This window comes from Trachinotus anak, unplaced genomic scaffold (genome assembly GCF_046630095.1).
Source record: "Trachinotus anak isolate AG129_WGS33_773 ecotype Australia unplaced genomic scaffold, CSIRO_AGI_Tana_v1 ptg000012l, whole genome shotgun sequence".
In the NCBI taxonomy this organism is placed as follows: domain Eukaryota; kingdom Metazoa; phylum Chordata; class Actinopteri; order Carangiformes; family Carangidae; genus Trachinotus; species Trachinotus anak.
Window position 1 is genome coordinate 18,391,487 of NW_027273863.1, and position 288,358 is coordinate 18,679,844.

General features: G+C 38.5%; 10 protein-coding genes and 4 long non-coding RNA genes across 31 annotated transcripts; 5 read left to right on the forward strand and 9 right to left on the reverse strand.

Moving 5' to 3' along the window:
- The first annotated feature begins 1,642 nt into the window (after positions 1-1,642).
- Positions 1,643-26,174, forward strand: cacnb2b (calcium channel, voltage-dependent, beta 2b). Of its 2 annotated transcripts, XM_071492883.1 has the most exons (14): positions 1,643-2,966; positions 14,597-14,662; positions 15,927-16,049; positions 16,262-16,401; positions 17,426-17,487; positions 17,582-17,607; positions 18,912-18,992; positions 19,152-19,210; positions 19,316-19,425; positions 21,089-21,240; positions 21,439-21,534; positions 22,268-22,441; positions 22,706-22,733; positions 23,596-23,735. In XM_071492883.1, the coding sequence occupies exons 1-13, from the start codon at positions 2,949-2,951 to the stop codon at positions 22,715-22,717; spliced, it is 1,119 nt and encodes a 372-aa protein (XP_071348984.1). In that variant the 5' UTR covers positions 1,643-2,948; the 3' UTR covers positions 22,718-22,733; positions 23,596-23,735. The 2 variants fall into 2 exon arrangements, with proteins under 2 accessions (XP_071348984.1, XP_071348983.1); XM_071492882.1 differs by lacking the exon at positions 22,706-22,733 and having other exon boundaries at positions 1,645-2,966; positions 23,596-26,174.
- A 6,030-nt stretch (positions 26,175-32,204) lies between these two features.
- LOC139629912 (eukaryotic elongation factor 2 kinase-like) lies at positions 32,205-38,249 on the forward strand. 4 transcript variants are annotated; one of them, XR_011693069.1, is made up of 11 exons: positions 32,205-32,408; positions 32,536-32,804; positions 33,507-33,584; positions 34,070-34,126; positions 34,315-34,380; positions 34,934-35,004; positions 35,138-35,326; positions 35,410-35,534; positions 35,678-35,826; positions 35,945-36,194; positions 38,122-38,249. XR_011693069.1 is itself a non-coding variant. In XM_071492887.1 (10 exons), the coding sequence occupies exons 5-10, from the start codon at positions 34,377-34,379 to the stop codon at positions 36,052-36,054; spliced, it is 648 nt and encodes a 215-aa protein (XP_071348988.1). In that variant the 5' UTR covers positions 32,205-32,408; positions 32,536-32,804; positions 33,507-33,584; positions 34,070-34,126; positions 34,315-34,376; the 3' UTR covers positions 36,055-38,115. The 4 variants fall into 4 exon arrangements, 3 of the variants coding, with proteins under 3 accessions (XP_071348988.1, XP_071348990.1, XP_071348989.1); XM_071492887.1 differs by lacking the exon at positions 38,122-38,249 and having other exon boundaries at positions 35,945-38,115; XM_071492889.1 differs by lacking the exons at positions 34,315-34,380; positions 38,122-38,249 and having other exon boundaries at positions 32,208-32,408; positions 35,945-38,115.
- Positions 38,250-48,381: 10,132 nt separating this feature from the next.
- On the forward strand, positions 48,382-163,965 carry LOC139629902 (MAM and LDL-receptor class A domain-containing protein 1). 7 transcript variants are annotated; one of them, XM_071492866.1, is made up of 54 exons: positions 48,382-49,060; positions 68,789-68,917; positions 88,302-88,430; positions 130,809-130,899; positions 139,524-139,652; positions 140,269-140,397; positions 140,560-140,656; positions 140,829-140,988; positions 141,892-142,108; positions 142,479-142,610; positions 142,776-142,900; positions 143,317-143,554; positions 143,663-143,931; positions 144,350-144,440; positions 144,566-144,706; positions 145,042-145,167; positions 145,654-145,787; positions 145,885-146,059; positions 146,386-146,505; positions 146,858-147,012; positions 147,111-147,206; positions 147,433-147,523; positions 147,646-147,765; positions 148,412-148,514; positions 148,606-148,756; positions 148,849-149,068; positions 149,965-150,088; positions 150,595-150,724; positions 150,814-150,892; positions 150,982-151,137; positions 151,474-151,599; positions 151,697-151,906; positions 152,005-152,124; positions 152,563-152,724; positions 152,816-152,907; positions 153,766-153,933; positions 154,217-154,420; positions 154,520-154,628; positions 155,470-155,592; positions 155,739-155,838; positions 156,012-156,171; positions 156,551-156,665; positions 156,811-156,954; positions 157,977-158,164; positions 158,513-158,678; positions 159,915-160,133; positions 160,624-160,802; positions 161,618-161,855; positions 162,038-162,197; positions 162,306-162,420; positions 162,813-162,933; positions 163,111-163,207; positions 163,307-163,382; positions 163,462-163,965. In XM_071492866.1, the coding sequence occupies exons 5-54, from the start codon at positions 139,559-139,561 to the stop codon at positions 163,555-163,557; spliced, it is 7,161 nt and encodes a 2,386-aa protein (XP_071348967.1). In that variant the 5' UTR covers positions 48,382-49,060; positions 68,789-68,917; positions 88,302-88,430; positions 130,809-130,899; positions 139,524-139,558; the 3' UTR covers positions 163,558-163,965. The 7 variants fall into 7 exon arrangements, with proteins under 7 accessions (XP_071348967.1, XP_071348966.1, XP_071348969.1 ...); XM_071492865.1 differs by lacking the exon at positions 130,809-130,899; XM_071492867.1 differs by lacking the exons at positions 48,382-49,060; positions 130,809-130,899 and adding an exon at positions 55,268-55,350.
- On the reverse strand, positions 50,778-74,374 carry LOC139629907 (macrophage mannose receptor 1-like). 2 transcript variants are annotated; one of them, XM_071492875.1, is made up of 31 exons: positions 71,713-74,374; positions 70,979-71,225; positions 70,527-70,694; positions 70,197-70,352; positions 69,846-69,956; positions 69,276-69,413; positions 68,948-69,127; positions 68,517-68,671; positions 67,100-67,213; positions 65,398-65,513; positions 65,118-65,266; positions 64,833-65,032; positions 64,182-64,303; positions 63,914-63,986; positions 63,645-63,798; positions 63,377-63,415; positions 61,486-61,649; positions 61,316-61,377; positions 59,536-59,636; positions 58,349-58,491; positions 58,016-58,121; positions 57,287-57,414; positions 57,092-57,130; positions 55,227-55,332; positions 54,570-54,802; positions 53,765-53,930; positions 53,367-53,537; positions 53,145-53,261; positions 51,931-52,089; positions 51,725-51,751; positions 50,778-51,633 (listed from the first exon to the last, which is right to left on the reverse strand). In XM_071492875.1, the coding sequence occupies exons 1-31, from the start codon at positions 71,713-71,715 to the stop codon at positions 51,389-51,391; spliced, it is 4,092 nt and encodes a 1,363-aa protein (XP_071348976.1). In that variant the 5' UTR covers positions 71,716-74,374; the 3' UTR covers positions 50,778-51,388. The 2 variants fall into 2 exon arrangements, with proteins under 2 accessions (XP_071348976.1, XP_071348975.1); XM_071492874.1 differs by having other exon boundaries at positions 70,979-71,335.
- On the reverse strand, positions 74,772-91,583 carry LOC139629904 (macrophage mannose receptor 1-like). The gene is made up of 33 exons (XM_071492872.1): positions 91,325-91,583; positions 90,660-91,016; positions 90,208-90,375; positions 89,807-89,962; positions 89,422-89,532; positions 88,789-88,926; positions 88,461-88,640; positions 88,013-88,167; positions 87,574-87,687; positions 86,033-86,148; positions 85,745-85,893; positions 85,465-85,664; positions 84,837-84,958; positions 84,551-84,623; positions 84,282-84,435; positions 84,008-84,046; positions 83,241-83,404; positions 83,075-83,136; positions 81,719-81,819; positions 81,438-81,580; positions 81,125-81,230; positions 79,806-79,933; positions 79,619-79,657; positions 79,410-79,451; positions 79,194-79,232; positions 78,519-78,624; positions 77,453-77,685; positions 76,973-77,138; positions 76,626-76,796; positions 76,398-76,514; positions 75,435-75,593; positions 75,257-75,283; positions 74,772-75,161 (listed from the first exon to the last, which is right to left on the reverse strand). The coding sequence occupies exons 1-33, from the start codon at positions 91,395-91,397 to the stop codon at positions 74,911-74,913; spliced, it is 4,359 nt and encodes a 1,452-aa protein (XP_071348973.1). The 5' UTR covers positions 91,398-91,583; the 3' UTR covers positions 74,772-74,910.
- Positions 94,960-113,202, reverse strand: LOC139629903 (macrophage mannose receptor 1-like). The gene is made up of 33 exons (XM_071492871.1): positions 112,312-113,202; positions 111,557-111,916; positions 110,946-111,116; positions 110,595-110,750; positions 108,916-109,038; positions 108,089-108,226; positions 107,778-107,957; positions 107,170-107,324; positions 106,366-106,479; positions 106,072-106,187; positions 105,754-105,902; positions 105,462-105,661; positions 104,770-104,891; positions 104,337-104,409; positions 104,063-104,216; positions 103,832-103,870; positions 102,370-102,533; positions 102,201-102,262; positions 101,161-101,261; positions 100,677-100,819; positions 100,316-100,421; positions 99,830-99,954; positions 99,654-99,695; positions 99,470-99,517; positions 99,309-99,350; positions 98,802-98,904; positions 98,150-98,382; positions 97,283-97,448; positions 96,851-97,018; positions 96,653-96,769; positions 96,338-96,496; positions 95,780-95,809; positions 94,960-95,684 (listed from the first exon to the last, which is right to left on the reverse strand). The coding sequence occupies exons 1-33, from the start codon at positions 112,505-112,507 to the stop codon at positions 95,434-95,436; spliced, it is 4,506 nt and encodes a 1,501-aa protein (XP_071348972.1). The 5' UTR covers positions 112,508-113,202; the 3' UTR covers positions 94,960-95,433.
- On the reverse strand, positions 118,409-136,245 carry LOC139629906 (macrophage mannose receptor 1-like). Its single transcript, XM_071492873.1, has 31 exons — positions 136,047-136,245; positions 134,949-135,305; positions 134,399-134,569; positions 133,962-134,117; positions 132,710-132,820; positions 131,375-131,512; positions 131,084-131,260; positions 130,431-130,585; positions 129,733-129,846; positions 129,296-129,411; positions 129,037-129,185; positions 128,750-128,949; positions 127,477-127,592; positions 127,092-127,164; positions 126,829-126,982; positions 126,225-126,263; positions 125,432-125,595; positions 125,250-125,311; positions 124,259-124,359; positions 123,972-124,114; positions 123,148-123,253; positions 122,834-122,961; positions 122,607-122,651; positions 122,383-122,485; positions 121,824-122,056; positions 121,472-121,637; positions 120,457-120,621; positions 120,220-120,336; positions 119,694-119,849; positions 119,229-119,258; positions 118,409-119,055 (listed from the first exon to the last, which is right to left on the reverse strand). Exons 1-31 carry the CDS (start codon positions 136,147-136,149, stop codon positions 118,808-118,810), a joined length of 4,296 nt encoding a protein of 1,431 aa, XP_071348974.1. The 5' UTR covers positions 136,150-136,245; the 3' UTR covers positions 118,409-118,807.
- LOC139629915 (uncharacterized) lies at positions 162,940-165,602 on the reverse strand. Its single transcript, XR_011693070.1, has 3 exons — positions 165,480-165,602; positions 164,367-164,526; positions 162,940-163,184 (listed from the first exon to the last, which is right to left on the reverse strand). It is a non-coding gene; the product is annotated as an uncharacterized lncRNA (long non-coding RNA).
- A 57-nt stretch (positions 165,603-165,659) lies between these two features.
- LOC139629913 (peptidyl-prolyl cis-trans isomerase FKBP1B-like) lies at positions 165,660-169,235 on the forward strand. Of its 2 annotated transcripts, XM_071492892.1 has the most exons (4): positions 165,660-165,810; positions 165,912-165,959; positions 166,682-166,794; positions 167,944-169,235. In XM_071492892.1, exons 1-4 carry the CDS (start codon positions 165,774-165,776, stop codon positions 168,067-168,069), a joined length of 324 nt encoding a protein of 107 aa, XP_071348993.1. In that variant the 5' UTR covers positions 165,660-165,773; the 3' UTR covers positions 168,070-169,235. The 2 variants fall into 2 exon arrangements, with proteins under 2 accessions (XP_071348993.1, XP_071348992.1); XM_071492891.1 differs by lacking the exons at positions 165,660-165,810; positions 165,912-165,959 and adding an exon at positions 166,030-166,574.
- Positions 169,236-170,266: 1,031 nt separating this feature from the next.
- plxdc2a (plexin domain containing 2a) lies at positions 170,267-179,799 on the forward strand. Of its 3 annotated transcripts, XM_071492885.1 has the most exons (16): positions 170,267-170,981; positions 171,528-171,598; positions 171,832-172,185; positions 172,765-172,991; positions 173,597-173,740; positions 174,064-174,133; positions 174,528-174,650; positions 174,774-174,889; positions 174,963-175,062; positions 175,169-175,264; positions 175,618-175,699; positions 176,531-176,591; positions 176,684-176,912; positions 177,442-177,477; positions 178,028-178,185; positions 179,228-179,799. In XM_071492885.1, exons 4-16 carry the CDS (start codon positions 172,956-172,958, stop codon positions 179,441-179,443), a joined length of 1,467 nt encoding a protein of 488 aa, XP_071348986.1. In that variant the 5' UTR covers positions 170,267-170,981; positions 171,528-171,598; positions 171,832-172,185; positions 172,765-172,955; the 3' UTR covers positions 179,444-179,799. The 3 variants fall into 3 exon arrangements, with proteins under 3 accessions (XP_071348986.1, XP_071348987.1, XP_071348985.1); XM_071492886.1 differs by lacking the exon at positions 171,528-171,598; XM_071492884.1 differs by lacking the exons at positions 171,528-171,598; positions 171,832-172,185 and having other exon boundaries at positions 170,275-170,981.
- Positions 179,800-179,941: 142 nt separating this feature from the next.
- On the reverse strand, positions 179,942-207,500 carry LOC139629908 (rab effector MyRIP-like). 4 transcript variants are annotated; one of them, XM_071492878.1, is made up of 18 exons: positions 206,889-207,500; positions 205,993-206,319; positions 204,693-204,865; positions 197,377-197,598; positions 194,705-194,841; positions 190,919-190,999; positions 189,615-189,712; positions 188,486-188,566; positions 188,116-188,259; positions 187,368-187,503; positions 186,039-186,586; positions 183,507-185,636; positions 183,249-183,305; positions 182,496-182,675; positions 181,822-181,983; positions 181,081-181,185; positions 180,923-180,983; positions 179,942-180,786 (listed from the first exon to the last, which is right to left on the reverse strand). In XM_071492878.1, exons 3-18 carry the CDS (start codon positions 204,800-204,802, stop codon positions 180,776-180,778), a joined length of 4,263 nt encoding a protein of 1,420 aa, XP_071348979.1. In that variant the 5' UTR covers positions 204,803-204,865; positions 205,993-206,319; positions 206,889-207,500; the 3' UTR covers positions 179,942-180,775. The 4 variants fall into 4 exon arrangements, with proteins under 4 accessions (XP_071348979.1, XP_071348978.1, XP_071348980.1 ...); XM_071492877.1 differs by having other exon boundaries at positions 205,993-206,360; XM_071492879.1 differs by lacking the exon at positions 206,889-207,500 and having other exon boundaries at positions 186,060-186,586; positions 205,993-206,521.
- A 22,702-nt stretch (positions 207,501-230,202) lies between these two features.
- LOC139629848 (uncharacterized) lies at positions 230,203-231,051 on the reverse strand. The gene is made up of 2 exons (XR_011693061.1): positions 230,990-231,051; positions 230,203-230,336 (listed from the first exon to the last, which is right to left on the reverse strand). It is a non-coding gene; the product is annotated as an uncharacterized lncRNA (long non-coding RNA).
- A 31,658-nt stretch (positions 231,052-262,709) lies between these two features.
- LOC139629847 (uncharacterized) lies at positions 262,710-263,696 on the reverse strand. The gene is made up of 2 exons (XR_011693060.1): positions 263,594-263,696; positions 262,710-262,843 (listed from the first exon to the last, which is right to left on the reverse strand). It is a non-coding gene; the product is annotated as an uncharacterized lncRNA (long non-coding RNA).
- A 2,395-nt stretch (positions 263,697-266,091) lies between these two features.
- On the reverse strand, positions 266,092-267,305 carry LOC139629846 (uncharacterized). The gene is made up of 2 exons (XR_011693059.1): positions 266,879-267,305; positions 266,092-266,225 (listed from the first exon to the last, which is right to left on the reverse strand). It is a non-coding gene; the product is annotated as an uncharacterized lncRNA (long non-coding RNA).
- Positions 267,306-288,358: the final 21,053 nt, after the last annotated feature.

Genomic DNA, 288,358 nt, shown 5'->3' on the forward strand with positions numbered 1-288,358 from the left:
TGAATGTGTCCAGTCTCTTTTAAAGTCACCAGTTATTCAAAGGCATTATCTGTCTCTGTCCTTTAAAAAAACTTATATTTGCTTTATCACAGTTCAAAAACAAGCAAACATCCCATTCTTTAGGAACAGTAAGTCCAAAATATGTTATCTCATGTCTCTTATTGTATCTGGTAGATTCCACTGATTAGTGCTCAAGGTGTTTGCTGTGTCCCAGATTTTTTCCTAACCACATTTCTAAACTTGACTACATGTTTTCCATGTGCAAAATTTTTATTTCATTGTGGTCTATGAACACATCAGTTGAGATAAGATGAGTCGTTGGTAGTGGAGTTTTTAATCATATCACATGGTTTTTATCCTGTCATTGATTTGTAAATGCTGATATTTTCTTTTTTTCTGAGCACTTTTTTTGTTTGTTTCTTTAACGGACCTCAAAGCCAACGTGGATGCAAAGTCCAAAATCTAGAATACATGAAAACTAGGGAAACTCCCTCTGCTGATGAAGCTCATGTCTTATGATCAAAAGCTCCCAAACAGGTATTAAACGGACTTTGGGGTGAAACTGATTCCTCAAGAGTCAGTGAAGGTTGTTTTTTCCGATATGACGTGTTTGTGGTCAGAGAGTGAAAGTAACAGCTTTCACCCCAGGAACTCTGGATCAGTCGGGGGAGGACTGAATGGATATAAGTTAATGTACAGATTGTGTAAATGGCTCAGTGGGTTTGGATTACTGAGAATATTTAAGGCTTCTTTGTGTAGTTCATGAGTAGCTCCTTCAGCAACGCAGGAATGATCAGGCTGCCTTATGTAACATCTTCACTCTGGCGCTCGAGGAGAGCTGGGTCTTGCTGGAGGAGATTTGAGGTGTCATGGAGCAGATTTCGTAAAGCCCTGAGTCTGGTTCAATCCCAGGTCATGGACTAAATGCTGAGACTTTGTGAGAAGAATTGTGTCTTCTCCTCCCAAAGCAGTAGAGATATTGACAAGGACAGGTGTGTGTGTGTGTGTGTGTGTGTGTGTGTGTGTGCGCCTGTGTGTTGCTGTCGCCTGTGTGTAGTGTAGATCCAGATGTGTGTCTGACCCAGAGGTCAGTGTCACAGCTTCCTGCTCCACACTGTCACAGCGCGGCCCAGCTGACTACAGCGCTGCATTTTTTTTTTTTTCATTCTCACTTATGTAACACTCTCATCTGTGTCCCTCAGCTCCCAAAGCTCTCCCTGCTGATTCTGGTACTTCACCGTGTCGCCCATCTGCTGATGTCCGCTGTCCGGGTTACAGGCCACACTGACAAATGGACCTGGCAGTGTTGCTTACCTTTAGACAGCAGTGGAGGGAGTGTTCACATTCTTCATCTTTAGGAATACCACGATGTAGAAACACATGAGGGTAAAGGTCCTGCACGTAAAGCTTTCCTAAAGCAAAAGAATGTATCACAAGTAAAAGTCCTCATTGTTCAGAATACCCCCCCATTCAGAGTGTAATGCAGCACTGCATTTGAGTCACTTCACCCAAGTTACAAAAAACACATTCTTCACTAATTTTTTGGAAAATATAAGAACAAAATAAATCTCATCAATTCCACTTCTCAATAATATTTTCTGCCAGGACTATCTCCTCACATCTTCGTCTAAACTTTGTTTTATAGGTAATTCTGGTGGAAATGAATCCCTTTAATATTAATGAATTTGTTTTGTTTTGTTTTTGCCAAGAAGCAGATTAGATACTTGGTCTAAAACTTACAGCATCAGGCAAATATGTTCCAGCAGACATGATCTTGGTGCTGTCATTGCATCAGAGAAGTAAGTAATGTTGTCTGGACTTTTTTTTCACTCTGAGTTTCTAATTTTGTAGCTGGTGCAGGCGCTTTCAATCAAACTCGCAGGCTAAAATGGACAGAAATACACCATAGCCTATTATCCAAGATGACACGTTTACCTACAAACCTAATCTTCAACCTAATCTTCAGGTAACTATAATAGATTAGCTGTTAACTAAATGCAGTGGAGTAGAAATGTAATATTCTACTCTCAAATATATAAAGATCTTAACCTCAAAGCTGAACTTAATTACAGCACTTCCTGGCCCTGGCCCTGGCCCCCAGTGTCAGCAGAGCCGCACAGTCCGGTGTAATGTGAGGACATGAGAAGAAAAATCCGTGGTGAGCCTCTGTGTGTGGCTGATACTTGGCAAGTGCAGAAGTTTGAAGTAGTGACATAATGACACTGAACCAATGGGGTGAGAGAATATCATGATGGAGCTCTCTGGATGATGAACCCTGGGGCTGATCTGTAGTTGTAGTTTGTAGCTGTAGTAAATCGGGCACACAGAGGAATTACGCACTGCTACCTTTTTAATTTCATCTTTCTATTTTGGAGCCAGGCCATTATAACGCTCCCATTTGTGCAGCCAAAACCCCGCACACACTAATCAGGCATCACACGCACAGAGGACGGAGGCGACCAACTCTGGTCAACAACATTAATGAGACGTTCCTCAATGTTGTGTTATTTGCCAGTCGTGGGCAGCGCGGACGGGTCGGACACCTTCTTTGCGGCTTGAGGTCAGAGTGAGCGGTGTGCAGCGCAACAGATGCCGCGCCGAGAAATAAGCCTTTAATACCCCGAGGACTCGGGAGAGGGTAACAACTCTCAACTCACAATGCAGACTTAAGTGAGACCCCTCACGCAACTCACCCGTGTCTCCGGCGGTGTCCTGTGCGGAGATATCTCACCTTTACGCACGAAGCGGTAAGGACGGTGTTGGTTTTTTGTTTTTTTTTTTTTTTTGGTTAAATTGAACGACATCCTCGGACACATCCACCTGCTTTAGAGGCAAACCCAGTCCCATGGCACACTCGTCTGTGTCCCATTTACTGGAGCCAGGTGAACGATTGATTTGAACAGGTCGTTACAACCGTGGAGTAACACCAGTGGACAACTTCAGTCACCATGCCGCCCAAGAAAAAGGTAAAATTACAAAGATTAATGTGTTTTTCGTGTGGTGTGCGAGTGCGCGTGCGCGTGCGTGTGCGCTGAACAGGAAGGGCAGGAGAATGCACCATCTGTTGCACTGGGCGTTAATCCTTGTGTGAGGCCCTTCCACATCATTGCACTCACTGAAACAGTCACAATGCGCAGGGCAGATAGAGATGCATATCCACATGCTTGCATTCTGCCATGTGTCCCACTGAGAACCACAGGCTTCAGAGACAGTTGCATAACCAATGGCCTGTAAAGATCAGATGGATTAAATCTCTTTTCTTGCCTGTTTCTTTCGCTTCTGACTCTCGGACTTGCTGTGAACTTGGGCTGATGATGTATTCAGGAGATGAAACTGTGCAGTTTGGAGCTTATTTTCACCCCTTGTGTGATGGAAATTTTGCATTGTAGCAGCAGAAAGTGTAGTTAAGTTTCTTTACGCTTGCTGTATGATTTCCTTGAAATACATGCTGATTATGTGAATAGAGCACTCATGATATTGTAATATTTTATTAACCTACCAGTCTTGTTATTTTCTGAAAGAAGTATTTTTCTTTCATTTGGAAAATCAATAGTAATGCTACCTGCAGGGAGGGGGAGAGGATTTTAGTGAGGAAAACCAGTCTTTTATGCTTCTCTTGTATTACCATTACATTCAACTCACCGAGCTAAGCATCCACCTGTCAGTCTTTGTAAAAACCCAGAGGCTTGTTTAACAGCTCTCTGCTGTTCCTGGGATACTTCCAGAATCCTTAAAGACCATAGTAACCATCTGGATGAAAAAATAATCTTCTGTCTTCTGCACAACAAAAAAGATTTTTTTTTTTTTTTTAATTTTAGCTTTCCTTGGCTGCAATTCTTATATCTTAATCCAAATAAAGATGGTAGCCGGAAGTAAGCTTGTGTCCTTTCTTAATGTGGATGAAGGTGAACCAAAATGAATTACATTTTTGATGATGTTACTTGTTATCATTTTGTATTTGCACACAAAACAATGCATTCATAATTTTTAAGTGTCACTTAAACCAAGCAAGAAATATGGCTGTGTCAGAGGAATTGGAGACTCAACTTGGGAAACTATAAGCTGTACAAACTATAAGGGTCTAAGCAAAATGTTCACATTAGTGTCTTTCAGCTCATTTTTTTCAAGCCTGCAGCTTTCCTATTTTAGTCAACTCTCACCGCTCTCGTTTTGGCTGGAGCAAGCATCGGTTTTCAAACTGAAAAACCCACTGTGCGCTAAAGGTGGACAGAAATTAGTGACTAGCTGGTGAACATAGAATAGCTTTTAGCAGCTAAAGTGCCAGATGTTTCTCTCAGGAGTCGATGGAGACCCAAAGCAGCTAAAAGAGAGTGAGTATTGGGGCTGCATCCGCCAGGTGGCCAGAAACAAGCCTCCGAATGAATGCTAATGTTGTTTTGAATTTGCAGGACATGTAAATAACCAGCGTGCTAAAACATTAGCCATCAGACCTGTGGACGGCCTACTGTCTTCAGTTTCAGTCTGCCAGTTAGTGCTGGCCCACTACTTGTTACTCAGAATAGGAAAAGCCTCTTAGTTGTTGTTACTGGGGCATTATATCCAGGTACCTGCTCCTCTTCCGGGCAGGAAGTGGAGCAGTAAGGCGTTTGTGTTTAACCTGACAAGTATCTGCTCAACATTTTCCATATTGCAGAAGACTCACAGAGATGCTAGTTGCAGTGATAGCGGTGGTTTAATAAGCGCCTCAGTGCAAAATGTGAGAAACGATCATAACAGGAATGGTTGGCAAAATGCTTTTTAATAATTCCCCCAGCACACACGCGCACATACCCCTCCTTACACCGACTCTAATCATGTTGCATCACAGCGCTGTGCAGTGCCCGAGAGCGGAGAGACTTGCCCTTTATGTGCTGTAGATGAAACATATCTTAAACAGGAGCCAAGCCAGCTGGGAATTAAGCTGTGTATATGATATTAATGCAGCTATTGTATCTCTATATGATGACTGTCTGGGAGCCTGAGCACATGCAGTCCAAGCAGCAGTGGTGGCTGTCTCTGAGGGGTTTGCATTTGTCTCTCTCTCTCTAAATCCTGGATTGACGCATGCTATCTTAATCTCCTTACTCAGAGACAATCATGACCCAGTGAGAGGGGGAGAGAGAGCCCAGATACACATTGCTTTTCCCCTGTAATGATTTTTTCCAATTTTGTCTTTGGTTCTGCTCATCTTTGAGACAAATCTCTTTTTCTTCTTCACGTTCCTTTAAATGTGCAGATTTCCTCTACAGGAGTAGTTAAACGCCACGAATGAGAGGTGATTAGCTACAAACTTGTATGGAAATGGTAGATGTCACTTTACTCTTGCCTCATTACTTTTACATTCAGGGAAATTATTTAAAAACGTATTGATGATGCTGCTCTAGTTGTGTACTTCGTATAAGAGTTCTTTATTTTCCCCAAAACCAAAAATACAAAAGCAAAAATCTAAACTAATGGAAGCTGCAAATGTTAGCATTTATGGCTAACAAGCTTACGACCAAAACCACAATACAAATGTGAATATTACACGAACATTACAAATCTTGATGTGTAGCAACAGTAACTAAGTGAAGGCGGAGCTTAGCTAACAGTCAATTCATTGAAGTAGATTCCGCTTTTAAACTCTTCCTTTAATTCACAACCACAAACTGGAAACATCAGTAATGAAGCTCAAACCCATATTAACATATCCTATAGGCATAAATTACATCTAGAGCAGTAGAGATTTGCTGTCTCTTTTGATCTGTAATTGGAGATCTAAAGGGCCGTGATGCAGCCTTTAACTCCAGAGATGGAGGCTCATGCCAAAGTAAAGGTGGTGGTGCCAGCGTGGCCATATCTGCTCTATGGTAGCATCAGGCAGGGGGCATGGAGCCAGCCTCCTTCAGACAGATGATGCAAAGCAACTGATTAGACAGGGCTCAGAGAAAACTGGATTGGAACACACACTGCATGCAAATGAACGGGCTGATAATGACCAAGAGATAAAGTAGCAAAGAAGTGATCCACAGAATAACATAAGCAAATGAGCAGCAGCTGAATATGGGGAGAGTGGATTGGAGTCATTGGATAAAATTTCACTGTTCCTCAGGTACAGACGGATCCAGCACAAGAAAATATTTATAGGTGAAAATGAAGAATGAAGAACACCTGGGCTCAGTGCCAGCAGCTCATTGGAGGGCCGACAGGAAATTAGTCACAATTAGATCAGTGACCTGCTCTACAGACAACAATGAACGGTAGTAAAGGGTGTTTGGGAAGCAGGCAGTGTTTTTGTCCTTGCTGATGCACGACTTTATCTATGAAGCTTAACAGCAAGGTTTTAATTAGACTTATTAGTCTTCTGCCCAATAATGTATCTGCAGATCGGCAAGAATATTTTGACGTATTACGTGTGAATATTATATATTATATATTACAGTTTTGATCTTTTTTCCATGAACACTCTTTGATAAAAGATAAAAACGATGACCTCTTTTCAACAGGGCAGACTCACCAACGGGGTCTGATGTAATACTTTATCAATCAAAACCAGCAGATCTACATTGAACTGCTACAGTAGAAAGATATTTTGCAACTGATTGTCACACTTGGATTCAGGTCAAGCAGCAGTCACTTGTGACTTGTGAAAAATATTATTGATTTTTATATATATATATATAAATATATATATATTTGTGTGTGTGTGTATGTATATAGAAAACACGGGACACTGACAGTTGGAAGCAGGCTGGTGTGTTATCTGTACTCTGGTGTATTCTGCCTGACACCTTATGTCCATGTACATCTTTATATACAGACTGGTTGAAACTGAATGTTTAAGTCCTCATGTGAGCACCAACCCATTACTAACCTACTATCATGGTTGTGTGACAGTGTTTGAAACATGACATATCAATAATAATTTGCTGAATGAAATAAGTATCAATCAGCCCTGACTTGGTAGTCAGTCTTTTTTTTTGTGATTTTCACCAACAGCTGAGCTTGAAACAGGTTTATTAGGATTGATAGTTCCGCTGGAGTGATTTACGCTCTGGCTTCAGATTTAAGTTTTGAAAATGTGATCATACCTTTGTCAGTGTTTTATTCTTGCACGTGTCAACATTTATATGAACCTAAATGTACATTTTTACACATGTTCAGATGAGCTTGGCCTCCCCCCTCACTAGTTCAAATTCACCAAAGTTAACCATAAAATTATTCAAATTATTTGATGAAAATCACTTCAGTATCTCAAAATCTTCTTGACCCCAGTGAGTCCATACTGTTCCCCACATAGTTGTCCCTTCGCCTTTGGTTTCAAGATCCTCAACTGCCACAAGGCTGAAGGCATCACAGATCAGGCTCCTAACAACCAAATAACACAACCCACTAAAGCAAGCAGACTTGCACACACACACACACACATCCACCCCCTGTGGTCTGAACCCCGTTCTCCCAGACACTGTGGAGCCATGTGATCACATAGTTCACTTCAACACTGCCGCTTCCATGTGGACTCTGCTCTGATGCTTACTGATGCTGGATCAGTCTGAGCTTTGTGAGAAAGATGCACGTACCATGCAGGGTAAGCAAGCATCTGCTGCTACTGTACTATTAGACCATCTTACTTCCTGTTCCTTTTTTCCCTCTTAAAGTACTTATTATGGCATTCATGCATGCATGCAGGTGTTTGTAGCAGGCCACTTATGAATGAGTAAACACATGACTTTGTGTGTGTGTTAATTCATTTTTGTGAGTAGCATGTAACAGACTTGAATGACAGTTTGACGTTAGATGTTTGACAGTGCGAGAAGTACAGTAGCAATGATGTTGAACGCTGCCAAGCTGACCTAATTATACTCACGTTCTCTGTGGAGGTCTAACTGTCAATTCAATAGCCCTTCAGTGGATCTCCCACTGATTTAGATGTACTGCTCGATTACTGTGTATTTAATCAGTCTGTGAGGACGTAGCAGATTTCACTAAACACATGGAGTTAGAGACTTAGAGCTGGAGATGTGGAGGATGTTTTTTTTTTTTTTTCTCTAATGTGTATTTCTCTGAGGATCATAGCATATAAATTAAAGTATTTTCATCAGTGGGAGTCATTTATGCTTAGGTGGCATATTTCTCTCAATGGTTGCCATGGAAACGGCTCCCCATTCGGTGAGGGGTTGTGCAGCAGGAATGGTATCTTTAGTGACACAAGTGTACAGTATACCAGCTGCTGCAGTGGATAATTTTCACTTGTGCTAAGCTCAGGGTAATTTGCCTGGAAAGGACAGATGGATGGATGGATGGATGGGTGGGTGGATGGATGGATGGATGGATGGATGGATGGATGGATGGGTGGGTGGATGGATGGATGGGTGGGTGGATGGATGGATGGATGGATGGATGGATGGATGGATGGATGGATGGATGGGTGGGTGGATGGATGGATGGATGGGTGGGTGGATGGATGGGTGGATGGATGGGTGGATGGATGGTTTTTCTCTCAGAGATTCCTTCACAGACACTTCCTACCATTTCCACCCAAGTTAGCTAGTTCTCATCCTTGAAGTCTGTTTTCTTATATGTAAAACAGAAGCATGCTGCTTGAAAACAGATAAAGCATAAATCTTTGCTGTGTGTTTATTGTCCAACACATTGGTAGGGCTAAAACACCCACTGTAACTACAGTGAGACGTTAGATGTTTTTTTCTCCCCTCCATTGACTAAGAGAGCAGCAATGAGTCCATTCCTTACTTGACTAACAACATTGCTGCTTAAAGGTGAAATTTATGCTTTGTTTTGAATATTTTTTAACAGTATGTTTCAGTTTTGCAGACTTCAGGGATAAGGAGGACTAACTGGTGGGTCTGGCAAATGTACACTGGGTTAAATTTCACAGCTCCAATAAAACACAGCACACAGCTGCTTCCCTCTCTTACAGTGGATCGGTGGGGGCCATGTTTACTTAGACTGAACTGAGGGAGTATTTAGGAAGTGTGAGTATTATGTGAGGATTCCTTAAGTGTTTTACATCAAGGTCACTGAAATTATTTGAACATGGTTCTCTGCTTCTCTTGTCCTTGGCATCAGTATTTTCTGTGACGGGTTGTGTCTTAGATTGTCTTAGCCAATTTTCTGTGGTCTGAAGCTTATGTGGGAAAGTCAGGTTTCAAGGTTTTTTGCACAGTCAGTCATTATAATAATGATTCCCATAAAATCTACATAGCTGTTTATCTGCATTTTGGTCTAAATATGTTCTTACAAATTGGGACTTTTCTTGTGTACTAAAACAAATCAAACAATAAAGAGGTAAATATGAGAAATTTGGATAAACTGCTGTGAGTTTCTTTAAAGGACCAGTGAGTAGGATTTAGTGGCATCTAGCAGTACTGTTGAAACATGGAGAAACAACATGGCGGGCTGCATGGAAGAGGACCCACTCCTTACGTAGATATGACGTGCTCATTTTTCAAGCTAATGAAACACAATGATTCTTAATTTAAGGTGATTATACACTGATGAAAGAATAATTATGAATATTGTAATCCATTGCAGCTAATAGGTCCCCCTAAATCCTACACACTGGTCCTTTAGAGTTCAGTTTGTCCTCTGGGGAATCGCAGTGCTCCAGGCCAGCCAGCTGGCTCCTGGTGACTCGATGGCTCTGATTATTCCAGTTTAGGGACGGAGTCCATCTCCCCAATCAGATGCTCCTTTCCTAATGTACTCCTCTGGCGTGTGCCTAAAGAGCTGTGTAAACGCTTTTCAGTGGGAAAGGAGTCACCTTCAGGTAGCACACGAGAGAACACAGCTTCACTTGTTCACATCATCCTTGTCCTCCACCTTCCTTTGCCCACCCCCTGAGCCACATAATCACACTAATGGACTGGGATGGCTCTCCAATAGGGAGGGACAGGAAGATTGGCAAAGGGAGAGAAGGATGAAGAGATGGAGATGGAGGGATGATGAAGGAACATTGTGGAGAGTTTAAAAAAAAAAGAAAAAGAAATAGAAAAGTCTTCTTAGAGGAGCCAAAGACATTTATAAAGGTGATGTGGATATAAGAGAGAGGAAATACCATATAGGTCAGCAATTCTGGATATTATTGGTCACTAAAAAGGTAGTTTCATCTACAGTTTCAAGTGTCCGGTGATTTATTAAAACTTTTGTTTTTTTAATGTCACAAAAGGTGCTCTTTGAAATCTGAAGTCTGCAATTAATGATTATTGTCTCTATCAATTAATCTGTCAAGTATTCTATTGATTTAGCATCTTGTCCATAAAATCACAATAAAATGACAATAGTGGAAAATACCCATACTGCATTGCAAGGTGATGTATTCAAAGTGTTTGTGTTTTCCAACCATTAGCCCCAAACTCTAAATATTTCTTTCAGATATCCCAAAGAACAGCATCAAGTCTTCATATTTCAGAAGCTGGAACCAGATAATAATGTTTGCCAATTGACTCAAACAATTAACAATTAAACAAACCTACTTAAATTAACCTGTAAATATTAAACAAAATATTTACAGGTTAATTTCATGTCAAGTGACTAATTAATTAACTGACTTATCTTTTCAGCTCTAAACTCTGAGAAAATAACCTTGTTGATCTGGATTTAAAATGGAAAACAGCCTTCAGATGCCCATCAAAACAGTCCACACTAATGAGATAAGTTAAGAAATGTGAATGATGTTGACATTTCCACACAATAAACTAAGCTAAGGTTTGGATTTTTCTTTTATTAAAAATCCAATTTCAGTAATTCCCTAAATTTTGCTTCCCTTCTCCCAGACAGTAGACGTCTCTAAGTCACCTGCAGAAGTGAGCTCAGCATTGTTTAATAATTCAGCGGGGGCGTTTTGTACTATTGGCTGGGTGACATTGGCTAGCAGAAGAGGCGGGTGCTGTGCGAACAGATGTCTACAACAGTCATGGGTAAACAAAAACCCATGCCTGGGCATAATTCTGCCCCAGGGAGCGCTCCTTCCTCTTCCTCTCTGGTTCCCTCCTCACCATGTTGAATTCTCTGTCTTGACACTGTCTCCACTGCATCCAGATGATTTTCTGTATTCACTAATTACCAAAACTGTCACACCTTGCTAATACATCATGTCCTCATCCTTCTTTTGTCACATTATTTGAGCCCTTAATTGCGTCCAAGGTTAATGTGGTTTTTCAATTTGTAACTGAGCCTTAAGTATTTAGAATTGTGTGTCCATCCTGCAAAGCTCATTACATTTCCATCAGTCCAAAGCTGACATTACCTCAAACCCATGAGTTTTCAGTATTTTTTTGCTACATTATTATTTGAGCACTCATTACTCATGGGTTGGATCACACCCATCTTTTGAACTCTGCCTTTATTTTGATCTCAGCTGAACACCTGTAAAGTTTCATGACTGTATCTTGCACGCTTGTTGTGCTATCGCCATGACAAAATCTGTCCACATGCAGACAGACATACAAACATCTACCAAAGTACTCAAAACTGCCTCTGTTGTAGTTTGCGCTTCAGTAGGTGTATCCATACACACACACACACACACAGAGTCACAAGGTGAAAACCATACCAGCCCTGCTGTCACGGCTGGTAAACACTGTTGTGCCAAAGTACAGCCTCACAGAGCCACTAGCATGACTCTTCAGGTTTGTTCAGACAGAAAAGAAGCAAATTTTTGCCTCATGTCATTTGCACAGATTTAACCACTTGTACACTCCATCATAATTTGCACCATACAGCCAATGTAGCCATTGGGCAGAGTTTAGCTGTGAGCCAGCTAACAAAGGATGTACCTTGTGTGTGTGTGTGTGCGTGTTTGTTTGTGTTTACCTCAGGCCCAGACTAAACTCAGAACTCACGAGAAAATCAGAACACCAGAAAAACACAAGATTTTTTCATTCAAACTGAAACGTTTTCAACTTGCACAAATGTGCCTTTGTGTCAATCTGCGTGGCCCTGGGCAAATTCACTTCACGTCTTCCCATTGACTTTGTTTTACTGCTTCTAAACTTTGTGTCACATTCTGTCTGAACGCACAGTTAGGCTTGTTTCTTGTTTCACCTTTTTCTCTTTCATTCAACACCCTTCACACACTTCGCTTTCTTTGTACATTCTCTTTTTCTCTCACTTCTCTCTCACCCACTGCTTCCTCCCTTCTTCCACCTCTCCATCAGTCCTCTCACTTAATTTCTCAATACAAGCTATTAAACCTGAGTCTGTTGGAGTTGAAGATAGTTCCTTCCTAACTACTGGCCTGTAGTAATGACATGCTGCACTATCCATCATTGTAAAAGTCATAGCGTCTCACTCGTGTCAGGTAGCGCAGTGTGCATTCATTTGGAGTAACGGTGAGAATAGGAGTAGGCGACGGGGTGAAGGAGAGCCAAAGGGAAATTGTTAACTGCTGTTTGAGCATGAGGTTTGAACAGTGAACACCGTCTGGACTGACAATCATATTCACTCAGTGCAGCCTCATGAGCTTCTTTAATGAACATAAAAGAAGCTCCTTCAAACACATCCATCCATCCATCCATCCATCCATCCAGTAGTGATTTTGCTTAAATATTGTAAAAGTCGTTGCATCTGTGACTTGTCTAAACATAACCATAAAAACACTGATCACGCCTTTTATTCTAGAAACAGATACCGTAGGGAAAATGAATGAAATACACTGACACTTGCAGAGACGCTCAGTATCATCATTTCAGCATTATGCCTCCTACAAAACATATTTTCTAATACAAATTAGGTTTATATGAATATAATTTATGAGTAAACATGTGAGTTATAACATTAAATACTGAAGCTAGTAATAAAGTTCCAAGTCATCAGTATGCACAGAATAAAACATTTCACCGTGTGTGTAAACAATTAGAGATCAGATTTGAGAATGCTGACTTTGACACACCAAGGACTCAGGATCACTGTGTTGTTAAAATGCGTCAGACTGAGCAGACTGTCTACAACAGAGAGAGAGCTGATTTGTGACTTTGGGATGCAAGTGTGTATCTTGAGTGCCAGATTGAATGGGGGGGGGGCTGTGCCACCCCCTGGCTATGACACAGAGGGCATTAATTACCATGTCTTTGAGGGGACAATCTAATCTCTGGGACACATGGCACATGAACCTGAGCATCCCAGGAGGGATCTGCTGCAACACCTCTTGACAGTTGAAGGCAGGGGGTTCTGGGAAAGGGAACAGAAAATGAGACGGCATGTCTAGGAGATGTTATTAGCTCATAAGCTTAACGTGTTAAGTGTCTTAAGTGTTAAAGCACTGGCACAACATTATTGATCAAGCCAGTCTTGGATTAAATTAATTTTCAAATCCATCAAGTCATAACTACCATATTCGTGTAAATATAGTCACCAAAAATATTGGTTAGATCTAAGGGCTTTTATCAGCTTTTATCTGGAAACTTTAGCAATTACATTGATAATTGCAAATAACTGATTCTTACTGTGAATCTAAAAGGGCACAGCACCAATTTTTCTCTTGTAGTGACAACACACAGCCTGTATAACACCTGTATAATGTTGTCTGTGGCTCTGGATGAACTCAGTCTAGTCTGAGAAATGTACTCATGTGACTCACATGAATTATCTTGGCATGGGCTTCATGCTTTTCAAAGAAACTGGGGGCCTGGAGTTTGAAAGATGTGGATGTTTACCAGACGGGGAGGATTTAACTTGGAAGACTAACAAGCTTTATTTTTGGAAAGTGTAGAATCCAGTGTTTGGGGTAATTCATAGTGTGGACTTAAAGCCAAGGCAGCCTACTCACTGCTGCTTTCATTTTTCAGTCAGTTTCTTATCTATTTTTATCTGTATCTTTCAAGTCTCCATACTTTATGCCGTGAAGTGCAATATTAAATTGCCGGAGAACTCAGTTAAATAATTGATAAGGAAAATGTTTTCTTCTCTGGCCTGGGTTGTCTGGAGCTAAATCAGAATCTAAATGCATTAGTCTCATTATTTTGGAGTTTTTGAGTTGTCTTCTTTATTTAGGCTATTTATTTTTTTTTTGAGTTCAGACTGTACTTAGGTTGTCTTCAGGCACCACCTTGGGTTGTTGCAACAATTTGATCTTTTATATCATATCTATTTTAGGCAATTCTATTTACGATTCCAAAATCGTGTAATTGTTTATGTAAATTCTCATTCTCATATTTTCTTATGTTTATTTTGTAAATTATTATCACTGCCCTCTTAACAAGGCTTGGCTGGTTAACTGAACAATGTAGTGGTCCCAACCCTTGTTTAACACAGTCGATCGTATAGGGCTGCAACTAATGATTATATTTTGCCCATCACAATTACCAGTACCCAAGGTGATGTCTTCAAATTTCTTGTTTAAAATGTAAACATATTTTAAAATATTCAGTTTATTATTATGGATCACAAAGAAAAGCAGGAAATCTTCACCTTTTGGAAACTGGAACCATCAAACCTTCAGCATTTGAGCTTGAAAAAATTACTTTAATTATTAATTTAACAATGAATTGATTATCAAAGTAGTACAAATAGACCACACTGCTGAATCAGTCTATAACACACTGCAGTGCATAACCAGCGTAGTTGATTAACCTGTCATTACTCTGTCTCTCTTCTGCAGGGAGAGCGTCAGGATTCGGATGTCGTTGAGGAAAGAAACGCCCAGGTGCAGCTGGAGAAGGCCAAGGTACTTTCTCACTGTTGCATCATGGCCTCAACCCGACCCGACCTGACCTGACCCGACCCACCACAGACTAATTTTTCAGAGAGGCTGCTCTCAAGGACATGATTACATCACAGACAGGAAACACAGACACCAGGACATTGGATTAGCGGAGCAATATTTTGCTATTAAAATGAGTCATTGTGGGCTTCATCCTTGTCAACCCTTTATGTCTGGACAAGGATAATAGTGAAGGATATTGATTATTTTTAATGAGTGCAGTGATGTGCCACTTGTCTTAAATACTTAACTAGATTGTTTTTTGCTTTATTTGTTTTGCTTTTAGGCTTTTAGTAGAACACAAAGAGTATGAAGTACACCAGGTCAAAAAAAAGTACATATTCCACTTATTCACAGATATATTCCTATTAATCATCAAGTGAAATTCAAAGTTGCACCATAGTCACAAAATATCGTGGCCCAAGAAAAAAATTAAATAGTATAAGTTAAGGCCACTATTGAGTATAGCTTCTTATAGTGGGGTGGGGGGGGGGGTGTCCACTTGTGTTTTTCTCTAGATATAATGACCACGAAGAGCGTTACACACAAAGACATCAAAATTTCACCACTCATATCAAACTCTTCACCTCTCTTTGCCTTTTAAGCAGCACCTGCAGCTGATACACGTCCCAATGAATATTGAATTAAATCCTCCCCCACAGATTTAATGTGCTCCCACTGGTGCTTTGTAATTAAGGCGGCAAACACACTCGGCCCGTCCCCTGCTGACCCCACAGCCTCTCCCACAGCCTCATCTTTCCAAAGTGGAGTAATTAGCGGCTTGATCGGCGTGCCGCTGACATTTGACTCTGATAGGATTACAGCACCAACAGGCATTCAATCAGAAGGAAGCGTGCAGAAGCTACTGTGCAGCAAACAGGAAGATGCAGCTGGCTTTTTTTTTCACAGCAGACATTGTGACTTGTCATAGCAGGAAAAGCACAGGTGTTGCTAACAACAGACGGGCAGACATTAACAATGGCTTAGTTCGATTCAAGTGTCCCAGTAAGTCATGACTGTGACTGAGTCAGCATGTGCGACACCAGGATCGTGAAACTGAAGCAGCCAAATGAAGCTCATCAGTTTTATTATTTATACCCGTGCTTTTGCCTCTGATTACATGTTCCTGTGTGTGTTGCAAAAGATTCAATACATTTAAAAACAATAAGTGACTGTGGCGTCCATTAGTAACAACATTTTGTTCTGAACACCTGTCCTATGTTCCCAGTACAAGCCGGTGGCATTCGCTGTGCGTTGCAACTTCTCGTACACTCCAGCAGACGACGACAACGTCCCCGTGCCGGGCCAGGCTGTCACCTTTGAGGCCAGAGACTTCCTACATGTCAAAGAGGTTTCAAACAAACAAACACAAACAACATTTGTATTAAAGTGCAGGTGGATACGCAGTACAGCAGATAACAAAGCTGTAAAACGCAGTTACACAGGTGCTGGATTCAGTTATTAACATTGTCAGAGTGAAGAATGTGAACCATGTCTGGGAATCAAGCCTTAAATTTAGACTGATGTTTTTTTTTTTTTTGTATGTTTGTTTTAAATTTCCAGAAGTTTAACAACGACTGGTGGATTGGGAGGCCGGTGAAGGAGGATGGTGTGGTGGGCTTCATCCCCAGTCCAGTCAATCTGGAAACCATTCTCATCAGAAGAGAAGTCCAAGCGAGGAAAGCTGCCAAGGCCTTAGCCAAGTATGTACATCGTGCTGCTCTTTCCACTGGATTCAGAACAGGAGGGTTTTATACCAGCGCACGAACCTAGGGAACTGTGCTGCCTTATCCTGTCATGCTAATCATAATTGGCACAGTAGGTATACAAACAAAAGATCATTACAAAGTGACGTGCAGAGGATTATATAATACTTTTTGCATTCAGAAGATGCTCTGTGAAAATTTCTGGAAATTAGTCAAACTACATTTTGACTACAAAGGTGAAATCAGTGTGAAAAGGCCCAGCGCAGGAATTCTTCTGTGGATAGAAGCAAAATATAAAAAGATATTTCAAAAATATTTTTTTTAAAAAGAAACAACATAAAGATATAAGATGTAAAAAATATAACAAGTGAAAGAAACTATTAAAAACTGGGGTCATTTAAATTCTGCATTAATTTAACTGACAAAGATCTTTTTAAACAATCATATTTGGCCCCTTATTCAGAAAGGGACCCAGGTCAGTTTTAATAAAGGATTTGAAAGATGATGGGACCATACCAGTGATTTTACATGTTTTTGTTGTATTTTAATAAATTCCTTTGGCTTTCTAGCCTTTGCTTTCCATACATTTCAACTTGCTGTAAAATCAGCTTTGACAGATGCGGAACTTGTTAGAGACAGAAAATCTAAAAGTGGGAATCCTTTGGTCAGTCAGTGGTTTGTTTTTACTCTAATCAGCCCAGTAGGCAAGAAGATCCACAACACACTGCCAGATTTTGACTTGACCTAGTTAGGCTGACAGAAACACATCTAGGGGACCTTGGAAGTTCGGCTTTGGTGGCAACTGTATGTGTGGAATCACTTGAAGGGATTTACTCTCTAAGCTTTATATGTCTTTGTCTCATAAGTAGATATACAGATATACTGAAAGCACAAAATCTTTTACTGAATAGACAGAAAGTGCTCTATTTTCAAGTGTTGGAAATTAGACTGTAAAGAGGGCTCTGTTTATGACTGAGAAAGATGAAACGTGAGCTAATTCTGGACTTTTCTCTCATTTCAGCAAAGCTGCAAATCAAGCAGCTCAAGATATGAACTCAAAGAAATACACTCCTCCATCACAAGGCCAGTGTGTGCTAAATTGTGTAAAAAGATTCTTTGATGTTAGTTTTAACAACTCGTGAGTTAACATCTCTTTCTTATCCTTTCCTATGAACAGCCAATCAGCAAGTGAAAAAGAAACCGGTAAGTGGCTGAAAGTTTATTGCTGTGTTGACATTGTCTTCCGTCCCATTGTCTCTCAATATAAAGTCCTCATCATAAGTGTTTTCCATATCAGTCTTTAAACAGATGCATGTAGAGCGTGGAGCTTTAGGCATGTGATAACAGGTGGTCACATACTGGGGCAGTTTGTGGCCCCTGTCCACTGAGGAAGACCATGATGTGTTGTTGAAGGCTCCAACAAAAAGCTTTGAGTGGAGTCTATGTAAAGAAGTGAAGGAAAAGTAGAGCAGTTTTATGCTGAACTAATTAAGCTTTCACAGAGCAGTGGGTGTTCAAACTTATCTATATTGCCTTAAACGTCAGTTTCACGTTTGCTTTTCAGTTAATGTGGATGTGTCAGTATAATGTGACATATCTCACAAGTGAAAACATCTGTAAAGTTAAACCACCTTTCCTGCACCATGATGAATTTATCTAAAGCATATGTTACTGAACTTCATTCCGCATCTATGCTTTTAACTTATGAGGCCTGCAAATAACAATTATTTTCATCACCTAAAGAAATCTGCTTATTTTGCTCTTTATTAATCAATTAATCATTTTGTCAATAAAACTTGATAAAATTGTGAAAAATGCACATTATAATTCCCCACTGCACACGATGATGAATTCAAATGGAGGAAAATGTGCAGCGTTTACCATCAAATATGACAAACAACTAATGTTTAACTGACATGATTAATCAGTGATCAAAATAACAGTAATAACCAATTAATTCTCTGTTAATTGATTAATCAACTACTCATTTCTGCTCCATTGTTTGGTTCAAGAGTGATGTGGATACAGCCATAGTTCTGCACCTGTATATGGTGTGAATGAACAAAGACTGGGATCCGTGACTAAAGGCCTGTGTGAAACACAGTTGAAGTTGTGTTGATCATCCTGCATCAAACACAGAGGTTGTGTATGGAAGATAAGATCCATGATCCATCTGCTGCAGCTGATCCTTGTGTGCTATGTTTTAGACATTGATCACATTCAGTTAAGAGTTTGGGTGAACTAGAAACATATGACTGGTTTAATTAATTTCTCTAACATTTTCAAATTTCAAGAAATAACTCATGTTCATTTAATACAATAACACAGCCAGGGACACCAAATGTGGAAAGATGATTGATCCAAAGAATCCAAATAAAAAATGTGTGTGGAGAGTATTGACTGAGGCTGTCAAATAAAGTCTTAGTGCTCTTTTAGTGATTGTTGCTGGCAGTTGTTACTTTATCTAATACACTAAATAAATGCTGGGTTTTTTTGTGTATCTGTAGGGGGAGCAGGTGGCTATGTATGATGTAGTGCCTACAATGCGTCCTGTGGTTCTAATGGGACCATCACTGAAGGGCTTAGAGGTGAGTCTGCCTCGCACACACAGACGCTGTAACTCTGAGAAGATGTAGTTTTTCAAATAAATTTGTATTGTTAGTATTATAATTATATTAAGATTATATAATTAGAATTTTGTATTGAACAAGTTTTATTTAAAATCCATGTTTTCTGTGTAATTCCAGGTAACAGATATGATGCAAAAAGCACTATTTGACTTTTTAAAACATCGATTTGAAGGCAGGTAAGTTCTGATTTAATTCTTCCGTGTCCCACCTTTTATGTGCAAATAAAACATAATGAAAATCACTACTGTGTAATAATGCTTATTGCTTTGGTTCCTCTCCAGAATTACTATCACACGGGTCACAGCAGACATCTCTCTGGCTAAACGCTCCATCCTCAACAACCCTGGCAAAAAGGCCTTAATGGACCGGTCCAACACCCGCTCCAATTTAGGTAAACGGCTTTATCATATTATATATTATATTATATGTTACTGGTCGTTGTGAATCATCTCTGGCACCTCTTTTATCTGTTTGTACACCCAGATGGTTGGGGTTTGCCTCATCAGGACAATTTAGATCGTATCACAGCAAATAACACTAAATTGATTTTTAAAATAACTTCTTGTAATTGTGGTAGCCCTCTGGCATTCATTGTATTGTCCCCTGTGGCAAACCTCACCCACTTGGAACTCTAATTAGGTTAAAACAAGCAAGTGATACCATCTGACCCAGGTGTGGAATTAATGTGTCAGACCTGCACTTTTTCCTTATCTTACTGAAACACTGTGCAGTTAATGTTGACAAGACTTTCTTGTAGCTTAGAATGTCTTTGTCCCAGTGACACTGTACAGTAGGCTAGTCTAAATGCCCCCCTTGGTTAGAGGAAGAAAGAATAGGTGTAGAACAGAAAGGGGATAAGATTTACTTGGTTTTCTCTACTCTTGTCTTTCTCATTGCTCTCTCATCCCAGATGCTGCCGGTATGTATGACTGAAAGCACTGGTAGTCCATGTGTGTTTGAATACTCCACCTTCCTTCCTTTCTTCCTTTCATTACCTCATATCAGCACCAGCAGCCACTGATAAGACACTGATTCATGTGTAAATATACACAGGTACTGACTTTACAACTCATGGAAAGTAGACTGAACTCGGATCAAGATGATCTGTTTTAGTTGGTTGATAAATACGTCATGTGTAATTTGCTGTTATTTGTGAGTGTGAACATTTCTCAAAGGACTGAAAAATCCACAGCCTCCTCCGTGCCCCGCTTTCTTGCTGTCCCTCTAGTGGCCAAACTTTGAATTACTCCTCCCTTGAGTGTAATTCATCCTAGGTGTCTTGATGGATTAGTTACACAGGAACATACAAATACAACACCTTATCAGGTGGTCTCATGAAGTAGGCAGTCTAATCTGAGTAAGTTGCCGACAGGTTTATGTACTTTTTTGCTTGTTTGTTTCAGAAATCGTTCATCAGAAACATGAATATGACAAACTTTTTTGTTCTTGTTTTGTTCAATTCATTATTATAAACATGGATGAAATCCCAAATGTCCTTTACGTTACAAAACCAACTTGTAACTTCACTGACAAAACAATCTCACCACAAGTTCCAGCTTCTGCTGCAGAGTATTGGGTGATATGTCTGAATGTTCCTGAGAAACAAGTAAATGGACCTTGTGCTAGAAATTATTGTCAGCTACTGTTTCCACGGTCAAAAATGAATTTTCTCAACATAATTTCAAAATAGAATATTTTAGATGTAATGCTTTTTCTGCATATTTGATTTGAATAGAGAAAAACACCATCATTTCAGCTTCTTGCTAATGCAGAAAAATGTTTAAAAAGTATACATTACATACAATATTTATAATATCACTCAAAATTAAATGCAATGGCACAATGTGGGTGTTCCAAATGAATGATCGGTTAATGATCGTTATATAAAATTACTGTTAAAGGCTACAGGTCAATAATCTAAATACATCCTCATAAGTTACCTGAGATATGGCTTCTTGTTCTACTTCTGAACACGGAAATGAACAGTGCACAACTGATGGCTTTACAAGGACCTTAGGTGTTAACATCATTGCTTTTGCTGTCTGCTTTTGCAGCCCAGATCCAGGGGGAGGTGGAGCGTATCTTTGAGCTCGCCCGCAGCCTGCAGCTGGTGGTTCTAGATGCAGACACAGTCAACCACCCTCTCCAGGTGTCCAAGACCTCCCTGGCTCCAATCCTGGTCTATGTCAAGATCTCCTCACCAAAGGTAAGCTTCACCAGAGAGCGACTCAATGTTAGATAAAGTGTGTTTTCCTAAAAGTGAGCCGCACCTTCTTTTGGACGGACTGCTCCTCAGCTCTCTCAGTATTTTGGATTGCATGTGTATCGTAAAGCTGTAACACTGTAACCATCTTCCTTTCTCTGCTTCTTCGACCTCCTCCCTCTCTTCTCCCATGTGGTGTAGGTGTTAACCAGACTGATCAAGACAAGAGGGAAGTCTCAGACCAAACACCTTAATGTGCAGCTGGTGGCAGCAGACAAGCTCGCCCAATGTCCTCCGGTGAGTGCCATCCAGTGGCCACTGCGGGAGATTGATGCAGTCGCAGTTACTGAATGTTGAATGAGTGTATGGGATGATATTGTGTCATATTATGTTATGTAATGTCAGTTGTTGTCTAGAGGTATGCATTGAGCTTTCTTTCTGTAGTTGAAGTTGTGAAACTGGTTATAACAGACCATAAACTGGTGGTCCCTTGACTTTTATGCAGAACCATAGCTGCTGTTGACAACTATAATGACGACTATAAGGTTGTGTTTTTCTGGGAATTTGGAGGACGTAGCAGCTTGAGGATTTCAGTATTTTTATACACAGTCTACTTGAGTTTTACAACTGTTAAGCCCACAAAAAATACTACTAAAGGTGGGGGGCATTTAGATTTTCATGTAGGGAAACAAAACTCACAGTAAATGAGTTTTGTAAATGAGTAAATTTTACATCTTATAAATTGAATACACAGTCAAATTCAGCACATTTCTCTCTGATGCCCTTGTTTTTCGGATGATCGTATTTCCTGACATCTCCTTATCTGAATCTCATTACAAGACAGAATCACAGACTTGCTCAATTACCAGAAAAGAATAATTTTTAAAGCCCACCCACACTTCTGCCACACTACCCGTGCTGTCACTCATTATATTAAAAAATAAAATACTCCAAGTTACAGTTAGTTCTGTCTTGTTTTCCTTCTTTTGGTCTTTTACTTATTCTTGTCCCTTTTTTTGTTTTCCTGTAGGAAATGTTTGATGTCATCTTAGATGAAAACCAGCTAACAGACGCCTGTGAGCACATCGCTGATTACCTGGAGTCCTACTGGAGAGCCACTCATCCACCAGAAATGGAGCCTACCAATGCACTGGTGGCCCATCTGGCCGGGAATACACTGCCCACCAATCCTTCAGGAATATCGGTACATCAGACACAGATACCTGCTGAATATTAGGGAAAAAAACTATGTACACAATAAAGTAATAGAATATAATATCATTTTCAGAGATTTCATACCGTCATCTCATTTCATCCCACTCATCTCATTTGTGCTGAATGCATTGTAATTATGATTTCAGTGGGAAGAGAAATGTTTAATGACAGAAATGCATCTGTATCTGTTTCCATTTTTTCATCTAACATTTCCATTTCACTTCATTTCTTCTCATCCTACTCCACTGGAAAGTTGCTGAAATGAGATAGGTCTACCTCTGGTGAGTGAGATGCCTTCAAATTCTACTGTAGCTGCATTTTCACCAGTCCAGTGAAAGTACAGTGATGGAGATCAGTTACAGTAGCACCTTCTTTAGAAATAAGCGAAACAGGATATGTATCTATCATCTGAAAGAACTGATTTTCTGTTTACAAAATTCCAAGAGGCGTAAATATGGGTATTATTCACCACTCTTCAAATTGTGTAGGTGTTAACCAGACTGATCAAGACTAGAAGGAAATGTCAGACCAAACAGTTGATTGCCAAACTGATCCCCAAAGAATTTATCACAGGGCCTGACTGAATATTCAGTAAATACCCATAAACAAAAAATAACAGTGTGAGCTGTCTTACATTAAAGTGTTCCTCCCCCTGTTGCTATAACATTAACTTGTCATAAGTTTTTTTGTCTGCTAATCAGCATAAGTAAATGATGTTAATATATTGTAACTTTTTGGTTAAGTAGCTGTCTTAGTACATTTAGTGAAAATAGTCTAAATAAATAGTAGTTGCAGAGAAGCCTGAGGCAGCTTGTGTGTCTGTCTCTGTGTGAGAAGTTGCACTGACAGTTCAAAGGTCCCATGATAAAACTGAGTATTATCATCCAAGAAAATTCAAATTGTCTCTGGTGTGACTGCCAATACAGACACATGGGGGCCAGCTGCCTCCATAACAGCAGCTGTGAGTGTGTGTATTTCTGTGTGTGTGTGCATGCGTGCGTGTGTGTGTATTTGTCTTTATGTGAATGTACTTGAACATACAAAAGTGTAATTGCTTTAAATTTGAAGACATAATGTAGGTATCGCAAATACATGGTGTGACTAGTCAGGTGACGTTATGTTGCATTTTTTTTTTGGTCCCAGGATGAGCAGAAAAACAAAAAGTCAGCAGCCCCCAAGAGGAAGGGTTCCCATGAGAACCACCTAGACCAGGACCCCCCTTCAGCCCAGGCTCAGGAGCAGAGGGCTGAGGAGGGCCAAAGAGAGGAGGAAGAGCAGCTCCTGAGGACTGAACCAAAGAGACCCCAGCACACCCACCACCATCACCATCACCACCACCACCGCCGGATGGAGCACCACAGCCACGCCCAGCACAGCCAAACACCCAGTGGCATGGAAGTACAGACGAGTAGGGATTATAGCCAGAGGCTTCCCCGCAGGCATCTGCCTGAGGAGAGGGAGGAGGAGGTGGAGGATCTGGTGGAGGAGGACGAGGAGGAGGTGCGCTATAACCACCGGGGCCATAACCATCACCATCATAACAGCAACCACCATCATCACCACCACCACCGTCAGCATCACCGTGGAAACAGCCAACCACATGTCGAAGAAGACTATGAGCAGGAGCACAATGAACGCAATCGGCAGCACAGGCATCACCAGCATATTCCACCACGGGCGCAACACACGGACCACTATCCTGTACACAATCATCACAACTACCACCACCACCACCACGGCAGAGACAGAGAGAGAGAGAGAGACAGAGAGAGAGACAGAGACAGAGACTGTGACAGGGACAGACACAGGGACAGGGACAGAGACCGAGATAGGGATCGAGGCAGAGATAGAGACAGAGATGCAAGACAATGGCACAGAGATTCCTATATCCACTCATGACTGTTGTTTTTGCTGTGGGTTGGTGCATGGTTTTATGCTGCTCAAGTTAAAATGCACTAATAGACAGGGCAGAGTGTGTCATCTTTGTGGAAACATTTCTCCTCATACTGTTTTTACCCTCTGCCACCTGCACACACTCTTTCTTATTCTTTACTAACAGCAGCTTTAGTACTTGTAGGATACCTTTTTTTTTTCTGAATTATTTTTCATCTAATTCATATTGCTTGGGGTGTATCTTTGCACATTGGTCAAGATTAATCTGCATCTGTTCGCTCATGCTGTTCTAAAGTCGGGCTGCATTTAGCAGTTATTTTCATTGTCAGTTAATCTGTCATGTTTTCCTGATTGATCGTTTTATAAATAAAATGTCAGAAAGCTGTGAAAAACTGAAATTTCCCACCCAGTGTGACATCAAATATGTTGTTTCCAAGAGTCCAAAACCCAAAGATATTCAGTTTACTGTCACGTAAGACGAAGACAAACATTACACCCACACACTGGAGAACCTGGAACCAGCAAATGTTGGGTATTCTTGCTTTAAAAATAACTAAAATGATTATTCAGTTATCAGAATCATTAATGATTCATTTTCTCTTGGTTGATTAATTGACTCATTGTTAGAGCTTTATTCTAAAGTTTGTAATTTTGTATTGGTTATGCAAATGTGTGGTAGCTGAGAACCTCCATCACTGCAATAGTTTTATTTTACTAACTGAGATCACAAGTTAATTTTCTTGTTATCTCATGATAAAAATGTAGTTTTGGTTGAATAACAGGACAATTGTTGAGAGAAACAAAAGGTCAATTTCTGAGATATCACTAGTTAATAAAAATAATCAGTAGATATTTTAATAGTTGTTTTGTTAGAATTTTTCTGCACTGGTTATCTGGTTTCAGCTTCTCAACTGTGAGCATTTGTTGCATTTTCTCAGTGTATATCATTATGAATTGTGTATCTTTGTTTTGGACTATTGGTCGTATAAAACAAGCAGTCTGAAGACATCACCTTGGCCTCTGAGAAACTATGATGAGTATTTTTTCACTATTGTTGACATTTTATGCACTAAATAATGAAATGATTAATCAAGAAAGTAGTTGGCAGATATGAATATGAAAATAATCAAGAGTTGCAACCCAAAACAGGTTATCAGGTAATTAACTCATATTCTCGAGCTAACAGGATAACAGAAAATCATTGAATCAACATCTGTTCTTGGCTTGGCGTTTTTTGACTTCCGTCTCTACAAAGTTACACATTGGGATCTTTTGTCTAATGAAATGGTCAAATAACTGTGGGGATCAACTGATTTGTGCGTTTCAGTCTCACATCTTACTCTGCCCCCATGTATTTAAAATCAGATACATATCTTCAGAAGCCAACGGTTTATTTTAAACATTGGTACTGAAAGTCAAACTATTTTTCTACTTGATTCTAAAGGGAAGTCATACTTTGCTTCCTACTTTTTAAAATGGTGTTCAAGCATATTTATTGCATTTGTTCTGTCTGGAAGCATGAATAACCTTTTGGTGACACTGACCTGTACTATATGCTGGATACTCTATGCATCTTCTTGTGATAAAAAATATATTGCTTGAATACAATCTCTATGCATTTGTACATACTTCATAATTGCCTTGTTAGTAAATGTAAGGAGAACCAGAGAGCCTGTTGCACTGTCTGGTAGAACTTGACCTACTGTGTATGATTGCGAGTTCCTTTCAGTATTATTATTTTTTGGTTATTTTTGTTTTGTACAGCATTCAGAAGTTAATTTTGACGGGTATGCATTCTATTGTTGAAAATCATTAAAATGTAAAACAAGTGACATTTTAGGTGACATTTCATTTGAAGATACCTGCCTTGCATATTACTTTTCAGACCACTGATTTTGTCCTTGGCATGAACGTTCTTTCAAAATGAAATCATTATAAAGTTATGTAGTTTTGTAGGAGAGAAGCAAATGGTTATTGTAGAGACATTTTCTACAATTTAAAAAACTAACGGGGGAATATTTTATATGCTTATTCTTCTACTGAATGTTGGTTTAACATCAAAGCTTATAAAGCTTTACTCTGGGAGGAGTCTAAACATAAATACCCAAAGCATTATCCTAACAGGTAGAGTAGTTGAATTGATATTGAATAGTGACCACAAGACAGGCACTGTCCCCAGCGATGAGATAGTCACGTACATAACCCTTTGTGAAACTGCAACTTCTTATTTTTACACTTCAGTTTTTGTACAGATCAAACAAAAAGATGTTGATTAGTGAGCGTCAGTTTAGCTGTGTCACAGGTTTACATTTTGAACAGAACCTGACAAGCTGTTTCCCTGTTTCCTTTCTTTGTGCCAAGCTAAGCTAATAACCTGCTTGCTGTAGCCTAATGTTCAGATCACCTTCTGAAAAAATTATTTGACCAAGATGTTATGATGGCTCTGGGCCGGATCTGCATGCCGGACCCGGGCCGGTGTCTTTTGGAACAACGGGCCAATATCGGCGGATCAGTTTTATGAATCTGGGCCAGAACTGGGCCGGCTCCAGGCCGGATCCAGATTCTTTCATGGTAATATTACTGCCTCACGGTTGAATGCCTCTGCCATCAAGCCAAGTTGCAAGAAATATGGTCAGATATTTCATATAATATGGTCAAAACATAATGCCGTGGCTGTCACTGGTGCGGATGCATAATAAGGTGAAACTTAATTTTTACATTTTAAAAATTACAAAAATTTGATTTTTTTTTTTTTTTTTTTGAAAAACAGGTATGATATCTGTACATAAGAACACCAAAGTCCACAGAAGCAATGTTGTTGTTAAACTGTCCAAAAAAAAAAAAAAAAGCTACATTCAAGAGAGCCTATGTTAAATTCACCCACTACCTTCTACCTCCATCACTACTGCTAATATGTCCTTGACCCCCGACTATTGCCGTGATCAGACAAGTGGATGGATTTTCTGTCTCAAAAGACTCTAGCTTCTGTAAATGTATGAAACAGCGTCCCTATGCACTCAGACATCGTTATGCAACTGCCGCACAGCTGCAGGCCCGTTTACCAGATGTGAGGGGCACTAGGGTTTCCAGACAAACCATTCGTAACCGACTCCACCGCTTTGGCTTGAATGCCAGACGACCGTTGCAGGTGACTCCACTGACACCAAGACACCGCCGTGAACGTTTGCAGTGGGCACAAGACCATGTGACCTGGACAATGCAGCAGCGGTCTACCGTCCTGTTCACTGATGAGTGTCGGGTCACCTTGCACAGAAATGATGGTCGTCAGCGTTGCTGGAGAAGGCAAGTGAGCGATACGCCGAGGTCAACATGGTCTGTCAAGGAATGTTACGTTGCTGTACAGCCTCCATAAACTTAACACTGGTATTCTCATTTATGTACCTTTTCCTAACAGACACAGAGGATAACTGAATGTTTGGAGTTAAGTCAAAAAGAGTTTGTAAGTCAAAAAACACACAGTCGTTGTAGTCAGTGCAGATAACTGACAGCAGTTCAGCAAACTCATCAAAGAATTTTCCTGGGTATCTTGGTGGTCTATAAATAATTAGGAAGAGAACTTTTGGGTCCCCCTTTACTAAAAAACAGAGATATTCAAAAGAGCTAAAATCACCAAATATAGTTTCCTTGCACTGAAATATAGATTTAAAAATGGCAGCAACTCCCCCGCCTTTCTTACCACTTCGACACTTATTCATAAAACAGAAATTTGTTGGTGCTGCCTCATTGAGAATGGTAGCACAGCTACATTCAGTCAGCCATGTTTCACTAAGAAGTAAGAAATCTAGATTATAGGTCATAATGATGTCATTTACTAACAAGGATTTGTTGGCTAGTGATCTGATATTGAGTAGAGCTAACCTTGTGGAGATAAAAGGAGTCACTGGTGAGTTTTGAGGTTGACAAGCTATACTCACTAGATTGTTAGATTTAATTGAACCCTTTTTATTTCTCACCAGTTTGATCACTTCTCTGTTACCCGTCACCACAGGGATTCAAAAGGCTGCCTGAAATCCATAGGGCCCTGACTTTTCCTGGGGAAGAACATTGTTGATATCAGTATTGTAGCCTGGACCTGGCACATATCAGTCAGACTCAGTGATATGATGATTCAGAGGGGGTGGGGGGGCTCGGTGACTTTTGGTCGAAGGTGGCTTCCGACGTGGTGAAATGGGAGGGGGTGGAGTGGACGGAAGGGATGGACGATGTGGGAGGTTAATGGGGGAAAATATGGGATTGTGGCGTGGTGTTAGTTGGATTCCAACTCCGAAGCTCTTCATCCTGTCAGGGAAATCCAGGAATGGGGAATCAAGACTGAGTGGAGAGAGTTGGGGGCTGGGTGGGGTCTGGGGGGGTGAAGGTTGGGAGTCTCCTGTTTGGGCTGGGGGAGACTCCCCTTTTCGGGCTGTTGGGGCTAGGGGAGACTCCTGGTGTTGTGTTGTTGTGGCTGAATCCACTTGTTGGGGAGAAGATGGTGACTCTGCAGGTTCTTTCTGAGTCCACTGTCCTCCGTTGTCAGTCCTTATCTCAGCGCCCTCACCAGAGCGCTGCCTTATCCGTTGTTTTGGATTGTCTTGTCCCTTGTCCTTGACAAAGACTGCTGGTGCCTGACGCAGATGATAAAAAATGTTGGAGCTTAGCAGCTGTACTCCTGACTTGTTAAGGCAAAATCCATGTGCCTTAAAGAGGTGCCTGCGTTCCCAAAAGATGTTGAAGTTGTCAATAAAGTTCAGTGATTGAGCAGTGCATGTATCTTTCAGCCATCTGTTTAGCATCATCAGCCTGCTGAATCTCTCATCTCCTCGCCGAACTGTTGGCAGAGGGCCACTGAAAAACACCTCAGTATTTAAACACTGAACTTTGTTTATCAGTTCCATGAAGTCTCGTTTTAATACCTCCGATTGTTGTTTCACAACATCAAGGGCTCCTGTGTGTATGATGAGAGATTTCAGTGTCGGATGCTCAGCAGGATCTTTTTACGAGACATCAGACACCATGTCATTGGGAAAGCAGAGTACTTTGGTGTTTTTCTTACTGCAAAAGCGTTTTATGTCATTCACAGCTCCGTCACCCACTATCAGAGTTTGAGGCCCAGTGGTTAGCTCTCTCTGTAGCCCTTTAGCATTCGATTTAGCCTCATACCTTTCTCTGGTCCTGGGAGATGAGCCTTCTTTGGGGGAGTCTGGGTCCTGTGAAAGTGGAGCAAATCTGTTCTCTAGTAGAATCCCTGCATCTTGGGGCAGTTTGCTCTTAGTTTTTGTTGTCGCCTTGGTCCATGGTTGCTTTCTCCGTGGTAGTGGGGTTGAAGAGACATTCCTGTATGATGGCAGTGCAGGCCATTCGGTGTCATACTGAATCTCCCGGTGCTGGGTTCTGCCTGATAACCGTCTTCCCATATTTGAGGGAGTCAATTTGTTGTGCTTTGGCTTTGCACCAAGAGAGTTCCAGGGAGGACTGTTTGATTTACTCCCATTTATGCCTGGCTCCTGCCATGTCTTGGTGGTGCTAGTTAGCTTGGTGTTAGCCTGCTCCCTTTCCGTGTTTTGGGATATCGGCAGAGTAGTTTCATTCCCATATTGTCCATTTATCTCGACGTTCACTTCGAGCCGATGAATTTTTGTTTCCAGTACTGCTATCTTCTGGAGCAGTTTGTGGTAATCTTCCGTGGAAAAACAGAGGCATCTTGCTGCTAAGTAGCCTCTGTTAGCTGAGCTCCTCAATCCCAGTCACAATAGTGCAGGCTTGTGTTGATAAGCCACACTCTCTGAGTAAAACAGTTTAGATATTACAGTTTAGATATTACAATAATGTTGGCTCTCAGTCCACACTAGTTCTTGTTTAGTACATCCAGTACTGGGTCTTTCATGTGGCTAACCCTCCTTCTAACCTGGAACCCTTTAGCCTACATGAATTAGCCTCAAGCAAAGAAACACACTCTCCCTCTACCCCACACGGCATGTGGCCCCAGCAGCCATCTTTGAGTCTGTGATTCGGTGTAGCTGCCTTTGTTTAGGCCATGTGGTAATAAAACTAATATCAAATATAGTGGTACATAGTTATAATATTACATAACGCCTTGTCTTTTAGCTGCCCTGAGATGGAATTTGTCTTTGTCTTAAACAAAATGCTCTGATTTGATCCGGCTGCTCCTCATGGACTCAGGAGAACTGAGGGTAGAGTCTGATCTCTGCTGCTGGATCCTGATGGAAACAAAAAGAGTAAATTAAAAAAGCAAGATTTTGGATTCAGCTAAACGCTGAATCCAAAAACAAAACAGAAATATCTGCAAAAGTCCCTTCAGGGCTTCGATACAGACATTTCTGAATCACGACCGTTCTCATCTTACCTCTGAGGTTCGGTCTGGCTGTCATGTTCCTCAGGCGGAGTGGTGTCTCCCTCCCCTCCTCCACCTTTATCCTCAGACTGACTCATGGTAGAATTTTAAACCTTCACACAAACAAACCAAATATGCTGTGATAATTGTCATCAATCCCATCAATAAAATTCCCTTGAGAAAAATAACAAAGGTCTCTGAAAATAACAGCGTGAATTCCATCCGTACACTGATGGCAGTGAGCTACCATGCAAGATAACTGGACTTACTCAAGGATGCTCCCTCATCCACTGTTCAGTGTCCAATGAATTCAACTTGACACAAGTGGAATAAAGCTCTTTATACACTTGATGGATAATTAAAACAAAGAGGGTGCACCTGACCACAGTGCACCCTTCTGTAGAGTGATTTCAATTTTTGATTTCTAATAAACATTTATAAAAAACATGTTTTCAAATCTACAACACTACAAAACTAGTAATTAGAAACTACACCTTAAAACATGTAGTGGAGTCAAACATATAATATTTCCCTTTGAAATGTGGTCAAGGGGGGGAGGAGTACTGGAAAATTGTAAAAATAAACTCTACTCAAGTGCAGGTAAAATTACTTGTGTAGTACTCATATACAAGCACAGAGTATATCAGTTAAAAAGGTACAATGTAAATGTTACTGCATAACATTTTAAAAGGAGGAAGAGCAGGTGTAAAACGTATGATGATAACAACAACACATGATAAAACTATTCAAGAACATCTTTAGGCTGCAGATGTAGCTATAAACATTAATATTTCATTACACCCTTGCCAGGTGAGGAAACGGAAAGCAACCAATGAATTCCAGCCAGGCACCTGCAGCCTGTGCACACTTTCTGTTAAACCATTAAACGATCGATACTTTAACTCAATAATTTGTGGTAAATGTGTCTTTTATCGTCGACAGGGACACAGTAGAAAGTAACAACACAATCACCGGGACTTAGTCTAAATAATAACACCTGGCTGATAGGAACTACTTCTCCTTCCGCCGGTCATAGTCATATGAACTGCGGCTCTTTGTGTTGACACCGAACACAAACGGAGTCACATGTGGAACTTCTTCATTTCTGAGCACGATGAAGCAGATTGATGTGTGTGAAGACCATGGACGTGTTATCAGACCTGGACACCGCTCAGCCTCGCAGCAGCTGTTTCCAGGGGCCACTCGTGGTATTGCAGCGAAAAATCCCCTGCGGCCCAAAAAGCATTTTTCCATAGAGCGCAATGGTGAAAGAGAGGCCTGTAAAACTGTTAACAGGACACCACCAGCTGTGCACACAGCCCAATATCAATCTTTCTATTCTACATGTTTAAGCCATGGGGTTTTAATCTTTGTAAAAGTTTTTCAAAGCTCAGAAAAAGCCCTGAGTGACGTCACCACTGTGTACGTGCACGTCACGCTGTGTCTCGGGAACGAGCATGGTTGCCAGGTTACTGCTAGCGTCGTCAGGACGAGAACAAGTTAATGAAAAGTGAATAAACAAACAAAGGCAAGTTTTCTTCTACACAAACCAAGTTCATTCATTTTGAGATTTTTTCGTCGCATTTATTCGTCACTTCTTACACTTTTTTCAGGGATGTAATTGTTTTTAATCGATATTTTCGCCGCATAACTGGATTCACTAAGACGCCGCCATGATTTTTCATCACTTCCTCCGTCACAGTTTCTTCAGGTATTTTAATTTAAGTCACTGAGCTTCTGTGTGATAGTTTCTGTGATGTGTGAGCAGCAGTGTCTCCTCCTGACTGCAGGTCACCAGCCTGTCATCCGCTCACAACAACCGCCTTATTATTTTATAGATGAATGACCTTCACTGTGTCAGCGGGTTAAACTATAACTGAGTCCGGCCTGGATGCAGCGGCCTCCGGGTCAGCAGCGGTGGCCTGAGCCGCTGCAGCCCGCTGCCCCTCTCTGTCCCTGAGGGGAAGAACCGTCCTGGACGTCCTCATCACCGTCTCTCTACCTCCCCACGTCCTTATAACACATCCATGGTGGACAGTCTTCATCACTCCGGTCTCCAAGATTGAACTGATCCTGTTAGCACAAAGACAACAACCTGGTACTGAAGGTGAGTCCGACGGAGTTGTGGAAAGTTGTATTGGCACTGAATAAAGATCCACTGAAAAATAAACGGGCATTAAATGAAATTACGGTTTTCAAGTGTAATTTAATTTTGATATTTTTATTATTCTTTTTATTCTGTGTAAATCCTGAGATTTTTTTCACTGTGTTGTTGATGTGTTGGAGCCTTCGTCATCTGTTACTTAAAGTTATATTCAAACCCCATTTTTGATCATATTTATGGCCCACGCTTTTCTGCAATAGCTATTCATTGTATTTACATTCTGTAATAACCTTTATATATAGTAGTTTTCATCATTAGCAGTAGAGTCAGACATTCCCACCAACCAGGGCTAAAAGTTTAAGGATACAACTAAAAATACAGAAGCAACATTTTTCACTGCAACACACAGTGTGCTCAATATCTTACCTGTTTGTTTATTTTTTTGTTTGTTTTTTCAAAGATGGGATGTAAATGTTTTTAAAGATGTTGCAGATTCTGCAAACCTCAGATCTTCATGCAGAGATTTTTAAAGTTGATTCTCCAAAGCTCATCACTTTTAGTCATGAGGGGAGCAACCAGTGAAGCATTTAAAACGTTAACATTCACAGTTAAAATATTCTAGACATGATTAGAAACCACTGTGACAGCTCACCAGTCACTGCCGCACTGATATTTAAATGTATTTCTTCTTATTTCTGTCTGTAGGAACCTGACAGCGGCGGAGACAGCGGGTACCCCAGCGAGAGGAGGAGTGAAGGTGATCCAAATGACCACGTAGACGGGGTAAAGATTTCACCTTCCTTTGATCCGGTTTGGACAGTCAAGATGTTTTCTAGCAGTCAGTCAGAAATGGACAGAAAAAGGCCTTAATCATTGACATTATGGGCTCATACCCCCCTCCCTCACTTGACCTTTACAGAGATGAAACGTCTCACAGTTAACAAGTATTCATATTAAGTCACAAAATATAATTTAGATATATTAAAGCTCATTTAGATGTGTCTAAATTACATAGAAGTAGAAATATTTCTATTTTTTATACTTTTAGACACATTTCTACACATATTCTGACATTTTATTATCTTAAACAAATTAATTTTAAACACGAACTTAACTGACACGTTGGACTTTTCTTGTTCCTGTATGTACTTCACTCTTCTTTGTCGTCTGAGTAGCTGTTAGTGTCTGAACACTTCTTCTTCTCCTCATTGAGTGTAGACGTTTAGACTGACAGTCGGTTCTATAATGCATGTTGTATCGTCACACAGGCCCATCATCCATACCAAAGACATTGTTCCGAGTCGGATGAGGACAGCGTCAGACGGGTAAACAAACATAGAGGCATCAGTGTGCAAACGTCATCCTCACCTCAATCATAATCAAATAACTCATCCTCATCCTTTCCTCACTTTGTCTTCTCCCCTCTCGACCCTCATCACTTCTCTGAGAATCAAATAACTTCCTCACCTTTCTTCTAATCCAGCTCCTCCTGCTCTTTGTCTTCCCTCACTAGAGGAAGATGGCAGCTCCTCCAAGAGTCTCTGCAGACCTAAATTCAGCCACTCCTGACAACGAATGGGTGATTACTTGCATGGGGGCTCATCAGCCAGTGCTGTGCAGTTTTGTTGCTACAAAGCTTTGTCTTTGCCCAAAAAAATGCATCAAGCTTGAATCTTAAATTTAAGATCTGAGCCACTGAATTCACGAGCTGCAGCTGTTTCTGTGTCCGCTCCGCTATCTGTTCGGTTCAGTGAACAAAAACAACCCGAAAAAGCAAAAGTGCAGAGAAATTAAAACTGACGTTTGGAAACCGAAACACCATCTACCTCTGTTTCACCAGCTCTGCCATCTTGCTCATGATTCCCGCCATAATAATTGTGTGTGTGTGTGTGTGTGTGTGCGTGCGTGCGTGCTCCTGCTCTAATGCTTTACATGATTTTGAATTCACTGAGTGTCGAGCCAACAGGGGTGTACTCCTCCAGCTCTGAGTGCAGGATGGGTACACCCCTGAGAGTGAAGTGTGATTTTATTTTATTTTTTTTTCATCACGATTTGTTTTCTGATCACTGGGGTGAAGAAGGGATGGTCACTTTCTCCTCCTCATGTCTGTGTTCTGCTCTGTTTCTACCCAGCTGACAGAGGAGAAGTGGAGCAGCTCAACACTCTGATGCAGAAGAAGATTGGCCAATCGATCCTCGGAAAAGTAAGAAAACAGAAAATGTTTTACTTTTTTTTTTTTTTTTTGCACAACAATCATTTTAACTGAGTCTTAACTTGTCTTGTGAGAATCTGAATCCACCTGTTGCTGGTTTTTAAGACGAGGGATCTCGTTCCAGGTCCAACTGGCGATGGTGCGGTACCACGAAGCGGGTGGTTTCTGTGAGAAGGATGAGCAGTGGGATCAGGACTCGGCCATGTTCCACCTGGAGAGGGTGGCGCTGTGTGGGGAGCTGGAGGCTATTGTTGCCTTGGGACAGTGCTGTCTGCAGCTGCCTCATCACATACTGCCAGACGTGGAGCTGGAGGTAACATGCATTGTATATTTTGCATTTTATTCCTCAGCTGCAGCTTTACTTCGTGCATTCTGACATTTTTGTGTTGTCGGCAGGATAATGCAGGAAACAGGATGAAAGGCTTCAAGTATCTTCTGCTGGCTGCTGAAGCTGGTGACAGATCTTCTATGATTATAGTGGCCAGAGCCTTTGATACAGGAGTCAATCTGTCAGCTGAGAGGTCAGTGAAGTCATGATAATCCTGCCCCCTGGTGGGGTTTTTAGAACAGGGTGAATTTGAAGCTGAAGCATTTTTACTGTTTCTGTTTTTATTTAATGTAGATTTGTGAAATCTTTTTTTTTTTTTTATCTTTAGTTAATCAGAAAGCAGGATTGGTACGACATGACGGACTATGACGAGGGGGGAGAGTTCGACGGGACGCAGGATGAGCCCCGATACCTGCTGCTGGCCAGAGAGGCAGAGATGTACCAAGTGGGAGGCTACAACCTCGCCGCAGACCCACAGAGAGCGGGTTCAACTCCACGCTGCCTCAACAGACCTCACTGTGCTGAACATATGACCATACAGAATACACTGCACTGACATCAGCCTGTGTCCTCACCTCTCATACCCCCCCCCCCCCCCCGCAGATGATCTGTTTACAGAGGCAGCAGAAGCCGCCATGGCAGCCATGAAAGGCAGGTTGGCTAACCAGTACTACATGAAAGCTGAAGAGGCCTGGGCGCTGCTGGAGGAGTGATTCTGGACACAAGCTTGCATGTGAAAAAATGCTACAGGAGCTCATGTGTCTGACTGAGAGCCAGGCTCATTTTCACACATTCAGGACACAACCTGGATGGTTACAGTTTACATATTTTTTTTTATTTGGCGTGCATGTGCGTGTGCGTCCGTCCTTACAGCTCCAGGTGTCTGTTCTCCCTTCTCTGTCTTTGTGAAGATGGTCCTTCTGACTCCCCTTTTCTTTTATTACCTTCAGGCTCATGACTGTTGTTGCATGATAGAGAGCGTCTGAAATCAAAGCAAAGAAAATAGTTTACTTAATTTGCACCAAATGTTAACACACTTATGTTGGAATGTATGTACAAATGCTTGGAGTATAAAACTGTAAGATAAAGATTTAAAGATTTGCTTTTTATGGGTCAAGGTTGTCATTATTGCTTCCTGTTGAGCTTGGTGGTATTAAAGTTCTGCAACAGTATATTACAGAAATGCTCCAAATCTACTTCAGTCTGCTTATTAGGTTGCTGCTAAAGCAAAGCCACTGTCTGTTCTTCTCAGGTTCAGAAATTCTTTATTATTCCACCATTTCTTGATTAGTATCTCCTACAGACATAGAAACTCCATTCAAACTTTAAAATGTTCAGCTGAAGTAGGACATTATTGGATGTTTTCAGGTTTTTGATGTATTTCATATTTTTTTTTACCATTAAGATGAATGCAATGTTCAAAATCTCCACTTTTCCACAACTTTTCATGCATTTTCAACCCAGTCTGCTCATTCATACTTTCAGGTAGCAACTCCATTCAAAAGTCAAAATGTTCAAAAACGTTCCTTCGTTCTTTGTTGTATTTAACCTGTGAATCTCAGTCATAGTTTTTACAAAGTGACAGTTCAAGTTTCATGAACATTCTTGGACCTTTCCAGATTTTTCCATTAGTGTGTATGTTGAAGAAGTGTTGGACTCAAGTGCTCTGTTGTTCCTACGTTTTGGAACGTTAAAAAAATGGTAAAAAAGGAAATATAATAAACACAACCACAACCTCAAAAAAGACAAGAAATAGATAAGTAAATAAACTTTGAAAACCCGATTTAGAAAATTCACCCAGATCTTATCATGAATACTTACTTAGATACTTCTGGGTCATTTAACTCAGTTACTAATCTTCCTAAACAAAAAAGACTAAGGTGTGAGTGAAAATCTGAGTGTTCTGAACATAATATTCCTACAGATGGACAGAGGTCAATGGTTGGCTCCTGTGCAGAAGAGAGGAGAGAGGTTTAGATTAACTTGACTGGACCATTCAAACCAACAGGAAACGGACATCTTTGATTTCAAATGATAAAAAGAAGCGGGAAGATTAGTGGATGGAGAGAAAAAGAGGTGTAGTTTAATTTGAAATTAAAGGAAATACTAAGAGTGAATCATTTGTTTCTGAATCACTAAACTTTTGCTGTGATAAGTTCAACAAGCTTTTGGTTGAAGTTGTCTGATTTTCAGGCAGACAGGAGTTTGTCCACTTCATCGACCACATCTGTCCAGGTTTTTACAGTATTTTACAATCACAGGGTCAAAACCTCATTCAACATGGACACTTCACTGTGTGTTGATGACTTAAAAGTTGCAGAAAGTGTTTTTTTCACAAGGCAAAAATAAAATATCAGTTTCAATTTGCAAAACACAAACTGCTGCACTCTGAAATGAAACTAAAAACAAAGGATCTTTAAGGATCTTAATTTGACCTGCTGAGGATAACGCCATCAGCTTCACTTTTATAAAATTAAATGATGCTAAACATTGAAACATGTAAGAAAACCCAGGGAAATAAATCTTAAACATAGAAGATATGTTGAAAAACACAGTGGCTGATGCTGAGTGGTCAGTTAGAGAGACAGTGGGCAAATTTAGGTCCCACAAAATAAAAATAATTAATGCTTGAGTCCTTTGTTAACGTTTTATCAATCAATTAATAGTTTATGCAGTTCATGAAGATTATAATCATAACTAGAGCTGTAAATGTGAAGTGTTGATGCTAAGAGTTGTTTACTACTTTATTTTTAAGTTCCCATTCTGTTGTTTGCATGAAGACTCTCTTTGATCAGTGTACTGTTTTTAAATAAGATGTTTTGGCAATGACATGGCTGTGTTTCTATTCAGTGATAATACACTGAATGTTGGTAAACCATTCATCATCAGATTAACAATTATAAATGTCAATTTCAAATTAAAACACAACATTGTGTACAATATACTACATGCTGATGTGGTGGCAAATTATATTACCTTGCTCAATAATAAGAACATCTTCACGCGTCAGCTGTCTTTCTTGAGTTTAATAAACATTCATGAATGGAGTCACACAAACACTACCGAACAGCAGTACAGTCAATGAGTGAGTGGCCTGAAGATGTTTTCCAGGGCCACAGTCTTATAGTCCCAAAACACATTCCACAAAGATGAGACGATCCTCTCTTCCACCTGCTTGCCTCTCCCCAACACAATGTCACTGTAACCCACAGCTCTGTCTCCGCTGAGGTCGAACGAGATACCCTTATCATAAACAGAAAGGCAGACGGGCAAGACCTTCACATATATTTGTCTACACGTGTTTTTCATGGCGAGGAAGGCAAGGGCATCCAGATATCTTGTCTCCATGTGCTCATCATCAGCTCATCCAGAGGTCTCCTTCATAGCCACGAAAAGGGTGTACAAAGGTTACCTCAAAACTTCATTAGAAATACACACACAGTCTTTGGTTACAAAGTTTTGTATAGACACACATGAGTTATACCAACATTTCCCATTACACTGACATAAACAAGAGCATCTGTATGCTGTCTGATGACCTGCTGTGCAGATTTTACTTTCAAAGATCAGGAGGGCGGCGACCAGGACAACGGGCTTCAGGGGCTTAGCATTAGCATAACATTAGCATTTGGGGGCGAGGCTGGACGGCCCTGCGCCCAGCCATCGGGCTCGTTCAGCCTCGCGCGAGGCTGGACGGCCCTGCGCCCAGCCATCGGGCTCGTTCAGCCTCGCGCGAGGCTGGACGGCCCTGCGCCCAGCCATCGGGCTCGTTCAGCCTCGCGCGAGGCTGGACGGCCCTGCGCCCAGCCATCGGGCTCGTTCAGCCTCGCGCGAGGCTGGACGGCCCTGCGCCCAGCCATCGGGCTCGTTCAGCCTCGCGCGAGGCTGGACGGCCCTGCGCCCAGCCATCGGGCTCGTTCAGCCTCGCGCGAGGCTGGACGGCCCTGCGCCCAGCCATCGGGCTCGTTCAGCCTCGCGCGAGGCTGGACGGCCCTGCGCCCAGCCATCGGGCTCGTTCAGCCTCGCGCGAGGCTGGACGGCCCTGCGCCCAGCCATCGGGCTCGTTCAGCCTCGCGCGAGGCTACTCCCCCGACTTACTCCCCCGACTTACTCCCCCGACTTACTCCCCCGACTTACTCCCCCGACTTACTCCCCCGACTTACTCCCCCGACTTACTCCCCCGACTTACTCCCCCGACTTACTCCCCCGACTTACTCCCCCGACTTACTCCCCCGACTTACTCCCCCGACTTACTCCCCCGACTTACTCCCCCGACTTACTCCCCCGACTTACTCCCCCGACTTACTCCCCCGACTTACTCCCCCGACTTACTCCCCCGACTTACTCCCCCGACTTACTCCCCCGACACCTATATAGGCTCAAATTAGGGTCCAAATGATTTTGAATTTGGGAAGTAATGTTTACAAATAATTCCAAAAGTTGTAGTTGTAAATCAAACTTCGTAAACCTGTAAAATAAATCCGCAGGAGAAATGGAAGTTTGTGTATGTGAAAAAAATGTTTTATCCTTTGACAGAGACATTTGTATTTGCTACAAAGACAGACTCTCTGAATAAAACTACACAAATGGTCAGTGGTGAGGGTTCAACAAATAAAAAGAAATGCTTTTGTAAATGTCTGTGTACAGATAAAAAGCTGAAAACTCTAAAACTCAGCGGGTCACACACAGCAGAGTTTCACAGTTTCCTGCTCTGTATCAGCACAGTTGTTGACAAAACCATTGATTGAGTGTTTTTGTTTAACCTCAACACTGACCATTTCTTCATAGTTTTGAGTCACAAAGTCTTTTTTTTGTTACAAATACAAATGTCTTTGTCAAAAAGGAAAAAATAATTTTCCCATGCACAGACTTGACTTTCTCATACAGATTCATTTCACAGGTTTACAAAGGTTGATTTACAACTACAAACGTTGGAATTATTTGTGAACATCACTTCACAAGTTCAAAATCATTTGGACCCTAATTTGAGCCTATATCGGTATGGGGTGGAGTCATGAATATGACTTACCATTTTTGCTGGTTGTGGAGGACGACAAGGTGTGGTATTGGCCCGAGTTGGATTCCGGCATCCCTATGAAAACATACAATGGTACTGTATTAAATAAAATGACTTTCCATTGCAGGGCAAAGTTGTAGATAAAGTGGTATTTTACACCTTGTAGAGTCTTGGTCAGTAAAGTGATAAATCAAACAGAGTTGTTACTGAGTAGTTCCTCATTAATTCATCATTATATCATCAAATAAGTTCCTTAACAACCAATCAGAGACAGCATGTTTCCAAACAAGTATATTAATTGTCATCACTAATTTATCAAAAAACCAACATGGATGTGATTACAAAAAAATGAATACTTGTGTTCAAACTTGCCATCTCTATTCATTGTGAAGTAATTCATTGTGATATAATGACAAAGTAATGAGGAGCTACTCTGTAACATCTGTTTGATGCATCACTTTGCTCACCAAAGCTATGCAAGCTGTAAAAAAAAAAAAAAAAGAAAAAAAAGAAAAAGTTCCCTTTAGTTTACTACATAGTTCTGTTCTAATGTGTTGTAAATTACCCTCTAAGAACATAATTCTAGTTTTGTCTAATTTGATACCAAGTACAGCTTGTTGTGTCTTATTAGTGTACAGTGAAAAGTGCAAATAAGATTTGCATTTGTAAAAAGAAAAACTGCACTGAAAAATAAAAACTGAGCAACTGATATCAGTGGTGAGGTAACGCAAAGACACTGTGGAAGACGGTGCTTTTGCCAAATCTGTGAACAGATAGAGAGCAGCAAACTGGAGAACTTGATGCTCAAAATTCCTACACTGTGTACGACCCTGAGGTTACAAGTACAATTTTGACTCCATCCTTACACTTTAAAAACGATTGGACAAAGATGGTCCAATCACAAAGCAGATTCCACTCAGAGGGCAGGTGGTTCTGTTGCCTTCATCTGCCGCAGATCCTGAACGGTGTAGTAGATTTTAAAGCCAGCGCTGTCGTCCATCTTGAAAATCTACCACATCTTTCAGGATGTGCGATAGAGATGAAGATACCAGAAGCACCTGCCCTCTTATTGGACTCTGCTTTGTGATTGGACCGTCTTTGTCCAATCATTTTAAGGTGTAAGGATGCCATCAAAATTGTGCTTGTAAATTCAGTGTCACATACTGTGTAGGAGCTTTGAGCACCAAGTTTTACACAGTTGTCTGCTTTGTATCTATACACAGACATTGACAAAAGCAGTTCTTCCACGGTGTCTTTGTGTTACCTCAGCACTAATTTGTCTGTCTTCACATGTATATACTTGAGTTTCTCATACAGATTTTGCAGGTTTACAAAGATTGATTTCAAACTACATTTGGAATTATTTATGAACATCACTTTAGTTTAGGTATAGGTATGTGATGGAGTCATGCCCATGACTTACCATTTTTTTCTGGGTGTGGGGCACCATACAGGATGTGGTCCTGACCTGAGGTGGGTTCTGGCATCTCTATGAAAACATGCAGTTATATGAAAATAAATTTTCCATTGCAGGGCAAATCAAGACATTTTAGGCAGCTTTTCACAAAACAATATTGAGAAACATTTGTACTTTAAATAATTCATTTCACTTACCATTATAAACTCAGTCAAGTGCAAGTTATGAAGTTAGCTCCCATCAGTCTCAAAGGAGGTTACCGCACACAGCTCCAACTGCAGATACTGTTAACAGGAATCCTGGAAAGATTTTTAAAACCTTACATTACTTGGTTGTGGTTTAAGTGGCATTTACTGGTGCCAAAAAAAGAGAAGTTGTTTTTTTTTGTGTTTGTTGTTTTTTAAACCTTACTGATTGGACAATGACAATCCAATCACAAAGTCCAGTCAGAGGGCAGGTCATTCAGTTGCCTTCAGCTCCATGGCAGATCCTGAAAGGTGCAGTAGGTTTTCAAGCCCATGCTGTCCTCCATCTTGAAAATCTACTACACCTTTCAGGTTATAGGCAGAGATGAAGGTAAAGGAACCACCTGCTCTCTGACTGGACTCTGCTTTGTGGGATTGTCGCTGTCCAATCAGATTAAGTTTAAAAAAAAGTCAGAATGTGTACTTGTAATTTTTGAGCATAGGGGTGGGCGATCTGGCCAAAGGTCATATGTCAATCTTTCGAGCTTTATCACGATCTACATTGTTTCCACTGATTTTATTGTGAAAATCCTAACCGGAAGTAACGACGTCTTTTTCCGCCGTTTTGACACCAGCTCCAGATGTTAGCTAGCTAGCAGCTCTTCCTCCCAACAATGTTGTCTTACATGTTCAAACTGTGCCACAACCAACCACATTTCTGGCTGAGCTCATATGGAGTATTCTTTTGGACAGCACAGTTATTTATGAGGTGATATATATATATATATATATATATATATATATATATATATATATATATATATATATAATAAGCGCTTTGATTTGAAAGTGAAGTCGCTGCTAACGAGCCGCTAACCAGCTACTAACGAGCTGCTAACCAGCTGCCAACCAGCTGCTAGCTAGCTGCTAACCAGCTGCTAACCAGCTGCCCCGCCTCCTGTGTGCCGCCTTTACCGCAGGTGTCTCATTGGCTGGTGACATTAGCTCTTGTTCTGCTCAGATGGAGAATATAATAATATATAATATAATATAATATATGTCTGTGAGCCAAATGCAGCAGGCTGCAGAACAAGGGCCGCTGTCGCCAGCTGCGGTTAGCAGGCTAGCTGCCGTTAGCAGGCTAGCTGCCGTTAGCAGGCTAGCTGCGGTTAGCAGGCTAGCTGCGGTTAGCAGGCTAGCTGCGGTTAGCAGGCTAGCTGCCGTTAGCAGGCTAGCTGTTTAACAGGTGGCAGTGGGCAGGTTAGCAGCATTAACCCTGGACATTAACCAGGGCTATCTAAATATAGCAGCTTTAATGAAGGCATCTGTACATTCGTATTAAAAGTTGATCATATGCCAAAGTAAGATCACCCACCTCTAGTTTCACAGTTTTGCTCTGTATCTGCACAAAGATTTTAACAAAAGCACAACTTCTGTCACATCGTCTCTGCATCAGCTCACCACTGGTGTCTCCAACAATAACATCACTTCAGAGATTCAGCGGCTACAAAAACTCTGTTCAATATATCCAGCATCTCATTTGTGCCGAGTTTCCCTCTTTGCAAACAAAACAATAAGCATCAATATTTCAGTTCATTTCTCTTATGATGCAAAGAACTCGTCCTCCAACCAAACAGGCTCTGATGGAGTAAAGTGAACTCTCTTACCTTCGGTGGTGCTGCAGAGGAGCAGATCCGCTGGAGGCTGTTGACAGAGCAAAGCCTCAGTTTCTGCCTCATGTTTGTTTGTTGTTGGTTTTTAAAGAAGAAAACGCGCGTTTTCTGCCCAATCAGCGCAGGAGGGCAGCGGATAAACAGCGGCTCTCTGCGGCTCTGCTGCTTCCTCGTCTCTTCCGGTTCACCGGCCTCCACACTGTCACAAGGATCAGCGTGTTTCTGCGTGTTTGTTCCCGGTTTATATTTCTGACATTACTCACATCATTCTGGCAAAGACTCGACCGAGTCTAACGAGTTTGTTTCCGGTTTGTCTCATGGACACACGGGAAATATTGAAGCAGAAACATGAAGGCCAGAAACAACAGGAAGTGCCAGTACAGGAAATGTTTAAAGTTCATAAACTGCAGCGGTGAGTGAAGGTAGAAGCCCAACAACAGCTGTGCACAACGTTTAACTTACTAGTAAATAATAATCACAACATTCAGAAACATACAGTTCATTTTGAATAAATAAAAGGCTTAAATGTCACCAGTGATTCCTGGGCCCCAGGAACAGTGAAGTCTGTGTTTGAAAACACATCACTCTGTCCTGAAGCTGGAAACCAGAGAATCCTCCAGAGACAACACAACGGCACTGACTTTCAAATGTTAGCAGCTGTGTCTTCCATCAAAACACTGATTAAAATCTGTCAGTGATCAATGAAAATGTGGAATGCATCAGTCTTTAATTGAATCACTCACATTGAGAGCCAATGAATAAATACAGCAGAAAAACAGACTCTGGAACAATCGACTACAAAAGTCAAAGGTTTGTTCTCATCATCTACAGCTGAAATTAATTTGAGCCACTGGGGGAAATGAGTTACCATGCTAACCCTATAATCTACAGTAGCTGCGTTGTGTTCCTCCTAATACTTCTCATTTGGCTTTAAATTGGGCACAAAATTTTAAATTTGAATCTCATGTCAGGCCAAGAAATGATATAAACATTTTATGGCCTCACAGCATCAGAGCCCCGTTCACTGTTAAAGAGCAAACCGGGTTGACATCGAACATTAATGTTCTCTCTTTGGTTTCTAACTTCAGTGAAGAGCTGCATGTTCACAAATATTGACCAAACTGTTCTGAGGCACAGGAATAAGAACAGTGAGTTCTGTCAAAGGGTTGGTTCTCCTTTAAATGCACAATCCTGATTATGATTGTAGTGTCCAATCCATGATTATAGTGGTCTGTCCTCAAAGCATCTGGTGCAGAAAAACAACAGACTCAATTATAAACATTAAGGTCGTTACAAAAGCCTATAGAAGACTCCAATAGAATTATCATATAAACTTGAAACTGAAAAAAAAAAATCCATGATAGAATTGAGATTTCTGACACATGTATGTGTTCGAGGACAAAACACTGGACTGAATGAACATGAGCAAAGCAGGACAAGCAGGTTCCATTTGAAGGTGTTTAATCTTTTGCTTGCAGTCAGTCAGGTGTGAGTGGTTACATGTCTACAAATGAAAGAAAGCGAACATACAGGTCAAATTCTATCACTTTATCTTGAATAAATCAACAAACAGTTCTAAATCAAAATCAGTACATATATTATCGCTTTAAATATATAATCGTGGGAGAACAAACCAAGGAGATTAAATGTACCACTTAACAAAATACACATGACTTGAGGAAATATAATGAAATAAACGACTCACTCGACACACTCAGGAACAAAGGTGAGAGCAGCTCAGCTGAAGGACAAACGGAGAATGAGCTCAGGACACAGAACAAAGAAAACTCAAGACACCTGTGTGAGCTGCCCAGCTCTCCACCTGTGCTGCTCAGCTCAGCAGTCATGTGACCACACTTCCCACAGGATGCTTTATTTAAGTGTAATTTAAAAAGAAAATGCAGTACTCCAATTTGCATTTTCTTTTTCACATACTCATGTGTGTACTCATCTACGAACATATTAAAATGATGATGTTCAAAGACTGAACCTGCTCTGCAGTGACAGTATTTAAACATAATGAACAAACAGCCCTCAAGCCACTGCATTTACATTTATATGTCACTGCGCTCTTTAGGGGTCAAAATGAAAATGCACTCAGTCCTCTCATTGAGGCAGGTCATCAGTGAGGACGTCACTTCCTTGTCAATTGTAATGTTTCTGTCACTGGGGCAGTGGTTGTAGCTTGTTCCCTGTAAGGAAATGACCAGGGATGAGATTTAAAGATTTTTAAATGTATTACAGTAAGTGATAAGATGCTGAGAGACAGTCTCATCTCATCAGTGAGGACGTCACTTCCTCGTCTCTCGTCACTTTGTCTGGGGCAGTGGCAGCAGCTTGTTTTACCCGTCTGTGTCTTATATCAATACAACTCAATGGAAATTACCAGACATATGATTTAAAGAATTTATCTGTGGGCGTGAATCTCCATCAGCTGAGTCTGCTCCCTCTGCAGCTCCACCTTGATCCCTCACCTAAATGCACTCTTCTTCTCAGTCAGCAAGAGCTTGAATTCATTTCAGATATAAAGCCTGTAAAATGATATGAGGTTGATGAGTATGTGATCACTTCCAGTGGTGATTGCACACACAGTAAACTCAGAATAACAAATCTAAATAAATGCAGGTGAAAGACCTTGTAAACATGTTTGTTGTCTCCATTGTGCAGCACTGAGAGTCACTCAGCAACAGTTTTTTGACTGATTAATCAAAGTTTAGGAGGATGTGCACACAATGAGCCCACAGGAGGAAGCTCCTCTCTGAGCTGCAGGTCTGTGGTGACCTCTAGTGACAGGACTGAAGTATTGCTCTGTGTCTGAATTTAAACATGCGTTTTCTTCAAGACCATGAACTCAAATATTAAACCATAACAACCATATCATTTGAATAGGTTTGTTTGGTGTGTGTGTGTGTGGGGGGGGGGGGGGGATTTTTGCTGCTAAAGCTGAGTAATCTTGCCCCAGAAACCTGCTAACTACTGTTGATTTTCATACGATTTTTAAAAAATATTAAGATGAGTGAGATTTTCTTTCCACAGGTGACCCACAAACACAAACTCCAGACTAACTGAGCCTCCTTCAAAATAAAGAAAAGCCTCTGCAGCAAACTGAAAACGGCAGCTGTGGTCGTCCTGGATTTCAGTGGTGTCCAGTTTACAATTTGAACCTCATCTGACACCTCGCACCAATCAAGACTTCACTGTTTGCTCATAAAGTCTGAGTGTGAAGTGAACACAACACAACTGCCAACATTTGAATCTCAAGTGAGTAACTAATCCAGCTCACCAAGGAGATTAGATGTTCAACAGGATAAACATGACTGGAGGAAATATAATGAAATAAACTACTCACTCTACACACTCAGGAACAAAGGTGGAAAGATGGAGGGAAGCAGCTCAACTGAAGGCCAATCAGAGAATGAGCTCAGGACACAGAACAAAGAAAACTCAAGACACCTGTGTGAGCTGCCCAGTCAGCACACCTGTCCTGCTCAGGCCAGCAGTCATGTGACAGTACACACCATTTAATGAAAAAGAAAATGCAGCAATCCAATTAGCATTTTCATTTTCACACACTCCTATGACCATATAAAATGAAAATTGAAAAGTGGCAATATTCAAATACAAACTTTACATTTACAAGTCACTACAGGTGTGAGTGAAAATCTGAGTGTTCTGAACATAATATTCCTACAGATCAGAATCAGAATCAGAATCAGAATCAGTTTTATTGCCAAGTATGTTTTCACATACAAGGAATTTTTTCTGGTGATTGGTGCAATTGATCAGCAACAGTGGGGCTCTCTAGCCTTGTTGATGAGGCTAATAGCAGATGGGAAGAAGCTGTTTTTGTGGCGAGAGGTTTTGGTCCTGAAGGACCGCAGCCTCCTGCCAGAGGGGAGTGTCACAAAGAGTTTGTGTCCAGGGTGGGAGGAGTCAGCTACAATCTTCCCTGCACGCCTCAGAGTCCTTGAGGTGTACAGGTCCTGGAGGGACGGAAGATTGCAGCCAATCACCTTCTCAACAGAGTGGATGATACGCTGCAGTCTGTTATTGTCCCTCTCCGTGGCAGCAGCGTACCAGATGGTGATGGAGGAGGTGAGGATGGACTCAATGATGGAGGTGTAGAAGTTCACCATCATAGTCCTTGGCAGGTTGAACTTCTTCAATTGCCTCAGGAAATACATCCTCTGCTGAGCTTTTTTGATGAGGGAGCTGATGTTTAGCTCCCATTTGAGATCCTGTGTGATGGTGGTTCCCAAGAAGCGAAAATGCTCAACGGTAGCCACGGGGGAGTCGCACAGGGAGATGGGGGTGGGTGGGGCTGGGCTCTTCCTGAAGTCCACTATCATTTCCACTGTCTTCAGAGCGTTTAGCTCTAGGTTGTTCTGCCTGCACCAGGTCACCAGACGGTCAGTCTCCCACCTGTAGGCAGACTCATCGCCATCAGAGATGAGTCCAATGAGAGTGGTGTCGTCTGCAAACTTCAGGAGCTTGACAGACTGATGGCTGGAGGTGCAGGTGTTGGTGTACAGGGAGAAGAGCAGAGGAGAAAGAACGCAGCCTTGCGGGGATCCAGTGCTGATGGTCTGGGAGTCAGACACGTGCTTTCCTAGCTTCACGTGCTGCCTCCTGTCAGACAGGAAGTCGGTGATCCACCTGCAGGTGGAGTCAGGCACGCTCAGCTGGGAGAGCTTGTCCTGCAGCAGAGCCGGGATGATGGTGTTGAAGGCTCAGTTAGTCTGGAGTTTGAGTTTGTGGGTCACCTGTGGAAAAAAAATCTCACTCATCTTAATATTTTTAAAAATCGTATGGAAATCAAATCAAAACCAAACCTATTCAAATTACACTACTCACAGTTCGGGTCGGTGGCGGGCAGCCAGATGTTGCTCGTGAACTTGGTGTGTCTCAAAGTGCATCAAGACACAGAACCACTGGCAGAGTTCGTGACAGACCCAGGAGTGGAGCCCCAAGAGTGACAGACCGCAACGATGACCAGTACCTAAGGACCTATGGCCGGGATTTAACCTCTGGTAAACGTCGTCCAGTCCGTGTGGACAAAAATAGTTACGCACCTTTACCGACGTCCGCCGACGGAGGGAAGCGCAGGTGAAGCTGACGGCGTTTGAGTTTAATTACTAACGGTTGAGCAACGATTAGCAATTAGCAATTAGCAATAAATGAGCCGACAACGCTGCGGAACTGTCGACGGAATAGTCCGTGTAAAAGTGAAACCATAATTCACAGCTAACGTTAGCGAGTTGACAATTCATTTTATGCTAATTGAAACAACCGGGAGAGTGAACGTTGGTTTTAAAAATGGCGGCGGAAGATTTGTCAACAGACGGGACCAACACTTGGGCAGGAAGTGCCACCGTGGATACTTCGTCCACATGAGGGACGGTTGGATTGACGTCGTCTTCTTATAATGTGAGTCACATTTAACTCCTGTTTGCCTGTATCTGTATCTGTGTGCCTGTCCTCGCTGGTTCCCTTCGCTTACACGTCTTTCTGTGGCTATGTAGGAGTGTTGAGCACCGAGCTGTGGTCCTGTTGATGTTGTGGATGTGTGGCATTACCTTAGGTGCCTGAGGCTGTTGTTACAACTACTGACTACTATAAACAGTCGCAGGAGAAGAGGGATTGGTTTTGTCTTTTTTCGTCTTATTTGTGTATTTATTGCCTATTCGGTCAAAGTGTGTGACGGGGTGTTTTCTGTGAATGAGCCTGAGCCGAGGGTCTGTTAGGATTTAGCTGAATATTCATTCTTCTGTGAGTAAATGGCTTTAAACAACGACTACAATACTGTAGGGCTTGTAGGCTCTCTTTGATGCAGTCTGTGCTGTGGAAAGGTGTTAGCCATTAAAAGTTAAGTGAAGATGCTTTTAAAAAAAAATAATGTCATCAATATTTTTTTTAATAATAATAATAATAATAATTAATCAGTTGAATCAATCAAAAGGGCCTTATACAGAAATAAATTTGACCACCCTTTGTCTTTAAAACAGGACCTTCTTGTAGCTGAAGACAGTTCTTTATGACTGATTGTATTTTTGGCGTTGCTGTCATGCTGAAAAATACAGGGTTGTGTGAAAGACAGATGAAAATGCAAGTATCTAATGTGCATACAACTTTTTCACAGTGCTTAAAAGTGCACAAAGTATGATACATTGATGCATTTGATGTGAAAATAACCCTCTGTGAATGTTTTTGGTCTAACCTTGGATAACCTGTATCAAAGTATTGTTTTGCAATGCTGTATTGTCCATAATTTTAGTATGGTGAGAAGTAACATTAGACATACGTTGAATTTTGGCATTGAAGAAACACTCACTGTTTCTGCTCACAGTGAATCCACTGATACATTTCCACATCAATTTCATCAGTTATCGTTAGAGAAAGAGTTCTGCTGCCTGGTTGAGAGCACCTGAACAAGCAGTGAATGAATTGGTACCTAATTGTTTGGTTCCTGTTTGCTTACATGCTGTTTGTGAAGTGTTTTGCTAGATATTCATTGATTTGTCCGTCCAGTGTGTATGAATGAAAATTAACACTAAAGTAGAGACAAATGGTCGGATTGTCACAGTGGCTTTTAAGTCTCCTTTCCCTCAACTGGTATCACAATGAGGGGCAAATTGTTTTTATAGACTGATCTGATCTAATCACGTAAAAGTGGTACTTTCAGAGCAGTTTATTAAAATTGATTTTATTTTTTTTATATACATTGGAGATGAAGATTAACATATTACATTTATTGCAGTGATCTTAGAAGGAGGTAGCACACACTTTATGTGTGCATGTTAAACCTTTTGCAGCTGCAGCCTTTATGTTAATCTGATGGAATTCAATTCAGACTTTTGCCTTATTGAAAATGATACAGAAATGTTACTCTGCTGTGAAAAAAACATTTATAATTGAATGTTGCATTTGTTCATTTTATGTTATGTTTCTGAATCAATATCTGAATGATGAATAATACAAAATGATCACTGCAAATGTCAGTGTTAAGAGATGAAAACTGATGTGTTGGACTGTTGCTGCTGTATAGTATCTCTGCAGCCGATTTCAGGTGGTTTAGCAATTAGTATTCAGCTAAATTTAACTTGCAAACTTCCAGCAATAAGGATATAAGGAGAAGTCTGATAAGGAAGGTGCGAATAGAAACATTTAATTATTTATTTTTCAGCAAAGCTAATCACTTCAGTAAACCAATAAACCCACTACGCTTTGGTTTATAATATAAATATCCATTAGTACCATTGTTTTAATTCCCATTAGCAAGACAAACCATATCTTAGGAGTCACTAGAATTTCTAGACAGATAAAATGTCATTTACAAAACTTTAAAGGATGATGAAATGATGGTGACGGTAACATACTGCATTTCATAGTTTTTTCTGTTGTAAAAGTCATAATATGGTTCAGTGAGAACACAATGTCAATTTTCACTTTTACACAGTGAGCAATCTGGGAATTGCAAGCATACACATTTCTAGCAGGCAGTATACCTTAAAAATACTTTCATTGTACATTCATATCAGTAAATTCTCAGTTGTCATAAAATATACAATTAAACATAAAGTCAAGTGATCACAAATAGAGATTTGTATGTCATGTCAGAAAATGTGTTCATTAGAGCGTTGTGTTCATTAAGGCCAGTCATTGCCAACTGCATAGAAATTTATCTCATTTCGAAACCGACAACAAGTTATTGGTTTTCTGATTGTGAATACTTGTAACACTATGCCGGTGTTTACATTACAACATTACGACAGGCTCAGGGTTCTCTTCTTCTGCATTGGCTACCAGTTTATTGGCATCCACCAGATCAGACGGGAACCGCTCATTGCTGGAGACGGGTGGGTTTTCAGAGTTGGTTAACAACTGGTGGCCAGACCTCTTGAAGACGAAGATGATGAATATCCCTATGGCAATCGCAGTAATGACCAACACGACTGGCAAAATGATGTGGCCATGGGTTTGAAGATCCACCGTTGGACTGACTGTACAGATTCAACACATCGATTATGTTCAACCAAAAGAAGTAAACTATTATTATGAGTCAAATAAGAATGATGAAGAGATGGAACTTACCTGTTGTTGGTGGGGGGTCTCGTAATACTAGAAAGAAGACGAACATGATAAAATAAACTTTAAGAACTAAAGGTGCTTTTCTTTATCATTTCATATCTGTTTCAGAATATATATTTTTTTATTAATTTGTTACTTCCAGCACAGTTATTGTAAAAACATTACTTTAATTCAAACTTAATAAGTCCTAATAAGTGTGATGGTCTCACCTTTAGCTATTTTGCAAATATATCCTCTGTTCGGCCACCTTCTGCTTGATGTCCATTTCCCGTCTGATGTTTCGATTGTTCCATACTCGCCGGCACTAGGTTGATTTACATCCCAGTTACTGTAGTCAATGACTGTATTATCTAACCACTTCCATACGCCTGTTGACACAGAAAATTTTGTATTTATTTTTCTTTGTACAGTTTGTTTTGTTCCAAATGAAGCATTTCTTTAGTTTGATAGTCAATACTTTTTCTAAATGTGCTTTTATAATCTATAATGTAAAATCTAATACATTGTTTCTACCTTTCACAGTAAAAATGCATAAAAAATGACTAATTGAAACAATAGTTCTGAAAAATTGGCATTTTATAGAATATAACCAGAGCTACATTAATTGGTCACTGAAAACACAACATTGACATAAAGTTGTTTTGGGCAAACAGACATCCATGGTACAACATTTGTGTTTGTTGATAGGGACTGGCTGATTATCAGCCTGGCTGATTATCAAATGCAATATAAAGCATTTTTCTGACTATCGACGCTGGACATTTACCTGAGCTGTTCTCATTATAAACATACAATTGACACAATGTGCCACCACATTTTCAAAACGTTTATTTTGCCACATTGCAAAAGTTGCCGAATCATTAATTATCCTAATAATAATAATAATAATAATAATAATAAACTAATTTAAAAAAAAAACAATCATAATCCTTTAGGTAATCCGGCCAAGTGGTTAATTTGATTTTCTGTGCAACACAAGCTGCAATAACAAAGGTAAACACATAGTTTTCTACAACACATCATGTCAGCTGTCTGGCATATAATTGGTTAATTCTGACATCTCTGACAAAGCTACATCACAGCATTTTTAAGTGATGTATAGTGGATATCATTAAGATTTTAAGAGATGCTGGTATAGATCCAGTACTTTACTGGTACTCTTAGCGTTCGGTATTTTAACTGGACTCTTGTTGGTACTTTATTAAGAGAAAAATTTAACAAATTAAGAACAGAATGAACATAGCTTTATTTCCTCCCATGTACTCAAACACCCCTCTTCCCCCACCCCTCCATCACAGATGAGTAATTAACCTACAGTAATTTTGTGACCTCTTTGTTTCAGAGCTTAAGTTTTACAAAGATGACTTTCTTTATGTACAACAAAGTGTAGCTTGATGTTTCTCAACTGAGAATGTGACTGTACCGCTGTGAGTTTTGTATAAGCCGATCCAGAAAGAGGGTTCGCTGTCTTGATATTTATTCACATTGTTTTGAATAAATTGTTGCTCAGAGGGGTCTTCGATGCTGGCAAGAGTTGCACCTTCACAAACAAACAAAAAAACAAACAAAAAAAACAGTGGGTCCGTTGTTAAACACAGCTGAGTGATTAAGAATGCGTATTAGACCAGCCATAGAAAATCCTTACCATGTCTCTCACAGGTGGCTGATGCATCTGGCCACTCAGTGCTTGCTGTGAGAAAGAGGTAACAGTGACCCTTAAATGGTATCCAAGTGGACCTGTGGCGTCCATATCTGGTTATTTCTGGGTCCTCAGGGCACAATCCTGGGAAATCACTTGACTCTGTAGGTGGCACATCTGTGAATGATGATGATAATAATGACACTGAGTTAGTCTAATTATAGTACATGCGTTCAAGTCTAATGCACTGAAGTAAGCACCTATTTGACTGTATTGCAAAGAAGGAAAACTATGTCACATCTAAAACAAAACACAATGACAACCCACAATAAATGGATTTTATGTAATTAATTGTATTAGTATTGAAACAATGTTCCAGATGTTAAAATTGACATAAGCCCCACCTGTAGACTTCATACAAAGACTGTTCATGTTCTTATTGCAGTCTGCAGTCTTCCAGTTTCCATCCACATCCACATACACACAATGTCGGTCCATGCTCGGTTCCCTACTACCCCAATTGGATAAGGTCATATGCCAGCCATCAACATATGTGAAATATCCACTAGTCTGGAAAGCAAAGATTGATCAGCCTGCATTCAGCATCATTAATTCAAATAGATTATTTTTTCAAGGAAATATGTAATTTTTTGGAACTCAATTTTAAAATTCAATTACTCCTTTTCCTAAAATTAGATGGCCTTAAATTCTGTTAAAGTCTGTGAAATGTTTTCTTCTGTTTAATTGTTGATCTAAATGATCGATATATGTAAGCATACTAATATTGCTACATTAGGATTTTATGCTACATGTCATAGACAATAGCATAGAAAATGTTCAGAAACAATTGAGCAACTACAGAATACAAATTTTAAAGTGCAAATCACCATTCCAAAACAAGTCACTGGTGCCAGTTATCAGCATTTTTTGGGCTGTTTTTATGACTTTATTTGATTGGGAAAGTGGAGAGAGACAAGAAATGCAGGAGAGAGAGAGAGTGGAAGAGAGACATGCAGTATAGGGGTCCTGCTGGTCGGGTGTTGACCTGGGGATCTGCTGCTCAGGGCTCATTATGCTTACATGGTGCCTGTCCTAACCACTCAGCCATTGGGATGCTCCAGTTATCAGAATTTTTACTTTGACATTCACGGTAATCAGGAAATGACACGTTTCAAGCAGAGCCTGTTTTAGATGCTATGTGCACTGTACCTTCTGTTTCTTCAGTCCAATCCACAGAGAAGAGTTCAGATTCAAAGCCATCAATTCAGCATAGATCTCTGACCACTCATTTCGCAGGCTGGCCAGGTTAGCATCATCACTTCGACAGTGTTTCTGGGCTGTTTCCCAGTTCATTGGTTGAATAACTACCTTGACAGAGTCATTAAATAATTTGACATATTCCATAGTAGCTGTTGGTTCAGGGGAGTCCGGGAGAGATGGATCTGTTTAGGGTGAGAAGATAGACAAATGTAGTTTTTTTTCTCTTAATCTTGCTTAATGGATGCATTTAAGGAAATAAAGAATATCTGGTGAAAGTTAACATTTGAACTAGAGCTGCAACAACTAGTAAATTGATCAATCAACAGAAAATTAATCAGCAGCTCTTTTGAGAAATAATTTGAGATTTTTTTTATCAAGTTATAGCTCGTGATATTAAACTGAGCATCTTTGAAAACAATTTCTCACTATTTTATGGCATTTGGTAATCAAAATAATTAATTGAATAATAGAATAAGTAATTAGCTGGTGACAAGTGCCTCGTGTGCAACTAATACCACTAGACAATACTGTGCAAGTTTTTGTCTATTAAAATTACTCTAGGCCACAGGAAATGCATTTAAGAGGAAGGGCAGAGGACAGGCTCACCAAGATTTTGAAGACAGACATAACCATTGGTGTCATTGCAGGACATTGGTATCCATTTCCCCCTGCCAATACCAGGATCGGTGTTCATTACAGCACACTCCTTCCGCTGAGGAAGAATAGTGAGGTAAAGAGAAAACTATTGTAAGAATTGGATTAATCTTGGAGCAGTCATAATAATATGTTCTGATGATAGATGCAATTATGCAGAAGGATCTCTTGAACTGTATTGCTCTTATGCCTGTGTGTTAATGGGATTCATTTTTAAACATGATTAACGCTTGTGACTTTTGAACCTCGGGCCACTCCGTAGCTCGGGAAATCAGGAAGCAATGCACCGAGGTCGATGCCGTCATGAGCAGTAATGGATAAAAAAGATATTTTGAATGGCAAGTTCAGCTTCAAAGTCTTGCCAGATGGCTCTCTTGACAGGACAAAAGTAATTTGTATTTATTGTTGTGGTGAATTTACGTACCACCGGAGTACGTCTAGCCTCAAATACCACCTGTTGGCCAATGACACAGCAGATGCAGAGAGCCCGGCGCCCCCTCCTCGCATGAAGCAAACCATATTTATTTCAGCATCTTGTTTTACAATGCAGTTTGCACATGTTAGTTACTTGAACTGAGAGTATTTCTCATTGTAGCAATAAACATGATTTTTTTTTTGCATAAAGCAAGCATTTGTCTATTCTCATGTTGAAAAGAGTATTACAATTTGAAAAAAATCAGTTTAAGGTACATTTAGAACGGATTAAAAATATGCGAATAATCATGATGAACTATGATCACTCATACGATTAAATATTTTAATCGATTGACAGCCCTTAAAAAAAAATATATATATATATATTAGGGCTGTCAAAGTTTTGACGTGCGAATAACTGCCGCACATTCTGTGATTATGACCTTTGGCCCACTCCCATAGTTTGGTAAATTGGGAAGTGACGCAGCAGTAACGTTGTGGATGGCGAGCAGAAACAAACCTTCTTGAGCAGAAATGGATAAAGAAAAGGGTCTTTTGAATAGCCAATTCAACCTCAAAGGCTGCATGCAGTACCCTTGAGATTATTCTGGAGAATATTCTTGACAGTATTTGTCAGTGTTTTGGATTGTTGCAATAATAATAAACATACATTTGCGTAAAGCAAGCATATTTGTCCACTACCATGTTGATAAGAATATAAAAACTTGAAAAATATCCCGTTAAGGTACATTTAGAACAGATAAAAAAAAAGTGTGATTAATTTGCGATTAATTGCGAGTTAACTATGGACAGTCATGCGATTAATCGCGATTAAAAATTTTAATCGACTGACAGCCCTAGTTAAATAATAAAAAAACATGATCAGTTGTTAACCAAGACATCAGTTATCTTTGAAGAGGAGGCTAATGTTAATGTATGATTATACAAATCACCATCCACTGACAATGAGTTTTCCATGTTTACTTGAACTAACCTAGTGAGACAGCAGGGTACCCGATCATTTTTATGAAGTGCACTTGACCCCTGAAGGGTTTTCTTAAAATTCTTGATTTATTTTAGTTTTTTTTTTTTTAGACAATATTATATAAATATCTTCATGATGACCAAGAACCCTTAACAAAGTTAATAAAAAATAATGAACAAATGAACAAAAGGGAATGGACATATTAAAAGGAGTACTAATATAGTATGATACTGTATTTCTGCTCATTTTAGTCACAGTGTCACTTCCACAGTTTATTGAATTTCATTTTAACAAATGTTACGTTAAAAGCACATTCTGTAATGGTGGTGCCTCTACAATGTAAACCCAATATTTCTCAGTTGTTTCTGTTTTAAGTTGACAGTTATTCTTCAAGTACAGTAAAATTTAAATTTGTTACCTTAAAATGATGCTCTCTTACTCTCACAGAACGGCGGCTCTGTAGCAGTCAAGAAACGAGTCATGTTTTCAAAAAAACAAACAAAACACACAACTTTTTGCACTTCTAAAGAAAGTTGTATTGACATAGCAAAACCTTTTTAGTATTGCAGCACATAACTTGTATACAAATACAAAAATCACATTGTCCACTTACTTCAGTCCCCCAGTTGTTGTATCGCATTGGTCGGCCGTCTGTCCAGTAAAACCGAATGCCATGTTGATTATGCAAACCAATCCACAGGTCTGTAGTAGGTGCTTTGGCCAGTTCAGCTGACAGAAACACTGAAAATGTAACATAAATGTAACAACAGACATTCTCAATTTGTATTTTGAGCATATACCAAGACTATTAAATGAAGAGGCAGTGTGGTTTGTCTTTCTCACCAGGTCCATTTATGAAGGTGCATAACATATTGTAAATGTACAGTTAATGGTTAGCTGGATGTTACCTGTAGTCCTCACTTTAATTCACTATAACTCACTTTCATACCAAACAAAAGTTTCCACTGCTCATTTGGCTAAGAAACTCTGCAACATGGGTTTTGCTCACTCTTTCATTATGAAAAGTGTGCGCTGTTAATTCCATTCTATTATGAAGATGCTTTTGGTTGGTAAGCTATGAATGCACAAAGGTCTATGACTAAAAAGTTTTAAAATCTATGATATATATAAATGTTATACTTGTTGACACACATTTTAGGTAAATGACAATATTGAGGAAACCAGCAAAAATTCTTAGTTAAAACAACAACTTCAAATTTGTACAACCTTTCAATAATGAGGACCATTGTTTCTGGGTGACAGAAATATATAGTTTTATGAAATATACAAATTTCTCTGGTTTATAGAAATGGTAGTTTGCAGAAAAAATCATAAAACAAACCTTGATCATATCTGGAGAGAATTGAGGCTAGATTTCCTCCCATTGTTCTGCATTTTGTCCTTGCTGCTTCCCATGTCTCCCTCTGGCTATTAATGATGTTGTAGCACTAGGGGTGAAAAATCAACAGCTGTGTGTGATATTTCAAATAAGCAGTAATTTATTTTTGAATTCATGATCAGATCAATATTAAAAAGGCAGCATTGTCAGATTGAAGGCCCATTTCATTACAGGTACTGAAAATTGAATTAGATGCAATATCAGTGTATTTGAATTATATAACTATAACTTAGACTATAACTATAGTGTAAGAAGACCATAAAAGTGAACTCTGACCTTTGAGTTGAATTTTTTCCAGTTTTGTGGACAGCCACCTCTTTGCGGAACTGTTGGTACTACAGTGGCATTGGCAGGTGGTGTACCACTGCGTTTACAAATTAAATAGTGCTGAAACCCACAATTATAAACGTGCCAGAACCCTGTGAGCCAGAATATGAAATTAATTTCAGCGAAAACAATATGCATTTTTGCTAGAGTTGTTCCAATTCCCATACTAGTCATGGAAATGACTCCAATACTGTCTTAAATATGGGATCAGGTATTGGCAAGTATGTGAGTCCATGAACCATTGATACCTGGTAATTTGCAATTGGTGACATTTACATTATGTACTGGAAATCAGTTCCTCTCCACTGTTCTAAAACTTTAATTTGCACAGGAAGTTGCACTGTGCAGCCACCAACAACAACTGTTTGAGAGCAGCAAGGTGTAATGTCAGCCATGAGCAAAATATCAGCAATTTGGCAATACTTTACCCTGAAATGTGCCACTAGCAAACACACAGGCTATGTGTACAGTATGCAGGGGTGTAATTTCGAGGGGGGACACTAGCGTTCCGAATTTCAACACCATAGACACATCACCAATGCTAAGAGAATGAAACAGGAAGAACTGCAGCAGCAAACGCTGGAAACCACATTTCAAACCGCGGGATAAATTCGACAAATACACTAACCTACTATAAATTTTATTTAGTTGCACTACTATTACACTATTACTGTACATTTAAAAATTTAAATGTCTTGCTGGAGTTTTGACTTTTTTGGACCTTTTCTTTTCTCAGTGCACCTTGGAAGTAGGTGAAGTTGTGCCAATTATCATATTTTTTTTGTGACTGACAGTGAGATTAGATTAGAAAAAGGTTAAAAGATTCTTTGCTATTCATGTTTCTGTTCATGTTATACAAAGGGTTTAACCAGAAAGACAATAGCAATCACATTAAATTGTCGGTAGTATACAGCTGTTAATTATTATGATTAATTTTTTATCACTATCAGATAATGCTATCAGATAGGTACTCTGTATCGGCCGATATACAAGTTCAGGTATTGGAATTGGTATTGGGGAGGAAAAAATGGCATAGGAACATCTCTAATTTTTCCATCTAATCTCAGATTAACTCTTTGTCATATTTATCATATGAAAGTATGCCAGTGAAGATTGATCAGTTTTAAGTTACTCACCGGAAGAGTGAGTCATGATAGCACAATTCTCATCATAGTTCAGGAATTTAGGTTGATTTTCATCCCACCTTTGAAACACCACTGGAGAACCATCCATCCACCTTTTTGGAAGAAAATCAGTTGAAATATTAGAACACATTAATTGCACACTTATATTTGCATCTTGTTTTTTAATGTTAAACATAGTCGCACTGCAAAGTAGTTTGACAAATTGAGTGAAATTTTGTTGAAAAATTCAAAGATGCACTAAACAATATATTATTAAAAATTATCTAAAAATGTTGTTAGTAATGGCAAACCCATAGAGCTGCTACCAAACCTGTCACAACCAATAGTAAACACATGTCTAAAGTTAAAGTTGTATGAAGACTTAACCCTCATGCAGCTCCTTGACCTCCTTCTTGTAACCTCTAAACCTTAAAACATTAACAGGATTAGGGTCAGTGGGATTCTTCAACATATTTACTGCTAATGATACAATCAATGTCAAAGGAGAAACCCATAAGTGAATCAGAGGTCAACTAATAAGTTCCACATTTCAGTATTAACAATGATAATAATGATAATGAAACCAATATTTGGTCTTCTATCTGATCTACCATGTGAACAAGAAATCACGTAATATCTCAGTCAATCTTTAATCAACATAACATGACATAATGACATGTTCCCATGGCAACTCTAGGTTATGGGGCTGCTGGCCCCCACATTGCTGTTTACAGGTATATTGATAATACAGTGTTTGGGTATGACACACAAATGACTTTGGGATGAAAAGACAAGGAGAAATTGTGGCCTAATTTCTATGCATCTGGTGATACAGAAACCTAAATTTACAATATTTACGATAGGCATGAAAATCTGACCTTCTGCTTCAGCACCACTATTATCAGGGCAATCTAGTTTCAAGTCTTCCTCAATACAACATTATGTTCATTTTTTAAAATGTGGTCCAATTTAGAGGCAAATAGATGACAAACCAGGGTCTGCATTAGAGGGTGGGAACTGTGTGAATGATGGACTGTACCTCATACTGTGACCTGCCTGAAAATTGGGATAGATTACAGTGCTATGCATTGGAACTTTGACATGTAATTGTGTTTTCAGTACATGAAAGTTAGTGGTAACATTGTGTTCGCCTAAAACTACCTTGTTCAGTGTTTGGTTGTACTAACAGACACTCTGAGGAGTCAGCTGCTCAATTTTCCAGTGAGTACATTTTGTTTTAAGCCTGTTTTTAGCAAGCTAAAATTACCATTCCTGATAATAATCATGGTTAAGGTGAATTAAAAGTGCACCTTGCTAACCAAGCTAGCTAGCAAGTGCTAGCTTTAGCTGATAATTTAGCATTTGCTTTGCAAACAGTTCCTGGCCCTGCTAGGCTGGTAACCCGTGTTAAGTTTTAGCATTCAGTCAAAGCTCAATAAAAAGGTAAATCTAACCAAAGTTGATCTAATAATGTTTTTTGTTCTGCCATGCCTAGTTAGTTACTTACTACCTACTTACCTACTTACTTAGTTAAAACTTAGTCCCCGGTTGTCAGGTCAGGCACACTCCCTCACTCCTCCCCAGCTCCCCCCTTATCCAAATATGCTTTCTTCTGGTTTCAATAAACCAAGATTGTGATGGCTAAATTGCAAACTCAAGGCTTCAAAACGGCAGTTCACAAACCAGTGGTTGCCACTTAAGCAAAGCACATCATAAATAATCAGCAGTATTTCACATAATTTTCATACATTGAATTGTTTTATATTTTGTTCATTACTAAATTCATACTCACGTGACTGATCCATCAAGATCTACATTCAGGCCTATCCAGAAAGATCCATAACGTTTGGATATCTACACACACACAGATAGAGGTTTATTGTAAAACCAGCAGTACTTAAGTATTTAAGTATGGTCTGCACTTAAATCCCATGGGTAATGTGGTATAAATGACATGCTTACCTGTTTCCATAAAAAGACACTTTCAGCTTCACTGTTGATAGTCACCAAGTCACCATGGCTCTGTTGGCAGAAGCGACGAGCATCTTCCATGGCCATCGACATTCTGTTTATAAAATACTGATCTCCATTCCATATTAGCCACCCATCTGATGTCTTATTGTAGTCTGAAAACATGTTAGAAATATACCTCAAATTTATATGTAGGTTCAGGTTTCCTGATGCTTAGTCTTGCAAGCAGCATGATTCTTTAGGTAGGAATATTGGTCGGTCACTCAGTTAGTTGTTCCACCACATTGGTCTAGACAGAAATATCTCATCAACTATTGCATGAGTTTCCACTAATTTTACAGACATTTATGGTCCAGAGAGGTTGAATTCTAATATTGAATTCTAATGACTTCTTTATCAAATGTGCTACAGATGGTACAGACCTTCATGTCACCATCAGGAAATGATAATGAGTTTGGTGATACCATAGCTTTTCACCGAGCGCCATCAAGCAAAGATAGATCATGGTAAAAAATTATTATACCTGCTTAACTTAGCATGTTAGCAGTGTTTTGAGGAGCATGTTAGCATACTAAAATTAGGGGTCCAAGGAGAGAAAGCTGCTGGATTTGTTATATTTCTTATTTTGCTCCTCTAAAAGTGTCTGTGCAGCAAAAACTGTAGTAGAAACACCATAATTGGCAGATTGGTTGCGAATTATATCCACTGCTCAGGCTAAAAAAAATGACACTAATTGTCTATTAGCTGGTGCTATAATAATTAGATTTACATTGCAAACAGCTTGGGTTACAGTGAAAATTTGTTTGCCATTTTGATCTCTGTAATCATCAGGAATTCAGGAAGGAATTCAAGAATTTCAGTCCGTTTTGAAATTATACAATTTTCAACCTGTGAAATTAAGATCAATTTTACACAAAAGCTCATAAATCAAAATTGGTCAGTGCTATTGTAAATCAAACTCGGTGCACATCTGCAGAACCTTAGCTCCTAGAAATATTATCTTGAATATATATATGGAATATACCTTGGAATATTCTGCCTCTAGTGGGTGCTGCAAATGTGAAAAGGTTGAATTGGCTGCATGAATTTATTTGAAATTCTGCACAATATGATCTAGTGATGATCTAGGGCCATTACTCAATTCATGCATAAATTTAGTAATTGGTTAAGAAGGGTGTGACTTATTAGAAAAATAAATACATTTCTAATAATTTCACCTTCTAATCATTCCACCTTTCAAATCACAATAAATCACCTATACGTCCTACAGAGCTGAAATCTTTTCAGCACATCCACTGAATGGTGACAAAAGTTTTCCTTGCTGTAACTTATGGTCAGTTCAGAAGTCCATCACTGTATTTTTCAAAATATGCAAAAATCAATTATCATATATCTCCTCGAGTCTTCATTCAAATGCTACCAAAATTGACAGACATTCTATAGATGGGAGATTTTAAGTGTTTCTAATGGTATTTGGATCGGACAAACTGTGAGTCCTCATATCATAATCTTTTTTGCTCAGTGTTAGATTCAAAGTCACTAAAATATTTGATGATACTTTCAAGACTAGGAGAATGATGTTTTTTTTCCAAGGCTTTCACTCCACCTTTTTTCTGTTTTAAGGGTTTTAAGATGTTTTGCACATGTTACGTCATTGCCTCTACTTATGTGAAGGTGTCTGCAGCACATGGTTCCCCAGTGGCACAGTCTGTAAGTCACCTCTGAACCATGGTCAGGGGGTTTATGTATTATTATTTATTAAAATTAATATTCAATCAGAACAGAAAATGTCAGCAGAAAATCATGCATTAGAAAACAAGTTTGGATTAAATATGTGTTTCCAATTTATTCTTTGTGGTTGTGCAGAGAAATGGCCACTTACCAGGAGTGACAGGGTCTGGAGGTGGATTTGGAGTCACTCCTGTAAGGACAGAAGAATTACACTCAGAACACTGAGTAGAGCAGTGGAGTGGTACAGTAGTAGTCAGCTTTGAGCTGAGACTGTGTACACCTTAATAAATGTGAGGACTGACATTAAAGTCAGGCTCGATCATCTAGGCTTCAGCAAATACTACAAAAAAATTCATGCTTTCAAAACCTTATCACAAACAAGGGAGAAAGAAATGGATTCAGCTGCCCAGTTATGTTACCTGCACGGATCTGGCACAGCCATCCATGGTATGTGTCACAGTGCACATCATTCCAAGACTCACCAATCCTCCGCCAATACATTTTAAGTTCAACACAAGATTCCACATTATTTTTGTTATTTGGCTCGTTGATCTCCCAGTGTTGGAACTGCAGCTGCAACAAAAACAAACAATGAAAGAAACGGCAATTTAGAATTTCATAATCAATTTATTTGAGTCTCCTGGATTATAAACTAAATGACTATTGAAGTAGAAAACTATTTACTCACTGGGGATCCATCGCTCCATACATAACCAGTGACTGGGTCAGGGGCACTAAGACCAATCCAGACTTCTATATCACTATGAATGACAACCTTATATTAATGATTTAATCATACAACCTGTTGGTCATGATTTTGTTAGAAGAACAAAACTTTGGAACATTACCTCTTCAGGTAACTACAAAGTTAAGCAGTGCTCTGCTAGACACTAACCTTCATCATCTGCTAAAACCAGTTCTATTTTAATTTAGTAATTTGCCAGGTCCTACTCTACCAATCTGGTAGCATTTCGAGCTCAGCATAGCTGTGGATGCTGAGCAGGTCTCCTCCAACGGTCATGCAGTAATCTCTGGCCTCATACCAGGTTCTCTTGTTTGTAGATAGCTCTGGAAATAACTTAACAAAGAGGTTCAACATGTTACTTCACATCAAGCTCTGGTACACTCTTTGTATGTGTACCTTTTGGAGTAGTTTAGTGTTCTGTTTTATAACTAGCAGTACAAGCGTATACACATTTCTATGTTTCTGAACCATGGTGCTTAAAATGTGTAATTTAGATATCATGCTTACACCATAGAGCTCAACTGTAGAATATAGGAACTTTTGGTCATTTGCATACATTTGTGTATGAGTGAGGAACAACTGCCTTAGCTGAAACTGTTATTCCTTAAAGAGTTCATATTAATGGGTTAATGTAAACACGACATATCAAGTATATAAACCATATCCCACATTTCTTTTAGTGTAGCTGCACTATGAAGTTACATAGCTTTACGGAGGAGCAACAACTGCAGCAACCATTAACTCTGTGTGTGTGTGTGTGTGTGTGTGTGTGTGTGTGTGTGTGCGTGTGCGTGTGCGTGTGTGAGAGAGAGTTATTTGAATATCCTTTAAGCTGAGGTGGATTTTTTTCTAGTGGTTGTACCTTGAAGCAGTAGTTTCTTGATCCCACTGGACTCCAACCATCTGCACACTTTGGAGGGTTAATAATGGGTGGGGCAGGGGTTAAAACTGCCCCCTCTGCCAGGTGTTTGCAAATGTACTTCTCCTTATTGGTGCAGGGCAGCACATCCCAGAGGCCAGCAAAAATCCCAGTTTTCATGGCAACACAGCCCTGTCGGTGACCTTGTACAGGGAGAAATCGGGAAATGTCAGTTGTGAAACCACCGTCTGCCACATTTCACTTAAGGAATATATAATTTCTCTATACCTGGCATTTCAGCGTTCCAGTGAGTAAACCTCACTATGTCTGTGTTGGTCCACACAAATTCATTAATGTTTTTCTGGTTTGAGAGCCCTAGCCAGAAGTGCTTCTCTGGTCTCATCCCCACCAAGCTGACTAGGAATGCATTGTCCACCCTGGAAATATTTAGAGGAGATCATAGTCATAAATCAAAGGCGTACATAACATATTTGTTAAAATTCAATTTTTAAATCCCAGTTGTACGCTTGATGCTCAGAGCATTTGAAATGAAAATAAATGTTCTTACCCACTTGAAACATCAGCTAAGTAAGACTCTGAACTCTTGCAGTCATCTTTAGCTTCATCAAAGGTTTTGTACCCCATCCCTATGAAGTAGCAGTATGAGCCATGTTTCCTCCACCCCTGGATTGTTGGGGGGAAAAACATAAAAATGAAATGACCATCAAGTAAATTTTCATACTTTATTATGATATCTAAAAAAAAAAAAATAGAAAAAACCTAGAATGTTTTCCACAGTACAGTTACTTCTCAAACCTATTCTACATCAGTAAAAATGTAAGATTACAGACAGAAACAATGACAGAAATATTCTATAGGTTTAAACTATAGTTTTAAACTTAAAGGTTCTGTAAACAAGATTTTAAACAATAATGTAGCAGTAAACGACTATTTCCTATGTAAAGATATAGTGGAGTAATGATGCCATGAGGATAGATCGAAGTCACACTCCCACTGTGAGTGTTGCAATCTGAGTGTTTGTTTTTGGTTTTGAAGGCCAAGAATGTGTTCAACCGTTGGCCTTCCCCATGTTTAAATACACTGGCACTGCCCATCTAAAAAGGCCTCCAACAAAGAGAGTGTCGATTGCTTATGGAATCTTTAAAACCTAAATGCAGTGTTTGCAACAGTATGTTCTGGTCTCGCTAAGAAAAATGTCAGACTCCTTAAGGCATACCGTATTTTCCGGACTATAAGGCGCACTTAAAAGCCTTTAATTTTCTCAAAAAACCACAGTGCGCCTTATAATCCGGAGCGCCTTATATATGGATTAATTCTGGTTGTGCTTACTGACCTCGAAGTGATTTTGTGTGGTACACGGCGCTCACGGCGCTCTGTCAAAATGTTTTAGTACGACTTTGGTAAACTACAAAGCCGCACCGCTTGCAGCATTACGGCTATCGTGTTATGGCTATGTGGACGAGGAATGAGCTGAAAAAGTGAGTGTATTGTGTTGCATTTTACGTGTTATAACTGAACAATTTTGAGAGTTATTGTGAATACGCTAACATTTGATTTAACGGTATCAGACTGTGTTTTTTTTACGTGTTACAACTGAACAAGGTTGGGAGTTATTGTGAATACGCTCATTAACGTTTGAACAATGTTGAGAGTTATTGTGAACGTGTTTAATAAAGTTTGACTGACTTATCTGACTGTTTTGTGTCGCTTAATGCGCCTTATAGTCCGGTGCGCTTTATATAAGAAAAAAGTTCGAAAATAGACCATTCATTGACAGTGCGCCTTATAATCCAGTGCGCCCTATAGTGCGGAAAATACGGTAATATGAAGTATTTCCCTGTTAAAAAAAAACAACAAAAAAAACCCTAGTACATCACTTTTGAGCCACTAGAAGTGTGTGGCAGTGTATTTATCAGCAGGCCTGTGCCTTTGTCTTTTTGTTTTTGCTGTTTTTTGGATGCTAGATGTGTTTCCCATCCAGTAACAGTGCACACGGTTACTTTGCTTACAACCAGGTTACATTGCCGTCTCCATCTCGCTTCCCTGCACTCTTTGTCATGGGTGTATAAAGAGCTGCAGTTCTGTGTGTCTTTTTGACTGAGGGCCACGGCTGAGCAGAAAAGGTTGTATGGAAGAGTGAGGATGTTTATTTGTGCTTTAAAATATAACGACTGTGAAGCAATCACAAAGTCCAATCTTTCTATTTATCTATTTTTTTTTTTAATTAACAACAAGATAACTCCACGTACAGTTTTGCACCCTAGGTCCTGCTCCACTTCATCTCCAGTGGGTTTTGAAGCACTCCTCTTCATACAGATGAAACCATGCTTCTCCTCACATACACGGCCAGCCCAGTTCCCATTCTGCAACAAAGTACCATAAATTACTGATTTATGTGGAGAGTGGATATATTGGAAGGTATACTGTAGGGTTGTCACAATACCAGAATTTCAGTAGTCGATACCAATACCTGTGATTTTCCACGATTCTCAATACTAATTTGATACCATGATTTAAAAAAAAAAAACAAAAAACAGAACCCATGTACTTTTAAATTCACCAATTTATTGAAAACGGCTTTAAACTGTCATGTATTTAATACCACTATAAAAACAAGCAATACTGTGCTTTATGGTAATAAATAACAACAATATTCAACTATTTACATTCAAAAAAGAACAGCAGTGGCATGGAGCCTTCAAGTATATAAACCAAACAATATCCTTCTTCTTAGGCATAGTATGGTTTCTCTTTGAGATGCTGGGTGATGAGCTCTCCAGTTTCATTGTAGATTCTGGGGATCTCTGTGTACATGAAATAGTTTCTGCTTGGTAACTGATATTTGGGGTTGAGTTGCTCAAGCATTTGGCGAAATCCATATTTTTCTACTGTGTAGATGGGGACTTGATCCATGCACAGAAACTCTGCTACTGCCCTATTCATTTTTTTTTTGCTTCGTTTGAATCTGTGTCATATTTTTTGTTTTGCCAGGTTAGACGTGTTTCCTCCTTTGGTCTGAAAACTTCTGAGGCACTGTTTGCATGTCGGCTTGTTTGTGTCTGCTCTGTGCTGCTGTATGTATACTGCCCCCGTCAGTTCCGACAAGAATCGACACCGCTCGCCGAGGGAAAAGTTGAATATTCGGTTCTGACGGTACCAGAAAAAGCAGGTATCGATGTATTTTTTGCGTGTTGGTATCGAATTGGTACCGGAAGTATCGGTTCTTGTGACAACCCTAGTATACTGTAGTCAATATGATCGACGACGACAATGACAGCAACAACGACAACAACGCGATTTTCATGGTACTCAAAGATGCCATGAGTTTAAAATGATCAAGACAAACGATACAATAAAACATGACACACATTAATCACTAATCACACATTAAAAGCAGTTATTTAAAAAATGCCATACTTGAAACTTAAAATTAATATTATACTGTTGATACAGACATATACAGTACACAATATACTGTATACCTATTGAATGTTACGTATACAATTATGTAAACTGTGATATATAGCTGCACAATTTGCTTTTTGCTGCCTGATGAACCAGACAAATGAAAGAACATTATTTTATGTCACTTTCCCTCTGTGTACGTATGTTGTGTGCATGTACTTAGGGATGATATATGCCCCATACTCACACGATGCTCCTTACCTCTCCTCTGATGAGAACACAGTCCTGTATGTCAGTGGACACAGCAGGTTTCCCAAACTCCCAGCTGGTGAAGCTGACAGTAGAGTGGTCAATCCAGTCAAACAGCCCCTCTGTCTTCCTGTCATTCAGTCCAATCCAAAGCTCATCAGTGGATGCTGCAGACATTATCAAAGGAAAATCCATAAATAACTTCACGTTATTTCTACATTTTTTTGTTTTTGTTTTTATTCATGTGTCAAATTTACTTGTTTCACATTTTCTGCTTTTATTAGATAACAATAATGGAGGGATGACAGGAAATCAGATAGAGGCCAATGCAGCAAAGGTCCCTGACCAGACTTGAACCAGAGACGTTGTGTTTCATGGTCAGCATCTTCACCCAGAGAATCTCTTCCTTTAAGGTAAACAATTATTTTATTGTCTTCACGTACCATATCCAAGTTGAGAGATGACAAAGCTTTGCTCCTCCACATTGTGGATGCTCACCAGGTCCCCTCCATCATTACGGCACTCTGTCTGAGCTTCAGACCATGTTTTCTGATCACGATTAAGGTGGAAGCAGTGACCATTGTAGGGAATCCAAGGGCTTGAACAAAATCCTGTCTGAACGGCTTATCATGAAAAGAACAAAGAAATACACAGACTGAATGACAGATGTGGCTCAGCTTACTGTATTGGGAAAAACATAGGTTTGTTTAGTAGCCACAGTTTGAGTTTTGCTAAGAAATTCTAGATTAGAAAAGAGTATATTTTCCTTACCTTGTGTAGGATTCCCTTCAGTCCCTTTACTATAACAGATGTAGCCCAGTTTCTTGGTGCAAGGTGAACTCTGCCATGAGTACTGTACAACAGGATCAACAATTGCACAGTTGTATCCAGGATCAGGAAGTGGATGTCCTAAAACAATGACATGCTGATTTTACGAGACAGCCTTATATAAGTTATCTGATTTGTCTTTGATTTATAGTCCTACACATAACTACAAAATGTTGTTTTTACACTTCAGTTCTATAGAGTAAACAAACAAGATATAGCATGACAATTTGGGAGGTTGGTCTTTAGATATTGTTACTTTTGTACAGAGCCAAACTAGCCGTTTGCACCCCTTTTACACTTTTTAGTCAAGCTAACACCTGCATGTAATCCAAGGACTTCATTACTTTCTCTTAATTCACTTGGTACCGCTGTAACAAATATACTATATATTTTTTTCTGGTATAGATGGGAGCTTCTGGGAGAAAAAGACTAATTTGTGGTAGCTGAATGCATTGGAAAAAATAGGTTTGTCAGAATATGAACACAAAGTATTGAAGTGCAGGAAAAACCTACCTGAGTCCCATTTCATATAACGGTAAGGCCTCCCACTGGACCATTTCCAACCATGTTCTGGATCCAGGATCAGCCCAGTCCAAAGTTTACTGCCCTCTCTCCCGAGTAGTACTGTTGGGGGAATGGGGAACAAAAATGTCAAAGTAGTCTTTCCCTATGTCATTAGTAGTTGTTGTTGAGTGCATGCAGTGCCTTCTATAATGTATAAAAATTATCCTTTTAATAATGAGTTCTTTTAATAAAAATCCACTTATAGAAAACTAAATTCTACTAAACAAATAGCACCAAATGATTTATGGTATATTCCTCTATTTTGTATTCCCATCCAGTCTAGAGTCATGGTCACCTTACCTGTGACATAAGCCTGCTCGTGAGGATCGGTGATACTAAGCAGGGAGGCGCCCTGCTGTTTGCAGCTGGCCTCAGCCTGGGGCCAAGTTAGAGCTGACTGGGTGTTGAGCTGGTAATGTGCTCCTGTTGTTGGGTGTACATGCCAGTCTGCTACGGCTGTTAAATTAATGTACAAAATATGGATGTTAATATTGTCTACAAAGTTTCTCCCTGTAACCTTAAGTTGTGCAAATTATGATTAATAATTAAAAATAAATACAGCTCCTGAAATCCTCCATCTTTCACCTAAAGTAATTTTTACTGGCAGTAGTTTTTACTGGCAGGACTCACAGTTAGTTGGACAGTAGCCCCAGAGATTATCGGACTCGTAGTTTGTTTCTGTTGCACACCAAGGATGGTCTGAGTCAACTGTAGTGCAGTCTGAGTACCACTGGCCTCCATACATAAAGGGAAACATGCAGAGCTTTCCTGCTGCATTTCCACTGATGGCATAAAGTTCTGAAAGGAAATGAGAAAAGAAAACAACATATGACAAAACACATCAAATCATGATATCTTTTCCACAATTCAAATAAAGATTTATAAAGCAATTATGACCATATGGAATATATTAAGTAAAGATGACTGCATGAGTAGCTATTAACAAGTTTATAAAGCTAATGTATGTAAATATCATCATTTTAGTTTTATTTTCTTGTTTTGTACTTGAAATTCTCTGACTTTGGTTATTATTCTAGTGTGGTGAGTACAAGTCCTTCAAAACTTTTTATGCAGTACTGTACCTCTGTATGTTCTTGTGCAAGCACCACTGGATGTCCCTGAAATTGTGAGGTGGTTATTTGGTCCTATTGTTTTGGAGAGAACTGCCGTATTATCTGCAGTGAGCTCAATGTAAAGCTCTTGGCCTTTGAGGGCGAGCACTGTTTCATTCCTGCATTCCCACTTTTGGAGTTCGCCGTTTTCATCACAGTCGTAGAGGCTTATTTCACTTCCCACACTTTTCCCCTGGACTCCCAGGCACTTTTTCCTCTGCTGAACCAGGAGTCGGTCACCAGTTGTCCAGCGTATGTCATTGCAGTTGTTATTTGTTTTAACCAAACAAAAACCAGTAGCCTTGTTAGTTAGTTGAAATGGTGAATCTGTGCAGAAATAATTGGTATAAACACACATTTGACTGTTTATTACATAAGAATTTAGAAAATCATTCAAGCATCTCTTTGCGCAGTTTGTCCTTGGAGTTGGTTTTGCCGTGTCTAAATTGATTTTGTATTACGTGGAAAATAACATTATTTATAGAATAAACAGAGATGTAATGAGCAAACGGTTCTTGTGATCATCTTTGTCTGCAAAATATAAGTGCACAAAGTAAAATAGCCTTCATCTCAATACTGAACTGCAACAAAGGTGACACAAAATGCATTACACATTGACATATGTTAAAAAACAATCTCACAAACAGAGTGCACATTTGCTCAATCTCACAAAAATCTGAAAATTAAAAGTTGGAATACTTAACCATCTGAAGCCAAACATTGGAGCATTTGGATGAGGAGCACAAAAGCAGTACAAGTTATCCTCATTGTTAGCATTCCTCTGAAATGTCCAACAGCAGAAGACTTTATCCCTGCATTTCTTGCAGAGGATTTAAGAGCTGTGTAAATGGTTTTATTTTAAACCTTTTTACTGAAGATAAACAAGGAGGGGCAAATGTTTTTTTTAATTTTTTTTTTTCCAAGAACCCAAATGCTGGTATTTGCACACTTCTCTGTTTCATTGCGGAACACACTGCAGTCCCAGCTATGTGGATGTGTGCCATTGCACAATAAACAGACTGTGAAAAACAGGAAGCACTATAGTACCATGCTCCAGTAAGTGCCAGTCTACTCCAATACGAAACACATATACCAGAGTGACAGATGTCTTATTTTTGATCCTGGTAGCTTATCCTTCTATTCTTTATTAACACCCAAATTGGTTGCAGTTAGAGTAACCACCAGTTATTCCAGTTATTATCTAGTTTTAAGGAACATCATAGCTGACCATTTGAAATTTTTTTCAACTTCAACCTCAACCTGAAGAAAGTATTGTACAATATTCACAAAAAGGAAGCTCACGTAATGCTGACATGTTTCTGTAAGCGAATTATGGACCTTATTATGGCCGTCAGCCTGGGCAAACAAACTCAGAAGGCTAAGGGTCCTGACACGTTAAGTCAACCCCAAGGAAACTAGCACAGACTAGGAGTGATAGATGCTCATATCATCTCTTACCGTGTAATGTCTCTCCGTATCTCTGTGGGAGTGCTCCAGGTGCTCTGGTTTACTACCACAGTCAAAGACATACAGGGTGGGTTGCATGGCAAGTCTAAAGGTGTCAGAAGTATGATGGCACACAGGTTCACCCTCCCAATTGTCATTTGGAATAAGTGGGTGTATATAGTGGATGGACAGATGGATTATGCAGATAATCACTTGAGACCAACTAAAGCCAATCCTGCTGAACAGACCACAAAAATTGCAGACAGTGGTTGGCCACATATGGCACAGTGGTGCCTAATGGCACCAAGCATTCACATTTTGGACTGGTGTGTCATAGCCCAACACAGTCTCTTGACAGTTAAAATTTTTTTGCTACTAATTTGCAACAGTAAATACTGAGACGGTTCATTACTTGACTTAGTTATAGCAGTATTACAAAAAGAAGAAAAAATACATTTTTAAAACACATTTTATCTACTTGTAACTTTTGACTTCTGCCCTTTTATCGTTTGTATTTTTATATTTTTATCAGATTTTTATATTTATGGTGCTGCGTGTACATTAATATGTTCTAATTTATACCTTGTGTTTATTTTTTGCTGCATTGAATGTCCTGAACTGCCCTGCACTATGACCTCATCAAGGCAAGTTCCTTACATTTACTATAATAGCAAGAGAATTACCGAGACTCAACTAAGCTCAATACCTTGTGCCCATTAGCCAACTGAGTTTGGTCAGTTTTCAAGGAAGCGATTCAGCTGATATCAAATGAACACATCATAAGTGGAGTTTAGGGGTGTCCCCTTCAAGTCGATGCATCACTCAAGAAAGTGAATCCAGTCACTACATTTTTGTTTAGCTGCCACACAGTACACAAAGCAATGCAGGAGCAACTGTGCAGCAGACTGTAAACTTTACAAAGTGAGTCTTGTTTTAAAATGACTGAACCACAAGACTAATTGTGATGGAAGTAGAGACAGGTGGTGGAAAAAAGAGGGCAGCACAAGGCAGGGCAGCATGTCTCATTTTTGTTGGTCACTACACTGTAGTGTATCCCCTGTCTCTGACCAAGATGGTGTCTGGCTCTAGATGTGAATAGCCCCCTTGATCTTTATTCAGCCATATACTCCTGGTGGATCTAACTATAAATGGAGAAATCTCAAACTTGGCAGGTGTATTGCTGAGAACGCATGGAAATGCGTGAGCATTTTTTTATTTTATTATATTTTTTAATCATTTTGTCATTTTGTACAATTTAGAATTTCTTTTGCAGCTAAATTTTACTTGCCAGTGACATGAACTTCCAGCAACTACAACAGTAGATGTAACCACAGCATCACATAAATGTGAAGGATATAAAAGTACATTTCTGCATGAGAAATGGTGGACTGAAAATTTAAATGTAAAGAAAATGTTAATAAAAAAACATTTATTATTTAAGCTAAGCAAGCACCTCAGTAAACCAATAGACCAATATGCTTTGTTTTATTATTTACATCTTTTTAGTACTGTTGTTTCAATTCTCATTGGCAAGACAAACAGTATCTTAAGAGTCGCTGGGATTTCTAGACAGATAAAATGTAATTTACAAAACTTTAAATGATAATGAAATGCAATGATGAAAGCAGTTACATAATGTATTTCATCATTTGTCAGTCTGTTTAAAGACAGAATGTGGTTCAGTAAGAATATGTTACACTATTTGCTTTAAAGTGAGTTAGATTTGTCACTTTCAGTCTTACAGAAGTGGCAACCTGTTAATCTGCCAAGAAGTGCAGTTTTTCAAATGGCAGCTTGAGGCTGGCTCCGAAAGAGAATCAAACCCCATAGACTCCCATGTTGAAATGTCCAATTTTACAGCAGCAATAAATATGTTCACAGCCTGATACAAAAAATGTTTTTGGTCTCTATAGCTAATTTCCTCCTTCATGACAACTTTATGGGGGTGGATTTAACTCACCCGTTTAAATTTTAGTAAGACTTTAAGTTAGGCGGAGCCTAGCACGTGGCAACAGTGGAGCAGCCCACTCTGAGCTTCAAAACTGCTCTTCAGAAACCTATAGGTGACATCATCGAGGCTACGTCCGTCTTTATTTAATGTCTATGGTTTTACACAGTGAGCAATTTGGCTTATGCAAACATCCACAGCACATTCCTAGGTAGTTATGTTCGTTAAAGTAAAATAAGGCATTGATTAAAAGGACACCCTGTAGGCTACATTCAATATCATATCAGTAAATTCGTAGTGGTCATAAAATATACAATTAAACATGTCAACTGATTACAAATATAGATTTGAATGTCATATCAGAAATCCTACAGTTTTAATAGCTGTGTCTATTCAGCACAGTAATTGCCATATGCATTGAAACTTCACATTTAAAAACAGAAAACAAAGTTATTGGTTCTTCAATTGAGAATGCCTGTAACACTCTGCTGGTATTTACATTACAACATTATAACTCAGGGTTCTCTTCCTCTGCATTTGCTACCAGTTTCTTGGTGTCCACCAGATCAGGCTTGGACCGTTCATTGTTGGAGAAGAGTGGGTTCTCAAAGTTAGTTAACTTTTCAGGAATAGGTAGGTGGTGGCCAGACCTCTTGAAGATGAAGAAGACGATCAATATCCCTATGGCAATCGCAGTAATGACTAACACAACTGGCAAAATGATGTGGCGACGGGTTTGAAGATCCACCGTTGGACTTACTGTACAGATTCAACACATCGATGATATTCAGCCAAAAGAAGTAAACTATAATTATGAGTCAAATAAAAATGATGAATGAAGAGATGGAACTTACCTGTTGTTGGTGGGGGGTCTCGTAATACTAGAAAGAAGTAGAATATGATCAAATAAAATTTTCTAAAGGACTAAAGATGCTTTTCTTTATCATTTCATTGACAGCATACTCTACATATCTCAGTTTCTGAATATATATATATAAAAAAAACAAGTCCTAATAAGTGTGACGGTCTCACCTTTGGGTGCTTTGCAAATATATCCTCTGTCATGCCACTGTCTACCTGTCCTCCATCTCCCATCTGACGTACTAATAGATCCATAATTGTTGTCACTAGGTTGATCCACATCCCAGTTACTGTAGTCCATGACTGTTTTATCCAACCACTTCCATACACCTGGGGACAAAGAAAATTCAGTACTCGCTTATCTGTTTACAGTTTCTTTTTGTACCCGATGAAGAACCTTTTCAGTTTGACATTCAACATCATTTCTTTCTGTGTAAAAAGGAAACAAGATTAAACAACACAGAAATTTTCCAAATGTGCTTCCATAATCTATAATGTAACTTTTAATACATTGTTTTTACTGTGATAAGTAAAAACAACATATTGTAAAATGACTAATTGAAACAATAAGTATGAAAAAGAGAGGGCATTTTGTAAAATTTAACCTCAGAGCCACAGTAATTGGTCACTGGAAACATAACATTGACTTATTATTACCTTATAAAGTTGTTTCGGGCAAACAGACACCCACAGAGCAACATTAGCATTTGTTGATGTGTTCAATCTACAGTATCCTGGTTTGAATTTTTTAACTAAACTGAAAAAATCAAAAGAAGCTGAATGATGCAAAAACAACTCTGTGAAGGTGAGGGCAATTTTAAGAGCTGGTGGTTGAGTCCTCACAGGTTTGTCACTATGAGCGAGGCCTTTTACATTACACATAGTCTCTCAATCCATATTTAATATAAAGATACTGATCGGTGTCGCTAAATATATAAAAAAAGATTTACATTTGTTGTTACCAAATGTAGTTTCTATGCTAGTTTCAGTTCTCTATTCTGCACAAATAGATAATCAACCTACAGTAATTTTGTAACCTCTTTGTTTCAGAGCTTCTGATTGACAAGATTACTTTCTTTCTTTATATTCAAGAAAGTATAGCTTAATGTTTCTCCACTGAGAATTTGACAGTACCTTTGTGAGTTTTGTACAAGCCGATCCAGAAGGAGAATTGACTGTCCTGATATAAATTCAGATTGCTTAGAATAAATTGTTGCTCAGAGGGTTCTTCAATGCTGGCAAGAGTTCCACCTTCACAAACAGACAATCAAAAAAAGCACAAAAACAGTAGGACCTTAGTTAAAGCGAAACACAACTGAGTGATTAAGAACGTGTATTAGACCAGCCATAGAAAATCCTTACCATGTCTCTCACAGCTAGCAGATGCATCTGGCCACTTAATCTTTTGTGTGAGAAAGAGGTAACAATGACCCTTAAATGGTATCCAAGTGGACCTGTGGCTTATGTAACTGGGTGATTCTGGGTCCTCAGGGCAAAATCCTGGGAAATGACTTGACTCTGTAGGTGGCACATCTGTGAATGATAGAGACAGTGATGAAACTGAGGTTAACTAATACAGTACACCTATTAGACAGTATTGTAGAGAAGGAAAACTATGTCACATCTAAAACAAAATACAATGATGACAGCAGTGTAATGCAGTTGTGTTGATATTAAAACGATGGTCCAGATGTTGACATTAGCCCTACCTGTAGACTTCATACAAATACTGGTCATGTTCTGATTGCAGTCAGCAGTCTTCCATTTTCCATCCACATCCACGTACACACAATGTCGGTCCGTGCTCGGTTCCCTTCTATCCCAATTGGATAAGGTCATATGCCAGCCATCAACATAAATGAAATATCCACGAGTCTGTAAAGCAAAGATTGATCAGCCTGCATTCAGCATCATTTATCAAATTCAGTCTTTTAGGAATTTTATCGAAATTGATTTATTAAATTAAATTATTTTCTTCCCTTTTCTTACAATCGTCTGTGAAAAATTAAATACAGCATTTCAGCAATTACAGAATACAGATTCTAAAGTGAAAATCTTTGTTAAACAAGTCACTGTTGCCAGTTATCAGCATTTATTATTTTAACATTTGCGGTAATGAAACAAGTTACAAGCAGAGGTTAGTCGTGTTATTTTGCTATGTGCTTCTAGAGATGTTTTGTACTCTGTACCTGCTTTTTGTTCAGTCCAATCCACACAGAAGAGTTCAGATTCAAAGCCATCAGCTCAACATAGACCCGTGACCACTCATTTCGCAGGCTAGCCAGGTTGGCATCATCACTTTGACAGTGCTTCTGTGCTGTTTCCCAGTTCATTGGCTGAGTAACAACCTTGATAGAGTCATTAAATACTTTGACATATTCGATAGTAATTGTTGGTGCGGGGGGGTCCGGGAGAGTTGAATCTGTTTAGAGTGAGAAGTTAGACAAATGTAGTTTTTTCATTCATCGTAATGTCAAGGGCTCTGTTGTATGGATTTTAAAAGTTAGCATTCTTTTCCATTCTCCTGTAAAGAATGAAATTACTCACCCAAATACAAAAAACATTCAATTTGAATAGGCCCATGTTTGAAATATAATGTAACACATCTTAACTTTCTTAATGAAATCATAAGTCTGATCAGAGAATGACCCCTGATTCGGAAATACTGATTACAGTTACACAACAGATCATCATTTGCTTTAGTACAATTAGTAGGTTTAAGTGTAGAATTATCCCTAAATTGAAAATTCATGTATTAAATGTAGTAAAAATTACATTGAAGCTTGTGCAAAAACCAGGCATTTTTTTCAGCTGTTCTTTGCTTCAGGTATGCACCATGCACCTACTGATTTAGTCCAAATGTCCATGAAATAAAGAATATCTGGTAAAAGTAAGTTTTTGAATTAGAGCTGCAACGGTTAGTTGATTAATCAGCAGCTCTTCTGATAACAATATAATTCATTTAGGCATTTTTTTAATATGGAAAATGTCAAATATTTGCTGTTTCTAACTGCTTAAATGTGAAGGTTTGCTGTTTTCTTTATAACTGATATCAAACTGAACACTATCTCACTATTTTCTGGCATCTTGTAGACAAAATGATGAATCGAATAAATGATCGGTAGATGACAAGTGCTTTGGAAATTACTGTATGTAACTAATACTACTGGCCAATACTGTGCCAGTTCTTGTCTACTAAAATCACTCTAGGCCACAGGAAATGCATTTAAGAGGAAAGGCAGAGGATCTGCTCACCAAGATTTCGAAGACAGACATATCCATTGGTGTCATTGCAGGACATTGGTGTCCATTTCCCAATGCCAATGTTAGGCTCGGTGGTCATCGCTGCACACTCCTTTTGCTGAACCACAGAGGGAGAATAGTGAGGTAACTAGTGTGTATATTGAGCAAACTACTGTAAGAATCAGGTTCATTCTGGAGCAGTTATGTTCTGCTGATAAATGCAATCATGCACCAAAGGATCACTTGAACTCTATTGCTTTTTGATGGTGGTGTGAATCTTTGGCGTCAGTTACATGGGACTAACATTATTAACATGATCATTAATTAACCAAGACACCAGTTATCTTTGGTTAAGAGGAGGCTTATCTTAATGTACGATCATATAAATCACCATCCACTGACGACAACTAGTTTTCCATGTTAACTAGAACTAACCCAGCAGGGTACCCAGTAGTTTCTATGCAGTGAACTTTACCCCTCAAAAGGATTCTCTGTAAATTCTTGATTTATTTTAGTTAATTTTGACACTATGATGTAAATATTTTCACATGATAACCAATAACCCCCAAACAGTTTCATCATCTGTTAGAGTTGTATGACAGGTATGGTTGTCTGTTTGTCACAAAAGCTCAAAGTCATGGCAAATGAAGCTGTATTGGATAATACTTTGTGTGAAGAAACTATTACCTGAAATATTGGATGAAACCTCTCAGGATAGTAATCAAGCTGTAATGAAATCAGAGGAATTGTAATGAATACACAAGCAAAAATATATTACAAACAATACAGATTTCTTATGATTCATCAAAATTCTAGACAAAGGCTGATGCCAGAAGCAAAATCCCAGTTTTTCAAGACAAATGAAGTGGTTTCATTACAATCAAAAGATCTAGGTAATTTTACCTCATCATGATAAGGGTGTAGTCTGTAACGGTGATGAAGCCCCTGCAATGTAAGACCAACATGTCAGAAATTTTTGCAATACACCAAAAATGTGTTATAAACAGTACAGATGCATGTAACTTAATTGTGTGTACATGAGACATAGCAGTTGTTTCTGCCTTAACTTGACACAGTTATGCAACAAGTACAGTAAAGTTTAAACACGTTACCCAATGAGCACGCTCTATAACTCTCACTGGACGCTGGCGCTGCAACAGTGGAGAAACAAAGGGTCACATTTTCATACTTTCTGCACTACTAAAGAAAGTTATATCAGTGTAGCAAAACTTTTTTAGTAGAGCAGCACATAACTGATGTACTTAAAATTTTAATACAAAAATCACAGTATCCACTTACTTCAGTCCCCCAGTTGTTGTATCGCATTGGTCGACCGTCTGTCCAGTAAAACTGATTGCCATGTTGATTATGCAAACCAATCCACAGGTTTGTAGTAGGTGCCTTGGCCAGTTCCGCTGACAGAAACACTGAAAATGTAACACAAATGTAACAACTTTTAATCAGACATTCTTAATTTGTATTTTAAGCAATCACCAACACTATTTAAATGAAGAGGCAGTGTGATTTGTACACTGATATGTACAGTTAATGGTTAGCTTGATGTTACCTGTAGTCTTTGTGGTGTGTTTAAATACAGCATAGTCTTTTATATTTTTATTGGCGTTATTGAAATTTTCCGAAACTGTACCTTTTATGAAAAAGAAATATTATTTCTACCCACCATATATTTAATCGGTTACTTTCTTCCCAAACCTTACAAAGTAAGGCTTGCTTGGAAATTCTAATTTGACCAATGAGGATGCTCCCTGTAATTTCTGATAACTTGCATTAATGAGTTGGAATTTTTTGTCAACCTTTCAACAAGAAAGGGTGTTCTATGGGTAATGCATGATAAAGTTAGCAGCATATTGTTTAGCAAACAAAAAGTGGCCAGGAGAAAGAGGATAAAAGACAACAGGATGAGTTTACTGCTGAACTGATGAAATTAGGCAAGTCTTTTATTCAACATGATTGAAGTTCATTGAATGCAAGAAATGTTGGCATGCAGCCGGAGGCTAAAGTTAGCTGGATTGGCTATACTCTCAATAGAGAACAGCGGACCCAAGGCTTGAGCAGTGTATCTAATGATTTGCTGAGCATGAGGCCCATCAGAACTAATGGGTGAGTACAGGTTTCTCTGCTTTTTAGGGATTTAAATTAATAGCCATGTAAATGTTACCTATCATACGATGGATAACTTGTGATAACATGTGGGCACTGTGTTATTGAGGATGAATGATGAATTCTAGAAATGCAGCAATTCTGTGATGAGGTGCTGTCCTCTATTCATTCCTACTGTGTTGATCTATAACGATGTGTTGCATTTTTCTTGATGGGTATTTGTATATACTTACAGACAAACAGTGTAAGATAAATTTATGTTGATTTGTTAGTGTTGGCTGGCTAAAGCTATTTCAGATGTTTGATAGTTGCTGTGGTGGTTTGAGTCACTAAGGTGGGGGGCAGAAAATAAATATTTGCAACAGGAATCACAGTTATGTTATGCTAGAGCCTATGACCAGAAATTAAGTGTGTGTGTGTGTGTGTGTGTGTGTGTGTGTGTGTGTGTGTGTGTGTGTGTGTGTGTGTGTGTGTGTGTGTGTGTACACAAAACAAACCTTGCTCATATCTGGAGAGAATTGAGGCTAGATTTCCTCCCATTGCTTTGCATTGTCTCCTCGCTCCTTCCCATGTCTCTTTCTGGCTATTAATGATGTTGTAGCACTATAGGTGAAAAATCAACAGCTGTGTGTGATATTTCAAATGAGCAGTATTTTTTTTTTTATCCACAGATAGATCAATGCTTAAAAGGAATGTTGTCAGATTGAAGGCCCATTTCATTACAGGTACTGAGAATTGAATTATGTGCAATATCAGTTGTATTCCCTTGAAAAACAAGTATAATAAGAGATCATAAAAGTGGTATCTGACCTTTGTGTTGAATTTTTTCCAGTTTTGTGGACAGCCACCTCTTGGAGGAACTGTTGGTGCTACAGTGGCATTGGCAGGTGGTGAGCCACTGCGTTTACAAATGGATTTGTACTCATATCCACAATAATAAACATGCCAGAACCCTGTGAGTCAGAATATAAAATTAGCTTCAAACAATGTGATTTTTTTTTTTTTTAAACATCTAATCTCAGTTGGATTCTTTATCAAATTCATTGTATGAAAGTATGCCATTGGAGATAAATCAGTTTTGAGTTACTGACCCATAGTGGTAGTCATGATAGCACAATTCTCATCGTTGTTCTTGAAATTAGGTTGATTTTCATCCCACCTTTGAAACACCACTGGAGACCCATCCATCCACCTTTTTGGAACACAAGAAAATCAGTTGAAATTTTAAGACACATTAATTGCACACTTTAAGTTCCATCTTGTTTTTTAAGCGTATACATGGTTACACTGCAAAATAATTTGACAAAATGAGCTCTGCTCTTGAATCCAGACCACCAAATTTTGTTCAAAGAAATAATTGAGCTGCTAGATCCAATCAAATATGACAAAACAAGAGTGATGTCAGGTCTCAGCAATGCTTTTATGTATGAATTGTTGTCCTTTAGCCTGTAGGGGTCAAAGGACCCAGGACCAAATCAGGAGAAATGCATGATAAGTGTTAATGTGGTTGCCTTGTGTCTGGTAATATCATAGAGGGATTTCACCTAATTGATGTGGGTGCCATTTTGAATTTTATCAAAAACAGTTTATTCACTACTCATTGGACAAACCTTGTCCAATCTTCACTAAAATTTGCTCTTAAAATGGTCTTCAGACTAAACTAGACTTTTGATTTTTGAAAGCGTTTGTCCGTCACAACCAATCAAACTTGGTGGCAAAGTTGCTAAAAAGGAAGTGAGGTTATATCTTAGTAACAGCTTGTGTGTATCCAGATCAAACTTGGTACATGAAGTGAGGTTGAAAAGTAAATAATAATCTCCTTTCCTAACCACTTTTTCTTGACCTTCTTGACCTTGATCTTTGACCACAAAAACAATGCAGACAGGTTTGAAATGTTCAAACAAGATAACATTAAAGAAATATACAACTAGAAATAGTTAAGCCATTAAAATAATAATTCATTGAAAATAAGCGAGGCGCCAGAATAAACTATAATTGGACATAAGTAGGCTGTATTGAGTTTTTTTCTGGCTTTTTATACCTTTTATTTATAGGTACAGTGAGAGGAAAGTTGGGGAGAGAGAGAGGGGGATGACATGCAGCAAAGGCCTGCGGGTCGGACTCGAACCCCGGGCCGCTGCGGTTAGGTTCTGACATGAAAACAAACATAAATTGTGGCGTAATTTCTATGCATCTGATGCTAGAACAAGCAAATTTACAGTGTTCATGATAGCACAAAAATCTGACTGACAATCTGGTTCAGCACCAATATTATCAGGCGAACCTTGCAACAGTTACTATTTTAAATAAGTATTTTCCAATAAAATTACTTACAGCACAACACAGTGGTCACATCATATTTCATATAATTTGTCATACTTGTCCTTTGTTTGACTTCTTTTGTATTTTGTATTTAGTTCATTATTCATTGCTTAATTCATACTCACGTGGATGTTCCATCAAGATCTACATTCAGGCCTATCCAGACAGACCCATAACTTCTGGATATCTACACACACAGGTGTGGGTTTATAGTAAAACCAGTAGTACATAAATCTAAGAATGTTCTGCACTTAAATCCCATGGGTAGTGTAGTATAAATGACATGCTTACCTGTTTCCATAAAAAGACACTTTCAGCTTCACTGTTAATAATCACCAAGTCACCATGGCTCTGTTGGCAGAAGCGACGAGCATCTTCCATGGCCTGGGACCTTCTGTTAATATAATACTGATTTCCATTCCATATTAGCCACCCATCTGATGTCTTGTTGTAGTCTGAAAATGTTTTAGAATATATATCAATAATAATATATCACAAGGATATGTGTAGGTTCAAGTTTCCAGGTTAGTGGTTCAAGAAGTGTGGCTCTTTGGATAGCAACGTTGGTCGGTCACTCAACCTGTTCTACCAGGTTGGTCTAGACAGAAATATCAATTATTGAATGGATTTCCAATAATTTTACAGACATTTATGGTCCCCAGCGGTTGAATCCTACTGACTATGGTGACCCCCTGACTTCTCTATTAGACTTACCATAAGTTTCACATTTTTAGCTTTGAGTGAAATCTCAAAGCTAAAACAGCAATTGGGCTTGCTATGGAATTTGGTACAGACCTTTATTTCGACATTAGGAAATGGTAATGAGTTTGATGATAATGTTAGTTTTCCTCTAGCACCATCAAACTGAGATCATGGTAAACATTATACCTAGTGAACATCACTATGTCAGCATTGTAATCGTGGGCATGTTAGCATACTTACATGAGCATTTCATTTAAGCACAGTCTTACAGAGTTGCAGTGTTCGTAAGACAAGGTTTGGCTTAAAGGGAATTTCCAATGTATTGTTTGTACTTGTGCAGAGAAATGGCCACTTACCAGGAGTGACAGGGTCTGGAGGTGGATTTGGAGTCACTCCTGTAAGGACAGAAGAATTACACTCAGAACACTGAGTAGAGCAGTGGAGTGGTACAGTAGTAGTCAGCTTTGAGCTGAGACTGTGTACACCTTGATAAATGTGAGGATTGACATTATTGGAAAGTCAGAGTTAATCATCTAACCTTCAGCAAATACTACAAGAAAATACATGCTCTCAAAACCTTATTGCCAAACAAGGGAGAAAGAAATGGATTTAGCTGCCCAGTTATTTTACCTGCACGGATCTGGCACAGCCATCCATGGTATGTCTCACAGTGCACATCATTCCAAGACCCACTCCTCCTCTGCTTCCACATGTTAAATTCAGCACAAGATTCCACATTATTTTTATTGTTTGGCTCATCATCCTCCCAGTGTTGGAACTGCAGCTGCAACAAAAACAAACAATGAAAGAAACGGCGATTTAGAATTTCATAATATATTTAATTGAGTCTCCTGGATTATAAACTAAATGACTATTGAAGTAGAAAACTATTTACTCACTGGGGATCCATCGCTCCATACATAACCAGTGACTGGGTCAGGGGCACTAAGTCCAATCCAGACTGTTTCATGGCTATAATGGGCAAAGTTATATTAATGACTCAACCATACAACCTGTTTGTATATGTGTATGTGTATATGTTTCAAGAACAAACTCTTGCCTAACTTGATAGTTATCTGTAGATGTGATGTCCCAGTGCTTTGCTAGACACTGCCCAAACTTTATCATCTACTACAACCAGTTTTGTATTTTTTTTATTTAGTAATTTGCCAAGTTCCACTGTACCGATCTGGTAGCATTTCGAGCTCAGTAGAGCTGTGGATGCTGAGCAGGTCTCCTCCAACGGTCATGCAGTAATCTCTGGCTTCATACCAGGTTCTCTTGTTTGTAGATGACTCTAAAAACAACTTCACAAAGAGGTTCAGCATGTCACTTCACACCAAGCCACCAAGCTTTGATACATTCTCTGTATGTGTACCTGTTGGAGTACTTTCAGGATTTTGTTTTATAACCGACAGTACACTGATTTCTCATGGATATCTGGACCATGGTGCTTAAAATGTGTATATATATATATATATATATATATATATATATATATATATAAACACTATATATCAAATGTTTACGTTAATATGACTAATCAAGCTAACAAAGAAAAGCTATTCAGTCACATAAGTCAGGTCATGACTGGAAATAAAATACTTGGATGGAAATTGTTTGTGACCATACCAAAAATTGTATCCCATGTCCCACATTTCTTTTAGTGTAGCTGCACTATGAAGTTACGTAGCTTTACGGAGGAGGCAACCATTAACTCTCTGTGTGTGTGTGTGAGTTATTTGAATATTGTATAAAGTAAAATATGAACTTATCCTTTCAGCTGAGGTAAGATTTTTTCTAGTGATTGTACCTTGAAGCAGTAGTTTCTTGATCCCATTGAACTCCAACCATCTGCACACTTTGGAGGGTTAATAGTGGGTGGGGCAGGGGTTAAAACTGCCCCCTCTGCCAGGTGTTTGCAAATGTACTTCTCCTTATTGGTGCAGGGCAGCACATCCCAGAGGCCAGCAAAAATCCCAGTTTTCATGGCAACACAGCCCTGTCGGTGACCTTGTGTTGTTAAGGGAGAAACCGTGAAATATCAGTTGTGAAACCACACTTTACAGAAGGAATATATAATTTCTCCATACCTGGCATTTCAGCGTTCCAGTGAGTAAATCTCACTGAGTCTTTGTTGGTCCACACAAATTCATCAACGTTTTTCTGGTTTGAGAGCCCTAGCCAGAAGTGATTCTCTTGTCTCATCCCTACCAAGCTGACTAGGAATGCATTGTCCACCCTGGAAATATTTAGAGGGGATCATAGTCATAAATTATCAAAAGCGTACTTAACATTTTTGTTTTGTTAAAACTACATTTTTAAATCCCAGTTGTACGCTTAATGCTCAGAGCATTTGAAATGAAAATAAATGTTCTTACCCACTTGAAACATCAGCTAAGTAAGACTCTGAACTCTTGCAGTCATCTTTAGCTTCATCAAAGGTTTTGGTTCCCATCCCTATGAAGTAGCAGTATGAGCCATGTTTCCTCCACCCCTGGATTGTTGGGAAGTGACCATCATATGAATTTTCATACTTTGTTTTAAAGTTATTTTATGTGCAGTTTTTGCCTTTAATGTGGTAAGGACAGTTAGAGTGACAGGAAAGTTGGGGGAGATAGAGGGGATGACATGCAGCAAATGGCCCAGGCTGGATCTGAACCCAGGTCAGTGAGGTACAGACTGAGTCTAAGTGGTATGCATTCTACTAGATATGTAATATGGCCTAAAGGTAATATTGGAATTTTTAGGCTATATCATGATAAACAATATATCTCAAATATGCACAATATATATATAAATATATACTTGAAAGCTCTTTTATACCACTTCATGTGTTTTAACCCTTTGATGCATAATAAGATGCCTCTTATACCGTGCTGCTGCATTGTGTGATCTAGAGATTTGGCATCTCACCTCTTCTCGTGACTCACCCGTGACAAGTGGCTCCCAGCAAAAATAGACAGGGAAATGTTTGTTGATTGTCATATTGACATGATACCAGCAACATTATATATAACTGACACCTTTCACTATAGTTTCTATGTCTAATGTCACACACATGAAAATATTATATTTTTGTTATTATCCTATATTTTTTAACCATTTTAGCAGCTGCATGGAGAGACAGAGAAGGCCACATGTACTATATGATCATTGCAGAAACCCAGTGTTGGTTATACTTTATGTCGATAATTTAACAGGTTGAGTGCACAATTTTATCAGTGCGCTCTCTCTCTCTCTCTCTCTCTGTCTCTCTCTGTCTCTCTCTGTCTCTGTCTCTGTCACTGTCTCTGTCTCTGTCTCTTTACCTCTCCCTCTCCCTCTCCCTCTCTCCCTGTGTGTGTGGTTGTAGGCCTCTGCCAACCAGCCAAGTTGCGGGATTTATTATAAAAAGTTTATCCTTGCATCCAAATCAATGTTTGTGCTAAATTTAAAGAAATTCCCTCAAGGTAGTCACATTTAAGGGGCCAAAACCGTGTTTTGTGAGGTCACAGTGACCTTGAACCTTGACCTTTGACCACCACAATCTAATCAGTTTATGCTTGAGTCCGAATCAATGTTTGTGCTAAATTTGAAGAAGGCCCCTTAAGGTATTACTGAGATATTGAGTTCACAAAAATGGGACAGACAGACAGATGTACTGATGGACGGATGGGGTGGAGGGGTCAACTTTGAATGCAGCAACCAACAAATCCTGCACAGTGTAACTTCAAACAGCTGCAACTGTGGTAGCATAGTTTATTTTCTTTTTCTGCACTGCAAACTGCTGCTTGCTGCTGCAAGAGACAACACTGAGCTCAAGAAGGTTTAGAAAGCTCAAATGAGCTTACAGTGATTGCTGAGTTGGATGTGGTTGGATGAGCCTTTTTTTCTATGTATCTATTTTTTTTTAAATTAACAATAAGTAAATGTAACGTACAATTTTGCACCCGATGTTCTGCTCCACTTCATCTCCAATGGGTTTTGAAGCACTCCTCTTCATACAGATGAAACCATGCTTCTCCTCACATACACGGTCAACCCAGTTCCCATTCTGCAACAAAGTACCATAAATTACTGATTTATGTGGAGAGTGGATATATTGGAAGGTATACTATAGTCAATATGATGGTGTCATATGTCAAACAGAAAAACATATTTTTACGACAATATGCAGTACACAATACGCTTTACAGCAATATGTTGCTGCCTGATGAATCAAGTTAGTGTTAGTATTTAATGTCACTTTACCTCTGTGTACATACAGTATTTTGTGTGCATGTACTTAGGGATGATACATGGGGGTGTTACACAGGAATGTTTTGTTGACCGAAGCAGGTCAGTTTTCATGTGCCCCATACCCACACGCTGCTCCTTACCTCTCCTCTGATGAGAACACAGTCCTGTATGTCAGTGGAGACAGCAGGTTTCCCAAACTCCCAGCTGGTGAAGCTGACAGTAGAGTGGTCAATCCAGTCAAACAGCCCCTCTGTCTTCCTGTCATTCAGTCCAATCCAAAGCTCATCAGTGGATGCTGCAGACAAAAAAAAAAGAAAATCCATAAATCAATATTTTCCAATAATTTTATGTTACTTCTGAATTACATTTTTTGTTGTTGTTTTTATTCATGTCTCAAATTGACTTGTCTACATTTTCTGCCTTTATTAGATAACAATAACGGAGAGATAACAGGAAATGAGAGAGAAGGATATGCTGCAAAGGTCCCTGACCAGACTTGAACCAGAGACGTTGTGTTTCATGGTCAGCATCTTCACCCAGAGAATCTCTTCCTTTAAGGTAAACCATTATTTTATTGTCCTCACGTACCATATCCAAGTTGAGAGATGACAAAGCTTTGCTCCTCCACATTGTGGATGCTCACCAGGTCCCCTCCATCATTACGGCACTCTGTCTGAGCTTCAGACCATGTTTTCTGATCACGATTAAGGTGGAAGCAGTGACCATTGTAGGGAATCCAAGGGCTTGAACAAAATCCTGTCTGAACGGCTTATCATGAAAAGAACAAAGAAATACACAGACTGAATGACAGATGTGGCTCAGCTTACTGTATTGGGAAAAACATAGGTTTGTTTAGTAGCCACAGTTTGAGTTTTGCTAAGAAATTCTAGATTAGAAAAGAATATATTTTCCTTACCTTGTGTAGGATTTCCCTCAGTCCCTTTACTATAACAGATGTAGCCCAGTTTCTTGGTGCAAGGTGAACTCTGCCATGAGTACTGTACAGCAGGATCAACAATTGCACAGTTGTATCCCGGGTAAGGAAGTGGATGTCCTAAAAAAGTGATGGTTATACTTGACATGCTGGTTTTGCAAGACAGCCTTATATAAGTTCTCTGATTTGTCTTAGTCTTATAATCCTGTGCATAACCCCTTGTAATACTACAAATTGTTGTTTTTACACTTATGTTCTATAGAGTAAACAAACAAGATATAACATGATAATTTGGGGGGTTGGTATTTAGATGTAGAGCCAGGTTAGCTGTTTCCCACTCTTTTCAGTCTTTATGCTAAGCTAATGCCTGCCCATAATTTGAGGACTTTATTACTTTCTTTTAATTCACTTGGTACCGCTGTAACAAATATACAATTGTTTCTGGTATAGATGGAAACTTCAGGGAGAAAAAGACTAATTTGTGGTTGCTGAATGCATTGAAATTTTTTTTTTTTTTGTAGACACAGACTGTGTGTTGCTAATACATTTTGACATAGTACCCTTTTAATTTGTAAGAATTTTAGCACAAAGTATTGAAGTGCAGGAACAACCTACCTGAGTCCCATTTCATATAACGGTAAGGCCTCCCACTGGACCATTTCCAACCATGTTCTGGATCTAGGATCAGCCCAGTCCAAAGTTTACTGCCCTCTCTCCCGAGTAGTACTGTTGGGGGAATGGGGAACAAAAATGTCAAAGTAGTTTTTCCCTAAGTCATTAGTTGTTGTTAAGATTCAAAGTTCCTAGTTGATTTTAACAATAGTATCCATTCAAACGATTAGATTTATCGGTGCAAATAGCGCCTTCAAGAATGTATAAAAAATATCTTTTTATTAAGGAGACCTATTATTGATAAAAATACAGTTATAGAAAATTAAATTCAATGAAACAAATAGAACCAAATGAATTTCTATATCTTTCATATTTATGGTCACCTTACCTGTGACATAAGCCTGCTCGTGAGGATCGGTGATACTGAGCAGGGAGGCGCCCTGCTGTTTGCAGCTGGCCTCAGCCTGGGGCCAAGTTAGAGCTGAGTGGGTGTTGAGCTGGTAATGTGCTCCTGTTGTTGGGTGTACATGCCAGTCTGCTACGGCTGTTAAATTAATGTACAAAATATGGATGTTAATATTTGCTACAAAGTATAATATTTTCTCCCTTTAACCTGAAGTTGTGCATTTTTGTCTTCATTAAATGCTGGGAGTTTACTTAACTGTAAACTTGTGGTACTTCCTAAATCAAATTATGATTAATAATTAAAAATAAATACAGCTCCTGAAATCCTCCATCTTTCACGTAAAGTACTTTTTACTGGCAGTAGTTTTTACTGGCAGGACTCACAGTTAGTTGGACAGTAGCCCCAGAGATTATTGGACTCATAGTTTGTTTCTGTTGCACACCAAGGATGGTCTGAGTCAACTGTAGTGCAGTCTGAGTACCACTGGCCTCCATACATAAAGGGAAACATGCAGAGCTTTCCTGCTGCATTTCCACTGATGGCATAAAGTTCTGAAAGGAAATGAGAAAAGAAAACAACATATGACAAAACACATCAAATCATGATATCTTTTCCACAATTCAAATAAAGATTTATAAAGCAATTATGACCATATGGAATATATTAAGTAAAGATGACTGCATGAGTAGCTATTAACAAGTTTATAAAGCTAATGTATGTAAATATCATCATTTTAGTTTTATTTTCTTGTTTTGTACTTGAAATTCTCTGACTTTGATTATTATTCTAGTGTAGTGAGTACAAGTCCTTCAAAACTTTTTATGCAGTACTGTACCTCTGTATGTTCTTGTGCAAGCACCACTGGATGTCCCTGAAATTGTGAGGTGGTTATTTGGTCCTATTGTTTTGGAGAGAACTGCCGTATTATCTGCAGTGAGCTCAATGTAAAGCTCTTGGCCTTTGAGGGCGAGCACTGTTTCATTCCTGCATTCCCACTTTTGGAGTTCACCGTTTTCATCACAGTCGTAGAGGCTTATTTCACTTCCCACACTTTTCCCCTGGACTCCCAGGCACTTTTTCCTCTGTTGAACCAGGAGTCGGTCACCAGTTGTCCAGCGTATGTCATTGCAGTTGTTATTTGTTTTAACCAAACAAAAACCAGTGGCCTTGTTAGTTAGTTGAAATGGTGAATCTGTGCAGAAATAATTGGTATAAACACACATTTGACTGTTTATTACATAAGAATTTAGAAAATCATTCAAGCATCTCTTTGCACAGTCTGTCCTTGGAGTTGGTTTTGACGTGTCTAAATTGATTTTGTATTACGTAGAAAATAACATTGACAACTGTAAGAAATGTAGAAGAGTTAATTTGGCAAGGCAACAAAGGTGACACAAAATGCATTCCACAATGACATATGTTAAAAAACAATCTCTCAAACAGAGTGCACATTTGCTCAATCTCACAAAAATCTGAAAATTAAAAGTTGGAATACTTAACCATCTGAAGCCAAACATTGGAGCATTTGGATGAGGAGCACAAATGCTGTACAAGTTATCCTCATTGTTAGCATTCCTCTGAAAGATCTTACAGCAGACGACTTTATCCCTGCATTTCTTGCAGAGGATTTAAGAGCTGTGTAAATGGTTATCAAAAGTCAGTCGTAATAGAACTGACACATCTCTTTTCGTCATGTCGTCATGACTTTTCATTTGTCTCGTCTCTAACTATTTTACTTAAGATCAACAAGGAGGGGCAAATGCTTTTTTTTTTTTTTTTTTTTTTTCTCTTTTCTTTTCAGGAACCCAAATGCTGATATTTGCACACTTAGCTGTTTTATTGTAAAGCACACTGCATCCCCAGCTTGTGGATGTCTGTCATTGCATAATAAACAGACTGTGGAAAACAGGAAGTGCTAGTGTCAGTGCTAGTAAGTGACCTTTTAAATGACTTCCACTCAACACAGATACCAAATACATGTACCAGATTGAAAGTTTTATTCATTTTTGACAGTGGTAGTTTTCCTTATCTTTCTATTATTTCATTAACACCCCCATTGGTAGCAAATTAGGTGTTTATTAGGTGTAGTGTTTGTGGTTTTATTTTACATTTATGAATCTACAGTTAATGTGACTTCTGTGATTCATCATAAGTAAAGACAGTAGAGAAGCAGATGTGATACAAATTGCGGTTAATAACACAGGTTCTAGGGAAGCCTTAACTGGCTGTTTGAAATTCCTGTTAATTTCAACTTTACCGAAGAACGCATTTGGCAACATTCACAACAAGGAAGCTGATAGTCAGAATGTCCCCAGTTTTCTAATCTTTTTTTGTGGCCAAGTCATTTTTGAGGCAGGCAGAGTAAACAAGAAGACAGTTCGACTTTGCAAACGAACCCAGAAGGCTCATGGCCCTGACACTTTAGGTCAACCTTGAGAAAAGTAGCACTGACTAAGGCTGATTTTACCGCATGATCTTATACCTGTATGGATTTCCTCCTGGTGCTCTGGTTTACTCCCATAGTCAAAGACATGTAAGTTAGATTACATGGCAACTCTAAATTGGCTTTAGGTGTTATAGACGGATGGATCATGCAGACAATCACAAGAGACCCACTATTGCAAATGTTACTGAAGACACCACACATCTGAGGAGCTGTCAATTGGCAATTTCAGAGGCTGGTAACTCTAATGAACTTATCCTCTGCATCAGTGGTAACTCTTGTTCTTCCTTTGCTGAGATGACCCTCATGAGAGCCAGTTTAATCAGTGTTTGATGCTTTTTGCAACTGCACTTGCAGATATAATCAAAGTTCTTGCAATTTTCCTGATTTACTGATTTACTTAGTCATGATGGACTATCTTTTATCGTTATGAGCAGTTGAGCAGTTCTTTACATAATATGGATTAGAAGACTTTAGGGATATTTACTGCACACCAACACTACCATGACAAAACACAACTGATCGTCTCAAATGCATTAACTTTTGACAAGGCCTACTTGTTAATTGACAGGCTTTCCAGGTGACTACTTCATGAAGCTGGTTGTGATAATGCCATTATAGTGCAAAGCTGTCATCAAGATAACAGTGGGGAAATGAAAAATATGAAACTTTTTTTTTGTTTTGTTGTTGTTTTTTTTAAACATGTTTTGTTTACTTCATAATCCCATATGTGTTACTTCATAATGTCTTCATTATTGCTCTACAATGTGGATAATAGTCTAAATACAGAAAAACCCATGAATGGGTAGGTGTGTCTTTTGAGTGGTACTGTATATCTTCGGTTTATTTTTATGCTGTAATGAATGTTGTCCTGTCTGCCCTGCACTATGAGCTCATCAAGGCAAGTTCCTTACAATGTTTACTATAATGTCAAGAAATGTACAGGTTAACTAAGCTCAACATCTTGTGGCCTTCATCAACATATGGAGTATGCTTAGTTGGAAGCGATTCATTTACTATCAAATGAACACATAACAGATGGTTGTAAATGGGCAGTGAGAGAAGTGGAGTTTAGGGGTGTTCCCATAAAGTTGATGCATCAGTCGAAAAAATGCCAAGTCAACTCATGAAATGCAAGTCAACTCATTGCATTTTTCTTTTTAGCTGCCTCACAGTATACAGAGCAATGCTGGTGTGACAGTGTAGCAGACTGTAAACTTAAACCGATTCTAGTTTTAAAATGACCGAACGACAAAACTAACTGTGATGGAGGTGGAGACAGGTGATGGAAACATAGGGCAGCACAAGGCAGGGCAGCGTGAACAAGCACTTCAGAGTACAAACACTTAGTATAAAGCCATCTTAACCCTTCCTGGATTCGTAAAAACATTACCAGTCAACATAATTTAGGCAGCACTTTTCCTCCACAATGCATTTGGCAAAACCATTTAATAACAAAGACAGGGTGGCAAACTCCCAAGCCACGCAAGCGGGCAGCTGTCAAAAAGCAGGGAGTTAGGCATTTCTTTGGAAAACCTCCACTGACAAGTGTAGATGGCCTGCAAAAAAAAGGCAGCTTAGAGAGGAAGCTCATTGGGCCATACCATTTACCCCTGGCTTGCAGATACTACATAGGGAAGTAGGCACATTTGTGTGACCAAATGGGAGAAAAAACATGTTGAAATAATGGTTAGATTTTTATTTGTTTGCTTAAACTCACCTATCTGATGACTATTATCCACTCGAATATAATTTCTGTAATGAATATTGTTTATGCACGCTGTTTGTCATTGGAGTTCATTATAGACGGCATGATTTTGTCTGTTTGACCACATTGATGAAACTTTGACGGGTGTCCTTGGACACAATATTCAAAGAGGAAGTGGCATCTGTGAATTTGAGAAGTGAGCTTTGAGAACACTGGTGGGAAGAGACCGAAAAATGATGAGATATGCTCGTACAAATGCTTAGTAGACAAAACAAATAGGCAACTGCAAATGCAAATTGAGTTTGGCAATCCTTGATGCATCACTGTTAAACCGTTCAGGGTGTTTCAGCACAATTCAGCACTAAAGAGGAATTTTTATGGCTCTTACAAATAGCTCTATTGCCAATTTTGTGAAAACTGAATAATTTAAAGTGCCTTGACTGAACGTGATATTTATCGTTATAATAGAGTAAAACAGCTCAGGAAAGGTGAAAGGTTTAGAAATGTCACTGATTTTACAGCAGTCTTGTACTTACTCAGTATTTAAAGAACAAAGCTTATAAACAAGATTATCCAACAAATCCCATGAAATAACCACCATTAATTGATTTACAGATCCCGATATGGGTTATACTTCTACTGTTGTCCAAAACTGCTAAAAAATCAGTCACCCTGTTGCACTGGGTGAAATGTTCCTTCAATATTTAAAAAAAAACACACAAAAAAAAAAAAAAACTTGCCAGTGTAGTTAATTTCTGTCTTCCTCAGATAAACCCACCTGTACCTATCAGTACACCAAATGTGTATGAATCCGCTGCTGAAAATAATCCCCAGCAAATGTGCTACTTAATCCTGTTATTCACTAACAAGACTAGGTCAAAGCCTACTATATGGCCTGACCACTTGGTCACATTCTGAATTTATAACTGCAGCGTCTGACAAAATTACCAATAACATAAATTAAAGACAAAGACTGTGTTGTGATTTCAGTTATATTTACTTATAAAATGATCAGATAAAGAGTTAGAAGAATGACACAGTAAAGGGCAACAGGTTGGACCCAAACCCAGGCTGCTGGGGCAGGGACTAAGCCCAAAAGGCATGTGCTCCAGGTGAGCCACTGGGATGCCTCACTTCAGGAAGCCTTATCTTTTTATCTTTGTTTCTATTTGTCTCTCACATAGAACACAGCCTCCATATGGGTCTGTCCTAACAGTTGTAATAAAGTAAAAAAGTATGTTAAATTCTTCCTAGTACATTGATTGAAATTATTTCAAACCATCAGTCCAAATAACACATCCTACAGTATAAATTGCTTTAACTGATTTAGCCATTCATTGCCAAGTCTATTGAAACTCCTCTTCATCATTGGTCATGCAAATGAGAAAGTCAGTTACCATGAGCTCCAGATACGTACTTGTCCCGTTAAGTTCTGTTTTTGTTTTTGTTTTTTTTTAATCACATAGTTACAACCGGCTCAGGGTCCACTTCCTCTGTCTTCATGCCAGTGTCGACCACATCAGGTGGGGATTTCTCATTGCTGAAGAACAGTGGGTTGTCGAAGGCGGTAAATCTGCCAGGGATGGTCAGGCGACGATTAGACTTCTTAAAGACGAAGAAGGCAATCACTGCCCCCATGGCAATCCCAGCAATGACCAGCACAGCTACCAAAGATATGTGGCCACTGTGATGAGGATTAAATCCAGTTCCTGTACAGTTTTAAAAAGTAGGTGATGATCAGTCAAAATAATTTATTCACAATGTTGAGTGAAGTAAATGAGATTAAAAAAAAAGTGTTTCTCACTGGCTGACGGTGATGGCTTTGGTGGTAATACTAGAGAAAGAAAGTAAACATAAACAAATAACACACTTTAATGAATTCACAATAGTACAACAAAATTACACCACACAATATTAGCCTGATAATTGTCCTACTTCACAAATGGGAGCAGAAGATGGGAGCAGCATCTGAGAAGCCCCATGATGTTCAGACAATGATATCAAGAATTTTTTTTATTTTCTTTTCATTTATATTTGACAACTTCTACAATGGTCTGTGAAGTTAGCCACTAGGAGCATAAAGCACTTATGAGTGCACAACTGCAAACCTGAATAATGTCTGTGAACTTATAACCTTAATTAACCCGACCTTTATGAGCAGAGTAACAATTAATTGTTCCATTTGAAACAGTGAAGTTGGTCCCGGACACCTTACTGATCACTTACAGTATATGTTTATTACAAGACAGAAAAGTCTGTATTTGCCTGTGACACAGTCAGTCATCTCAAAAGATAGATGTATTGTATTGTCTGATCTCTACATGAAAAAAAAACATCAAAATGATAAGAAGAATTATTCTACCTTTGGGTGTTTTGCAGATGTATGGTCTATAATACCACCGTCCGCCCGTCTTCCATGTCCCACCTGAAGCACTAATCTCTCCATAGCTTCCAGAAGCAGGTTGATATTCATCCCAGTTAGTGTAGTCCATGATTGTGTGGTCTAACCACAACCACTTCTCTGGAGACACATAGATTGTTTTTTTTCTTGTCCAGTTTCTTTTAATGTCAGATTCTTTTTTTTAAATTTAAAAATAACCTTAAATGTGTATATGTCATTAATTTTTCACCAAGCGCAGTTTTTCTTTTCATATGAGAGCACAAAACAAAATGGTACCTTTGTGAGTTTTATACAGGCCGATCCAGAAAGAGGGGTGGTTGTCTTGAAAATTTCTTGCATTACTTTGAATGAATTCTTGCTCAGAGGGATCTTCAATGCTGGCTAGTGATCCACCTTCGCACAACAAAACAGTAGTCCTTAGTGAAAGCTACAGGCATTTTATTGCCTAAAAATAAATTACAAGAAAACTCTTACCATGTCTTACACAACTAGCAGCTGCAGATGACCAGTCTTTTTCTTCTGTGAAAAATATGTAACAATAACCCTTAAATGGTAGCCAGAAATAATTCTGGCCTATGTTTAATGAATCTGGGTCTTCAGGGCAAACTCCTGGAAAAACACTTGACTCTGTTGGAGGCACATCTGTGAATAAGAGAGAGAATGATTGATTAAAATCCAGTCCATTGACCTAGACAGTCTTTTTTTCCACAATACATTTCTGAGCACTGATGAAAATGTGAAGTGTGTTTAAAACCATCTGATGTTAAAACAGTGTTTCAAACACATAAACACAAGAGGTATCCTGATGTTTATAGGGTAATCAATTTTAATACGATGCGACGTGGTCTTTTATTTAGTTATGAATTCATTTGTTTGAATTTAATGTTAGACAGTTATTGATCATACCTGTTGATTTCATACAAATGCTGCTAATGGTCCGATTGCAGTGAGCGGTCTTCCATTTTCCATCCACGTCTACATAGACACAAGGTCGGTCCCTGCTTGGTTCATCATGACCCCAGGAACTAAATTTCATGTGCCAGCCATCAATATATCTGAAATAACCACTGGTCTGAAAAAAGGTAGATCAAATTAAAATTTCCATGTTGTCTACCATTTCTAACAAAGTTCAAATTGATACTTCATCTGAGAGTTGGAAGACAAGATAAGGTAAGACATGGAGGATAGTAAAACTCTCAAACTCGAGCAACAGATTTATCTATATACTGCAAAGATGTACAGACAGATAAATCTGGATAACGCATGTTTTGTGTGTGTGAATTTTGATGCTGAAATGATATGTCGTGCAGCCCTGCTTACATAACTAATGGCATTCCTATAAGAACTAAGCTGTCTTTGGTTGTAATTAGCAAATGTAGTAAGATGGTGAATATGATAAACATTACACCTCCTATACATCAACATGTTAGCATGCCATGCTGACATTAGCAGTAACTTTCAGGTTTGTAAAAATATGATTACTGTGTACCTCTATACTGCCATTAGCTTCTCCCCTCATGAAAAGTTTTGAGATTTTTTACAGTAATAGTTGACACTTATGGATCTAATTACACCACTACTGCTTCATGAGGAGTTTTTATAACTAACCACAGACAAATGCGTTTTCACAATTTCAATTTGCCATTTGTTTTAGTTTAAAATCTTCCCTGAGTATTCATTGTAGCCAGAAGTAGTAATCCTTTTGATAGGAATTTTTACAATGGTCTGACATTACAAACATACATTAGGTGTGCTGTTTGCTATTTTAAAGACCTGCATTTTGTTCAGTCCAATCCACAGAGAAGTGTTGAGAGTCTGAGCCATCCACTCAACATAGACCTGTGACCACTCATTTCGCAGGCTAGCCAGGTTGCCACCATCATCTTCACAGTGCTTTTTGGCTCCATCCCAGGTCATTGGTTGAGTGACAACCCTGATGGAGTCATTAATTATTTTGGCATAGTCAGTAGTTAGGGTTGGTTCAGGGGAATCTGGGAGAGATGGGTCTGTTTGTGGAGAATGTTAACAAGTTTAGTTTTTCCAGTTAGAGCTTTTGCAGAGAGGCTTAAGAGTTATCATTCAATTCTAGTATCCCGGTATGAATGCAAGTGCTCACTCACCTTATTAAAAATTATTACATTTCACTATGCATGTATTTAAAATTCTGTATATCATATCTTCAAATTCTGACTGATTGCAATTTTGATCGCTGCAAAATATTGAATACAGTACTGAGGAGTCACTCCACAAATTATCAACTGCTGTTGTGCAATTCGTGTTCTTACAGGTAGAATTGTGTGTGTGTGTGTGTGTGTGTGTGTGTGTGTGTGTGTGTGTGTGTGTAATATACACAAATTCTTATGGATCCTTATGGACCCAATGGATATCCAGTGGATAAATATGCCATCAAATGAGCTCAGCTCACCAGGATTTTGAAGACAGATAAATCCATTGGTTTCATTGCAGGACTGAGGTATCCATTTACCAATACCAAGGAGAGGATTGGGATTGATCACAACACAGTCTCCCTGGAGAGAAAATCAAGAAATGGTTGAAAAATGATTGCTGGCCTCTTTATAGAAATGTTTGCCATTATGGACATCTCATTCATATATAGACCCATGTCAATCTGGCAATATGAAGAAATACAGTAGTTTTGTTCAGTGTTCAGCAGTGGGTCTGCTGCATGATAAGTTAAAATCTTTTAAGAAAAGCAATGTCGTCACTTTGTGAGGAGCATACGGTGGGCGAGAAGTTTTAAAAATGCATTAACTGACCAATAAGAGGAAGGCTTACCAACAAAATGTTTTATACATTTAAATTTACCATGTTTTCACATAGGCTACTTTTTTCCAAGCTAACTTCAACAAACCCAATGAGATTCATCACCCTATCATGTCAGCATTGCCCTCTATAGAGTTAAAGTTCTTACTGTTTGAGTGCTGTACTCATGTTGTAGAAGATAACTGATATCCTGCAATGTAAATGCAGAGATTACAAACAAGATTATAAACAACACAAATACAAAAAGTGTACTGTAATTTCTCAAGTCATGAAATAATAAATGGAATTGAAATCTACAGTTAAACTTACCATTGGTTCAGAAGTTAATCTTCTCAATCTTCGATGATAAAGGAAATGCTACAATGTAAACCAAAGTTACAAAACAACACAAACTTGACTCTTCACAATAGTGAATGTACATAGCTGTCTACTTGATGCATATTACACTGTTGTACACAGCTATGCCTTAAGTAAAGTTAAATTTGAATGTTACCGAAATCCTCGATCTGTGAAATATTCGACTATTGTAGAATCTCTGAAATTGAGAAAAGAGACAGTGGAGAAACAAACTGTCACATTTTTATAAACACACACACACAAATTATCAGGAGTGCGACACAGTCCACTTGTTTCACATTGTAAAACACAATTCTGATTGTCTCCACTTACATTAGCCAAGTTGACATATGACCTTGGTTGCCCATCAGTCCAGTAGAATTGATGACCATTGAGAGTACGAAAACCAATCCACAGGTCTGTAGTAGGTGCCTCCACCATTTGAGCCGTCAGAAATACTGAAAATTTGAACAATGATTTATTTGCACAAAGTTTTTCCCCCTCCGGTTCCACCAGAAACACAACATACTATGCTGTCTCAGTGAGTCTTGGAGATGCACCTATTTTTAACATGTGTTTCTATTATAAACTGGATAACAACAGAAACTAGTAACATTCACAGTTAACCTCATAAGTAAGAGCACAGACATCTGAAAAGTGATAGTAGAATTGTCTGGTCACTCATTTCAAAGCACTTCGGTCTGGTTTAGTGAACAGCACTATTGGAGGCTTTAAATGGAACTGTCCATGCACACTGAAAAGGAGTAGTTACAAAGTTTGGTCAATATTTTATTGGGGGGAAAAATATGTGAAACAAACCTTGTACATTTCTTGAGGCAATAGAGGCCAAGTTTCCACCCATTTTTTGGCATTGCTTCCTCGCTCCATCCCACGTTAATTTCAGGTTGTTATTGATGAAGTAACACTAAATGAATGAAAGGAGTTGATTGACAAGCATTTTACTTGTAAGAATAGTACATGTATCCACATTTCAAAACCACTTAATGTGACATCTCTAAAGAGCTTTACATGAATAATTGTTCCCTAAAACATCAATAGACAAAAAAGTGTTTTTTAAGCTCATATCATTGCAAGCACTTCAAATTTCATTCTGTCCTATAAATGGTTTTATTATACCTTCAACAGAACTCATTTATAAAAGTTAAAAATGACCTCTAACCTTGGAGTTAAATTTTTTCCAATAGGTTGGGCAGCTACCTTTAGGGGGCACTGTGGGTGCTACAGTGGTGTTGGCACGTGGTGAGCCTAAACGTTTACAAATGGACCGGTGCTCGTACCCACAATTATAATCATGCCAGAACCCTGTGAACCAATCCAAGACATTAAAATCAACACACATTATAGTCAACACTCAATACAATTTAGATTTGATCAAATATGGAGTTAAAGTTTTAATCTCTAAGATTTTCACATAACATTTCACATAAATCTCTAACATTTTCTCATGCTGGATTAAGATGCATACCCTAAGAATGAATGAGCATTTGTTATAGTGTAAAATCACACTTGCTGTTGACATGATAAAAATTGGTGTCTCTAATTCAACCAGCACTGAAATCTTAAGGATTACAAGTTTAATGCTATGTTAAATTTATCATTTGCATGTATGTCAGTGAAGGTTAATCATATTGTAGTTTACTCACCAGTCTCACTCGTCATGACAGCACAGTTCTCATCATAATTCTTGAAATCAGGCTGACCTTCATCCCACCTTTCAAACACCACTTGAGAACCATCCATCCACCTTAATGTAACACAAAATTGAAATTTTGTAATAAAAAGAAGTCAATGTGAAAATATAACTAAGCGGCGCAAAAAACATTCAGCTGCAGCTCCTCATCTGGTGCTGCCACCCATGAAAAGTCTCAGATACCACCTAATAATAGTTGTACACTGTGCTTAATTAATTTTAATTCTGTCAGTAACTTGATGTCAGGCATAAATTCAACTGGGCTGTTGTCAATCAGTGTGCTCTCTATACGCTGCCGTTAGCGCTTGTCAAAGAAGAAGCTCCACTCTGTTCTGTATTTCATAGTGCAAACACAAGAAGAGTAACTCCTAAAATATTACACTTTAACAACAAGGACGATATACTCTAAATACCAGTGGTTCTCAAAGTGGGGTCCTGGGACCCCCAGGAGTCCTTGAGGGAGTTCCTGGGTTTGCCAGCAAAAGGGGGAATGATTTATTTTCACTAAAATTCCATGTATAAATAACACAGTGTCAGAATGTGTGACTATTTTGATCATTGGTTTTCAAACACTTTCTGTAATAAAAGCAGTCTTGGGGACCCTGGGAAAAAAACATATTAAAAGGGGGTCCACAGTCTAATCTGTCATCTTATAGGTCCTTGATGTGAAAAAGTTTGAGTACCACTGCTATATACTGTACCTTCCTGTCAAAGACATTTATATTAGTGGATATACTATCAACCAAATGTCCAGACCAAGAAAAGGACGATAAGCCACTGATTCTTAAAATGTGAATACTTCCAGTGTGTAAATGAGAATACTGAACACTTTTCTCAGATCCAGAAAACAACATACCTCTACTTCAAGGACAACCAAATACCAGATGTGCCACGGTATTTCCAGTTGACACAATAATGCAACTTTGAAATTACTTAAGTATAAAGTAAATTAGTTCTTTCATATTTATTAATCAGTATTTATTTCATACTCACTCATATGTTTCATCAAGATCTACAGTCAGGCCTATCCAGAAAAACCCATACAGCCTGGATATCTACACAAAGAGACAGACGAAAATGGTAAAACCAGTCATTCTCATATTTTAGTTACTTCTGTAGTTAAAAGTCATGTAAATAATGCAGTATATATGTTACTGCTCACCTGTTTCCATAAAAAGACACTTTCAGCTTCACTGTATATTGTTACCAAATCCCCATGCCTCTGTTTGCAGAAGTGACGAGCATCCTCCATGGCCATCCTATTTTCATTAATATAATACTGAGTCCCATTCCTTTCCAGCCACCCATCTGAGGTCTTATTGTGGTCTGTAAACGTTTTGGAAATATAAAAATAGAACTTCAGTATATATGTAATTTCTATGTCTGTATTTCCCCAGTTGCTCTCAGCATGGAGTCTTAAAGCTGTTTTAATTTAGACATGTAGCTACTGTGCAATACTAAAAATGAAATGAGGCCCAGCCCACAGCAATGTAACAGCTGCAGCATGGGAATGTCACCAATTGATCATACTTGAATTCCAGTTGAAACTGAATAGCATTTTTCTCCCGCTATAGCACACAGGTCTGCTCTGGAAATCACTTGTCCTGTGTTCTCAGAAATCACGACAAAGAAATTATACATTTTATTTTTTTGGTTTCATGATGGCGCCCCCTAGGTTTCGTTCACTTGACAGGATAGTGTTATGGTAGCAGTTTAAATAGATGAAAACTGTATTCCAATGCAACTAATCAAATCTTGCATTGCGCAGGAATATCAGTGTTTTATCAATGGCAGAGCAGACACCGCACAACAAGAGCCACAGACAGAGACACTATTGTTGGAAATTCCTCTCACCCCAAATAAACATAAAAAATCATGGCTAGATGCTGCCAGAAGTAAATAAATAGAAGTAGAAGTAAAAAATTCAAAATGTTAAGCTGGATACAAAAAAAAATGTGAGATAGGATATAACAGGAAACTAATAGAATATAAGTTTAACTAATAAAATTTAAGTCTTTTGAAAATGGTAATCCACTTCAAGAAATGGAATTTAAACCAACTGAAAGCAGAAATTAATCTCATTATGCAGCCAATAACTGTCAAATGATTGTTAATATTTTGTTTTAAGCACTACAGGTGACTATCTACAGTACAGTATCTAGCCTGCAAAAAGATATTATCACAGCGCTGAACAAGCTATTGGTAGCTTGCTCAGCAAGAGACAGTGCAACATAGAATGTGTTCATGTCTGTAAATAGGGAGATATTAGCTAGAGAGTTTAAAGTCTGAGGGTTTGTTTTGAGTTTCAGGCTACTGTATGGTTGTTAGTGTCACCATCAGCCAGTGATAGAATGGTCATAGTTGCTGCTTTATGGAAATACAACTTATGAAGAATTGATTTGATAAGCTATGTGCAAACAAAATGAAACAAAACAGTACAAGTACAGATGCAGGGTGTTGTGATGAAACCGGCAATCACAAAATATGCATTTTCTTTTGAGAGGGGCCATAAGAGAGCATGTAGGACGCATTATTTCTCAGATTGTATCTGGATGATGTAGTGGAATTTATTTACTTCAAAAGTCATGTAATTGTCTCATACTTGTGCATAGCAGCCCACTTACCAGGAGTGACAGGCTCTGGAGGCGGTTTTGGAGTCATTCCTGTAAGGACATAGACAGCAGTGTATTGAGGAGGTAGTGGGTAGCTTGGCATTGAAATTGTGTATATCTGAAAGCATGAAAAAGACATTGCTGAAAACACCCAATTTACAGTCACTCAACTTACTCAACAACAAATGTTACCAGAGAATGACATGTTTTTCTAACATAGGTAACCAAATGACCATGCTTTACCTGCACGGATCTGACAGATCCATTCATTGTACTTCTCACACTGCACATCATTCCAAGTTCCAATTGTGTCCCACCTATATGGCCTGAATTCAGCACAAGATTCCACATTATTTTTATTGTTTGGCTCTCCATCCTCCCAGTGTTGGAAATTTACCTGTAAACAAAAGCAAATAATAAATCATAAAATGATCATTGGATTTTTTCATGCAACTGAGTCACATAAACAGAAACTGATGAACTCAGCCACTGAAGAAAGAGAATACTGTTAACTCACTGGAGATCCATCACTCCATACGTAACCAGTGATTGGGTCAGGGGCACTGAGTCCAATCCAATATGTCCCATATCTATAATGGACAAAGTCATATTAATTATTTAAATTTGAAGCCAGTAATACATTTTATAGTTATCTGTTGAAGCACTTTCCTAGTGCTCTCTTGGACAATAGCCAACCTTTACATTTTGCTGCAGCGAGTTTTGTAATTTTTTAATCCCATGAATCTTAATTTGTAATTTCTCTGTGATCTTTACTATACACAAACATAAGTATACTTAAAACCTAATATTTATTTTGACAGTCATGATAAATTTAGAGCATCTGGAAGGAATGAGAATGGTGTAATTTAGATTTAGAAAAGAATGGTGCATTTTTACAGAAAATATTTTCTAATGCTGCTCTAATTAAATGAGACCAGGATATACTGTACCTTTGTTGTAGTTTTTGAAGCTCAGCAGTGCTGTGGATGCTGAGCAGGTCTCCTCCAATGGCCCTGCAGTAATCTCTGGCCTCATACCAGGTCATCTTGCTTGAAGAGGGCCCAGGAAACACCTAAACCACAAGGCAAGAAGTCTGTGATTAATGGTTGGTAGTGTCTCTTTAACCTTAATGTATCATTTAAAGGAACATTAATGCCTCCAAATAGATATAGAATATAAGATATAGAATAGAGGATATTTTAAAGATTTTGGTTTGTTGCATTGTTGCAATTCTGGTTGTGTTTTGTTGTTTGTTAGGCTGTGTGGTCTGTTTTCCTCCTTCCAGTGTGTGAGCTTAAAATGGGACATTTTTACAGATGTCAGTAGCAACTGTTTTCATTATCAATTAATTTGAAGATTAATTTCTCAATTGATCAATTAAGCAAGAGAGATGCCTCACAATTCCTTAAAGCCAATGTTGACAATTTTAGACATCTTATTTTGTCTAACCAACTGTTCAAAAACCAGGAAGAAACAGCAAAAATCTGAAAAGCTGGAACCAGTGAATATTTGGCAAACCAGAGATTTGCAAACCATTCAGTGCGTCTCCCCAGGGTGGCATGGGAGACTTGTCATGGGTGGCAGTTATTTGAGGTATAACAGGTGTCATGTTTCACTTGTGTTAAGCTGCATTGAATCTTACCATGTAGCAGGATCTTCCTGAAACCAATTGAGTCCAACCATCCGCACACTTCAATGGGGTAACAGTTGGTGGGGCAGGGGTTAAAACTGCCCCCTCTGCCAGGTGTTTGCAAATGTACTTCTCCTTATTGGTGCAGGGCAGCACATCCCAGAGGCCAGCAAAAAAACCACTTGTCATGGCAACACAGCCTTGATTGTGACCTTATGTTGTCAAGGGACAAAATATCAATTTTTAGTGGTGAAGCCACTTTTGTACATATCTTACAGAGGGAGGTTCCATTTTTTTTCCTAACCTGGCATTCCAGTGTTCCAGTGAGTAAACCTCACTGAGTCTGTGTTGGTCCACAGAAAGCGATCAATGTCTTTCTGGTTTGAGAGTCCCAGCCAGAAGTACTTCTCTGGTCTTAAGCCAACTAAGCTCACAAGGAATGCGTTGTCCACCCTGGAAATATTTTGCACAAGTAAAATGACAAGATTTATCATATCAGTGAATGATCAATCACAAAAGTGCAGTTGTTTTTTTTTATTTGAGTTACATCTGAACCCCTAAACTCTAGCATGCTCATGTTTAGTAAGTTCAAAATGTTTGGAGTCAAAACAAATGCTTTTACCCAGTTGAAACATCTGCCAAGTAGGAATCTGAGCTCTTGCAGTCGTCTTTTGCTTCATCGAACGTCTTTGTCTCTGTCCCTACAAAGTAGCAGTAGGAGCCATGTCTTTTCCAACCCTGGAGTCAGAAAACAATTGTAGGAATACATTAGCTTGGTGTCATATTTTAGTATGTGTCATCATTATGGGGTAGCAATATCTAACACAGCTTAATGTTTTGTATCTTCAGGGATTATATGGGGTGGCTTATTATCATTGATCATTGCTTATTATCATATCATTAATTGTTCACACACAGTTTTGCAGCCTGTATTCTGCTCCACTTCATCTCCCGTAGGTTCAGAGGCACTTGTCTTCATACAGATGAAGCCATGTTTCTCCCCACACACACGGTCAGCCCAGTTCCCATTCTGCAAAAAAAAAAATGCCATAAAAAGTCAATCTGTGTGGAAATTTCGTGTACTGACACTCAGGCAAACCACAATGTACAGTATGCCATCAAACAAAAATCCCATAGTCTGCAATCTGTTCAAATTCATTAGCATAGATATAAACATGTACAGTAGATTGTATGGCCAGAAATATGTGGACCCAAATGTTACACATGTTTGTGATTGTTGAGTATCTCATTCCAAAACCATGGGTATTAAAATGCTAGTATAACAGTTGTTCCTCTTCTAGGAAGACTCTCTGCAATACCTTGCAACCTGAATTCAGGGATTTGTTGCCATTCATGAGACTGTTAGTGAGGTCAACCACTGATGATGGGTGCTAAGACTTAACTCACATTTGGCACTGCAGTTCAGTGGGGCTGATGTCAGGTCATTGTGCAAGCCAGTTCTTCCATGCCTTTTTGATTGCTTTGTACAAGGGGGCATTATTTAGTTGAAACAGGAAAGGGCCTGCCCCAGATTGTTGCCACATAGTTTGAATCACACTGTTGTCTGCAGTATCACAGTATGCAGCGAACTAAAGTGTGTTTCAAAGCTACACACTTTTCTGTTTTGTTGACCGAAGCAGGTCAGTTTTCATTACTGGACAAATAATGATACTTTTACAAGAAGCTAGGATGTTTACTATACCCACATGATGCACCTTACCTCTCCCCTGATGAGAACACAGTCTTCTTGATCTGTGAACACAGCAGGTTTCCCAAATTCCCAGCTTGTGAAACTGACAGTAGCGTGGTCAATCCAGTCAAACAGCCCTTCTGTCTTCCTGTCATTCAGTCCAATCCAAAGCTCATCAGTGGATGCTGCAGACATAGAAAAATTATATTTCTGTCAACCAATCTACGTATAATTTCCTGTGGCACAGTTGTTCGTTAGCACTGACTGTGTTGTCAGTTGTAGACTATTGTTGGTCATCATTGCTGTGGGATGTGGAGGCTTACAGGGCTATAGGTCTGTGTGTAACATTGATAAGTACTGTTGTAACTCTTATTGGTCTAAAGGCTCTACCAAAGAAGGAATTTAGCCCTCCCCAAAAACATGAAGGAACACAGCCATGTTGTAGAACAACAAATATTGATATTCAATGCTAGGGAATTAAAAACAAGACTGATATGTGTCAACATCAGGTGTGTAAGTAACAACTAGAGGGCCAGATTATGGGTTGGCACCACAAGAAAGCCCTTTCTACCCAAAGGTTTGCTGTTTGTTGTAAAGACTTCTTTCCAGCGACCCTTTGTTTTATTGTCTTCACTCACCAAATCCAAGTTGAGAGATGACAAAGCTTTGGTCTTCCACATTGCGGATGCTGACTAAGTCCCCTCCTTCCTTGCGGCACACTTTCTGAGCATCAGACCATGTTTTCTGAGTACGATTAAGGTAGAAGCAGTGACCATTGTAGGGAATCCAAGGGCTTGAACAAAATCCCGTCTCAACAGCTGATCAGGAAAAGAAGAAATAAATACAAAGGCTGAGTGACAGATACTATAAAATGAACTGAAGACAAAATAGTAATACACAAACTTTATTGGGTATGGCTCCACGAAAATACAATAGGTCTTTTCTTTACCTTCAGTAGGAGGAGCCACAGCTCCATCACTGTAGCAGATGTATCCCAGTTTCTTGGTGCATGTTGAACTTTGCCAGGAGTACTGTACAGCACCATCAACAATTGCACAGTTTTGTCCTGGATTAGGCAGTGGATGTCCTAAAACAAGACAAGAGTTAAAGTTTACATGATAGCAAAGACTCCACAAATTCAACTTTACACTAATTTTACTTTTAACACTTAAACAAATTATAATGCTATCAAATGATATCACTAGGCCTAAATAAGAATTGCAATATAAATAGCAAAGTTACTGGTATTGCCAGTTGAGACAACAATAGAAAAATTGAAACAGGAAAAGTAGGAATAAAACAATCTGACTAAAACTGAGTTTGCCCTTATTTACAGTGCAACAAAACTGTATACAACCCTGGTCACAATAACTAAAACGTTAAGTAATTACAATTCTAGTCTTTTTGCTACAGTTTTGTTTTTAGCCATATCCCAAGAAGAATGATGCCAATTAATTTGAAACACAAGTGTTTGACCATCATGAAAGGTCGATATATGTCTATATGTAAAATACTCTACTTTCCACTGTCCACTTCAGAGGACAAGCTCGGCCAGGTCATAGTTTTCATTTTTTCTTCTTTAAAAACACTTTCCTCATTTCCTCTCCAGTCAAGTTTCTTGGGACTGTGAGTCATCTTTTCATTCACTGTAATATCAATTCCTTAACTAGATGGCAACATGGTGTGTATAAGGTAGAAAGTACAAGACAGATGGAACAAATTAAATATTCAGTTTACCTTAGGAGTAGCGACAAAATGTACTGAAGTGAAACCTACCTGAGTCCCAATTCAGATAACGGTAAGGCTTCCCGTTAGACCACTGCCAACCATGTTCTGGATCCAGGGTTAGTCCATTCCAAAGCTTGCCCCCTCGTCTTCCGCCTCCCGTTTCTAGTAGCGCTGTGAGTGTGTATTTTTTTTTTAAAAAGCATGGAAAATGAAAAATTATGAAAATAATGAACAAGATTTCTTAAAACTTGTCATAATAGCAGAGTATCCATGTCTTCATTTTAACATACACTCACTGGCCACTTTATTAGGTCCACCTGTTCAAGTCCTAACGCAAATATCTAAATAGCCAATCACATGTAACTCAATGCATTTAGGCATGTAGACATGGTCAAGACGACCTGCTAAAGTTCAAACCATGCATCAGAATGTGGAAGAAAGGGGATTTAAGTGACTTTGAACGTAGCACGGTTGTTGGTGCCAGATGGGCTAGTCTGAGTATTTCAGAAACTGCATCTATTTAGATCTAATAATCTATTTAGATTTTCCTGCACAAACATCTCTAGGGTTCAAGAATGGTCCGAAACAGAGAAAATATCCAGTAAGTGGCAGTTCTCTGGGCCAAAATGCCTTGTTGATGCTAGAGGTCAGAGCAGAATGGTCAGACTGCTTTGAACTGAAAGGAAGTCAACTGTAACTCAAGTAACCACTCATTACAACCAAGGTATGCAGAAGAGCATCTCTGAAGGCACAACACGTTGAACCTTCAGGCAAATGGGGTACAGCAGCAGAAGACCACACTGGGTGCCACTCCTGTCAGCTAAGAACAGGAAACTGAGGCTACAATTCGCACAGGCTCCCCAAATTGGACAACACAAGATTGGAGAAACGTTGCCTGGTCTGATCAGTCTCAATATCTGCGCGACATTTGGATGGTAGGGTCTGAATTAGGTGTCAACAACGTGAAAGCTTGGATCCATCCTGCCCTGTATCAACAGTTCAGCCTGGTGGTGGTGTAATGGTGTAGGGGATATTTTCTTGGCACACTTTGGGGTCCTTAGTACCAACTGAGCATCATTTAAACTCCACAGCCTAGCGGAGTACTGTTGGTGACCATGTCCATTCTTTTATGACCACAATGTACCCATCTTCTGATGGCTGCTTCCAGCAGGATAACGCGCCATGTCACAAAGCTCAAATCATCTCATACTGGTTTCATCAACATGATAATATTCACTGTACTCAAATGGCCCCTAAGTCACCAGATCTCAAGCCAATAGAGCACCTTCGGGATGTGGTGGAACGTGAGATTCACATCATGGATGTGCAGCCAGCAAATGATGCTATCATGTCAATATGGACCAAAATCTCGGAGGAATGTTTCCAGCACCTTGTTGAATCTATGCCACAAGGAATTAAGGCAGTTCTGAAGGCAAAACGGGGTCCAACCCAGTACTAGCAAGGTGTACCTAATAAAGTGGCTGGTGAGTGTATATACAAACAGTGCATTGAAGAATGTATTACAACTATATTTTAATGAGAAACTAAACAGGAAACTAATAACTAATAACATTAATGAAGTAGCTGTTGATTAAAGTAGACACTTTCATACATTATATGGAAGAAATGATGAATGACGAATGCTATTGGTAGGTACCAAATACTGCTCATTCCAAATGCATGCTCCCTTTATCAATACACTAAATATAGAGTCAGTGTCACCCTACCTGTGACATAAGCCTGCTCATGGGGATCGGTGATACTGAGCAGGGAGGCGCCCTGCTGTTTGCAGCTGGCCTCAGCCTGGGGCCAAGAAAGAGCTGACTCTGTGTTGAGCTGGTAATAGGCTCCTGTTGTGATGTGTTTGTTCCAGTGTTCTTTGGCTGTGAAATACCATAGAGATGCATTCAGGAATGTAGTATTTTTTTCATGTAACCGCAATTGTACATTTATGCCTCCTTGATACTGATATCCTAAAAGCCTTCACATCTGCGTACATTTAAAAGAATGCACACTGTAAATATACTCTTCATTCACTGCAGTATAATTAAACTTTATTTCTCAAAGGCAGTACTTACAGTTAGTTGGGCAGTAGCCCCAGAGTTCATGTTCATATTTTGTTTCAACTGCACACCACAAACGGTTTTCCGAGGAGTCAAACGTAGTGCAGTCTGAGTACCATTTGTTTTTGTACAGGAAGGGAAACATGCAGGTCCTACCATATGCATTCCCTCCAGTGGTGTAAAGCTCTGAGAGACCCAAACAAGGCCAAAAGAACATAGGAAGGAATGTTAGTTTCAGAAAAGTTGTACTTGTAGTAATTAATATTTTATAAGAATATGTGACACATCACCTCACAACCTATGATGGTAAAGTGTGAAAATGTGGAATGGAATCCTTTGAATAAGTCTGTTTTCCTAAATTCCCTTTTCCCAAATTGACAAAAAAAATAATTCACCAGAAGATTTACCTAAAAATTATGAATATATGGCACAGGCATAGTAAATTCAAATACATGAGTAACAGTTTGCTTCCTGCTAGCTGAAGCTAACATACACTGTAAATCTCCTAAAAGATTTTGTATCTGACATGATATAAGATATTTGAAATATAATCTCTAAATTGTATTAATCATTCCAGTTTTGAACTTAAAGTTCCATAAAAAAGATTATGAGTTAGTGTACTGTACCTCTGTTTGTTCTTGTGCAAGCACCACTGGACGTCCCTGAAATTGTGAGGTAGTTATTGGGTCCTATTGTTTTGGAGAGAACTGCTGTGTTATCTGCAATGAGCTGAATGTAAAGCTCTTGGCCTTTGAGGGCGAGCACTGTTTCATTCCTGCATTCCCACATTTGGAGTTCACTTTTTTCATCACAATCGTAGAGGCTTATTTCACTTCCCACACTTTTCCCCTGGACTCCCAGGCACTTTTTCCTCATGGGAACCAGAAGTCGGTCACCAGTTGTCCAGCGTATGTCAATGCAAAGAAAATTGTTTATTTTAACCAAACAAAAACCAGTGGCCTTGTTATTCAGTTGAAAAGGTAAATCTGTAGAGAAAATGCAAATAATCAATACAAAGTTCTGTTTGTAAGGCAATGCAGAAGAAATCAGAAAACCCTCTAAGCAACAGTCAGTGGAGTTGCTAGGTCTAATTTACATTATATTATATGTTATATTATAATATGTTATATTATATGGACAGTAGTGACAGATATTCACAGAATACACACAACATTAATAACCAAACAGGGTTCTTATCTTTATAGTCCCAATATTGTAATTAATGTTGAATTGTAAAAAACGCTACAATAATAAAGTAGCACAGGTACCACTCTGACTCATAGTGAAGTACACAGTCAAGATATATCATGCAATATGCATAATGTACTGTACATAGTCTCTAAAAATCTTACAAAAAGCTTAAAAAGTCCTAATACTGTACCATTTGATGCCAAACATTGTAACATTTGGATGATGAGCACCAAGGTTGTACAGGTTATCTTGATTGTCCGCATTTTTATGAATTTTTTTAAAGCCAAAGACTTTATCCATGCATTGTTTGCAGAGAATTTGAGACTTGTGTTAATAATGGGGGAAGAAGAGAATTTAAATAGTACACACACATCCTGCCACATCATGTTGTCACACCTTTTTTTGATTTATTTTTAATGAATCAGCCTTTTGAGTCAGACATGTCAATATTTTATTTCACATGTACAAGGGGGGAAGTTTTGCTAAACCCAAATGCTGATGTTGCACCCAGAGCTGTTTCACTGTAATGCACTCTCCTTAGCCAGGAACTTAATATACATACACATTGCTACATTTCCTAAGTCGATGTGGGTCATTTCATGATAAGCAGTTGGTGGGAAACAGGAAGTGCAAGTGCTAGTACAACACATGAACCAATGTGAAAGATATTGTATGTCTAAAAAAAAAAAAACAACAACAAAGAAACAAACAAACAAAAAAAAAAACAGATTTAGATTTTTTATTCAGAAACACATTAAACTAACCAACAGTTTTCCCTGATATTATTAATTCCCAAATTTATTTCAAATTAAATTCATTGCTGTCAAATGCACACACACTGGACAGAGACACAGTAAAAATGAAATCGTACAGAAAGCTCAAATTCCTACACACTATCAGCTCTTAGTCTATGGAAAATACAACATTTTGGTCATAGATGTTTGTCAGTGAAGAAGAAAATCTACATATGCAACATACATTTTCTTTGAAGGGACATTTGCCATTACACGTCTGGGGCAATCCCAACCAAATGTTGCTCCCTCCCATTTCCCCTCCCCTGCTGGTCAGAGTCTCCTGATCATACTCCTTTGTCTACCCTCCCCGTCCCCCCCCCCTGCTGACCAGAGCCTTGATCATACTACCTGAGTGTCAAGCCTTTGTCCTTTTGTTTCTTTGTCTCTGACCTTGTCTGGGAGCCATCCCTGCCCCCCTACTGAGTTCACCCTCTTGTAAGACAGTTACCTGTTGCTCATGACTAACCAATACACATCCACTATACGATCCATTCATGAACTGCCTGTGACCACACCTGGGGACAGGGTATATCTGTTCCCTGGCCCTGCATTCTGGAGCAGTGCCTGATACCAGACCCACTCTGTGTCGGTAGGCTCACCATGACCTGGAACTCCAATAAACTTACACCACCACAGCAAACTTGGAACTAGACTAGAGTTTTCTTTTCCTCAACATCAGGCATATAACTCACAGTATGAAACAATTTCATTGCAGACGCAGATTGTCAACAACTAATCCCAAATAAATCAGAACACTGAAAACATCAGTAATTATGAAAAATCTGTAAAACAAGACCAATGCTATATCTTTTGATCTTTTGAATAAGGTAGAATGGAAATAATGGACTGGGAGTTAGAAATACATGTTTCAACAGAAAGTTCAAATATAGTAGAAAGGGTGGAAGATCGGACAAGAAACAGTCAGAAAACAGTTCTTTATCCAAACAGGGATATTACATTTTTAATGAAGATAGAAGAACAGAGGAATCAGTTACTTTTAAGAAAATAAGTGTTTTTTCTTTATTTGACAGCTGCAAAAATGTCAAGGATGATACAGTAAAAAAACATTGTAGTCCTTCATGTAAAGAGAGTCCAGTGACAAAGGGACATTATATTACCTACAAACTGGATAGGATGGTAAGCCTACACTTCCAAGTTTCCCATAAACCAACAGGGATGACTGACTGGAGGTTGGAGTTTGTGTATATTGAACAGACCAAATGCTTCAGTAGCACTTTAGATCCACTTGCATCTTACTTTTAATATAGATTCCCAATCGGACAATGTCAAAAAGCACTCATTCACTCATTCACTCATTCACTACTTAGACGAAGAAGAATGCCTTTATTGCCATTGTCTCGTTAAAAACCATACAATGACATTATGAGTTCTATTCTTGTAAGGTGCCAAAAGTTAAAAACACACCCTCCACACATTCATCTGTACATATTTCACACAGTAATAGATATTAAATAATAAATAAAAACAATAAGTAAAAATGTAGCAGTTAAAAACTGATGGTTACAATATTGCACATGGAGTCAACTCATTATGTTATCAACACAAATATTTTCCTCAGTCGTGACAAGTAAATTGAGATGTCAAACACTTACATAGTCTTTATTATTTTTGCATTGTCAAGTGTACATGCCATGGATTTGGGCACTCAAATAAAATTGTGGACACTAATTGACCTTTAACAATGTGGGGGTCATAAATTATACAAATATAACAAACAATAACTCAGTTGAAGAGAAAGCAATATTGATATAAAGCCTCTTAAAACAAAGAGATTAACAACAAAGTTAAACCTGTGCACTATCCCCAAAAAACAACCCAACATCAGGCTTTATGGGGAGAGTGTATTAATGAAACTACAGTTGATTGTATGAACTGACAGACAAAAAGAGAAGTGACTCAATTTTCAGTTAGCAATGCCAACATGATTGAGACGGTTTCTAGAGAAGAGAGATATTTGGCAGTTTGAAATTGTAGTTCCTTAGATAAAGAATTGTGCAATATTTACAAAAGGGAAGCCACCATAATGCTGACTGATCTGTTCTTCTCTTTTGTCTCAGTGGGTGGATTCCAACTTCTGAATAACTGACACAAAGTCCCAGTTTCTGTAAATACTTTGATGCAATACAGTTCTTGGATCAAGATTTCTGAGGACACGCATCATATCCTGTAGAGAATACAAACTTAAAATATAATGGTTATACTTTAGAGTAGTAAACCCAGTACAGGTACGGTAAAATAGTCTTTATCAGAGTGAAAGCAATGTTCACAGTCAACAACAAGTAGGGAATCAGACCAGGCAAACAAACACAAAGGACTAAAGCCCTTGACTCACAAAGCCAACCTGAGCTGATGGATGCACTGCTCCACATTATCTCTTGTGGTGTATCCTATGTTAGAAGTAACATTATTGTACAGATGTGTTCATACCTTCTGCATCTGGCTGATAGGAAACAACCTGTGTTCTTATGCTGAGAATGTTCGATGAAAATGTTGCAAGTGGAACTATAACCCCGTTCCCAAAAAAGTTGTGACACTGTGTAAAATGTAAATAAAAAACAGAATAAGATTATTTGCAAATCATGACAACATATCAGATGTTGAAATGCTGAAATTATATTGTTTTATGAAAAATAAATGATCAATTTGATGCCAACAACACTTTTTAAAAAAGTTGGGACAGGGGTAAGTTTACCACTGTGTTGTATCACCTCTTCTTTTAACAACACTAAATGTTTCGGAACTGAGGAGATCAGTTGATGGAGTTTTGAAAGTGAAATGTTGTCCCATTCTTGCCTCATGTAGGATTTCAACTCCCCAACAGTTCGGGGTCTCCTTTGTCATATTTTTCATTTCATGATGCACCAAATGTTTTCATGGGCACTAATGCACCCCCATGCCATCACGGATGCTGGCTTTTGAACTGTGCGCTGATATCAGGCTGGATGTTCGTAGTCTTCTTTAGCTCTGAGGACGCAGGGTCCATGATTTCCAAAAACAATTTGAACAACATTTCTGGATGTTTAGATATGGTTTTTTGCATGATGGAGTTTCAACCTGCATTTGTGGATGCAGGGACAAACTGTGTTCACAGACAGTGGTTTTCAGAAGTGTTCCCAAGCCCATGCAGTGATTTCCACTATAGAATTGTGTCTGTTTTTAATGCAGTGGTGCCTGAGGACCCAAAGATCACGGTCATCCAATACTGGTTTTCGGGCCTTGTCCCTCCGGATTCTCTCAATCTTTTAATGATATTATGAACTGTAGATGCTGAAATTCCCGAATTCTTTGCAATTTTACATTGAGGAAAATTATTCTTAAATTGCTGCACTATTTGCCCATGTAGTCTTTCACAGAGTGGTGAATCTCTCCCCATTTCCCATGCACAGAGACTCTTTTTATACCCAATCATCTTACTGACCTGTTGCCAATTAATCTAATTAGCTGTGAGATATTGTTGAGATAAGATTTTTTTTAGCATTACATAGTCTTTTGTTGCCCTTGTCCCAACTTTTTTTGAACGTTTGCTGGCATCAATTCAAATTGAGCATATATTTTTCATAAAACAATAACATTTCAGATTTTCAATATTTGATATGTGTCTTTGTTCTATTTTCATTACACATGGGTTTATATGATTTGTTTTTATTTACATTTTACACACTGTCCCAACTTGGAAACAGGGTTGTTGCTTTCCATTGGTAATGTCAGTGAAGAGCATTTTGCTTGAGTAAATAAAAAGCAGAGAAAAGTAACAAGGAGTAACAAGTAACAAATTTACTTATTGAGTTTTTGATCTATGACTGTTTCTAATACTGACTTTACATGTGTATTCTACCAGTGACTGACTTGCAAAGTGACCCACGTAGAAGGTGATTCACCACTCTTTTTTTGTCATCTGTCTCACGTTTGTCTGACAGAAAAGTTACACTATATGAGCTTAACTGTGGCCCAAAATGTATTTTTTACAATTCTACACCTCCTTTTTACTCATGCAACTACATCAACTGTGTTTTGTGTTCTATGTGGCAGCTAAACATGGATTACTTAGACTCAGAAGACCTTTTTTACTGCATTTTCTTTTTTTTTTTTCTTTTTTTTTTTTTTTTTACCTTTCAAACTACTTTTTGAAGTTCATGGGGCCTGCTTCATCCTCCCTCACCACACTCATCAGGTGTTGTAAATAGATTATTTGTTACTCTTATATTGCTGTGTTATTCATCTTTTAATGCAGTTGAGTTGATTATTGCTGTTTGCTTCTGCATTAACTAAAGCATGTAACCTGGAGTTAACCAAAGAAAAAGGTCTACATCAAAGCCTCTGCTCTGTTGGTAGAGTTGGTCTGTGGCTAGTCTGGGTCCATAGATAAAAGCTCTTTTCAGTCTAGTCTAGTCCAGACTGTGAAAATAAAAACATATTTGAACTTCATAAACTTTGAAAAAACATACATGATCTACTGTACATGAGTTCCAGCAACTACAGCTACTATATTTTTGAAGAGGACAGTTAAACAGGAAAAATGCTGGAAAGTGAAATGATCTGTTGTGCTATTTTCTGTGCCGGTGACAGCTGTGGTCAGAGGCATTATGTTTTTGGTTTGTCTGTCTGTCCCATTCTTCACAATGTGATAGTTCAATGAGGGTATATCTTCAAATTTGGTACAAACATTCACTTGGACTCAAGGATGAATCATAGATTGTAATTAAAGATGGAAGTAGCCTCCGTGACCTCACCCTTAGGTTTCTGAAGAGCAGTTTTGAAGCTTAGAGGGGGCTGCTCTACTGTCGCCATCTTGCCAATGCCTGACTCTGCTTAACTCCCGGCTAATGCAAAAATGGGCAAAGAGGTGGGACACTTGTGGAGCCTTGTGATTTGTGGCAAACATACTCTCACTCACCTGTCACTCAAAGTGACACACCATCAATTAAAGCCTTCATAAAACAGGTGAGTTATGTAAAAATTCACCCCCTGTGCAGTTGTCATGAAGGGGGAAATTAGCTATCAGCTTTTTTGTAACAAGTTGTAAACATGTTTATTTCTACTGTAAAGTTGGACATTTTAACATGGGAGTTTGTGGGGATTGACTCGCTTTTGGAGCCAGCCTCAAGCGGCCATTCGAAGAAGTGCAGTTTTTGGCACTTCCGCGTTGCTTCATTTTTCAGCCTCGGTGGTTGCCACTTTGGATGAATTGATTCGATTTTGTTGGTCAAATGTCAAGATGACTGTGACCTCACCCCTGTCCCATTCTTGTCACCGTGATATATCAGGAACGCATGGAGGGAATTTCCATACATCTGGTGTAAACGTCCACTTGGACTCAAGGATGAATGTATTAGAATTTGGTCGTCAAAGGTCAAGGTCACTGTGACCTCACAAAACAAGTTTTCATACATTACACAAATTCATAAAAAAAATCTTTCATATTCACATGAAGCAGTAATTCCATTTTCATAAAATGAAAACTCAGTAAATACATATTGTTTTGTGCCAAGTTTAATGTTCATTAACAGTGACAGGCAGTGAGATTTTTGCACATTTCAAGAATAAAAGCAATGAACAGCATCTAGTGGGCATAAGCATAACATGACAATTATATACATTTTTTGTCTTTTTATTTAGATAAAAAGAAAAACATTGGATACTAATCATTCCCAGTGAGACATCCTAGAGCCTAAATTGTTATGTTCCATGAGGTTAGGCATTGCCAACTCCATTGAAACTCACACTTAGTGACATACTGTTAAATAACTGAATATAAACTGTTTATAGTAAAAAAAAAAAAAAAAACTAGAGCAAAAACATGAACGAAAGTTTAATACATCAATCTGAGATACAGTATCATGTATTTCCCACTACTTTCTGCCACTTTAGAAATCACAGAGTTATAATAGGCTCAGGGTTTTCTTCCTCTGCATTCTCAATCAGTTTATTGGTGTCCACCACATCGGGCTGAGATCGTTCACTGCCAAAGTAGAGTGGGTTGTCAAAGGTGGGTAAGGGACGAGGGGACTTCTTGTAAAGGTAGAATGCAATGGCTATCAGTGAAGATGTGATGGCAATGATTAGCACAACTACCAAACTCGTGTGGACACGACTGCGAGGATCCTGACCTCCATGTGGTTCTGCACAGATTAACCAAGCAGTGATCAGTTCAAACAATTTAAAACTAAATTAAACTTAAGATATAATTATCATATTAATGACAATAATTATAATCATGATTTTTTTTTTTTTTTTATACTATTGAATATTTCAAATATCACACAACTTAAGTAGATACAAAGGAGTAACTTACCAGATCTTGATTCTGATTCTTTGGGGATCACTGGGGAGGAGAATGATTAAATGATCATCAATTGTTGTCGACACTGTTATTTAAGTGTTTAAAATATATTTCAGCATTAAGGTTGTACTAGTTAGTGATGGTGTTGTACTGGACGACATTGTACTGAGAGATGTATTTTTAATATTCTGCCCCCTCATGTATATGTAAATAGGGACGACAAAAAAATTAGATGTGTGATGTGTGTCATGTGATTACTTATATCCTCTTTGCTCAGATAGCAAAATCCTCCAGTATACATAAAAAGTAAATTTCCACTAAAAACTAAAATTTATTTTATAAGCTTTTTAGGAAAACCTTGAACGGGACTTGGTCTCACGTATGGTTCCGTCTTACAGCAGGGGATTATTGAACAACCTACATGTGTGAGAAGTGCTTATGTAAAGATCATATATTTTAACTACTTGGTGGTCTTACCTTTCGGTGCTTTACAGATGTATGGCCTGTCGTGCCACCTGCGACCTGATCTCCAGGTCCCATCTCCACTTGTGATTGCTCCAAAGTCAGAATCAGGCTCATCTTCAGCCCAGTTAGTGTAGTCCACAGCTGTTTTATCCAACCACATCCACGTCCCTTGGGAAAAACAGAAACTCAGTGTGTTACTATTGATAGTTCGCTATAAAATGGTTATTTACCATTTTATGTCATTATGTAACTTTAATTTGCCCTGTGTCCACTGTTGTTGTCCTGTGGTGTGTCAGAAAAGTAAACAAGCAAAAAAAGGATGAAAACATTTCAGCATTTTAAAATCATTTATTTGAGCTACAATGTAGTTAATGAAGTCTGTGTTTGGTTTGGTTCACTTTCTTTTTTTTTTTTTAGCATGAAAATTGATTCTGTGATCAATTTGTCTGAACTTTTTCGTTGAAATTGGCTTCGTAAATACAGTTTTTCTTTCTTTTCATTTAAAGAGTGTGATTCATTTTCAAGAGTGTGATCATACCTTTATGAGTTTTATACATGCCGATCCAGAACGAGTTGTGGCTGTCTTGAAACATTTCCACATTGCTTTTGATGAACTGTTGCTCAAAGGGATCTTCAATACTAGCCAGGATTCCACCTCAACAACAAAAACAGTCTGGATGTAATAATTACTCAGCAAATATTGCTAGGTGCTATTTTATTCACATGTACTCACATATTATTATTATTATTATTATTATTATTCTCAATCTCTTACCATGCCGTACACAGTTGCTAGCTGCATTTGGCCATTCAGTTTCCTCTGTGATAAACAAATAGCAATGACCCTTAAATGGCAGCCAGGTATAACTCTGTTGATACTCCACATTCGTCTCTTCGGGGCAAACTCCTGGGAAGATGGTTGACTCTGTTGGTGCCACATCTGTGAGTGATAGAGACAGTGATGATGGGCATGACTAATTATAAGATTACCCTCTGTGACATTCAATGAAGTGAACTTGAAACTTTGATATACTGGGACTCTTGATCATTGTCATAACTAGCTCTGCTCCAGATCATAGATGAGGGATATAGTATTGTATATCAGTGAATTGACTTCACTTTCACATACTCAGTGCTTATAAATGTCTTTAACAGAGGACTGCTGGAATCAATCTAACTTACATGTGGGTATAAAGAAAGACAACACACTAATGGAATGATGTCCACTGAATTCAGTAAAACAGTACTGATTCTGTCCAATGAAAGGGTTTTCTTATTAGGTATTCCTTTATGACTTGAGAGAAATTGTCTCCTTTTTAGCCAAATAATCAATTGTAATGCTCATTGATTATTGCGTTGTTTTTTTTTTAACTCACCCATACTCTATCAAAGTAAGTCTGGTTTTTATTACTAGAAATCCTCCACCCATCTAGAGTGTTTTTTTTTTTTCCTGATAAATGAGCTTCTCTCCTGTGAGTTCTTACAGTCAACATAATTCTGTTAAAGACATTAATGAGAACTGAATCCTTAACATTAGTCATTTTAGTCACACAGAACAATAATACTATATATGGCATTCATGGATCAGCGCCAGGTTAACAAGTTAACACCAATGTGGCATAGATGTAGAGAAAGACCAATCAAATCATACACCAGATTGTGTTAGTGCAGAAAATGGGTATTATTATTATAATTCAGCCTTTACAGTATAATCACTTAAACCTACAGAGGTTGATGCTTAGTTTGACTGATGGACTGTATTCGTTTATGTTGCCTGCTAACAATCATACCTGTAGACTGCATACAAACACTGTTCATGGTCTGATTGCAGAAAGCAGTCCTCCATTTTCCATCCACATCCACATACACACAAGGTTGGTCACTTATAGGTTCGCGTTCTGCCCAATTGGCGAAGTTCAGGTGCCAGCCATCAATATACTTAAAATAACCCTGGGTCTGAAAGCAAGGATGGATCAAAATATTAAAATTCATCAGCATCTATGTGCCTTGTTTAACAAAAGTTAAGTTTTAAAATATTGTATCAGAGTAGTCAGATCAGTAGTGAATCATCTTCACTGGAACTAGGGGTTTTCATGCTACAGTAGATTAATTTCAGATGGTTGCAGACAGTTGCAACAGTACCTGTTGTTTGTTCAGTCCAATCCACAGAGGAGTCTTGAGATTCATAGCCAGCAGCTCTACGTAGGCCTGTGTCCATTCATTTCGCAGGCTAGCCAGACTGCCTTTATTACCTTTACAGTTTTCCATGGCATCATCCCAGGTTAGATTTTGAGTCACAGCCTTGATGCTGTCATTTCCAAGAGTTACATAGACATTAGAAACAGTTGGTTCTGGTTGAGCCGGGATATTTGAGTCTGTTGAGAGCAAGAGAAACATCAAATGAGAGAGGGATTTTTTAAATTATTACAAAATTATTGTCACAGAAACTATAGGTTAGTTTTGTACAGTTTAGCTAATGATTTACAAAATCTGTCTCATATTTACTACTAACCATTTCCCACACTATGTTTTGTAGACCTCACTCTAATGCAAGGGCTGTAATTGAAATACACACTGATTTTTGGGAAGAATGGTGCTGTATGCCAGTTGCACTTACAGACATACAGTACTTAAACAACATATTGCATGATTCATTTTTAAGCCTCAGATGCTTTCCAAAACAGAAAATGGATGAACTCACCAAGGTTTCGAAGACAGACAAATCCATTGGTGTCATTGCAAGACTTAATCAACCATTTACCGATGCCAACAGTAGGATTGCTGTTCATCACAACACAGTCTTCCTGGTTAAGTAGAGAAGAGTTGTTAGGATTTCAAATCTTTTCATCAAGACATTCCAAATTAAAACTAATAAAAGTAATTAGAAGCTGTATGCTACTTTAAACTAAATCTTGGAAATGTTACCTCATTCCATCTTTGATAAAATGTGCCAGGACGATGTTGATTTTTCTAAAGAGCAGAACACATTTTTAAAATCAAAATCTTAGCATGAATAATATTTCAGATATAATTTATATTAACCAGTTGGCTTAACTCAATACTAGGGGTGTAACGACAAGTTAAACCACTGGAGGTCAGCAAGAACAGGATTTAAAGCCAGAAATTTACAGTTGTATATTATATGTACTTACAGAATAGCCCCAGTTGGTATATCGCCTCGGTTTTCCATCAGCCCAGTAAAATCCATCTTGTTTTATACTGTTCAATCCTATCCACAGGTCTGTAGAAGCTACTTCAGCCATTTTGGTGATCAAAAACGCTGAAAATTTTAAAGTAGAAATTAAGTTATTTTAGTTTTTTTTCTTTATTTTGGTATGATATCATTTATTTATGGATCTCAGACATTCAATATAAATGAAACAATAAACCCTCCCACTCTCTATTTACATTATACACAAGTATGTGTATGATCATTACAAAAGATACATAGAAAAACCAACCAAACCTTGCACACGTCTTGTGAGAATAGAGACTAAATTTCCTCCTATGGTAATGCACTGTCTCCTTGCTTCTTCCCAAGTTGTCCTCCGGGCAGTATTGATACTATAACACTGTTGATGAGAAATAAAGTAGTGATTTTTCACTGTACAACCAAACATTATTCTTGTTTTATTAAGCTTACACACCACCTGATCCTATCATCTGTGTGCCTTTTTTGTCTACAAAACTCCGTTGACTCTTAAGTCTTTGTTGCATCCCTAGAATCATTGCCACCCACCTACATATATTTGAAAGAGGACTGGACTGTGTCTGCAATTGGCACGCAATGCTTGAATGTTGCATAAAAACTTTTAATAACGCGGTTTGCATTTTAATTTACTTTTATCTTATATGTCAACTGTTATTGAAGTACTATTATTATTAGTTTTCAAATATGCATCAACTTGGTATTGGTGCAAAATTATAATTAAAGAATCATTATGGATGATAGTACAAAACAGTAATTAACCCTACATATGTCTTTTTTTCTGTGAAGCTCAGTAACTATGATAAATCTTTCAGTCAGGCCAGATATACATGGAGAGTTTTCACATTTAAATGTGTCCAGTCTGCCTTTTTATGTAATACACCAATGTATGCAACACCTTTGCATGCTTCAGGGCGTGTCATGCTCAATTAGATGTTGCTTAATAGTTTTGTCTGGACAAACCCATTCAATTCCAATGTTTCTTTAATGAGAGCCACTGTGCTTAAAATACATGTAGATCAGATCAGTACCACATGGTAAAGAATGACTGAATGCTTAAAAGGCTGGCAGAGATTTCTAACCTTTGAGTCAAATTTCATCCACTTGAGTGGGCAGCCACCTTTAGGAGCAGCTGTGGGGGCTGCAGTGGTGTTGGCAGGTGGTGAGGACCCCCGTTTACAAATTGACTGGTGCTCTTGGCCGCAGTTACAAGTACGCCAGAAGCCTGTGAGCACAGCAGAGATGCAATGAACAACATTTCAGCAGCAGCATATTAAACGTATCCAGAACAACTTATCTTGCTTTGATAATTGGTAAAAATTTGTCATTCGTTAGTTTGTTAGTAGATGGCACTCTTTAGATTACTCACCCATATAATAAGCCATAGTAACACAAGTCTCATCAAAGGCCTCGGTATTAGGTTGATTTTCATCCCATCTTTGCAGTCCTACTGAAGTACGATCCATCCACCTTTAAGTACACACAGTTTCAATGGATTATGTAATCATGTCAACAATAATCACTTGACTCTTGACCATTTTATCCATCTTGTTGGCATTTTGCATAATAAATGCCAACAATCTGTAGGACTGACCATAAATGTAGGCAGATGATTTAAAAAATATATATATTATCATCATTATGATATATGCTATAGATGTTATAGATATGTTAATTAGATATGTTAATTTTATTATATATATTTTGAATCTGTTAGTTTTTCATTATCTGGATGTAATCTTGTATGCTCATTTTGTATTCTAATGCTTCTGTATTTTTTCAGTATCACTTAGGTGGAGGCTTTAAATAAGCACCTGAGCTTTTTTGCCTCTCCCTGCACTGTGTTATTTGTTTTCCTTGTCACTTTATGTGTATTTCAAATTGTGCAAAACAATAAAAATAAAAAAATAAAATCAAGAAACAGCTTATAAAGGTAAACTGAAGAGTCACTTGTCTTAGTGAAGTTTAGGAATGAAAAGAGTTGGCTGAATAGCAGGTGAGTCAGTGATTGAATTAAGTTTCTTGCCATTGCATTCCAGAGAATGTTGTTGTGGTGTAATTTATTCATTTCTTCATGGTCTTCCTCCTGATCTAACAAAATGAGTTAAGGAGTTGTGTGTGTGCTAAGCCCTCTGCAGCCCCATGTCTCTAAAGCTCCATGATGTGATCGCTAAGCCATGCCCACTTTTGAGTGATTCAGTCACCTCAAAGATTTGGTTGAAATCCGTCTTGTAACTACAAGTCGTCCACATATTCAGTTTCACTTGGAAATATGTCACATTAAGAATAAATAAGTCCAAAAATTTTCTCTGTCCTTAGAACCAACTGTATTATATTTTATGGTATTCAATGATACTCACCAAAATGACCCATCTAGATCCACTGACAAACCTATGTAATAGTGCCCATAGCTTCTGGAAATCTGTAAAGACACACACAAAGAGAGAAAAACACACAAGTTTAAGGCCTTCATTTCTAGTAAGTAAATACACTATGTGCCAAATTTGAATGTATTGTTTTTTAAAACCAAAAAAATACCTACCTGTTTCCATAAGAACACATTTTCATCTTTACTGGTGATAGATACCAGGTCGCCATGCCTTCTCTGACAGAAGTGACGAGCATCTTCCATGGGCATGTTCATTCTGTTTATGTAATACTGATTTCCTTTCCACACAATCCATCCATCTGAAGTGGTATTATAGTCTGCAAAGGTTTTAGAAACATTGATATTTTGAGTTTTGAAGACTTTTACGTTCCTTTCTTTTACACTAAATATTTTACAGTTTACTAAGTGTCTGTCTAATAAAAGGTTAGACAACATAGAAATGATATTTTATGCCCTCATGCCTGCAACAATCAGGGCTGAAGGCATTATGTTTTCATGTTGTCTGTCTGCCTGTCTGTTCCATTCTCACAAATATGATATGTCAGTAATGCCTCGAGGGAATTTCTTCAGATTTGGCACAAACATTTGCTTGAACTCAAAGATGAACTGATTGGACATTGGTTATCAAAAGTAGGTCACTGTGACCTCACAAAACACATTTTTCATAACTCAAGAAGTAATTATGATAGGATAAAATGATGAAGTGAAGACATTTTATATCCACATGGGCAAAGGTCAACTTCACTGTGACATCATGATATTCTGTAAAGACACTTCTGGCTATTATTCAACACTGTAACTCAGGAAGGGGAGACTGTGACCATATTTCCTGCAACTTGACTGATTAGTGGAGGCATACAACCGCAAAGTGGTAATTCTTATGCTTACTTTTTTTTTTTTTTTTTATCCCCTTGGGTTGGTTTGTGGTTAAACTATGTGAACTTACCCACTGCAGTGGCATTTGGAGGCTGTTTTGGAGTATCTCCTGAAAAGGCACAAATAGCTGTAAGGTTCAGTCCAAAAACAGCTAACACAGAAAACACATCTGCCATTCTCTACATCGTACTTTGTGTCTAATCCCTTACTGTGGGACAATGTAACTCATCACAGTAGCATGACCACCCAGTGAGTTACTTATGTTGATAGTACTGTGTGTTGTGTCCTTCAGTACTTTCATGGTAGTAACTCTTTATAAAATTAGTAACATGAGTTTGCATTGATGGTTACTAAATATGATGTGTAGTACTTATCTTGGTCTCCTGAGTCAGTTTTTGATAACTTGACCTTAAAAGAAACCTTTTAAAATGTATTCAGTTTTTTAAGTATATGTTTGTGTACAATAGAATTACAATATTTTTCAACATTTCAAAAAACACACCAGAGGTCAAAGTGCTGACTTTCAACTTCTTGTATATTTGAGGGAGTTCACAATTATTCGGTGCGCAATGGAGGATTTGTAGCCTTTTTTACTGAAATGTCTTCAAATTTAAAACAAAAAAAATAAAAATCTTAAACATAAGGAAGAAGCTCGAACATTTTCTCAACTGTACCTGCGCGGATCTGACACAGCCAGTCATTGTAACTCTCACAGTTCACATCGTTCCAGGACCCGGGTTCATGCCAGTTATACATTTTGTATTCAGCACAAGATTCTGCGTTATTAAAATTGTTTGGCTCGCCTTCCTCCCAGTGCTGGAAGTCAAGCTGTGAACGAAAAGAAAAAACAAAATGGACATTGTTTTATAGTAAATGTATACATATTAAAAAGAGACAGAGAGATAGAGACTGAATCACAACACAACATGCAACTAACCGGGGATCCATCACTCCATACATAACCAGTGTTTGGATCAGCAACATGAAGTCCAATCCAGGCTTTTCCATGACTGCAGTACAAAAAAAGAAGATATAACTCATTTGATCATCCAATTTTACTTTCATTAAATATGCTGTTATCTGAGAATGCTCTGTTTCATTGCTCTTCTATAAAGCAACTAAAACTTCTAACTCTCTGCATGTTGTTGCCCTCTAAAGACAAGACTCGAGCAATGAGCTACAGCAAAGGTGGTGGAGCTGAAGAAGCCATTGTAAAGAAGAGATGCTGGGTAAATATGTGTGACATTAACTAGATTAATGCTTTAGATTTCAGTGTAGTTGCATTCCACTTTAAATTTAAATTGTATTTAACTAGCTCATACCGTCCCACGAGTGAATCACTAGTGCTGTGGATGCTGAGCAGATCTCCTCCGATGGCCCTGCAGTAATCCCTGGCCTCAAACCAGGTCTTCTCTTGTGAACGAGGCCCTGTAAAAAACTTGAAAACAAGAAGTGTGGGCAGGATTAAAGAACACCAGATGTGAGATGATTTGAATAGAATTTCAGTTGGTTTCCTTAAATCAAATTTGGCCTGTTTTTGTGTAGTGCACTTACAGCATTTATACAGCAACATTATAATAAAATCTGTGCTGTCAATAGTCACTAACTGTGTCTGTCAGGTAGTGTACATTGGAGTTTTTTAGAGCTTTTCACTGAACACAGTTTCCTGCTGTAGCTGAAAATGAGAGTGGAGAGAGTGAACCAAAACCGTGACCACAGGCGGGGAGAGCTAAACAATGAACTGAAACTCTTATCTAAATGAAGACGCAGTACGCTGCAGATTCAGGTGATCACTCCCTGCATGTTCATCAACACAAGCAAAATTTCACATTGTCAAATTATTTTCTCATTCGATATACTGTTACTGTGCAAATATCGATTAAAGCCACTGTAAAAAAATTTCAGCAGGAATCAATGGACTTGTAGCAGACTGAGGTAGGCGAAAGAAGTCGGAAACTATTGAAAGACTTTGTATATTTGGTTTTGATCTGTTCATGGGATTTGTTGAAATAATGAAGATGTAAGATAATGTCAGCTGTCATCCTTTAATGCTTTAAGATACACATTAATCCTTATGTGTTAAGTGGAGGCAAACATGTTAACATACAGAAATGCATCAACTCTCCTGTCAACACATTTTGTGTACCATACCAAAAACATTATGTTATCAAAGCACACTGGTAAGAAATATTTATGTTATACTGAAAAGGCACTCAAAACATTTTTGCTATTATATCTCATAATTGGCATTACTTTTGCATGATAGACAATATTTAAAATATTGTGCAGGTCTTAGATTTAGATTTAAATGGTGTCTCTTTATTAGAGCAATAAATTATGTAGACAGTTGCAAACACATTTTTCCATCACAGTACAGAATAACTGAGATACTAGTGCAGTAAAGTGGTGTACACAGCACACCCACCCCTCCATAACCATCACCGTTGATCTGATACTGCCTGCATTATTTGAATTGCCCGCAGTAGCCCTAACTGGTCATGGTGATTGTGGCAGGACAGTGGCCAGTTCAAATGCCTCTTGTTTTGTTGGTATTAGTATGTAATATGTTTTAATTGTGCTTAGCTCTGGTTGTACCTTAGCGCAGATGTTTCTTGTTCCCACTCGAGTCCAACCGTCTGCACACTTAGGAGGAGTTTGAGTTGGTGGTGGAACGGTTACAACTGCCCCCTCTGCCAGGTGTTTGCAGATGTATTTCTCCCGATTGGTGCAGGGCAGCAGATCCCAGAGTCCGGCCAAAATCCCAGTTGTCATGGCTACACAGCCCTGTTGGTAACCTTGTTGGGGGGGGTTGTCAAAATATAAGTTGTGGCACTTCTGTTTATCCCTACTATCTAAAGATATAATTATATATTTGCCCATACCTGGCATTCCAGTGTTCCAGTGAGTAAACCTCACTGAGTCTGTGTTGGTCCACGCAAATTGATCAATGTTTTTCTGGTTTGAGAGCCCTAGCCAGAAGTGCTTCTCTGGTCTCAAGCCCACCAAGCTGACTAGGAATGCATTGTCCACCCTGGAAGTATTCACGCAAGTTTAGATATTTCTTGTGTGATTTAATTATATGAAACAGACAGTTTTAAGTGTAAAGATGACACAAATAATAAAAACATGAAATTTTCTTACCCATTTGAAACATCAGCTAAGTAGGAATCTGAGCTCTTGCAGTCATCTTTAGCTTCATCAAAGGTCTTTGTCTCAGTTCCTACAAAGTAGCAGTAGGAGCCATGTCTTCTCCAACCCTGTAGAAAATTAGCACTGATTAAAACTGAGGAGTTATGCTTTAAAAGGCTAAATATCCATTTTTTTGTAAAAGACGTTTGTCTGCACCAATGAATATTTTTAAACAAAAAGTAAAATTGTATCATTATTGTTTTTTTCATTTATGTGCTTTATATAAAAAATCAACAGAGTGTGGCTCAATATTAGAGAGATGACTTCAAAGTGAATGTAGCAGTTAATTTTTCAAGTCTAATTTTAAGTTTTAATCACACACACTGAGTTACTAGAGGCTCATGAAAGCCAGATACTTTTTTCATAGAGTACATGTAAACTTTACTCACTACTTTGCAGCCTACGTCCTGGTTCACTTCATCTCCAGTGCGTTCAGTTTCACTCTGCTTCATACATATAAAGCCATGTTTTTCATCACACAAGCGATCCGCCCAGTTCCCATTCTGAAAGAAAAACACAAAAAAACACTTACACACAGTGTTTGTAGATTTGCTAAATGGATAGTTTACACATTAATGTTTTCATTTTATTTGTATTGTGGTGAAAACTGATTCAGAGAGAAAAAAATGAGGACATTGAGGAAGCATGCTGATACCACTGATATTTTTTCTTGGAATACTGACTATTTTTGTTGGCCTTCGGATTTTCCCACCATCTGCATTTAACTCTCTATTTAATGAGCCATAGACCATAATAAGAATCCGGGTATTTACAAGTAGTGGCAACCAACAATTTAGAAATAAAACATCAAAAGGGACAGCAAAAGTAGTTAGTTTGTTTTTATGCACAAGTCAAGATAAAATCTCTGCACAAATGTTTCTTGATTGAGAAACAAAAATGTTTAGATTTTTGCTTTGCCCTCTCCCTTTTTTCTAGGTTGATACTGCACTTCAGAATTTGCTGCACAAGGCTTTTTCGAACACTTTCCGCATGTATAACCTGTCCAGATTCACATTTATGTATACAGGAAGGATTTCTATGCACCATTATCTTGCAGCATTTTCTATGCTCACATAATGCTCCTTACCTCCCCCCTGATGAGAACACAGTCTTGGTCATCAGTGGACACAGCAGGTTTCCCATACTCCCAGCTGGTGAAGCTGACAGTAGAGTGGTCACTCCAGTCAAACAGCCCCTCTGTCTTCTTGTCATTCAGTCCAATCCAAAGCTCATCAGTGGATGCTGCAGACATAGACAGTGAAGAGTATACCGCAGATGAAATGGTGGTTGAGATGTCACTGTTGTATGTTTTTTTACATTGAAATTAATAGAGTTATTGGTAGCATCTGCTCATTTGTAAACATGGACAAATGCAGAGATCCTCAGTTCCCTATCCCAACTCTAGAATTGTTCATTTTAAGGTTGTTTTAAACAGAATTAAAAAAGATCTTATTTTCTTCTGTAGGCCACCTTAACAGATTCAGAAATGAGACACACAGCAAACTGGAGGTGAAAACATGCCAACTCATCCTGATATAGGGTTTTCTACAGTATAGGTGAGTACTTAGACTTAAAGTCATGTTGAACACAAGGTATAGTGTTTAAGGTTAAGGACTTGCTGAAATCTCATATTGAATGCAAAGAAAAGTTTTAAAATCACTCTACAACAAAAAACAGACTACCACAGTTTCAGCTGTTTGTGAATATAGGACTGTCTTCATTTATGGCCCAATCACTTACCGTATCCAAGTTGAGAGATGACAAAGCTTTGCTCCTCCACATTGCGAATGCTCACCAGGTCCCCATGTTCTTTGCGACACTCTTTCTGAGCATTTGTCCATGTTTGAGCGGTACGCTGAAGGTGGAAGCAGTGACCATTGTAGGGAATCCATGGACTTGAACAAAATCCTTGCTCAACTGATGATGAAAAGAACAAAGCTGTGAGTGACTGAATGACTGATATCATACAGTTAGTGTGTCAGATAAGGAAACGTTACAGAAGCCAGATCAGGGTAGAATATTTTTCTGTACTTTGTGGTGGAGCTGGCGGGGCCCCTTCACTGTAGCAGATGTAGCCCAGTTTCTTCACGCAGGATGAACTTTGCCAAGTGTGCTGCCCAGCAGAGTTAAGAAGAGCGCAGTTGTGTCCCGGATTAGGAAGTGGGTGTCCTTAAAATAAAAAAATAAAAAATCAAACCTCAACATTAAATTTGAGATTCATTTTTTACAAGTGCATATACATAGTGCCCTTGCATTGCATGTCCTTTGCATGTTCCAATGATGTACAATCACAAAATCCTAATTTTAGATATCAATAAAGTGCACCATTACTACTCTCTACTATCATTTAACTAGATATTAACAAGAACAACCTTGTTTTCTTGTATCTGAAATCACTTGATATCACAAGATATGACATTTCATGTAATTCAATCTAGTCTTTGCTATTTTTCTGGAATCAGCTTCCTATGTCTGGAAATGACACTGATGAGAATTATGCCGGTGATCTCAAACAATAAAGTTTCAGGCAGTAAAATCAAAACAACAAGCTGAAAGACACTATAACGCTTCAAAGAGCTGAGAGGAGCTGCAGATTATGGGTTAAAGATTATACGTGACCCCTTTCTCATACAAGTAGTCATGTGATCCATTGTTAATATAAATAACATTGCTTTTAGCAGCTTTAATGTTTAATACATGTATTTTTTTAGTGCTTTAGTGCTTCAGTCACTGTTCCTGTTCGGTAGCACCAGCAACCCAGAGGAAAATTTTTTGCTCTTAAGGAGCAAAAGAAGAGACCAAGATCTAAGACATCAATTCTCAGTCCAGTTTGAGAATAACAGGAGAAACACATGAAAAGCAGGAGCTTCTATGCTGTGCTTATAGGCCTTCATATGATCACAATCACAAGTTCAGGTGTTGTGCAGGCTCATTAATAAGCCAGTCAAGTTTTCTTTAGGATCTTACTGTTGTCTTAAGAGCTGATTATTTCAGACAAGTAAAGATTAGAGCAGTGGGAGAAAAAAGAATCTTAAGTTCTTTAGGAGTTGAAATTAAGAAATACAAAAAAATGGTCAAAATCTTATATTGATGTTAAATTGAGCTCAATTATGTCTCTGAGAAATAGGCAAGACAAATTATTTTGAATTTTCCCTTCCTCAGGGAAAGACTAAATGAGGTCTTGTTGTTACATGAATTACCACTCTTGAAGACAAGTTACAGGGAGAAGTTACACACAGCTCGCATCTGGGATTTGCTTAACAGAATAATTATCCTTTACTTAGACATCTGTGTATCTCAGAGGGTTATTGCTTAAGGGAACTCCAGCAGAGCATTTTACATCTTTTTACTGGAGTGATGACTTACCAGCACTCCATCTCAGATAACGGAAAGGCTTCCCATTGGACCACTGCCAGCCATGTTCTGGGTCCAGAACCACCCCAATCCAAAGTTTAAACTTCCCTGCTCCTAATAGTGCTGCATGTTTATGTGTGTTTGTGTGGTTGAGAGGGACAAAAAAAGAGAAAAAGACAGAGTAAAGAACTTGTTCCTCTTTTTCACACTGTTCCTTTTTTTGTTGCTTAATAAAAAAAAAAATCTGCAAAAAACCAGAAATCACAGTCACATAGACATAAATGAAGTGAATCAAGACACAAAAGACACAAGGGAAGCAGTGTATTATACAGACAAAAATCACAACAATGCAATCAAATTGAATCATGTCACTCATGAATATCAGGCTTCAAATCTTTTGTAGTTGATCAAAATAAACTGAACATTTATCAGTGCATCTAATAATTCTTGAGAAAGTGATGCTAAAGAAATTGAAGGTGACTGGTCCAATGAGACCTTCAGATTTGCAACCAAAGTACACTCGTGAACAAATTGGATTAGGATAGTTTGTTCTCTGTGCTCACAGTGTCACAGTGATCCACGGACTCTTTGGGGAAACACTAGTGTGATCTTACTGTGAGGTTCTGGAACTTTTGCATGAAATAGCTGCTGTCTTAAAGGTTTGCATGAGTCCTTGAAAGTTCATGCAGTAAATAATAGCTTTATCAAATGAGTTGACATTAAAGGTTGCAAAACGTAACTGTTGGTCATTTCATCTATGATCTCCTGTTTTATTAATAAAACAGGCTTACAACCTTTGTCTCTTTTATCCACTTATAGAATATTATTATTAACTAAATTCATTTTTTTTAGGAATCAAGAGACATAATCTGTGTCAGTGCAGAACCCTGTGTTTTAACCTTTTTTTCCCTCAATGTTCACAAAGTATTTTAATGAAAATATACTTTAGACTACACCTTAGGCCTGTTTTTTCTTTGTCAGAGTGGATTCATTAAACAGCAGTTTATCAAAACATTTTTTGATACATGTAATAATTTTTCTAATCGTATCAATGACGCACATACATGTGTATGATCACGTATTATGAAAAGTATGTCTTACACAATCTGATGATAATTTAAGGGACTTTAAGGGAAATTGACAAGACATTTCATTTTATATCAGAAAAAGTTCTCCTTGCAGTCTCTTGATCTACTGCACCCACATTGATATATGCAGTTCTTAATAATATGTGTATTCAAAATTCCACCAGGTGGCACCTTACCTGAGATATAAGCCTGCTCATTGGGATCAGTGATACTGACCAGTGTGGCACCCTGCTGTTTGCAACTGGCCTCAGCCTGAGGCCAAGTCAGAAGTGACTGCGTGTTGAGCTGGTAATACGCTCCTGTTACAAGGTTTTTCGCCCAGTGATCTCTGGCTGTTTAATTGATACAGAAATATGGAAGTCAAACTTTTTAATTCATTACTGTAACCTAAAATTGTGCTGCAAATTGTATGCAAAACTGTGTGTTTTGCGTACATATAACATGTTGATTAAACTAGTGCTAGGCCTCTGATCAGAACAACTTCTAATCTAATATAATGTGTGCCCTGAAACCAGAGTAAACTGTCTGAAGATGCATATAGTGCTGACATGTACAAGATTCATTTCCTGCCTACTCACTGTAGTGAGATTTAAATCCAAGATGTAGTACTCACAAGTAGTCGGGCAGTATCCCCACTGTTCACGTTCATATTTCGTTTCTATTGCACACCAAAGACGCTTGTGTGAGGAGTCAAACGTAGTGCAGTCTCCAAACCACCGGTCTTTGTACAGGAAGGGAAACATGCAGATCTTACCAAATGCATTTCCTTCGATGGTATAAAGTTCTGAAAAGGAAAAAAAAAGGTTCAATCAAATTATGTCTCCTAAAAAATTGAACTGTCACATATAAATTCCATGGCAAACCTAAATCATTTGTTCTCTCCTCTCTTCTCTATTGATATACTCCAGGTATGCAAAACCAAAATCTAATGACAAGGAGCTTGATGCATCATTCTGCTTGATACTGTCATTTTAGAATCAGTAAGTTTTATGTTTAGTTATTTGATAAGTCCCTGTGGATATCAAGTGTAGTCAGGTATGAATCTCTCCATCACTAGCTGACCTGTTGCAGCCAAACAAAATCATGTGAGCCAATTTAGAAGGTGAGTGTTTTTCAGTCTTATGACTACACATCTGGTGCCCTCCAAAGTTTTCATACTGTACCTCTGTGTGTTCTTGTGCAGGCACCACTGTTTGTTCCTGTGATTGTGAGGTGGTTATTTGGCCCAGCGGTTTTGGAGAGAGCAATTGATTCATCAGCCTTGACTTCAATGTAGAGCGCTGAGCCATTCAGGGCGAGCAGTGTTCCATTGGTGCATTTCCACTTTTGGAGGTCAGATTTATCGTCACAGTCGTAGAGGCTCACTTCACTCCCCACACTTTGGCCCTGCGCTCCCAAGCACTTTTTGGTTGTGACAGAATAAAGCCGGTCCCCAGTCGTCCAGCGCATGTCAAGGCAGCGGTTAAATTTTTTCAGCAAACAGTGACCAGTGGCCTTGTTAGTGAGTGAGAATGGGGCATCTGCAGAGAAATGTAAAATAAAATAAAAAATCAGTTCAAATTGCGTTCCACACAATTATATTAAGACATGCAGGTCTATTCACCACATATATTACAAACTTACTTTGCACCAAAAATAGTTTCATGTTCTGTCTATAAGTCCTTCTTTTTCAGGATTTTTAAAATCTTTTTATCAAATATTTTTCCCAAATTACAGTTACTGACAACAGAAAAATAAAAATGTTTTGTTTATTTTTATTGCAGACTTCCACTTTTGGAAGATAAGATATTTCACTGATCTTTGTTGTTTTCTACTTGAGCTTCTCTGTTCAAAACACATTTCCTGTTCAACTTTGACAGACTAGAGCTGCATTCGCAGCATCCTTGAAATAGCCATACAGTCTGTTGCTGCAGTTGCGTCAGTTCATTGTTTAGCCCAGATTTGCTCTTTTTTAGAATAATTTTTGAAGATGGACAAGAGCAAGATAGCAATTTGTTGTCATCATTTGCCATTTTATATCATACAGTTTACATAATCAGTGTTGGTAGTAATTCTGAAAACCCTCCTGTGGCAAAGTGAATGTCAGAATTTGAATTTGCATCTATTCCAGTACAACAAATGTGCAGTAAAACAAATTCGGATTATTGAACCTTACATCAGCACCAAGACATACTGACAGCTCCCAGACTTCCACAGTACAAATCTGGAAAGGCCTTATCAACAGAATGTGCTACATAAGAAAGCTTTAGTTCATACTGTACCATTTGCTGTTGAACATCGCAATGGTAGGATGAAGAGCACAAAGACTGCTAGAGTTATCCTTGGGGTCTGCATTCTTCTGATAAGTCTCACAGCAGCAGACATTGTCCATGCATTGCAAGCACAGGACTTATGAGCATGACCATGAAAAGGAGGGGATCTTAATAGCACTGACACTATCACTTTTTTTTTTTCCTTTTCATTGAGTAAGTGTCATGTTTCAGATTGGCACATTTCAGCATTTTGCTACTGGTAAAAAGAGGGTGGGGGGTTGGGAGGGAAGTATGGACAACATACACACACTTTTTTGCTCGCACGGATGTCACACTCCAGAGAGGGCAAAAAATGGCCCCATTCACTTCCTATCGTGGGGGAAAAAAAAAAAAAAAGATTCATTCTAAGTATGACTCATCAGATTCAGTGGTCCAGACCAGCATCCATCCTCTCAGGCTCTGATTCACATTCCTGAAAAACTGCCACTGGTGTGAAAAAAGTACTACAAACACACAAACACATGGAGGATTTGCGCACTCAGCGGCTTCCACTTTAAAAATGTGAGTAACCACTTAGTAAGAAGTCAGCAATAAGGGTTTCCAGCAAGCATGGGCTGATTTTCTTCAGATATGTTTTGCAGTTTTTCTTAATAATTTCCTTCAAAGTGTGTATTATTATTTTGTCGTATACCCTTTGTGAGTTCATATAGAGCACTAAACTAAACATACACATACACGAACCAAACTGTGATACGACACTGGAAATGTGCCATTGTGGATAACCTACTAAAAGAGGCTAGAAGTCATTAATTCACAGGAAGCCTATGTACTAAAAACATTCTGTGATAGGTATAAGGACACACAAATTACTTGTGAGGTTATTAGACCAGAGTCATATTGCATTGTTGCTGAAGAGAACATTTTGTGCATCCTGAGTGTAGCAACACAGTATCCTGTTTTGGGGGAGAGGCATTCAGATGTTGAGGTTTGTTCTCCAACTCTTCCTTAACATCTATCATAGCATTTTGTATTCTCACTTCCTCTTTAGTTATTCTCCTTTTTGGTGCAGCTGTGCTGAAATATTAACATTTGAGACTCTTTAGTAGGGCAAATGGGACTAGTACGCTTTTGTACACTGTTGTAGGTTTATACTGATGCAGTTTGGTTGTTGTAAATCATTGATGCAAATGCCTTATCTCCAAACATATTAAAGGTCACTCTCAATCTGGTCTAGTGGTGATAATAAATATATATATATATATATATATATATATACATCACCACTGGAGCTTCATGTCAAAGCCTAATCTCCGACAAATGGACATGTGAAAACCACAATGCGCAATGGATTAGTAGAGCAAATATCAACCCAAATTCAAGCTCAAATTGAAGACTGAACAATACAAAATAACATTGCTCCTTTCCTCCAAACAAAAACAACACTAATGGTTAATAAGGCCCAAATTTGTAATGAACTAAGGAGAGAAACTGCAATTTAAAAAGCTCTCAATTTGTCACAACTCAGCTCGAGGCTCAAGTTTCACATTCGGCTTGATAACGACAGACTTAGTGGCCAAGGAGTTTTGTTCTGGTCGTCATAAAGGTAGGAGCACGAGATGAGAAAGTTTTGGTGGAGGAATTAAGACCAGAGTGGTCAGAAAATCATCTGCATAGCACCATTTCGTAGCTGGGTGTGGTATCCACTAGGTACAGAAAATGGCACATGTCACTTTGTGTGGCAAGTAAACAAAAATATCACCCCCGCCTCGGTAATGTGTCTTTCAACACTTGAAAGCTATGAAAAGATTAAAGTTTACCAGAGCATCTCTACCACCTGCTGTTTGCTTATCAGCCGATAGAGAGTCAGCGTCACTGTTGCCTCCCTCCTGCTTGCACTCCATTGAGGTAGGCTTCCCAGCCCTCCCCATTACATAACTAGCAACATGTCAGGATGGCTGACTGGAGCGCAGCTGCTCTGTGTGTGTGTGTGTGTGCGTGCGTGCATGCGTGCATGCGTACGTGTTAACTTGGTTGTCACAGGTCACTGATTCTGCTCTTGGTTCATGATTTCCCGAAAACACATGAACCTTTGTTCAGGCATTTTGATGATAGCATTCTGTCACTGAACACTATCATTTCCAGTTTTATAGGCCAGGCGCACAACTAACAGAGCTGACACCTTTGACACAAGTCAGTTTACACCCCCTCAAGAAGACAGGTGGAGGAAAGGAATGGTTATTGGATGGAAGAGGAAAGTAGCAGCCTTTGCTGTTAGTTGTGTGTTTCATTGCACATTTAACCAACATACAACAACACACATAGTATTTCCAAGCTCTTTAACTTGAACAGCTAATGTGTGTACATAAAGGTTTAATGCTTTTGGCTCAAGGCTAGAAGTCCTCAGTGAGCTACTGTACTACCCAGGGCTGTTCGACAGCTGATTATCAGAGTTAAGATTATTATTGTTGGCCTCACACACTGAAATTTGAACATGGAGTATCTAGTTTGCCTTTTATTTTGGCCTCCCCATTGGAAAGTTAGATAAGCTGCAGTAAAACTTGGCATTTACAACATATACTGAGATTCACTGGGAGAAAAAAACCAAATTAGATTTTACTGCAGAAATGAGAACTTTTCCACCTTCCACCACAGTTGAATACATTACAGTAACTGGTATATGTTTGATTTTACCATTTTAACGATTCTCCATACCATATCCTCATTTCATTTTAGTTTATCCATATTAACATTTACCATCACATCACAGTTTATATAAATGCTCGTATGCACAACAGGAGACCATAAAATTCTGGATCTATACTATCACATGGAACATTTATGACATTAGGCTGTTCTCGTAATCTAAAGCTCTGCTTTGCTCAAGTAAAGCAAGTGGGACATGCACAGAGAACCATAAAGACAAGCAACGGAAATGTAATGCAGTTTACACCCTGGACTTTAAGCTGGGGTTTACCGATAAGGGTTCACAGCCTTAGTTCAATTGTTGTAATAGCAGTTGCACTCCAATAATTCAGGCACAAACTGTTCATCAGAGGGTTAGCTGGGGTAGCAGTCATGCTTTAATTTTGCCTTCTCTTTGGATTTCTGGCCATGTGTCAACTTTCTTCAGATATGAAGCAATTGTTTGTTTTGTCAGGTAAGGGTCTTCAGAACTTAATGTCATACACATTTCTGTATCACTTTTCATCTTAAAGGTCTTTTTTTTTTTTTACAAGCATACTGATCAAGTAAGGAGGAGACACTGGTGTTGTCACTCATAAACCAAACACTGACAAGTTGTGAAATGTCTATAGTGGTTGAAAAATGTGGATATAATTATGGAATTTACATGCTGTGGTGTGCTGACAGCATTGATATGTTTTAACAATTAAAGAAGAAAGATTATGATAGTGCAATTGAAAGGTATGGTCACATTTCTTCCCCAAGTTCTCTTCTTTTAATCTCTTTGTAATGTAACTCTTACAGTGTTGTTGGTCATTGTGTCCTCTTGTCCTGATGGGATGTTCCCCTGCAAATCTGGAGAATGTCTTCCTGCTCAACTCGTCTGTGATTTTAAGGAGGATTGTATAGATGGCTCTGACGAGGAGTTTTGTGGTATGCTGGCTTTTCTTCAAATATTTTCAAATGAGTTATTAATTTTGACTTTTCCTAAGTGTCACCAAAAAACATCAGGTCTTTTTGTTTAGAGTACCACTGTCTGGAGTCTAAGTAGATTTTAAGTAATTTTTGCTAATTCTCTGTGCATTCGCTTTTTTTTTTTTTTTTTTTTTTTTTTTTGTAGCATCTTTAACTGAAATGCAAACCATCCTTACCATCCTTTTTTGCAGGATAAACTCAAAAGTCTGACTCATCATTTTGTCAAATTATAAACCTGCAAGGAACCCAAAGTAGATGCAAAATGACACATCCACTCATAAAAATGTATAAATCTTTAATCATAGTCACTTAAAATATTATAACGGAACAATGCCCAGTTGTGAAAAATATTATGTCACTATTTCTTCACACAAATACTTACTCATTTTGTGTGTTTTTCCTTTAAAGTCTATGTTTATGAATGCCTATAAATCACTTAAAATATAAAAAATTCACCATTTCAATTTTCCTCCAAAAAAGCATTGCATGTTCTATAGACATAAATAAGATGTTTTCACTTTTATTTACTATTTTTATTCTTTTTGCTCTCTCTGCTGCCCCTCTCCTCTTTAAGGGTCATGTGACTTTGAGCATCACACCTGTGGTTGGAATGACACCAGTCCTTCCTCCAAGCGCTGGAGACGGCAGATGGCAAACATAACCTTAATACCTGGAAACGACCATACTACAGGAACCTCTTGGGGTAATTATTAACGTCCTGTCATTAATTAATTGTGCCATTACTTTGTTCTTTATTCAGTTTAAACAGATGCAGTGGTGTTTTAAATCAGTGACAGAAGTGTTTTATTCATTCACAAAATCTACCCTTTGTTGATATTGTTGGATATTTTTCTGCTGTATACAGGACATGTCATGCACATACATTTAAATAGCACTTCTTACTCATCGGCTATTTTGGAGTATTCTGTTGACAAGACGGCAGCTATGGGATGCCAGATGAGGTACCCAGAAGAATCTTTTTTTTAATTTATGTATTTTACAGTTAGACACTTTAGCTTATGTGTCTGACTCACAGTGCATATCAGTGATTTTACTACAATCTGACTTGAAGTTGTCATATACTCTTTGACAGCTGTCGGCTGTATTTGTCATTGGACTGTTAATGTGTTTCAGTTTCTGGTACCATATTTATGCTAACCAGTCGTCATCATCCGTACGCCTCAAAGTAAAAATGCTCAGAGGCACCGTTGCCAAAGACTTGCTGGAGAATAGTAAGACAGACAGCTGGGAGAATGCCTCAGTCTTCATTGGTAATCAGCCAGGAGGATACAAGGTTAGTAAAATATCCTGCATGCCTTTAGGCTGTACACAGACATAGTGATCTAAAATATTTAAGAAGTCGGGTTAGATTTTTTTAACATCTTTAATACTTTTTTGTTTATTTAATTTAGATTTGTGGTGTAGCTCTCTTCCATTTATTTATTTATTTGTTTGTTTCTTAATTTTTATTGTACCTCAAAATTTTATTGCATCTTTATCTGATTTCATGTGCTTCTATAACACCTCATTTCCCCTTACAGGATCAATAAAGCAATTAAGAGTTTATATTTTTACTTGATATTATGTTCGCCCAGATCATTGGTGGAATGAGCTCTCCACTGACGTCAGGCCAGCAGAGTCAGTGCCCATCTTCTGCTGCAGCCAAAAAAAAAAACACCTTTTCGCACTAAATCTCAACAAAGCATACCAACACATGCTTTTGTCTCATTTTCTGAAATAAAACAGATCTCTGATAGCGGCGAACATGTTCTTCTTCATTTGTTTAAACAACAGACACTGACACAGACTTGGGAACCTTTACTTCTACATGGTTTGAAAGCACTAAGTGTAACTTGTGTTGGACAGAAGCATCTGCCACATAGATGTGATGTAACTGCAATGTAACATATTTCTCAATAGATTTGTGTTGCCACAAACTAACAGACGCACAAAGAAAACCTGAGCCGTGTAGTACTGAGGGATTGGATGAGTGTCAGGAACTAGGTGGTCCGTAGGGGTCCACAGCTCATTTTTCTTCCAGGGCCCAACTGTGGGTTAATCCAGCCCTGAACAGTAAAATGTAGTCACTGCAACCATACCTCTCATACGTCTTCATGTTGTTGCAGTAATCTCAAGTCATTTTGAAGAATAACAATTTTCAGAACAAATGTGGAGTGAAACACTTGTCTTTCTACAGCTGCTGTTTTCACTCGACCTTTATACTTCTCAACCCAAAGACGTTATGCTGGATGATATCAGCTTTGACAGCTGTGGAGAGGGAGATGTCCCTGCAGGATCAGACCAACTTTCATGTGATTTTGAAAAGGACACCTGTTCATGGTACCCTGACTACACTGCCAGCCTTCTGTGGGACAGGACAGATGGGAGATATGATGAAGGCCCAGCTGGGAAGGGTGAGTATGTTATTTACAGTTAACAAGAATTTTGTTTTAGCATCTACTTTGTGGTAACTTGATTTAGCACTTTTTAAGGAAAATGTACCATGTAAGTACAATACTTATTAATAAAGGCCTTAAAACTCATTTTAATTCAATGTCGCTCTACAAAAGTCAAGGTTATATAATAATGACCCTATATTTTTATATACCTTAGTGGTGCTTATTTTATTATGTTTGACAGAAACAGTCAAGAGTCTGCATAATCATCCACAGATATGCAGTCTCTTAATGAAATTAAATTAAATTACTAAATTCATCTGTGTACTTGATGTGTCTTAAAAAATAGCATGATTTTTCATTCCCCCCCACCACCCCCCCCCCCCAGGCTACTACATGCTCATAAAAGCTGCACACAACCTAAATATCTCATCAGCAGCCAGACTCATCAGCTACCCTCAGCCTACAGGTCAAGTCACATGTGTGAGCTTCTGGTACCACATATTTGGCAACAGCATCGGTACGTGCCTCATTCTCCAGCTTCCAGCATTTTCTAAGATCAGTACAGTTCTTATGAATTCTAATCAACTTTAGCAAGACTGTTTTTTTTTTTCTCAGCCCATTCTCCATAATGCACATGTGTTCACCAAATGCACAAGTTAAATTTATAGTCTCTTATTACCAGGTTCATTGAAGTTTATTGCAAAGCATCCTGGTGAAGCAGAGACAGTTGTGTGGATGAGGAGTGGCACCCAGGGAAACAAATGGAGATTTGCTGATCTTACTTTCAACAGTGACAAACCAATACAGGTATTCTTATTGTTCTTTGTGTTTGTGTATGGGTATGTCTCTGCTGGTGGATGTTTGCAAAATCATCTTGAGGAATGTTTTAGATTTAGAAAGATTAAATATTTTATTTCAAGTGAAGAGCAGTTTATTTCTTTCTTTAAAAGAAAAGAATTCAAACACATGTATGTTGAAGCCAGTTTCCCGACAGTGCAAAACACAAACACGTCTCTTATTTCTGTTTCTTTCTACACTTAATATTATTCCTGTTTAACAGTGGATTAGCTTAAAAGCTTAATTTTTTTTAGAGTTGAGGTTTTGTGTCCCACTGACTTCCATAGCTGTCTAAAATTAGTAGTGCAAAAAATATATTACATGACAAAGTCAAACTCTTTATTGTCTTGAAATCCACACTTGAATTAATTCAAACTGTTCTCCAGTTTATCATAGAAGCTGTTGTGGGAGGTAAACAGGGGAGCATAGCCATCGATGACATAGTGGTGTCAAACGCTGAAAGTGGTTCTTGCCCGCCTGAGAGAGAGTGCACCTTCCAGGGCTCCCTCTGTGGTCTGCAGCCCCAACCGTCTGCGGACTTCAGCTGGAGCCGGATCAAGGGGACGTCCCAACCAGCCAACTCTTCAGGCCCCACCACAGATCACACTCTGGGGACAGAGCAAGGTTTGCAGCTCCTCGACATACAGTCTCATCTGGCTAATGTAATGTTACCATGTCAGAACTAAAGAAAAGTTATGTGTTTTTGTTTGGTTACACAAACCCTATGTGTAGGTTATTACCTGAGTGCCCAGTTATGGAGTCACCCTGTGGGGTCCAGAGGCGCAATGATGACTGCAGTGATGGAGCCCACCCCTCCTGACGGGGAATGTCTTATGTTCTGGTACTACATGGAGGGAAGCGGAGTGGGTGAACTCAGTGTTCACCTTCAGACCCCTGGCAGCCACAGAAACCCCCAGAAGCTCTGGCACAGAAGTGGAGATCAGGGGAAGTACTGGAGACATGGAAGAGTGTCACTTCTCAGCCCTGATACCCCATACCAGGTAGGAATACACCTACATATGGTACCAAGTTATCAGATAATGATCTTTGAATAAATTATTGTAAAATTGCAAAACAAACCTCCGGACTATTTCAGAACTACACTAGAATAAAATAATAGAATGGTGGCTTCAGATGGTCAGCACAGTCTGCAGACTCTCCAGACTCCAGAGATTTTTTTTTTTAATGGCTGGACAAATGGAGTCTTGACAAGTATTGCTAATACTGCATGTGTGGATAAAGGATGTAAAGTTCAGGGAGGGATCAGAGGACACTGATGTTCAACTCATCTTTTTTCAGAACAGATACTTTTAAGAAATGTCTGCACCATGTACATTAAAACATGTAAAAGCCAAGGCCAAGTGGAAATAACTCAGGTATTCTCATAAAGTAAAATCAGTTTATCATTCTGAGTGACAGGTGATTTTTGAAGCGACAGTTGGGGATGGGCCGAGGAGAGATATAGCTGTTGACGACCTCACTGTCCTGAATGGTGCCTGTCCCCCGACAGGTTAGTGGCCGCTTTGAACTTAAATGAAAGATGAAGATGTATGTATATATGTTATTTGGGGTGGAGTGGGGGGGGGGGGTCTATCTGGTTGCATGCTGTATGTGTATCTGTGTTATTCCATGCAGGTTTTTGTGACTTTGAGATGGACTTGTGTGGCTGGGTGAACAATCCTCCAACAGAGTCCGGAGTGGACTGGGACTGGCTCTCAGCCGACAGTGAGGGTGCATTCATCCCAAAAAGGGACCACTCCACAGATTCTTCTTTAGGTAAATACACGCCGTGATCAGTGTGGTATTTTGCAATCCACAAAAAGGGGAGAACAATGGGATCCTCAATTGTGCTCCTCACTAAAACTTAAAATTTTTAGACTGGCAGGGAATATATGTGCAGGTACAGCCACTGAGTAAGGTTCCCCTTTTCATTCACTGATGTACCTTTTTAGCAAAGCATACATCCCTTTTGATTAATGGAGCTGCTCAGACTTGAAGTAGCTGAATTCAGTCATAATGGGAATCTGAAAATATTCATCTGTGTGTAAGCACATGGTAGTGTTGAAAAATAATTCACCCAGATAATTCATGTTGTTTTCTTCTCTCTTTAGGCCACTTTGCCTTCTTCGTGGCCCCTGAGGAAGAAGTAATTGCCCGACTGGAGAGTGAGACGATGGCGGCCGTGGGCCGAGCTTGCCTGGAGCTTTGGCACTATGCCCAAGGGTGGTTAGGAAATAGTGAGTACAGTCTTATCTCTGCTCTTCTTCTAATCATTGATTTGGTCATTTGTTGGTAAAAACTAAAATTCTATGGAAAAGTGAACTTGTTTTTGTGTGTTAGCAAAGGCTATATGTCAGTGTGTAGTTCATTCTGAGACTTGTTAACTTGCTGTAAATGCTGTTAAAACTGTGGCCAAACTTAGATGCCCATAAGAAAAGTTCACTTTTCAGATTTGGTTTTGGTCTAGAAGTCGACACATCTTTTAAAATGAAACTATGTTGCAGGAGTGTCCTGGCCAAGATAGCAGAGCCACATTCAACATAAAGCATAGGTTATAACACATACACAGTATAAACCATTTTGTGATGCTCTGATGTGCACGCGTCATTGCAGATCCAACTGTCCTTTACAAACTCTTAATGACGCATCACTTTCCTCACCTTCATGTCCCATGGCATCATGCAGAAGGAGAGTCTTTTGATGATGAATTGTGGCACTTTCAGAACCCTCGGCCATTACACTGACAGTGTTTGTGAATGAGACTGCTGGACTGCGTCCTGTGTGGAGCACAAATGGATATATGAATAACTCATGGATCAAAGACAGGGTGGATTACAGTGCATCAGGGCCTCACCAGGTAGAATAACATTTAGAATTTAATGATGAGCAAATACTCCACATATCCCATAGCAATCAGTGCACAGCTTTGAATGAACCGTAATTCTTCATCACAGATTGTTTTGCAAGCCAGTTGTCCCAAGTCATCAACATCAGGAAGCTTTGCTCTGGACGATGTCCACATCATCAGGAACAGATCCTGTGATGACATCATCCCAACCACCACTACAGCCCCTGCCACAATGACCACCGCTGCTCCTGCCTCTGACATGGACTGCACCTTTGAACAAGGTAACACTGGGAAAATAGAGTTACATTAGAGATTGTGAAACCTCAATAAATGTATGAGGCACTCACAAAATTAGTATGACTCTAAGATGTTTGATTTAACAATTATCTTTCTTTAGATTTACAGGCTCCTTCTTCATCATTGTGGGTTTTTTTTTTTAATCATCTGTGTTTTTGTTGTGAGTGGCTGAGTAACTGAACAAACAAACAAAAAAATTTGCATTTGGATATTTGCATAGTATTGAATAAATATTACGTAGTATATTTATCCTGTTACCTCTGTTACAAATACAGTATTGTAAGATATAAAATTTTATCTTGTATAACAGGTCTATGTAATTGGGTCCAAGAGGACAGTGATGATTTGAACTGGATTATCAGTAGTGGACTTCCAGTGGACCAACCATGGGATGGACCTCAGTATGATCATACTATTGGAAATAATCAAGGTATTGAATATTGGTAATAAAAAAGATGTGTAGCTAAGGTGGGGCTGTAGTGAGCATCAGATGTCTTTGTTATCATGGTATGTATAATGTAATGTAATGTTCGTTTGTTCCAGATAAATACATTATAAGACATCTTTCTTTAAACATCACCAGAGAATTAAACAGTAATATATCTGTTTCTTATCAGTGGTCGTTAAATAACTTTGGATTTTGGATGGTTGATAGAACAAAACAAGCAATCTAATGACCTGAACTTGAACACATAGAAAATAAGACAGGTTTTTATTTTACCCCCAGTTTCCTCCAATTTTATCACAGTGTGAAAGCCTCTCTGTTTTCTTTGTCTGCCAAGGTTTCTTTTTGCTGTTGAATGGATCCAGTGGTAAGAATGGAGAGAGAGCAATCATCTCTGTTCCTGTCGTCAATCTTACATCAAGTATTTGTGTTGGATTCTGGTATTACATGCTCGGGCCCTCTGTGTCCACCCTGGATCTGCTGCTTCAGATAGTGTGTAGCCCAGTTTGTACTTCTTACAAATCTTCTGTTGCTGGCTCTGCAATGTCTTTACCACTGAGCTACAGTGACAACGATTTGCTTTATTCTAGGAATCCTCTGAACTGTTAGTCTGGACTCGCAGAGGGACACAGAATCCAGAGTGGATCAATGCACAAGTAACCATCAGCATGAATGATGCAATACGGGTAAATTTTAACGAAAATACAAATTAATGTATGCACGTCTGCACTATAATCCAATCAAATGTTGAATTTTTAGGCCAAGACTGATATTGATATTTGAGAATTTAACAAATTGAATCATTTAACAATATTTCTGCTATTTTTAAAACAAATATACAGATCCCATTTGTTTTGAAGTTTTCATTCTTTTTTGTCTTAAATGATGTTTATATTCCTCCTTCGTCGACAGATGGTGTTCACTGGCCATAGAAACGCCAGCAGCCGAGGATTCATCGCCATTGATGACATTACAGTGAGAGACGGTCCCTGCAGTAATCAGCGTAAGTAGACACACACCCAGCACTACCTGATGTTAAAAGGAAGTCACAATATGCCCATGATTACAACAGCTTTTCCCTTTTTTCTTTCTTTCTTTTTTTTTTTTTTTTTTTACAAAATTTAGATGTATGCGGGTTTGAGTCTAGCTTGTGTGGCTTTGAGCACACTGTCAGTCATAAGGGTCGATGGCATCGCAAAAGGGGAACAAAACATCACGTGGATCACACCTATGGAACTGAAAATGGTGAGTGGGAAACTGTGGTGCCACGCAACACACTGTGAATATGTGACTGAGAGAGTAGAGCAATCACGGTCTCACTACAACTAAATGAAGGTTGTTATGTAAAGTGAATCAATAGTAAGAATTTAAAAATTGGTGTCTCTAGGTGGCCATTGTTTCCAGAGTTTGAATCCTACTGACTTTGGTGATCCACTGAATCTTCATCTAGAGCCGCCATGAAAAGAAATTTCTAAAAATGGATTTGTTGTCTGACCAGTGACCAAGTACCTGGAAGACTAATGGCATTCCCATCAGCCTCACATGTGCTTTATGGTTAGCGCTAAATATCAGCCTGTTAGTATTATCATTATGAGAATGTTTGCATGCTCACGTTAGCATGTAGCTGAATACAGTGCCAGCCTCAGAGCTGTTAGCTGAGCTGCAGACTCTTAGACTTGTTTGCACATTTGTCACATTTTCCCAGTACGTTCTTCTTACAGTTCCATTGTGGTTATTCAATTCATAATACATCTACTTTAGCATTTGAGTGACTGTTGAGGTAAGGTTGAAAATGCAAATATCATGATCAAACCACAGTGAGCACAAGAGGCAGAAGAAGAAGAAGTTATACTTAAGTTGCATTTGAAACACCTGTAACTCTCTCCTGTAGGTTTCTATGTAACTGTGATGACAACAAACTCTACACAGAATGAAATAGCTCAGCTGATCACGCCAGAGTTCACGTCAGCTACAGAGATGTGTGTACGCTTCTGGTGAGTCTAGTGCTGCCACTACACACTTTTACACACATCACACGCCATCTGATGCACATACTAATGTTTGTGTATCTACTTATTTCTTAAGGTACTGGTTGCCTGCAGGTTCGTCCAATGACCTTACTGTCCATGTGCTGCGGAGTGGGGAGCAGGATTACGCCCTTTGGAAACGCTCAGGAGCACCCTCTACGGGCTGGGAGGTGGCGGAGGTCACTGTGTCCTCCCCGGCAAAATTCCGCGTAAGCTATTTTTTTGTTTTTCTCTGCCAATCAAACAGTATTTTTCTGTCATTCCTGTAAGATGCTACCTAAAAGTTCATGTACCTGACCAGGTGGCGTTTACGGCGGTCCATGTGCCAGGCACTAATTCTACAGTGAAACTAGATGATATTTCTATGAGGGATGGGGCCTGCAGTCCTCCAGGCAGCTGTGACTTTGAGTCCGGACAGTGCAGCTGGGTCAACATCCCTGAAGAAGATGGACATGACTGGGTGATGGCCAATGGGGGCTTCCAGGGTCCACCTACAGACCACACCACTCAGACCCCAGAGGGTAGGACGTCAAACGTACCTCAACATAAGTAAACATGAACATGCCACTGGAGTAGACATAGAGATCTTCTCACTGTTGTCACTTGCCATTAATGTAGGCGCATGTCCACTTAATACCTTACTGAACCACCAAAAATGATCTTTAAGAAAAAAACAAACAAACAAACAAGTATTTATATCCCAAAACAGTTTGATTTAAACTCTGGTGGGTGATGATTTTTTTATTCATAAACACCACAAATCCACAAAGCTGCAGTAATCAATATTTTACATTCACAGAAGGTAAAAATTACGATGTATAATGTGAAAGGGATCCATCCCATGGTACTGGCAAACCTTTCAAGAATTATCACCAAACTGCAGTTGTGTCAGCTTTACAGAGTCTTTCAGAAACATGACTAAAAATCTTTTTTGCTAACTGTGGAAAGCACAAAAAGATGAGGCATAATTATTTAAACGATTTTGTTATATATCTGCATCTGCCAGTGTTGCAATTAATGATTAATGCTAGCAGCTGTAGCTACAGTCTGTCATAGTCTATTACTAATTAACTTCTCTTTTTGTCCCTGACTTATGTCCTGTTACTGGCATGTCCTCCTCCCTTCTCCAAACAAAGTTTCCTGGTGACCTTTCTCTAGAAGAAAGGTGAAACTGAGAGGGTCATTAGAAATTTGGAAATGATCAATATTTACTAACCAGTGAGACCACTGAGAAGTATTCACAGCTGATAGTTTACAATGAAAATGAGACATATGTTGATCTATCTGTCCTTGTGTATTTAAATGATTGACCAACAAGAATTCAATAATCAAGTACTGCAGAGGATTGCAAATTGGGTTCGTTTAATATTTTTCTTCCTTATGTTTATTTAACATGTTTGTTTTCTTTTGCATGTAGGTTGGTTTTTATTGAGCTCATCACTGCACCTAAACCACAGCAGCGTAGCACAGGTGGTGTCAGAATGGATCCACCTTAAAGACAACACCTCCTGTCTCACCTTATGGTACTATATGGATAGCAGGTCAGCAAAAAAAATTATCCAAATCCAAACCAACCTTCTCACATCATACAGTACGCGACAATGCAGAGGATGCACTTTATCCTGTTTAGGCTGTTTAGTTTCCTCATTGACTTCCTCAGGAAGTGTGCACAAATGTCATTCAGACATGAATCATCTGCTCTCACTTTGTGCAAGACTAAGAATATTCTGTGGCAGAGTTCAGTCTTTAAACAAGACTTCATATTAAAAAATTATAGTTTTAACCCCCTAACCACAACCACCTGAAAATGTCTGTGTAAAAAAACATTTTTGCCTCAGCTGTAAACCAAATGATAACAGGTAAAGGAGTAGTTTATCAAATGAGTTTTTAGGAAGTGTGAATCCAGGAGTGCAACTTTTGCTAATAAAAAAAGTGCTTTTCGTTGAGAACTTTGTGAAGTAAACAGATGCTTTTTGGTTTAACTGACTTCACTGAAGCAGTTTGCAGATATCAAACAAAAACATGACATTTTACTGTTGTTTGTCAGTGACTCTGGGAAGTTGCGGGTGTACATGCGTTCAGGGCCGTCGGAGGAAGATCTGATGTTCCACCGTAACAGCAGTGGGCGCAGCTGGAGCAGGCTCTCCCAATCTGTAGAGAGGATCAAACCTTTCCAGGTACCCCAAAACTGGCGTAGTGGTTCAAATAGAATAATGGCTATTTTATTAATGATATTCACTGACTGCTTCAACAACATCACACTCAGCTGCTGATCGAAGCAGAGGCTAACAATAGAGGATTTATTGCCATTGATGACATCAGTCTCACACCAGGGCTTTGTCAAGGTACTGATGTTTTTTTATTCCATGGTTCATTACTGAAATATGTTTAATGAGAATTTAAAAAAAATTATACTGTTTTCTTTTTCCTGTAGTGAATGAAACAAGCTTGGGATTTGTGGGTTGTTCATTTGAAAATGGCACATGTGACTGGGAGGACATCAGTGTTGGCCAGTTTCAGTGGGTGAGAGGAAGGAGTGCTTCTGGGAGCACTGGACCCTCTGTGGACAATACACTGGGCAGTGAACTGGGTAGGACCACACACTAACCACTCCTACACTGACTTCATTTACAGAATATCTGCATCTGGAAGGCTTTACACTTATACGGAGCAGACACTGGAGATTCAAGTTAATCTTCCTCGAGTCTAGACAGTACAGACAACAGTAGAATCAGAAGATGAAGATGCTCAGCTGGAATCAAATTAAATCTGTACAAAAGCAAACATCATCTGTGTGCAGATTGCAAATCCGGGGCAGCTGTTCTTTAGAAAGATGCATAATTGTTAGAGGAAGCCCTGCATCACCCAGCTTACTATGTGTTGAAAGAATAAAGGTTCTCCTGGGGTTCTTACCTGACTCCTCCAGGTTGGTACATGGCCGTGGAGTCTAACCTAAGTGATCAAATAAGCCCTGCTGCCCTGCAGAGTCCCACCATGAAACAGGCCAGCGCCACCTGCACACTCCACTTCTACTACAACATGAATGGAGAGGGTATGTTTTGCATATGCACATGTATATGTGCAGCCCTTCATGTGCAAGTCAGCACTTGTATTTCTGCATGCTATCTTGTATTCTGTTTCAAACACAGGAGAGCTAAATGTGCTGCTAAGGGAGAGCTCCAGGTCCACGACACTGTGGTGGCTGTCAGGCAGCCATGGAGGTCTGTGGCAACGTGGTGAGGTTACAGTTGGTGGAATCTCTCAGGACTTCAGCATCCTGTTTGAAGCCTCCAGGACCTTCAACAAGCCAGGACACATTGCTATTGATGACATCGACTTCACAAACTGCACCCTGCCTGGTAGACTAACTGTGCTACCTCAACACTTTTTTTATTTATCTGGCTCTTTTTTCAAACTGATTCACATTCTTGAAATATTTTTTTGGTTTCCTTCTCAGACCCCCAACCCTCATGTCCAGGGAGTATGTTCACTTGCAACAATAGTGTGTGTGTTGAGTACAACCAAGTGTGTGACTTCAGCGATGACTGTGGGGACTGGTCTGATGAGAACAACTGTGGTAAGATATCACAATGGTAGTGAATGGTGAATGGCATATTTTGCACTGATAGAAAACTGAAAATTCATATACAGTCATTTACAGTCCCTGCACACTATACTGTATACACTGTAGGTGCCTCCTTGGTGCTGTAAAGATTTACGAATGTAAAACAGCTCACTTACAACGACATTCTGATCATTTAATCAGTGATGCTGGTGCATAGACTGAGCAGTTTTGGGTGAAATCCTGAACATTGTTTTGTAAATTCAGTTTCCCTAAAAGCAATTAAAAGTAAATTCAGGAATTTTTGTGTAGGAAAGAGATGTCTATATTGGATGGATATGACTCTTTATGTTTTATGTATTCACAGGTGGATGTTCTTGAGTACCTGCTCATAATTTCTAGTAACTGTCTTCCTTTCACTCCCCTTTTACATGATGATAAAAAATAATGTAGAGCAACAAGGTGTGGTGGAGCGCTGCAGCTTCGAACAAGGCCTGTGTTCCTGGGCAGAGAGTGATGTGGACACACCTGGAGCTGAGTGGACGCTTCGCAAAGGCCTCGAAGCCTGGCCCAACCATGGGCCTCCCAGGGATCACACCCAGAACTCTGCTGCAGGTATCAGACTCTCTGGGCCACTTGGCAAAGGGTTATTCATGTAGGGTTTAGAATCTGGATAAATCAATTCTATCAACTTGTTAATATACAGGTCACTATGTTACACCGGCGACTTACCTGACCGAGAAGAGCAAGACTTCAGAGATTGTCTCCAGAACTTTACTACCCAGCTTAAACTGCACTGTGAGTACACTGTATGTTGATCGAATGGATGGTTGACAGGAAAAGCCTCTTGATGCACCATCTTGACAAGTCATTTCACCAAAAATTGGATGGTGTGGTGCATAAAACAGAAAAACAGTAAAAAAAAACAACAACAAAAAACACAATAAATAGTGGAGAAAAAAAAGAAACCATTACAAAGACAGGTATAGAATGGATTGTTGAAATTAATCAACATAAAATATTATCATTGCCTTTATAAAGGTAAAAGATCGACAATATGATTATACACAGTATCAGCATAATCCAAATGGAAGACATTTTTTCTTGACATTAAAAGAATAAAAAACAGTATTGGACCCATGAACAAAGCCTCTGCTTTAAGAGAAGCTCAGAGTAATTGTGCATATTTGGGAGAAATGCAGCTCTCCTAACAGCTGTTAGAGGTTACTTATTATTTTCATTATTTTCAAGTCCTCCAAGACAGAAATGACTAAAGGTGTCAACATGGGTGACATCTTGACAGGTTGACAAAAAACATACGTATGTAGAAATAATCTTTGTTGCTAAAGTGTACATCTCAGATGTGAGCATGTGTATGACCATTTTTTTCTGTATTTACCAAGAATAGCACAAATAAAAACTTCTGAATACTTCAGATTTTAATATCTGAAGCATGAATGTCCTTGCTGCGTATTGAATATTGAAGATTCAGCTTTCATTATCTATCTCATTGCTTATCTCTGCTCTATAAAGGTGCAGTACATCATTAACCACTCTTGCACGTTGATCACAGTTCACAAGGCTATTTTTAAAGAACACCGTCAACTTCTCTTCTGCGTTCATCCCAGTATTAACTTACTTACTCCTTATATGTAGGTGAGATTCTTCTACTTCAGCCTGGATGATGCTGCAGCCAGACTGACAGCCCAGTCCAGGACACAGCGCTCTGGTAGTGACGACAGACTGTTATGGCTCAGGAAAAGCTCACAGAGTTACAGCTGGCAGAGAGCAGAGGTCACGTTCTCCTCATCAGCCAACAGCAAGGTGAGTGAGGACGCAGACAGTAGATGACAGATAAACGCTCAAGGCCACCAGAGCCTCATTTGTGTAATTGTTCTCAGATTGTTAACGCTGTCATATGAGCAAGCAATCAATAAGCAAGAATAACAAGTAGAACAAGAAGACTGTGGAGGCTGTCAGATACAATGAAAGTATCTGTATATGAAGGCACAGTATTTAGCTGGCGCTTTGATTATGGTGTGTTTTTTCAATGACGTTTCATAGCAGAAGGAGGACTTATGGGTTTTTCGGTGTACCTCCTTTTCAGATTGTGTTCAGATATGAACACGGGGACGGTCACAGAGGGCTGGTTGCACTGGACGACATATCTTTCTCCAAAGAGTGTGTGTTTGACCCTGACAACAACAAGCTGCCTGACATATCACCCACCTCTACCCAACCTACAACCCCTAACACCCCCACTTCTCCAGCCACACCCTCAACCTCAACTGCACCAGTCAACCCCTGTCAGGTAAACAGCAACTGGAAACTTCAAAATATTCTATAAAACAAGTCTATTCAATTGTTGAAAATGCACCGTGGCTAATGTTCCCTGTCTGCGGTGTTGCAGGATAATGAGTTTTTCTGTTGGCGGTCAGCTAGAAAAGTGTGTGTCCTGGCTACCTTACAGTGTGATTATCAGGCAGACTGCCCACAGGGGGAGGACGAGGATGGCTGTGGTGAGAGCTGCATTTTCGCTCTATCTGAAACAGGCTGTAGAAATCTGTAGTAAACTGGCTTTCATCATTTTGCCAGCAGTGTACAATGTCTTCAATACATTTTCATGTTTTGCTCCAGTGTATTCATTAGTCGGCTGCCAGATGGAAAGTAGAGCAGGGCAGTAGCCCTTATTCTTCTCAGTATGGGAGAGAGAGTCAAGTCAAGCATTTGGGTAAAAATAGCAGCTTGTATTTTGCAGCTGACAGAATTACTCATGTAATCAGTGGTTGGGAAAGAATGAGATTACCTGAATCTGTCACAACAGAGAGCACACTGGAAGGACATGAATCATTGTGGGTTGCTGTTTCGATGGCTGTGAGATAAAATGAGTCATGAGAAACCATTAGGACGGGACTTTCTTTACCCAAAACATTTCACCAAAATGTGATTCATGAAAGTTTTGCTGGCAACCGTGTGTGTTTTTTTTTTTTGAAGATAAGAGAATTTGTTACCATGCTACACTGAAGAAAAAAAGTTAGTGTGCTGGTGTTATTACAAATTTTCACCAAAAAAAGAAATAAAAAAATGACAAGTAGAATTTGATCCCCTGTGTCTGATAGAGAACTGACAGAGAGAAGTTCTACATCTTGTGGGTGACTGAAGTTTAAAAAATCTATTAAACCATATAAAACCGTTATTGTTGGACAAAAATAAATGTTCTCGGTATCACAGAATGTCACAAAAGCAAATTATTCAAAAAAAACTTTTTTTTTTTTTTTTAAACCTGTGATTCATGATCCACTTTGACCACCTCTTTTCTCCCAAGTGGTATTACTGACACTTTTTTTTTTGACATTTTAGGTCCGTGCACATTTGAGAGTGACTGGTGTCAATGGACTGACACGAGTGAAGGACAGAGCAAGTGGCAGAGACAGAAAGCCAGTAACAACACGGAGCCACCCACTGATCATACCACAGACACAGGTGATGAACTGATTGATTTTATAGACCAACAGGACAAGAACTCAAGGAATAACATGCTGAAGTAACATAGCTCTCAAATGATCATAGTTATACTCTCTCTTTAAGAGTCAACCTCGTTGATTCAGGATGTTGTTCCTTGTTCTCAGGCTACTACATGAGAGTGAATTTCAGTCAGGGGTCCACACAGAGTGAGGCCCGGCTCCAGAGTCCTCCACTGCCTGCTTCATCCCCCTACTGCCAGATTGTGTGAGTGATAACCACGGCATCAATGGCCACGTTTCTCTCACTAGCTCCCCTTAATGTCTGTAAAATATTTGTTCTATGAATTGCTCAATCCTCCCCGCTGCCCCCGTCTTTCTACCACTTAACTGTCTTCCCAATCCAACACTCTCCCCTTCCTCCTTCTTTCCTACACCCAGGTTTCACTTCCACATCAGCGCAGAGAGTGCTGGGTCACTCAGAGTGCTTATGCAGCAAGCTGAGGGGAGTGAAGCAATCCTGTGGTCACGCAGTCACAACACAGTCTCCCATTGGACTTCAGAGTATCTGCTTCTTGGCCCGCACCAGCAGCCGTATAAGGTGCACGCTCATGTCTCTACTAAACTGTTTAAATCTGTATGAAAGGGACACAGAGAAATGTGCATATTAAAGAAGAAGTCCTATCAATTACTGTCACAGTCTGGCTGATACGTCCATGAAAAACAAGGAGGCCATTTTCAAAAGTTAAGCAAAGCAGTTTATTAAGCAAACAGGCTGCAGCAAATTCATTAGGCTACAAGTATGGGATGTGGATATCGATAGTGTAGAGTGTGCATGAAGCTGAGGATGATGTGAACATTTTCCAATTATGTCCACATACTGCACCTTTGGTCCATCGCTGCAGTGAAAAGCAATGTTTCCTTTGTTTTTATGAATACCAATCCTGCAAAAGCACTGATGTGGTGATTTGTATTTTCAGGTTTTGTTTAGTAGCTTGAATAAAGCAAGTCAGGGGGGAGCAGCCACTGGAGATGCTGTTTTTGCTGTAGATGATATCTCTTTTCTAAACTGTGAAAAGTCCTACCAGCCACCAGGTAAATAAAGTTTCATCAACATTTACATGTGAATTTATTCAGAAGGAGTAGTAGAAGAATGGGTAGTTTCCATATTTCTACTGTGTTTAAACCCACAGCTGGTGACGAAGGTTGGCTAATTTTGAAATACTATTTCCCTCCTCAGATCTGTCTGCCTATGGCTGTTCTTTTGAAGATGGTCTGTGTGTTTGGGTGCAGGGGGCCGAAGATGAGTTGGACTGGCTCAGCATGTCAGGTCCCACTGAAACCCCTAACACCGGGCCTGCAGGAGACCACAATACAGGCAAAGGTCACTACAATGTTAAATATCTTAACAAGCAGTGTCCTAACACATATAGAGAAAACTAAACTGTAGCATTGTGCAGGTATGAATTATATCCATCCTGTGTAACTTTTTCTGAACAGCAGCCACTGTGGCCACAAATGATCATTAATAGAAATATAGTGTCACATTATGACAAATGAAGAAGAGTCATGAGGACAGAAAACTGACATAGTAATCTCAGTTAAACAGTCACATGGGTTATACCAGACCAAGCAAGGCTGAAGCAGGAAAACCCCTGAGCGTATCGAAGTGGAGAAAGATGCATTTCAGTTCTCATGAATTCAGTATGTATTTGAAAGAAGATGTTATGATGCTATATCAGTAAAACATAAGCACTCACCAAATAGTTGCAGTTTTGTATGGTAGTGGTTCCCATTGTGGGAGCAATAGAGCACCCCAAGGGGTTTCAAGATCACTGCAAGGGGTCACAAGATGATTTCCTGGATTCATCCTGGAAGCAATAACTAAGTTCTATCAAATTCTACTTATTTTTTTAAGTCTTTTGTACTAATCTTGTGTTTTCTTTATGCTTTATGAGGCATTGTGTGTCTGGGTTGTCCATCTGTCCGTCCCATTCTCATGAACGTCATATTTCAGTAACACCTTGAGAGAACTTCTTCAAATTTGGTACAAATGTTCACATGGACTCAGGGATGAACCGACTAGATTTTGGTGGTTAAAGGTCAAAGTCAATGTGACCTCACAAAACAATGTTTTTGGTCATAATTCATTCATACATATGCTAATTATCTGCAACTGGACTGGTTGGCGGAGACATACAACCATGAGGCGGTAATTCTAACTTGTAAAATATTGGATAGGTTCACCTACTGAGGCCTCTTAAAAAGTTTTCAGATTAATACCACACTTTGCTTGAACTCCTCAGAGCTCATTGATACATGCAGGGAGTTGTATGTAGACATTTTTTTGTGTTAAGGGGTCAAAAGCCAGAGAGATTGTGAATCATTGTTGTGCACTGTTAACAGGGACATACCTTTACATTGAGAGTTCCCCACCAAGTGTGAAGGGGAATATGGCCCAGCTGAAGTCTCCACTGCTGCCACCTGCTGGAGAAAAAGGATACTGTCTCACAGTTTGGTACCACATGTTTGGAGCTACAGTGGGCTCTCTGAGGATACTTCTACAAACTGCTGATCCCTTGAAGAAAACACTGGTAAAACATGCATAAAATGTATAGTTTTCTTAAGTTATGACATGTTTTATCAAAGTTACTGCATGAAAAATATAGACAGAGGAGGCCAGTGAAGACCACATTACTTCCCTTTACTACAGTGTTAAAAAAAACATCTATGAGGCTGATTGAGAAATATTCAAGGCTGTTCCCGCTGTGTTTTTTTTTGTACTATTATACTTTTCACATAATTGTGAAATGCTGATTGCAAAATAACATTAATGCATGGCATACTTATTGTAAGTTGCACAGTTTGCATACCGTGGTGTTGCAAAAACCTCCTCACATCCTCATTGTGCTGAGTGAATCAGCCTACTGTCTTTCCTGTAGGTGTGGCAGAAATCAAGAAATCAAGGGGATGAGTGGCTGCTGGTGCAGAGCCACGTGACGTTGCAGAAGGTCCACCAAGTGGTTCTGGAGGCTACAGTTGGAGGAGAGGCAGGAGACATAGCCATCGATGACATCTCCCTCATCAGTGGACCATGTCCTGCCTCTGGTAATTAGACTGAAGCCAGGGAAAATCACATTTTGAACATAGATGTTACTACAATTTTGTTGTGCGATTTTAAAGTGATTCAGATGTAACCATTGTGCAAGTAAAAGACTGAATAAAATAACTAGAAAAAGAGGGAGTAAGGGGACATTTTCAAGAACCACTGTCTCTCACCAGTGAATCAAATTCTCTGAACCAAATATATTTCTCAGCTATTTGCCCGACATGACTTGAATTCTGTGGGAAAAATCTGTTTCCCTCTTTACCTCCCATTTTTTTTCTTTTTGTTGCCATTTTATTTATCATTCATCAGACACATATTGGACAACAGAGTCTTAGGTTGCATGCAATATTAGCTCTGGTACTCCTGAAGGATATGTCTGGTGATAGTCTATATTTTTCCTATTCTTGATAAATCCCATTGAGAGACCAAAACCAACACTAATCCTACTGACAAGTATTGTTATAGTGTAGCCAAAGTCTGACACAGCTTCTTCTTATATGCCACAGATCTCCATTGTTTAAATGTGAGTGACATGTCCCCTCATTACAATGTACACAAAATATATAGTAGTTTATTTAGCATCAATCCAACGCATAACTTCCTGCTGCCATACACCAAAGTGCCCCACATCTGCAGCTGAAAACAGTTCACAGTAAATGCACAATTTCCTCCTGTTTGAGCAACGTTTGCTTTCTTAAATTTCCTTCTGTATGTCTTTACAGATGTGCTTAGGGCTGAGAATCAGACAGGCTCACGAACACCTGTTGGTTTTGGTCTTTTCATGGGATTTGTTGACAATAAGAAAAATATAGAATAAGGTCAGATTTCTTTTTTACATTATGGGTGGATTTTATAATTCCCTGCAGAAGTCAAAGACGAATAATTACTAGGATAAAAGAAGATAACAAAAAGGCAGAGCAAAGTCAGGTAGAGGTAAAAAAAAAAAGAGATATATTAACACACAAGCTCTCTACACTATATGAACAACACACAGGCAGACAGAGACGTAACTACAGTACAGTAACCCAGTAGCTTTTAGTGACAGCTTGCAGTGAACAGGATTAAATATCATCTGTCAAAGCACAGTACTCACTTTAAGTTCTTGCTTGACATCCTACTTACGTTCAGTTCCACACACAGTATTTTAGATATTGAGGGCTTAACATTTACTTAAGTTTTTACTCTTCATGTATGCATATGTTTTTTATAACGCATTCCAAAATACTATGTTGTAGATTTGTGTGACTTTGAGGAGGGGAGTTGTAACTGGCAGCAGCAGACCACTGATGACTTTGACTGGTTCAGACAGTCGGGTTCCGCTCACAACCCCAACACAGGACCAGACAGCGACCACACCACGAACACACCCGCGGGCCATTACTACTACTTGCCCTCCTCTGCTGCTGACCGCGCCGGCCAGACAGCTGCAATGGCTTCACCACTGTACCCTGCAGGTCAGAGAGGCACCAGGGTGTTCTCCACTGTTGTCTGAATATTTCCTTTGAGATCTACAAGCTATAATCAACATTGTGGTGCCATAGATTGGCTCTGATTTGGTTCTACTCATGTTTTCCCACAATTAATGAGCTATTAGACTGAGTCTTAGCTCTGAGTAGATAGTGTACTCCTCCAGACGCCGAGTCACAATTAGACAGAGACAAAAAGTTTAGTTCAATGTTATAATAGGAAATATAAGTGATTTAAACCATTTGAATATAGTGTGATTTTTGTATTGAACTTGTTGATTTGATTAACGGTGACTGACCTGACTCATCACCTCTATTTTTCTCTATAAGTAAACACCAATAACTTGAGGTGTAAAGCAGTCTAAAGTTTAGAGGTAAAAGGTGAACAGTGACAGTGCTGTGCTTCTGAGGATATTCAGTGTAATATTCCTCTAATGAAAGCACATTTGATATGGTTTTGCTTTCTGTGGCCCTCCAGGCAAAGGAGCTTGTGTGCAGCTGTGGTACCACATGTATGGCAAAGGCATGGGGACGCTGAATGTTTACCAGCAGAGCGAAGAAGGGAAGGAAGCTCTGATTTTCTCTCAGACAGGAGACCAGGGCCAGCTGTGGAGGTTTGCTCAGGCTTCACTTCTGCCTCGGGTTCAGCCTTACAGGGTGAGTCCCAAAGTCTGTCAATACACAGTCACCTTGGGGGAGAGAGATATACATAGACACTAGTAAGAGGTAACTAAGTACATATTCTCAGGTACTGTACTGAAGTACAGTTTTGAGCTCCTTGGAATTAACTTGAGTAGTCTATTTTCATTGTATGCTGCTTTGTACTTCTACTCCACTACATTTAAATAGTTCAGTATTGTACTCCCCTACATTAATTTGGCAGCTATAGTTACTAGTGACTTTACGGATTAAGCTCATGCAGTTTGCATTATTATACAGTAAATAAAACTACCAAAAAGTATATGAAATAGTTTAATTAGCTCCAGCTCAACTAAATATAACATTACAATGCTTCCTATAATACTTTTAGTTGTAAGTATTTTCTATTATGAAATCATGTAAATCACATTAAACTAATGATGTAAACTAATGATACTGATGTAAACCAATGTCATTTAGGACTAATCTCTTTTAAAATATCTTTTAAACAATCACACAAATTACTGAGATATCTCTTCAGCAGAAAGTAGACTGATTTTTAAACCTAAACCTCAGCGCATTAAACTGAAGCTACCTATCTGGGCCTTTAAAGACATTTCACCCATCATTTGGGTGAGCTGACCCTTTAACCACCCATGCTGTTAATCTAAACAAATATAACTCAAATCAGATGTCTGTTACCTCTACTCTCTCTTCACTGACAGTGCTTTGAATCTAAAACTAATCCCTCTCAAGTATAACATTGATCTTAAACTATGTATTACTATATTTCCATTAAGCAGTTTCCGTCATTACATTGCTTTCCATTTCAGATTGTAGTTGAAGGTGTGAAGGCTGGCCTCACACAGGAGGGAGACATGGCTTTTGATGACGTACAGGTGACGGACGCTCAGTGTCCTCCTCCTGGATTTTGTGACTTTGAGAGGAACATGTGTAGCTGGAGCAACCTGGGTGGAGGAGTGGACCAGGGGGACTGGCTCCGTGGCAGAGGAGCCTCTCCAAACCCCAACACAGGACCCAGTGTTGATCACACCACTGACTCAACACATGGTAGGTAATAATTTGGACTGACTGTAGTCAGTAAACAGGTCATAAATGTACCATATTGTAGCTTTAGTGCAACTTGCCCCCTGCACATACTTGTTTGAAGTGACATTGACTATATCAGCTCATAGAAAGAATATAAAAGCTGCCATTCATATTCTTGCATGGTCTTGCAATGTTTCCACCAGGTTACTATGTGTATGTGGACAGCTCAGTGGGTGAGTGGGGAGGTATGTCCTTCCTGATCAGTGATGTGTTCCAGCCGTCCATTAGAGGACACTGTCTTACATTCTGGTACCACATGTATGGCAGCAACGTTGGGACTCTCAGAGTTTACGTAAACGACAGGTAAACGACCTGCTAATGTCTGAAGAGTAGCAGCACGAAACATGAACTGTGTGTTAATGAACGTCTGCAGCACCTTAATCTAACTTGGTGATGTCTTCTTCCACACAGAAAAATGCATGCTGATGGTAATGAAGAGGGGATTCTGAAGTGGATTGAGTCAGGAAACAGGGGAGACAAGTGGCAGATGGCTAGTCTGTCTGTTAAACATAAAGAAGCATTCTGGGTAATTATGAGTTCCTAATAGGTTTCATTAGTGCGATTAGTGCATTTTAGAATGAAAAAGTCAGGGTTTTTGTAGTTTGTTTGTTTTGTTTTTTTTGTACAACACTTGGTGACAGTTTCTCAGAAAAAAAAACTTCCACAGATAAATTGTATGTTTCATGACCCAGTTTTATTTGTCATGAGGAGGGGAACTGCTTTAGAATACTGGACTTTTCTAAATTAAAAAAACAAAAACAAACTACAGCTGAAATGCAACGGTTTCATTTGGTCAAGAGTCTGAAACATCTGCCTTAGTAGAAACTTTAATTACCCTGTAAAAAGACAGTTTTCTTGTGTGTCTTCAGAATTTTCTGGCTTAATATCCTGAATTTTAAAAACTTTTTTTGTCCTCAGTTTGTGTTTGTGTATCAGAGGGGGATGAATCCAGGTGGGGATGTTGCTCTTGATGACATTACCATCTCCCCTGGTGGCTGCTTCTCAGATCCACCTATCAGCCCTCCTGATGGTAACAATGGTAACTTAAAAACCCTTATCCTTGAAGAAATATTGATATTTTAACAATCTAGTCAGTTAATTCCTCATACAAATGCTTAAAAGCAGTACAAGAGGGAACTGCAGTGTACAAAGAAATGCATGCAAGAAAGGTGCCGATGTCAAATGTTGTGCACTTGTCATGTTTCTGTCTCTGCAGACGTGTTGTCCGTAAGCCTCGCAGTTGTTTTGATTCTGCTGGCTGGAATCGTCATCTCCATCCTCCTCTTTATGCTGAACAGGAAACGTAGTACAATGTACACAGTGGTTTATATACAAGTAATTGCAATGTACATAATAACAGTGAAAGATGGTCATTTACGTTGTTGGCTGACATTTCTGTGTTTGTGTCTTAGGAGCCAGTCAACAAATATGACTGATGATGTGACAGAACCTGACTCTGTGTTTGACCTCTATGACTGCAAATTAGATGTAAGTAAGCAGGAGCTGATAACTAAGCATCTTGTCTGACTCAAAAAAACTCAGATGAAAAAGATGTTCTTCTCCCCAGGACTCGCAACATGGATCGGACTTTTCCTTCACCAACAAGCTGTATGCTCCATCGTCACATGAAACTGACCCCAGTGTGGCTACATCTGATGCTTAGTCCGGACTAGTTATAATAATAATTATAAAACAAATAAACCGATTTGTAAATTATGCCTGCGCAGGTGAAGATATTTCATTTCCACTAGAACTTTGTAGAAGATAAAATGATTATGTGGCATTGTGCTGAGAAAAATGGATGAAGGGATTTAATGACAGTTCAATGAGACAGTGACACTTTTTAACATATGCAAGCAGAGTAACAACCCCCTTGACCGAGGATTAGCAACTTGAAAATGAAAACTCATTTTTATAAAATGGAATATCTTGTGATAACTTGTCTTATGTTGTTCATGTTTGTGATTTTTACTGTAGAGCCAAATAACCATTGTCCTGTAGGATTAATTTTATTGGTTGGTTTATGAGCAGTTGACAAATTCTCAGTAAAATGTTTTGCAAAAAGCTTAAAGTGATGTTGTTCTGAAATGTTGTTCTAAACAATTCTGTTCTTAGCTGAAATTACAAGTTCCTGTTTTGTACTAGTTGTACACACATCAGTACTAACAGTCTAATATCATACTGTATATAGTAAAATTTCAGTCACAGCACATTTTTCCACAGAACAAGCACTTTACTTTTTATACTTTTACGTTTTGCTGATAATTTTTATGCGCCATCACGTACATAGGAATTTTAATGCATGATTTTTATTTGTAACAGAGCACTGGTACATAAGTAAAACATCTAAGTACCTCTACCTCCCCGGGGAAGCACTTGCATAGTAATGTGACTTGACCTGCTGAACACAGTCAGGTATGTAAGGACTGGCAGCTTCTGTGTCAGGCCCCAAAAACCTACTACACAACTTACTTGAACAAGACATTCAGGACGGCGAGCTGCTTGCTGCATGGCTGACGTTGGTACTGTCAGACGAATCTACCATCCAGTGGTGTAGCACAAAAACTCTGGGCCCTGTACATATGCAGCCTCAGTGGGTCCCATTCCTCCTTGAATGCATCCATTGTCACACCTAAACAAAAAAAACTGAATCAACAAATAAACACATGCATATGTAATATTTATTAAGTTAATGACTTTAGAAATGTGTTGCAAATATATATTTTCAATAATAAGCAATCTAACTAATATATTAGCTAGCGAGCCATTCTCTGTACCCATATTAACCCAGTCTGAAACACTGTCAGCAAGTTGTGTTCTCTTAACCTCCACTGCTTTCCTGCTGATTGTTTCTCCGTCACACTGCGGCTGTTTTTTCTTTTTCAGTAGCTTGATTTTACTTATTAAAGATGATGTAAAGCTGTTGAACATCAGTGAAATGATCAAGTCTGGAGACAAAACTATCCACCCTACCAGTCAGTGGTACAGGAAGTATTCAGAACCCTTAGTTAAGTAAAATTATTAAATCCAAGCACTGTAAAGTCCTGTATTGAAAATGTTAGTTTGCAAGTAGATAGACAGAAATAGATTCTCAATGACCTTTCTGTCAACTGATTAATTGATTAACCAACTAACTGTTTGCTCTAGTCGTGGTGCTGAATAGTTTAAAACAACAATATATTTTATTTACTCTTTGTTGCAAATCTTAATTTTGTGAAGTGATTGGATAAAGGAGTAAAAAACACAATATTTCCCCCATTGAAATGTAGTACAGGTATCAAGTGTGTTTATTTGTTTGCACCCCTGATGAAGAGAAAAAAAAAAAAAAAAGACATCCTATCAGATGTTGACATGCAAATAAACAAAAACGTTTTTATTCTTAATTATGTTGTTTGAAATCATGAATTATTACTGTTTGTAGTTGGTGTTACTAATATCAGACAGACCTCTGGAGATCGCTCACATTTAAGAGCATTTTTAAATAAAATTACTTTGATAAACACGTTTTTTTTGTTTTTTTTAGCGTTTTGATAAATAGAGGACCATGTTGTGTAACAGTGTAATTGGGAGACACAATGCGCCTACATCCTCTCTCTTGTCTGCCTGTAATCTCGGATGAATCTGAAATTTTGGAGGATTAGATGCAGGGTTGGAAACATCTCACATTTTCTTTCCACTATAGCACTGACATTGAGACGCAACACACCCACAAGCACAGAAAAAAAAAAAAAAAAAAAGGCACTGCAATGCACAGCCCCTGCTTTCAGCCGGTGAGCCCTGGGAGATTGTCGCGCTGCCGGTCGACCCCTCACATGTGACCGCCTCATTCACACGGAGCCGCCGGGAGCGTCACACAGCGACGGACACACCGAGAGAACAATGGGAGTTGAAGTCGAGACCATTAGACCCGGAGACGGTGAGAGGGGTTTTTTTTTTTTATTCCAATTAGTCGATGTTATAAAATTGTACTTCCATTTACAAATACATCGTTTTAAACCCGCGTTTCCTCCCTTTTAGGAAGGACTTTTCCGAAGAAAGGGCAGACGGTTTCCGTGCACTACGTTGGTGAGACGCTCGCTCGTGATAGAAAATATCACCATCTCGCATATAAGCTTTCGATCGATTTTAAATCTTGACTGATTGGTTTTGCCTCTCAGGTGGGAAATATACGTATTCGCTTCACCTGTGAGAGTAAGACGGTGAAATCGGTTCCGCTAGCGTGGGTGAAGCTAACGCGACAGTATAAAATCAATGATTAGCTAGCCCGGGCCAGGCTAGCTGGCTCCCTTCATTTCCACCCTTTGTGCTAAGCTAAGCTAAGCTAAGCTAAGCTAAGCTAAGCTAAGCTAGCGGCAACTTGAACGCATAGCTAGCTGACAGGCACCGATCTACCCTCATTTGTGTGCTTTTGTGTGCTACAAGACTCAATGATTGTGGAGGGGTTATGTAATCATAGGGCTACAACAGATCATTTCCACTATTGATTAATCTGTTGCCTAAGAGCGATCTCGATTATTTGATGAATCGTTTTCTGAATGCAGAGGAAAACACAGCCCAAGGATATGATTTTGAGTGTCTCGTTTAAACTGAACAGTCTGAAACCTAAAGATTTCCTGTTAACTGAGATATATGACAAAGAGAAGCAGTGGATCTTTGCAACCAGGGAATGGTCCTTAAAAGGTGAAGGGTGATTAATTAAATAGTTAATCATCAGCAAAATAGTTGCCAGTGAATTTTCTGTCAACAATTGACTAAAGGTTGCTTTTTGTTTTTTTGTTGTTGGACAGGCACACTGACAAATGGAAAAAAGTTCGACTCCTCCAGGGACCGGGGAGAGGCCTTCAAATTCAACATCGGAAAGGGTGAAGTCATTCGTGGTTGGGATGAAGGTGTGCTTCAGGTAAGGAGAGGAACTTAAAAAGGGACAATCCGCCAGTTTTACACATCATGGTCAGTTTACGCGCCATGGGGATTACTACCTTACCACTCAGCCTGTGAAATAGGACTGGGTGTTCTGAGATGGGGAGAAACGAGTTCACGGGTGTGTGCCAGGATTAAAACGTGATTGTTGAGTGACAGCATCATACTTCATGTCAAAAAGACTTTTTGTCTAGAATAATGAAATGCCTGCACCACCCGCAAAGCCTGTCGTGGATCTGTATAGTGAAAATGCACGTTATGCACACAGTTGTTGACTTTCAGTACCAGAGGTGTCAACTGCGTCGCGAACAGACATCCACTTTAATAAATCAGTTTCAGAACAGACAGAGCAGAAGTCACCTCAGTGATTCATCTGCTCCTGCTGCTTGTGCTTCCTTGACATCAGCCTGAGAGACTGAACAAAGTAAAAGCCGCACACTTGTCCGTTGACTCCTGTGGTTTCAGCTCTAGTAGCACACAAACATTAGCTGAGCACACACAAGTGTGCAGAATCTGTTTTTCCCTCTCGGACTCTATTGGTAAATTCACCATGAGACAAACGGGGCTGTGGCTTACTGAGTGGGGATTGGTGGGCAAAAATTCATTTAAAATTAAATCTGCAACACAAAGTGTGCAAAGAGAGAAGGGGTCAAGTCACTGTAGGTTACTTCTTGGTCAAAAATATAAAACTGGACTCCACAATTTCGACATTTTACACATTGCGCAACATCATTTTGATGTATGACCCAACTACTGTGAAAACTGTTACATAATGTCTTTTAATGAGCACCGAACCCCGAGAGACTTCGTAATTTTCTCAGCCCAATTAGGAACAGAAGACGTGACTTAAAAAGTGGGCGAGAGCTTGAGAGAAGCATTTAGTGGACGGGGAGGGTTGAACGAATGTTGCTGCATGATGGGAAATGTCAAATCCAGCTCGATCCATACTAATGACTGAAAGTCAGGATATCTCAGCCTCTGCTGCAGTGATCTTGAGCTCTTGTGAGTCCCCCAACTTTCTGGAAGTGTGCATCATTTGAGTAACAGATGCCAACAATACGAATTAGCGGCTCAGTATGAAAACCACGTTATTACCTTTTATGTAACTTGCTCTTTACCTCCTCCACAGATGAGCCTTGGCCAGGTGGCGAAGTTGACCTGCTCGCCGGACTATGCGTATGGCGCCCGTGGATACCCACCCGTCATCCCAGCCAACTCCACTCTCATCTTTGAGGTGGAGCTTCTGAATTGCTGAGTGTTTAAGATGAAGGTTGCACTTCAGATTTTTTTTCATTCCACCCACATCTGATACAAATAACTGTTTGATCAAAGGTGCTGTCAGTGGCATTTATATACATGGATAAATCATTATAGAAATAATTTTGATATCCTGGTATAATCAAGACAAATTACAAACAAATGAGACCATGCCAATGCCAGTGGTATTGTCGGTGCTAAGATGACGCCCTTAAAGGACATAAAAGGAATAGTATAACATTATGGGAAAAGGCTTATTTGTTTTCTTGCAGAGAGTTACTTGAGAAGATCAATAACACTCGTAGCAGCCTAGCATTAATGCATAATATTGTGTTTGATCAATCTGCCGAAAAACCAACGTGTCAAAACTTGTGGTTTTAAAGGGGGCGGGGATGCATGTAACAAACAAACAGCTGTGTCAGTGTTTGTGCTACAGGAAGCTCGTCTAATCAGTGGCTGTCTGTAGCTTCATAGTTACCAAACAGACATGAGTGCTATCAATCTGTCTATCTAACTCTTGGCAAGAAATTGTCCTGAAAATGTAAGAAAATCTAACATGTTGTTAAGTAAACATCTAGGATTTATTTGGCCTTCATTTTTATATTTGCCTGTTAAATCTTTGACTTGTACTTTTGTAGTTAAATAGCACAAAAGATACAGAATGGAATAAGAGCAAAAAACAAAGGAACTTGAGAAGGGAGTGAACCAGCGGCATCTTTGTTCTTAATTGTTTATTCCGGTGTCTCAAAAATAGTGTGATAATGATTTTTGATGTAAAAAAAATGCGCATGTAACACCTTTTACTAAAAAGCTTATTTGTTTTTTTTCCAGCATGAATTTATCCCTTCAATAGATGCATTGAGTCGGCAGCTTAAAACTTTGACACAAGACACTTTGTATGTTTAGAAACGATAATGGCTCATGATTTAATTCATTTTTCATCCCTACTTGTGTTGCCATTTATAATATAAGGAACTGATTTTGAAACTGGTTCCTTGTACTATACTCTTGGGTCTTTTTTGTCAAGTTATAGGCCTGAAGTGCTCTTGTATTATGTCAATTAACATATTTTTTTCTGCTGTTTTATTTTGACAGTTGATCAACCATTAGAATTTGTTCTTATCCGTGGGTATTGCATTCTTGCATTAAAAAAAAACAAATCAGTATGCTGTATATATGTTTCATTCGTGGTCACATTTCACACTTTGCATGCAGCTACATATTAGACTAATTTATTTTTAGATCCACCCTGTGAGCAAATGTCTTCAGACACAAATAATGCTCAGGAATTATAAGTTTATTTATATGAAGAATAAGCAAACAATTTTCCTCCCAGGCAGTGCTGCAGATTGTCATATATAAACTTGTGTGCGCGCGTGCACACAAGGTGTTGGTGTTGCGTTTTGATTCCAGGTGGCTGGCAGGGCTCTACACGTTTAAATATTTGCTTGGAGGGATTGCCACATCGGGCTTTAGTAACATTTTTATGGAAATGTTGTCAAACTGGTTTCTGGTCTGTGTGCTTAGGTGGACTGCACTAAACCGACTGCAAACGTTTGCCCCAATTTATGACTGAAACATGACCAGTGGTGGAAAGTAACTAAGTACATTTACCCAAGTACTGTATTTCAGTACAGTTTTGAGGTACTTGTACCTTACTTGATTATTTTCATTTCATGCTGCTTTATACTTGTACTCCACTACAAAAGCAAATATTGTTCTTGATACTACACGGCATTGATTTGCTAACTTTAGTTACTTTGTAGATTCAGATTAATATTAGAAAATATGAACAACAAATAATGTATAAATGATATTTTTAGATGAGACGTAATTGATCCCTGTGGGGAAATTTAAAAGCTACCTAGTTGTGCATATATTACTTAAAATAATCACCTTCTAACAGCAACATATAATTGCTATACACATTAATGCATCAGTAATTATCAGCTAATAATACACATTTTTTTACATGGGCCCTTCTGCATGGTAAGTATTTTTTTGATTTTGGTGCTACTTTCGTACTTAAGCAAGATTTTTGATTGCAGGACCTTTACTTGTAACTGTTTCTCCACTGTGGTACTGTTACTTAAAGTTAAGGAAAAGATCTGAGTACTGTCACAGGTTTATTGTGTATTTTTATTTTTATTCTGTAGCTCACTTTTTGTCCATGCTGTCACAACAATATTGGAAATTCTTTAAGCAAGTGTGCTGGACTGTAAATCATGGCACTGAGGTGTTATTGTGCGTGATCCAGCGACATCCAGCGGGAAAAGCTGCAATTACATCTGGGACTTCTGCGGCCTTCACTTGCTTCTGGTAATCTTCTGGACCAAACATTGAGGTAGAATAACCACACTAAATTCCATGTTATACTTAATCAGCGACGATTTTACTCTGATGTATTTATTTCGTGTGTACAATATACGCAGTAGGAGCCTTTGAAAGTCTTGATTCCGAGTGGATTATTGTGGTAAAATTTGTTGGTCTTATTTATTTATTTTTTTTTTACAAATAAAATCGTAGGTATGTAAATATGTATTAGACCTCACATTAATTGATAGATCTGCCTTTGATTTCTGCAAAAAGAATAGACAATGTAATGCAATGTAAGAGGCGTTCCCGTTTAATTGAATGCGCTGGCATCCTGTCTTCGGGATCTTTGGTAATTACGACAGTACGTGAAGGCAACGTTTCCACAGGTACTGGCTCTCATCACAAGCAGCGTTTCACTCCGGTGAAGGCGGAGCTGGCGCAGCTGGGTTTGCGGACAGTTTCATGTAGTTTACACGAGCATTCACACACCAGGGAGGATGGCGGTGGCCGTGACCAAGACGGTCCATCTCATTACAGGGCTGGTCATTGTTGTCCAGTTTCAAACAAGCTTCATGAAGCTGAAGTCTGCCAGTGGTGAGTCATGAAACGCACCCCAGTACAGCTGTATATGTACATGTGTACCTGCATAGAGAAATATTATCGTTACTTAATCACATCAGGTTGTTTTTGGAAAATATAATCTGGATTGACCTGATTCTAACAACGAGCTCCTGTAATTTTACTGCGTCATTTTATGCTTTTAGTGCAGGGGTCCACTGTTTAAGTTTTTTTTTTTTTTGGTCATTTTCATGACATTTCATGGCTCCATATTTTAGTATATTATGTTTACTTGTTATAGCAATAATGATGATGATTAAAATGTGTTTTCCTAATTGCTGAGATCAATATTTTTTGATTGACGTGCCAATTAAAGAGAGTATTGGGACATTTTCTTCAGCGAGGAATCACATATTCTTAGCTTAGCATTTAGACTAAAGTGGGACATTAATCAGTGTAACTTAGTATCATTTGAAATAATTACAAATTCTTACTTAAACCTTCTATACAAGGGGGAAAAAAGTATAAATGTTAACCTGTTGTATCTGTGGAGAAATGTTTTGTCAGTGTCTCTACATCCAGCCAGCAGGTGGAGGATTTTTATTCTGAGGGAGCTGATGGAGACTCATAATTAAAGGTGTAATGAGGTGCAGGTGTGTTGCTTGTTGTATTTGTGCTTTTCTATTTTCTGTGGAACATCTGGTTTATTTTAAAGGAGCAGAGGACAGAGGACTGTGCTTGAACCGTAGTTTGTGAGCTGTGTTCAACTTCAAGATAAAAGTCTTACACAGTAGCAGCCCCTCAGTGACAGTAGCCCTCATTACATGTGTTGATACAGCTATGATCCTTTGTTACCAATAAAACTGCTCTGTCTTGTTGACATCAGCGCCACCAGAGATTATGTAGTATGCCCACGTCACATCAGTGCAAAGGTGGAGGGGCTGTGAGGCCTCTGGAGCCACAGGGCCACCCTGTGACAGAAATATAGACAAAACACCCACTGCTGCCCGGCCTCACATGGCTGGTCCCGGACCTGCTGGTGTGAAGAATGTGAAGCATGCTTTCACCCTCTGCTGTGAAGAGAGAAGTGAGGACGTACTGTTGTCACTGGTGGGGCAGAATGATGCCGGGAATGACTGCACATGTTTGCCACATGGCGCATGATGAGGAATTGTTCGTGTTCTGTTGCTTGTGAGGAGATGCAGGATTCAGTCTGCTGATGTTTCAGATGTTCAAGGAGGTATTTTGCACATCTAACATTCATTGACATACAGTTTTCCATCTTTATTCCCAACTAACAGTATTATATGCAAGTTATTTATTTATTTTGTTTTATTTTATTTTATTTTTTTTGCCAAATAGCTTGTTTTTTGTTACAGATTGCTACATTACAGTGATGCGAAACAGAGAAAAGTGGCAAATTCCTATTTGAGAAACTGGAGCAAGAAAATATTTGCCAGTGTTGCTTAAAAAAAATCACGTGTTTTGTGCTTTTTACTTTTTTATATGAGAATCTATTATTTAAATTTTAGAGATTTATTTTGGATCTGAGTGTTAAGGAACTTAACTAGTTTTGAGTCATGTATTTTTATTTTTATTCCTTTTTTTATTTGTATGATCAAAACAAATTCTCTGTTGAATGCGTTGAACCTAGTTTTGCATGTATTGCTTCATTATCATCAGCTCAGATCTCTGACATTTTAATTTTATTGTTGGTATGATATTGATCTTATCTTAGTGGTTAAAAAAAGACACATTAATGCAACAATGTGATCACGACAGCAACTTATCTCCCTCTCCCTCATCTTTGATTCCTCAGGAGTCTACCGCACTGACACGCAGGGGCTGCCTTCTCCAGAGGGAAAGCTGCATGTAAACGTCGAGAGTCACAAGCCCAGGGAGAGGAGGTGGGCGTCCAGGCCCAGGTCTGGGGCCCCTGGCTGGGCTGCGAATAAGAGGGACCACTACAGAGACCAACACCAACCAGAGGAGTTGGATCCAGACCTGCTTATGGAGGAGGGACATGACAATTCTACACAAATTGTGGTGAGTTTACTTTATTCGATGTAGGAAAACAGAAAAAAGTCAGTGGTGTTAGTCAGGGACATCATTTGGGATATAACAGTTGTTGGAAAGAGTTAGACTATAATAAACAGAAAAAATACAATTTTAATTAATTTTAAATTAAATTCGGCATATGCTACTGATTTTCACAACTCATGGAAGAAAATTAAAAATAAGGACATAATCTTATTTTCAGAAAAGAAAAGAGTTGTTACATCCGCTCCAAAATAGTTTATGGATTATGAAGTCTCAGATGTATTAAAATATTCTTTCAAACTCTTGAGAAAATATTAGTTATAATATTAAATTATTATTAGTTAAAATACAATTTATGTATGCCTGCTGCCTGCTGCTATAAACACAATTAAGTATGGCTAAAAGTTAATATTCTGAAAAGTAATGTGTTTTGGATGATAGGCTAATGACTGTATATACTGTATATGACATTGTAAAATATAATACATCTCTGGAATCTACTATGAATCGAGTGTACATTTGGAGACTACCAGGTAAAAAAGAGAGACTGGTGGGAATAATTAAAGGTCTGATTAAAGGACTTAAATAACCATACCCATGTTTTTCAACAGGACATTGATCACGCCTACTACACATCTAAAATCTATAGTCCTGGAGATGCCGCCAGTAAAGAGCTGTGGGTGAACATCGACGAGATGGAGGAAGATGAGTGGAAGGGCCGTGGCTTCTTGTCCAGCACCCACAGACAGGCTGAGGTATGAAACATGGTACAAATGGTGGTTTACACAAATTGAACCCAAGCTGGAGGGATATTTAGAAGGTAACTCACATTAAACATGAATTTACTTGGGCATACTTGAATAAGAATTGTTTGTCAGTGCATTACAATTGTTGAACACTGATTGTATTATGGACTTGGAGTGACATGCATCAAAGAGCAGGAAAAAATGAGTTAACTCTCACTTAGTTGCAGTAAAGCTGTATTTTACATGTTTACATTGTTGGTGTATGTTAAAAGTGGTTGTTGACAACATTTAACATACAGTTGATATTGCACTTTGCTTATGTTTGCTTCCAGAGAGTGAATCTTTCCTTCGATTTTCCTTTCTATGGACATATACTAAAAGAAATCACAGTGGCAACTGGAGGTCAGTCACACGAAGTCTTGTCTCATAGCTCAAAATAATAAGGCTGAGTATTTTTTCAGAAGAAGTTTGAGATTGTCCTATTTTGAGCTACATGCTGTGTATAGCTACATGATATGGATTTTGAGTGAATTTTATTATATCTTTAACTATTTCCCTTTCATAAAGCAGCCTGCTTCTACAAAAAACTGAAGTTGAGAATCTGTTTCAAACAACAGCAGAAATTAATCTCCACAAACCAGCCACAGAAAAAGAAGTGAAATTACTATGAGTGAAGTAGTAGTAGTAGTAGTGGTAGAAGTGGTAGAAGTAGTGGGAAATCTGAAAAAAATTGTGACTGTCTCCCTGCTTTCCTACAAACGATTGTTGGCAACCTCTGCATGTTTGTCTCTTCCAGGTTTCATTTACACTGGAGATATAATCCACCGGATGCTCACAGCCACTCAGTACATCGCCCCCCTGATGGCAGATTTTGACCCAAGCCTGTCCGAAAACTCAACTGTGTTTTATTTTGATAATGGTAAGAATTTTTACCATAATTTTACTGACAATTGTGATTTTTCTTTTGTGGGTCTTATGTGTTCAATATGTTTACTAAATCTCTGTGTGTGGTTGTGCATGTGTTTTCATGTCTGCCCTTGAGGAACTGCACTGGTGGTTCAGTGGAACCAGATCCACCTCCAGGACGTCAGTCTGGGAACATTCACATTCCAGGCCGTTCTGCACAGCGATGGACGGATTGTCTTCGCATACAAAGAGGTGACTTTTCTTCTCTTCTTTGTGGTCCTGTTTTAATGCAGAATTAGTTTAATCAGCTCTTTATCTTCCACAGATTCCGATTGACATCAGCGAGATCAGCACCGAGAATCATCCTGTCAAAGTGGGCTTATCGGATGCTTTTGTAGTGCTTCATGAGATACAGCAGATCCCCAGTAAGTGGCGGATTTGTTCTATAAAATCTTTTTAGCAGCCAACTTATTCAACAAAATTTCAAATGCCACCAATAATTGACATCACATCTTTTCTGACATGCTCCAGATGTTCGGAGGAGAACCATCTATGAGTATCACAAAGTCGACATCCTCAAGTCCAAAATCTCCAACTCTACAGCTGTGGAGATGCTCCCTCTCCCTAGTAAGTTGATCCACTTAAAAGCATACAGGGAGGTGATGCTAAATGGCAAAACATATCATTTGTGCGCACTTCCCCTGCTCATGCATATTCATCTAAGCTCCATTTATTTCATTCATTGGTATACCTATTTTAAAAATCTATATTTTACACAGTCAAGAGAGACAGTCAAATTGTAAAAAAAAAAAAAAATAAAAAATAATTAACTTTGTAAAACTAGTGTATAGAAACTGATAATAGTAGCTGTTGCCGTTAGCTCTACCCTGCAAGACATTCTGTCAGAATGCATTCAGGTTTTATTTTCACAAGCCAAAGCTGGCTCTTCCCACTGACTCTTCACTTTTCCTTATTCTCAGCATGTCTCCAGTTCTCCAGCTGTGGTCCATGTGTCACTTCTCAGATCGGCTTTAACTGCAGCTGGTGCAGTCGGCTACAAAGGTAAACTGGAAAAGCATGCAGAGAGTGCATACCACTGAGAAGGCTGTACATTCCTCAAAATGTAATTTAATAATAGGTAAATGTTTATAATACACAGATGAACCGTCATGGCTGAGGGCAGCTACAATATAATGAATACTTCTATATTTGGTCTTTGTTCAAGAATTAATTGTGCAATATTCTAAGTTATGGCAAATCAAATTTGCTGTCTTGCTATAGTGCCTCCTAAAGGTGACATTTTGACAACAACTCCTAAAAGAATTTGGCAACATGATAAAACTGAAATGTAAAATAACATGACTTTTGGGGTTCAGTAAAAAAAAAAATTGTACTGTATAAGATGATTGTTTTGTCACAACTGAGTTATTTGAGTATGATATCAAAACTGATTTCAGAAGAGTACTTCAAATATACAAAAGTTGCATGGCATCACCTGCAGTAACATTTAATGCATAATGTATTTTTTGATACATATACAGGTAAGGGTTATGCGTTTGGACTATAACATTTTAGCAACGTTTCTTTTTTTACATGCTGCCCATCTTCTATTGTAGGAGTATAAAAATGATTACAGTATAAGTGATTGTTGTCCACACCTTTATTCAGATCAGTTTAATTTTATTTAAACATCTCCTGGTAAATACAAAGTCATCAGCCTCTAAGTCTTTGAAATAAAATTTGTTTGTGGAAAAACCTGTCCCTCAAATACTTCATACTTGGATCAAGCACCTCATCAATGCAGCATCGTTTATGTTTGTCAATAAAACATAAAGTTGTGATTAAAGCTCTCCATACTCTCAATGCATTAATAATATTTACTCCCTTTCTCAGATGCTCCAGTGGCTTTGATCGTAACCGGCAGGACTGGGTTGACCTCGGCTGTCCAGAGGAGGTTCTTATTTTTGCATTTCAGTAACTAAGAGAGAACTCAATCACATTCTTGTTCTTTTGTACAAAAGATGACACTGATGTTTGTTTTTCTAGAGACGGGATCCCCGGTGTCTCCGGATAACAGACGTCACAAACACCACATCCCGCCAGCTGACGCATACAACCACTCCTGTTACGGCGACCACAGTGCAGCAGAGGACCTCCAGCATGACCTCCACCCCTCTCAGCAGGACATCCATCGTCACCGACCCCTCAACACAAAGTAGTACAAGCAGAAGAATAATATCAACACCACAGCCTCCTACCAGCAAACCGGGAGAAGGTAAACTGACAAATGCTTTTCAAGTCATCTGTAGTGAACAGATTACAGCTCAGGGCAGGACAACAAAATTAATGTTTGTTGTCGGTTGCACAGTATCCACACCCAGTGTGTTCTGTAAGGTCTGACAGTGTGAGGGTCAAGTGGTCAGCTATTTCCCAGGCCTCTGTTAGCTCATAGCTAAGCGTATACAGCGCCATGTTAAATACTGCATAGTGTCCTCAGCTACTGAAGGATGACTCAATATACATGTATCACTCTGTGGCCTGGTTGGGTCAGAAAATGGGAGGGCTATTATCTTTGGCTGGAGAAGCTATTGTTTATAACATGAAAGGACTACAATGTCTTATTCAAACACAAGTACAGCAGTTATTTTACTTAACTAGAAAAAAAAGAGTTTAATTGAACTGAAAATAAAATGAATTTTTCCCCAAAAGATCTTCAAAAATCTTGGACATTCTCTTGTAATTGTGAGAGAATTTTTTTCCTACTAGACAAACTATCATACTGAATGTCATGTTTCGTTTTCTAGATGACGCAAAGATCTCCTTGCACATCAACGAAGCATGTAAGTTTTTTTTTGTTTTTTTTTAACCAGTTCAATTACAAATGTGTATACAGTGAGCAATTTAATAATATAGTCTCCCATATATATAGTTTCCCATACATTTATGGCAAACGGCCATATATCTATTTTTTATTTGCAACTGCTTCTTCCCTCTTTTTCTCTCACACACAAACACATTGACAACACACCCATCTGTCATAGTCGGACAGGCCATCAGGAGCACCAGGTTCATTGGTGGGCTGGAAAACCATCTAATTCTGTGGGAAACACAGCTGTAGAGTATGTAGTGTACAGGCTAACATAGTGTGTATCAAACTAAGTTACAGACTAACTCGATGAACCAAGGCAACAATTTGTGTTTTATGGTGTGTTCAGTTTTTTAACTTGGTTTTGTCAATTCTGTGTTCCTGTACTTGATTGTTTTTGTCAGTTGCAGTGCATTGAGCTGCAACGATGTATTAACTCATTGGTACATGAAACTTTTCAATACAACTGTCAGCATTATATTTGCACGTGCCTAATGTATAGTGTCACCCTCACCTCTGTACAGCAGGAGACAAGGAGGACACAGCAGAGAGTGATGAGCGGCTGCAGATCGGTCTCCTGGCAGGCATCGTCATGGTGATGGTTGTCATGGCAGCAGCTGTCCTCTTGTCCCTTTATGTGTACAACCACCCCACCTCCAGTGCCAGCCTCTTCTTCATGGAGGTCAGTAACACAACGCAACGCTGCTGTCTACCTTGGTCGTAACCATTTGGAACAACTGAAGTCCTGAAGTTATAAGTATTATTAATTTGGATTTTACAGGTCCCTGTGCAATTAAAATCACATGCAGGTACTTTAATTATTAATTCATTAGGATAAGCAATCCATCAGATAGCCCTTTTCCATCAACATGGTGGCTAATCTAGAACTGGTTCTACACATTTCCATCCAAAAAACTACTGACTACGCACGTTAGGTTATGGGGCACCAAGGCAGAACTGACTCCACACCGGCACTGTCTTGATGGAAAAGAGATAATTGTGACCATTTATCTAGATTTATTTTTTGCCTAGCAAGCAGTGAGGCTAAAGATCAAAAGTTGGTCCTCGTAACACATCAACTGACCATGTCCTGCACATTTTGATCAGCGTCCCAGAGCTTCACTGAAGCTCATCGATTTCTAACACATTTCTGTGTAATTTAGGTGGAAATATTTGTATTTACATTTTTGGATATCTTTCCAATGAAACTGCTAAATACAACAGCTCTGCCATAAATTCTGCCTTTATGACATTCAAAAGTGTTCAGTTATTGGTGGAAATGTGAAAATTCAATTATGTTTATTGTTAAGGTCATAGCTAAAAGTGGCAGTGTACTGAACTACACTATATTTAAATGTTAATTTTTTTTGTCCTGCCTGTATATATACATGACAGGGGCAGAATGCTAAAAGAAACCCTCAATCTGATAGTGTCAACAAAAACTGAACATCATACAAGTAGACTTTGACAGAAAAATGCTATTGGATTACATTAAATTGTATATACATATTGGGTATATGTATGACCTTTTACGAGCCTCTGTGGGTGAGCACTACTGACTGCAGGAAAATTGATAAACTTATTTTTACCAATACAGATCAGTAATCAATTATTTCTATTAATTGGAGAATAGTTTGTTTTCTTTATGCTATATCCAGTTTTTTTTATTCACTTGTGTATTCATTTTCTGATTATTATTATTTTTTTTTTTTTACCCCCCACAGCGGCGGCCGACCCACTGGCCAATCATGAAGTTCAGGCGGGGGTCTGGTCGCCCTTCATATGCTGAGGTGGAGGCTCCAGGTCAGGACAAAGACAGCACAGTGGTCATTGACCCCAAACAGTCTTTTGTCATGACAGACAGAAGAGAGAGTGAACAGAAAGAAGGATTCATAGTTCCTGATCAAAGAGAGCGCTTCCTATTCTCAGAGAGCTCCTGACCAAAACTACATATCCCAGAAGGCTTTGGGGACAGAGCTGGTTCTCTATGTGAGTTAGCATTCCTTCTTTGAATGCAGATACATTTTTCAATTTACCGTAGCTGTTGCTCTAATTCACTTTAAGGACAGAATTCGAGCATTCAAAGAGGGAAAACGACAAACCTCTGACAGATTGTATGCAACAGTTTGGCTTCATGTTTACATTTGCTTGGTGAGCCGTACAACTGTTTTAATGCATTAAGGATACTTGGATGAAAACTTGTTTTTTCTTTGCTCAGGTCATTCACTCGTTTACTGCAGAGTCACCTCTTGCTCTGTGTGGCACTGCAGAATGTTTGTTTTGAGAGGATTTCTCTCAAAGACAGCCGATATTTTTCGTTCCCACACCTACTTCACAAGGAGGAATGTCATATTTGGGTGTCATTTCCTCATTTCAAAAATACAGTATAAATTCCTCACCGTAACACCCACCTTCACCTGAGGGGCAAACAGGGTGCAGAGTGTTTTCACTGCCGTTTATCTGAGAGCATAACATCTGTTTGCAACTTAAGATTTTTATTTTCTGTACTTGAAAATAAAGGCAGAAAACAACAATTACTGATTGCTTTGCCGTACAAATATGTAGACTACAACATCCACAACCATGATAAATACAGCTTTATATTATCTATAGTATTCATTTTAGACATGATACAGTCTCTCAACTTTTCCAACATACTATAATTGTTCCCATGTACAGTACAAGTTTCAGGTTTTATCTAGTAGCTATACTGCTGACGCTTAGTGTCTTTTCATTCACTGCACATCATTTTTATAGCTTTATTCATCAGTAAATTAAATGTACTACGAATGCCGTTAGAATGGAGGCTATAAAAAGTGATTTCTTTTTACACATACTGTGTAATATAATTTCTTCTGTATTTGTTTGGAAATCTAAAAAGTTAAAACTCATGTAAGTGATTTTCTTGTTCTGACATTTAGTTAGCTGAAAGTTCATCTGTTGTCTCTTTATATGGTTGATCAATGCAGATTAAATTTTAAAACTGTTTGATCTCCAATCTGAAAATAAAGTTTTTATCTACTGTACATTTCTGACAAGATGATACTAGAATCAATGATTTCCTGCACTATCAGTGACATATAGCACATCTACACAAAATCTACATATACTAGTGTTCTGTATTACTTGAGGCATGTTTAGTGTAGGAGTAAATTAAGGCAAAATGGTATCTGAATGGATCATTTAAGACTGGCCTGTAGGCTGCAGAGTCACAGGGTCAAGGCACTGCTGTGTTGTAGGTACTGCAACAGTCCTGGATCAGTGATTTAGGTTTATTTGTCTTCTGAGAATCAAACAAAATGAGAAAAAGAATATGCATTAACGTTTTGAAAATACTAAACTGACTTCAAAATGTATTTTTGTGATTAATATCAATCAATATTGTTCTTGACAGTATATTGGCAAATAATATGGTTTACCTTTCACTGGCGGTGCAGGTAATCGCCTCCTCAGTTGTCTTGATGAGTCCAGGGTGACTGGCTGTGGGACAAAAAAACATTTTGTGTGTGTACATAAAGCTCTGTTAGTTACACTGAAAACTGATAAATTGTGATAATGATTTATACAGGTACTGTACCATAACTGGAATGGTCCTGGTCTTAGTGAAGCGTGACTGTGACTCCGTGTCCACATTGAGGCCTGCGCTCTTCAATGCAGCAATTCTTGCAGAGATGTCACAAATCTACAGCAGCAGCAACACAATCATGTTATACAGTACAAATATTGACCATTGATTGCAGTGCTTTTGTAAGGCCAATCATCATGTTAACGCCAAAGTTTAATATAAACAGAATCAGTGATGACTGAATTTTAGAAAAAAATGCATCTTTATTTGCATCAACTTAATTAGGAAAATGGGTGTTGGAAAAAGCAGCTCATAGTGTAGTTAGCAGTCAAGCTGTCAGCTGTCAGTGCATCTCTTTTAACATGTGGTTAAACATTCACTCTTGTCTGCCAAAGAAGTATCTCAACAACTACTGCCAAGATTTAATTAAAAATTGTTATGAATATTCACATTACTTTAATAATGAACTCCTGTGTTTTTGGTGACCTCCTGACCTATCCTCTAGCTCTTCCTTCAGTCCAAAAGGTCTACTGTCAAATTACCATTTCATTTACCAAGCACAATTACATAACCCAAGGAAAAACCCTTTTCAAAATGGAATGCTCCTCTTGCACCACCTGCAAAAATCCTCATCGCACAGCTCCCAAACCTGCGTAAGTATTCAAGTCCAAAGATGAGCAGCAGAAATTTTTAGGATCTCTTGATATTCCAATTAGATTACTAACCGTTGGTGAATATCCAGCTTCAACCCACCTGTAGTTCTGACTGTTGGACCTTGGCAGCTGCTGATGCCACCTGCTCCTCCAGGAAGGACAGCTCCATATCCGACGTGGAGCTGCAGATCCCCCTGGCACACTCCTCGAGGTCATTCAGCTCCGCCTCCAGACTGTACACCGAACCAGCTGCCACATACACCTGCAGCATGTCCCGTACAACACAGTTTACTTCAAAATCAGGTATTTTATATTTACAAACAAGACTAAATGAGATGATCTAACCTGAACCTGTATTACGCCTGGCACTGTCAATGCTTGCAACCTAACAATTGCTTAAATGCAGGGGAACTTAACTCTTTTGTTTAATCCTTCAAATATTCTGAGCCAGTTTTTTTATCTGAATCAACAACCTGCTGAGCAATGCAGCAGCAAGCATAAACGAGGCAGAGTATTTTTGCAGCTTAATGCATTCAGAGTTTTGCAAACAGACCCCAAAAGTGGAAATATGAACATGGAAATATGTATATGATTCCTAGAACACTTCACTAATGCACACGTTGTAAGTTTAAAATATTAAACTACACTGTTATCTACGACTGCACATTAAAAATAAGTGCATCTGCTAAAATCAAGTCAGTCATTTAATATTACTTGAGCAATATGTAAAGTGTGCTGTAAATAATATATGAACTGAAATGAAGCCAAACCTACATTCTCCTCCAGTCTTGAGAACTGTTGATCTAGTTTCTTGGGGTCAGTGTTGGGGGGCAGTGAGGTGAAGGAGAGCCGGGCGTTGTCTCCTCCCTCCACTCCCTGAAGCAGCTCCTCGGTAGCGTTCAGCACCTTCAGCACCTCAGTGGTGATGCTGCGCAGAGACACCGCTGAATATCTCTACAATACACACACAAAAAGTAATTTCTTAAAACTGACTGATACCTTTGTTAAACCTGATATTTTGCAGTGTGGTTTAATTTTTTAGCATTTTGATACAAAAATTACTAGGATTAAACTTTGTCCTCTTAAGTTTTTTCATGACAAAGTAGGACCAAAACTTTGGATTTCCTCTACTTTGTGTTGACAGTCTTCCTACTGATCAGAGACTCTTCAGTTAAGCTCAGATAAATTAACTCTAGAATATATTACCGCTTTAAATAAAGTCAAAACAAAAACATTACTGAAAAAATTACCAAGACAATTTATCTTCTGTTTTGAGGAGAATGTACCTCTATCATATCTGCAGTGGACAACATAATTAACTGATACGTGACACATAAATAGAATGTGACAAGAATACATGCACAACAGCAGGATATTGAAAATAAAAACACAAAACTAAGATAAGAAGTTGCATGAAAGCAATGTAAGAAGAAAAGGTGCAAAAGAAGTTGAGCTGCATTGTGATTGTCAGTAATCATTAATCTGCTTTATCCACGCCCTCCCGCAGCAAAACAAGTTAATTCTCACCTGCTCCAGAAGAGAAGATATAAACTGTATTGTTTTGTAAAGCTCCATGTCACTACCCTACAGTGCACAGAGAAAAGAGATGAAACAGGGCAGGCTGAGTAGTTAGTTAAGTAGTTAGTTGCAGTGCAGTGAATATTTTTTCTGGCAGTGTTTTAAGCAAATTTTCTACAGGCACAATGATGATGTTGTTAAATAGATTGATGCCTGTCTAAGTTCCTCAAGGAGTGTATGAAGAAGAAAATGAGCTACGGTGCTTACATTTTGAATCTCCTCTGGTGACAGTAAACCCTCCTGAGGAGATGTGCTGCTCTGCTCTGTGCCATCCACAATTTCTTCTTTGGTTTCTTCAAGTTTTTCATCTGTTTCTTGACTGTTACTCTCCCCTTCTGCAGCAACTCCCTGCTTCTCCATCATTTGCCACTCAGTCACCATTTTTCCTCCTCCATCCTCTTGTTCATCATCATCCACTTCTATTCTCTTACATGTCAGTTGGGCCTCATTTGTCTCAAATGCTAAATTTCTTCTTCCTTGTGGATCCATGTCTCTTTCTTCCTGCTCATTTTCATGTCTGCTCGTCCACTCTCCACTCTCCTTTTTTCTGGAAGTATTTCCTCCTATTTGCTCAGTTACATTTTCTTTTGTTCTTCCTCTCACAGCTGACTCTGGCCTCACATTGTCGCCTTGATTTTGAGACTCTTTCGCAGTTCCTGTCTCCTCTGGTGCATTTATGCTTTGTGCATCATCATCTTTGAAACCACTTTCTCTCCCTATTTGAACACTCCCATCTGTCTCTGTTTCCTCTAGCTCTCTATTTATTCTCCCAGTTTCTGCAGCTTTATCTTTAAATGTTTCCATCTGCATGTCCTCAAAAGTCATCATCAACATGCTGCTGATTATTCTGTCAAATTCTGTGTCTTCCTCTTCACTGTCTGCTGTTGCTTCCCACTTCCCCTGACCCTCTTTGCTTTCTTTCAACTTGTCCTCTCCTTTGTTCTTGACTGGCCACTTTGCCTCTGGCTGATTTTCTTGTTCCTCTCTTGTTTCATTGGAGTCAATTATCTCCCCTGTTTTCACTGCTTCTACTTCTGATTTCAACTTCATCTCTTGTCCTTCCTGTGTCTCCTTAGCTTTTTTAACGTCGTATTCACATATATACTCCTCTACTACTATTATTTCATTCTCAATCTCTGCTGTTACTGTCTCTTCTAAATAATCTCTCTCTTCAGGTTCCTCTACCTCTGTTTCACCTTGTTGGACATCAACTATCTTTATCTGACCATTAAAAACATTCTCAGCTGTTGCTTTTTCATCACGACTCTGATTCTTTGTTTCCTCAGTTTCATCCCTTAAATCAAACATTTTCACATCCAAATTTCCAAATGACTCTCTCCTCACCACTGCTCCTTCCCACATGTCTTCCATCTCAATGCTGCTCTCAATTCCTCCTTCATTTACCTCCTGCTCCCTCTCTCCTTCATTCTTTCCGACTCTATCCAGCTCATCCTCAGTGGAGGAAAACTGAGAGGTACTGACTAGACATGCCAAATCACGCAACTGAGCCGCCTGGACTGCTTTTTCTTCCTGTAACTTCCACAGTGTATCGTTGTCTATTGCTTCCTCCCCTTCTTTGCCTCTACCTGCTCTGTCCAACTCATCCTCTGTGGATGAAAACTGGGTGGCGTTGACTTGTTCAGCTAGTCTGCACACTTTCACAGCCAGCTCCTCATTCCTCCCATCCTCCTCCTCCTCTTCTGTTTTCATCTCTTCGATGCCAACTCTGTCCAGCTCGTCCTCTGTGGATGAGAACTGTGTAGCTCTAACTTCTTTTTCCAATTGGCAGAGTTTATATGTGAGTCTCTCTGTCTTTTCTTCCTCCTGCTCTTTGTCTTCCTCCATAGCTTCATCCCATTCTCCTTCACTCTGGCCAGCTTTGTTTAACTCATCATCAGTAGAGGAAAAGTATGTGAGTCTGGACTGTGCCACGAGCTTGTATAACCTGTGTTTCACCTCTTCATCATCTACTTCTAAATCTCTCTCTTGCTCCTCTTTCTCATCCTCAATTCTCACTTCATCTAAATCGATCTCCATCTTCCACAACCTTTCATCATTTTCATCTCTGTCCTCACTTTCTTGTCTCCTTTCTTTCCTCTGTACATCATTACCAGAATCTCTGTCTTTATCAAGTACTTCTTGAGGAAAGGGGTCACAAACTGGGCCTGTTAGCTGTTGTAGTTTTAATGTGAGCTCCTCGTCCCTCTCACTGGCTCCACATCCAGTCATGTCACTCTCAAGGTCAAAAGGTTCAGGGGTTGTGGCACCAGAGGTCAAAGTGTCAGGGGTTACAGCATCAGAAGTAGGTTGGGATTGGTTGTCTTCTTTGTTTAAATCCTGTGAATACAAGAAGTCAGTTACAAGCATATTTCTATTGTGAATAAGCACAATTCCCCTAAAGCAGTCACCAGTTTATTAGGTACACCTAGCTTAATTTATGGCAGTACATGATTATTTTATAACCTAAAATTAATACCCAAAAATAATACATTTGAAATCATATGCCAACACAGGAAAGAAAAAAAAAATCTCAGGATCTCTAAGGATCATTCTTTCATTGAAATTGTGGCTGATTAATGTTCTGTCAGGTTAGTTACTCATTAATCAATTAACTGATCAGCTTGTTCTTGTTCCAGTTCTGCATTCTAGTTTTAACAGCTTTACTAATGTTACTTTTTACATTTGTACATACATACATTTCATCAGTTTGTAATTTCAAGTGATTTTTTTTTTTCTCACCGATGAAGAGGAAGCAGCTACTTGCTCTGTTTTACTCTTCCTTTTCTTCCGTGATCTCCTGACTTTTCCCACCTCCTGCGCAGCAGCCACACTGCTCTCCTCCTCCTCTCCTGTTCCTTCTACATTAAAGTTCACATCAATGATACTTGTCCTTCGGGATGATGGTCGCCTGATCTCTGCAGGCATCTTCCTCTTAACAAAAGCAAGCAGAGGTTTATTAGGCTTCCAGTTGCCCTCAGAGTCCGAAAACATATCATCTGTGCTGCCTCGGCGGCCCATAAGAGGCAGCGGGATCCTGTCCCGAGTGTCGTGCAAGTTGAAGTTTGAGTCTGTCATCTTCTTGTGGATTTCCTGGAGGACAGCACCCCAGGAATTGTCAGGCTCAGGCTTGGTTTCGTTGTCAGAGCCCATGCCTTCATAGGCGGACACCACTCCGGACTCCCTCTCCAGGGCACTGTAGACCAGGCTTTTCCTTTTGGTCAGCAGGCTGGGACGAGACAGCTGGGCGCTCTGCAGGGCAATCCAGTTCCCGTCTGGGCTCTTCAGCACTGAGGACACACCTCCGCATATGAGCATGCATGCAAAGATATCATGCAGACAAGCAGAAACCATATGCCAAACAAACACAACAAAAAGTACAATCACACGAACAGCAACATAAACAAACAAAAAAACAGAGTCGGCAGGAATTAGCTGACAGACTTTTAACCAGAACCAAGAGACGTGACTACATCGCTCCTCTTTAAGCTGCCTTACACTGGCTTCTTGTTTTATTATTTTAATTATTTTATTGATTTTAATTACTGTTAACCAAATATTATTGTTTAGTCATTACTAAAATGAGATGAGCTTGTGTTTCACCTCTTAACAGCCAGTTTTCCACTTTTGGAAAAACAATTTTATTCCACACTGTGACATCAACACTCATTGTATATATTCTTTATCAATTGTTGCAGCTATTTACTGAATCTATATGATAACACTGAGTGAAACATTCAAGCCCAACACTCAACAAATAATTGTTTGTTAATTGTTATTTGGAGAGCAAAGTTAATGGTAAAATAAAGGCAATTCACGGAGAATCCCTATTTCCAAAGCTTGTGGGTCATGACTGCAAAGGCTCTGTCACATTTTGTTTCAAAACACTCAAAATACTCAATTTAAACACATTTCTCAAATTTAGCATATTTAGTATATTTTGGGACATCCACTAGAATTTGAAATAAAGCTCTGTGGGTTCTAACAGTGTTTTGGCCACGCAGCATGGGTTTGCAGTGACTGATCCACTGGTGGGCTTAGAGGTTAAAGCAATGGACAACAAGATCTTACCAGAGTTGTCCAGCCGGTCTACACTCTTCCACGCAGAAACAGTCGACCCACCACCTTCCTTCTTCAATGCTTGCAGAGAGTCTTGTATCAAACCTGGAGGGTCATTGTCCAGCAGTGAAGAGGCAGAATGTGACCTCTGAGGAGAGAGAGAAGACACATTGAAATTGTTAAAGTTGAAAACAAAAACTAGACTTGTTATTATGTGTCACCTTTTCTTCATATCTACAGTCATTCTGTGGGAACACAGGATGTCAGCAATAGAATCGATATAAAAACTACAAGCTTTGCAGTTGTATCCCTCCACCAATCAGCCAAGTTGCAGGAAATACAGTCACAATCTCTCCTTTCTGAGTTACAGCATTGTATAATAGTCAGATGTGTTTTTGCAGAATATTATGATGTCACATTGAAGTTGACCTCTGACCATTTGGATATAAAATATCATCACTTAATTTCATCCTGTTAGACATTTATGTTAAATTGTGTCATAATTACCATATTAATTTGTGAGAATTTGAGAGCCAAAAATGTGTTTTGTGAGGTCACAGTGACCTTGACCTTTGACAAACAAAACAACAGAGCATGCTTAACTGTTTGACCAGCAGAGGTCAGCACGTGTCACCATACAGATGGGAGGATTATTTTGAAAGCAGCAAACACATGCAAGAAAACACAGACAGCTCCATCTTAAAGCAGTTGTGACTGTGCACATTATGATGTGTTCTGTTTTTTTGGGGGTTTTTTTTACCCAGAGGCCTGGTTGGTGTTTGAGGGGGCTGGTGGCTTGATCACAGGTGGACTGATGATGATGGGGGTCGGTCTTTTGTTCGAGGGCCCAGTCTTGGTCGCACTCTGACCTCATCTCAGCTAAAGTCTTCCTCCTGCTGATGATCTTACATACAAAGAGACATGATTAGTGCTGCATAAAGCTCTGATCCCACATCGGAACATAACAAATAAGGTGGTTTTCCTTATTCAGTGTAAATTAATGGATTTGCTCTGTTACATGCTGGAGGTATGAAGTTGAATACCCTGTAGCAAGGCAGCTGTGGAAACCCCATTTGATGACTTACATTTGAGTGTTACACAATGGCTTTTCATCTTCTATTTTTTCTTACTTTTTGCACAATAGTTTTGGCCAGTTCCTCAATGAGCTCTCCTCTGTGCTCCCGCAGATAGTGTGCCTCATTCTGCTTCTCCTGGTAAACAAACAAACACAAAATAAGAAAGCTATTCAGAGCCACACACACTATAAGCTGATTACTTCTCTAAATATACACTCTATATATACACATATTCACTTCTCTCAGTCCAAAAGCTTTGGGATACTTTAACAGATTAGTGACAAGTAAATCTTTTCTAGCATATACTGGCGTTTTTGAAAGTGTCTGCAGAATCAGAAAGGTACTATGGGATTTAGCACACAGATAGCATTTCTGATGTCATAAAATATTTACATTTATTATTTATTAGCCACTTGCTCAAAATATGACAGCAAGCACTCAAAATATGGTTCAACAAAATATGAACCAAGAAGCTGAGGTTAATTGCAATTCATATAAAAATGGCCAATGAATTATGGCTGATCAGTGTTGATTTAAGATACATTTTATAGTGTCAAAGCAAGACACCCAGGCTGAAAGCGATAAAAAAAAACTTTGCATTTGCTTCGTGTCTCTTATTGTTTTTAGCTGCTATAAGCCTTTGTGTCTCTTTGTAGTTGTTAAGCAACTCTTTGTAGTTATTTTGTATCTCTATTGTCACTTTCCATGTAACTGTAGTCACTTTGAATCTCTTTATAGTAACAGTATCATAGACCTATGATTCATGTCAGTTTTGCATTAATGTAGGCCTAACAATGGAACCTACATTGTACTATACTGTCATATTAAACTGTCATCTGGGCTGCAAGATAATCCTTATGTTTTTCCATAATCTGATTCAAAGAGGAAAATATCAGAAGTCAGATTAAGGAGTTATTTGAAAAAAAAAATGTGGAGGATATTTTTCAAAGTGGATATATAACAGACCAATACACAGTAACACACTACAGCATCTACAATACAATACAGAAAATCACCTTTCATGCATTACCATCAATAAACAGGCAGTCATATTGTACTTTTTTAAATTAAATGTCAGAAAAAATTTAAACCTATAATCAAGTGGTTTTTGTAAGACATGTATACAGATAAATGACTATTTATAACGACAGACTATTGATAAGACATGAGCAACATCAGTAACCTGATTGGCAGTGTCGAACTCTGCCTTGGAAATGGCCTCGTCTATGGCTTCCTCTGCCACCCGCAAGGCCACAGAGAGTGTCTCAGCCATGCTGTGCTCTGAACACAAAGAAACATAATAATCACTTGTTTTGTGGTTAACTGTAACATCCTTGAGGTAGAACTGAAATTAAAGCAAAAACATGATTCATTTGTTGCAATTATGTAAAACAGGAGGCAGTAATTGCATTCTTTTCAGTTTAACTTTGTTCTCAAGCCCTGCGTTACTAATCTGTTTTTGCCTCGTTCATGTTGCGTAGCCAATACAAAGGCAGGACCATCAGGCTGCTGCAGCTGTTCATTCATGTTTGCTGTCAATCATCCTGTTAGTGCAGTGAGCTGAGAGAGTGAGGAGAAAGTGAGGGCACAGTGGGACACACAGGACAGCAGATCAGACTAACATAAGTCTTTGAGATGCAACTGGAAACCTGCACAACAACCACACAACCAACATCATTTGACTACTCACTCTCCACTGCTTTATGTGCTGTAAAGTATCAGGTGCATGTAGGCACAGTAGGAAATAAATCTTGAATGAGTTTATGGATTCATGAGAGGAATGTTCGAATAACCTTGAAGTGGCTAATGTGGCCTCAGAGGTCAGTTGCAATGACTTTCTTCTGGAAATGGAATGACGCAGTCACTGCAGGAAGACTGGATTACCAATCAACCAAAGAAGGCAACTGACCCAGGAGCCCTAAGGTGGCAGGTTTACTGTGTGGCAAATAGTTTCTGGTAATTTAATTAACCACTTTAATAGAAACTGGCATGAAAAGTTTCCAATATCTTTGCCTCTTTATTACCTCAATTTTGAGGCCCTGCCCTACAGAGGGGGCCCGTGTCAAAATCTAGTTTTAATGGAACAGCTGAACATTTTGGGAAATGTTTTTATTCACTTTCTTGCAGGGAGTGACATGAGAAGATCTGTAAGACCCTCATATCCGCTTATATAAAATGAAGATGGAGGCAGCTGGTTAACTTAGCTTAGGATAAGGAATGGAAACAGGAGGAACATTTAGTTTGGCTCTTTCTATGTATATAATAACATACCTTAGTTTTTTGTGTCACCAGAAAATGTCTTTGTCTTATACGCCTTGTCTTACATCTTGTAATCCCAAGAGGTACAAGCAAAATGTTTGGCATGACATGGAAATAACAGCTATCAGCATAAAACTGTATTAATGTCACACATATTCAACAAAAACTTCACAAAAACAGTAAAAAAAAAAAGTAAAAAGTAAAAAAAAACATGAAACATGTCTGCACCTTCACTTTGTCTGTAGAAGGTTGAGTCGCTCCCACAGATGCTGCCCTCATTGCAGACGCTCTCTTCATAAGCGCTGCCTTCTGCACACAGACAGACAGACAGACAGATGTTCACATGGATGTAAACAGGCAGATACAGTACATTCCCATGGAATTAACCTGATATCCTGAAACTGGACCAGGGTGCACTTTTAAATTAGATGGAAGATTAAGCAAAAGGGATGAATGAATAAACAGAAAAAAGCAAAGTGTGCCTCTTTTATTTCAAGGATGGCATCAATTTAGTGCACTCATTATTATTCCCCACTAACAAAAAATGTCACAGGAATGGTCAGAAATGTTTTTTTTAGAAAATCTGCCTGACACTATCTACACCTTTTAATGTGTTTGAAATTTTAAATCTGAGTTGATTTTAGAGTTTATGACTGGCCAGCGGAGAGCTCAGCCACTCAGTTCTGTAGACAGTTTCCCCTTCCAACTCTGAGCCTTGAGCTCTTTTCACGTCATGTAAATATTCATGCAACAATGCAGCCATTTGTGGTTATATAAGTGCATTAGTGTGGCCTCGTGTGTGGCATTACCAGGCGACCTGATCTGTGTGCAGCAGGCGCTGGTTCAGAAGTACAGGAGAGCACACAGGGTCACTTCCAATCATTTTAAGGGGCAAAGAGAGGACTTAAACCAAGTGATATGAACTGTAGATTATTCTGAAAATGCAGAGAGCACTGAGAGCACTCTGCTCTGTTTCTTTGAGCCGTTTCATTGCTAAAAACTACAAGCAGGCGTAAGTTCACTGATGTGAGCTATGCTGTACATAGAGACAATCTTTACTTGTATTTCAGGGGCTGAAGGATGGATTTTGTTCCTGTGACCTCCTCATAGATGCGTGTGCAGACATCTGTGTTGTAACATCTAATGAGTCAGGACACATTTGGCCCCAGCGCAGGGACATGGAAAAGATTCATGACCAACACAGTTGCCTCTACCACAGCAGCTAAAGGTTACAGTAACCCTGAAGGGCAGAGAGACTCTCAGGATGGTGAACTGACAGTGGCATACATGAGTATATGTATGTCACTACTCAGATAGAAGCTAAAATGATAGTAGTTAAAGTCATGACAACATTTCAGTTTTAACCAAAGATCCTCAAGAAAATCACAGCAGAGAAAACTCAAAAAGCTAGTCACTGGTGAACACATCATTAAAAAGGTAATCTCACAGAGAACAAGAGCGTGATAAACTGCATTGTCATAATGTCCTAATCTCTACTGTACTTGTAAAAATAATGCATAAACTATCTATTCATGTAAACCTTCCATTACTTGGTCCCTGTGTTTTCTAAGTCACTGGTTCCCAACATTTATGGTCAAGCAATACTTACTCAAAGCCCCGTCTAGCAGGATGCAAATAACCATGAGCTATGAGCAGTTTAACCATCGAACAAATATACACCCAACTTTGACCTGTGATCTTTATCTGGGAAAGGAAAAATGTGTGCCAATGTAGGTGTGCCGTACCAAAGAGCGACATCGACCTCTCTGATATGAATAGTTTTTGTCAAAATATAATCAATAAATCAAAACAGCCCTTTCCTTTGGCAGAACATTTTCTCAACTGCTGAACTATCTTATTCCTACGGACAAGAGAGTATTACACCACAGATCAGCTGGGTGAAATCAGAAAGAAAGTTTGCTTTGTTTTGAAGGGAAGGTAAAGTGCTGAAAATATTCTAAATGAAGTGTACATTTTGACGGATATATGATTGTTTCAGTGGGCATTTTTTAAAAACTAGTCTAAAACTAGTTTTTTCTGTTGACCCAGTCCACAGCAGCACATCACTCAGCTAGTGTGGCGCTGTTCCTTGCTGCCTCTCCTAACTGGCAGTGCGTTGATCCAAGTAATACTCTGAATATGCATGACTACCACACAGAACCCCATGACAAATAACCCAAACTATCACTTTAAGAGGCATTTCAAAATCAGTCTTAAAAATAAGCGTAATCATTTTGATAACTTTTTCTCATCTTTGAAAACATTTTGTGACTGCTCAGATTTATCTAGTGACCCCTCAGATTAGGAGGCACTGTCTAATTGATTGTGCTTTCCTTCTCTGCCTCCTTGTGTTGTTGATTTTTTGATTTATGGTTTAGCATCACTGACTTGTGATTTTTATTGTGTTCTCTTGCCTCTTTCATCAGCTCCTCGGGGTCACTGTGGTAGAAAATGCTTCACTGCTACATAAATCTCACACACGGAAATGCCTTTGCCCACAGCTTTTAGCTCTCAAATATCAGCTCTATTAATTCTGATGCTATTCAAGCAGCTCACATTGTTCTTAAGCAAGGTAACATGAACAAGTAGCATGAGTCAGACGATGCAGATCGGATTTGGCAGCTGTATAAACACAGCTGAAGTAGTGCAGGTCAGTCACAAACAAATGAGAAAGTATGATACGGCATGTGCTAAATGGAAAATGGAAAATGAAAACAGAGCTACCTAAATTAGAATGAGATGCTGAGCGCTGGCCTGATGCCAGCCCACATTCACATCAGTCCAGGCCAGCGACCTCTCCTCCACAAAACATGCATAAATCTCTGAAATCCCTTGTCTATTCAATCAGATCAGAGACTCTGAACCGGAATGCACTCCCCCTGCTCTATCCCTGACTAGACCTACAGTAAATGCTGGAGCATATGCTTCTGGGTGAACACTCTTACTCAAAGCACTGTATAGTAATATGAATACATTTTCAGCACTGCTGGCACCAGCAAAGCTCTTAACCCTGCTTGTATTTGTACCACATGCTTCATATTAAGCTGTGTAGAACTGCTTATATACTACTGACACAGTGAAGGGCATAAGGCTGAGACAGTGTACCTTGTTTTGTCATATTATCAGATATTGTCATATTAACATAATAACTGTGCAAAACCTAATGACGCCTAAGTAAATGACTGGTGACACAGTGACAGTATATTAAGTTCTTGTGGACAAGTGACAATTTTTGTCATTTCTTCTTAAACTATTACCTGATTACCAAAATAATTTATATTGCATATATATTTAGAAAATTAATACATTTTCTGTCAATCAAGTAATTAAGTTGTGTAGTAAACAAATGTGCTATGCTGTATTAATGAAGTTTACATATGCATCTACCAAATGTACACACATACACACACAAAAGTTTGCATATTGTATAATAAAACCAAAATAAAACAGGACTCAGTCCTCATTCCTTGCTGAGTGATGATATGGAGGAAGCAAACAAACATTAATATACTAGAGTCTGGCAGCAGCCACAGTAATCTGCCGAAGTTATGTGAGATGAAAGCCAAGCAAGAGCTTAATCCTGTTTCACCCTCCTCCTAACTTCCTATCCTCCACTGCTTTGAGATACAAAACAGCAAAAATCTGACAAATTCAAAACAAAATCAAACTCATGAAGTTGAGTACACACAAAGTCTCTTATACAAACACATAATTTCTCATGAGAGTAAATTCTCCCAACAGTAATCTGTTTACAGCATTCAATATGGGATTAGGCGTAAAGAAAAGATCTGAACTCGTCAAATACAGGATTTTTGTTATGTTGTCATATTTTTGTCATATAAATATTTCCAACATGTGCCACATATAACAAATTAAATACTCTGAAGGTTGATTATCTGTGGTTTGTTTTTGCTTTCTGTCCTGTACAGGTTTACTCAAGCGAGCATTCGACTAAAATAAAAAACTTTATGACATTTGGTTTTGGCAGCAACATTTATGAACAGAGTAGTTTACCCGTAAGCTCTGAGAGTGCACTGTGCTCCGCCAAGTGCTTCCTGTAGAGAGTCTTCAGCACTTTGGCGCTGCCAAATCTCTTGAAGCGCTTTTTCACATTAGTGTAGAACCACTCCAGTGACTGGGTCTTCAACAACCTGAGAGAGACAGACAGTAAACCTGCAATTTAATTTTCAGAAGGTGTCTTATCTTAAACCTTTGGCAATACTGTTTTTGATCTTCATACCAAATGTGGAGAAAAAAAAAGGTGTAATAGCTATGTTTTGGTCAAGCGACCATCATCAGGCAATTCATATAACAAGAAAATAAAATGAGCATACAAGCAATCACCAAACACATAACCCACTTGGGAGCAGGCAGATAAAAGACAACACACACACACACACACACACACACACACACACACACACACACACACACACACACACACACACACACACACACACACACACACACACACACACACACACACACACACACACACACACACACACATATATATATATGTAAAAAAAAATTTTTCTATGATTGTTCCTTCTGACACTGGAGAGAGAGACTTTGGAGATGGCATGTTCAAATGAGTTGGAAAATGCAATGCAGCTGCTACTTCTTGACAGCATTTCTTTTTTTTAAGAGCCAGGAAATCTTAATGAAGCCATTTCATTTGCATGAATAAAGTGTCATAAACAAATGAAAATACCGTTTAGGGGTTTATCACCCACTAGCTGTTGGATAGCCATCTACATAAGGCAAAACCACGCAACCCTAACAGTAACAGGTAAAAAGGAATAGTAAGAGGTGAATGCTTGTTTGACATTCAAATAATTTTAAGGTCAAAGGTTTAAAGCCATTTCAAAGTAAGTTACATGTTGTTATCATCTTTCAGTCACTACAGCTCTTTAGAGCCTTGTGTGTTGCATGCAATACATTGTCATTTATTATTAATTTAACGGGTACACTGTCAGAGTGGATTTTGATGTAGGTCCAGTTTATGTATAATCAGGATAACAGGATTTATGTCTCATCTTCATGTTTCCTGTTTAAAATTAAAATGAACTATGATTTAATTGAATGTTTAGGAGTGACAGATGTAGGATACTGCAGAGATATTCATGTCAGCAAGTGTAATGAGTTGCCATCTGTTCACTGTGTCACTGAGCTTCCATGTGACGGGAGCTGAGTGAGAGTGTGTGGAGTGGGTTGAAGGTGACACAAAGTTTTCAAGTGTCACCCATCTTAAGGTAAGTCCTGCAGGCTGCAGTATCATCATATAGACAGACTCCTTCGTTAAGATGATAGTTTAGATGGAAGTAAACCTCTACATAGAGTTTAATTCAGATGTAATTTGACATTGTAGATGATGATGCTTGTAGGCTCCTTCCTGTGTAGATTCTGTATGTTCTCCTCATGTCTGCTTGGATGAAGTTCCTGCATAGATTTCCTCAGCCAAGAACATTGATGTTGAATGATTCTGCTAAAACCCCAGATTATGTTTGATGACATTTTTAAACATCTTATTTCTTTCTCTGCACGTTAATATCTACGCATGTTTACTACAGTGTGGTTAGAATCCACTGATTTGGAGTTCAGTATCTTGCCCAAGGACACTTCGACATGCTGACAGGAAGAGCTGGGAATCGAGCCACCAACCTTCTGATTAGTGTATGAACTGGTCCATCACAGCTGCCTCCTACTGCTCTGGTAAGATCAATTCTTTCTTTCTAGATTCCCCCCCCAATTTTCAAACTTGTGGTTGTCAGCCCCAACCAACCCTGATTCAAGTGAGCATCACTTACTTTCCATCTTGCAACATGAAAGGTCGACCTGCTTTGTGCATTGGCACTAAGTATTGGCATTGCACATCATGAGGTGCAGAATCGTATTCTGGACTGGGTGCTAAGGACAATTTTAAACTTTAAATTGCTCTCAGGTTTGTGTGATAAGCAGGTGTAGAAAATACACTGATGTTTAATGCAATATGTATAACGTAATGTAAACAGGTTATATAATGTGTATATTTTATGGCACAGCCCATAATTCACTGCAGGGCCTAATAATAGGGCAAAACATGAGCTTCCATAGGAATGCTCAGCCACATTTTGGCTTTACTATATATATTGATAGATGAAATTTATAGTAGTGTATATAGTGCATGTTGAAACTTCAGGACATATTTTGCAAATATCCCCTAGGAAACCAGAAAAACTTGAAAATGTTCTTAATTCACAAACATGTCACCTTTGTGCTAGAAAATGTTTTCTCCTGTACATGAAGGGCACCATGCAGGCTCTTTGTAAAATGAAATTAAAAAACTATCTTCATAGAAGAAATGGAGAAGAATTGTTTTGTAGATATATTTTTCCCCACACCATAACCAAGTGAGCTGCTTACTCTCTGTCACGTTGTGTTGTGAGGATGTGTATAAATATTTTAGCCAGTGGCAGACTTTATCCTGTACTGTATCTAAGTGACTATGTTTTGCGTATTAAACGCTAAATCCATCTCTCCACCAGCAGAGTAAGACCTTAATAACCTTTGGTGTCGCTATCAGACTCTCATCCTTAACTTAGCCTCCTTGTACTTCTCAGACACACACACACACACACACACACACACACACACACACACACACACACACACAGAATCACCACTACTACCACAGGCGACCTTACCTGCTCCTCTGGCAGACGGAGCAGAGCCAGGCTTTGTCCCGCTTTATGTAGACCCGGCAGGCCTTGCAGACATTGTAGCAGCAATCCCGGCACTGGCGCTTGGGGTTGAGCAGGAAGGTGAAGGGCAAGCAGCAACGGATGCAGCAGCGCTGGTTGAAGCAACTCTGCCGTGACAGCAGGAGGCTGCGACTGCCCTCCTCATCCAGCTCCTGCTTCAGTTCACTGTGGGGAGGAGAGGGAGGGAGGGAGGAGCGGGATGAGAGGGAGGGAGAGGGGATGGTTAGAGGGAGAAAGATAGTGAAACCAGGAGAGAGAGTTGGTGTGTGTGAGTGAGTGAGTGAGTGAGTGAGTGAGAGAGTGAGAGAGAGAGTGTGTTATGAAAAATCTGTTAAAAATTTTGTCAGTTTACTGTGTCAAGTAGGATGATTATCAAAATGAGGACACAACATGCACATAAACATACAAACACACATACACACACAAATCCTCTGCCTCCTTTTAATGAAGATGGAGCAGAAATTGTGGTTTTACAAATATGGTAATTCACTAAACATTATTAAAACCTAAATGATGATCATTATGAATTCCAAGGGGGTGAAATGCCTTCAGATTGTTATCAGAGAGAGAAAGAGAAACTATCATTCATAAATGTTAAAATCTGATGTAAAGGTTAAAGGAGGAGGCTGAGCTGAACACCACATCAGTGTTTTCCCTTGACACCAGCAGCAGCTTTTCTGTCTGTGCAGCTCCTGATGCTGAAGTATCAAACATTTATTATTGCTTGATAAAGCAACCTCATCATGCGGTCTATTTAGTTGCTGTTCTGAAGCTTTCTCTCATATAGCGTGATCTTTGACAGAAGATCCAAGTTTGCGTAGTTGGCTTTTTTTTTTTTTTTTTAGCCACTTGGGAGTGGCAGAGACTAGCAGATAGCACAACACTCATATCATCATCACCTTTTAGTTGTTGAAGTGGTGAACCTGTTAGCAAACAGTTGCCTATTTACACATCCAACAGTGTAATTAGAGCAACATTAACACTAATTTTAAGAGGGTTTTCTGTACAATATTGACTCTTTTTACCTGTTTTCCCCTCCACCAACTCCTGAAAGAAATATCTTGCTCCTTAGCTGCTAGAAGTTCACCAGGTAGCAGCATACACGCTTTTAGAGCCTTTTTTCTGAAAACAATTGCCCGCCTGCGACCTATAAATAACACTACAGTGAGCAGTGAGTGAACCAAAACTGTAAAGTTGTGGGCCGTACAACCAACTCAATGCTAAAATCTAGAGCAAAAGAAATCTCCCTCTCAAAGGAGATCTCACATACTCACATCTTTAATGAACCCATCAAAAATTTTATTGCATTTACATCTGCACACACTTCTAGTTTGTGTGCATAGAAAAACTACTGAAAAGCACTGATCAATATCTACATACAGTTGCCTGTGAATAGTTACATCAATTACATTTTAAAAACAGATGCAGACATGTCAGGCAGGGGATGAAAAAAAGATATTACAGTAGGAAAGCATGACAGACTGAGGCAGAGAAAAGGACAAATTTAAAGTGGTGTAAGTGCATGTCAAAGAAATCCATTATTTTCACATCAAGGCTGCAGAAGCATCAGCCATGACTGAATCATTTATAGGTGATTGCTGCTATAGACTGATAGAGTCTGACAACATGAGGACAGAGGCAGGAAAAACACACACTATGGGTATCGAAGTTAGTTTTATTTCAGTTGTGAATTTCTAAAATTATATATCCATTATTATTGGCAAATGCGCTCCAGTTTTTGACCACTAAAAGAATTCCACCATCCACTGAAATGGATGATTGAAAGTGAACTAGTGTACACTGTGTGTCCAAAAAATCGTCTAAAATGTACAGATATTTTGTTAATTATAAGAAAAATTCAGCATTTGAGAAGCAGGAACCACCTGTTAAATGTAGACATTTTTTGCTTAAAAACATGATGTAAACAACTAACCGGTTGACAAAATTGTACCACCAATTATTTCAGCTCTACACACTATGTACTAAACTTTAGGTCACATTTTCTCTAACTCTCAAACTATAAAAATTTAAAAGTGTCCCTCACTCGCCTGTCTGGCAGAGAGACAGCCGTCCTCTCACTACAGCTGCACACTCCATTACTCAGGCTCAATGGATGGTAAAGTGAAGTAACAAGCAGAAATATACATGCACACTAAAGTATCCAATGGAGAAAAAAATGCAAAAACGTGTCAACACGACTGTGACTCAGCAGGACGCTGCAGAAATGAATACACACACAAATAGCAAAAACAGTAATATTTCTCAATTAAATACCTGTGATTACACATGAAACATACAGTACACGTTCAGCAGCTCAACTGTACAGTATCTGTGGTGCAGCTCTGTCCTCATACATCCTCGTCTAAGGAGCTTTCTAGCTTCAGGCATAAAAAGAGAACAGACAGAGCTCGAGCTCTGTCAGCTGCAATAATCCTCACAAAAAGTCTGTTTCTTGGTGATAAGCTGATGTGAGGTCTACTCATTTTCTAGTGTTTAAGGATGTGAATGGGGATCTCTTTTCTTTTAGGAAGAAAAGAGTCATGTTGGTTAGTATGGGTAATGTGAAATATACCAGCCGAGGCAGCAAGAGAAGGTTTACCACTGACTCCCTTGTTAGCTATTGTTAAATTTAACTACAGTAAAAGAATTGATTCAGACAGACTGAAGTTGAAGTTGTGAAGTTTTAAAACTTGTTATCTAAAAGAGGTTTGAGACAACTCGGACAATAAAAATATCTTTTGGAAAAATGCCATATGAAATATAAACACACTTTTCAAAAAAGGAAATCAGTTGCTGTAGGAAAATTAAATCCAATCCTGTAAAAATGATAAAAATTACAGTTTCACAATTATTTCATTGTTTACTAGTTTATTTATGTAATTGGTTTAATTTACTGTTTTTTCACGGGCTTACTTGCTTTTGAATACCTATGTGTATCCTCCAGCAAAGGCTGAGATATCTCAACTTTTGGTCAGTATTAGTTAAAGGACCAGAGTGTAGGATAAAGATCTATTGTCAGAAATTGAATAAAATATTCATAATTATGTTTTCATTAGTGTATAATCACCTGAAACTAAGAACTGTTGTTTTTTCCTTTAGCTTAGAATAAGCCCTTCATATCTACAGAGAGAGCAGGTACAATTCCAAAGAGCCCGCCATGTTGCATCTTTCTATTTTTACAGTTGCCCAGAGTAGGCAAACATTGGCTCTAGAGAGGGCCTTTCACATTTTTAAGTTGCCTGAAGGCCACCATAGGTTCTCCTTCATGCTTAGAAAGAAAAGGGTAATGGGAGGGGTATTCAGTTGGTTGCAATCTGCAACCTCACCGCCAGATGCCACTAAATCCTACACACTGATCTTTTAAACCCCAGAAAAGCTGAATCATACATTTCCCCTTATGCAACCTGATTGTATCCTTTATTAAAGCCATTTTCCAAATGGAAAAATTACCTAGTTTTTCAAATTTCATGCCAGTTTGTGATGCAGGCTCTCAGTAAAATGAATGTCATGTTTTTAAATTGGTGGCAAGCCCTTTTAATGTCATTGATACTTGATTCTAGACAAAACCTTAATTTATCCTGATGGCAAACAGCATTTTTTTTGCACTCAACATTTTCATTAATTAGTAATATTGAAAAGAAAAAATACAGAGGATTCTGCAAAAGTATCAAACCACATATTCTTCAGCCTTTCATTATTTTAGTATTTTTTTTAAAACTGCACTGGTGCTTTCACCTTCTTGCAACACTTAATGTAACTGCACCTCCACAGCCTCTCTCAATCTACCAGGATTAGCATCCACGCTAAGTCTCTGCCTGTGTGGTAGCAAGTGTGTGAACACCGGAGGTGCAGAATGCCAAGATGTGTGTGTGTGTGTGTGTGTGTGTGTTTGTGTTTGTGTGTCTGCTGTGTGTGGGCGAGAAACGCATGCCAGCAAACCCCAAATCATCAGGTGCAGTGGCAGTGAACTGACTCCTGTGGCTTGTTCCTGAGAAATTGTCATTCTGTTTGAAAACTTCACCAGATAAACACTGTCGGACATTTGTGCCATATTAATATCATCACATTTTATTATATTGTTATATTATTATAATTACACATTAGAATTTATCATCTTACAAGTTGTGTTGCCAGTTATTTGGTACAACCAACTAAAACAGTTCTAATACTGGGTTACTGGGTTATAATGTTGAGTTTTTGTCAAACTGTTTAGAGAGGTATTGATATTGTAATTTGTGGCACTATCAAACTGTTGTGGTACATGAAGATTTCTAGATAGACAACAAGCAGCGGTGTTACAGCAACAAGTCACACAAATCATAAAACCATGGAATAAGGACACTCAAGGAGGCAGATGAGAAATTAAAGCCATAAAAATAGACAAATAGAATCACGAGTCTGACAAATTTTCATTGCTTTTTGTTTGACAAAGTATTTCTGATCCTGATAAAGACTAACACCATATTGTATTGAATGTATATGTATCGAATACACATACTATTCTAAAATTCAGTCTGCACTCACTGACATCCAACAGGTTGGGTAAAATATAAAAAAAACCTCTCTGTATAACATAAGACAGTACAACAGCACCACAAACTACTATACCCACAAAAATGACCATAGGGTAATCAATACGTCTCTAAAACACTTTCAACAAAAACTGAACATCATAACCTTCATGATGGGGGATTTATTACAGGACTGATGTAGTAGACTCCACTAGCTTTAGCCCAGTGTACCTAATAAACTGTCTCAAGACTGCTTAATCAGAACCTGGATACAAGATGCAAATGTGTATGTAAGCAAAATCTAAGTACATGCATTTACATTCCTTTACATGTAACTACTAAACGTTGCCTAATTTCAGAGATTATAAAAACTAATCAGTTTGTTCATTCTTCAGGTAATCTTACAATTTACACAGGATTACACAGAATTACTTGAAACTGTAAATACAGATTACAATATATATGTGCGCACACTAAGTAAGTGTGATTAACATTGCCATTGGTTGTTAAAATAACCCACATAAAATCATTACATTTAATGTTTGCTGAAGTGTTTCAAAGCCTTTATACTGCTCAACACTCCCACCATTGGAAAGTACATGAATCTCACTAATCTCGTCCTAAAATCTTCCTTCCCTTTTCTTTGTAAGGACTTTTGTCTGAAGTAATTTCTGTGTTGCAACAACATAGAGAACAAGGGTAGGCCAGATTTTATCTAGCATAATATTACTTCAGCTTTCAATGGGTGTGTGTGATAATTCAGTTATCTGTCACAGACACCTGCACAAGGTCATGAGCACTTCAGTTAGAGTTAACCATCAGTTCCTCTCTGTGTGTGTAAAAGAGGGGGCCAATCTTGTGCAATGTAGAAGAAAACAACAACCTTTTATTCAACACACTCTTTCACTTCAACTGGAGATTTTGCTTTCCTACATACACTCCCCTGTCTATCACTCACTGCTGTTTGACATTCTGTGAGGCTGCTGAGTTTCATCCCCGGGGTGCTGGTGCAGAAACTGAGAAGCAGGATGCATGAAGTTGGAGCCCACTTAACGACTCAAGGACTGAGGAAGCAGAAAAGTGCACAACCTGCATGACATGAGGGATTTGCCTCCTAGATGGTACATGATCTTATGTGCCAATGTACTTCTGCTAAAGAAGGGATGTGGTGTGAATGCGGCACATCCTTTGACAGCTTGGTTTTTAGATCCTTTTAGTGAGAGATCATCATCTTGACCTCTTAATAAAAAGAGAAACATATATGAAGCAACATAAACATCAGCAATTCCAGATATATCTGATACAGTGAACAACAACCACATTAGCTATTGTTGCACACTTCGCTTGTCACACTTGTTCAAATTGAGAAAGCAGAAAGATTACTACACTTTGACTCATGTCACATGAAGATTTTACAAAAAAACCTTCCAGCTGCAAATATGATTCAGGTAGAACAAATTAAGCCATTGTTTCAGTGGTGTCAGTTGAGATTGATGGGCCATGGTGCAAGACTTTTTTTTGTTAATACAAAAAAAAAGTTCAGTGACCTCAGACACATTGTGTTTACTTACATTTAACCAAGGCATTGACTACTGCTTATATTTCCACCACTATTATGTTTATATCAGGACTTTTAAAACACCTGTCATCAGAAGAAATGACTCAAGGGATGAAAAAATTCCTAGCAGATTGTCACGTAGGTCAAAATACAGAAGGTAGGGCTAAAGCAGATTTCCACATTAAGGGAGATGTAAATCTGCAGGAAATTACACTCATTAGGTTTATCTTGCATGGGTGCTTCTTAAAAACCAATCTCTTATCTGACCGGGGTCCCTGATCGCTTAAAGCTTTCAGTAAGGTAAGCAGAGGATTAATATTGTGTAAGGAAAGTGTTTTGGAAATAAACCACTGTGTGCTTAACTGTTATTCTTAATCTCTGAATACAAATAATTTCCGACTATTATGCACCTCTCTCACTCCCTGCCCAGACTCAGGTCGCTATACACCAGATTCTCTGTTTAAACCCCCTATGCAAATGCTTCTGTCTTTCTGTTCATATATATTGTGTTTGGGCTCTGAGGGCTTGATGAAAGTTTTGAGGAAGCTAGTCTGAGTACAACAGGAAAGGGCTGTCACTTCCTGTCCGATGTTTTGAGGACAGACTTCAGAGCAAAGAGGCAGGATGGGAAATCTCCACTGAGGACTAAAAATGCCTCCAATGCAAACAAAGTCCTACACAAATAACTAACAGAAAATGGACAGTCTAAATATGCAATGTGTTGTATAAGCACAGGATTGCACAGTGCTTACAACAAATTACATAGTAAAGCTTCCATTTTATTCTGTTTTTCTTGTGTTTTGCTTTCATTTATCTTGAGTCACAAAAACTAATAATCTGAAGTTAGTCTGAGTTGTTAGAGAAAGACTAAAACTGCCTGTGATGAAAGATGAACTGATTACAACAACAAAGACAACTACTGTTTAATCAATGTGATAATGTGAAAGGGTCACTCATATAGTGATGAACCTACAGAGAATTATCACCTGAATCTGCAGCTTTACTCGGCTTTAAGAAGCTTTACAATGAGTGTCAGCTCATTGTTTATCTGTCCGGCCCCAAACCTTACTGTTTTGCTTCACTAACTGCTCTCATAGTGTTGTTATCAGCCACAGCAGGCAGTTTGTTTTCAGTGAAAAACCAACTTTGCTCAAACCTGTGACACATTCACCATGGAGGTGTGAACTCACCTGAGACGCTCCTCCTCCTTCTTGCGTAACTTCATGTCCCTCTGCACCACCTGCAGCACATGCTCTGCCTCGTTGTCTGTTAGTCCCGACAGGTCCAACTTCCGGCCCATTGCTGACAAACCTTTGGCCGTCACTCAACCCCTCTGACCAATCAATCAGCTTGTTGTCATCATCTAAAGAAAGAGTAAATTAGACAGTATATAAAAAACAATACAAGACAAGAAAAACACAAAGGGACACACAAACAATTAAATTCATTATATGTTAAAATGCATAGCTACGTTATACCTCATTTCTTACAAAATGTATAAAATACAACACATTATGAAATGTAATTGTAAGTAAGTAAATGTAAATGTAAGTGAGTATTTTTACACAGTTGTATTTGTAGTTTTAATCAAGTAAAGCATTTGATTAGTTCCTCCACCACTGGTGTAAACAGTGGTATGTGATGCTGTAAAGTATGTGATAAGTACATAATGTTTGTATGAAGTGATGCATGGGAGGTTTCATATATGTTGTGATAGGTCTGTGAAGCCCTTTAATAAACCAGAGTGGTAAAATGCTACATAAATTACCTTAAAAGCATAACAATTAATAGCATGTATAACTATCTCTTGACATGAGATGCAAACAAGGTGTGGAAGTTTTGGTACATTTAAGTAGAATAATTAACCCTCTAGTAAGTGCAGCTTTTAAATGCACTACATCCAAACAGCCCGGCAGCTCACATGTAAACACCCTCCTGGTTGACCTTTTATAAATCAGGACTGTATCCATAAGCGCTGAAAACTCATTTTGACGTCCTTCAAGCCACTTACACAAGTAAATCAGGGGTATTAACACAGAGAAGGATTTGGGATTTCTGCATTAGCATTCCTGAGGAGAATATCTGTCTCTCAGTCACAAGTGAAGTAGAAGACAATCTTTTTTTTCTTTTTTTTTAAATGAGTGACGCCAAGATGACAGCAAACAGTGGTGTCTGGAGTGAATCCATGTGTATGTGAGCTCCAGTTCCAACACTAGTGTTTATCTTATCACCAACTATCACTTTTCATGCAGCGGATCTTGGAAGCTGTTTTACTGGGATGTTAGATAAATTTCAAAGTCTACAGAAAATAGAATAAATAGAAATAAAGACCAGTGTTCCTCAGGAGTGATAAATTATAAGAAATGATAATTGGAATAGTCACAATTTCTATTCAGGCTATAGTATCATGTTCTTTAAAAGGTAGTTTTAGGCATTCTACCTTATATTTTGTTGTAAAAGAGTCACAAAATTAAATGTAGAAAAACTCACCGATCTCTGAGTACGTTGCCCTCCCTGGTTGAAACAATGACCACCTGTTCACCTTCCCAGCCGCACACGGAATAAAACACGATTACAATCCCTTCACTCCTCTTGTGAATCTTGTTTGAGTCACTGCCAAAAAAATCGACTAGTATCCCAAGTCTCAAGGACTCTAGAGTCTGATCAATACGCTTCTTTTAATCCTTTTCTCCATAGCAGAGGGTGAGAGGTTTAACTGCATGTGGTGACCGTAGGCAGGTCTGATCGGTGCAGCCTTTCCCGGTTTCTGGGGAAAAGTCAGGATGAAGCTGGGCCTGGTCCACTTCCATTGTTTCTCTGCCGGACACAGTCAAGGAGGCGACATGAAGTTACGCAAGCTGTTTCAATTAAAGAAATAACGTTTATCTATCAGGTAAATATGGATTCATATAAAAGTGTAAAAGGTTTATCTTATTATGGAGTTTCCCGAATTAAAAAAATAATGTTGAATTTCTGGGACACACGTTTATGTTTAACCCTCTGTCTAGATTCACAGCCGCTGGGATAATTGGAGCAGGTGTGTGGGGGGAGCAGAGGACTGACAAAGGCGGGAAAGAGCAACTAGTGGACAGGTGGAGACTTAAAACAGTAAAAGAAAGAGGAGAGGAAAGACAACGTGATAAGAAAAAAGGATGACTAATAATAAGAAAGAGAGTGATGTATAAATGAACAAAAATAAATAATACAAAAATAGTGGGCCAGACACCTCCAGAGGAAACACACAGTAAATAAAGCTGTAAATCCATCTGTATGTTCGGTTCTCACAATCTGTGGTTGTATGCAAATGTGTAGATTTTAACTTTTGTAGCTTTTCTGCATTAAAATATCTAAAACGGCTAAATATTTTTGTTGAGTTATGTACTTACATTGTCCCAAATGTTTCCAGCAATTTTCAAACGAAATCCTGATTTTACGGTTTAAGATAACGGTCGTTTCATTTGGTCACATGTCGATGACGTCACATGCCCTTTGCGCAGGCGTTAGGTCTGTGGTCTGCCAGAGGCGGTGGAAATGTGTTTTTACATTTATATTTTATATAGTCTATGACTTTTACCCTGTTTTAACCCACAATTTTACAATACACATTTCAGATCTTGGTGGTACTTAACTGTATATTTTAACTGGATGAAGGATTTTAGTCATCTGAATCCAAAGTTATTAGAAAAACGAGAAAACTTTAGCGGCAGCTCAGCTTTGACACACTGGATGTGTGGCCTGTGTGTTGCGGCTGATGTTGCTGATCTGCTGCAGAAAAACGTGTGTGCCCACACACTGGCTGCATACCTGCTCTCTCTGCTACTGCCAGCTCTGTCTGTTTACATAGAATTTGCAGGTTACCTGAATGTTGGCTTATTCTTCAATTTTAATTAAATTCTGATTTATTTTTTATATATATAAACAACATCCCGCAGCTGCCATGCACATGCAATGCATTAAGTGTGTCTCTGGCTTTTAGTCCCTCCTAAAGAGTTGGACTCTCGTCCAGTTTCATTACTGGCACCCAAGGATACTGTTTCTCATATGAGTTCCTCTTTCTGTTGCTCTGATGTTGTTCCAACAAAGTTCCTTAAAGATGTATTTGATGCAGTTGGTCCAAATATTCTGTCCATTGTAAACAGTTCTCTGGTCACGGGGATTTTTCTCTCTGATTTTAAGCATGCAATAGTTCAACCTCTACTTAAAAAGCCTTCCCTTGATACTTCTGATCTTGCCAATTTTAGACCCATTTCTAAGCTTCCATTTTTATCAAAAGTCTTAGAAAAGACTGTTTTTATCCAATTATTATCTTATCTTAATTGAAATAATATTTTTGAAGAAAAACTGCTTTGTTTAGTGTTTTTACCTGTTTTAATTACCGGTTCCATTTGTTTTGGAGTGGAGGAGACCTCTGCAGATAATTCAGCTCCAGGTAAAAACCTCCTGTATGTCTGGATCATAAGTTAAGAGATAAACAAGCTGAGAAAACTTTAGGTACAACTCAGCTCGCCCCTCCAGGATGCTTTTTAATGTGAAACTAGTTTATTCTGTTTTTACCAGTCTGACACTGAAGGTATCCTAACTGAGAGATATGTTTTTAATTGATATATCACCAAAACATTTGTGTTGATCTACCACATGTTTATTGTCAAGAGTTTTTCCAAACATCGACAGTAAATATCTGAATAAGATTTTACCATTCGCTGTAAAACCAGAACTAGTGTTTGCTGATCATTCTTTTTTACTTTCACTTAAGTACAGCTTTTAATGCAAGACTTTTACTTGTAATGGAACACTTTTTACATTGTTGTATTGTGTACTGTGGTGTACTTTTACTCCGATTAACATCTTTTTTCACCACTGAACGTGATAATTTATTCAAATGATTGAAGTAAAATGATTTACTGTGTGTGATGTTGCCATGGCTGTAATTAATTACATTTTTGCCAGAACAAGTTACACAAAGTCACTAATGTCAAGTAAATAGGTACATTACTACATAGTGACATAAAAGGGAAAAAATATTAATGTTAATTAATAATATAAAACAAAGTATTAAAAATAACTTTAGAATTTAGTGGTTGAATGCAATGGTACTGACATTTTCTGACATTATTTGTTGGTTCCTGCTTAAAGTGTCTTTTTTTTCCAAGTAAATAATTAATTTTATTTTGAAAAAGAACTTTATTTTGTCTTTCTTCCGATTGCAGTGTAGCAGGAAATGTTGTTCTGACGCAAAACCCACACTTGCACTGTTAGTGAGTAATCATGTGCCTGCTTGTCGCATTTCCAGTTGCCACAGTGTATGTTATGACAACACTTGTGTTGATTAGGACATGCTGTCTCTCACGCAAATTTACATTTACATTTACTCCTTTGCCAGATGCTTTTATCCAAAGCGACTTACAAGGGACTTACAAATACAAGCATGGCACAATCCAGGTTCAGGTGATTGTTGGAACAATTTAGTCAGATGAAACGTACAATTTTACAGTTACGGCCAGATAACACACATTCAGGAGATGAGAGAATCAATGAAAACATTAAATGGCGTTATACAGAAGCCCATGGGTATACTGTACATTACATTATTTTGATGATTTCTGTCTTATAAAGTCTTTAAGTATGAAACCTATTTCTCAAAGTCTTTGATAAAAGCATACATCAGTTGGTCTGTGTCTCTTTGTAGTTATTTGGTGTCTCTTTGTAGTTGTTTTCTGTCTTGTAGTTGTTTTATGTCTCTTTGTGGTCATTTTGACTTAGTCGTTTTTTGTCTCTATGTGTTAATTTTTTGTCTCTCTGTATTTGTTTTGTGTCCCTTTTAGCCATATGCTGCAGGTGAAGCTGAACTGTCAGCTGCTATTGTTGGTTTAATAACTGCAGCTGACCACCAGAGGCTGTTAAAACCTTTCCTGTCACAGCAGATACACACTGACATTCCTCTGCACAGATATTATACTAAATACGAAAATATACTAAATTTTACAATGTGCAGTATGTAATCATTGTATGTAAGACACTTGCGAAATCCATTCATGCGTAATGTACTGCAAGTTAAGAGACAGAGGATGGTAACTTCTCATAAATGTTATTAGTGTAGTAAGACAGATGTAGTAAGAAAGATTTCAATTGCATTTCTTGTAGTTGATGTCAAAACATGGTCAGTCTGTGTCTGTTTTTGAATTTAGTGTTGCTTCATTTCGGTGGTGTACTTCCTTATTTTACAATACCAATTGTTGTTGGGCTGTACCCTCAATTCCATTTCCCTAACATGTGGTCAAATAAATGTAAACACACTGCAGATGCATGAAAAAAACAGGCACATAACAGTACATATTTGATAAGGATCCCTTATTTGTTGTTATTGAATATTAAACTTTTGGTATTAGAAAATATTTAACAACATATTTGGGACATTCTACAGTTGAAAAATAAGCTTTTTTCAAACACCAACCTCAAGAATAACAGTAAATCTTAAATATAAACTTCACATGGAATTAAAAGTTTAGTAGAGGAAGATGGTTTTCTGTGTAAAATATTAGACTGTAGATGGTGGGAGAGACTGTGGACAACAGACAAGAGGGAAAAAAAGAGAATAGAAAGAGTAAACAACCAGGATCTAACTGTAGAGGAGGAAGAAGAGGTCTTGGTTTGTTTTATGTTATGTTATGTTCCTTTACAGCCATCCCCTATGGAGTATCACAAGGCTTCCATATTAGGCCCTTTTTTATTTTCTCACTTTATACTTCATATCTATTTTCAGAAAATATAATATCTCCTGCCATTGTTCTGCTGACAACACTCTGGTGTACCTTCCACTGAAACCGTATGATCCATGCAACGTTAACTCCCTTCTAAATTGCATTGAGGATGTAAATCCTGGATGGCAAAAAGCATCCTTCAGCTAAGCCAGAATGGAAAAGAGGTCAAACCAAAAAAAACAAACTGAAACCACAGTCAATGCCTGCAGGCTTCTGTCATTGAACATAAAGTCCCACACTAGAAATATTGGTGCTATCTTTGATTCTGGTTTAAAATTTGAAAAACAAATCAACTCAGTTGTCAACACTGGATTCTTCCACCTTAGTTTACTTGCAAAATTAAAATCATTCCTGTCCATTAAAGATTCAGAGACTATATTTCATGCTTTGACTCTCACCTTGACTACTGTAATTGTCTCTATCTAGGAATCAATCAGTCAGCTCTATCTCACCATCAGCTGGTTCAAAATACAGCAGTGAAACTCTTCACTGGTGAGAAACAAATTCACACCATAACAATAATTAGTAACCAATTAGGAGATCCTAATATGAGACACCATTTCACAAGAACATAGTTTGATTAGAAACGCAATAGAGTGCGTATCAGATCCAAGATATGCTGGTGTTAGACGCTATTCAAAAAGTTCTGCTGGAGACACCACACTTAAGACCACCAGCATGGGCAAATGTAATCACATGAATGTAATACTCTATTATATCTCACAAAGCCTTTAAAATAGTGATACAAAACACTGAGAGCTCAGAGAACTATACGTTTATTTGGCCTTTATTTAGTTGCACTTTCTTACTGGGTCATTTGTTGCTCATTAGAAGAAAACTGTACCGTAAACTAAAGTCAAACTACCCACCAAAAAAACTGACCTTGTTTCCTACCTCTTTTCCCCACTGAGGTGCAAAATAGGTTGATTTTGTGAAATATTTCAATGCAATACTCTCTAAGCATGAAGCTGTAGAAATACCATGAAGTTGGCATATGATCAGGAAATGTCCATATGGGGACTGCAATGGAAGGAAGCAGATATATCAGTTAAATAAACCAGAAGTCAATATTTGGCCTTGGAGTTAAACAAACCATTTCAAACTCTGCATTTGGGTGTGGACGGATTATCTTGCATCGGCATACACCCTGTTAATTGCTTCCTCATTCTCCAAATGAAAGTGGTTGGTTGACAGTGATTATATAAAGATACCTGTGTGTTTCACAGCTGTACCAAACTTTTCAGTTCATCAGCCATGGACAAAGGTTTTCTGCTGATCCTGTTGTCTCTGCAGGTTTTCCTGCTCATCGCAGCCCTCACTTCTACTGATGCAGCCGCACTGATGAGAGACCCCCAACTGCCTCCTCATCTGGTCAAAAGATCCACTGTAAGGACCTTTGGGTGTTGATTTAAATTGTGTTTTCTCATTCAACTGTTTAGGTCTAAATATCAGACATGTTGCTGAGGTAATCTACAAAAAACAAGCTTGATAATGCTTTCACATTACAGCCATGGTTATTCACATTAACAGTCATGGCTTGGTTAGGTTTAGGAAAAGATTGTGACTGAGTTAATAATAACAAAGTTGTTCACTTAACTGAATGGTCAAGGATAATAGAAACAGCACAGACTGCTTCTTTCACATGGGAATCAAACACTGCTCACCTGTGTCATATTCCTGTGGTTTTTTTTTTGTTTGCTTTTTTGACCCATCCACCCATCCCAACCTCCTACTGATGCTCAATCTTTGCTGCTTTGCTTCGGCCGCTAGATGTTGATTAACAGCAAAAATTGACTCTGGGTCATAATAACCTGCTGCACAAATGACCTACGTGCTCGTTTTGTCCAGGAGGACAGTCTCGTCTTTTTACATTAGCTATGTGATGAAACTACTGCGTCTACTAGAAATTATGTTTATATATGCTAAATTGTTTCTCCTTATTACATTGTGCTGACAAACATAATGGCTTCAGTTGACATTTTTTTGACAATAGAAGTGTGGATTTATCTAGCTCACCAGAGTGAGATACTCAGGGTGGATAGGGAGCTTACGAAGCACTGGACTCACGATTCACATCCAGAGTCACATCTGTGGTTAGGTTTAGGAAACAAAAGCACTTTGGTTAAAGTAAATATTCATTCAAAACCACATTTAAGATAAATGTGGTTTTGGATATAACTTATAATAAGTTTTATAATGCTGTCAAGGCAATGACAAGGTTTGATATTTTGGTGGAAATGTTAATAAAAAACACAATCCAGGTGACATTGCATTTCCTACAAAATGTATTTCCTGTTGCAAATTAGTTGTTTATAATTGTAATTTCTAGGAGATGTGGTTGCATGAAAAGGAGCAAACTTATGTGTGAGAATAATATGTTTTCTAATTATTGTTCCCCAGTCATTTTGTATATTAGTTATTATCATTTTAAAAACATACACACAATATTTTGCTCCCAGATCACTTTAATCATAATAGACCCTGTACATTTAAAAACCTTTTTACAATGTAGTTTCCTATTTTTTTAATAGGCCTTTATCAGCATTTTAAAATAAATGAACCTCTTTTTATCACAAAGTTGTAACCCTCTTGTTTCCTCTTCTTAATTCTATAAGTGTATTGATCCCTTAAAGGTAAATAATTACACCACGTAGGCTTTAATCTAAACCATTATTCAACAGTTTTGTTCTCTTTGAATGTTCAGTTTGTTTATTCTGATCAATTCAGTGAAAAATGACATTTACAATTTGTTATAGATGGGGAGATTGAGATCTGCAAACAATGGTAAAGAATATTATTGGGACCATCACAGACCAGGAACCTATCACTTTGCATTGTTGAAGGTAAGACCAAGAACAAACAAAAGAGTTTATTAATTTCCATCTTACAGTGACTGAATCTGCCAGTATCTACATCTCAATTAACAGTTGCCAAGGATCATCACTGTCACATTTCAACAGTTTAATTTGCTCATTACTGAAAAGGCTGATGAAGTTTTATCAATAGTAGTTCTGAAAAGTGCATGTTTGTTTATTCTGAAATAAAATTCTTTGAACTGATCTGCTGCTGTGAAATGTATCAACTGCCCTCTCAGACTCTCTTTCTCTGTTACAGCCCCCTACTCCTCCTCCCAGGTAAGAGATTATTTTTCATGTGGACACAAATATACCCAACATGCTTGAGTAAAAGAAATCAACTAAGACTCAATTAAAATAGTGTAAGGAGTCAGCTGCAAGAAGCAAAATCCCTATTTTTGGTTTTTTTAGACAAACAAAAAAACCAAAAATATGGACAATAATCAACAATAGTACTTGGTTAGGGAAGAAGGAAGATGAAACACATCATTTACGATTAGGTTTTGTTGTGTAAAAGTGTAAAATTGTATAAAAAAACAGTGTCTAAGCACCTTTACAGTGATAATATTTGTATTTATTATGATGTTACATTTTCCTTTATAATCACTAATTAATTCTTATTGCATATTCATAGCATGTCACTGTTATTGTAATTATGAGCTTCTAACCTGTAAATAGCTTTTCTGAAAGCTCCAACTTGGCACTTAATGATACAAAAGTGTTGGACATTTCATGGAAAAAAAAGTAACCCATTAATCAAAAAATAACCACTTATCAATAATAAAAATAATAATCAGCAGTAGCATGCAGACCTTATGCACAATAGTTTAATCCTCACACAAAGAACCCAACACCTATATAATCATACAACCAGTCTCAATATCATATCATGGACAGTATATCGCTATCAAGTGCACATTTAATATCCCTTTTTGGAGATGGCATTTTCAATGGAGTTATAGGGTTTATGGTTAGCTTGATTAGCTTGTTAGCAAAAGGTGATAACATTTGCTGGTGACAGTCCACAAATCAGCATTGGCTGGCTAGAAATAAGAAACTGCTTTTGTCTACATCTGTCTGAAATCAAGGATCCATTGTTAGAAAGTTTGCTGAGAATTTCTATGGTAAATCTGCCACCGTTATCATCAACCACATATATGTCATGCAAGACCAGAAAAGTTGTCATTTGTTTTGTGTAAATTCTTTCTTTCCTTTCTTTCTCTCTTTGTTTCTTCGGACCAGAAGTTCTGAAGATGGACCGACCTGGTGGCAGAATTATTGACTGATATGTACTTAACAAGCTACTTCCACAGAAATGAATAGTGATAATGTAACTGCTACATCACATACTCACACTGCACTAATTTAACTTCTGCTCAAGCAAATAACAGTTTATCATCTTCTCCTTTTCCCTGCCCTTTGGCATTATGGCATCATAGACTCACCTAAAATGAGTTTAGTGAAATGCTTGTAAAGGCAAAGTTCATTGGTCTTTATGCTCAAATGGTGTTGCTGCTAACAGCTACATGTATTATAGTCAAAAGTGAGTGAAAGAGAATCTGCTCAATAACTCTGTGGTGAATAATGGGCTCACACTGTTTTACATTAAGTGTTCCACTACAAATTGTATTTATCACGAAAAATTGTGTTACTGATTAAAAACAGTGACTTTTAGAAAAATACTTTAGGGACTCAATTTAAGACAATTCAGACTCAGTTCATAATTTCATAAGACTTTGTGCACTGAACAGTGCATCATACTTTATAAAATGATCTATGTAAAATCCAAAACCGCAATGTAACTTAAGTTGTCAAATAAGTTTAGTGAAGTAAAAAATGAAATTTATCCCTGGTGGAGTACAAGTATCAAGTAAAGGAACAATGAAATACAAGTACATATACAGCCTCAAAGCTCGAGCAGTTCAAAATTATACAAGCACAGAACTTGAATAAACGTATTTAGTTACCTTCCCTATTGTTGTCTGAGGTTTGACTCATTAAATTAATGTTCTGATTCTGTCTTGTTAATGTGAACACGTGACAGAAACCGTTTCATTTACACACTCAAGCAACAGAAGCTCAAGACATTTGTAGCAGAGGGGAAGTAAACTGATATTGTAGTGTTTATGGGTGCAAAATGTATTGTCTGAATTCTATTTTCAATACTTTGTTTATGTCGACATTAAATGTGTCTTTAATCATTGCATTAATTGTTTTTATTACTGTTCTGTAAATGTAGTTCTAAATAAGTTACAACTTTAATTTGCATGTTGGCTGACACTGAATAAATGCTAACTCTGACACTGTGGAAAAATGTTTTTCTTTAGATGAGATAATTGATATCACTGTCATATGTGCAGTAAATAGCAGGGCTTAGCTTATGATAAAGAATGGAAATGGGGAAATGGCTAATCTGGCTCTTTGCAAAGATAATAAAATCTGTCTACCACATGTTACATGTTTTATCCCACTTGCTTAATCTGTACAAAAACCAAAGTGTAAAAGTGACAAGTAAGGGGGTTATTTACAAAAACAACCCTTGCAACATGTGGAATACAGCTGTTAAAATCCTGAGCTTTGTGCCACCAAGGACACTCTGTAAAAACTGCACAAAGTAGGTTGCAGCAGTATGTGGCAATACCAAGTGATAAATGGGTGACACGTGTTAAAAAATAGACTTTTTCACATATTACAATATAAAGGAGATGGTCAGTTTCCAGTTGCAGTGAAAGGTTTGCAAGTTAGGTACCAATGTTTTGTTCCTTTCAAAACATAGTCTGTGTGTGTGTGTGTGTGTGTGTTTGTGTGTGTGTGTGTGAGTAAGTGATTCTTCTATTTTACTTTCCAAATGCTGCATGGACAGCCACCAGGTTACATCTCTGAATGGGTCATCCCTTATTCCACCTCCAGGCCCCTATCTTTATTTTTTTTCTGTCAAGACATGCTTAACCACACTCTGAATTTCTTTGTACTTCATTTGTTGTCTGTGCAGTGCTACTTATTGTATGAATTTATCCATATTATTATTATTATTATTATCATTCTGTTAACAGGAAATGAGACAGAGAAAAGGAGAATGACGTGCAGCAAACAGTTGGGCTGGACAGGAACTGAGTCAGGGGATTTGCGCCAATGTCGAATGTGTCGTAATCATTCCACTATTGGGTCACGCCCTGTTACAAATTCAATAAATTCACTTGTACCCTTTTATTTATGTATGTGCTTTTCTTTGATCATCCCTGTGTTTTTCTTTGACTCCAATAACCAATTAAACAATCCCATAATTTTATTAATTTTATTTTCAACATATTTTCAAATGTGCTCTATGAATAAATTAGATTAACTTTTTCTTCTGTAAAAACCATTCAACAACTTGATTACACTAATTCGTAAAGCACTAAAGTCGCTTTCAATTTGTGACACATCAGTGTTTACAATCGCTACCCCCCACCCCACAATTTCAATACAGTATTCTTTAACCCAAAGGTTGCAGAAATACCATGAAGTTTATGTAAGTAAAACCCCAAAAGTTATGTAATGATACATTTCTGTGTAAATACACTGGCATATTTTCATTGATATGATCAGGAAATGTCCATATGGGGGCTGCAATGGAAGGAAGCAGATATATCAGTTAAATAAACCAGAAAACAATATTTGGTCTTGGAGTTAAACAAACCATTTCCAACTCTACATTTGGGTGTGGACGGATTATCTTGCATCGGCATACACCCTGTTAATTCCTTCCTCATTCTCCAAATGAAAGTGGTTGGTTGACAGTGATTATATAAAGATACCTGTGTGTTTCACAGCTGTACCAAACTTTTCAGTTCATCAGCCATGGACAAAGGTTTTCTGCTGATCCTGTTGTCTCTGCAGGTTTTCCTGCTCATCGCAGCCCTCACTTCTACTGATGCAGCCGCACTGATGAGAGACCCCCAACTGCCTCCTCATCTGGTCAAAAGATCCACTGTAAGGACCTTTGGGTGTTGATTTAAATTATGTTTTCTCATTCAACTGTTTAGGTCTAAATATCAGACATGTTGCTGAGGGAAATCTACAAGAACAAGCTTGATAATGCTTTCACATTACAGCCTGCAAATTACAATGTAAATATGTCTTACATAAAGTAGGTGGTGCCACAATTAAATACCGGGTACATACCAGTAATAGAAGGGAGTATGTACAGGGGATAAGATGGGACATTTGCATTTAGGAGGCTCTGTGTATTAAATAACCATTTTTTCAAAGTAATTTCCCAAAATATATATTTTTTAAAAATACATGAAATCACTACTGATACTGTTACTGTGTTTTTCAGATTTTTCCAATCTTGTTACCCACTAACACAATTACTTCACTCAATAATTATTAAATACTAAGTAATTTCAAATTCAAAAAAATCAAAATTATTTATATGTAATTTAATTCTTGTTTCCTAAACTTGTGTCTCCCTCTTCTGTCTTTACTTATATATTTGTTTTATAAGTGTATTGATTCCTCATACAAAATAATTGCACTGTGCAGACTTTAATCTAAACAGTTATTCAACAATTTTGCTCTGTTTGGAGTTGATCAATTGAATGAGAGATGGCAATTACAATTTGTGATAGATGGGGAAACTGAGATCTGCAAACAGACCAGGAATGTATGGAGTCTTAGGGGACGGAGGAGTAAATTTCATGGTAAGACCAAGTTTATGTAACAAAGAGTTTATAAATGTCCATCTTACAATAAGGTGACTGAATCCAATCAACATCCCAGTGAACAGCTGCCAAGGATCATCATTGTCAGATTACAACATTTTAATTTACTCATTACTGAAAAAGGCTGATGAAGTTTTATCAATAGTAGTTCTGAAAAGTGCATGTTTGTTTATTCTGATCAATTCAGTGAAAAATGACATTTACTATTTGTTATAGATGGTCAGACCGAGATCTGCAAACAATGGTAAAGAATATTATTGGGACTATAACCTCGAACCAGGAATGTATCAATTTCTATTGTTGAAGGTAAGACCAAGTTTGTTGAACAAACAAAAGAGTTTATTAATTTCCATCTTACAGTGACTGAATCTGCCAGTATCTACATCTCAATTAACAGTTGCCAAGGATCATCACTGTCACATTTCAACAGTTTAATTTGCTCATTACTGAAAAGGCTGATGAAGTTTTATCAATAGTAGTTCTGAAAAGTGCATGTTTGTTTATTCTGAAATAAAATTCTTTGAACTGATCTGCTGCTGTGAAATGTATCAACTGCCCTCTCAGACTCTCTTTCTCTGTTACAGCCCCCTACTCCTCCCAGGTAAGAGATTATTTTTCATGTGGACACAAATATACCCAACATGCTTGAGTAAAAGAAATCAACTAAGACTCAATTAAAATAGTGTAAGGAGTCAGCTGCAAGAAGCAAAATCCCTATTTTTGGTTTTTTTAGACAAACAAAAAAACCAAAAATATGGACAATAATCAACAATAGTACTTGGTTAGGGAAGAAGGAAGATGAAACACATCATTTACGATTAGGTTTTGTTGTGTAAAAGTGTAAAATTGTATTAAAAAACTGTGTCTAAGCACCTTTACAGTGATAATATTTGTATTTATTATGATGTTACATTTTCCTTTATAATCACTAATTAATTCTTATTGCATATTCATAGCATGTCACTGTTATTGTAATTATGAACTTCTAACCTGTAAATAGCTTTTCTGAAAGCTCCAACTTGGCACTTAATGATACAAAAGTGTTGGACATTTCATGGAAAAAAATGTAACCAATGAATCAAAAAATAACCACTTATCAATAATAAAAATAATAATCAGCAGTAGCATGCAGACCTTATGCACAATAGTTTAATCCTCACACAAAGAACCCAACACCTATATAATCATACAACCAGTCTCAATATCATATCATGGACAGTATATCGCCATCAAGTGCACATTTAATATCCCTTTTTGGAGATGGCATTTTCAATGGAGTTATAGGGTTTATGGTTAGCTTGATTAGCTTGTTAGCAAAAGGTGATAACATTTGCTGGTGACAGTCCACAAATCAGCATTGGCTGGCTAGAAATAAGAAACTGCTTTTGTCTACATCTGTCTGAAATCAAGGATCCATTGTTAGAAAGTTTGCTGAGAATTCCTATGGTAAATCTGCCACCGTTATCATCAACCACATATATGTCATGCAAGACCAGAAAAGTTGTCATTTGTTTTGTGTAAATTCTTTCTTTCCTTTCTTTCTCTCTTTGTTTCTTCAGACCAGAAGTTCTGAAGATGGACCGACCTGGTGGCAGAATTATTGACTGATATGTACTTAACAAGCTACTTCCACAGAAATGAATAGTGATAATGTAACTGCTACATCACATACTCACACTGCACTAATTTAACTTCTGCTCAAGCAAATAACAGTTTGTCATCTTCTCCTTTTCCCTGCCCTTTGGCATTATGGCAATGCGGGTAAAATATAAATAAAGCCAGTGGTTAAACCACACTTGTGGCATAATAGCACAGTATAAAAATACTTTAATCCAAGTGAATGTCCTGCCTTCAAAATCTTATGTGAAATATGTAGATATTATCAGTAAAATATACTTAAAATATACTCAGCATGGTGACAGTTGCCTCTTTGATGGACGCAATTAATGACTACAATGATTCCATAATGATTTTGAGCACTGAACAGTGCTTCATATTTATCTATGTAAAATCTTAAACTGCAACATAATGAGTAACTTCAGGTTTCAAATACATGTAGTGAACCATAAAATAAAATGAAAGAATCAAGCAGAAGAACAATGAAATACAAGTACATGTACGGCCTCAAAGCTCAAGCAGCTCAGAATGTGAGTAGATGTATTTAGTTACCTTCTCTATTGTTGTCTTTCAAGGAAATGAGGAGCATGTCGTGGTGGCAGAAACTGTTTCATTTACACACTCAAGCGACAGAAGTTCAAGGCATCATTTTCAGCTTTGTTGAGGAGGGGAAGTAAATTGATGCTGTAGTGTTTATGAATATTGCGCAATATTAAATATTGTCTCACAAACACAAAACACTGAACTGAAACTACAGCAAATCACACGTCTTTGTTAATGCTGACCCCACATGGAGTATGACATACCGCTATATGTTCAAAATGTTCCAAATTTTGTTTCTTACCTGCAAACAATTTAAATGTGTACATAATTTTATAGGTGCCTGTGGCATTTTCCTTTAATATTGGGTTTTCTTGCAACTTTATACTGTGAAATTAACAAAATCACAAGTCAGACTTATAGATGAGTTTTAATAATCCCTCATTTCTCTGTCTCTTTCTAGGGCCAATAGTTCCTTGGTAAATACTGGTACAATCAGCCTGGATGCTCCACACCATGTTTCCACTTCTCATTGCTCAGGAATCTGCATCTGCAAAAAAAAAGAAAAGAGGAAAAAAAATAAAACATTTCTATTCCACATACTACTGGTTTAAATTGTTTGCTATTGATCAAGTCTAAAGGCTCTAAAAAGTAACACGATGACCACTGTTCATTTCTCATAAAATATGTAAATGATGAATATGCAAAATAAAGAGTCAAAATTTCTTCACTGAAACTTAAAAGTTAAAAATAAAACTGCCACTGTGTTGAGGAGGGGAAGTCAATTTGTATGATAGTGCTCATGAATGTGCACTAATTTATTATGTTCAGGCTGTTTAATCTAACTTTTTGTGTTTATGTGGAGTCACGAATCTGTGTTTGCCTGCATTGAACTACATTATATTGGTCACAAAGTGGTAATTCATTGATTGAAACTATATTGATGCTTCCAAAGAGATACATGTGTTTCTGCTTTATTCCTCTTTGACTTGTTTCTCAATCAGTTATTAAAATTGTTTGATATCTGTTGGTGAAAACAAAATGTTTTGGTCTTCAGGGACACAGTGATGAAGCGCACACATGTCTGCTTTCACCATGAAAAATAATGTCATTATCTATTAGTCCAAGTGCTGCATCATGCCACCACAAGATGGAGTCACTTTAATCTTTTTTTTTTTTTTATAGCAATAGTCGACTGTGTTTGCTTTGTTGGAAACAAAATAAAGTGGTTGAAACAAACATCCACAAGCTTCCATTATTGCACTGTGCATTTTGTTCAATTTACCATCAGACAGCAACACAGAGAAGATTTTCTATCAGCGACAACATGAATTTTTTGGGGCAAATCTGACTGAGAGACAGAGACACAGTTCTCCACATTCACAGTGGGAGGTGCCCAGTGTATATAACAACAGTCTGTTACTAAGAAGCGCTGAAATAACAGGAGATTTGCTGTTTTGCTCATGGGCACATCAACACTGAACAGCAGTGCTGTCTTTCATTACTGAATGATTGTTACTAATATACCTGTCATCATACTGTAGTGTCCGATCCAGATTAAACCACATTGTTCGATATCACTCTGCTGGTGCTTCCAGCAAATTTATCACCCAAACTTATAGCAGCATTTTAAAAGAAGTGCTGCAGTGATTAAAGACATAAAAACAGCATATGTTTGCATATAAAAGACAAATTGCATATATTAAGTAAAATGTGTGTATGAGTGAGAGAGAGAGAGAGAGAGAGAGAGAGAGAGATGGCAGTTTGATATAAGTTGTATTTACTTTTTGATATTGCTTAATTTCTGAGTTGCTTCCTCGTTGTTGTTCTATATTAGTGGTTGATGGTGCAACAACTTTCTGCGACAACAGCTGCCACTCACCTGACACGCTTCAAACTATCGGAAAGTTTCATTAATGTTACATTTAAAACAAAGTGATTCAACAGTTTGTATCCTTGGAATGACAAGATATTCATTTGCAAAATTTCACGACACCAACAGACTCAATTAAAAGTAATCAAATAAAAAGTTACATTACTTTAATTATATAATTGAAAGTGTTACATGACTTATTACATTTTGAACAGGATAAATTAGGAGAGAAAATGTGTGTGACTCATAAATAACCATTAGCATTTCTAAAGCTGAAAAAATTGATGTAAAAAAACAACATAAAATGTAAATTCAATTTTCTGTCATCAGCAATTCATCTTCTGTCACTAACACCAGTGACATGACTGATCGAGTCGTGCAGCCCTGTCTCACCAAATGACACATGAATAATACATGAAAAATACATTTTGTGCGTTATCAGTTCACATTTTTTGCTTGGCTCATGGACTGCTTCACAGAATGTGTTGTTTTGTATGTCTATGCATAATTGTTGTGCTTGGATTTGGTGTCAGATAAGAAACTCTCAATGACTGACTACAGGACTGCCCTACACACCTTTGAGAAGGTTTCTCCTTTATGTCAGTCACAAACAACTAATTACAGAATAGAATGGATGAAGGAAACACACTCCTTTAGCTTGGCACTTATGATCAGCAGCAAGGCTGTTGCTGAGAATGACTTGCATCTTGTAGATGTGACTTGCTGATATTAATACAGTGTGGCTGACATCCTGTTATTGCTTCACCTTTGTCCACTTTGGTTCCACTGAGTGTATAAATGTGGGCTTCATGTTGGTTTGAGTTCATCAGCCATGGACAGAGCTGTGCTGCTGCTCCTGTTGTGTCTGCAGACTTTCCTGCTCATCACAGCCTTCACATCTGCTGATGCAGCCGCTCTGCAGATATATGATGATGAACAACGGTCTCCTGATCCGGTAAGAAGATCCACAGGCTTACTTGGTGTTTTGTTAGGGGACTGTTGAGGCTAATTAGTAATGTCCATACAAAAAGATTCCAAAGGTAGTTTTCTGTGTAAAATGATGCATTTTGTTGTTTTCTAGGTCTTTGTGAAAAAACAAGCACTGAAGCGTGATCGTTCCCAAAAACCAGGAGGACGTCGCCCAATGGTAAATTTGACTTATTTTGAATGTATTTTCCTTCTTACCTGCAAACAATTTAAATGTGTACATAATCTTAAAGGTGTCTGTGGCATTTTCCTTTTATATTGGGTTTTCTTGCAACTTTATACTGTGAAATTAACAAAATCACAAGTCAGACTTATAGATGAGTTTTAATAATCCCTCATTTCTCTGTCTCTTTCTAGGGCCTATAGTTCCTTGGTAAATACTGGTACAATCAGTCTGGATGCTCCACACCATATTTCCACTTCTCATTGCTCAGGAATCTGCATCTGCAAAAAAAAAATTAATAATAATAATAATAAATAAATAAAAATTCTACATTCTACATATTTTATCTAAGTTTCAGTGAGATTTTCAAAGACAACAACTAGTTATAATTGTTTGATATTGATCAAGTCTAAAGGCTCTAAAAAGTAACTCAATGGCCACTGTTCATTTCTCATAAAACATGAACCCGATAGCAGATCTCATGTTTTAAAGAAAATTATCAATATGCAAAATAAAGAGTCGACAGCATTTCTTCACTGAAACTTAAAAGTTAGAAATAAACTGCCACTGTGTTGAGGAGGGGAAGTCAATTTGTATGATAGTGCTCATGAATGTGCACTAATTTATTATGTTCAGGGTTTGTGTGTGTCCCATGTTGAGTGACAATTTAGCTGTTTAATCTAACTTTTTGTGTTTATGTGGAGTCACGAATGTGCGTTTGCCTGCATTCATCTATATCATGTTGGTCACAAAGTGGTAATTCATTGATTGAAACTATATTGATGCTTCCAAAGAGATACATGTGTTTCTGCTTTATTCCTCTTTGACTTGTTTCTCAATCAGTTATTAAAATTGTTTGAAATCTGTTGGTGAAAACAAAATGTTTTGGTCTTCAGGGACACAGTGATGAAGCGCACACATGTCTGCTTTCGCCATGAGAAATAATGTCATTATCTATTAGTCCAAGTGCTGCATCATGTCACCACATCATGTTTACTTTGTTGGAAACAAAATAAAGTGGTTGAAACAAACATCCACAAGCTTCCATTATTGCACTGTGCATTTTGTTCAATTTACCATCAGACAGCAACACAGAGAAGATTTTCTATCAGTGACAACATGAATTTTTTGGTGCAAATCTGACTGAGAGACAGAGACACAGTCCACATTCACACTGGGAGCTGCACTGCTTGTGTTTCATTTAGGCCCAAAGATATTTCAGTCGTAGTTCCCGTTTTTTGAAACTAAGCGTGAAACTCGTATTGAAATTTAAAAATTTACTTTGTTTAAATCACCCCATATCATAGGAAAAAATGCTGCAGAACAAAATAAAGTGGTTGAAACAAACATCCACAAGCTTCCATTATTGCACTGTCCTTCATTTTAGTCATATTCAGGGTGTAGAGCATATTCCCACAAGGAATCAGTACATCTTAATTGTACGCTGGCACTCAGTATGTTTCCTGGGGATGTCAAAACAGGTATTGCAACAAATGTTTCAGTCAAACATCATGTCTGTTTTGAATCATGGAAAAAAAACAGGTTTTTAAGTGTGTTTTGTAAGTAAGTGTTTTGGCTACCATGTATTGTATCAACATACACCCTCTGAATTCCTTCCTCTTTGTTCACATGAAAGTGGTTGTTCGGCAGTGAGTATATAAAGCTGTGTGTGTTTCACAGCTGTATCAAACTCTTCAGTTCATCAGCCATGGACAAAAGTTTGCTGGTGGTCGTGTTGTGTCTGCAGGTTTTCCTGCTCATCACAGCCTTCACTTCTACTGATGCAGCCGCTCTGGTGACAGATGATCAACAACAACAGTCTCCTGATCTGGTAAGAAGATCCATACTGGAGCTTCACTAATGTTGTAAGATCTTTGATTCAAAGACTGAATAGTACAATATCTGCATGTAGAAGTAGTGGACAGTGGTGTAGAGTACAAATATCAAGTAACAAAAAATGGAAATCCTCCAGTAAAACAGAAATACCTCAAAATTGTATAAGTACAGTTCTTGGTTAAATTCCACCAGTGGTTGGAGTCACTGCATAGATGAACACAACCAAGTTTGAAAACAAGTAGACATTATTACAGTCGAATAAGGTGGTTTCTGTGCAAATTAATTCATAAATTAATGCATATTTATGCTGATTTTCTCATAGGTGGAGGCAATGAGACTGCCCAAGAGAAATATTCGTAGAGTAAGCTCATCTGCCTGTAGTTTGAGACCAGGCGCATGTATCGGCTTCAGACGAGTAAAAGAAATTTACTTGACTTTTGAGTTATCTTTATTTACAGTAAAATAAATGAATCTGCCCAGAATCTCAACCTTGAAAAACAGTTGCTAAAAAGGAAAAACAAAGTTGTGCTGCATAAATTTGGTGTCATCTTTCAGACTTGTGGAGTTTTTCCTCTCTGGGCCTTAAAACAATTGATTAAATGAAACTATCTGAGAAGCTGAGAGAGGAAACATGTCTTTAGTGAAAGTGCTAACAAGTAATAGACATCTGAGACATGTAGACACTGATGTTTGGTCAAAAGCCAAGAAGGTTGGTAATCACTGCTTTAATATGGAACAATGTGTTGCAGTGTATAAGATGATCAGCTAATTTTTTAATTTTTACATTTTTAAATTTTTAAATATTTTTAAATTTTTTGTCCTGTCCCAATATCATTGGCAAGCAGTATGAGTGGTCTGGATGCCTTGTGTTGTTGGGGCAGATGTACTCTGCGAATACTCCTCCTATCTCCTCCACCGCATCAGGAATGAGAGTGGACAGGAAGAGGAAAACAGAGAGAATATGGGGAAAAGGAAGATGGGAGTGGGGAGACGGGGAAAAACAACAACAACAACAACACAACAACAGAAAAACAACCACAGTAACAATAACAATAGCTAATAATATCCACATTTATGGTCACTCTATAGTCCTTAACCATTAGATGCTCCTTATGTGTATTTGTGTATATGTGTATACGTGTGTGTGTGTGTGTGTGTGTGTGTGTGTGTGTGTGTGTATGAGGGAAGGGGCAGGTGTGTGTGTATGTATGTGTATGTGTTCATGTGTGTATGCAAGTGTGTAATGATTTGTTATTGGAAGTGGTGGGTAATTGATGTGGGGGCTGCAGTAACACCACCCCCCCAGACCAAAGGCACAGGTGGCCAGAAACCAGGTCACCGAGACTCCCAGCCACCCCCAGAGCACAAGGACCCGCGGCAGCATGCCCCCCCGGCAGCCGCGCGCCCGACCCAAGGAGGAGCCCGCAGCTCATTTTTTTAAATGTCTAGCTTTGACCTGAAATGTAACTAGTAATTACAACACTCAATAAAAAGTACAATAATTCTCTGTGAGATGAGGCGGCGTAAAAGTATCAAGCAGCAGAAAATGGAAATCCTCAAATAAAGTCAAAAGTGCATTTAAGTTCTACCACTGGTTTGGAGTCACTGCATAGATGAACACAAGTGAGTTGGAATACAAGTAGAAATTTGAACTGTAGAATTAGGTGGTTTCTGTGCAAAATAATGTAAAATAATGTATAATTTACTTAATATTTATCCTGATTTTTTTTGTCTAGGATGAGGGAACCAAAACTCTACAAAGATACCTTGGCTTCCTCTGTAGTCTGAGACCAGGTGCCTGTTCTCTCTTGGGAAGGGTAAGAACACATTTACTTGACTTTTGAGTTTGTTTGTTTGTTTTTTCATTGACAGTAAAATAAATGAATCTGCTCACATTCTTCATCTTGGAAAACAGTTCCTAAAGATGCTCATCACTGAAAAGGCTGAGACCAGTCTGTGAGTTTGTTTTGTGCTGATCACACGTTGACATCAATTAACAATTATTTGTGTTTTTTTTTCCTTTCACAGGTTAAACCCCAAAATGACCTAAAAGTGGAAGTAAAAAGGTAAATTACAATAATTTATTGTATTGTAAATCTAACAAATAATCAGGACAGGTGTGTAATATCAGTGGTGCTGGAAGTGGATGTGTGAGTGTGTGCTGCAAAAGAAAAGAAAGATGAAACAACTACTTCCTCAGTGCTCTCCACCTCAGTGACTTTCCTCTCTTTCTTTCCAGCAGTGTTCAGAAGAAAATGGAAGAAGCCAGAGCAGAGAAGTGATGACAGACATGAAAACCTGCATTAACCACATCTTCTCTTCAAGAATGTTGCTCTGTTTATTATAAAAGCTCTTATCTTTTGCTTTGCCATTTGGCATTTTGGTGACAATAATCTATCACTGCATGAACTTTGCATTGTATATGCAAAGTATTTATGTATTGTGCTAATGTGCTATAATTTCCAACATCTACATTCATCAGTACTCCTCCTAATTCCATCAGCTAATCATGAAATACAAGATATAGTCAATATTTCTGCCAGTTATCAGATAGAAAGTTAGGGGTGATTTTTGTGACTTTGCTGCCACAGAGTATTGTGATTACTATTTTTCATGAACTCCCGACAGTGAGTTTAAAACTGCTTTTCTAGTTTACATTTTTGTACTTTTTTTCTCATCTAATTGTTGAAACCAAGTGCTAATGTTTAAAAAACTAATTTGTTTATGGCTGCAGTGTAAATTTCACATTTTATATGAATCTCTGCAACATCTCTCTACATCAAAACTAATTGTTTGTTATGGATCTGTTAGCCAAATCCAAGCCACTGAAAGATGATGTGTTTGAGTAACTACTTAGAAAACTGCTTCAAACCAGTATTTTTTGTCCTCGCCTGAACAAATCTCTGTTTTGATAACTGTAACTAGTGGCATTATCTGTTAGTCCAAGTGCTGCATGATGTCACCACAAGATGGAGTCACTTTAATAGTTGACTTTGTTTGCATTGCTGAAAATAAAATAAAGTGGTTGAAATAAACATCCACGAGCTTCCATTATTGCACCGTGCAATTATAAAGATTGTTAGTAATCTGTCTTCATACTTTAGCTTCTGACCCAGATGAAACCACATTGTTCCATGTCCCTCTGCTGGTGCTTCGTTTAGGCCCAAACACATTTCAACAGTATTTCCCTGTTGTGAGGCTAAGAGTGAACCTGGTATTGAAATTTATACATTTTCCTTTCTTCAAATCACCGATTATCACAGGAAAAAAACACCAATACACTGACAAAACAATGACAAGCTCTTCATAGCTCCCCTCCAAAATCTTCATCTTCACAACTGTTACGAAGAACATGACTCTCAGACTTATATTCTATTTTGTTCATAATTAAAAATGTTGAAGCCTGAAAGTGAAATACATTAGTTTGTAGCAGTAAATGATCTTTTCCAAAGATATTCAGTCTTGGACTTCTCAGAAAGTTTGGTCCAATAGTGTTCAACCAAAATGTTATAGTAAGGAAACTGTGAGGTTTACTTTAGTTTGAGGTACTTGAGCGTTTCCATTTTATACCACTTTTCTAATTAACTACATTTCAGTGGGAAATATTATTGTACAGCTGTAGTTACTATTCACTTTTCATATTAAGATTTGACATAATACAACACATAATAAGCTAATAAATATACTATGTGGTTTGATATGGACAATGCTGCAGGACTTTTACTTTTTGTTGAATTGGAAGTTGTTGCTAAAGAAAAGGATCAGAGTACATCTGTCACCACTGATCATCAATAAACAAGGCAGTTTTTGGCCAGTTTGGTGCCAAAAATTGCCAGTGTCATGGTGCCCCTGAGGAGATCAGCTAAGGGTTATTTTACTTTAATTCAGCTTTATTCAACTTCTGCTCTATGTCATGTTAACAAGTGAATGACTTCTTATACCAGGAAATATAACTCTTTTAGTCATATTCAGGGTGTAGAGCATATATTACCAGAAGGAATAAATACATTTTAATTGTACGCTGGCACTCAGTATGTTTCCTGGGGATGTCAAAACAGGTATTGCAACAAATGTTTCAGTCAAACATAATGTCTGTTTTGAAACATGGAAAAAAACCATTTCAAATTGTGTAAGTGTTTTGGCTGCCTTGTATCATATCAACATACACCCTCTGAATTCCCTCCTCTTTGTCCTTGTGAAAGTGGTTGTTCGGCAGTGAGTATATAAAGCTGTGTGTGTTTCACAGCTGTATCAAACTCTTCAGTTCATCAGCCATGGACAAAAGTTTGCTGGTGGTCGTGTTGTGTCTGCAGGTTTTCCTGCTCATCACAGCCTTCACTTCTACTGATGCAGCCGCTCTGGTGACAGATGATCAACAACAACAGTCTCCTGATCTGGTAAGAAGATCCATGCTGGAGCTTCAGAGAGAGAGAGAGAGAGAGAGAGAGAGAGAGAGAGAGAGAGAGAGACAGAGACAGAGAGAGAGAGATCGGACATATGTTGATATTGTTCTGAAATAAAAGTATAATCTGTTAAATGTAATTGAAATTGTAGCTTGTTGTGGTGGAGCTACTTTGAACTTCTCTATATACAGATGGGTAGTTGAGTCCAGTGGTTCACAACCTAAGGTTGGAGTCCCTCCATAGAGTCACAGGATGAATCTGAGGGGTTGTGAGATGGTACATTGGGTCAGAACAAAGTAAAACAAAGTTCTGCTGCATAACTTTCAGACTTCCTCAAATAAAGTCAAAAGTGTATTTAAGTTCCACAACTGGTTTAGAGTCACTGCACAGATGAACACAAGTGAGTTGGAATACAAGTAGAAATTAGGACTGTAGAATTAGGTGGTTTTGTGCAAAATAATGTCAAGTAATGCATCATTTAATTCATATTTATTCTGATTTTTTGTGAGGTGGAGGAAAAGAGACAAGAATACCCAAAACCTAGAATCAGTTCCCCATGCAGTGGGAGACCAGGTGCATGCAGAGAACCGAGACCGAGTAAGAATAAATTTACTTGACTTCAGAGTTTTTCCATTTACTGTAAAATCAATAAATCTGCCAGAATCTTGAAAAACAATAACTGAAGTTGCTGATCATTGAAAAGGCTGATACCAGTCAGTGAATTTGTTTTGTGCTGATCACACACTGATATCAATTAATTGTTGTTTGTCTTTGTTTTGTCACAGGACTCATCTAGTAACTCAGTAACTAAAGAAGAAATGGGAATACACAAAGGTGATTTGAAAAATAAAATCAATGTTCAACAATTTACTGTATTGTAAAAACAGATAGTAACAAATGATCGGGACAGGTGTGTAATATCAGTGGTGCTGGAAGTGGATGAGTGAGTGTGTGCTGCAAAAGAAAAGATGAAACAACTCCTTCCTCAGTTCAGCAGATCTAAGCTGAACTACTCTGCTGATGATGGTGCTGCCTTCAGGTACCACACCTGCAGACAGAAAACAGCAGGTTGAGCAGATGGGCCATCACTGTTACACTTGTGTTTTATCTTTGATTTGTGTTGAATTCAGCTGCTCCTCTGAAGACTCTTTTTCTCTCTTTACAGATTGTAACTACACCAAACCCTCCATCGTTGGCTTTGGACAAATAAAGAAATCATGTAAATGTGCTTCATTTATGGGGATGAATATTAACATAGACTGTGATCACATCTGTTGAGAATTATTGTGTAAGAGGACAAAAAGTAAAGATAAAAAAGGAGTTCAGAAGAAGTTGACAGCTGTTTTAATTCACTTTCAACAACCAGATTGATTGATTGACTTCCACAGAAACATGTTTTGGTGATAATATAAATTATGTCAGAGCAGAGAAGTGATGACAGAGATGAAAACCTGCACTAACCACATCTTCTCTTCAAGAATGTTGCTCTGTTTATTATAAAAGCTCTTATCTTTTGCTTTGCCATTTGGCATTTTGGTGACAATAATCTATCACTGCATGAACTTTGCATTGTATATGGAAAATGTATTTAGTTATTGTGCTAATGTGCTATCATTTCCAACATCTACAGTCATCAGTACTCCTCCTAATTCCATCAGAGGAAAAAAGTATCAGCTAATCATGAAATACATGATATGTTCAATATTTCTGCCAGTTATCAGATAGAAAGTTAGGGGTGATTTTTGTGACTTTGCTGCCACAGAGTATTGTGATTACTATTTTTCATGAACTCCCTACAGTGAGTATAAGACTACTTTTCTAGTTTACATTTTTTGTCATTTTTTCTCATCTAATTGTTGAAAACAAGAGCTAATGTTTAAAAAAAGAAATGTGTATCATCAACAAAGGCTGCAGTGTAAATTTCACATTTCATACTAATCCTGTGTGACCTGACCTCTTTGTGTCTAATTTTTGCTGACACTGCTCATGGCGGAGAAGGATGATGGGAGCATTTCTCTCTCTACACCAAAACTAATTATTTGCTTGATAAGAAACAACGATTTGTTTGCCAAGACCAGGCCACTGAAAGATGATGTGTTTGAGTCACTGCTAAAGTAACAGGTTCACACCAGTATGAATTTGGCCTAAAAAGGCTGCCACCTGCCTTAGCTGAACTATCTTCTGTTTATCCAGACCATGAGTCTCATGTCTCATCTCTGTGTGAATACACTGACCAATGTGCATTTGTAAAGATTGCAATAAATATTCAGAAAGACAACTTATCCTTACGTAAAACCTGAACAAATCACCATTCTAATGCAGAGCAGAGATGCTAACATCCTCATCTACAAAACTATAGAGCTCTGGTTATCAATATTTTGGGCTCATCACCCTGTAAGTGAGACTCAAGAGTCTCTTAAACAGACCCCTTAAAACAAGGTCTTAATTTTTTGGTTCCCACCATTTTATTTGAATATTATAAAAACTTGCAGCTTGAAGATGTAAAACTTTTCCAGTAATGAATAAATCATGACAATATTCTTCATCCTACAGTCTCGCAGCCCTGAGATCTACCAAGCAACCCCTTGGTACCCCAACCTACCACAACCTCAACTTGGAGACTGGCATCCACCCAAGGGTCACTGACTTAAAGAGACTAGTTTACCTATCTGTCATGTGTTTGGACTATTGGAGGAAAACATGTTCCTTCTCTGGTTTGTGCTAAATTGATTGACAGTTTGTTTGGTTATTTCTTCCATTAAAGCTCTTACAAAGGTGAGTTCTGCCTTGTTTCTCCTCCTAAACTCCTGTCATGACCTGAAAATGAAGGTATTCCATAAGTTATCCCTGCTGATCAGTAGATGTCCCATTACATGAGTGGTGAGTGAGCATCTAACAAGTTGCTGGTATATTTTCATTAATGTGAGCAGGAGTATCAAAGCAGAAATTAGAGCAGAAGGAGGCAGAGTTATCAGTTCAATATACTGTAAATCATTGACATGAGGGATTTAACCTCACTTGTTCATGTCTGTGTGGATGGATTATTGTGCAACACCAAACATCCTGTTAGTTCCCTCCTCTTTGTCCTTGTGAAAGTGGTTGTTCGGCAGTGAGTATATAAAGCTGTGTGTGTTTCACAGCTGTATCAAACTCTTCAGTTCATCAGCCATGGACAAAAGTTTGCTGGTGGTCGTGTTGTGTCTGCAGGTTTTCCTGCTCATCACAGCCTTCACTTCTACTGATGCAGCCGCTCTGGTGACAGATGATCAGCAACAACAGTCTCCTGATCTGGTAAGAAGATCCATGCTGGAGCTTCAGAGAGAGAGAGAGAGAGAGAGAGAGCGAGAGAGAGAGAGAGAGAGAGAGAGAGTGGTTCACAACCTAAGGTTGGAGTCCCTCCATAGCGTCACAGGATGAATCTGAGGGGTTGTGAGATGCTACATTGGGTCAGAACAAAGTAAAACAAAGTTCTGCTGCATAACTTTCAGACTTCCTCAAATAAAGTCAAAAGTGTATTTAAGTTCCACAACTGGTTTAGAGTCACTGCATAGATGAACACAAGTGAGTTGGAATACACGTAGAAATTAGGACTGTAGAATTAGGTGGTTTTGTGCAAAATAATGTCAAATAATGCATAATTTAATTCATATTCATCCTGATCTTTTGTGAGGTGGAGGAAACAATTGTCCGCACCAGAGGAAAGAGACAAGAATACCCAAAGCCAAGAGTCAGTTGCCCCTGGAGTGGGAGACCAGGTGTATGTGGATTGGTAAGAATAAATTTACTTGACTTCTGAGTTTTTCCATTTACTGTAAAATCAATGAATCTGTCAGAATCTACATCTTGAAAATCAGTATTTGAAGTTGCTGATTATTGAAAAGGCTGATACCAGTCAGTGAGTTTGTTTTGTGCTGATCACACACTGATATCAATTAATTGTTGTTTGTCTTTGTTTCGTCACAGAACCCCGTGTAGTTACTCAGTAACTAAAGAAGAAATGGAAATACACAAAGGTGATTTGAAAAATAAAATCAATGTTCAACAATTTACTGTATTGTAAAAACAGATAGTAACAAATGATCAGGACAGGTGTGTAATATCAGTGGTGCTGGAAGTGGATGAGTGAGTGTGTGCTGCAAAAGAAAAGATGAAACAACTCCTTCCTCAGTTCAGCAGATCTAAGCCGAACTACTCTGCTGATGATGGTGCTGCCTTCAGGTACCACACCTGCAGACAGAAAACAGCAGGTTGAGCAGATGGGCCATCACTGTTACACTTGTGTTTTATCTTTGATTTGTGTTGAATTCAGCTGCTCCTCTGAAGACTCTTTTTCTCTCTTTACAGATTGTAACTACACCAAACCCTCCATCATTGACTCTGGACAAATAAAGAAATCATGTAAATGTGCTTCATTTATGGGGATGAATATTAACATAGACTGTGATCACATCTGTTGAGAATTATTGTTTAAGAGGACAAAAAGTAAAGATAAAAAAGGAGTTCAGAAGAAGCTGACAGCTGTTTTAATTCACTTTCAACAACCAGATTGATTGATTGACTTCCACAGAAACATGTTTTGGTGATAATAATATAACTGATCCATCACATTAATACTGAAATATTGATTCCTGCTCTCCACCTCAGTGATTTTCCTCTCTTTCTTTCTGTCGTTGATCGCAAGAAAATGTAAGAAGCCAGAGCAGCGAAGTGATGACAGAGATGAAAACCTGCACTAACCACATCTTCTCTTCAAGAATGTTGCTCTGTTTATTATAAAAGCTCTTATCTTTTGCTTTGCCATTTGGCATTTTGGTGACAATAATCTATCACTGCATGAACTTTGCATTGTATATGGAAAATGTATTTAGTTATTGTGCTAATGTGCTATCATTTCCAACATCTACAGTAATCAGTACTCCTCCTAATTCCATCAGAGGAAAAAAGTATCAGCTAATCATGAAATTCAAGATATGTTCAATATTTCTGCCAGTTATCAGATAGAAAGTTAGGGGTGATTTTTGTGACTTTGCTGCCACAGAGTATTGTGATTACTATTTTTCATGAACTCCCTACAGTCAGTTTAAGACTGCTTTTCTAGTTGACATTTTTTGTCATTTTTTCCTCATCTAATTGTTGAAAACAAGTGCTACTCTTAAAAAATAAATGTGTATCATCAACAAAGGCGGCAGTGTAAATTTCACATTTCATACTAATCCTGTGTGACCTGACCTCTTTGGGTCTAATTTTTGCTGACACTGCTCATGGGGGAGAAGGATGATGGGAGCATTTCTCTCTCTACACCAAAACTAATTATTTGCTTGATAAGAAACAACGATTTGTTCGCCAAGACCAGGCCACTGAAAGATGATGTGTTTGAGTCACTGCTAAAGTAAAAGGTTCACACCAGTGTGATTTTGCCCTAAAAAGGCTGCCACCTGCCTTAGCTGAACTATCTTCTGTTTATCCAGACCATGAGTCTCATGTCTCATCTCTGCGTGAATACACTGACCAATGTGCACTTATAAAGATTGCAATAAATATTCAGAAAGACAACTTATCCTTACATAAAACCTGAATGTCACAACCAGGCTAGGACTCAGGACGCAGATGCAGGATTGCTTCAATAAAAGTCTTTATTGCAAAAATCAGATTTGAATCCTCCGAGACCGAGTATCAGAAGCAGCCTAAGAAAATTAGCTCTAATGTAAATCCCTATAGGAGAAGCGTGGCTACAAAAGGTACCAAAATAATGATCGCTCCACTAAAGGAGGAAAACACAAAAGACAATGAAACGTTAATAGAAACAGAAAATCACTCCCACTACGGAGGCAAAAGAAATAACAAAAAGAAGTCAAACCAACAAAAAAACTCTTGAAAACTGGAAGCACTACACTATGAAACTTACAACTGAAACTCTCTCATCTAGGAGGAACCGGAACAAAAACCAAATGGAACTGGGTACAGGACTGAGACAAGAATTTGGTAGGCTGTGGTGATCGCATGCAGATATCGACCACGACGAACACGCTGGCACAAGACAAAGGGAGATGCAGACTCAAATACACAGAGTAACAAGGGACAGGTGGAAACACTCAACAGGCAATCAGACCGAGACACACGAGGAAGGGCAAGTGACTTGAAACGAGAGGAGAGTTACTTTTCAAAATAAAACAGGAAATGACAAGACAAGACATGGAGACAGGACAAAAGCCCAACTTGACCTCACCGCAGTGTGACAGAACTCCCCCTTCTAGGGCCGACACCTGACGGACCAGGCAACTCAGGATGGCCCCTATAAAAGTCCTGAATAAGGGAAGGGTCGTCTATGTAACTCCGTGGAATCCACTGTCTCTCCTGTGGCCCGTACCCCTCCCAGTCCACTAAAAACAGTTTTCCCCGGCCTCTGTTGCGTACAGCTAACAGTCTCTTTACTTTATAAAGTGGACTCCCATCGGCTGCTTCCAGAGGCGGTGGGGGCTTGGTGGCCGGAACCATGGGACTATCTTTAGTGGGCTTAACCTGACTGACGTGGAAAGTGGGGTGGACATGGAGGGTCCTGGGTAGACGGAGACGAATGGCAGCTGGACTGATGACCTTGGTGATGGGGAAAGGACCCACGAACCGCGGTGCCAGCTTCTTAGAGGGAACCTTGAGGTGAAGATCTTTGGCTGACAACCACACTCTCTGCCCGGGCCGATACTCGGGTGCGGGATGGCGTTTTCGGTCTGCTGCCCTTTTGACTCTGTCCCCCTGATGGATGAGCACTTGACGGGCAGCGGCCCAGATGCGGTGGCAACAGCGAACCAGGGCGTGGGCGGAGGGAACTGACACTTCTGGCTCCGAGTCAGCAAATGCAGGAGGCTTGTAGCCATAGGCACACTTGAAGGGGGAGAAACCTGTGGCTGAGGTGGGTAGAGAATTGTGGGCATATTCCACCCAGACCAGGTGGGTGCTCCACGAAGTTGGGTTCTGGGACACAAGGCATCGGAGGCCGGTTTCCAGCTGTTGGTTGAGGCGTTCGGTCTGGCCGTTGGCCTCCGGGTGATATCCTGACGTCAGACTTGCAGTGGCACCGATGAGCCGACAGAACTCCCTCCAGAACCGGGAGATGAACTGGGGCCCCCAGTCGGACACGACGTCCTTAGGAAATCCATGGATCCTGAAGATATTCTGCATCATAATTCAAGCGGTTTCTTTAGCTGAGGGCAGCTTTGGCAAAGCAATGAAATGCGCCATCTTGGAAAAATGATCCACCACGGTCAGGACCGTGGTGTTACCTTTCGAGACCGGGAGCCCCGTGACGAAGTCCATAGAAATGTCTGACCATGGTCTGGAGGAGATTGGCAAAGGTTGCAGGAGTCCCATGCGTGACCCGGAGGATGTCTTGTTGCGAGCACAGACCGAACATGCCTCGATGTACTCCCGGACCCCCGACTCTATAGATGGCCACCAGAACCGTTGGGAGATGGCGAACATGGTTCTCCAGACTCCCGGATGGCAGGTGAGCAGCGAGGTGTGAGCCCAATGAATTACCCATGGGCGCAATTCAACAGGGACAAACAAACGATGTTCTGGGCCCCCTCCAGCCAGTGTCTCCACTCCTCCAAGGCGACCCTGACCGCCAGCAGCTCCCGGTTGCCAACGTCATAGTTCCTTGCGGAACTCAACCGCCAGGACAGAAAGGCGCAGGGATGCATCTTGCCATCCACCTCTGACCGCTGAGATAGGACCGCCCCGATCCCCACATTAGATGCGTCAACTTCCACCACGAATTGACACTGTGGATCTGGCAAAGTGAGAATGGGTGCAGAGGTGAAGCGGCGCTTGAGGGTCAAGAACGCCTCCTCCGCCTCCGGGCTCCAGTTGAATCAAACCTGGGGAGAGGTCAGAGTGTGGAGAGGAGCAGCTATTGTGCTGAAGCCTCCGATAAACCGCCTGTAGAAGTTAGCAAACCTCAGGAACTGCTGAACCTTCTTGCGGCTATCAGGCGTTGGCCACTCGGCCACAGTGCTCACTTTAGCCGGATCCATCTGCACCCTTCCAGGGGCTACAATGAAGCCCAGGAAGGAGATGGTGTCGGCATGAAACTCACTCTTCTCAGCTTTGACATACAAGTGGTTGTCGAGAAGACGCTTAAGGACTTGGTTAACATGGTGTCTGTGAGTGTCTAGGTCCGGTGAGTAAATTAATATGTCATCCAAATAGACGTAGACAAACTGGTCGAGAAAGTCTCTGAGCACATCGTTGATCATGGCCTGGAAAATGGCAGGGGCATTTGTGAGACCAAAGGGCATGACCAGATATTCATAGTGACCGCTGGGAGTATTAAACCCAGTCTTCCATTCGTCCCCCTCCCTAAGAACGAGGTGGTAAGCGTTGCGTAAATCAAGCTTAGTGAATACTGTGGCCTGCTGAAGCTGATCAAACACAGACGACATTAAAGGGAGTGGATAGCGATTCTTTATAGTAATGTCATTGAGGGGGCTGTAATCAATATATGGTCTTAGGGAACTGTCTTTTTTGCTCATGAAAAAGAATCCGGCCCCGTGCAGGTGATGAAGACGCTCGGATGAGCCCCGTCTTCAGTGACGACTCAATGTAGTCCTTCATGGCTTGACGTTCGGGCCCTGACACTGAGTACAGACGCCCCTTGGGAATGGTGGAGCCGGGGATGAGCTTGATGGCGCAGTCATACGGTCGATGTGGTGGAAGTGACGTGGCCTTGACTTTGTTAAAAACCTCCTTGAGGTGGTGGAAGCAGGCGGGTACGGAGGTCAGATCTGGGTACTGGGATTCTGTGACAGGAGGAACAGAAACAGTGTTTATAACCGTGGTAGCCTGTCCATGAGTCTCCTCCCTCAGGCACTTCCCCTCACAGTCTTCCCCCCACCCCAGGATCTTGCCCGTAGGCCAGTCAATGTGGGGGTTGTGGCTGACGAGCCACGGATGTCCCTGTATCAGTGTGCGTGCAGGTGAGTAAAACAGGTAAAAATTCATCAGTTCAGAGTGGTTGCCTAAGGTAAGGCCTACGGGTTCTGTGACGTCTGTAATAGTGAGCAGTGCAGTACCATTCAAGGCACTAGCCTTAATGGGTCGTGGAAGAGCCTCAGTCTTCAACCCCAACCTTTTCGCTAATTCCCAGTCCATAAGACTTTCATTAGCCCCAGAATCAATTAAGACATCCAATTCAAGGACTGTGGTGTTGTGTGATACCTTGACGGAGGTCAAACTATGTGGAGCAGAACCTGAAGCTGTGGATTGGCCCCTCACCCAGGCTGCCTTGACCGGGCAGGTGGCTACAAGGTGTCCGGGCTCCCCGCAGTAGAAGCACCGCCCCTCCTTGAGACACTGAACAAATCACCATTCTAATGCAGAGCAGAGATACTAACATCCACATCTACAAAACTACAGAGCACTGGTTATCAACATTTTAGGCTCATCACCCTGTAAGTGAGACTCAAGAGTCTCTTAAACAGACCCCTTAAAACAAGGTCTTTTTGTTCCCACCACTTTATTTGAAAATGATAAAAACTTGAAGCTTGAAGATGTAAAACTTTTCCAGTAATGAATAAATCATGACAATATTCTTCATCCTACAGTCTCGCAGCCCTGAGATTTACCAAGCAACCCCTTGGTACCCCAACCTACCACAAAGACTGGGATCCACCCAAGGGTCACTGACTTAAAGAGACTAGTTTACCTATCTGTCATGTGTTTGGACGATAGGTGGAAAACATGTTCCTTCTCTGGTTTGTGCTAAATTGATTGACAGTTTGTTTGGTTATTTCTTCCATTAAAGCTCTTACAAAGGTGAGTTCTGCCTTGTTTCTCAATCCTAAAATCCTGTCATGACCTGAAAATGAAGGTATTCCATAAGTTATCCCTGTTGATCAGTAGATGTCCCATTACATGAGTGGTGAGTGAGCATCTAACAAGTTGCTGGCATATTTTCATTAATGTCAGCAGGAGTATCAAAGCAGATATTAGAGCAGAAAGACGCAGAGATATCAGTTCAATATACTGTAAATCATTGACATGAGGGATTTAACCTCACTTGTTCATGTCTGTGTGGATGGATTATTGTGCAACACCAAACATCCTGTTAGTTCCCTCCTCTTTGTCCTTGTGAAAGTGGTTGTTTGGCAGTGAGTATATAAAGGTGTGTGTGTTTCACAGCTGTATCAAACTCTTCAGTTCATCAGCCATGGACAAAAGTTTGCTGGTGGTCGTGTTGTTTCTGCAGGTTTTCCTGCTCATCACAGCCTTCACTTCTACTGATGCAGCCGCTCTGGTGACAGATGATCAGCAACAACAGTCTCCTGATCTGGTAAGAAGATCCGTGCTGGAGCTTCAGAGAGAGAGAGAGAGAGAGAGAGAGAGAGAGAGAGAGAGAGAGAGAGAGAGCTTGGACATATGTTGCTATTGTTCTGAAATAAAAGTATAATCTGTGAAATGTAATTGAAATTTTATCTTGATGTGGTGGAGCTCGTTTGAACTCTATATACAGATGGGTAGTTGAGTCCAGTGGTTCACAACCTAAGGTTGGAGTCCCTCCATAGAGTCACAGGATGAATCTGAGGGGTTGTGAGATGCTACATTGGGTCAGAACAAAGTAAAACAAAGTTCTGCTGCATAACTTTCAGACTTCCTCAAATAAAGTCAAAAGTGTATTTAAGTTCCACCACTGGTTTAGAGTCACTGCATAGATGAACACAAGTGAGATGGAATACAAGTAGAAATTAGGACTGTAGAATTAGGTGGTTTTGTTCAAAATAATGTCAAATAATGCATCATTTAATTCATATTTATTCTGATTTTTTGTGAGGTGGAGGAAACAATCGTCCACACCAGAGGAAAGAGTCAAGAATACACTGAGCCTAAAGTCAGTTCCCCATGCAGTGGGAGAATAGGTGCATGTCTATGGGTAAGAATAAATTTACTTGACTTCTGAGTTTTTCTATTTACTGTAAAATCAGAATCTGCATCTTGAAAAACAGTAGCTGAAGTTGCTGATCATTGAAAAGGCTGATACCAGTCAGTGAGTTTGTTTTGTGTTGATCACACACTGATATCAATTACTTGTTTTTTTCCTTGTTTTGTCACAGACCCACTTGTAGTTTCTCAGTAACTAAAGAAGAAATGGGAATACACAAAGGTGATTTGAAAAATAAAATCAATGTACAACAATTTACTGTATTGTAAAAACAGATAGTAACAAATGATCAGGACAGGTGTGTAATATCAGTGGTGCTGGAAGTGGATGAGTGAGTGTGTGCTGCAAAAGAAAAGATGAAACAACTCCTTCCTCAGTTCAGCAGATCTAAGCCGAACTACTCTGCTGATGATGGTGCTGCCTTCAGGTACCACACCTGCAGACAGAAAACAGCAGGTTGAGCAGATGGGCCATCACTGTTACACTTGTGTTTTATCTTTGATTTGTGTTGAATTCAGCTGCTCCTCTGAAGACTCTTTTTCTCTCTTTACAGATTGTAACTACACCAAACCCTCCATCGTTGGCTTTGGACAAATAAAGAAATCATGTAAATGTGCTTCATTTATGGGGATGAATATTAACATAGACTGTGATCACATCTGTTGAGAATTATTGTGTAAGAGGACAAAAAGTAAAGATAAAAAAGGAGTTCAGAAGAAGCTGACAGCTGTTTTAATTCACTTTCAACAACCAGATTGATTGATTGACTTCCACAGAAACATGTTTTGGTGATAATATAAATTATGTCAGAGCAGAGAAGTGATGACAGAGATGAAAACCTGCACTAACCACATCTTCTCTTCAAGAATGTTGCTCTGTTTATTATAAAAGCTCTTATCTTTTGCTTTGCCATTTGGCATTTTGGTGACAATAATCTATCACTGCATGAACTTTGCATTGTATATGGAAAGTATTTATGTATTGTGCTAATTTGCTATAATTTCCAACATCTACAGTAATCAGTACTCCTCCTAATTCCATCAGAGGAAAAAAGCATCAGTGAATCATGAAATTCAAGATATGTTCAATATTTCTGCCAGTTATCAGATAGAAAGTTAGGGGTCTTCATAGCCCCCCTCTTTTTGATATCACTGATAACATGTGATGTGTATATTACATGTTTTGTGTCTGTAAGTTTATTATTACTTGTTTTAAGTCTTTTTCTATCTGTTTCTATCTGTTTTATATGCTGTGAGTATGGAACAGAATTTCACTGTACAATGTACAATGACAATAAAGTGTCTCATCTTATCTTGACTGAGATTTTAATTTCAATTAGGTAAATCTGACTAATTGTGTTACTACTTTCCAGCAGTGACACAGTTCCACACATTCACACTGGGACCTCCCCAGTAAAACCAGGGCTCCAGCTGGAGGACTTCAGTGGATCCAGCTTTCTGCTTTCTTTTATTTTATAACTATTTCAGACTTTATAAACATGAGTTTCCTGAGTTGAAATGACGACTTCACTGAAGGGACTGCTTTAAATTCATTCAACTGGTTAAATTAAGCTACTAAACAAACATGAGGAGCATATTAATAGAATAAAATGAATTACTCATTGTTACTTCTCATGATAATGAAAACAATGTGAACCACAGTGAAGTTGTGGCACATTTTTAATGTTGTTGAGCAGACTCACATGTTGCCTTTGTACTGACTCTTGTGAAACAGTTCTGTGGATCAGCAGTTATTGATTCCACCGACTATCTCAGGTTTACTGAACCTGTTTTTTTCTAGCTCAGTTCAGCTGGTTTTATGATTCAAAACTCATTAGACAACTTTGAACTAATTATTCACCCTCTGTTCAGTTAAATCACAGTGAGGGCTGGCAAATACTGGACTTTTCCATATTTTCTAATCAGCTGAGGAAGTAAAACTGGTCTCTGTATTGACTGACTACACAGGACACACTTTGTAAAATTCCTCACAAGATCATTTTGTGAAGAGGTTTTCTTTTCCAAAGATATTCAGTCTTGGACTTCTCAGAAAGTTTGGTACAATGGTGTTCAACCAAAATGTTGTAGTAAGGAAATAATACTGTGAGGTTTACTTTAGTTTGAGGCACTTGAGCGTTAACTACATTTCAGTGGGAAATATTATTGTACAGCTGTAGTTACTACTCACTTTTCATATTAAGATTTGACATAATACAACACATAATAAGCTAATAAATATACTATGTGGTTTGATATGGACAATGCTGCAGGACTTTTACTTTTTGTCGAATTGGAAGTTGTTGCTAAAGAAAAGGATCAGAGTACATCTGTCACCACTGATCATCAATAAACAAGGCAGTTTTTGACCAGTTTGGTGCCAAAAATTGCCAGTGTCATGTTACACGTGTCAACATACACCCTCTTAGTTTCCTCCTCTTTGTCCTTGTGGAAGTGGTTGTTTGGCAGTGAGTATATAAAGCTGTGTGTGTTTCACAGCTGTATCAAACTCTTCAGTTCATCAGCCATGGACAAAAGTTTGCTGGTGGTCGTGTTGTGTCTGCAGGTTTTCCTGCTCATCACAGCCTTCACTTCTACTGATGCAGCCGCTCTGGTGACAGATGATCAGCAACAACAGTCTCCTGATCTGGTAACACACAAACTGTCTTTGAACATGGTATTTAAGTGCACTGAGGTCGCATTAGGGTGTTTTTAAGTATCATGGCTCATGGACTGCTTCACAGAATGTGTTGTTTTGTATGTCTATGTATAATTGTTGTGCTTGGATTTGGTGTCAGATAAGAAACTCTCAATGACTGACTACAGGACTGCCCTACACACCTTTGAGAAGGTTTCTCCTTTATGTCAGTCACAAACAACTAATTACAGAATAGAATGGATGAAGGAAACACACTCCTTCAGCTTGGCACTTATGATCAGCAGCAAGGCTGTTGCTGAAAATGACTTGCATCTTGTAGATGTGACTTTCTGATATTAATACAGTGTGGCTGACATCCTGTTATTGCTTCACCTTTGCCCACTTTGGTTCCACTGAGTGTATAAATGTGGGCTTCATGTTGGTTTGAGTTCATCAGCCATGGACAGAACTGTGCTGCTGCTCCTGTTGTGTCTGCAGACTTTCCTGCTCATCACAGCCTTCACATCTGCTGATGCAGCCGCTCTGCAGATATATGATGATGAACAACGGTCTCCTGATCCGGTAAGAAGATCCACAGGCTTACTTGGTGTTTTGTTAGGGGACTGTTGAGGCTAATTAGTAATGTCCATACAAAAAGATTCCAAAGGTAGTTTTCTGTGTAGAATGATGCATTTTGTTGTTTTCTAGGTCTTTGTGAAAAAACAAGCAGAGAAGCGTGGTTGTTCCAATAAAAGAGGAGGATGTCACCCAATGGTAAATTTGACTTATTTTGAATGTATTTTCCGTCTTACCTGCAAACAATTTAAATGTGTACATAATCTTAAAGGTGTCTGTGGCATTTTCCTTTTATATTGGGTTTTCTTTTTTATACTGTGAAATTAACAAAATCACAAGTCAGACTTATAGATGAGTTTTAATAATCCCTCATTTCTCTGTCTCTTTCTAGGGCCTATAGTTCCTTGGTAAATACTGGTACAATCAGCCTGGATGCTCCACACCATATTTCCACTTCTCATTGCTCAGGAATCTGCATCTGCAAAAAAAAAATAAAAAAAAATAATAATAAATAAATAAAAATTCTACATTCTACATATTTTATCTATGTTTCAGTGAGATTTTCAAAGACAACAACTAGTTATAATTGTTTGATATTGATCAAGTCTAAAGGCTCTAAAAAGTAACTCAATGGCCACTGTTCATTTCTCATAAAACATGAACCCGATAGCAGATCTCATGTTTTAAAGAAAATTATCAATATGCAAAATAAAGAGTCGACAGCATTTCTTCACTGAAACTTAAAAGTTAGAAATAAACTGCCACTGTGTTGAGGAGGGGAAGTCAATTTGTATGATAGTGCTCATGAATGTGCACTAATTTATTATGTTCAGGGTTTGTGTGTGTCCCATGTTGAGTGACAATTTAGCTGTTTAATCTAACTTTTTGTGTTTATGTGGAGTCACGAATGTGCGTTTGCCTGCATTCATCTATATCATGTTGGTCACAAAGTGGTAATTCATTGATTGAAACTATATTGATGCTTCCAAAGAGATACATGTGTTTCTGCTTTATTCCTCTTTGACTTGTTTCTCAATCAGTTATTAAAATTGTTTGAAATCTGTTGGTGAAAACAAAATGTTTTGGTCTTCAGGGACACAGTGATGAAGCGCACACATGTCTGCTTTCGCCATGAAAAATAATGTCATTATCTATTAGTCCAAGTGCTGCATCATGTCACCACATCATGTTTACTTTGTTGGAAACAAAATAAAGTGGTTGAAACAAACATCCACAAGCTTCCATTATTGCACTGTGCATTTTGTTCAATTTACCATCAGACAGCAACACAGAGAAGATTTTCTATCAGTGACAACATGAATTTTTTGGTGCAAATCTGACTGAGAGACAGAGACACAGTCCACATTCACACTGGGAGCTGCACTGCTTGTGTTTCATTTAGGCCCAAAGATATTTCAGTCGTAGTTCCCGTTTTTTGAAACTAAGCGTGAAACTCGTATTGAAATTTAAAAATTTACTTTGTTTAAATCACCCCATATCATAGGAAAAAATGCTGCAGAACAAAATAAAGTGGTTGAAACAAACATCCACAAGCTTCCATTATTGCACTGTCCTTCATTTTAGTCATATTCAGGGTGTAGAGCAAATTCCCACAAGGAATCAGTACATCTTAATTGTACGCTGGCACTCAGTATGTTTCCTGGGGATGTCAAAACAGGTATTGCAACAAATGTTTCAGTCAAACATCATGTCTGTTTTGAATCATGGAAAAAAAACAGGTTTTTAAGTGTGTTTTGTAAGTAAGTGTTTTGGCTACCTTGTATTGTATCAACATACACCCTCTGAATTCCTTCCTCTTTGTTCACATGAAAGTGGTTGTTCGGCAGTGAGTATATAAAGCTGTGTGTGTTTCACAGCTGTATCAAACTCTTCAGTTCATCAGCCATGGACAAAAGTTTGCTGGTGGTCGTGTTGTGTCTGCAGGTTTTCCTGCTCATCACAGCCTTCACTTCTACTGATGCAGCCGCTCTGGTGACAGATGATCAACAACAACAGTCTCCTGATCTGGTAAGAAGATCCATACTGGAGCTTCACTAATGTTGTAAGATCTTTGATTCAAAGACTGAATAGTACAATATCTGCATGTAGAAGTAGTGGACAGTGGTGTAGAGTACAAATATCAAGTAACAAAAAATGGAAATCCTCCAGTAAAACAGAAATACCTCAAAATTGTATAAGTACAGTTCTTGGTTAAATTCCACCAGTGGTTGGAGTCACTGCATAGATGAACACAACCAAGTTTGAAAACAAGTAGACATTATTACAGTCGAATAAGGTGGTTTCTGTGCAAATTAATTCATAAATTAATGCATATTTATGCTGATTTTCTCATAGGTGGAGGCAATGAGACTGCCCAAGAGAAATATTCGTAGAGTAAGCTCATCTGCCTGTAGTTTGAGACCAGGTGCATGTATCGGCTTCAGACGAGTAAGAAGAAATTTACTTGACTTTTGAGTTATCTTTATTTACAGTAAAATAAATGAATCTGCCCAGAATCTCAACCTTGAAAAACAGTTGCTAAAAAGGAAAAACAAAGTTGTGCTGCATAAATTTGGTGTCATCTTTCAGACTTGTGGAGTTTTTCCTCTCTGGGCCTTAAAACAATTGATTAAATGAAACTATCTGAGAAGCTGAGAGAGGAAACATGTCTTTGGTGAAACTGCTAACAAGTAATAGACATCTGAGACATGTAGACACTGATGTTTGGTCAAAAGCCAAGAAGGTTGGTAATCACTGCTTTAATATGGAACAATGTGTTGCAGTGTATAAGATGATCAGCTAATTTTTTAATTTTTTAATTTTTTAATTTTTAATTTTTTTTAAATTTTTTGTCCTGTCCCAATATCATTGGCAAGCAGTATGAGTGGTCTGGATGCCTTGTGTTGTTGGGGCAGATGTACTCTGCGAATACTCCTCCTATCTCCTCCACCGCATCAGGAATGAGAGTGGACAGGAAGAGGAAAACAGAGAGAATATGGGGAAAAGGAAGATGGGAGTGGGGAGACGGGGAAAAACAACAACAACAACAACACAACAACAGAAAAACAACCACAGTAACAATAACAATAGCTAATAATATCCACATTTATGGTCACTCTATAGTCCTTAACCATTAGATGCTCCTTATGTGTATTTGTGTATATGTGTATACGTGTATGTGTGTGTGTGTGTGTGTGTGTGTGTGTGTATGAGGGAAGGGGCAGGTGTGTGTGTATGTATGTGTATGTGTTCATGTGTGTATGCAAGTGTGTAATGATTTGTTATTGGAAGTGGTGGGTAATTGATGTGGGGGCTGCAGTAACACCACCCCCCCAGACCAAAGGCACAGGTGGCCAGAAACCAGGTCACCGAGACTCCCAGCCACCCCCAGAGCACAAGGACCCGCGGCAGCATGCCCCCCCGGCAGCCGCGCGCCCGACCCAAGGAGGAGCCCGCAGCTCATTTTTTCTTAAATGTCTAGCTTTGACCTGAAATGTAACTAGTAATTACAACACTCAATAAAAAGTACAATAATTCTCTGTGAGATGAGGTGTCGTAAAAGTATCAAGCAGCAGAAAATGGAAATCCTCAAATAAAGTCAAAAGTGTATTTAAGTTCTACCACTGGTTTGGAGTCACTGCATAGATGAACACAAGTGAGTTGGAATACAAGTAGAAATTAGGACTGTAGAATTAGGTGGTTTCTGTGCAAAATAATGTAAAATAATGTATAATTTACTTAATATTTATCCTGATTTTTTTGTCTAGGATGAGGGAACCAAAACTCTACAAAGATACCTTGGCTTCCTCTGTAGTCTGAGACCAGGTGCCTGTTCTCTCTTGGGAAGGGTAAGAACACATTTACTTGACTTTTGAGTTTGTTTGTTTGTTTTTTCATTGACAGTAAAATAAATGAATCTGCTCACATTCTTCATCTTGGAAAACAGTTCCTAAAGATGCTCATCACTGAAAAGGCTGAGACCAGTCTGTGAGTTTGTTTTGTGCTGATCACACGTTGACATCAATTAACAATTATTTGTGTTTTTTTTTCCTTTCACAGGTTAAACCCCAAAATGACCTAAAAGTGGAAGTAAAAAGGTAAATTACAATAATTTATTGTATTGTAAATCTAACAAATAATCAGGACAGGTGTGTAATATCAGTGGTGCTGGAAGTGGATGTGTGAGTGTGTGCTGCAAAAGAAAAGATGAAACAACTACTTCCTCAGTGCTCTCCACCTCAGTGACTTTCCTCTCTTTCTTTCCAGCAGTGTTCAGAAGAAAATGGAAGAAGCCAGAGCAGAGAAGTGATGACAGACATGAAAACCTGCATTAACCACATCTTCTCTTCAAGAATGTTGCTCTGTTTATTATAAAAGCTCTTATCTTTTGCTTTGCCATTTGGCATCTTGGTGACAATAATCTATCACTGCATGAACTTTGCATTGTATATGCAAAGTATTTATGTATTGTGCTAATGTGCTATAATTTCCAACATCTACATTAATCAGTACTCCTCCTAATTCCATCAGCTAATCATGAAATACAAGATATAGTCAATATTTCTGCCAGTTATCAGATAGAAAGTTAGGGGTGATTTTTGTGACTTTGCTGCCACAGAGTATTGTGATTACTATTTTTCATGAACTCCCGACAGTGAGTTTAAAACTGCTTTTCTAGTTTACATTTTTGTACTTTTTTTCTCATCTAATTGTTGAAACCAAGTGCTAATGTTTAAAAAACTAATTTGTTTATGGCTGCAGTGTAAATTTCACATTTTATATGAATCTCTGCAACATCTCTCTACAGCAAAACTAATTGTTTGTTATGGATCTGTTAGCCAAGTCCAAGCCACTGAAAGATGATGTGTTTGAGTAACTACTTATAAAACTGCTTCAAACCAGTATTTTTTGTCCTCGCCTGAACAAATCTCTGTTTTGATAACTGTAACTAGTGGCATTATCTGTTAGTCCAAGTGCTGCATGATGTCACCACAAGATGGAGTCACTTTAATAGTTGACTTTGTTTGCATTGCTGAAAATAAAATAAAGTGGTTGAAATAAACATCCACGAGCTTCCATTATTGCACTGTGCAATTATAAAGATTGTTAGTAATCTGTCTTCATACTTTAGCTTCTGACCCAGATGAAACCACATTGTTCCATGTCCCTCTGCTGGTGCTTCGTTTAGGCCCAAACACATTTCAACAGTATTTCCCTGTTTTGAGGCTAAGAGTGAACCTGGTATTGAAATTTATACATTTTCCTTTCTTCAAATCACCGATTATCACAGGAAAAAAACACCAATACACTGACAAAACAATGACAAGCTCTTCATAGCTCCCCTCCAAAATCTTCATCTTCACAACTGTTACGAAGAACATGACTCTCAGACTTATATTCTATTTGTTCATAATTAAAAATGTTGAAGCCTGAAAGTGAAATACATTAGTTTGTAGCAGTAAATGATCTTTTCCAAAGATATTCAGTCTTGGACTTCTCAGAAAGTTTGGTCCAATAGTGTTCAACCAAAATGTTATAGTAAGGAAACTGTGAGGTTTACTTTAGTTTGAGGTACTTGAGCGTTTCCATTTTATACCACTTTTCTAATTAACTACATTTCAGTGGGAAATATTATTGTACAGCTGTAGTTACTATTCACTTTTCATATTAAGATTTGACATAATACAACACATAATAAGCTAATAAATATACTATGTGGTTTGAAATGGACAATGCTGCAGGACTTTTACTTTTTGTTGAATCGGAAGTTGTTGCTAAAGAAAAGGATCAGAGTACATCTGTCACCACTGATCATCAATAAACAAGGCAGTTTTTGGCCAGTTTGGTGCCAAAAATTGCCAGTGTCATGGTGCCCCTGAGGAGATCAGCTAAGGGTTATTTTACTTTAATTCAGCTTTATTCAACTTCTGCTCTATGTCATGTTAACAAGTGAATGACTTCTTATACCAGGAAATATAACTCTTTTAGTCATATTCAGGGTGTAGAGCATATATTACCAGAAGGAATAAATACATTTTAATTGTACGCTGGCACTCAGTATGTTTCCTGGGGATGTCAAAACAGGTATTGCAACAAATGTTTCAGTCAAACATAATGTCTGTTTTGAAACATGGAAAAAAACCATTTCAAATTGTGTAAGTGTTTTGGCTGCCTTGTATCATATCAACATACACCCTCTGAATTCCCTCCTCTTTGTCCTTGTGAAAGTGGTTGTTCGGCAGTGAGTATATAAAGCTGTGTGTGTTTCACAGCTGTATCAAACTCCTCAGTTCATCAACCATGGATAAAAGTTTGCTGGTGGTCGTGTTGTGTCTGCAGGTTTTCCTGCTCATCACAGCCTTCACTTCTACTGATGCAGCCGCTCTGGTGACAGATGATCAACAACAACAGTCTCCTGATCTGAAATTAGAAAGTAGAAATTGGGACTGTAGAATTAGGTGGTTTTGTGCAAAATAATGTCAAGTAATGCATCATTTAATTCATATTTATTCTGATTTTTTGTGAGGTGGAGGAAAAGAGACAAGAATACCCAAAACCTAGAATCAGTTCCCCATGCAGTGGGAGACCAGGTGCATGCAGAGAACCGAGACCGAGTAAGAATAAATTTACTTGACTTCAGAGTTTTTCCATTTACTGTAAAATCAATAAATCTGCCAGAATCTTGAAAAACAATAACTGAAGTTGCTGATCATTGAAAAGGCTGATACCAGTCAGTGAATTTGTTTTGTGCTGATCACACACTGATATCAATTAATTGTTGTTTGTCTTTGTTTTGTCACAGGACTCATCTAGTAACTCAGTAACTAAAGAAGAAATGGGAATACACAAAGGTGATTTGAAAAATAAAATCAATGTTCAACAATTTACTGTATTGTAAAAACAGATAGTAACAAATGATCAGGACAGGTGTGTAATATCAGTGGTGCTGGAAGTGGATGAGTGAGTGTGTGCTGCAAAAGAAAAGATGAAACAACTCCTTCCTCAGTTCAGCAGATCTAAGCTGAACTACTCTGCTGATGATGGTGCTGCCTTCAGGTACCACACCTGCAGACAGAAAACAGCAGGTTGAGCAGATGGGCCATCACTGTTACACTTGTGTTTTATCTTTGATTTGTGTTGAATTCAGCTGCTCCTCTGAAGACTCTTTTTCTCTCTTTACAGATTGTAACTACACCAAACCCTCCATCGTTGGCTTTGGACACATGAAGAAATCATGTAAATGTGCTTCATTTATGGGGATGAATATTAACATAGACTGTGATCACATCTGTTGAGAATTATTGTGTAAGAGGACAAAAAGTAAAGATAGAAAAGGAGTTCAGAAGAAGTTGACAGCTGTTTTAATTCACTTTCAACAACCAGATTGATTGATTGACTTCCACAGAAACATGTTTTGGTGATAATATAAATTATGTCAGAGCAGAGAAGTGATGACAGAGATGAAAACCTGCACTAACCACATCTTCTCTTCAAGAATGTTGCTCTGTTTATTATAAAAGCTCTTATCTTTTGCTTTGCCATTTGGCATTTTGGTGACAATAACCTATCACTGCATGAACTTTGCATTGTATATGGAAAATGTATTTAGTTATTGTGCTAATGTGCTATAATTTCCAACATCTACAGTAATCAGTACTCCTCCTAATTCCATCAGAGGAAAAAAGTATCAGCTAATCATGAAATACAAGATATGTTCAATATTTGATGATGGGAGCATTTCTCTCTCTACACCAAAACTAATTATTTGCTTGATAAGAAACAACGATTTGTTTGCCAAGACCAGGCCACTGAAAGATGATGTGTTTGAGTCACTGCTAAAGTAACAGGTTCACACCAGTATGAATTTGGCCTAAAAAGGCTGCCACCTGCCTTAGCTGAACTATCTTCTGTTTATCCAGACCATGAGTCTCATGTCTCATCTCTGTGTGAATACACTGACCAATGTGCATTTGTAAAGATTGCAATAAATATTCAGAAAGACAACTTATCCTTACGTAAAACCTGAACAAATCACCATTCTAATGCAGAGCAGAGATGCTAACATCCTCATCTACAAAACTATAGAGCTCTGGTTATCAATATTTTGGGCTCATCACCCTGTAAGTGAGACTCAAGAGTCTCTTAAACAGACCCCTTAAAACAAGGTCTTAATTTTTTGGTTCCCACCATTTTATTTGAATATTATAAAAACTTGCAGCTTGAAGATGTAAAACTTTTCCAGGAATGAATAAATCATGACAATATTCTTCATCCTACAGTCTCGCAGCCCTGAGATCTACCAAGCAACCCCTTGGTACCCCAACCTACCACAACCTCAACTTGGAGACTGGCATCCACCCAAGGGTCACTGACTTAAAGAGACTAGTTTACCTATCTGTCATGTGTTTGGACTATTGGAGGAAAACATGTTCCTTCTCTGGTTTGTGCTAAATTGATTGACAGTTTGTTTGGTTATTTCTTCCATTAAAGCTCTTACAAAGGTGAGTTCTGCCTTGTTTCTCCTCCTAAACTCCTGTCATGACCTGAAAATGAAGGTATTCCATAAGTTATCCCTGCTGATCAGTAGATGTCCCATTACATGAGTGGTGAGTGAGCATCTAACAAGTTGCTGGCATATTTTCATTAATGTGAGCAGGAGTATCAAAGCAGAAATTAGAGCAGAAGGAGGCAGAGATATCAGTTCAATATACTGTAAATCATTGACATGAGGGATTTAACCTGACTTGTTCATGTCTGTGTGGATGGATTATTGTGCAACACCAAACATCCTGTTAGTTCCCTCCTCTTTGTCCTTGTGAAAGTGGTTGTTCGGCAGTGAGTATATAAAGCTGTGTGTGTTTCACAGCTGTATCAAACTCTTCAGTTCATCAGCCATGGACAAAAGTTTGCTGGTGGTCGTGTTGTGTCTGCAGGTTTTCCTGCTCATCACAGCCTTCACTTCTACTGATGCAGCCGCTCTGGTGACAGATGATCAACAACAACAGTCTCCTGATCTGGTAAGAAGATCCATGCTGGAGCTTCAGAGAGAGAGAGAGATAGAGAGATAGAGAGAAAGAGAGAGAGAGAGAGAGAGAGAGAGAGAGAGAGAGAGAGAGAGAGAGAGAGTGGTTCACAACCTAAGGTTGGAGTCCCTCCATAGCGTCACAGGATGAATCTGAGGGGTTGTGAGATGCTACATTGGGTCAGAACAAAGTAAAACAAAGTTCTGCTGCATAACTTTCAGACTTCCTCAAATAAAGTCAAAAGTGTATTTAAGTTCCACAACTGGTTTAGAGTCACTGCATAGATGAACACAAGTGAGTTGGAATACACGTAGAAATTAGGACTGTAGAATCAGTGGTTTTGTGCAAAATAATGTCAAATAATGCATAATTTAATTCATATTCATCCTGATCTTTTGTGAGGTGGAGGAAACAATTGTCCGCACCAGAGGAAAGAGACAAGAATACCCAAAGCCAAGAGTCAGTTGCCCCTGGAGTGGGAGACCAGGTGTATGTGGATTGGTAAGAATAAATTTACTTGACTTCTGAGTTTTTCCATTTTCTGTAAAATCAATGAATCTGTCAGAATCTACATCTTGAAAAACAGTATTTGAAGTTGCTGATCATTGAAAAGGCTGATACCAGTCAGTGAGTTTGTTTTGTGCTGATCACACACTGATATCAATTAATTGTTGTTTGTCTTTGTTTCGTCACAGAAGGCCATTTAGTTACTCAGTAACTAAAGAAGAAATGGGAATACACAAAGGTGATTTGAAAAATAAAATCAATGTTCAACAATTTACTGTATTGTAAAAACAGATAGTAACAAATGATCAGGACAGGTGTGTAATATCAGTGGTGCTGGAAGTGGATGAGTGAGTGTGTGCTGCAAAAGAAAAGATGAAACAACTCCTTCCTCAGTTCAGCAGATCTAAGCTGAACTACTCTGCTGATGATGGTGCTGCCTTCAGGTACCACACCTGCAGACAGAAAACAGCAGGTTGAGCAGATGGGCCATCACTGTTACACTTGTGTTTTATCTTTGATTTGTGTTGAATTCAGCTGCTCCTCTGAAGACTCTTTTTCTCTCTTTACAGATTGTAACTACACCAAACCCTCCATCGTCTAATTGTTGAAAACAAGTGCTAATGTTTAAAAAACTAATTTGTTTATGGCTGCAGTGTAAATTTCACATTTTATATGAATCTCTGCAACGTCTCTCTACATCAAAACTAATTGTTTGTTATGGATCTGTTAGCCAAGTCCAAGCCACTGAAAGATGATGTGTTTGAGTAACTACTTATAAAACTGCTTCAAACCAGTATTTTTTTTGTCCTCGCCTGAACAAATCTCAGTTTTGATAACTGTAACTAGTGGCATTATCTGTTAGTCCAAGTGCTGCATGATGTCACCACAAGATGGAGTCACTTTAATAGCTGACTTTGTTTGCATTCCTGAAAATAAAATAAAGTAGTTGAAACAAACATCCACGAGCTTCCATTATTGCACTGTGCAATTATAAAGATTGTTAGTAATCTGTCTTCATACTTTAGCTTCTGACCCAGATGAAACCACATTGTTCCATGTCCCTCTGCTGGTGCTTCATTTAGGCCCAAACACATTTCAACAGTATTTCCCTGTTTTGAGGCTAAGAGTGAACCTGGTATTGAAATTTATACATTTTCCTTTCTTCAAATCACCGATTATCACAGGAAAAAAACACCCATACACTGACAAAACAATGACAAGCTCTTCATAGCTCCCCTCCAAAATCTCCATCTTAACAACTGTTACGAAGAACATGACTCTCAGACTTATATTCTATTTGTTCATAATTAAAAATGCTGATGCCTGAAAGTGAAATACATTCGTTTGTAGCAGTAAATAACTATAAACGCCATCTCTTTCCTGTTTTTATAAAGAGCTGCTCTGTTGGATCTGAAGAAGACAAGTGACAGCTGGACCCAAGTGTCCTCATTATTCATAAATCATCAAGACAAGAACAGATCACAACTTATTAAAGTAACGAATCGCTGCCATTGTTGATAGCATTCTACTTGTATAGTAATTTATGTCAAAATAGACTTTAAACAAACATCAAAACACAGGACTTTTCTTTCTTCAGCTGGATGACTTCAGTGGATCCAGCTTTCTGGTTTCTTTTATTTTATAACTATTTCAGACTTTATAATCATGAGTTTCCTGAGTTGAAATGGTGACTTCAATGAAGGAACTGCTTTAAATTCATTCGACTGGTTAAATTAAGCTACTAAACAAACATGAGGAGCATATTAATATAATAAAATGAATTACTCATTGTTACTTCTCATGATAATGAAAACAATGTGAACCACAGTGAAGTTGTGGCACATTTTTAATGTTGTTGAGCAGACTCACATGTTGCCTTTGTACTGACTCTTGTGAAACAGTTCTGTGGATCAGCAGTTATTGATTCCACCGACTATCTCAGGTTTATTGAACCTGTTTTTTCAAGTTCAGTTCAGCTGGTTTTATGATTCAAAACTCATAAGACAACTTTGAACTAATTATTCACCCTCTGCTCAGTTAAATCACAGTGAGGGTTGGCAAATACTGGACTTTTCTGTATTTTCTAATCAGCTGAGGAAGTAAAACTGGTCTCTGTATTGACTGACTACACAGGACACACTTTGTAAAATTCCTCACAAGATCATTTTGTGAAGTGGTTTTCTTTTCCAAAGATATTCAGTCTTGGACTTCTCAGAAAGTTTGGTACAATGGTGTTCAACCAAAATGTTATAGTAAGGAAACTGTGAGGTTTACTTTAGTTTGAGGTACTTGAGCATTAACTACATTTCAGTGGGAAATATTATTGTACAGCTGTAGTTACTACTCACTTTTCATATTAAGATTTGACATAATACAACACATAATAAGCTAATAAATATACTATGTGGTTTGATATGGACAATGCTGCAGGACTTTTACTTTTTGTTGAATTGGAAGTTGTTGCTAAAGAAAAGGATCAGAGTACATCTGTCACCACTGATCATCAATAAACAAGGCAGTTTTTGGCCAGTTTGGTGCCAAAAATTGCCAGTGTCATGGTACACGTGTCAACATACACCCTCTTAGTTTCCTCCTCTTTGTCCTTGTGGAAGTGGTTGTTTGGCAGTGAGTATATAAAGCTGTGTGTGTTTCACAGCTGTATCAAACTCCTCAGTTCATCAACCATGGACAAAAGTTTGCTGGTGGTCGTGTTGTGTCTGCAGGTTTTCCTGCTCATCACAGTCATCACTTCTACTGATGCAGCCGCTCTGGTGACAGATGATCAGCAACAACAGTCTCCTGATCTGGTAACACACAAACTGTCTTTGAACATGGTATTTAAATGCACTGAGGTCGCATTAGGCTGTTTTTAAATATCATGGCTCATGGACTGCTTCACAGAATGTGTTGTTTTGTATGTCTATGCATAATTGTTGTGCTTAGATTTGGTGTTATCTATTAGTCCAAGTGCTGCATCATGTCACCACAAGATGGAGTCACTTTAATCTTTTTTTTTTTTATAACAACACTTGACTTTGTTTGCTTTGATGGAAACAAATTAAAGTGGTTGAAACAGTGCATTTTGTTCAATTTACCATCAGACAACATGAATTTTTTGGGGCAAATCTGACTGAGAGACAGAGACACAGTTCTCCACATTCACAGTGGGAGGTGCCCAGTGTATATAACAACAGTCTGTTACTAAGAAGCGCTGAAATAACAGGAGATTTGCTGTTTTGCTCATGGGCACATCAACACTGAACAGCAGTGCTGTCTTTCATTACTCAGTGATTGTTACTAATATACCTGTCATCATACTGTAGTGTCCGATCCAGATGAAACCACACTGTTCGATATCACTCTGCTAGTGCTTCCAGCAAATTTATCACCCAAACTTATAGCAGCATTTTAAAAGAAGTGCTGCAGTGATTAAAGACATAAAAACAGCATATGTTTGCATATAAAAGACAAATTGCATATATTAAGTAAAATGTGTGTATGAGTGAGAGAGAGAGAGAGAGAGAGAGAGAGAGAGAGAGATGGCAGTTTGATATAAGTTGTATTTACTTTTTGATATTGCTTAATTTCTGAGTTGCTTCCTCGTTGTTGTTCTATATTAGTGGTTGATGGTGCAACAACTTTCTGCGACAACAGCTGCCACTCACCTGACACGCTTCAAACTATCGGAAAGTTTCACTAATGTTACATTTAAAACAAAGTGATTCAACAGTTTGTATCCTTGGAATGACAAGATATTCATTTGCAAAATTTCACGACACCAACAGACTCAATTAAAAGTAATCAAATAAAAAGTTACATTACTTTAATTATATAATTGAAAGTGTTACATGACTTATTACATTTTGAACAGGATAAATTAGGAGAGAAAATGTGTGTGACTCATAAATAACCATTAGCATTTCTAAAGCTGAAAAAATTGATGTAAAAAAACAACATAAAATGTAAATTCAATTTTCTGTCATCAGCAATTCATCTTCTGTCACTAACACCAGTGACATGACTGATCGAGTCGTGCAGCCCTGTCTCACCAAATGACACATGAATAATACATGAAAAATGAATTTTGTGCGTTATCAGTTCACATTTTTTGCTTTTCATGTATCATTTCACGCCGCCTCCTTCCTCTACTAACCCCTAACCCTAACCCTAAACCAAAGGTGTTATATGACACACAAACTGTCTTTGAACATGGTATTTAAATGCACTGAGGTCACATTAGGGTGTTTTTAAGTATCATGGCTCATGGACTGCTTCACAGAATGTGTTGTTTTGTATGTCTATGCATAATTGTTGTGCTTGGATTTGGTGTCAGATAAGAAACTCTCAATGACTGACTACAGGACTGCCCTACACACCTTTGAGAAGGTTTCTCCTTTATGTCAGTCACAAACAACTAATTACAGATACAGAATTACATATACTATGTCATGGATGAAGGAAACACACTCCTTTAGCTTGGCACTTATGATCAGCAGCAAGGCTGTTGCTGAGAATGACTTGCATCTTGTAGATGTGACTTGCTGATATTAATGCAGCGTGGCCGACATCCTGTTATTGCTTCTCCCTTGTCCACTTTGGTTCCTCACAAGATCGTTTTGTGAAGAGGTTTTCTTTTTCAAAGACATTCAGTCTTGGAGTTTTTACACAGTTTAGTACATTAGTTTTCAACCAAAATGTTGTAGTAAGGCAAAAATACTTTTCTACTCAACTACATTTCTATACTATTGTACAGCTGTTGTTACAATGGACAGTGCTGCAGGACTTTCACTTGTCTTTTTAGATTTGTTGAATTGGAAGTTGTTGCTAAAGAAAAGGATCAGAGTACATCTGTCACCACTGATCATCAATAAACAAGGCAGTTTTTGACCAGTTTGGTGCCAAAAATTGCCAGTGTCATGGTGCCCCTGAGGAGATCAGCTAAGGGTTATTTTACTTTAATTCAGCTTTATTCAACTTCTGCTCTATGTCATGTTAACCAGTGCCTTTTTATGCACATTAGTGTTGCTGCTATGACTTCTTATACCAGGAAATATAACTATTTTAGTCATATTCAGGGTGTAGAGCATATATTACCAGAAGGAATAAATACATTTTAATTGTACGCTGGCACTCAGTATGTTTCCTGGGGATGTCAAAACAGGTATTGCAACAAATGTTTCAGTCAAACATCATGTCTGTTTTGAATCATGGGAAAAAAAAATTCAAATTGTGTAAGTGTTTTGGCTGCCTTGTATTGTATCAACATACACCCTCTTACGTCCCTCCTCTTTGTCCTTGTGAAAGTGGTTGTTCGGCAGTGAGTATATAAAGCTGTGTGTGTTTCACAGCTGTATCAAACTCTTCAGTTCATCAGCCATGGACAAAAGTTTGCTGGTGGTCGTGTTGTGTCTGCAGGTTTTCCTGCTCATCACAGCCTTCACTTCTACTGATGCAGCCGCTCTGGTGACAGATGATCAACAACAACAGTCTCCTGATCTGGTAAGAAGATCCATGCTGGAGCTTCAGAGAGAGAGAGAGAGAGAGAGAGAGAGAGAGAGAGAGAGCGAGAGAGAGAGAGAGAGAGAGAGAGAGAGAGAGAGATCGGACATCTGTTGAAATTCTTCTGAAGTCAAAATATAATCTGTGAAACGTAATTGAAATTGTAGCTTGTTGTGGTGGAGCTAGTTTGAAGTTCTCTATATACAGATGGGTAGTTGAGTCCAGTGGTTCACAACCTAAGGTTGGAGTCCCTCCATAGAGTCACAGGATGAATCTGAGGGGTTGTGAGATGCTACATTGGGTCAGAACAAAGTAAAACAAAGTTCTGCTGCATAACTTTCAGACTTCCTCAAATAAAGTCAAAAGTGTATTTAACTTCCACCACTGGTTTAGAGTCACTGCATAGATGAACACTAGTGAGTTGGAATACAAGTAGAAATTAAGACTGTAGAATCAGGTGGTTTTGTTCAAAATAATGTCAAATAATGCATAATTTAATTCATATTCATCCTGATTTTTTCTGAGGTGGAGAAAACAATCGTCCGCACCAGAGGAAAGAGGCAAAAATACCCAAAGCCAAGAGTCAGTTCCTCATGCAGTGGGAGAATAGGTGCATGTAGAGGAGGAGCACTGGGACCGAGTAAGAATAAATTTACTTGACTTCAGAGTTTTTCCATTTACTGTAAAATCAATGAATCACATGAATGAATCACATAATGAATCTGAGGGGTTGTGAGATGCTACATTGGGTCAGAACAAAGTAAAACAAAGTTCTGCTGCATAACTTTCAGACTTCCTCAAATAAAGTCAAAAGTGTATTTAATTTCAAATGAGTCTGAATACAAGTAGAAATTAGGACTGTAGAATTAGGTGGTTTTGTGCAAAATAATGTCAAATAATGCATAATTTAATTCATATTTATCCTGATTTTTGTGAGGTGGAGGAAACAATCGTCCACAGCGGAGGAAAGAGTCAAGAAAACCCAAAGCCAAGAGTCAGTTCCCCATGCAGTGGGAGACCAGGTGTATGTGGATGGGTAAGAATAAATTTACTTGACTTCTGAGTTTTTCCATTTACTGTAAAATCAATGAATCTGCCAGAATCTGCATCTTGAAAAACAGTATTTGAAGTTGCTGATTATTGAAAAGGCTGATACCAGTCAGTGAGTTTGTTTTGTGCTGATCACACACTGATATCAATTAATTGTTGTTTATCTTTGATTTGTCACAGAACCCCATTTAGTTACTCAGTAACTAAAGAAGAAATGGGAATACACAAAGGTGATTTGAAAAATGAAATCAATGTACAACAATTTACTGTATTGTAAAAACAGATAGTAACAAATAATCAGGGCAGGTGTGTAATATCAGTGGTGCTGGAAGTGGATGAGTGAGTGTGTGCTGCAAAAGAAAAGATGAAACAACTCCTTCCTCAGTTCAGCAGATCTAAGCTGAACTACTCTGCTGATGATGGTGCTGCCTTCAGGTACCACACCTGCAGACAGAAAACAGCAGGTTGAGCAGATGGGCCATCACTGTTACACTTGTGTTTTATCTTTGATTTGTGTTGAATTCAGCTGCTCCTCTGAAGACTCTTTTTCTCTCTTTACAGATTGTAACTACACCAAACCCTCCATCGTCTAATTGTTGAAAACAAGTGCTAATGTTTAAAAAACTAATTTGTTTATGGCTGCAGTGTAAATTTCACATTTTATATGAATCTCTGCAACGTCTCTCTACATCAAAACTAATTGTTTGTTATGGATCTGTTAGCCAAGTCCAAGCCACTGAAAGATGATGTGTTTGAGTAACTACTTATAAAACTGCTTCAAACCAGTATTTTTTGTCCTCGCCTGAACAAAACTCAGTTTTGATAACTGTAACTAGTGGCATTATCTGTTAGTCCAAGTGCTGCATGATGTCACCACAAGATGGAGTCACTTTAATAGTTGACTTTGTTTGCATTGCTGAAAATAAAATAAAGTGGTTGAAATAAACATCCACGAGCTTCCATTATTGCACCTGCAATTATAAAGATTGTTAGTAATCTGTCTTCATACTTAAGCTTCTGACCCAGATGAAACCACATTGTTCCATGTCCCTCTGCTGGTGCTTCATTTAGGCCCAAACACATTTCAACAGTATTTCCCTGTTTTGAGGCTAAGAGTGAACCTGGTATTGAAATTTATACATTTTCCTTTCTTCAAATCATCGATTATCACAGGAAAATAACACCCATACACTGACAGTTCCATTGAAGGAACTGCTTTAAATTCATTCGACTGGTTAAATTAAGCTACTAAACAAACATGAGGAGCATATTAATATAATAAAATGAATTACTCATTGTTACTTCTCATGATAATGAAAACAATGTGAACCACAGTGAAGTTGTGGCACATTTTTAATGTTGTTGAGCAGACTCACATGTTGCCTTCGTACTGACTCTTGTGAAACAGTTCTGTGGATCAGCAGTTATTGATTCCACCGACTATCTCAGGTTTATTGAACCTGTTTTTTTCAAGTTCAGTTCAGCTGGTTTTATGTTTCAAAACTCATAAGACAACTTTGAACTAATTATTCACCCTCTGCTCAGTTAAATCACAGTGAGGGTTGGCAAATACTGGACTTTTCCATATTTTCTAATCAGCTGAGGAAGTAAAACTGGTCTCTGTATTGACTGACTACACAGGACACACTTTGTAAAATTCCTCACAAGATCATTTTGTGAAGAGGTTTTCTTTTCCAAAGATATACAGTCTTGGACTTCTCAGAAAGTTTGGTACAATGGTGTTCAACCAAATTGTTGTAGTAAGGAAATAATACTGTGAGGTTTACTTTAGTTTGAGGTACTTGAGCGTTAACTACATTTCAGTGGGAAATATTATTGTACAGCTGTAGTTACTACTCACTTTTCATATTAAGATTTGACATAATACAACACATAATAAGCTAATAAATATGAATTGGAAATTGTTGCTAAAGAAAAGGATCAGAGTACATCTGTTACCACTGATCATCAATAAACAAGGCAGTTTTTGGCCAGTTTGGTGCCAAAAATTGCCAGTGTCATGTTACACGTGTCAACATACACCCTCTTGCGTCCCTCCTCTTTGTCCTTGTGAAAGTGGTTGTTCGGCAGTGAGTATATAAAGCTGTGTGTGTTTCACAGCTGTATCAAACTCCTCAGTTCATCAACCATGGACAAAAGTTTGCTGGTGGTCGTGTTGTGTCTGCAGGTTTTCCTGCTCATCACAGCCTTCACTTCTACTGATGCAGCCGCTCTGGTGACAGATGATCAGCAACAACAGTCTCCTGATCTGGTAAGAAGATCCATGCTGGAGCTTCAGAGAGAGAGAGAGAGAGAGAGAGAGAGAGAGAGAGAGAGAGAGAGCTCGGACATATGTTGATATTGTTCTGAAATAAAAGTATAATCTGTTAAATGTAATTGAAATTGTAGCTTGTTGTGGTGGAGCTCGTTTGAAGTTCTCTATATACAGATGGGTAGTTGAGTCCAGTGGTTCACAACCTAAGGTTGGAGTCCCTCCATAGAGTCACAGGATGAATCTGAGGGGTTGTGAGATGGTACATTGGGTCAGAACAAAGTAAAACAAAGTTCTGCTGCTCAGACTTCCTCAAATGAAGTCAAAAGTGTATTTAACTTCCACCACTGGTTTAGAGTCACTGCATAGATGAACACTAGTGAGTTGGAATACAAGTAGAAATTAGGACTGAAGAATTAGGTGGTTTTGTGCAAAATAATATCAAATAATGCATCATTTAATTCATATTCATCCTGATCTTTTGTGAGGTGGAGGAAACAATTGTCCGCACCAGAGGAAAGAGACAAGAAAACACTGAGCCTAAAGTCAGTTCCCCCTGCAGTGGGAGAATAGGTGCATGTGGAGGAGGAGCACTGAGACCGAGTAAGAATAAATTTACTTGACTTCAGAGTTTTTCCATTTACTGTAAAATCAATGAATCTGCCAGAATCTACAGCTTGAAAAACAGTAGCTGAAGTTGCTGATTATTGAAAAGGCTGATACCAGTCAGTGAGTTTGTTTTGTGCTGATCACACACTGATATCAATTAATTGCTGTTTGTCTTTGTTTTGTCACAGAACCCCATTTAGTTACTCAGTAACTAAAGAAGAAATGGGAATACACAAAGGTGATTTGAAAAATAAAATCAATGTTCAGCAAGTTACTGTATTGTAAAAACAGATAGTAACAAATGATCAGGACAGGTGTGTAATATCAGTGGTGCTGGAAGTGGATGAGTGAGTGTGTGCTGCAAAAGAAAAGATGAAACAACTCCTTCCTCAGTTCAGCAGATCTAAGCTGAACTACTCTGCTGATGATGGTGCTGCCTTCAGGTACCACACCTGCAGACAGAAAACAGCAGGTTGAGCAGATGGGCCATCACTGTTACACTTGTGTTTTATCTTTGATTTGTGTTGAATTCAGCTGCTCCTCTGAAGACTCTTTTTCTCTCTTTACAGATTGTAACTACACCAAACCCTCCATCGTTGGCTTTGGACACATGAAGAAATCATGTAAATGTGCTTCATTTATGGGGATGAATATTAACATAGACTGTGATCACATCTGTTGAGAATTATTGTGTAAGAGGACAAAAAGTAAAGATAAAAAAGGAGTTCAGAAGAAGCTGACAGCTGTTTTAATTCACTTTCAACAACCAGATTGATTGATTGACTTCCACAGAAACGTGTTTTGGTGATAATAATATAACTGATCCATCACATTAATACTGAAATATTGATTCCTGCTCTCCACCTCAGTGACTTTCCTCTCTTTCTTTCTGTTGTTGATCGCAAGAAAATGTAAGAAGCCAGAGCAGAGAAGTGATGACAGACATGAAAACCTGCACTAACCACATCTTCTCTTCAAAAATACCGCTGTGTTTATTATAAAAGCTCTTATCTTTTGCTTTGCCATTTGGCATTTTGGTGACAATAATCTATCACTGCATGAACTTCGCATTGTATATGGAAAATGTATTTAGTTATTGTGCTAATGTGCTATCATTTCCAACATCTACATTAATCAGTACTCCTCCTAATTCCATCAGAGGAAAAAAGTATCAGCTAATCATGAAATTCAAGATATGTTCAATATTTCTGCCAGTTATCAGATAGAAAGTTAGGGGTGATTTTTGTGACTTTGCTGCCACAGAGTATTGTGATTACTATTTTTCATGAACTCCCTACAGTGAGTATAAGACTGCTTTTCTAGTTTACATTTTTTGTAATTTGTTCTCATCTAATTGTTGAAAACAAGTGCTACTCTTAAAAAAAGAAATGTGTATCATCAACAAAGGCGGCAGTGTAAATTTCACATTTCATACTAATCCTGTGTGACCTGACCTCTTTGGGTCTAATTTTTGCTGACACTGCTCATGGGGGAGAAGGATGATGGGAGCATTTCTCTCTCTACACCAAAACTAATTATTTCCTTGATAAGAAACAACGATTTGTTTGCCAAGACCAGGCCACTGAAAGATGATGTGTTTGAGTCACTGCTAAAGTAACAGGTTCACACCAGTATGAATTTGCCCTAAAAAGGCTGCCACCTGCCTTAGCTGAACTATCTTCTGTTTATCCAGACCATGAGTCTCATGTCTCATCTCTGTGTGAATACACTGACCAATGTGCATTTGTAAAGATTGCAATAAATATTCAGAAAGACAACTTATCCTTACGTAAAACCTGAACAAATCACCATTCTAATGCAGAGCAGAGATGCTAACATCCACATCTACAAAACTATAGAGCTCTGGTTATCAATATTTTGGGCTCATCACCCTGTAAGTGAGACTCAAGAGTCTCTTAAACAGACCCCTTAAAACAAGGTCTTAATTTTTTGGTTCCCACCACTTTATTTGAAAATGATAAAAACTTGAAGCTTGAAGATGTAAAACTTTTCCAGTAATGAATAAATCATGACAATATTCTTCATCCTACAGTCTTTCAACCCCTGAGATTTACCAAGCAACCCCAACCTACCACAGCCCCAACTTGGAGACTGGGATCCACCCAAGGGTCACTGACTTAAAGAGACTAGTTTACCTATCTGTCATGTGTTTGGACTATTGGAGGAAAACATGTTCCTTCTCTGGTTTGTGCTAAATTGATTGACAGTTTGTTTGGTTATTTCTTCCATTAAAGCTCTTACAAAGGTGAGTTCTGCCTTGTTTCTCCTCCTAAACTCCTGTCATGACCTGAAAATGAAGGTATTCCATAAGTTATCCCTGCTGATCAGTAGATGTCCCATTACATGAGTGGTGAGTGAGCATCTAACAAGTTGCTGGCATATTTTCATTAATGTGAGCAGGAGTATCAAAGCAGAGATTAGAGCAGAAGGAGGCAGAGTTATCAGTTCAATATACTGTAAATCATTGACATGAGGGATTTAACCTGACTTGTTCATGTCTGTGTGGATGGATTATTGTGCAACACCAAACATCCTGTTAGTTCCTCCTCTTTGTCCTTGTGAAACTGGTTGTTTGGCAGTGAGTATATAAAGCTGTGTGTGTTTCACAGCTGTATCAAACTCTTCAGTTCATCAGCCATGGACAAAAGTTTGCTGGTGGTCGTGTTGTGTCTGCAGGTTTTCCTGCTCATCACAGCCTTCACTTCTACTGATGCAGCCGCTCTGGTGACAGATGATCAACAACAACAGTCTCCTGATCTGGTAAGAAGATCCATGCTGGAGCTTCAGAGAGAGAGAGAGATAGAGAGATAGAGAGAAAGAGAGAGAGAGAGAGCTCGGATATATGTTGATATTGTTCTGAAATAAAAGTAAAATCTGTTAAATGTAATTGAAATTGTAGCTTGATGTGGTGGAGCTAGTTTGAACTTCTCTATATACAGATGGGTAGTTGAGTCCAGTGGTTCACAACCTAAGGTTGGAGTCCCTCCATAGAGTCACAGGATGAATCTGAGGGGTTGTGAGATGCTACATTGGGTCAGAACAAAGTAAAACAAAGTTCTGCTGCATAACTTTCAGACTTCCTCAAATAAAGTCAAAAGTGTATTTAAGTTCCACAACTGGTTTAGAGTCACTGCATAGATGAACACAAGTGAGTTGGAATACAAGTAGAAATTAGGACTGTAGAATTAGGTGGTTTTGTGCAAAATAATATCAAATAATGCATAATTTAATTCATATTTATCCTGATTTTATTGAGGTGGAGGAAACAATCGTTCGCACCAGAGGAAAGAGACAAGAAAACACTAAGCCTGATTTCAGTTCCCCCTGCAGTGGGAGACCAGGTGCATGTAGTCATGTAAGAATAAATTTACTTGACTTCTGAGTTTTTCCATTTACTGATAAATCAATGAATCTGCCAGAATCTACATCTTGAAAAACAGTAGCTGAAGTTGCTGATTATTGAAAAGGCTGATACCAGTCAGTGAGTTTGTTTTGTGCTGATCACACACTGATATCAATTACTTGTTGTTTGTCTTTGTTTTGTCACAGAACCCCATTTAGTTACTCAGTAACTAAAGAAGAAATGGGAATACACAAAGGTGATTTGAAAAATAAAATCAATGTACAACAATTTACTGTATTGTAAAAACAGATAGTAACAAATGATCGGGACAGGTGTGTAATATCAGTGGTGCTGGAAGTGGATGAGTGAGTGTGTGCTGCAAAAGAAAAGATGAAACAACTCCTTCCTCAGTTCAGCAGATCTAAGCTGAACTACTCTGCTGATGATGGTGCTGCCTTCAGGTACCACACCTGCAGACAGAAAACAGCAGGTTGAGCAGATGGGCCATCACTGTTACACTTGTGTTTTATCTTTGATTTGTGTTGAATTCAGCTGCTCCTCTGAAGACTCTTTTTCTCTCTTTACAGATTGTAACTACACCAAACCCTCCATCGTTGGCTTTGGACAAATAAAGAAATCATGTAAATGTGCTTCATTTATGGGGATGAATATTAACATAGTCTGTGATCACATCTGTTGAGAATTATTGTGTAAGAGGACAAAAAGTAAAGATAAAAAAGGAGTTCAGAAGAAGCTGACAGCTGTTTTAATTCACTTTCAACAACCAGATTGATTGATTGACTTCCACAGAAACATGTTTTGGTGATAATATAAATTATGTCAGAGCAGAGAAGTGATGACAGACATGAAAACCTGCACTAACCACATCTTCTCTTCAAGAATGTTGCTCTGTTTATTATAAAAGCTCTTATCTTTTGCTTTGCCATTTGGCATTTTGGTGACAATAACCTATCACTGCATGAACTTTGCATTGTATATGGAAAATGTATTTAGTTATTGTGCTAATGTGCTATAATTTCCAACATCTACAGTAATCAGTACTCCTCCTAATTCCATCAGAGGAAAAAAGTATCAGCTAATCATGAAATTCAAGATATGTTCAATATTTCTGCCAGTTATCAGATAGAAAGTTAGGGGTGATTTTTGTGACTTTGCTGCCACAGAGTATTGTGATTACTATTTTTCATGAACTCCCTACAGTGAGTTTAAAACTGCTTTTCTAGTTTACATTTTTTGTACTTTTTTCTCATCTAATTGTTGAAAACAAGTGCTAATGTTTAAAAAACTAATTTGTTTATGGCTGCAGTGTAAATTTCACATTTTATATGAATCTCTGCAACGTCTCTCTACATCAAAACTAATTGTTTGTTATGGATCTGTTAGCCAAGTCCAAGCCACTGAAAGATGATGTGTTTGAGTAACTACTTATAAAACTGCTTCAAACCAGTATTTTTTGTCCTCGCCTGAACAAATCTCTGTTTTGATAACTGTAACTAGTGGCATTATCTGTTAGTCCAAGTGCTGCATGATGTCACCACAAGATGGAGTCACTTTAATAGTTGACTTTGTTTGCATTGCTGAAAATAAAATAAAGTGGTTGAAACAAACATCCACAAGCTTCCATTATTGCACTGTGCAATTATAAAGATTGTTAGTAATCTGTCTTCATACTTTAGCTTCTGACCCAGATGAAACCACATTGTTCCATGTCCCTCTGCTGGTGCTTCGTTTAGGCCCAAACACATTTCAACAGTATTTCCCTGTTTTGAGGCTAAGAGTGAACCTGGTATTGAAATTTATACATTTTCCTTTCTTCAAATCACCGATTATCACAGGAAAATAACACCAATACACTGACAAAACAATGACAAGCTCTTCATAGCTCCCCTCCAAAATCTCCATCTTAACAACTGTTACGAAGAACATGACTCTCAGACTTATATTCTATTTTGTTCATAATTAAAAATGCTGACGCCTGAAAGTGAAATACATTCGTTTGTAGCAGTAAACAACTATAAACGCTGTCTCTTTCCTGTTTTTATAAAGAGCCGCTCTGTTGGATCTGAAGAAGACAAGTGACAGCTGGACCCAAGTGTCCTCATTATTCGTAAAACATCAAGACAAGAACAGATCACAACTTATTAAAGTAACGAATCGCTGCCATTGTTGATAGCATTCTACTTGTATAGTAATTTATGTCAAAATAGACTTTAAACAAACATCAAAACACAAGACTTTTCTTTCTTTCTTTTTTATATCACTGATAACATGTGATGTTTTGTGTCTGTAAGTTTATTATTACTTGTTTTAAGTCTGTTTCTATCTGTTTCTATCTGTTTTATATGCTGTGAGTATGGAACAGAATTTCACTGTACAATGTACAATGACAAAAAAGTGTCTCATCTTATCTTGACTGAGATTTTAATTTCAATTAGGTAAATCTGACTAATTGTGTTACTACTTTCCAGCAGTGACACAGTTCCACACATTCACACTGGGACCTCCCCAGTAAAACCAGGGCTCCAGCTGGAGGACTTCAGTGGATCCAGCTTTCTGCTTTCTTTTATTTTATAACTATTTCAGACTTTATAAACATGAGTTTCCTGAGTTGAAATGACGACTTCAATGAAGGAACTGCTTTAAATTCATTCAACTGGTTAAATTAAGCTACTAAACAAACATGAGGAGCATATTAATAGAATAAAATGAATTACTCATTGTTACTTCTCATGATAATGAAAACAATGTGAACCTCAGTGAAGTTGTGGCACATTTTTAATGTTGTTGAGCAGACTCACATGTTGCCTTTGTACTGACTCTTGTGAAACAGTTCTGTGGATCAGCAGTTATTGATTCCACCGACTATCTCAGGTTTACTGAACCTGTTTTTTTCAAGTTCAGTTCAGCTGGTTTTATGTTTCAAAACTCATTAGACAACTTTGAACTAATTATTCACCCTCTGTTCAGTTAAATCACATTTTCCATATTTTCCAATCAGCTGAGGAAGTAAAACTGGTCTCTGTATTGACTGACTACACAGGACACACTTCCTCACAAGATCATTTTGTGAAGAGGTTTTCTTTTCCAAAGATATTCAGTCTTGGACTTCTCAGAAAGTTTGGTACAATGGTGTTCAACCAAAATGTTATAGTAAGGAAACTGTGAGGTTTACTTTAGTTTGAGGTACTTGAGCATTAACTACATTTCAGTGGGAAATATTATTGTACAGCTGTAGTTACTACTCACTTTTCATATTAAGATTTGACATAATACAACACATAATAAGCTAATAAATATACTATGTGGTTTGATATGGACAATGCTGCAGGACTTTTACTTTTTGTTGAATTGGAAGTTGTTGCTAAAGAAAAGGATCAGAGTACATCTGTCACCACTGATCATCAATAAACAAGGCAGTTTTTGGCCAGTTTGGTGCCAAAAATTGCCAGTGTCATATTACACGTGTCAACATACACCCTCTTAGTTTCCTCCTCTTTGTCCTTGTGGAAGTGGTTGTTTGGCAGTGAGTATATAAAGCTGTGTGTGTTTCATAGCTGTATCAAACTCTTCAGTTCATCAGCCATGGACAAAAGTTTGCTGGTGGTCGTGTTGTGTCTGCAGGTTTTCCTGCTCATCACAGCCTTCACTTCTACTGATGCAGCCGCTCTGGTGACAGATGATCAGCAACAACAGTCTCCTGATCTGGTAACACACAAACTGTCTTTGAACATGGTATTTAAGTGCACTGAGGTCGCATTAGGGTGTTTTTAAGTATCATGGCTCATGGACTGCTTCACAGAATGTGTTGTTTTGTATGTCTATGTATAATTGTTGTGCTTGGATTTGGTGTCAGATAAGAAACTCTCAATGACTGACGACAGGACTGCCCTACACACCTTTGAGAAGGTTTCTCCTTTATGTCAGTCACAAACAACTAATTACAGAATAGAATGGATGAAGGAAACACACTCCTTCAGCTTGGCACTTATTATCAGCAGCAAGGCTGTTGCTGAGAATGACTTGCATCTTGTAGATGTGACTTGCTGATATTAATACAGTGTGGCTGACATCCTGTTATTGCTTCACCTTTGCCCACTTTGGTTCCGCTGAGTGTATAAATGTGGGCTTCATGTTGGTTTGAGTTCATCAGCCATGGACAGAGCTGTGCTGCTGCTCCTGTTGTGTCTGCAGACTTTCCTGCTCATCACAGCCTTCACATCTGCTGATGCAGCCGCTCTGCAGATATATGATGATGAACAACGGTCTCCTGATCCGGTAAGAAGATCCACAGGCTTACTTGGTGTTTTGTTAGGGGACTGTTGAGGCTAATTAGTAATGTCCATACAAAAAGATTCCAAAGGTAGTTTTCTGTGTAGAATGATGCATTTTGTTGTTTTCTAGGTCTTTGTGAAAAAACAAGCAGAGAAGCGTGGTTGTTCCAATAAAAGAGGAGGATGTCGCCCAATGGTAAATTTGACTTATTTTGAATGTATTTTCCGTCTTACCTGCAAACAATTTAAATGTGTACATAATCTTAAAGGTGTCTGTGGCATTTTCCTTTTATATTGGGTTTTCTTTTTTATACTGTGAAATTAACAAAATCACAAGTCAGACTTATAGATGAGTTTTAATAATCCCTCATTTCTCTGTCTCTTTCTAGGGCCTATAGTTCCTTGGTAAATACTGGTACAATCAGCCTGGATGCTCCACACCATATTTCCACTTCTCATTGCTCAGGAATCTGCATCTGCAAAAAAAAAATAATAATAATAATAATAATAATAAATAAATAAAAATTCTACATTCTACATATTTTATCTAAGTTTCAGTGAGATTTTCAAAGACAACAACTAGTTATAATTGTTTGATATTGATCAAGTCTAAAGGCTCTAAAAAGTAACTCAATGGCCACTGTTCATTTCTCATAAAACATGAACCTGATAGCAGATCTCATGTTTTAAAGAAAATGATCAATATGCAAAATAAAGAGTCAACAGCATTTCTTCACTGAAACTTAAAAGATAAAAATAAACTGCCACTGTGTTGAGGAGGGGAAGTCAATTTGTATGATAGTGCTCATGAATGTGCACTAATTTATTATGTTCAGGGTTTGTGTGTGTCCCATGTTGAGTGACATTGTGGCTGTTAAATCTAACTTTTTGTGTTTATGTGGAGTCAGGAACGTGTGTTTGCCTGCATTCAACTACATTACATTGGTCACAAAGTGGTAATTCATTGATTGAAGCTATATCGATTGTTTCCAAAGAGATACAGAAGATAAATGTTGTTCTGCTCTATTATTTTCATTGACTTTGGAAATGTTTAGGTCTTCAGGGACACAGTGATGAAGCACACACATGTCTGCTTTTACCATGAAAAATAATGGCATTATCTATGAGTCCAAGTGCTGCATCATGTCACCACAAGATGGAGTCACTTTAATTTTTTTTTAACAGCCATAGTTGGCTTTTTTTTGCTTTGTTGGAAACAAAATAAAGTGTTTGAAACAAACATCCACAAGCTTCCATTATTGCACTGTGCATTTTGTTCAATTTACCATCAGACAGCAACACAGAGAAGATTTTCTATCAGCGACAACATGAATTTTTTGGGGCAAATCTGACTGAGAGACAGAGACACAGTTCCCCACATTCACACTGGGAGCTGCACTGCTAGTGTTTCATTTAGGCCCAAAGATATTTCAGTCGTAGTTCCCGTTTTTTGAAACTAAGCGTGAAACTCGTATTTAAATTTATAAATTTACTTTTGTTTAAATCACCCCATATCATAGGAAAAAATGCTGCCGTACGATGTACCGTAGTGAAACAGGGTTTTGGTGTTGGAGAAGTTGCCCAGATACAAATTAGAGCTATGAAATAACATCATTTCTGACACTGATCTGTATGTTGTGTAGTCCAGAGTGCAGGACCCTCACCTTGTGTTTTCATTCCTGCTCCTGCCAGACAATCTGACCAGTAAGTTTAGTGACATTCTCACGTGGTTTGTAGTGATGTGTTTTGGTTCACTTGAATCTTTCTCTGTCCGAAGGCAAACTAAAACTGAACCAAGGGGAAAATGCCACAAGTTTACAAACTCATCATCTGAATCAGACCAGAGCAAATGAATTTAAGGTGCAAACGTCCTAAACTTCCTCACAAGATCGTTTTGTGAAGAGGTTTTCTTTTTCAAAGACATTCAGTCTTGGAGTTTTTACACAGTTTAGTACATTGGTTTTCAACCAAAATGTTGTAGTAAGGCAAAAATACTTTTCTACTCAACTACATTTCTATACTATTGTACAGCTGTTGTTACAATGGACAGTGCTGCAGGACTTTCACTTGTCTTTTTAGATTTGTTGAATTGGAAGTTGTTGCTAGAAAAGAAAAGAAAAGGATCAGAGTACATCTGTCACCACTGATCATCAATAAACAAGGCAGTTTTTGGCCAGTTTGGTGCCAAAAATGGTGCCAGTGTCATGGTGCCCCTGAGGAGATCAGCTAAGGGTTAATTTACTTTAATTCAGCTTTATTCAACTTCTACTCTATGTCATGTTAACCAGTGCCTTTTTATGCACATTAGTGCTGCTGCTATGACTCCTCATACCAGGAAATATAACTATTTTAGTCATATTCAGGGTGTAGAGCATATTCCCACAAGGAATCAGTACATCTTAATTGTACGCTGGCACTCAGTATGTTTCCTGGGGATGTCAAAACAGGTATTGCAACAAATGTTTCAGTCAAACATCATGTCTGGTTTGAATCATGGAAAAAAACCATTTCAAATTGTGTAAGGGTTTGGCTGCCTTGTATTGTATCAACATACACCCTCTTAATTCCTTCCTCTTTGTTCACATGAAACTGGTTGTTCGGCAGTGAGTATATAAAGCTGTGTGTGTTTCACAGCTGTATCAAACTCTTCAGTTCATCAGCCATGGACAAAAGTTTGCTGGTGGTCGTGTTGTGTCTGCAGGTTTTCCTGCTCATCACAGCCTTCACTTCTACTGATGCAGCCGCTCTGGTGACAGATGATCAACAACAACAGTCTCCTGATCTGGTAAGAAGATCCATACTGGAGCTTCACTAATGTTGTAAGATCTTTGATTCAAAGACTGAACAGTACAATATCTGCATGTAGAAGTAGTGGACAGTGGTGTAGAGTACAAATATCAAGTAACAAAAAATGGAAATCCTCCAGTAAAATAGAAATACCTCATACCTCACATATAAGTACAGTTCTTGGTTAAATTCCACCGGTGGTTGGAGTCACTGCATAGATGAACACAACCAAGTTTGAAAACAAGTAGACATTATTACAGTAGAATAAGGTGGTTTCTGTGCAAATTAATTCATAATTTAATGCGTATTTATGCTGATTTTCTCATAGGTGGAGGCAATGAGACTGCCCAAGAGAAAAATTCGTAGAGTAAGCTCATCTGCCTGCAGTTTGAGACCAGGCGCATGTATCGGCTTCAGACGAGTAAGAAGAAATTTACTTGACTTTTGAGTTATCTTTATTTACAGTAAAATAAATGAATCTGCCCAGAATCTCAATCTTGAAAAACAGTTGCTAAAGATGCTGATCATTGAAAAGGCTGATACCAGTCAGTGAGTTTGTTTTGTGTTGATCTCACACTGATATCATTGAACAATTGTTTGTTTTGTAGGAGCCTCCCACCAAACCACCGATTAAAAAGAGCAAGGAAAATGCAAAGGTAATCTGAACACTAACGATAATTTAGAGTAAATTACTATTGTATTGTGTAGTATTGTTTATAAGAAACAAATAATCAGGTTCATTGCATCAGTGGGTAAACAGCATTTTACTGTTGTAGCTCGTTGTGGTGGAGCTAGTTTGCTACTTCTCTATATACAGATAGGTAGTTGAGTCCAGTGGTTACAAACCTAAAGATCAAGTCTCTCCAAAGAGTCACGGGATGAATCTCAGGGGTTGTGAGATGGTACAATGGGTCAGAACAAGGAAAAACAAAGTTGTGCTGCATAAATTTGGTGTCATCTTTCAAACTTGTGGAGTTTTTCCTCTCTGGGCCTTAAAACAATTGATTAAATGAAACTATCTGAGAAGCTGAGAGAGGAAACATGTCTTTGGTGAAACTGCTAACAAGTAATAGACATCTGAGACATGTAGACACTGATGTTCTGTTAAAGGTCAAAAGCCAAGAAGGTTGGTAATCACTGCTTTAATATGGAACAATGTGTTGCAGTGTATAAGATGATCAGCTCATTTTTTCTTAAATGTCTAGCTTTGACCTGAAATGTAACTAGTAATTACAACACTCAATAAAAAGTACAATAATTCTCTGTGAGATGAGGTGTCGTAAAAGTATCAAGCAGCAGAAAATGGAAATCTTCAAATAAAGTCAAAAGTGCATTTAAGTTCTACCACAGGTTTGGAGTCACTGCATAGATGAACACAAGTGAGTTGGAATACAAGTAAAAATTTGAACTGTAGAATTAGGTGGTTTTGTGCAAAATAATGTCAAATAATGTATAATTTACTTAATATTTATCCTGATTTTTTTGTCTAGGATGAGGGAACCAAAACTCTACAAAGATACCATGGCTTCCTCTGTAGTCTGAGACCAGGTGCCTGTTCTCTCTTGGGAAGGGTAAGAACACATTTACTTGACTTTTGAGTTTGTTTGTTTGTTTTTTCATTGACAGTAAAATAAATGAATCTGCTCACATTCTTCATCTTGGAAAACAGTTCCTAAAGATGCTCATCACTGAAAAGGCTGAGACCAGTCTGTGAGTTTGTTTTGTGCTGATCACACATTGACATCAATTAACAATTATTTGTGTTTTTTTTTTTCCTTTCACAGGTTAAACCCCAAAATGACCTAAAAGTGGAACTAAAAAGGTAAATTACAATAATTTATTGTATTGTAAATCTAACAAATAATCAGGGCAGGTGTGTAATATCAGTGGTGCTGGAAGTGGATGTGTGAGTGTGTGCTGCAAAAGAAAAGATGAAACAACTACTTCCTCAGTGCTCTCCACCTCAGTGACTTTCCTCTCTTTCTTTCCAGCAGTGTTCAGAAGAAAATGGAAGAAGCCAGAGCAGAGAAGTGATGACAGACATGAAAACCTGCATTAACCACATCTTCTCTTCAAGAATGTTGCTCTGTTTATTATAAAAGCTCTTATCTTTTGCTTTGCCATTTGGCATCTTGGTGACAATAATCTATCACTGCATGAACTTTGCATTGTATATGCAAAGTATTTATGTATTGTGCTAATGTGCTATAATTTCCAACATCTACATTCATCAGTACTCCTCCTAATTCCATCAGCTAATCATGAAATACAAGATATAGTCAATATTTCTGCCAGTTATCAGATAGAAAGTTAGGGGTGATTTTTGTGACTTTGCTGCCACAGAGTATTGTGATTACTATTTTTCACGAACTCCCGACAGTGAGTTTAAAACTGCTTTTCTAGTTTACATTTTTTGTATTTTTTTCTCATCTAATTGTTGAAAACAAGTGCTACTGTTAAAAGTAATTTGTTTATGGCTGCAGTGTAAATTTCACATTTTATATGAATCTCTGCAACGTCTCTCTACATCAAAACTAATTGTTTGTTATGGATCTGTTAGCCAAATCCAAGCCACTGAAAGATGATGTGTTTGAGTAACTACTTAGAAAACTGCTTCAAACCAGTATTTTTTTGTCCTCGCCTGAACAAATCTCAGTTTTGATAACTGTAACTAGTGGCATTATCTGTTAGTCCAAGTGCTGCATGATGTCACCACAAGATGGAGTCACATTAATAGTTGACTTTGTTTGCATTGCTGAAAATAAAATAAAGTAGTTGAAACAAACATCCATAAGCTTCCATTATTGCACTGTGCAATTATAAAGATTGTTAGTAATCTGTCTTCATACTTTAGCTTCTGACCCAGATGAAACCACATTGTTCCATGTCCCTCTGCTGGTGCTTCGTTTAGGCCCAAAGACATTTCAACAGTATTTCCCTGTTTTGAGGCTAAGAGTGAACCTGGTATTGAAATTTATACATTTTCCTTTCTTCAAATCACCGATTATCACAGGAAAATAACACCCATACACTGACAAAACAATGACAAGCTCTTCATAGCCCCCCTCCAAAATCTCCATCTTAACAACTGTTACGAAGAAGATGACTCTCAGACTTATATTCTATTTTGTTCATAATTAAAAATGCTGACGCCTGAAAGTGAAATACATTCGTTTGTAGCAGTAAATAACTATAAACGCTGTCTCTTTCCTGTTTTTATAAAGAGCCGCTCTGTTGGATCTGAAGAAGACAAGTGACAGCTGGACCCAAGTGTCCTCATTATTCATAAATCATCAAGACAAGAACAGATCACAACTTATTAAAGTAACGAATCGCTGCCATTGTTGATAGCATTCTACTTGTATAGTAATTTATGTCAAAATAGACTTTAAACAAACATCAAAACACAGGACTTTTCTTTCTTTCTTTTTTATATCACTGATAACATGTGATGTGTATATTACATGTGTGGCGGCGCGAGTGCTAGGGGGAGGAGGACACACACCTCTAGGTTTTATACATTACAACAAATAGGCTACTGTAATCTGACGACGCCACCCTGGGAATTGCACCCAAGGAACTGCGAACCCTCAATTGCTACCAGATATTTCAAAAAGGCATACAGGTTCGTTATACTCAGGAGGCCCAGGGAATATCTGGTTAACACTTTCTCCAGATTGTCAAAAGAAGACTTAACATTCTCCTTGTTAAAGGCACTTGCTCTGGCAGGGCTAGTTGCTTCTGGTTTTCTGAGAGAGAGTGAAGGGTGCCGCTTTAGGAAGCCTGTAAACCATTCAGCGCTGGCTTTTTCTTTGTCAGACCAAGCTTGAGGAAATTTCAGGCCCTGTGCCACTGCAAATTCATATGCCAGCTTTCTCACCTCAGATGGGGACAAACCAAAATAGATGTCAGATGATCTCTTAATATATTTCTCAAGCTGCAGTTCCATCTCTGCGCTAAAAACCTGCCGTGGTGATTTGTACCCAACCACTGTAGTGGTTTATCTCTTCTCTAACAAGTCCACATGTATCACTGCTAGGATATTTATCTGAAAGAAGCTTAATTTTAAATATATAAAGTTAACATTTTTTACTGTGGGTTGTGGAAAATGGTTAATTGGTGCTCATCTCAACTTACAATGTGCTGTTCTCTTCTCACACAGAACATGAGACCTGACCATGTAGAGGAAGAAAACTAGTATTCCACTTTTTAGTTGCCCCCTCTAGTGAAGAAGATAATTACAATGTGACAACTTACCCGTGTGACAACAATGACAATAAAGTGTCTCATCTTATCTTGACTGAGATTTTAATTTCAATTAGGTAAATCTGACTAATTGTGTTACTACTTTCCAGCAGTGACACAGTTCCACACATTCACACTGGGACCTCCCCAGTAAAACCAGGGCTCCAGCTGGAGGACTTCAGTGGATCCAGCTTTCTGCTTTCTTTTATTTTATAACTATTTCAGACTTTATAAACATGAGTTTCCTGAGTTGAAATGACGACTTCAATGAAGGAACTGCTTTAAATTCATTCAACTGGTTAAATTAAGCTACTAAACAAACATGAGGAGCATATTAATAGAATAAAACGAATTACTCATTGTTACTTCTCATGATAATGAAAACAATGTGAACCTCAGTGAAGTTGTGGCACATTTTTAATGTTGTTGAGCAGACTCACATGTTGCCTTTGTACTGACTCTTGTGAAACAGTTCTGTGGATCAGCAGTTATTGATTCCACCTACTATCTCAGGTTTACTGAACCTGTTTTTTTCAAGTTCAGTTCAGCTGGTTTTATATTTCAAAACTCATAAGACAACTTTGAACTAATTATTCACCCTCTGCTCAGTTAAATCACAGTGAGGGTTGGCAAATACTGGACTTTTCTGTATTTTCTAATCAGCTGAGGAAGTAAAACTGGTCTCTGTATTGACTGACTACACAGGACACACTTTGTGAAATTCCTCACAAGATCATTTTGTGAAGAGGTTTTCTTTTCCAAAGATATTCAGTCTTGGACTTCTCAGAAAGTTTGGTACAATGGTGTTCAACCAAATTGTTGTAGTAAAGAAATAATACTGTGAGGTTTACTTTAGTTTGAGGTACTTGAGCGTTAACTAAATTTCAGTGGGAAATATTATTGTACAGCTGTAGTTACTACTCACTTTTCAAATTAAGATTTGACATAATACAACATGTATTATGTCTACTGGGGTCGACTGTACTACTGGGTTACAAACACATAATAAGCTAATAAATATACTATGTGGTTTGATATGGACAGTGCTGCAGGACTTTTACTTTTTGTTGAATTGGAAGTTGTTGCTAAAGAAAAGGATCAGAGTACATCTGTTGCCACTGATCATCAATAAACAAGGCAGTTCTTGGCCAGTTTGGTGCCAAAAATTGCCAGTGTCATGTTACACGTGTCAACATACACCCTCTTACGTCCCTCCTCTTTGTCCTTGTGAAAGTGGTTGTTTGGCAGTGAGTATATAAAGCTGTGTGTGTTTCACAGCTGTATCAAACTCTTCAGTTCATCAGCCATGGACAAAAGTTTGCTGGTGGTCGTGTTGTGTCTGCAGGTTTTCCTGCTCATCACAGCCTTCACTTCTACTGATGCAGCCGCTCTGGTGACAGATGATCAACAACAACAGTCTCCTGATCTGGTAAGAAGATCCGTGCTGGAGCTTCACTAATGTTGTAAGATCTTTGATTCAAAGACTGAATAAGTAGTAGAGTACAAATATCAAACAGCAAAAAAAATGGAAATCCTCCAGTACTTGAGTTTGAGTACAACTAGACGTTATAACAGTAGAATAAGTTGGTTTCCAAAATAATTCATAATTTAATGTGTATTTATGCTGATTCTGTCACTGGTGAAGGCAAAAAGGATGCTCGCAAGAAAACATCACAAAAGAGGCATATCCTCCTGCAGTTGGAGGCCAGGTGCATGTTTAGGCTTTAGACGGGTAAGAACAAATTGATTTTGACTTTTTTTCATTGACTCATCATTGAAAAGGCTGATACCAGTTAGTGAGTCTGTTTTGTGTTGATCAAACACCGATATCAGATAACAATTGTTTTTTTGGTTTTTGTGTTTTTCTTTTTTTTGTTTTGTTTTTTGTCACAGCCTCCCACTGAACCACCGCCTAGAGGAAAAAAGGACCACTTAAAGGTAATCTAAGTACTAAAGATAATTTACAATAAAATAAATAAAACTAACAAGTAAGCAGGACAGGTGTGTAATATCAGTGGGGCAGGTACCACACCTGCAGACAGAAAACAGCAGGTTGAGCAGATGGGCCATCACTGTTACACTTGTGTTTTATCTTTGATTTGTGTTGAATTCAGCTGCTCCTCTGAAGACTCTTTTTCTCTCTTTACAGATTGTAACTACACCAAACCCTCCATCATTGGCTTTGGACACATGAAGAAATCATGTAAACGTGCTTCATTTATGGGGATGAATATTAACATAGACTGTGATCACATCTGTTGAGAATTATTGTGTAAGAGGACAAAAAGTAAAGATAAAAAAGGAGTTCAGAAGAAGCTGACAGCTGTTTTAATTTACTTTCAACAACCAGACTGATTGATTGACTTCCACAGAAACGTGTTTTGGTGATAATATAAATTATGTCAGAGCAGAGAAGTGATGACAGAGATGAAAACCTGCACTAACCACATCTTCTCTTCAAGAATGTTGCTCTGTTTATTATAAAAGCTCTTATCTTTTGCTTTGCCATTTGGCATTTTGGTGACAATAATCTATCACTGCATGAACTTTGCATTGTATATGGAAAATGTATTTAGTTATTGTGCTAATGTGCTATAATTTCCAACATCTACAGTAATCAGTACTCCTCCTAATTCCATCAGAGGAAAAAAGTATCAGCTAATCATGAAATTCAAGATATGTTCAATATTTCTGCCAGTTATCAGATAGAAAGTTAGTTTCTCTCTCTACACCAAAACTAATTATTTCCTTGATAAGAAACAATGATTTGTTTGCCAAGACCAGGCCACTGAAAGATGATGTGTTTGAGTCACTGCTAAAGTAACAGGTTCACACCAGTATGAATTTGCCCTCAAAAGGCTGCCACCTGCCTTAGCTGAACTATCTTCTGTTTATCCAGACCATGAGTCTCATGTCTCATATCTGTGTGAATACACTGACTAATGTGCATTTGTAAAGATTTCAATAAATATTCAGAAAGACAACTTATCCTTACGTAAAACCTGAACAAATCACCATTCTAATGCAGAGCAGAGATGCTAACATCCACATCTACAAAACTATAGAGCTCTGGTTATCAACATTTTAGGCTCATCACCCTGTAAGTGAGACTCAAGAGTCTCTTAAACAGACCCCTTAAAACAAGGTCTTAATTTTTTGGTTCCCACCACTTTATTTGAAAATGATAAAAACTTGCAGCTTGAAGATGTAAAACTTTTCCAGTAATGAATAAATCATGACAATATTCTTCATCCTACAGTCTTTCAACCCCTGAGATTTAACAAGCAACCCCAACCTACCACAGCCCCAACTTGGAGACTGGGATCCACCCAAGGGTCACTGACTTAAAGAGACTAGTTTACCTATCTGTCATGTGTTTGGACAATTGGAGGAAAACATGTTCCTTCTCTGGTTGGTGCTAAATTGATTGACAGTTTGTTTGGTTATTTCTTCCATTAAAGCTCTTACAAAGGTGAGTTCTGCCTTGTTTCTCCTCCTAAACTCCTGTCATGACCTGAAAATGAAGGTATTCCATAAGTTATCCCTGCTGATCAATAGATGTCCCATTACATGAGTGGTGAGTGAGCATCTAACAAGTTGCTGGCATATTTTCATTAATGTGAGCAGGAGTATCAGAGCAGAAATTAGAGCAGAAGGAGGCAGAGATATCAGTTCAATATACTGTAAATCATTGACATGAGGGATTTAACCTGACTTGTTCATGTCTGTGTGGATGGATTATTGTGCAACACCAAACATCCTGTTAGTTCCCTCCTCTTTGTCCTTGTGAAAGTGGTTGTTTGGCAGTGAGTATATAAAGCTGTGTGTGTTTCACAGCTGTATCAAACTCTTCAGTTCATCAACCATGGACAAAAGTTTGCTGGTGGTCGTGTTGTGTCTGCAGGTTTTCCTGCTCATCACAGCCTTCACTTCTACTGATGCAGCCGCTCTGGTGACAGATGATCAACAACAACAGTCTCCTGATCTGGTAAGAAGATCCATGCTGGAGCTTCAGAGAGAGAGAGAGAGAGAGAGAGAGAGAGAGAGAGAGAGAGAGAGAGAGAGAGAGAGAGCTCGGACATATGTTGATATTGTTCTGAAATAAAAGTATAATCTGTTAAATGTAATTGAAATTGTAGCTTGATGTGGTGGAGCTAGTTTGAACTTCTCTATATACAGATGGGTAGTTGAGTCCAGTGGTTCACAACCTAAGGTTGGAGTCCCTCCATAGAGTCACAGGATGAATCTGAGGGGTTGTGAGATGCTACATTGGGTCAGAACAAAGTAAAACAAAGTTCTGCTGCATAACTTTCAGACTTCCTCAAATAAAGTCAAAAGTGTATTTAAGTTCCACAACTGGTTTAGAGTCACTGCATAGATGAACACAAGTGAGTTGGAATACAAGTAGAAATTAGGACTGTAGAATTAGGTGGTTTTGTGCAAAATAATGTCAAATAATGCATCATTTAATTCATATTCATCGTGATTCTTTTGAGGTGGAGGAAACAATTGTCCGCACCAGAGGAAAGAGACAAGAAAACCCAAAGCCAAGAGTCAGTTCCCCCTGCAGTGGGAGAATAGGTGCATGTGGATGGGTAAGAATAAATTTACTTGACTTCAGAGTTTTTCCATTTACTGTAAAATCAATGAATCTGCCAGAATCTACATCTTGAAAAACAGTATTTGAAGTTGCTGATCATTGAAAAGGCTGATACCAGTCAGTGAGTTTGTTTTGTGTTGATCACACACTGATATCAATTAATTGCTGTTTGTCTTTGTTTTGTCACAGAACCCCCAAGTAGTTACTCAGTAACTAAAGAAGAAATGGGAATACACAAAGGTGATTTGAAAAATAAAATCAATGTTCAGCAAGTTACTGTATTGTAAAAACAGATAGTAACAAATGATCAGGACAGGTGTGTAATATCAGTGGTGCTGGAAGTGGATGAGTGAGTGTGTGCTGCAAAAGAAAAGATGAAACAACTCCTTCCTCAGTTCAGCAGATCTAAGCTGAACTACTCTGCTGATGATGGTGCTGCCTTCAGGTACCACACCTGCAGACAGAAAACAGCAGGTTGAGCAGATGGGCCATCACTGTTACACTTGTGTTTTATCTTTGATTTGTGTTGAATTCAGCTGCTCCTCTGAAGACTCTTTTTCTCTCTTTACAGATTGTAACTACACCAAACCCTCCATCATTGACTCTGGACATGAAGAAATCATGTAAACATGCTTCATATTTTGGGGATGAATATTAACATAGACTGTGATCACATCTGTTGAGAATTATTGTGTAAGAGGACAAAAAGTAAAGATAAAAAAGGAGTTCAGAAGAAGCTGACAGCTGTTTTAATTCACTTTCAACAACCAGAGTGATTGATTGACTTCCACAGAAGTTTTGGTGATAATATAACTGATCCATCACATTAATATTGAAATATTGATTCCTGCTCTCCACCTCAGTGACTTTCCTCTCTTTCTTTCTGTCGTTGATCGCAAGAAAATGTAAGAAGCCAGAGCAGAGAAGTGATGACAGACATGAAAACCTGCACTAACCACATCTTCTCTTCAAAAATACTGCTGTGTTTATTATAAAAGCTCTTATCTTTTGCTTTGCCATTTGGCATTTTGGTGACAATAATCTATCACTGCATGAACTTTGCATTGTATATGGAAAATGTATTTAGTTATTGTGCTAATGTGCTATCATTTCCAACATCTACATTAATCAGTACTCCTCCTAATTCCATCAGAGGAAAAAAGTATCAGCTAATCATGAAATTCAAGATATGTTCAATATTTCTGCCAGTTATCAGATAGAAAGTTAGGGGTGATTTTTGTGACTTTGCTGCCACAGAGTATTGTGATTACTATTTTTCATGAACTCCCTACAGTCAGTTTAAGACTACTTTTCTAGTTGACATTTTTTGTCATTTTTTCCTCATCTAATTGTTGAAAACAAGTGCTACTCTTAAAAAATAAATGTGTATCATCAACAAAGGCGGCAGTGTAAATTTCACATTTCATACTCATCCTGTGTGACCTGACCTCTTTGGGTCTAATTTTTGCTGACACTGCTCATGGGGGAGAAGGATGATGGGAGCATTTCTCTCTCTACACCAAAACTAATTATTTCCTTGATAAGAAACAATGATTTGTTAGCCAAGACCAGGCCACTGAAAGATGATGTGTTTGAGTCACTGCTAAAGTAACAGGTTCACACCAGTGTGATTTTGCCCTAAAAAGGCTGCCACCTGCCTTAGCTGAACTATCTTCTGTTTATCCAGACCATGAGTCTCATGTCTCATCTCTGTGTGAATACACTGACCAATGTGCATTTGTAAAGATTTCAATAAATATTCAGAAAGACAACTTATCCTTACGTAAAACCTGAACAAATCACCATTCTAATGCAGAGCAGAGATGCTAACATCCACATCTACAAAACTATAGAGCTCTGGTTATCAACATTTTAGGCTCATCACCCTGTAAGTGAGACTCAAGAGTCTCTTAAACAGACCCCTTAAAACAAGGTCTTATTTTGTTTATTCCCACCAATTTATTTGAAAATTATAAAAACTTGCAGCTTGAAGATGTAAAACTTTTCCAGTAATGAATAAATCATGACAATATTCTTCATCCTACAGTCTTTCAACCCCTGAGATTTACCAAGCAACCCCAACCTACCACAGCCCCAACTTGGAGACTGGGATCCACCCAAGGGTCACTGACTTAAAGAGACTAGTTTACCTATCTGTCATGTGTTTGGACTATTGGAGGAAAACATGTTCCTTCTCTGGTTGGTGCTAAATTGATTGACAGTTTGTTTGATTATTTCTTCCATTAAAGCTCTTACAAAGGTGAGTTCTGCCTTGTTTCTCAATCCTAAGCTCCTGTCATGACCTGAAAATGAAGGTATTCCATAAGTTATCCCTGCTGATCAGTAGATGTCCCATTACATGAGTGGTGAGTGAGCATCTAACAAGTTGCTGGCATATTTTCATTAATGTGAGCAGGAGTATCAGAGCAGAAATTAGAGCAGAAGGAGGCAGAGATATCAGTTCAATATACTGTAAATCATTGACATGAGGGATTTAACCTGACTTGTTCATGTCTGTGTGGATGCATTATTGTGCAACACCAAACATCCTGTTAGTTCCCTCCTCTTTGTCCTTGTGAAAGTGGTTGTTCGGCAGTGAGTATATAAAGCTGTGTGTGTTTCACAGAAGATCCATGCTGGAGCTTCACTAATGTTGTAAGATCTTTGATTCAAAGACTGAACAGTACAATATCTGCATGTAGAAGTAGTGGACAGTGGTGTAGAGTACAAATATCAAGTAACAAAAAATGGAAATCCTCCAGTAAAATAGAAATACCTCATACCTCACATATAAGTACAGTTCTTGGTTAAATTCCACCAGTGGTTGGAGTGATAGATGAACACAACCAAGTTTGAAAACAAGTAGACATTATTACAGTATAATAAGGTGGTTTCTGTGCAAATTAATTCATAATTTAATGCATATTTATGCTGATTTTCTCATAGGTGGAGGCAATGAGACTGCCCAAGAGAAAAATTCGTAGAGTAAGCTCATCTGCCTGTAGTTTGAGACCAGGCGCATGTATCGGCTTCAGACGAGTAAGAAGAAATTTTCTTGACTTTTGAGTTATCTTTATTTACAGTAAAATAAATGAATCTGCCCAGAATCTCAACCTTGAAAAACAGTTGCTAAAGATGCTGATCATTGAAAAGGCTGATACCAGTCAGTGAGTTTGTTTTGTGTTGATCTCACACTGATATCATTGAACAATTGTTTGTTTTGTAGGAGCCTCCCACCAAACCACCGATTAAAAAGAGCAAGGAAAATGCAAAGGTAATCTGAACACTAACGATAATTTAGAGTAAATTACTATTGTATTGTGTAGTATTGTTTATAAGAAACAAATAATCAGGTTCATTGCATCAGTGGGTAAACAGCATTTTACTGTTGTAGCTCGTTGTGGTGGAGCTAGTTTGCTACTTCTCTATATACAGATAGGTAGTTGAGTCCAGTGGTTACAAACCTAAAGATCAAGTCTCTCCAAAGAGTCACGGGATGAATCTCAGGGGTTGTGAGATGGTACAATGGGTCAGAACAAGGAAAAACAAAGTTGTGCTGCATAAATTTGGTGTCATCTTTCAAACTTGTGGAGTTTTTCCTCTCTGGGCCTTAAAACAATTGATTAAATGAAACTATCTGAGAAGCTGAGAGAGGAAACATGTCTTTGGTGAAACTGCTAACAAGTAATAGACATCTGAGACATGTAGACACTGATGTTCTGTTAAAGGTCAAAAGCCAAGAAGGTTGGTAATCACTGCTTTAATATGGAACAATGTGTTGCAGTGTATAAGATGATCAGCTCATTTTTTCTTAAATGTCTAGCTTTGACCTGAAATGTAACTAGTAATTACAACACTCAATAAAAAGTACAATAATTCTCTGTGAGATGAGGTGTCGTAAAAGTATCAAGCAGCAGAAAATGGAAATCTTCAAATAAAGTCAAAAGTGCATTTAAGTTCTACCACAGGTTTGGAGTCACTGCATAGATGAACACAAGTGAGTTGGAATACAAGTAAAAATTTGAACTGTAGAATTAGGTGGTTTTGTGCAAAATAATGTCAAATAATGTATAATTTACTTAATATTTATCCTGATTTTTTTGTCTAAGATGAGGGAACCAAAACTCTACAAAGATACCTTGGCTTCCTCTGTAGTCTGAGACCAGGTGCCTGTTCTCTCTTGGGAAGGGTAAGAACACATTTACTTGACTTTTGAGTTTGTTTGTTTGTTTTTTCATTGACAGTAAAATAAATGAATCTGCTCACATTCTTCATCTTGGAAAACAGTTCCTAAAGATGCTCATCACTGAAAAGGCTGAGACCAGTCTGTGAGTTTGTTTTGTGCTGATCACACATTGACATCAATTAACAATTATTTGTGTTTTTTTTTTTCCTTTCACAGGTTAAACCCCAAAATGACCTAAAAGTGGAAGTAAAAAGGTAAATTACAATAATTTATTGTATTGTAAATCTAACAAATGATCAGGACAGGTGTGTAATATCAGTGGTGCTGGAAGTGGATGTGTGAGTGTGTGCTGCAAAAGAAAAGATGAAACAACTACTTCCTCAGTGCTCTCCACCTCAGTGACTTTCCTCTCTTTCTTTCCAGCAGTGTTCAGAAGAAAATGGAAGAAGCCAGAGCAGAGAAGTGATGACAGACATGAAAACCTGCACTAACCACATCTTCTCTTCAAGAATGTTGCTCTGTTTATTATAAAAGCTCTTATCTTTTGCTTTGCCATTTGGCATTTTGGTGACAATAATCTATCACTGCATGAACTTTGCATTGTATATGCAAAGTATTTATGTATTGTGCTAATGTGCTATAATTTCCAACATCTACATTCATCAGTACTCCTCCTAATTCCATCAGCTAATCATGAAATACAAGATATAGTCAATATTTCTGCCAGTTATCAGATAGAAAGTTAGGGGTGATTTTTGTGACTTTGCTGCCACAGAGTATTGTGATTACTATTTTTCACGAACTCCCGACAGTGAGTTTAAAACTGCTTTTCTAGTTTACATTTTTTGTATTTTTTTCTCGTCTAATTGTTGAAAACAAGTGCTACTGTTAAAAGTAATTTGTTTATGGCTGCAGTGTAAATTTCACATTTGATATGAATCTCTGCAACGTCTCTCTACATCAAAACTAATTGTTTGTTATGGATCTGTTAGCCAAATCCAAGCCACTGAAAGATGATGTGTTTGAGTAACTACTTAGAAAACTGCTTCAAACCAGTATTTTTTGTCCTCGCCTGAACAAAACTCAGTTTTGATAACTGTAACTAGTGGCATTATCTGTTAGTCCAAGTGCTGCATGATGTCACCACAAGATGGAGTCACATTAATAGTTGACTTTGTTTGCATTGCTGAAAATAAAATAAAGTAGTTGAAACAAACATCCACAAGCTTCCATTATTGCACCGTGCAATTATAAAGATTGTTAGTAATCTGTCTTCATACTTTAGCTTCTGACCCAGATGAAACCACATTGTTCCATGTCCCTCTGCTGGTGCTTCGTTTAGGCCCAAAGACATTTCAACAGTATTTCCCTGTTTTGAGGCTAAGAGTGAACCTGGTATTGAAATTTATACATTTTCCTTTCTTCAAATCACCGATTATCACAGGAAAATAACACCCATACACTGACAAAACAATGACAAGCTCTTCATAGCCCCCCTCCAAAATCTCCATCTTAACAACTGTTACGAAGAACATGACTCTCAGACTTATATTCTATTTGTTCATAATTAAAAATGCTGACGCCTGAAAGTGAAATACATTCGTTTGTAGCAGTAAATAACTATAAACGCCATCTCTTTCCTGTTTTTATAAAGAGCCGCTCTGTTGGATCTGAAGAAGACAAGTGACAGCTGGACCCAAGTGTCCTCATTATTCATAAATCATCAAGACAAGAACAGATCACAACTTATTAAAGTAATGAATCGCTGCCATTGTTGATAGCATTCTACTTGTATAGTAATTTATGTCAAAATAGACTTTAAACAAACATCAAAACACAGGACTTTTCTTTCTTTCTTTTTTATATCACTGATAACATGTGATGTGTATATTACATGTTTTGTGTCTGTAAGTTTATTATTACTTGTTTTAAGTCTTTTTCTATCTGTTTCTATCTGTTTTATATGCTGTGAGTATGGAACAGAATTTCACTGTACAATGTACAATGACAAAAAAGTGTCTCATCTTATCTTGACTGAGATTTTAATTTCAATTAGGTAAATCTGACTAATTGTGTTACTACTTTCCAGCAGTGACACAGTTCCACACATTCACACTGGGACCTCCCCAGTAAAACCAGGGCTCCAGCTGGAGGACTTCAGTGGATCCAGCTTTCTGCTTTCTTTTATTTTATAACTATTTCAGACTTTATAAACATGAGTTTCCTGAGTTGAAATGACGACTTCACTGAAGGAACTGCTTTAAATTCATTCAACTGGTTAAATTAAGCTACTAAACAAACATGAGGAGCATATTAATAGAATAAAATGAATTACTCATTGTTACTTCTCATGATAATGAAAACAATGTGAACCACAGTGAAGTTGTGGCACATTTTTAATGTTGTTGAGCAGACTCACATGTTGCCTTTGTACTGACTCTTGTGAAACAGTTCTGTGGATCAGCAGTTATTGATTCCACCGACTATCTCAGGTTTATTGAACCTGTTTTTTTCAAGTTCAGTTCAGCTGGTTTTATGATT

Coding starts and splice junctions, on each gene's coding strand:
- cacnb2b (XM_071492882.1), top strand. Junction 17,488..17,581: donor ATACACTCCTCCATCACAAG/GCCAGTGTGTGC, acceptor TCCTATGAACAG/CCAATCAGCAAGTGAAAAAG. Junction 22,442..23,595: donor CCAATCCTTCAGGAATATCG/GTACATCAGACA, acceptor TTTTGGTCCCAG/GATGAGCAGAAAAACAAAAA.
- LOC139629912 (XM_071492887.1), top strand. Junction 35,005..35,137: donor GCCAATCGATCCTCGGAAAA/GTAAGAAAACAG, acceptor ATCTCGTTCCAG/GTCCAACTGGCGATGGTGCG. Junction 35,535..35,677: donor GTCAATCTGTCAGCTGAGAG/GTCAGTGAAGTC, acceptor TTAGTTAATCAG/AAAGCAGGATTGGTACGACA.
- LOC139629907 (XM_071492874.1), bottom strand. CDS start 71,785: ATGCTAACAATGAGGATAACTTGTACTGCTTTTGTGCTCCTCATCCAA. Junction 63,799..63,913: donor TATGGAGCGATGGATCCCCA/GTGAGTAAATAG, acceptor TTTTTGTTGCAG/CTGCAGTTCCAACACTGGGA. Junction 58,492..59,535: donor TATCATGACTCACTCTTCCG/GTGAGTAACTTA, acceptor TCTGGCTCACAG/GGTTCTGGCACGTTTATAAT.
- LOC139629904 (XM_071492872.1), bottom strand. CDS start 91,397: ATGCTAACAATGAGGATAACTTGTACAGCATTTGTGCTCCTCATCCAA. Junction 88,927..89,421: donor TTATATGAAATGGGACTCAG/GTAGGTTGTTCC, acceptor TCACTTTTTTAG/GACATCCACTTCCTTACCCG. Junction 86,149..87,573: donor AGAACATCGGGTGCAAAATT/GTACGTTACATT, acceptor CCAACAATCCAG/GGGTGGAGGAAACATGGCTC.
- LOC139629903 (XM_071492871.1), bottom strand. CDS start 112,507: ATGATGTGGCAGGATGTGTGTGTACTATTTAAATTCTCTTCTTCCCCC. Junction 102,263..102,369: donor GTGTCTTTTTATGGAAACAG/GTGAGCAGTAAC, acceptor CTCTTTGTGTAG/ATATCCAGGCTGTATGGGTT. Junction 97,019..97,282: donor CATTTGTATGAAATCAACAG/GTATGATCAATA, acceptor TCTTATTCACAG/ATGTGCCTCCAACAGAGTCA.
- LOC139629906 (XM_071492873.1), bottom strand. CDS start 136,149: ATGTCTGCTGCTGTGAGACTTATCAGAAGAATGCAGACCCCAAGGATA. Junction 131,261..131,374: donor CCCGCCAGCTCCACCACAAA/GTACAGAAAAAT, acceptor TTTCATCATCAG/TTGAGCAAGGATTTTGTTCA. Junction 127,165..127,476: donor AGTGATTCACTCGTGGGACG/GTATGAGCTAGT, acceptor TTTGTACTGCAG/TCATGGAAAAGCCTGGATTG.
- LOC139629902 (XM_071492864.1), top strand. CDS start 139,149: ATGTGTCAACTTTCTTCAGATATGAAGCAATTGTTTGTTTTGTCAG. Junction 152,125..152,562: donor GTCTGATGAGAACAACTGTG/GTAAGATATCAC, acceptor AAAATAATGTAG/AGCAACAAGGTGTGGTGGAG. Junction 156,666..156,810: donor AAAGTCCTACCAGCCACCAG/GTAAATAAAGTT, acceptor TTCCCTCCTCAG/ATCTGTCTGCCTATGGCTGT.
- LOC139629913 (XM_071492891.1), top strand. CDS start 166,430: ATGCAGAGGAAAACACAGCCCAAGGATATGATTTTGAGTGTCTCGTTT. Junction 166,575..166,681: donor CAGGGAATGGTCCTTAAAAG/GTGAAGGGTGAT, acceptor GTTGTTGGACAG/GCACACTGACAAATGGAAAA. Junction 166,795..167,943: donor GGGATGAAGGTGTGCTTCAG/GTAAGGAGAGGA, acceptor CCTCCTCCACAG/ATGAGCCTTGGCCAGGTGGC.
- plxdc2a (XM_071492884.1), top strand. CDS start 170,885: ATGGCGGTGGCCGTGACCAAGACGGTCCATCTCATTACAGGGCTGGTC. Junction 173,741..174,063: donor GCACCCACAGACAGGCTGAG/GTATGAAACATG, acceptor GTTTGCTTCCAG/AGAGTGAATCTTTCCTTCGA. Junction 177,478..178,027: donor CTTGCACATCAACGAAGCAT/GTAAGTTTTTTT, acceptor ACCTCTGTACAG/CAGGAGACAAGGAGGACACA.
- LOC139629908 (XM_071492878.1), bottom strand. CDS start 204,802: ATGGGCCGGAAGTTGGACCTGTCGGGACTAACAGACAACGAGGCAGAG. Junction 197,599..204,692: donor AAGGAGGAGGAGCGTCTCAG/GTGAGTTCACAC, acceptor TCCTCCCCACAG/TGAACTGAAGCAGGAGCTGG. Junction 183,306..183,506: donor CACCAGAGGAGATTCAAAAT/GTAAGCACCGTA, acceptor TGTGCACTGTAG/GGTAGTGACATGGAGCTTTA.